General features: G+C 44.1%; 2 protein-coding genes and 1 non-coding gene across 17 annotated transcripts; 1 reads left to right on the top strand and 2 right to left on the bottom strand.

Moving 5' to 3' along the window:
• Window positions 1-49,348: 49,348 nt before the first annotated feature.
• LOC116652564 (U6 spliceosomal RNA) lies at window positions 49,349-49,453 on the bottom strand. The gene has a single exon (XR_004305724.2). It is a non-coding gene; the product is annotated as a U6 spliceosomal RNA (small nuclear RNA).
• A 4,874-nt stretch (window positions 49,454-54,327) lies between these two features.
• Window positions 54,328-57,775, top strand: PMAIP1 (phorbol-12-myristate-13-acetate-induced protein 1). 2 transcript variants are annotated; one of them, XM_032441424.2, is made up of 2 exons: window positions 54,328-54,625; window positions 54,773-57,775. In XM_032441424.2, exons 1-2 carry the CDS (start codon window positions 54,574-54,576, stop codon window positions 54,928-54,930), a joined length of 210 nt encoding a protein of 69 aa, XP_032297315.2. In that variant the 5' UTR covers window positions 54,328-54,573; the 3' UTR covers window positions 54,931-57,775. The 2 variants fall into 2 exon arrangements, with proteins under 2 accessions (XP_032297315.2, XP_015703937.2); XM_015848451.3 differs by having other exon boundaries at window positions 54,334-54,625; window positions 54,818-57,775.
• Window positions 57,776-61,337: 3,562 nt separating this feature from the next.
• PDZD2 (PDZ domain containing 2) lies at window positions 61,338-246,825 on the bottom strand. Of its 14 annotated transcripts, none has more exons than XM_085528506.1 (25): window positions 246,672-246,825; window positions 190,727-191,517; window positions 124,824-125,220; window positions 111,947-112,089; window positions 111,288-111,420; window positions 109,303-109,470; window positions 98,230-98,341; window positions 96,658-96,806; window positions 96,066-96,185; window positions 93,556-93,670; window positions 91,831-91,904; window positions 91,451-91,676; window positions 90,262-90,379; window positions 87,999-88,131; window positions 85,032-85,113; window positions 84,013-84,116; window positions 83,144-83,303; window positions 81,228-82,018; window positions 80,131-80,275; window positions 74,693-78,263; window positions 73,964-74,081; window positions 70,298-70,399; window positions 67,884-68,154; window positions 66,321-66,455; window positions 61,338-65,617 (listed from the first exon to the last, which is right to left on the bottom strand). In XM_085528506.1, exons 2-25 carry the CDS (start codon window positions 191,203-191,205, stop codon window positions 65,451-65,453), a joined length of 8,013 nt encoding a protein of 2,670 aa, XP_085384632.1. In that variant the 5' UTR covers window positions 191,206-191,517; window positions 246,672-246,825; the 3' UTR covers window positions 61,338-65,450. The 14 variants fall into 14 exon arrangements, with proteins under 14 accessions (XP_085384632.1, XP_085384634.1, XP_085384633.1 ...); XM_085528508.1 differs by having other exon boundaries at window positions 83,144-83,300; XM_085528507.1 differs by lacking the exon at window positions 246,672-246,825 and adding an exon at window positions 230,669-230,804.
• Window positions 246,826-256,047: the final 9,222 nt, after the last annotated feature.

Genomic DNA, 256,047 nt, shown 5'->3' with positions numbered 1-256,047 from the left:
GTTGGCTTTGGTCACTACATAACTGCACATAGGTATTTAAGGCTTTGGGGAGATGAGGGTGTGTGAGGCAGCCCTGGTGACACTTTCACCTGTAGGAGGAATAACCTCATTTACAGTTAGAATGCACTCTTATGTATTGTTACAGCCAGAAAAGTCGGGGATATGCAAGTAACAAACTGTAACACCCATGATAAGCCATCACAGGAATAGTAAGGGGATTTAAGGGGGCTCAAGCCATTTTGCCTCATGTTTTTGGCTGGGACACAGGGGATGTTTGAACAAGTCATTTTACTCCCTCAATGCCTGAATTTCCCCTTCTGTAACAGGACGACAATAATGGTTAAAATAATGCAGATCCCTATCTGCATCTGAATCTATCATTCAGCTACAATTAAGCTGCTAACCCCTTTGTTATATTGTCCAGAACCAAGAAAACCAGTGATCAGTAGACTCTGACTGGAGAAGCTCTGGGGCTTTTCAGACATTTTCCCTGTGGAGCATCTTTTGTCACCCTGATCTGCTGTAGGTGCTGTGAATTGCTGAATTCGGAGTGTTTCTCTGCTCTACGTGCTGTTGCATGCTCCTTCTTTTTCTGTTCTCAGCTGAGCAAGGGAGTTCTGCGTGGCAGATTTTTTTCCGCTTCTTGCCTTGGCTGTTGATATGACGTTTAAAATGTTTATTCTTCCATAGTTTCTTCTTTTTCTTTACACAAATAATGAGTAAGCAAAGGCGGCACTCACTGTCTTGAAGCCTGTGGGAGCCGTGGTGTTTCCCACAGGACTGAGCCCTCTGTGTCTCGCAGCCACCCCTGATCCTGAGAGAGCAGCAGAGGAGCAGCACCTGCATGCTGGTACCCAGGCACTCTGCAGACACCTGTCTGCACATCACAGCCTCAAATCGAAAGCATCCAGTAACGAGGTCGGAAATGAAGAAAATCTTCTGCTGCTTTAGATTTCTGCCCATAGTTAACTAGGGACTAACAGCATTCTGAAGCCCAGAAATCTAATTTTTAAACAAATTGGATCACACTGAGCACAGTACTGAAACCCTGTGGTTGATTCCCAGTCCAGACCCAAGTGCCACAGCTTTGGAAGAGCTCTGATTGAAAGGATTGCTGAATAGGCCTGGGATAAGTATGTTTCCTGAGAATTTCCCCAGAACTTTTGCCATTCAAAGCAGATCTGAATCACTACCTGAATTGCTTAACCATGCTCTCTGCTTTTCCTGTAATGCCTGCCACCCACATAGGCACGTATCAGCACACTGTACTATCTTTCTAATTAAAAAAAGTATAGTTACTTACACAAACAACCTTGTTACTCCAAGCAAGGTAACCCGCAGGTGAGGCTAACCCTGCACTCAACTCTTTGCAAAGCAAGCCTTAGAGTCTCATGTTTGAAACAATATAAGTGCGGTCAGTAGTAGGGAGGAAAGAGGGGTTCAGCAGCAGGCAAAAGAACCCATATTTTTGTAACTCTGTTTGCTCTGAGCACATTAGAGTTGAGGCTTTCATCGTTTTGCATCACCAGCCTCATCTCAGCTCTAATGACCTTGCACTGGGGCCATCCTGAGAACAAGGCTTGCTTCCTGGAAAGTGTTGAAGGGTGGCGGTGGTTAAGGAAACACTGAGCTGTTCCTCTTGCCTCGGGGCAGGAATGATCTGGGACTGTTTTCACATATAGTAAATAAGCTGAAAGTGATTTCTCGTGCGAGAGATGCTTTTGCTTGTGTGGGGTCATGTTAGTTTTGACCTGCCCGACTCAAGCATGTATAAAGTTGATGAAGCTGCATGCTGCATTTTGGAACACTCTCAAAGAAAAGGATGAGGAATTCAATCTAGTAATGTGCTTATCAGCAGTTTTATTTATGCTGCTTATGTGGGAATAGGCATTGTTTCCTACAAATCATCCATAACGATGTTAAGTTAATGATATAAACTCAAGTTTATTTTCTGGGTTTTGCTGGACAGGGAATATCTCAGAAGCAGAGTTTAATCACTGTGGCAGATGGGGCTCTTTCAGAAGAACATTTCCATCCTGGAAGCAAACAGCCTCTGCACACTGCAGAGCAGGAGGAGGAGGGCAACCCCGACTCTCCAGCAGCACAGCGAGTTCCTCATGTCCTTGAAGAGCTCAGAAGATGCTGAGCAGATGAAACACTGTCCTGCTGGTCACAGACCTCAGTTGGAGCCTGTTGTTAGGGTCAGCAAAAATGCACAAAGAGGTCTTGAAGGGTTAAAGGTGATCCTGAGCAGGAAGGATGATTGCTCCCTCCTTCCCACCCTGCCTTTAAAATGCTGTGAAGGTCATGGTTTGGGGTTTAAGATGCTTCACTGGAGTCTACAGAGGTATGCACTGTGAATTTTGTTAATCCATTTACAACTAATGGTTCCAACAGTGTGTTTTTCATCTGCTACAATTAAAAAGAAAGTAACCAGGTATTGTAAATAGCCTTAATCCCACTGCAGCATTGTGTTTGCATCAAGTGTCTTAGTGGTGACTCCACCAGATCTCCAGTTGTCTCTGTTCGTGTGTTCAGGAGGATCAGAGTTGGACCGAAGGTGTAAACAAACAGGAAACAGAAGTATTAAAGAGCATCTTGAGCCTGGGATACTGTCCTGATTTGAAAGGCCCTGTGTTGGTGTTGGCCATCTGCAAACCAGGGTCCTTTTCATGTGGATGTCCAGGCCAAATCTGTTCTTCCCAGGGATATTGTACAGTCCAAGCTTAGCTGCTAAATACTCATCAATGCTTCAGCAGTGTGGGGGTTTCCCATGCTGCCTTAATGCAGAAGGCATCTGCAGCAGCAGCATCCTATCACAGACAAAAGCCAAACCCAGATCAAGATAGAAAAAGCCCTGAATAATTATATTTAGATCCCTAGAAAGAGAGGAAATTTATTCCTAGTCTCTGCGTGATTAGCTGCCACATGAAAAGGCCATGTGAAGCAAAGGAGCAGGAGCCAGAGCTAAACAGAAATCTGAAAGCAAAAACCAACAGAGATGATCTAGAGGCTGGTGACCCTGCACATAGCAGTGGGTTTGAAAGCGGATGATCTTTGTGGTCCTTTTCAACCCAGGTCATTCCATGATTTTATGATTCATCTGTGATTCATAGATCCACAGGAAATAGAGATGGGACAGTAAGGAAGGGAGACAAAGGACACACGCACACAAAAGAAAAGAAAAAAAGGAAGAAGGGGAAGTAGAGGAAAGAGAATGGAGCTGAAGAACTATCAGGGAACCCCAGCAAGAGCTGGGGGCCTCACAGGTATTATACCTTGAACAAAGAGGTTAGCATAGGCAGGAGAACACACAACAGGGCAGGGAAGGAGTAGGAGGTGAGAAGGCAGCGGTGTGGTTGTACAGGGAACTTTTTGGTGGCAAAGAACAGATTAGGAGGAGAAGGACTGAAATCTGGGCAAAGGCAGTCACCCTTCTCACCTCTTCATTTTAGCCAGCATGTGTTGCTCCATGAGAAGACGACAAATTGGGACACTGTGAATATGTCACTTATTTTTTCTTAGTAGTACAAGGCATTATCTCACGCCTGGAGCTCAGCATATGAAATGCACCCAAAAAAATATGCATTTAATAAAAACACTGAGGCAGAAGGAAGATGCATCTTTTCCAGAAACATTGTTATGATCTTTAATCCACGTAGGAGACAAAAAGTCTCTGTTTTCAGTCAGAGGCATTTTTAGGGAAGCACATTAGTGCTGGATCAAGGTAGCTGAAATGTGATGCAACTGTTTTTAACTTAGCCATGGAAAAAGGCTCCACAGGAACCATGCAATAGAAACCATCAGGCACTGCCTCCAGAGATCATCACAGCTACTGAGAGGAATTACCCCAGACTGCTTCCTCCGCTTCACAGATAAATAGAGGGCTCATCTCAGATTAGTAGTAAAAATAAACACCTTTTGAAAATTTCATCTAAAATGATAGTGCTGCTGTTCAAGCAGAAAATAGGTAAACCGTAGCTCTAATCCACCAAAAACAAGCCCATGAGACTTGACATGACACTAACCAGAGCAGACTTATTCTCTTTGGGGTTGGGTTTGAATTCCATTTTGTTATAAGAGATTAGAGCTGAAGAATGTGAAATCTTTCATGGCAGCCTGGCTAACAGACACCAACTGCCCCTGAGGTGTGTATGTGCTTCATGTCAGTCCTGTCTCCTTTGACAAGGCTTGGGCCTTTGCTCTATGTGTCAGTCAGTAAAATAAACAGTTCTCCTCTGCCCAGTCTTTGTAACAGTTAGAACAAGGGTCCCTGTGCTGGAAGGTTATGTGCGTTTTCCATTCAGGATTAGCAATGGTCATCCCATAGCAGCACTGCCTGATGTGGAGGACTTCAGAAGGTCACTGAGTCACTATGTCGAAGGTGCCTTTAACCAGACACACACAGCTACCTGCACAATTCCTGCATGTGCACAGAGAAACAAAACAGGTAGGATATTAGATTTCATGATACAAAATTAAAGTTTGCATGCTCATTCTTCTGTTTTCACGTCAAGGTGGCAAGCATGGAGGAAGACAGCCATGGGAACTGCAAAGAAAGTGGAGCACTAGAGACTGTTGCGTCTTAATGCAACCAGGCATCTAATTAACAGAGTCTGACGTTGACCACATCTTGTGTCACGATAGAATCCCAGTGAGGTGAATGTTGTCTTTGCAAACTACACGCTGAAAAGTGCTTGAAGGCTTGATCCAAAGAATATCTCAGTGAGAGATCTGTGATAACTGAAGACCTACACCTAGAAGGTTTTTGTTGGTGGTGTTGGTGTTTTTAATTTCATACTGCTAATTGGCAAACTTAATTTTGGAATATAGAACATCACTAACAGAAAAAAGACATCTGTTTCAGTCATTGGTTTTCAAATGCTGGGAAAGATGTTCCAGTGAGTAAAGCACGTTCATGGAAGACATCAGAAGATTGTAGATGAGGTGACTGTCCAAAAATGTGCTTTTCAATGCGCTCATGCTAATGCACATGTGTAACTTCCACACATGCAAGCAAGAAAGAAAAGTGGTAGAGCAAATGCATTCAATTACTTCTCTGCTTCAGACTCTGTGTTGTGACCTTGGGTAAATGACGTAAGCCCAGACCTTCCACAGTCTAAACATCTTTAAGCATGTGGACCCTAATCTCTGAACCTCAGCACGCTGTCTGCAAAGCACCCTAATCTCTGCTCTCCCACCTTTGGACAGGTTGTGTAAAGTCTAAGGTATGTATTTCAGGGGCAATATTTGACCCTGATAGCAGTATTGAAATACAAAAGATGCACATTTAGTAATGCAAAATATTCCTATGAAAACAGATATCCCACCCCATAAAACACATACTGCAGTTTCCCAATTGCTCCTGATACAGGAGCACTGCCATACTCATTTCCTTATATTCTACTGGAGCTGCTTAATGGCAACTGCAGTGTTGCAATCTTCACTAAAGCACATCACAATGAGATCAGTATCCATCACAGCCTTATCCAGGCAATACAGAGCCTTGCTGTAGCTTGACACAGACCAGTGCAGCCCAGGTGTTGGTGATGGTACCTGTGGGAGAGCAGAGTGAGGGGTATGGAGGGATGCTGCACTGGGTCTGCAGTGCACAGAGGAGAGGAGCAGCCCCCACAGTCATCCTTGGAGCTCATGCCAAAGCAAATGTAGCCTGGAGATTTCACGCATGTACCCCTGCTGGGGCATCTCCTCTCAGCTGTGTTTTCCTTGGCTCAAGCTCCTGCAGAGCCACGGGCACTCTGAAGTGACGGATGCTTTAACACAGACATGACTGAGAGCAAGTCCCAGAGCTTTCAAACCCTGTTGGCTGGGAGGCTTGAGAGAGGTAGAGGTATGCCACAGGCACAAAATATATTCTTATTTCCATCTTCTGCATATTGTTTTTGCCATGTTATTAGTATTGATAGGTATTTTCCTAATTTCCCTCTAAATGGGGCAGCTTTTACCAAACTTTCACTTCAACCTTTGGTGCAGCACGTGTAACTCATCACAGAAACAGGCTCAATTCAGCCCAGCCATCCCTTCCATTGAAGTTAATCTGGCAAAACACAAGTGAAAGAAAGAATACGACCTTCACTCTACAGCTTGTGACAGCTCACTCGCTGCTTATTTATTCTGCACCCCTTGCAAAAACACTCCACTCATTCAATCACATCTCAAAGAAAGGGGTCAAAAGGCAAGTGTTTTTAAACTGTCTCAGTTGAAGAGTCCCTTCCCATTAGAGCCATGCTGGTTGTGTCAGAGATAAAAGACTGCTTTCCATGAGGACTGACCACTCTAATATATCAACTGTAAATTACTCAGAAATAGGGTCTAGAACACTCATTTCAAAGAAATTAATCTCTGGCCACCCTCCATGATCAGTAATGAACACTGTGCGAATCTGCTGATGTCTACATGGAAGATAAAATAAACTATTTCAGTCTTGTAGCATCCATTTCAGGAGTAACTGTACTACTGAGCTCTCTGCAATGGGAGAACCAAAGATTAGAAACTAAAAGGTGGTGGTATGGGACAGTTAAAGGGAAGAAAATCAGTGCCAAAAAATGTCTGTTCTTTTGAGCTTGCAAAGTGCTGACTTCCATTGACCAGTGATGCTTTTGGGAGACTCCAGAGTTCTTTGAGTGCAAAGAGAAAGCAAACTGAGCATGGTAGGATCAGGTAGGACAGTAATCCTTCCAAAAACAAAAAAACCCACATTCAGATGTTCATTTAGTGGTGTTAATTATTAAGACAAATACAACGTTTTGCCTGGAGAAGAACATCTTACTCCAAAACAAGCAGTTTACATTTGGTTTGACTTGAGGCTGAAAGTGCCTTGGTTCTTGTCTGTCACTGGAAGACAAATGGGTCCTCAGCAAGAAATTAAGGATGCTTCACAACAGTGCTTCTGACACGCACTCCTTTCCACATTTATCCCTTTGCAGGTTCTTTAATAACCATCAGCAGCAGGGCTTGGTCTGCTGCATGTCTTACCCCTAGTCAGAACATCTCCCAGAGCTCACCACACTAACCCCTTATGTCCTTACACGAGCACCTTGTACCACCTGGCTTCTACTCTCGCTGTCATCTGTACGAAATACACAACATTATAGCAGCTATTAAAGGAATAAGAAGGGCTTTTCTGGAGATATAATCCACAGTCTTGGTTCCACTATAAATGCTTTTGCACTGTAATACAAAGATGTGACAGGAGCTTATAAGAATATGCTAGCTTAAACCAAAGGCCTTCCCATTCCTATGTTCGATGTTCCATGGTGTCATGGTTTTGTAATTTTGTAATTTTGCTATCAGTATTCCACATCATAACATCATGTCAAGTATGGATACTTCTGTTGAATGTGCAGTCCACAGAAGAAGACTACATATCCCAGAGAACAACAGGAGTAACAATAAGTCACGGGACCAGGACTCTATATAATCTCGTTCCCAGGCTGGAGTGCCCTCCTTCTTCTCTCGAACTTCTCGGAGAGTGGGAAGCGTTCCAGCCGTGTCGCCTAGAGTTCACAGTAGGCCTCTCGGTTTTCGGAGACTCTCTCTCTCTGTTTCGTTCGATTTTGTTAGCCTTAATTATATTATATTGTGTTATCTTGTATTTCGATATCATATTTAGTAAAATAAGTTTTTCCTCCTTAGATTGTCGCTGTTTTATCCCACTCCCCTTTTCCCCCTCCTTTCCGGGCCCCGGGGGGGGGCGTGGGGTGGCTTCCCCTGTCACGGGCATAGGTAAATCTAAGTAACCCGTGACACATGGTAGCTATATTTTGTAACCAGGCATGATAAGTGTGTGACCATCTCCAACACAGGGGCTTCCTTTCTACATTGCTGGGAATCCTCAATGAATTTCCTTTCAAACATGTTCAGAGTCCACAGGTTTTTAGCAACACCAACATACTAACATACATTTATCTTTATGGAACTGCCAAGACTTACACCTGAATATTGAACCTCCTGATAGTCCTGAGGCAAAGTTTGAAAGAGTAAAGATCAGAAGGGACATTTGGACAGGTAAGAGTGTAATATTAGCATTAAGCATCCAGTTCATAGGACCTAACTCTAATTATCATCTCAATCTCATTCCACTATACAATTAATATAATACTGCAGTATGTGAATTAACTACTGGAAAGATACACAGCACAACTTATGCTGGGCTACTCCAGAATCATCAGAGATACTGTCTTAGTGTGTTAAACCACAATGGATACAGACATTAGCCAGAATTTTTGCCCTAAGGTAAGTACAACAGTATGATACGTCTGTCACTTCCATTTCTCTTTCTGGGAAAGTGATAAGCAGAGACTGAAGTTATCAGAGGCCAAGACAGATTGAGCTAAAATGCAATTGACAGCTCACAGCACCTTGGCAGGATTTTCCCTGTCAGAGGTTTAAAGGTAGTGTCAGCCGATGTGATTAATGAGGACTCCAAGTCACTGCTCACAAGTAGGAAGAGCTGTAACATGGGAACAGGTCATTAGGCTCTTTGCAAGTGAAAATCCTGCAAGGAAGGAAAATGAATTTGCATGCAAGTCAGAAAGCTAAAGCCAGCTTGTCTTAAACAGCTGGTCTTACACTCCAAGCCTCATCCACAGTCGCATTGCTTGGAAGCCTCTGTCACAGGTAATTTAAAACTCATGATCTCTTGTCTGACCTTTCCTGCTCAGTGTACAAAGGGGATGTGGCAAGAGGCTGCAACAGGTTAGCAGCAGCTGCTAAGGGCTTGCCATGAGCCTGTCTTCAGTGCCCTTTTGTATTGCCTTACACAGGCATTTGCACAGGAAACAACTGCAAACGCAAGTTGAAAACAGTCATCTTCCTTCTATCCTCAGTTCCTTGGACATGGAGGCCTGCAATAGCTTTGTGAATTTCCAGTGGCAGTGCCCACAGCTAGGATGTCACTAGGAGACATCATGGTCATTGTAGTGCAGTTCTTCATATGGCTCCAGAATGGAGAGATATGTGTTTGTTCCAGTGTCTGGTGACCAGCATTAAACATCCCCTAGGCACTGTGAAGATGGTAGGAGTGAGGTCTTTAAGACCTTGAAACTGTGTGATAACAGGCATCCATGTACTCACTAAAGAAAAATAGGTCCATCAGCTGCATTCAAGCTCTTTCTGTTCAGCATCTCCAGCAGAGCTCTGGAAAGATGACAATGCTGGAAAACTGAATTGTTCTTGTAAATCCAAATGGCCCTTTGCAGCTGGTAAACTCTAATTCCCCTTTGCTATGTACCAAAGTAATAGTTTTTCCAGGTCTACATCAGATCTGCGCCAAGAAACTAGGAGAGACAGAGAAGAGCATCTGTCAGATTATATTTCCCCTGATTCCTCAAACAGGAGAGAAACACTCCAGAAACACTACAGAGATTGAGATGCTTTCATGTTATGGCTCTCTACAGCTATTCATTTCCAAGTTAAGTCAGCTGCCAGAAACATAACATTCAGAAAAAGGTGCAAACACAGGAACAATCCTGACAGCAGTCTATTCCCCCTGGCCAGGGGAAGCCAGCTCTGCATACCTTGGCACCTCAGTGAACCAAGATGCCTTTCCTTTCCTTCCTTCAGGCACCACATCCAACTCTTTCCTTGGAATAGATTCCCCATGTGTGAAGGAGTTATTTATAATCTACACTTATTTTTGGATTAAACACACGTAGGTGGCTGTTTGCCACGAGAGCAAAGGAGGGTGCTCAGTGAATTACAAAAATATGTATGAAATATTGCACTTGGGATAAGGCACATCCAAGCCTGCAGGTCCGTGCAAGCCAACAGTCTCTCAGGCCTGGTGTGGGCAGGCAGGGAACTAGCCAAGTGAGGCACCAGTACAGCCTCTTTGAGTGTGGAATCCCTCCAGATCTCAGCCAAAGGGCAGCCAAGCAGCAGCTTGGAAAGCTGCTCTGTTCATAGTCTGCACTAACTTTAGAGCCTGCCCATCAGCTGAAGACAACCCAGTGACCAGCTAATTGCTTGCCACAGAGAGGATATGTCCAACGGTCTTCATCTGATGCCTCTTCTGAGCCACCAGAAACTTCTAACTCCTCTTAGGTATGTTGTTTGTGCAAGATAGCCCTGGCTTCCAAGCTGTTTGTTCCCAACCTCTCTGCCTTCTCCTCCAAGCCTCTTTCCTCTGCTTTTTCACCCTCTCATCCCTTATTTTCCCTACTGTGCCTTGCCCAGCACCACTGCCCCCTCCAACACACAGCACTGGTCTGGAGCTGGATCCCACGGTACACATGGTTAATGTACAGCCAGAGCAGCACCTTCTCTTATTCTCTGTTCAGCCTGGACAGAAGTGAATATGTTCACTAGCTAACAGATATGCTAGCTATGCAGCTCATGCTGCTCTGTAACAGAGGATGGGTAATCATTAATGGTGCAACAAGCTGGTTCATACATGATTTTTCTTATACAAAGAAGCAGCCTTACACAATTTCAGTAAAGTATCTCAGACTCTCAGACCATGTCATGCAATCCTAGCTGGTGCTGACAAAGCCAGTGGCATATCTAAAATCCAAATGTTACCAAAGCTTCAGCTAGCCCTTCATACAAATAAAATACGGAGTGGCACACATGTCTTTCCTGACACTGCCAGTCCCTTCCCTTGGAAAACATGCACTCTGGTGAAGAACTACATCCACTGCTCTCCATCCTTCTTGTCCAGCCATAATCACTGTGCTGTATGTTTCAGGTTGATCCCATCAATGTGTCATCTGCTGTGTGCTGATCCACAGACCTTTATTTAGGAGGTGGGAAACTGTGTTCTCACAGCTCCAGTGCTGGGTCACCAGGTCTACCATTTGGGTAGATTTCTTGAACATTCAGCACATGCAGGATGCGTGTTACTCATGGGATGACAAAAACCAGAGCTTGTTTCTGCCCTGGCTGAAATCAATAACAAAATTATTCACACATCTACCAAGAAATTGGGCTGACTTTTTAGTAGATACTCCACAGACTGACAGATCTGAATTACTTCAAATGGCTGAAATGTATATTGTGAGCAGCAGCAGCTGTGTATTTCTCAGTAATAAAAGCTCCAGATTGGCAAGATATTTTTCCATTGCTTCTTAATTCCCAGGAGAGGAATACACTAAGAGAACCATCATGCCTTTGGTTTTAAGAGCCACACTGCTGTAGTCCCACTCCAACTGCTTGGAGATAGGTAGGGTTTCCATGTGTGGGCAGCAAAGTCATGTTGCCAGTATGAATAAGTAATTCCACACTAAGAAAAGGAGCAAAGCAACGAAGTAAAAAAGCCTCAGTGCTGTAGAGAAGATAATTCTGAAGGAGTTGTCCCAGCGCCATCCAGTCCTACTCCTGCCCTTTTGCACACCAGTGCTTAGAGCAGATTTGGCTCATCACAGAACCAAATGGTGGTTGATTGTGCGTGTGACTCCAAAATACCTGTGTATCTCATACCAAAGAGATATCATTAGCACAGAAAGATAACAACTCACAAGGAATAAGTACATGGATGTGGTTTGATAACACTTTTCTTTGTCGGACAACAATGAGAATATGGAAAAAGAGCCATGAGCCAGGGATGTTCAACAGCCAATTTTACTCGTGCAAGAAAAATACTTCAAGGTTGTGTTGCTGTGAAAAAAATTAAGAATCTGAAGTAAACTATGAGTGAGTAGGAGAAGGGAGAAGCAGGGAATGCCTGTTTTCAGTAGAACTGGCTGCTTCCTCCATGGATATGCATGCTACATGTCTATGGGTAGTGGGATTTACACCAGTGAGAGCCCAGAGCTCCAGCTGGCCACAGCCAACCCAAGTAGGCTGATGGGAGCAATAAGACATAAAATGAAGAACTTCCAAACTATAGGTTGAACCATATAATGATATATATTATATATAACAGCTTAACTGTATTCTCGTAAAACCGTCCTCCAGCAACCGGACAGTTTTGCAGAGGTCAAATTACAAGAAAGTGTAACCCAAGAACATTTTGTTCAAAGTATCTGGATCCATGCAAATGCCCAGGATGTGCAGATCTAACTAAACTACAGCGGGCAGACCCACTGCAGAGGAGTGAATGATAACTGCCACAAACCCATGCACAACAAAACTTCTGTGAGAGGATGAAAGGCACAGACTCAACTGGACATAAAGGCAAGGGAAAACTGCTCATTGTGTTCAGCATCTACAAGGACAACAAGACATAAATAGAGAGAAATATATCTCTCTTCAAAGACTTCTCTCACTCCAGCAAACGGAAAATTAGAAACACAGACAACAGCAATAAATTAGAACTGAATGCAAGATGGATGAATTTGTTTTCCCTTCACAATTCTAGGAAAATACCAAAGAAACATTATTTCTCTGAGCACATCCCCCCAGCACTCTGCCCTGTCCCATGAGACTGCCATAGAGATTTCTATACACAAGAAGTCATCTCTTCCACTGCCCCTTCAGACAACAGACTTCTGGTGGCTCTGATGTGTAGGTGGAATCCCAAAGGCACTGGTGGGCTCTTCCCCCCACCATGAACCGGCATGATCTAGCAGCCCTGCTTGGATTCAAGCTTCTTTCCACCCCACTGACCTCCAGTACAAACCACTGCAGTCCTCAAGCTGCAGCAGTGGGATGGAGAGCTCGGCCTTCAGCAGCACACACAGCCCCTTCATTCAGACAAAGACCAAAGCTGAACCAAAAGCTCTGCCAGTTTTCTGACCCAGCTTGCTTTCTGGCTGTGAGATGAGGCTGGCTCCACTTCAGAAAGGCTCCAATTACAAAATTGTGTGGCCTTTTCCACAGTGCCTCTCTGACACTCAAAGGCATTCCAGGTTTCACAGAAATCAGCCTCTGCTTTTCCTCTCAGTCATACAGTATTATTGACCTGCCCTATTAGTGCACCACTGTGAAGGACCAGCTGTCAGAAACAAGGAGCTGAGAAAAAGCCAAAGACTTAATTTCATCATACATGGATTTGCACATTGCTTAAGAGCATTCCCATCTACAAATGCAGTGGAAAGGAGGCAGAGGTGCAAGAGAAGTGAAGAGGAACAACCCACACTGCAATAGTTGCTGAGACAACGAGGAGAACTAGGTCCAAACAAAGTGAATGAATGGATGAATGAACAAATCTCTTTCTGGAAGGAGCACAGGGACATAACACTGATGTGGGCTTAGCTTCAGCCCAAATGCCTGAGGAAAGGAATTCTCTGTGCCACATTGCATCTGTGCTTGGGATACCCATTTAGTGGACAACTCACTGATGACCTATTAGCTCCAAACATCAATGTTGCAGGTTTTATCAGGGTCCCACAACATTGCTGGCATTTTTGCATGGGCACAGATTTGAAAGAAGCATGCAGGATGCAATAACATATGCAGTTACATATTGGTCCAATAGAGACTGTTGGCTTCTGAGCATTTTGAGCTGTGGGCAGAAGTTCTGATGACTTTCGCTAAACACAGATTTCCCTGTGCTTTTTTTTAATGTTCCCTTTCTTTAGAAAGGGTTTCTGTGTCTGATAACAGCCTCTTCTGCAATTCCCATCATGTGTGTTGGTCTGTTGGATGAGAGAGGCTCTAAATGAACTGGAGCATTGTTCCAGAATGAATGCATTGTTCCAGAAAAGTTACATTTGGGTAGGAAAAGCAATACAAAACATACCAAGTGAGCAACAGCAACCCTGGATAGGAAAATGAGGTTACCAACTATATTGCATTAAATTGGGTCTGGGTTCAAATAAAAAAGCTAAAGCTGTTGCTAAAGCTAAAAATGGATGAGCAACCAAGGCTCTGAAAAAGGGAGATACTAGTTGACATCATGTGTTTTATCTGAGATTAGAGCTTCCAAATCATTCCTGCTGCCCTGGGAAAAGAAGAGTCATTTCTTCCACCTTTCCCTTCTGTTCTGGAAAAAGTCAACTGCACAAAACACTGCTCTTCCTCCTGGTCTGGCTAATCGTCCCACTAACTGCTGTCACACTGTACAAGCATTTTTGAATCGACTTAAAAAGAGTTACAGAACTGTTACTCTATTTGACCAGCATCTTTGCCCTCTCTGGAGTCAGCTCAGAAGAAGACCAACCTAAAAGAGATTTAAGATTCCATTGTAAAGTTCAGCTTGGGCCAAACACATTAAGCCCTAACTGATAGCTTCCTTTACAAACAATCAGTTTAAATGACTTCCTTTGACCTTCTGTTGGCAACTGGCATTACATTCACCATGATCAAAGCTACATGAGATTTAACAGAGCTTCATCCCTTGTGGAATTAAGTGTCCAAGAGAAAAATTGAATTTCCCAGTTGTGTGTGCATCATCTGACACTGGCACAGAGAACTCATTTGGGCCAAGGAGGATAAATCATCCTTAGAACAACACTATGACTGTTGGGTATGTGGGTCCTAAGCCCAAGTGACCTTGGGTGCAAATCAATTAGGAGCAGGGGTGATTCCAGTCCAGCACTGCCCAGCCACAAGCACGCAGAAGCTGGAAACAAAGAAATGCATGAGCAATGAGCCAGAAGCCCTTGTCTTGGGGTTCAGACAAGCAGGCTGGTAGGAGGAAGTCATGCCTGAGAAGTGTCAGCTTGCTTGTGGCTGGAAGCCTTGCAAACTTTGACAAACTCCAGTTAATGCGCTCAGTGGTCGCTTTGCAGGAGGAAATCTTCTCCTCTGGTGCACAGCCCTTTGCATGTGCGTTCCTTGCACGCGGGGCAGAGAGCAGATTTCTTTACTAAATATAACTTCACTATCTATAACTTCCCTGTGCATATTTCCAGACTCACTTTTCTACTACCAGCACTTGTTTTTCTGAAGTCTGTGAGGGATTTTTTTTCCCCATAGGAACAAATCCATAGCACTGATCAGCTGGGGAAAGCACTCTACTGGACACAGGCAGAATGATTTCCATATTCCTAAGGGAGTTTGAGTCTTTTAATTCAGCTCATTTGCACTGGCAGAAGCCATCATTATGCATAGGTAACTTAATCACAGCATTTCTTAAATAAATAAAGATGTTAACTGTACATTGTAATTTGAGTACAAATTTAACCGTTCAAATCTTAAGGGGATTATGCAATTTAACCTCATAGCTTCAACTTTTACCCAGCTGGGCCATTTCAGACATGATTATTTCTGTAACTACTGCATTTTTATGCAGGCATACCCTTCTCCTCTCACCTCCCCCTCAGTTACAATGGAGGTGAGAACTCTCATCAATTAGGTACACACTTTTAAAAGCAACTTCAATTTATGCATTTGGGATATCAGATGTGCATGTGAGACTTGCCATTAACAAAACTCAGCAGGAAAGAGAAACCAACATTTGTCACCACTTCTGAGGCCATCAAGGGGAATACAATTGGGTTACGAAACAATTTGCAACACAACATGGCCAGTAGCAGTGGGCCACATGCTGAGCACTACACAGAACTCCTGCATGGTTCTCAAACAAGTGGTCTAAGAAATTGGCTGAGGCTGATTGTATGAACTCCAAGAAAACCAAGTGCCATGTCCTGCACTTTGGCCACAATAATCCCAGGCAAACCTATAGGCTTGGGGCAGAGTGGCTGGAAGAATAAACACACCTGGGGGTGGTGGTCAATGCTCACCTGAACATGAGCCAGCAGTTTGCCCAAATGACCAAGATGTCCAATGGCATCCTGGATTCTATCTAGTCTTGTCAGCAGAAGCAAGAAAGTGGTCGTCCCCCTGTACTCAGTGCTAATGAGAACACACCTTGAGTACTATGTTTAGTTTTGGACCCCTCACCTCAAGAAAGACATTGAGGCCCTGGAACAGGTCCAGAGAAGCTGTGAGGGGTCTGGAGCTTATGAAGTGTGGCTGAGGGAGCTGGGATTGTTCTGTCTGGAGAAGAGTAGGCTTAGGGGAGACTCATTGCCCTCTTCAACCCCCTGAAAGGAGACTGGGGACGGCTGCTTCTCTCACGTAACAGTGATAACTGTGATAGAACAAGAGAGAATGTCCACAAGTTGTGCAGGGGGAGGTTCAGGCTGAATGTTAGGAAACATTTTCTCTCTGAACGACTGATGAAGGATTAGTACAGGCTGCCCAGAAAAGTGGTGGAGTCGTCACCCCTGGGGTTGTTTGAGAACTGTGGAGATGTGACACTGAAGGGCACGGTGGACATGGATGCTGGGTTGGCAGCTGGACGAGATGATCTTAAAGGCCTTTTCCAACTGTAATGATAATATGGTTCTATGGAATTAATTTGAGATGAGCTCAAAGCAGGGCCATCCTTCAGTTGGTACAAAGCTCTCCAGCTCTAAAGATTACTGCCTTAGCTGCAGGGCCACTGCTGCCTCAAAACCTCTATTCACACAGACCGGACATGAAGATTCCCATGGTTCTCAGATGCTGATGTAATGCTGGAGCAGCATCCAGAGTATAGCTCTGGTCAGGCACTGAGCAGCAGGAGGCTGTAGGGAGCCAAACATAGGCTTGATGAAAGAAACAGAATGTGCACATTTGCAGTAAGTGCACCATGGAGGAGCAGTCAGGGTTGGGGATGAGGAGGGAAGGTGTGCATTCACACTGGTAAACATCTGCCATTATTGCTGTTCAGCTACAGGACTAACACTCCTGCTGCTACAAATCACATGTAGAGCAATGGCCCTGGAAAATTCTCATTTCAGAGAACATCACAAGATGCAGTTTAGGCTGCATTCATTTGCTATCAACCAGAGAAAGGACTCTCTAGAATGAGAATTCAACATTTTGAACCGCTGTTGTAAGAGATACCATTAAGGTTAATGACACAGACTAGAGCTCTTCAAATTACGTGGCAATAAACAAGTATTTTCCTTTATGTACTCCCAGTCTCCTGCAGCAGAACAGGAATGTGAAGCGCTGCCATACCTCAGTCACTTAACAAGGAGCTAACCCTGTGCATTCTCTTAGCCAGCCTTGTTTAAATACAGTTTTCTATATTGTTACTATGTTGTAACACAAAACCTTTTCATTTTTCTTTTGGAATCCCCTACCAGCCAAGCTTTTGCTTGGCTCCTCTACAGTCAGCAAAGCCATTAGGTGGCAGTGCATCCTCACTTATTAGCAATGCCAGTAAAACGTGAGGAACTTCAGTGGTGATACAAATGTCAACATTATATGTTGACAGTGGTTGTGAACATTATGAAAAACAGTTTTTATGACCAAATGCACCATGCTAGAAACTGAGGGATGCCTGTAGGAAGCAGGCTCTGAAAAAATGCTGCATCAAGTAAGGAGAGAAAATAAATCAGTGAGCAAATAAATAAGCTGCACCTACAGCAAATGTTGATAAGAGTGAGAATATCCTATTATAATTAAAGAAAATACAAATTCACATGTATTTTATGTCCATAAGACACTACAAGAAGTTACTAATCCTTGTTAGGAATGGTCTTATCCTGCCAGGCTATGAAACATCACCAGCAGATAGAGATTTTATAGAGCTTAGGATGCTCGGCATTGAGAAGGATGAGGCCCTTGGTCTGTTCCTGTGGGCACCTGTGTGGTTCCCACAGCAAAATAAAACGTAGGAGAGAGAAAGCACAGGGCAAGAGAACAGTCTTATGGAGGACAGAGACCTTTCTGTAACTTTCCAAGAAGACACACACAGCTATTTCCTTGATGAACTGTCTGGTCATTGAAAACTGTAGTTTTGCTTCATCTGAAAGTATCCCCAAATTTAAGCTGAATTTGCCAAACATGTCATATGTATATATGTTAAGAAAATATTGACATATAAATTCTAAAAGTGTAAGCTACTGAAATTCAGTTAGAGAAAGATTTGCCAGTGGGAGACTGGAGTCTAAGGTCTTGTAAATCTCATCCTTGCTTATATTAAAAATGCCTTCTTTCTCCCAAATCCCAGCTCCAGACTGAGCAGCTATTTATTCCAAAACCTTCTTAGTAGAGTTCCTACTGTTTACAATATCCCCATTTAAAATGTAGTAATCTGAAGGCATCCTGCAAAATCTCCTTTCCACTAACACTGATGTATCTGCCTCATCCACAGAACCAGCCACCAGCAATAGGTGCTGGTAGTACTAGTATGACGGCAGTTTTTGGTACCTTCCTTTTCACTTCTTTCTGTCAGGCACAGGTGACAGCCCCTGATCTCACACACATAAAAAAGTATAATTGTAAACACTGCATGTCCACACTGTGCAAATTAAGAGGTTTGTGCAGCTTATTTCTTTACTGCTTTAACGGTTGAAAATGTGAGTACTTCATGCTACAGAATTGGGGCAATGGAAGCATTAGCAGAACATATATAATGTGTTAAAATTTGCATGATGATAAAAGCATGTCTTGTCTATCATACAGGGATATTTAACAATGTAATTTCTTGCTGTTATTTCAGTAAGACTTTGGAAAGTCTGTACACCCTGGATTATGCCAGCTCTCCACTTATGTGCTTTATAGCCACCACAATTTATTCTAAATTCTTTTGTCTCTGTTGAAAAACATAGTTATTTAAAGGATCTCTGGGAAAACAAAGAAATAAAAACACAAAATCCAAAGCAAAACACACGTTGCATGATGAATAGTCTGAAGAGTAAAGGCCAGGGAATGCTCTTGTCTTGTGCTGGCTTCCTGTGGCAGATGCCATGAAAGACAGACTTGAGGAAGACACGCCAAAGCAACTGTTTTTGCTTTGATCCTTTTGTACATTAAACTAGGTCCTGTCTTAAACATAATCCCATTAGTTAACATTAGAAAGGATAAAAACTGGGGAACTAAAAGAGCAGGCAGGGACTCACATGGAGATCATAGCAGGGACTCAGGGTAAGGACCAATGGGAGATGTCCCTGCCAATGGCAGAGGAATTGGATCCAGGTGACTTTCAGAGATCCCGTCCAACCCAACCCAAACCATTCTGGTATTCTAGGCATAAAACGATTTCCATTATTATCATTGCTCTTTGAAGAAATGAGGCAGTGACGGGCAGGCTGCTGATCAGAGGAGGTTTCTGAGTCCTGTGAGGATTTAAAAACGTGTGACAATTTTGGTGTGACTTTGAGACAACATCTCTGGGCAGTAGAGACCAGAGGGCCCTCCTTTGGAGTCCCAGAAGGGAGTGGTGTTTCACACTATGCAGAAAAACAGAGGCATCTTACAGTCTGATCTGTGAGAGGTTTCCTTTGAGTTTTCAGTAAAGAAAAGCCCACATAGGGAACCAGAGCAGGACCAGGGTTTGGCCATGGTGGAATATCATCCCAAGGCAGGTGCCCTGTTCCCCAGTGAGTCCAGCTGATTGCAGCATCCCACCTGGCAGCTCCACACTGAGAATCATCCTGCACAAGGATCATTATGAAATCAGGGCTAGGGCCATTGTCCCAGCAGCCAGCCTCACATTGCTTCCTGCTGCCAGGGAGAGGCTGTGAAGAGGAAAGGGAGGTGTTGGCTGATGCTTGGCTGAATGTGAGCTGACAGTGTGCCCAGGTGGCCAAGAGGGCCAATACCTGCATTAGAAATAGCGTGGCCAGCAGGAGCAGAGAGGTGATCATCCCTTAGTACTCAGCACTGGTGAGGCCGCATCTCAAGTATTGTGTTCAGTTTAAGGCCTCTCACTACAAGAAAGACACTAAGGCCCTGAAATGTGTCAAGAGAAGGGCAACAGAACTGATGAGGGGTCTGGAGCATGAGTCTTATGAGGAGCAGCTGAGGGAGCTGTGATTGTTTAGTCTGGAGAAGAGGAGTCTCAGGGGAGACCTCATTGCACTCTGAAGCTTCCTGAAGGGAGGTTGTGATGAGGAGGGGCTTGGCCTCTTCCCCCATGCAACAAAGAGGACCTGAGGAAATGGCCACAAGTTATACCAGGGGAGGTTTAGATTGGACATAAGGAAAAACTTTTTCTCTCAGAGAGTGGTCAGGCGCTGGAATGGCTGCACAGGGAGGTGGTGGAGTTGCCGTCCCTGGCAGTGTTCAAGAGGTGCCTGGATGTGGAGCTACAAGATGTGGTTTAGTGGATGTGGTAGCAATAGTGATGGGAGGATGGTTGGACTGGATGATCTTATAGGTCCTTTCCAACCTTGTGATTCTATGATCTAATTCAGATGAAGTACTGCTGGCCCAAGAGCTGGGATCCCAGTGTGTAAGAACAGAGTCACTAAGGGACTGAGGTATAGTGATGGGGCTCAGTAGATCAGACTAGATACAGTGACCTTGGAAGTATTTCCTGACCTAGATGATTCTATGTTTTCCCACAAAGAAGAAAACATTTCATCTTCAACCAATTTGTCACTCCACAGGATGTAGACCATACACCCTTAGGCCATCACCACACACCATGCATCAGCACTGACCTCACTGTCTCCTTGGAAGGCTACCTTGGCCATCTGGGCTCAAATGATCCATGTGAACTGCTTGGAAGTGCTGGGATTTCATCACAGAGGCCAGGGGATGCTTGAGTTTGGCACCTTCCCAAGCAGGGACTGCTTATGAGGACTTTCTGCTGGAAGTCAGAGTGGTCAGTTCACACTCAGAAATTACATGTGGAAATATGGCATACAGCCTTTTCCTGAGCATAAATCCCCCTGCCTAGCAGGGGTCTCCCTGGCGAAAGTTGATATAACAGGGAATGAAGTCAGCTCAGAGATTCACGCTGCTTCAAATATATATACAAAAAATTAGATATAAGCTCTTATCCTCAGTTTTAACAGACATAACTCAGATTTCTGTTTTTAGACACTTGCCTCTGAGCACCCACGGTGGAGTCACACCTTAAAAAGACCCTTGAAACCGATCCCTTTAACGCAGTTCTCCAGGTGACTGCTTACAGCACTAACAAGATGCAGAGAATGTGTTGTTTCAGCTACTAGCAAACTTATTTTTAGCTTGCCAAGTGCTTTCAAAGCAAGATTAATCTCCCAGACCCCCTTGCGCTGGAGGCAACAGTGATTATGTGCTCCCCTATTTATTTCCAGGAAGTAGCTAAACAACAAGTACAGAAACTATGCATGAAAAAGCAAACACAGTATTAATAGCCATCGTCTTCTTGCTTGAGAATGGACAATAGGATATCCAGTCACAATACTTTCCAATAATAACATAAGGCTGAGGTCAAACTGTTGGATCTCTGCTATACTGGCATTTGCTCCTACAAGGAAAAAAACGTTGAGTGAGGTTCCCACAGACCTTAAAAAGCAGAAACATCTGTTGCTGCTATGAACAGCTCATATGCTGAGTTCAGCAGGAGAAAGTCCAGCAGCTAGGCCAGGTCTCTGCTTACCACCACATGCCTCTGTGCTCAATGGGAAATGATCAGAGATGGTTTCAAGGGACATATCAATAATCCTAAACAGCCAAAACATTCATAAACAAACAAGAATTAGCACTCTTTTTCTTTTCCTGCCAGCAAGACTGGAAGATGTTACTGATGTGTACTACTGATGTGTAGTCTTGAGCATCTCTGCCAGATCTGTCCCCAGCTGACGAGTTGCTTCACATCATGTATTTGGTTTTCTTTCTAACAAATAGTTCTGTCTTGAAACACTGATCAGAAATTCCAGAGAAGTGAGTCTTGTTCTCAGCGATACAATCTTCCTGTGATTTTCCCCAGCCACACAGTCCTCCTGGACTGAACTTCTCTATCTGAGAACTGAATTGCCATTTCAACAATCTGCTATTCACTCCATTCCCAACAATCTTTTATGCTTTGAGTTTGTGGATTTTTATTTATTTATTTATTTTTTCCTACTCATTGTTCTGTTGAAAAACCATACCCAAAATTGACATACAAATGTCAGAGGTGCTGTTTTGCTCCAGGTGATGTAATCTGTGCTCAGTGAAATTCTATTAGAACTTCTTCTCTAAACAAATTCACTTAGCAAAGCAGAGATCATTCAGAGGGTCTGAGTTGCCCAGCTTAAAGTAATTGCTCTGTGAGCACCATGGGTAAACAGACACAAAAACTCCTGCTTCTACTTGGGGGAAAAAATCAAACTGCATTAAGGCTGTAAGCAGCCCCGAGTCCAGCAAGGAAATGATGATGACCTGGTATGTCGGACTGCTTGAACTCTTGAATATTGTATGTGAGAAACCTGTCAGAAATCGTTCTGTCAAAGGAAAGAACTTCTGTATGCCAGATTTTTTTTTGGTGCAAAATCAGATTAGTATCTACCGAGCTTTATTTTGCCTAGTTATTCTTAATGGAAAAGCTTCCAATTGTGTGCAGGGCTAATAAGCAAAGGGAAATGAAGTCAAGGCCTCTGGACATGAAGGAGTGAAGTCTGGCCCTTCTTCCTTCTCACTTCTGTGCTAAGGTCAGCCTGGAGCCAGTCTTTGCCTCCTCGTATGCAGCAGCACAATGAGACTGTAGTGCAGTTTTTAGGGAAAGGTCTGAGAAGAGTGGAAGAGAGGGGCTTCAGAGGATCACAAGCTTTGGAGATGAGTATATTCCTTAATTTAGTTATTGCAGCTATGGAAATACATAATACTGTAAATACATGATTGGCTTTTCGTATTTATTTTTATTTACACTGTGAACTTAGAGATAGGTATACTACAGTGCAGGACATACAATGCAAATCCATGCCATAGCATTGGTGAAGACACAAGGTTGAACAAAAATGAGTTGAGAAACTGTGCTACCAGCTACACTAATAGTTTGACAAGCATTTCTTTTAGCAGCAATGGCACTGCAAGAGATATCCCTTTCTTTGCCTCCTCTCTCACTCTTTTTTGTTATTGACTGGTCTAAGAGTTCCTTGTGCAACTATCCAATGGACAGTACTACTCCATTCAGCACTTTGAGCCAAGTGTTCCAGACTCACTTACATTCACAAGGCTTTCGGCTAGACCCCTCTGCATAGGTCAACATGTTGGCCCTCACAGCAGTTACTCTCCTTCTGTCAATTTATAGCTTTTCTCTATTGCTGATTGGCAGATTGTGGACAAAACAAACCATCAAAAGACTGTTTTTTTCCACACTGCAGTCAACACTAGTGCTGGTGAAAGACTCTACAGAAACTAAGAAGTCCTGAAAGAAGAGTGAAAGGTTTCGCATTCATACACTGGGTGGGAGAAAGTATCCAGATGGGTGTCCCCAAGATCTGTGCTTCCCTAGATGTAAAGGGCCTGGAAATGCTGCAGCAGAGGCTTAAGAACACTGAATTGTGCCAGGCATTGTAAGTTCCCACAACCCTGAGCAGGTAGGTTAATAAGCAGAATAAATCAGCTAGAAATTAGCAGAGGAAGAAGTGGCTTCAAAGTGAACAAAAGCAGACACATCTTAGCAAAATCTATTTGAACTGAAATTTGACTATAACAGGAACTCCTGATGTTTTGCCTGGATTCAGGAACATGACTAATGAATCTATGGAAGAAAATCAGGAGTTTCTGAAGACAGAAATAGCTGCTGCAGGTACTTTCCTGAAATTCTAAGCACCCAACCACAGGAGCCAGTAGAAGCCACTCGAGACTTGCCTCATTAAAAACTTCCTAAAGCAGCTGTTTCACATCACAGATTAGAGAGCAAGTGTCTGAATAGACCTTTATGCTGATCAATTATGGCTTTTTTTTCTGAGTGTACCTATATGTAACATTTTCCTTACATGTGTGGCACTTTCAGAATAGAGTTGACCAAGAAGTGAGAAAGACTGTCTGGGGAACTCAACCCCCTATCAGCACAGATCTCCCAGGAAGCAATTCTACTCCAGGAACCCTCTGCAATGGGAGACCAAGGTAGAAAGTAAACTCTCCCACCCTTTCAACAACCCTTATAGTAAACAGCCACATATAACTCAGAACTTGCAACATGATACATCTTCCAAGAGTTGTAAGTCCTATATATGTTATCTGTATTATGTTAAGGCTCATATGGTAGCAGTGCCCTTTTTAGAACTCCTCCAAAATCTGATTCAGTGCCCTGTTCTTCTTTAATACATGGATAGTAATAATATTTACAGTCTGCAGCCTCCTTAAGGAAGGAATCAAAAGAGAAAACCTCACCAAAAGATGGAAAAACCTGGAAGAATTTCAGAGGCAAGTAGGAGAGAAGTGACACTGCAACTGTACCCAGGGTGTTTATATGATAATCATTGCATACTCCAGTTTAATGTCCTGCCTGCAAACCCACCAACTACCGGCCAAGAAAAGACTTTAGGAGTGCTCAAGATTCCACCTCATTCAGAGCTGCCAGTTTCCATATTTTCTTGCCTGTGATACCAGACTTAATGCTTTTTAAAGTCCTGACTCCTGAAGGCAAGTGATTAAGGACAAGAAGAGTAGGATGAAGTGTTCTAAAAGTTTCCATCTGTTTTCATTTCAGAGAAATTCCAGATATTATGATCTGAGTAGGACCAGCTGGGAGCTTTCAAAAAAAAAAAAAAAAAAAAGTTAAAAAATTATATATGTCTATATTTCCTGTTAGGAAATGCTGACTTGTTAAAATCTAAATCCTCTGCAGGACTAACAGTTCTGACAGAAGCTCTCACATCCAGTTGAGAATGGCTGGTCACCAAATAAAGCAGATCCTGAAAGTGGAGTTGTCCGTGAGAGCCACGAACCTGTGGATGTGTGGATCTCAATAAATAAGACCAAGACATACCAGGATGCGTAAATGGGTAATCAAAAGGGGCAAGAGAGACATCAAATCTTTTCACTGTACTGGAATAGAGCTGTTTTCCCCAGCAGGTTTAGAGGAAACCTGAAGCTAGAAGTTACACTTCTTTTTGTATTTGGATAGAGCCTATCATACTAGCGCTGTACTGGAACTCATCAGCATGGCAATAAAGTAATCACATGCACCTCTCCACTACTAGTTTCATTTAAACTTCCTGTTATTTCCCTTCCTCTGAAGTTCTGCTGCTGCCAGTATTTCCTTTTTCCTGCTAAGTACAGAACCACTTTTCAGATGAGCTCACTAACATATAAGCTGTGCTCCATTTTGGATCCCTCCAGTTGTTTGAGTATATTTGATTCCCACTTGATGTCGACCTCTTAGAGAATTTTGTCCCCCCTGAGAAACTATACACCCTGGTTTTCGCAAACAGAATGAAGGTCAGTGGAAAATGAGAACAGAGGAACACACAGAACTGTCTGCTTCCCTACAGTTAATACATACCACACCACAAGTTAAACAATGGCTAAACACTATAGCACAGGGCAGGAGATGAAGAGGGATATTTTCTAACATTAACTCAATTAGATTAGTCATCTAATCTTTGCTGATTAGCAGAATTACTGGGAACACCAGTGTTGTGAGAACGCGTTGAAATGTCATTCTTAGAAATTCCAACCTTTGCCAAATTCGGGGGCAGAGAATTCTGAAGCGGAAAGTGAAATCGAGTATCTCATTTCTGAACAGGTCATAACGATTCCTCTGGAAGCAGCTGGTGTGCCTATGGTAAAAGCAGGTGAAAATACCTCTGGCTGACACACTGTCAGCCAATACCAAAAACAAACGTGAACATCACTGAGAGTACAAACACACACTGTCGTGCCAAGATTGTCAGCAGCAGTCAGCGCTCATATACAGCAGTCTAGAAACCAGCATGAGGAACAAAAAAGGTTTAACACTGATTTAAATGGCACCAGCATTTTACTTCCCACTGAGTACTGGGGAAAAATGGGGGGATGGGGGTGGAGGAGGGAGGGGAAAATAGGGAAGTAATGACCGGAACGTTGGTAGAAAGTTGACATTTGGGTAAGCAGTCAAAATGGAGCAAATATGATGAGGAATATTCCTTTTATTACCATCCTTTGTTTAAAAAAGTAAAGAAAAAAATGCTGGGTCTCATGAGGTCAGCATCTATTCAGTGTAGTTGCACCTTTTTGGCCAACTGAAGCTATTAATAATGCTCCATTTATTCTGAAAAGTCAAGAGGAAGCCTCAGGATAGAAAGCGCTGATAGAGCAGAAAGGGTCAGCTACTGTAAATACTTGGATAAAGGAAAGTCTCCGCTTTTATAAATGTGAGAAGGAAGGAACAAGAAACTGAATATAAATCCATCGACAGTTTTATAAAATCAGTTCATAAAATGCTCACCTCCCACTAACCAAAAAGAGAAACTTTCAGATGCAGCCATCTCCACAAGACCTTTATTCACTGAACAGGTTTCAAGCATGTGACACACATAGCTGCTTTCCTGGCTAACCATACCAGTCCTTTAAATCCAACACCTGCTATAAATAAGCCATCATACCCACCAGGTTGCAGTCAGTCACACATCAATGCTAGGAGTGCTCTTGCATGCTGTGTTTCCAGGCAACTTCACCCCACAATCCTGAACATCAACAAGACAAGGGGAAATAAAATAAATAAATAAAAAAAGGGGGGATTTAGATTAGATGTCACATAAATCTAACATCAGAACAAGTCATTGGAATGCTAGAACTGCTGCTCCATGCAGGGAAAGTTTACCCAGTATAAAATCACCATGATTATTCCCCTTTTCCTCCCTTAGGCTTGCTCTCATCTCAAGCACTATGCTTCATGGAACTGAATTGAGCTGCACTACACCATCCCAAATCTACCCCCCTAACCCCAGTTCCACTAACCCACCCCAGCCATACACCACAACTACACCCCTGAATCCTACACAAAAAACTTTCCCCTCCTGAACTAAGGAAACAGGCACAATATATCTGGAGTAAACACAGGGTACGATAAGCACTCTACTCTCTGCTCCCCCATTATAGCTGGATCAAATCCCCCCAAGAACTCTTCACTTGCAGTTGTTCAATAGTCAGATCAATGTAGCATGCAATGACTGCAAGGCAAAATATGACCCATTCTGTAGGTAGAGTTTATTGATGGAAAAGGTGATACAGGAGTAATAGCAGTCCACCAAAAACACCAGATCAAGTACTCATTTGTGTTATACTGGTACAGAGTCACATTACCTCCCAAGGTGATTGTACCATTTATCACCACAATAACTCGATGACATGAGCAACTGCTGGTGGGAATCAGAGAAGAGACTATGTGACCAACACTATGGGGAGCCTGTTTTAGAGTTGGGTACTGAATGTATCTCTCCAGACCTTGTTCGGGACCTTTTACCATAACCTCATTTCTCCAGAAGGAAAAGAAAAAAAATACAAATAAGAAAAAATTAGCACTGGATCTTTATTCCAAATATTTCACTGAACTTTTGGGAGCTTTATTAGATTTCAAACTACCGAGAAAAGAACAGAGTCAAGAATGCTCCACACCAGAGAGTTATCTGACACTTGGATATACATAAATGCTATTTTTAAGAGAGGTATCAAAGGGCAGAGATCTTTAACACAAAGGGAATTCTCCAGAGGTAAAGGGAAAAAGAAGATAATTATATTTTTTCATGGAGATGCCACACTGAAAAGGATAAGTGCAAGGAAAAAAAAACCATTGGAGAAAATTCAGTTCTAACAGTTTTCCAAAGAGCTTTCTACAGTACTTCAGGTTTAAAGCAGGCAGCAGCCTCTGTTTACTTCTCCACTGAAAAAGGAAAAATGTTATCAGAATAATAAACATGCTTCTTTAATGACAAAATGGGGAAAGGCCTTTTGAAAAACAGAAAATGAGAACTGGATGTCTCTCCATTTTCCCCACTCAGGGGATTCATATCTTCAGTTCAGCTTCACCACAGCAGGTGAGAGTACAGGAGAGCACTCTGGCATGGTCAGGGCGTACCACAGTATCTGCCAAGGCAAAGGTCTGCTTTCAGTCAACCCTATCTGCACAGAAGCAAAAACACCCCTTAGCATGGTAAACAGAATAAGCCTCAGGCAGGAGGGGTTGGAGGTACTTCAAAGCCACTCCTGAAAGGTCATTAAGAGCATCCTTCAGAGCTATTCAGAACCTCCATCAGATGGATGGCCTCTGTCTCTTGGTTTGGGACACCCAGATCAATTTTAGGGCACGCAGGTTTGGATATCACAACACCTCCACCACAGTGGGGTCAAACTGCTTTTCTCTGCAATTTCCCACTTCTTGCAGTCAGCAGCACTATTACCTTCATGATGAGGAGGCCTCTTCTGGCATCGTTTTATTTATCTAGGTTTTAGGCCTTGTTGCAGTGAAGCATTTCTTGATTTTCCAAAGAACTGCGCAGCCTGAAAGACGGGAAGCAGCCTCCTAACAGTTTTGACATCTCTCTTGCTCACAAATAGATGCATCTGTAAGCTGCTGTTAACCAAAAGGTCAGTGTCTCTGAGTTCCAGACGTGGGTTTAAAAGCAGCCTGGCCTGATGGACCAGACTCTGCATGTGTTTGGTGTAGAGGCTGTTGGAAGCTGTTCCTTGTGCTAATGAAAGCATGCAAAGACAGTGTGGGAACTGCCTAGAAAACACAGATTTATTACAATTTGATATCCCCCAGTCAGAGACTATGCTCTAGGAAATACACATTCCTCTTTTGTATTCACCACAGCCTCCTACGCAAGCAGAAACGAAGACAGAAACTACCCCAATTACTTCTACTGAAGCCACAACCTTTTTATTTTACCACAAATATATCCTATAACTCAACTCCCCACAGTGATTTGCTCCAAAAGATTGCAGTAACACAGAAAAAAAAGCCTTGGTCATTTAATTCTACCACTTGGTGCTCAAACCACAAGGCCATCTCACTCTGGGAGACAAGTTCCACTGTAGGCTAAGCCTCTTCTCTAGGAACCACATACAACTCGTTAGCCCACACCAGCAACTCTCTAGACAAGCTGAAACAGAAATAGGGAACAAATTGGAACCAGATGTTAATGAAAGTAAATAAAGAAAAGGAGACCACAACAGACACTCCTATCATTCATCTACTAGTTCAACCAGTGACCCAAGATTAACCTCCTGAAGGAGCCATACGGCAGCACACAAAATGTCCCCCCCACCCCTCAATGCTTGAAATGAAAACACGCAAGCAGAAGAGTCATTCAGTCTTAATAAACTGACCGGAGTTCGATAAACAACCCTTAAGACACCAGTGATAAGAAGTTGAAACATCCAGTACAAACAAGATGACTGCACAGAGAGAACCCTGAGCTGCATGCAAGCAGCAGTGGAACACACTGACTTCTCTTCCAAACTTCTGCTGTTGACGTCCATGTTATCTCTTGTTCAGGTACAGCATACCTATGTCATAAGGACAGGTTGACACGTACATTTGTTCTTCAGAGAGTTTCACATTGCAGAGACTTTGCAGATCTAAGCTGCTGCATTCCCAACAAGGAATGTGATTAACTTCTGTTGGTTTTATTTGAAGTGACAGGTCATTAAGAACAAATTTAGCACCTTTCCAATACCTAACTCCCAAAGAATACTTGAATTTGTATGTCACCTGCCTTCAGAAGTTCAAACTGAAGCTTAGTAAGGACCTATAGACCTTTAGTGTGCACCACAATGTAAGGGAGAAGAACGAGTCTCATAAAAGGTGGCATATAGGAGACAACAGGTTTTCTTGTGGCATCACCAGCTCTCCAACCTACCTGCACATCAGCCCAGTATTATTACTGTGATAGAGTAGATATAAGGCCAATGTCCTGTTTTACATCTCTTTGTCGTGATGAAAGCAGACCATCTGAGGGGCATGTTGATCGACACCCTGCTACCACTCACTTCCACACAAAGCATCTCCATGCTCTCACATTGATTTTCCCTTTATTTTGAGGATGTTTTGTGCTCTCATTTCCTTATTTATCCTTATCTCAAGCAGCAGCTGACTTCCAAGCAGCACTGGCTGCTTCCTTGCATAATATGTAATGGACCATTTGCCCTGCAGAGCCCGGCCTAGCATCACCTACCACCTTTCTCCCCTCATTTTCTGCCAGATATTCAACAAGGTGAAACTTATTTCCCTCTTTATTTTTCTTCTTTCCCCTCCTTGAACTCATTGTTGTGTTGAGTTTTATGCCAGGCTCTGACTACCAGCACTAAATATCATGTAATCTACGAAAATACTCAAGTGTGTGACCTGGAGACAGAAGCAGAGAGCGCTTAGCTCTTCCCTTGGTCCCTATCTGACCCTAAGCACTGCTGCAGACATTGGGATCCCTTTTTGCTGCTCTTCCTTGCAGTAACAGCACCACCTTTTGGCTTGCTGCACAAAGCTGACATTTCCCATTAGCGGCTCACCAACGTCCCTGCAGAGCACTGGCTTGCCCAGAACAAGTCCTCACTCATCTTAACCTGTGCTATACCACCAAGAACAACTCTGCATAGGGAAAAGAGGCGCTCACAAGGCCCTGAGAGGAGCCCAGTACAGCACCTGAGCACCTCATCTCCTAACTCAATAGCTTCCTAGATAAGATAACTGGTTAGCAATTAATTCCACCTCCACCCAGCTCTGCGCTCCAAGACCAGCACAGCAGCACAGCTCAAAGCACAGTTATTTTGCATACAAAATGTACACAAACATGCCAATCCTTTGACCCTTCTCTAATTGGGCTACAAACATGAGATGATCAAACGCGAAGGAATGGTGCTCATAAAACCAGCTTTTTAGAAACAACCAAGACATCATTATTTGCCCAGAGCGCGTTGTACACACAGTACTAAAAACAAGATCCAGTGAGATTTGTTTTGAGGTGATGCAGTAGGAAACTAACATAGAAGAAGAGAGATTATAACCCACACATACCTAAACATGAACTCACCTTAAGATTTCAGTCATGCTTGAACAACAACCTGGAACCACAAATGTTTGCTTCCTCTGTTAGTACCACAAGCCCTTACAGCTACAACCCAGAAACTGCTGTTTCTTGTAGCAACTGCTATAAGACAGACTATAACCAACATCACTTATCTATTCCCATGTCTTGGATAAACCCACTTCCCTTTGTTGTCCTGACTTCCACCAGCACATAAGGGGTCCTCCTGCCCGCCCCAGGGGTCAGTGACACTGGCAGAGGTGAGGTTCTCCAAGCATGGGTAGAACTGAGCAAATGCTTTTTGTTGTTTTTTAATGGTGCAAATTCAACCCAGATTCAGTAATTCAGGCAAATCAGCTGCATTTGGGGGATTACACCTTTCAATTATGCCCCCTTTTGAAACCCACTTGGGAATACCTGTGAGACCAGAACTAAGCCACTACTTAAAGACCAATTAATGTAGTGGTTCAAGCAGGTGTCTGAAGACACAGAGCAGATTACTGTAATCCTAGCAGCCTGAGATTTAAAACAATTACAGGGTGACTCATTTTCCCTTGGACTATGACTGTGTCTTGAACTTTACAGTGGTGGAAAGTTAGGTAGTCAGGTGTATTTAAAGTTATAACCACAGATATCTATGTTCTGATTTATAATCTCTACCTCTAGCCTTGAATTAAATCCAAAATATTACATCAAATGACACTTTTGCATCACCTTTCAACATCTAAGCAGAACTAGACAGCAGCTTTTCTTCACTGTTTATGGCTCACCTGAACATAACTCCAGTTTCCACTCTTGTTTGTTACTTTTCTCCTACAAAGCAAAGGAACCCAACTTTACTGGGCTAACACTAAGGATAAAGCATTGGGGTATGCAAACTCCATCACAAACCTGATGCTGCAGTGTGCTCAGGTCATTGCAGTTCCTTAAAAGCAACTGAAAAAGCAGGCACAATATACTGCGTGCTGCTGCCTTTCTCAATTCAGCCCTTCCAGGAACTTGTTCCAAAGTAACTCTCAGTAGTGTATCAGGGTCATATTTTGGTTAAGCAACAGCCATCTCTGGAATGAAAACTTGGCTGAAATGAGCCCATTAGCCTTCCTGTCACAGTATCTAATCTGAGTTCAAATGAAAAACAAATACGCAAAGACTGGAACAATGTTTGCCTGTGAAAACAATCTGGATGAATACAACATAGGAAGGAAATAGCAAAGAGTTCAGGTATTTACACAATAAAGCTGAACATAGCCTTCGAGGCAGCTTTCTTCTAACTGTCTCTGCCACCTAGACATAGTTGTACCTGGAAAGGAAATTTTGAAATATTCTGCATTGCTCTGCACAAGTAAACAATGGCTTTAGCAGAAGCCATTGATAACAGATGTGAAGTTTGCCTTTTGATCATTTACTGTCTGATCTCAAACTTGCTATAGTTAGTAAGAGGATTTCCATTGAATGTTGTAGGCTTTCATATGGATGCAAGCCCTAATTTACAAATGCAGCTGCTGTTAAAAAGGGTGAGAAAAAAACACCAAACCACCTGTTCCTTATTTAAGGCACTTGACATTGGATTTGTGGCCTGGTCATTGACATCTTTGACAAACACAGCCCATGCTGGACTTCCAACTAGCTGCACTTGTTCTAAGTCAGAAGATTTTAATGCATTTTAATCTCATTATAGTGCAGCTTGGAGATGTCTGGGGTGTATTACATATGCAAACCCATCAGGAACTGAAGATTTTCTGCTGAGAGCTGATTCTGGCCAGCAATTAGCAGTGCGAGCATCCTTAAAGATGACCAACCCCTTGATTGTTCCAGCTGAAGCCAGTAAAGACTGTCCAAACAGAAAGCTGCTCAATATATTTTATCTTTTTACTTGCGGAATAGAGTTCACTTAGAGCAGCCCTAGAACACTAGTTATTCAAATCAATCCATAGTAGGAGTATGTCTAGTGAATAATCCATCTCAGCTGCCTTGTGTTATAGTTGTAAAGGTACCTGCCTGGATGTGATAAACAGCATTTTATTCTCAGCCTACTGCAATGTCCATGAGAAGTGCAATACAATCATTATAAGGAAAGTTAAAACCATCAAGGCAAACAAGGAAGCCAGCAGGTAAAACCTAACATACACACTAATTACCCATTAAGAGCAAACAAATCCTGTATGGGTAAATAGTGCAAATATCACATTGTTCTCTTGTTTATATTAGGCTGTTGTTTTGGTAGTTGGATGAAAGTGAATATCTTCCCACGTGAAACTGGAAGCATCAGTCTTCCAGTAAATAAACTAGGTTACAAACACTGGCAGCAGTCCGCCTTGGCTTCCCTGGTGTAGCAAGCTCCAGCAAAGCTGCTTGGAGGGCAGAAATACACAGAGAAAGCAACATCCTAGCACACCGTGTCACCGGGTTTGCTCTGACGTTTCTCTGAGCTTCCCCTTTTCGTTTCCCTTGGAAGCCCTTCCAAATCCTTCCACCTCAGCCTTTGGTTCACATGCACAGCAGGGGGAGCCAAGCCACCATAAAATAAAATTCCTACCCCCTTCAGCACCGCGAAATGCTTTGAGCAGCTTGGTCCAGTTCTCTGTCCCAAGCTCTGATCATTCAGTACTTAAACTACTTTGAGTAAAGCAGTGGCCTCTTCTGTGATTCTGTGATTCCCCATTAGGAGTTAACTGTGAAATCTGCTTGAAGAGCCATGGGCACTAGAAGAGGCTTATGGATGTGCTCCATGTGTCAGAGTCCAAGCACACCGCAGTGGCCTTGGCATACGCAGCTGTATGAGCATCCCCATCCCAAAGGCCAACCTACACCAGGACAGCACCGTGTGACTTGTGAGCTTGGGTCCCATTTGTCATGATTAAGAAACAGCATTCAGTTTTCTCACCCTTCTATCTCAAAGCTGCTTTCTCATGAGAATATTTTGGAATTACTGGATTTGCTTTGCCAGCAAGAGGACAAACATCCCATCTTTCCCACTTCCCTTTCTTCAGTTTAATCCTCAAGAAATAAGAGGTTTTAATAATCCTTCCACTTTAAAGTGCTGAAACTCTAAGTAGAGAATGAAACAGCGTAGCCTCTGTAACAGAAAAAAAATCCCAGTGCCATAGAATAGCCACAATTTACAGCATATTGAATAACAGAAAAAGTGTAATGTTTTCCTGAGAATCTTTAGTCCTGCCTCAAGTTTAAAAGCAACAGCAACACCCCACAATTCTGTTAAAGGCCATATATTCAAAAGCCTCCAAAACAGCCAAATAATTGTAATCATCTGATTCATTAAAAGACCCACATTGATAAATGTAGTCTCAAATGCAAAAGAAAGTGCTGCAAAGTGTCCAGTAGGTGTCATTTTTGCTCACTCTTGCTTTGCTGAAGACTCAAAAAGTATCAAGGTTTCCCTCAGAAAGTCAGAGGTAAACAGATGGTATCTGGGAGAAGAAACCATGGCACGTCCAGAAATTCTGGTTTTGAACTGAAATGTCTCCAGGCTGCATGGGAACACTCAGAATTGGTGCAGCACTAACACCTGGTCATTTCTGGGCTGAACTAAAGACCAGGCAGGCAGCTCTGGATTTTTGTCTAAGCCCAGTTATGAAGGGCTTGTCACTTTAAAATAAACATTCTCCCCCCATGATTTTTTCCATGCAACCCCTTCATAACATTGGCTGTGTTAGGTCTCAGCAAGCCCACCAGGCAGCTTCCCCCATGCTGCTGGAGATAAGAGATCCACAGTCGGCACATGGGCACTCCCAGAGAACAGCGTCTTACCTCCTCCCCAACTGCTCAGAAAGTCGAAAGCACTGAATAACAAACTCCTTCTACAGGTGCCAGTGCATGGGCTCTGTAGGTTGTCTCTCTCTTCATCCCTGACCTAAAAGTGCCATGTCTTGCTTCTATCAGCCCAGCTATGGAACCTCAGCCTGCTGCTGTATGTCCCTTCAGTATCTAAAGGGAGGCTGTAAGAAAGAATGGGGACAGACTCTTCATCAGGGTCTGCTGTGGTAGTACAAGGGGAAATGGCTTCAAACTTAAAGAGGGAAGATTAATACTTGATATAAGGAAGTAGTTATTTACAGTAAGGGTAGTAAGGCACCAGCAGGTTGCCCAAAGAGATGGTGGATGCCCCATCCTTGGAGGCACTCAAGGTCAGGGTGGAGTGGCTCTGAGAACCTAATGGAGCTGTGGGTGCCCGTGCTCATTGCAGGGGAGTTGGTCTATGTGACTTTTAAGGGTCCCTTCCAAATCAAATGATTCCTTGATTCTATGATTTAGTGTCAAAAAAAAAGGCTACTTTCCATCATTGTCTTTCCTACCCAGCACTCCAGTGAAGCTGGAAACTTCATCCCTGTACAAATGAGCTGCAAACCACAACCACAGGTCTAAATTTTTCTCTCAGGGACATTCATGATTTTGAGCAGACCTGTTGAGAAACCACTCTCAGTTGTCTCCTGCTCCTGCACAGAGGTAGGGCAAAAGCAGCAAAAATTTTGTTTGGAGTTCCCAAAAGAACAAAAATAATTATTTTTATTAAATATTTCCTCTCTAAAAAAAGTTTCTGTTTTTTTGTTTTATTTTGTTTTTTGTTTTTTTAACCCACATTAGCCATGAAGAGCAAGCATTATCAGTACCGTATTCCACAGAGGGAATTACAAACGACAGCTGCTCCAGGCCGTTGCTTCCCCTCCTCTGACACTGCAGGATGGAGGCTTGGGGAGCAGGCAGGAGATAGCACTCTGATAAACCTAATGAGTTACTCTGGCCAAGATCAACCCCTACACACATCATTATATTCTAAAATCATTTCTTCAATTCCAAATAGTTATAGGCTCTTGTTGCTTCCTTCCCCCATTGCATAGATAACTTGCAGCTGTTTGCAAACAGCTGATAGGAATTTTTGGTGGCCTGTGCAATGCCACAGTGCTGCTTCCGTCTCCAAACTGGAGGAATTGATACAGCAGTGTGAATTTCAAATGTGTAATATCAAATCAGCAATTGGAAATACTTCTGTGCATGGGTGAGCTCTGTGTGAGGGTCTAACACAGTCACTCTGGAATGCAGCTTTTCAGATCCAGATCCTTGGGGTGGGTTTCCCAGATTCTAATAACCAGGTAATACTTTGAGTCGGAAGGGACACTTTAAGGTCATCTGGTCCAAATCACCTGCACTGAGCAGGGATATCTAATGCTAGATCAGGATGCTCAGAGCTCCATCCAGCCTGACCTTGAGTGTCTCCATTCAGGGGGCATCCACCACCTCTCTGGGCAACCTGTTCTAGTGCTTCACCATCCTAGTAATAAAAAACGTCTTCCTTATTTCCAATCTAAATTTCCCCTCCTTTAGTTTGAAATCATTTCCCCTTGTCCTGTCACAACAGACACTGCTAAGGACTCCATGCCCTTCAAAGAAATGTAAGAATTTTCTGAAGTTTCTGAAAGTTTCACTGCTTTCCCATAATCAGGTCTTGAACCCCTTCTCCCAGAGCACTGTGTTTCATGGAAACAGCTATTGCATGAAAGTGTGGTGCCCAAGGTAGACAAATGGGAGCTCCCTTTCAGCTGCTATAGGCAAAGACTGAAAAAAAAACAAAAAACTTTCATTGTTTCTTCAGCCACTGAGCAATAATAAGACAAGATAAGATGCACACAGTCAAATCCTTCTAAGTGCAAATCTTTTGGCAGCTCAGCCAAAAGAACTCCTGTCAGCTCCGCAGATGAAGGTCTTTTCCATCAGATGATAATGACCTATGGCTGCACCACTTTATAACTCTTCAGACTGGAGAAGAGAAGGCTTCAGAGAGAGTTGATGGTGGCCTTTCAGTATCTAGCAGGAAGCTGTAAGAAAGGAGAGGTCCTTCATCAGCATCTGTTATGACAAGGCAATGGCAAATGGCTTCTAACTAACAAGGGGGGTGGGGGGGTGGGGTGGGGATTTATATTAGATATAAGGAAAAAGTTTTTACGATGGGTGGTGAGGCACTGGCACACGTTGTCCAGAGAGGCAGTGGGTGCCCCAATCATGGAGACACTCAGGGTCAGGGTGGAGGGGCTCCAAGCACCTGATGGAGCTGTGAGTGTCCCCGTTCACTGTAGAGAAGTTGGACTAAATGACCTCTAAGGGTGCCTTTCAGCACAAACAAGTCTATAATTGATTCTATAATAATGGAAAGGTACTGCTTCACTCATTATACCCAAAGGGATCAGTTTTCTTGGGTGGTCAGAGAACAACGCATTTTCAATCATCCAGTGTTGAACTACAGGGTGAGGAAAAGTCCTTCCACCAACAAGCAACTTAAAAAGAAGAAGGCATCTGCAACTCCAAGGTGAGGTCTGAGGTTTTCAAAAAGCAAAATTAGCAAAGATTAGTGTTCTGCACCAAGGAGACCCTTTAATATAAGTGGTTAGAGGAGCATGACATAAGATTTCAGAAAGCAGGATGACTGATCTCAGCATGCTTTGAAGCAGTGGCTTTTTCAGGATTAAGTCTTTCCAGTGGCAAGTGATGCCTGAAAGCTGGCGTTTTCACCCAGTTTGAGATATTTATTTTCTCCCAGCCTAGAGAGAGTTTACTTCTTTATGTGTGTGGTTTTTGAATCAGTAACTTAGAGCTTGTTTTGTAAAAAGGGTGACTTGATCTGTGATCTAAGCAAAACTAGATAAAGGAAGGGAAATTCACAGGGCACACAACTTGGGGAATGACTCATGGCACTTCTGGATATGGGCACACCCCTCAGGCTGAACAACAAATTAGCCCTCCTGTTGAAATGACGTAATACCCGTTTTATAAAGAATTGCAGACTCCTCAAGAATTACTGTATTTTTTACAGTACTTTCTGTATGAGTGGTCTGTGGTTTGCCTTACCTCCCTGCTCTCCAGCATGGTTCTGCTTTTGCATCACGAGCCCCAGAACACCTCTTTTCCAGGAAAAGTGTCAGCAGCAGCTTCACACACCAAGCTCTGTGCATCACCTGGGCCCAGTGGTCATTGCTCTGCCAGTGGTGAGACAGCAGAAAACCACTCAAGTTGTGGCTCCTGCCCACTTCTACAGCCACTTGTCCCCAGCACACAGAAACAGTTTGCAGAAATAGGTTCCTTTATGTTCTCTGCCATGTTTTCCAGTTCTCTCTTATTGCTTTCTTCCTTCAACAAAAGCAGCTTCAAAGGTTCTGCAGATTTCAATAACTCTGCTTCTTGAAGCTGTCCTTCTCCCATTCCATCTTTCACATTGAGGGCCAGGCTCATCTTGACAGGCAACAAGGGGATGCAGCAGGACATAACCATAAGTTATGTCAGAATGGAATCAAGGAAACGCTTCAGTGAGCAACTGTGCTGTATTTATTTTGAGGGACAGTTCTAGAGAACAGTAAAATAAAAATCACTCATTACATTTGGAAATGACAGGAAAGTGTCAGCAAACATTGCTTTTGGAGACCTGCTGCACAGCTGCCACGTCTTCCCTTGTTCCATTCCCACATCAGACCTAGTCCTGCTCCCTTTGAAAGAGTTGTGTCAGTTCTGGACATCATCCTCTGAAAATCAAGCTGGTTTCAGTCTCCTCCATTCTATATTTCTTTAACAGAAAGGCTCTTAAGAAAGCATGACTCATTATTATGCCCGTGCTAAAACGAGGAGGAAGTTTGTTAACTGATTTTAACCAGGAGGTGCAAAACTCTGTTCTTAAACCCATTCCCAAAGTGCTCTTTACTGTGGTAGCACACTTGCTGGGATGGATCATTTAACAGCATCTCCACACTCATGAGAGCTTCTTCAAACAAGGGTTCACACACGGAAATGGGGCATCTCCAGCCACCTCCGTGAGCACCCACTTTCTAGCGAAGGCTATTGATTGGGAGCTCAAGAAACTGCAATGAAGGGAGTCAAACACCACTTGAAAGTGATTATTTCACTTTCATGTGGAGCAGAAACCTGCCCTGACTCACAGAAGCAGCCAGTGCAGAAGGGATCTACTTCTATGAGCATGTGGCAGCAGTGAGCACACCACTGCTTGGGGTAAGCAGGTCTCATGTGTCTTTTGTCCTGTACTGCTTCTCCCAGACATCAGTCCAGAGTAGGATCTGAGGGCCCAAGTTAATGGCAGAGCAGGGTGAGATGCTTTGAGAACAGTCACTGACTGTGGTGCTGCACACACACAGTTGACCCAATGGCTCAGCTCTTCCAGGATGTGCAGCAATATGTAAGTCCAGGAGGCTGCATTAAAGGAAGAGAGAGCACTGACTGATGCAAGTGTTAACTGGGAAAACAACTTTGGTTGATTAAGTCAACAAACAGGAAAAAGGTGTATGTCATCCTCTACTCATGCATGTTTGTCCTGGTGCAGTGAGCCTGTTTCATTCCCCAGACATGGGCACCCTATAAATGAAAGAATCTGGGGAAGGGATTATTCAGCTGATCATTAAGTCCTTCTCTGTGCAGCCTCTTCAACCTTTGCATTCTGCACATCTGCCTTGAAAAACAGCAGCTACTGCAATGTAGCTTTTGTGCAATGAATGTCAAGGGATTAAAGGAAAAAGAAAAAATCTACCCATTGGGGATTTCCACTGAGAAGCTGTGGTTAGGCTAAACCTCCATGACATGTTGGAAAATAGAAAGGACCAACAGTAAACAGAGGGTGAGCTGCCAGGTCACTATCTGGTCACTTGATCACCCGCAGAGATTCTCAGCCCAAATAATACATAGTGGCTACTTCTCTTGTCTCTGTGGGAAGGAGTAGAACAAAAGTTTTGAACCCTAGAAGGGGTTCATGGAGTTTTGGGGGCTTTTCCCTATTGTATTCACACTTCTTAATTTTATCTATCTATCTATCTATCTATCTATCTATCTATCTATCTATTTATTTATTTATTTATTTATTTATTTATTTATTTTGAGTAGTTATAATCTCTTTGAGAATACATTCTTATCCTTGGTCTTAGTTGAGCGCAGCTTTTCCCACCGCCACGTTCATTTTTATGTTTCATCCTCTGGAAATAAATAAGAACTGTCACAACCCTAGAATTTCTGATTTTTATCCTACTGAATGGACCCTGTCCTCTCCATCCCTAGCACTGCCAACACAAACAGTAGCCTGTGGTGGCTTGTTCCTAGAAGCAAGAATTTTCCATCAGTCTGATAAACAATCAAAGAAATAAGGTGTAAAGACATAGAGGCCTCTCGACAACTTCTCTACACCCAGAAATCACTGGACTGTGGAAACACCAGTTTGCTAAAGGTAGGTAGAAAGATTCAAATTGTGATGAAGAGAAAGCATGTTTTTACACATATAGGTAGAAGTTGTCCCATTTCCTCTGTTTTGTAAGTATGTCTTCAGCCCATAATTACACAGACAATTTTGGATGACTGCTTCCTCTTTCACATAAAGGTTTTCCTCGATTTTGTTCTCCTGTCATCTGCTTTTCTATGTGCACAGCTGTAAACTGAGAAGACCAACCACACAACCCCTAGAGACACAACAGATTTATTCCTGTGCATGTGTCTCAGCATTCCCGGCTTTCTGAAGTTTACTGCAATTACTTACTACACGTTTCTTGTAAGTAACCCAAACAAAGAGTGAGTCATGTTGGCAGAAATCACTGACGAATGATTAGACAACTATTTAGAGCTATGGATAACCCATCTATAGCTTATCAGCTCCCAGGCAGAATTTTGCCATACTGCATACAGGGCACCCTGTATGGATCTAAGGGGGGACTGTGAGAGAGATTGGGACAGACTCTTCAGCAGAGTTTGCTGTGAGAGGAACAGGGAAAATGGCTTCAAACTAAACAAGGGGAGATTTAGATTGGAAGAATATTTTTACAATAAGGATGATGAGGCACTGGAGCAGGTTGCCCAGAGAGGCAGTGGATGCCCCATCCCTGGAGGCACCCAAAGTCAGGGTGGAGGGACTCTGAGCACCTGATGAAGCTGTGGATGTCCCCATTCACTTCAGGGGGGCTGGACCAGGTGGCCTTTAGTGTCCCTTCCAACCATATGATTCTATGAAATATATAACAATTTCTACCTAATATGTGCCCCTGGAATGTATTCACTGATTCCTCCCTTATGCCCCAAGTATGGAATCAATTGCTTACTAATCACAGGAAAAAATACTGATCCCATTGTCCAGAGAGTTCGGTCTCTTTGGTTCTCTGCTCCAATAACATTCTTCCTAAATAATCCCAGACTGACACTGCAAATTGCCCCCCATCCTTTTGTCCCTGGGCGTGGTACAGTGATTACTGGTGGGGACGGAAGAGCAGCCACACGCAGCCAGCTGGAATGACTTCAGACATTAAGAGAACAACCACAAGAAGAGCTGTCACGTCACAGCTGGGTGCATGGCTCCAACTGAGTAGCTGCACGGAGCGCTTCCTCAAAACAGCCCTGCTAAACACTGTGCCCACAGCCAGCTCCTGGGAGTGCAGAGAAGCAAATGAAGAGAAACAGCAGGTACGAGGTACCTGGCTGCACCACAGCTGCAACTCTGCTCACTTGCAGAACCCATCCTCCTCTTTGCTCTATGAACACACCGTGTTCTGCTAATCTCTAAGCTGCAGAGTTGAGAGGTCAGAGGGCAGCCTCCATTTCCTGATCCTGCAGTTTGCATTTTCTGTACATACAGAAACTGGCTTTACAGCTTGTTTGGGTTCGTAAGATGCTTCTCACAGGAGAGAATTAAAAGTAACTGAAGCAGAAAAACATTCACATCACAGTGCACAAATAAAATTCCATTTAAGGATATCTGCAATTTCTCCCTCATCCCAAGAGCCCAGGTGGAGCTGTATCCCTGTTTACAGCAGGGGAGCTGGACAACATGACCTTAAGGGTTCCTTCCAACCCAAATGGTTCTGAAACTATAACTAATGAGAAAGAACTTCTTGTGCTTCAGTGCAAGACAGGAAGTTTTCAGGTTTCAGTGTTTTCAGCTAACAAGTCACTTTGCCTATACATCTGCGAAAGAACACGATTTAGCTTTATCCTGTCTTAAGTACCAAGTGAAACCTGTCATTTTGGTGATAGCTCCAATTATCTTTTTTAGCTCATATTTCCAACCAATCATATTACAAATGATCTATGTAAATTAGTAGTGCAATTTGACTCCATATTCATAATGTTAAAAATAGTGTCATCCTGTCAGTAGCCCTCATCTCAACTATACTGCAGGCTGGGACAGACTACCACCATCACTATCAACTCAAAAGTAAGAATAGCAGAGTTACTGCCCACCCACTCTGCTTAAACTCTGAAGTGTTTATTTTCTTAAATTTAAGAGTAATACATAATGTAGAAGGAAGAGAAAAACAACTGCTTTGAACCCAGAGGCATAATACAAACCAAATAAGAAAATCATAGAAGTAATAACTAAAAAAAAAATTAGAAAGTGAAAGAGGAGGAAACAGGAGATAGAGAAAGAAAGTCAGAAATGGGTATAGCAAAGAATCATAGAATCATTAATGTTGGAAAGGGCCTCTAAGATCACCTAGCCCAACTTTTCACCTCCCACCAGTGCTGCCACTAAAACATGGCCTTTGGTGCCACATCTTCACAGATGCAGCTTAAAGCTGCAGCTTAAAGCTACTCCCTCTCATTCTATCAAACATTACAAGAATATCAAAAGCAGATAATCATGATTATCGGTGTTGCCAATACTGAATTCGAAGTGCTGCTTTTCTTCTTTTCTTTTGGAGGACGCATTTATAAGCAGGAATTCTGAAGATTCTACTTGAAACTCTGATGTATCACAGAACTGCAGGTCCAATTGGCAACTGAATGCCTGCCTTAAAGGCTCGGATTTCTCACAGATGGTACCAAGAAAGTTTTTTACTGATGCCTTTAAAAGCTTGGCAAGGTTTTTTGCTTGCTATTTTTGTAGGTGTTGTCACTTTGTGCTTTCTGGCAGCTGCGGAGATACCACAAAACCAGCAGTTTTCACAGAAATTCAATCCTGAGTCAAAACTGAATGCTGTCACTTTTCTGTTTTGACTGAGCATGCACACTGTGAGCAACCTGAGCATCCCTGTTGTGAGACTTCTGGTTTTCAGGCTTCACACCATCTCTGCCAGCAAGATTTATTGCCCATGCACATTTTTTTATGATTCTGTGGACTTCTAAACTGGACACCCAGAGGCAAGATGATATACAGTGATGACTTCTTGCACAGCCTCTCACAAGCAGTAGGAACCTGAAATTCAGGAGTGTAATGTTTGTACCCACAGACACAAGGCCATAAGCCTAGGACAGCAGCTTATGCCCCTGACTGAATACCCAGTATGAGGGGAAGGAAGGTGGGATCTTCATTACTGGTGAGGAAGAGGAGATGGGTGGGGGTGGCAAAGCCATTTCTCCAGAGGAACTGGGGAACTCCAAGAGAGGCCTGCAAGTAAAGGCTTAATCCAACCCAGCACCCATAGCCATCATTAACACCTCGTCACTAAGGTCCTATCCAGAGGAGTAACCCTGTGGCGTTACATCTACTGGATGTTGCCCAAAGAAGGTCATGTCTCAAGGGGACACCAAGGAGGTAATATCTCATAGAGGTCACCATGGTCACTTTAAGAAGGTCATATCCTATGGGGCTGCTAAGGGGGTCACATCTCACAGAATCACAAAATAGTTTGGGTTGGAAGGGACCTTTAAGATCATCTAGTTTCAACACCCCTGCTATAGTCAGGAACACCTTCACTAGACCAAATTCATTCAAGTTGCATCCTGCTTGGCCTTGAACACTTTCATGGAGGAGTTACTCCTAGCCTCACTGGGTAACCTGTTCTAGTGTCTCACCACCCTCATGACAAATAATTTCTTCCTGGTATTTAGGAAGAAATATATTTAATCTACCCTCATCCATTTAAAAACCATTTCACCTCCTGTCACTAAATGCCCTTATAAAAAGTCCCACCCCAGCTTTCCTGTAGGCCCCCTCAGGTACTGGAAAGCCACTGTAAGGTGCCCCTGGAACCTTCTCTTCTCTGGCTGAAGAGTCCCAGCTCTCTCAGCCTGTCCTTATAGGGGAGGTGCTCCAGCCCTCTCATCTTCTTGGCCCTCCTTTGGACTTGCTCCAACACCTTCATATCCTTCTTGTGTTCAAGGCTCCAGAACTGGTGTGGTGGGGTCTCTTGCGAGCGTGATAGAGGGACAGACTCACTTCCTTCAACCTGCTTGTCTCTTTGCTTTTCTTGATGCAGCCTGGGATATGGTTGGCCTTCTGGGATGCAAGCGCACATTGCTGGCTCATGTAGAATCTTTCATCAACCGACACCATCAAACCCTTCTCCTCAAGCCGTTCTCTATCCAAACCATGCTAGGGATTGCTGCAGCCCAGATGTAGGACCTTGCACTTGGCACTGCTAAACTTCATGAGGTTGGCATGGGCCTACCTGTCAAACCTGTGCAGGTCCTTCTGGATAGCATCCTTCATTCTAGTGTGTCACCTGAACTGCTCAGCTTAGTGTTGCCTGCAAAGTTGCTGAGGGTGCACTTGATCCCACTGTCCATGTCACCTACAAAAATATTAAATAGGAATGGTCCAAACTTCAGTCCCTGAGGAATGCCACTCATCACTGGTCTCCAATTGGACACTGAGCTGATGTCCTCAACTCTCTGAATATGATCAAATCATCTGATTCTTTATTCAGGGAGTGGTCCATGCATCCACCATTTTTCTCCAACTTGGCAACCGGGATGATATGGGGGACAGTGTAAAACACTTTGCATAAATCCAGGGAAATGACGTCAGTTGCTCTTCCTTTGTCCACTGACACTGTAAATCCATCATAAAGGGCCAACAAGTTTGTCAGGAATGACTTGCCCTTGGTAAAGCCATGTTAATTACCACCAATCACCTCATCTTTATTTTCCATGTGCCTTAGTATGGCCTTCAGAATTATCCACTCCATGATCTTGCCAAGCACAGATGTGAGACTGACTGGCCTGTAGTTCCCTGGATCTTCTTTTTCTCCCTTCTTGAAAATGGGGGTTATGTTTTCCTTTTTCCTATCAATGGGAACTTCATCAGACTGCCATGACCTTTCATATATGGTGTATATTGGCTTGGCAACTTCATCTGCCAGTTCCATCAGAACTCATGGATGGATCTTGTCAGGTCCCATGGACTTTTGCACCTTCATGTGCTTTAGATCATCAGTTTCATGGAGGTCACCATGGTTACCCTAGGAAGGTTATGTCTCAAGGGGTCACAAAGGAGATCATATCTCATGAAGGTCACCATAATCACTCCAAGATGGCATCCCATGGGGTCACCAAAGACACTCCAGAAGCTATAGGGTGACTGGAGGCAAGTGGGAGCTGGCAGCCAGGCACCCACCAGGCACCACACTGCAGAAGGTGAATGCCATCAAATCCCACGGTGTTCCTGCAGATGGGACTGTGGTTCATGGAACAGCAAACTTCACATGCCCCACAGAGGAGGCTGCCATTTTCCACCCCTTCTGCACCATTTTCAATGCAACTTACAGTGCTCCTGGCCACACCACTGTCCTATGACAGACTCCTGACACCACCTATCAATTTAATTCCCTTGTTTAAGAAAACAATAAACAACTGCAACAACAACAACAACAAAAAAGTCGGGCATCGTGTGTCCTTGCAGATCGGTGCAGATCTTTGAGCTCCTTGCAGCTGTGACAGAGTGACCCTCCTCCCAGCTCTGTAGAGCTCTGTACCACAAGATGATGAAATCAGGGGAAGGATGGCATCATGGCCAACAAGCATGACTGCTGTACAACAGCAAGCCTTGCACCTGCTGATAGGACGTGGCCACATGCATCCCCATGCCCCCCTTCTTCCTCTTCCACATGCACAAAGTTGGAGAACATAGGACAGCTTGGCCAAGGGGAATGAAGCATGCACAGCTCCCAGACCCATGAACAGACCATTGGGACCTTCTCAAAGCATGGAGGTCCAATGAAGAGCAACAGGTAACACACACACAAAAAGGTTTGTGTTGATAAGTGCAAAACATTTTTTCCTGTTTCCTCTATTTACTTCTCCTTTATGCCTCTTGGAGTCAGCCAGTGCATCTGCTATGAGATCTCTGGTGAGGAAGAACACAGTGTCCTCACCCTCAAAGCGAGGTTTGTGTTTTTTTTCATTTCTGACTTGTTTGTTTTCACTCTTCTTGCCAAAGTTCACCCTGCAGCTTTATCTGTCCCACCAGGCATATCCCCTGCACCACTACAGCACCTTGCACGTGACTGCAGATGAGCAGGAGAGGTTGTCGCCATATCATGGACCTGAAACATACTTATCTCTATGGTGGTTTTCTTTCCCTGCTGCCATCTAGCATTGAATTGGGATCACAGAATCACAGAATCATTATGTTTGGAAAGACTGACAAGATCATCTGGTTCAACCATAAACCCATACCTGTGGCCACGTTACTCAGTGCAACATCTACCCTTTTCTTGAACACCCTCAGGGAAAGTGACTCCACCAGCTTCCTGGACAGCCTGACCACTCTTTCTGAGAAGAAATTTTTCCTACTATCCAACTTGAAACTCTACTTTGGGCATGGCCCTTGGGTCAGAACGGTAACGGAGGAGTGCTCAGGGAGGACTACCAGCAGTTCTCTAAGAGCTAGTTGCACCAATAGAAGAAGATCTGAGCACCCCGAAAGGAGCACTGGTTGGCAGGAAGGGACAAGCCTCCTCCTCCTTCTGTGCAAGGTCATTGCTAACAGCATATTTCTTGCAGCACTTCTTGGCAAAAATCTCCCACAGAGGGTATGCAGGGCAGCAACAGATGACTTCCCATATCTGGGAGGGGGTGTTTTGTTTTCTTTCCCATCTAAAAAAAGCAGAAAGCATCACACACTCCTCCTTTTGTATATGTGTCTGTGTGTGAGAAAATGAAAATGAAAAGGAAATGAGCTCATTTCTGAGTAATAAACCACAGAGGTTTTAAGAGAGATTACCTCATGCCATGTGGTGACAGCAGCCTTTTCGCACCTCTAGTGATAACCCAACTAAACCTCTGGCCTCAGTCTTTGACCACCCTGACATTTTTCATCCAAACATGGTTCCTGTCTGCCCCACTTTTCAGCTACTATAGCCTGCACAGGGATTGTTAATGTAGAGGGAAGGATACTGTAGGATTAGCACTGACATGATGTGGTGCTCAAATCCTGAAGTGAAGGTAGTTCAGCTTCCACCCCCTGGATGCTCTGGTAGATGGGACTGCTGGTACTCACCCTAGAACCTTGTCTGTGCGTGTGGCCAGTTCTGATGCTCATGAGGTTTGGGTCGTGATTACCTACCCACAATACAGTCATGTGATTCCATGCTTTTTATTCCTAAATAGACATCTGAAAATGAAACCCCAAACACATGCTCTTTATTTTCTTGTTGCAGCAAAGACACGACTCTGCAATTGCTCACCAAACACACCTAATCTTGTATTCACACAAATCACAGCTGATTTCAACCACAGAGGACAGTCAGTGCTTTCTTACAGTGTTGTGCATACTGTCTGCCTCTTCCAAATATAGGACTCTAACCTTTACAGTGAAAAAGAGTTAAGAACTCACAATTTTAAAGGAGAAGGTTTCACAAAAGATCATAGAATCACAGTAACATAGGACCATAAAATGGCTTAGGCTGGAAAGAACCTGAAAGATCACCCAGCTCCAACCCATGTCATGGGCTGACTGCTCCCCACCAGCTCCAGCTGCCCAGGGCCCCATCCAACTCGGCCTTGAGCACCTCCAGGGATGGGGCACCCACAGCTGTCTGGGCAGCAGTGCCAGGACTTACCACTGTCTCTGTGAAATACTTCCCTCTGACTTCTAATCTAAATTTTCCCTGTATTAGTTTAAAACCATTTCCCCTTGTTGTATCACTTTCTACTTGTGTAAAAAATTAATCTCCCTCCTGTTTATAATCTCCCTTTAAATACTGAAAGGCTGAAATGAAATCTCCCCGCAACCTTCTTTTCTCCTGACTGAACATCTTTACCAGGACTGACTGTTACATCTTTACCAGGATATCAAAGTCCTCCTCTGCAGGGCTGCTCTCAAAGTGTTAGTCTGTACCAACACAAGTACAGCACTTTGCACTAGTCTTGTTTCAACTCACTAGGTTCAGATGAGCCCATTTTCAAAGTTGCTGAACCCCCTCTGGATGGTATCCCTTCCTTCTGCTGTATCAACTGCACTGCTCAGCTTTGTGCCATCAGTAAACGTGCTGAAGGTGCATTTGATCCCACTTCTGTGTCACTAATAGAGATGTTAATGAGGACCTGCCCCAACACAGAGCCCTGGGGAACACCATTCATCACCTGCCTCCACCTGGATGTAGGGCTATTGGGCACAACCCTCTGGCTGAGATCATCCAACCAATTCTTTATCCACTGAATAGCCACTCTTCGAACCCACACCTCTTCAATTTAGAGACATTGATGTGGTGTGGACCATATCAAAAACCTTCACAAGACCAGGTAGATGACATCAGTTTCTTTTCCTCTGTTCACAGATGCCATCACTCCATCACAGAATGCTGCCAGATGAGTCAGGCACCTTCTGCCCTTGATGAAGCTAAGCTGGCTATCTCAGATCACCTGTTCATCCCTTCTGTGCCTTAAAATCTCTTCCAGGAGGATCAGCTCCATCATCTTCCCAGGCAGAGAGGCGAAGCTTACTGTCCTGTTGTTCCCTGGATCGTCTTTTCTCCTTTAAAAATAGGAGTGATGCTTCCCCTTCCCCAGTCACCAGGGACTTTGCCTGACAGACTCAACTTTTCAAATATGATGGAGAGTGGCTTGGTCGCCATATCAGTCAGTTCACTCAGAACCCTGGGATGCAAGTCATCCAGCCTCATGGACTTGTCCACATTTAGTCTTAACAAGGTGGTCTTGGACTTGCTCCTCTCTCAGACTGGGGGGGATTTTGCTCTCCCACTTCTCACAGAGAGGTTCAGGGAAGTGAGATTCAGGGATGCAAGGTTCAGGGCTGTGAGACATGAGAAGCCCAAGTAGCAGAGAAGACTGAGGTAACTCATTAGGTACCTCAGTCTTCTCCTTATCTACTGTAGCCCATTCTCTTTTTTCAGTTACCAGAGTGGGTGCACTCTCTTTGGCCTGTTTCTTCTGGACAGTATACCTATAGAATATGTTCTTGTTTTTCACATCCCTCATGGTTTTATTTGCACTTTGGCTTTCCTGCACGCCTCTATTCTTTCCAGGGGACACATCCTTGTTTCCACTGCCTGCACTTGTACTTTTTATCTCTCAGTTTGACCAGCAGGTTCTTGTTTAGCCATGCTGGTTTCCTGCCTCCTCTGCTAATTTTCTTAAATTGGGGAAAAGAGAGCTCTTGAACTCTCAGAAAGGCATCTGTAAATAACTGAGTGCTTTGCTCCACTCCTTTGTTTTTAAGGACAGCTTCCCAAGAGCTGTCCATAAATACCCCAAGAATACCTTGAAGTATCCTTTCCTGAAGTTTGGGGTTCTGATTCCCATGTTCCTCAAGATCACAAACTCAACCATGTCATTGTCACTGCAGACCAAGGCGCAGAGTCTTAACCTCTTTTAATGAGCCCCTCTGTGTCGGTGAGCACCAGGTCTAGAAATGTTTTTCTCTGGTCAGTTTCCTGGATTGCTGACAGCCTGCCATGTTACATTCCCAGCAGATGTCCTGATGGTTGACATCCTCCATAAGGGTGAGAGCTTGCAAGCACAACACTTGCTGCAGCTGAAGTAAGAAGGCCTCCTCTTGATCAGGTGGCTCTAGCAAACCCCAACCACCAGATGTCCTTTATTGGTCTGGTTCTTGATTCTCACCCACAAGATCAAAAAATGTGGAACATTTCAATAATCTGCATGCCATCCTTTCACAGGGGCCATGACAAACTTCTCTGTGTTGTTCCAGTTTAAGTACATGCACTGCTGAAGCAAACAGAAAGATATTATACTCCTCATTGCATCAGTCTCTACTTTCTGCTATTAATTCAGGTTTCCTCTTTCTCCAAACAAAGAAATTTAACATGTTCCCCAGATAAAATCTTTCCCACTTCAAAACTGATTTGTGGGATCTAGGGGAATAAGTGATTATTCAATTGGAGATCACTCAAACAAAGCCCAGCAAAGCAAAAGCACTGCTCAGTGACCACCTCTTACCAAGCAAAGTCAGTTCTGTCCCAACTGAAAAGCACTGGCAAGGCACAGGGGAGGTGCTGCAGCACTGAGGATGGCTTGCTACATACAGAATCCCAAGTCACTATGCTGGTGTCCAGCAAACGTGCTCTGAATTCCTCAGTTCTCCTATTAGATTTCTTTAAGGCACCAGCATGTCAGGAAAGAATGAAGCAAGTCATTTGTGGGATTTCCCTTGTTTATTTCACTCCTGCATCTGCTGTACTGACTGTATGCATCACGGCAAAGTGCAGAGGACATTGTGAGGAATGCAGGGAAGGAATTACCCTGAGTATTAAAATGAAATATTGTTGATAGGCAGTGAATTGAAACTGAATGTTCAAATAACCATCAACAACCATAGGCATGATACTCAGAAAGAGTAAAAAAGCAAGCAGTGAAGGTGCAGCTTCATTAACAGCCTTAGTAGTGTCTGCGAAGTCACTCATGCAAACACTCCACCAGCCTGATAAATGGTGATCAGTGCCAACATTTACTTTACTAATATCTTCTTGATAGCAGTTACCAGGACTGGCCTTTATGAGGATATGAGGAAACTGTTGTCAGTCACCACAAGTGCTGAAACCTACTTAATAAACAACCTACTGAATTTTGCATTCTTTTATGGTGGGTCCTTTTTAACTCTTTAGAAAGCATTTTCGTGACCACCAATAGTGTGAACTGGGAACAGTCTCACATGGATCGATAGAATCATTAAGATCAAATAAACATCTAAGATCATCTAGTCCAGCTTTTCACCTACTACCAACACTGCCCACTAAATCATGTCCCTCAGTACCAATTCTGCACATATGTTAAACAACTGCAGGGTTGGTGATTTCACCTGGACATTCTGTTCCAATGCCAGCTACCCTTTTGGAGACAGATTTTTCCTAATATCTAACCCAAACCAGATGTCCAAGATCAGCTCCCATAGCCTTTCCTCATAGAATAGGTGTCCCATCCTCTGAGCATCTCTGTGGCCCTCCTCTGGACCCACAGCTCCACACCTTTCTTGTCTTGGCCCCAGACCTGGATGCAGTACTGTAGACAGGGCCTCATGAAGGCAGAGCTGAGGGGGACAGTCCCATCCCTCTCCCTGCTGCCACCCCTATGTTGATGCATCCCATGATACTGTTGACCTTCTGACCTGGAAGCTTATACTGCTGTCTCATGTTAAATCTTCCATTTACCAGGATATCAAAGTCCTCCTGTCAGTGGGAGAGCACTTCTGTACATGAACAAGGCTTGTAGTTCATCTTGAGTAAGAACATTACACGGCTCAGCTTCCAAGGAAAGCAGGCAGGGAAATCAGCAAAGGAGGGAAGGTCTATGGTTAGTGGTAGGGCAATTAGTTAATATTTAAACAGCAGATAAGTTGGGTGTAAATGGAATTCTCCTTCATTCCTTCTTTGATGCTGGATCACTCCAGCAGCTCAAAGAGGAATTAATTCTTTCATATAACTGAGTGAATCTGCACTGACATCTTCCTTTGTGGCTGTGGAAATGCAGGGGAGCCCCTGGCTCTGCAACACGAAAAGAAAGGATGAAGGCAATGCCCAGGGCAGTGGTGGTGTCCCATTCTTGGAAACACATGGATGTGGCATTAAGGGACATGGCCTAGTGATGGGACTCAGTAGGTCAGGCTGATGGTTGCACTTGCTGATGATGAAAGTCTTTCTCAACCTACACAATTCCATGATTTTACTTCTAACAGCTGGAGCCAGCCCAGCAGGACTGCAACCAGGAACCAACAGGAAGATCTATTTCAACCATGGAAAGACCCAACGGCCTGCAGAGCCCGGCACACCAGCCATGCACCGGCATGGCCGCACCCACCATGTTCCGGGTGACCTTTGTCTCACACCCCCGGCAGCACAGCTCTGCTTCCTGCTCCAGCACTCATTGCAGGAGCCACCGAGCTGCAGTCTGCAGAAAGAGGAAGGGAAAGAGCAGCACACAGCCCATCAGTGAGCTCAGAGCCGCCAGCACCGGGCAGCAGGACTCAATAGCGAGAGATTCTCATAACCAAACAGCAGCAATGATTTATTTAATTTTATAGAGATGTGGTGCTTGAAGCTGATTCAGCAGAAGCATCAGAATTCAGAGAAAAAACAAAAACAAAAAAACGTTCGCTTTCCTTTCAGTTCTGCTCTTGTTTTCGTTTCTGTAACATTCGTTTTCCTTTCATCACATCTGCCCGCTGGCATTAGTCACGCTGCAGGTTGGTCACGCGCTGCTCTTGATCTCCAGCGCTGCTCAGACCGCAGTGCCTGACACCAGCATGGCTCCGTGTACAGCATCTCAGGATTCTCCCTTCCCAGCCACATAATCCCTCAATCTTCAGATGCTGATAAACAGAAAAATGGCTCTGAGGTCCAGGGCTGCTTAACTCTGTTCCTACCCATTTTCCCCCAGGCTATGCCCATGGCCCCACAGCTTTCAAGACCACTCTAAGGAGCAGCCTCCTGGGGTGCTGCTCTTCCCACAGCCATGCTGCTTTGTTTAGAGGAACTGAAACCAACAGTGTCAGAGCTCACTGGCAGCCTGTAACCACAGCAGGTTATTTTTCACCCTGCCACATTGAGCAAGGCAAAGAGTGGCCCCACGGCCACAGCCTCATTGCCCACCAGCATCCAGCAAGCTCCTCCTGTGGCAGTGGGCTCCCTGCCTTGCACATAGGAGGGCTGCAGCAGCAGGGCATGCAGAGGTGAGCACTGCAGGAGCCCTGGCCCGTTAACCCAATTTGCACACTGAAGACTCCCATTCTTCTTTTTGCCCTACAACTGTTCTCAGGTAACAAAAAGAAGTAAATGAACCTTGCCAATCAGCTAGTCCACTGATCTGTGCACCGCTGCCCTGGCAGGTGGAAGTATCTCCTCTCCAAAAGAAGAGAGACCGTCTCTTGGTGCTGCTGCAGGGGCAGTAGGATGAGCTACCTTTAAAGGCTGTTCCCCTTTTTGACAAGGGAGTCTTGCTAAGCTGGGCAGATGCTCAGAGGATGGAGCAACTGTTCTATGAAGAAAGGCTGAGAGAGCTGGTCTTGACAGCCTGGAGAAGAGTAGATTGCAGGGACACCTTGCTGCGACCTGACAGTACTTGAAGGGAGATTATAAGCAGAAGACTTTTTATGCAGTCTGACAGTTGATAGGACAAGGTCCTCCTTAAAAATAAAAGAGGGGAGATTTTAGATTTAGAGTAGATATTAGGGAGAAATTCTTGACTCAGGGCAGTGAGGTCCTGGCACAGACTTTCCAGAGCAGCTGTGGTGCCCCATCCCTGGAGGTGCTCAGAGCTGGGTTGGATGAGGCCCTGAGCAGCCTGAACTAGTGGGGACAACCAGCCCCTGGCAGAGGCTGGGTTGAGGCTGGGGCAGATTTGAGGTCCCTTTCTGTTCAATTAATTCAGTGATTCTATGATTCTATGATATATCAAGATTGAGGGGCACTGGTTTTTATGCCTGAGTAGTAGATCTCTCTCAAATTGTTTCTGGCTCCACTTAAATGAGCTAAATAAATGCTTGCAGCAATTCTCCTTTCTCATGCTTTGCTCCTCCGTTCCTTCTCCTCACTTTTTGTTCTGTGGGGAGGACAACAAGAGGGCTGATGTGTCCCTGTTCCCTGCTGAAGCTGCTGAGCACTGCTGTTCATGGGGTTGTGGGCAGTGCACACTTGTGGGCAGCCAAGGGACACCCGCCACATGGACAATGGACCCCAGGGCTATTTGCTGCCTCCCTGCCACCTAAACCCAACAGACCTGTTTGGAGAGAGAGTTTCTCCCATAACAGGAATCAAAGGCCAAAGGGCACCTTTCTCAGTATGGGCCTGCATTACAAACACATGTGCTGGTACAGATGTGAAATGACCTTAAAAACATCACATCTAGCCAATAAGCCTGTATACCATGTAGGTATTATATCATAAGCTGAGAGACGAGGGCAGATAAAAGAAAGTGCCAGAGGGCCCTGACACAGTGCCTGCCCGGTGCACCTCACTGTGCTGCAGCCTCAGCTGTGCAATATCCACACCCGGCTGTGGATTCCAGCAAGGCACCCTGAGACACGCAGGGAAAAGGAGCTCTGAACTGAGCTGGTGCAGTTTCCTCTTCCCACAGACAGCAATCAGCTTTGTAGACACTTGTCCCAGAGGCTCTGATCCCACAGGAAAGCACTTCCTGACCTCCCAATTGCAGTGTCTTTTCCTGCTTGTAGCTGCGTTGCAATGGGAAAAGTGGGTATACATTGCACCCAGCCTCAGATCAGCTCTTTGTTACGTCTGACTCTTCTTGCTCTCTTTCTGTCCGCCTGTTTTCGTTTTCAGGTAAACACAAACAGCCATCACACCAAACTTTCCTGCAGACAGATGACTCACTGCCGGAGCTCTGGCAGCTCTCCCAAAACTATGCTACGATCACAAAAGTCACGAGGGCCACGCGGCAATTTCAGCTTTGCTTCCGTGTAGCACAACCTGGACTTGCAGGTGAGCTGCCAGAGCTGCCTGGGCACTGCGTGAGGATCCAGCAATAGGGTAGAACCCTGAGCTGCAGGTGTAGGTCAGCATCCTTCTACCTCCCATACACTGCGCATCCTTACACTCTTTTAACACAAGTACACCCCCCCATCCCGCACACCCATCCCCTCCCCCTCATCACGCCCCGCACCCCGCTTTATTTCTGCGTTCCTCCACCGGTCCGGGCTCGCTCCGACACGCTCCCGCCACGGTGGGGGAGGGATTCCCGCACTGTTCCTGACGTCACTACGAGGGAAAACCCCGCCGCGCTCCGCTTTTAGGGCGCGCATCGCCCCGCCTGCCCGCAGTGTCCCGCCGCCGCCGAGCCGTGTGGATCCGGACTGCGCCGAGCCGAACCGAGCCGAGCTGTTGCCGCGATGATGCCCGGCAGGACGATACGCAAACCTGCTCCACCCGCCGAGCCTGCAGGTAGGGCGAGGAGAAAGGAGACAGGTCTCAGGTGTTTTTATTGCGGGGGAGAGTTTGATGCTGGAAAAAAACACGCTTTTCCTTTTTCCTCTTCCTTTTTCTACTTGATATTCTTCTTGCTTTCCCCCGTGCCGCTACCTGGAATAGACCTCGCTCGAATTAAATCCCCACCTCCCTGCGCGTGCCTTGCAGAGAGGGACGCGGTGGCTGAGTGCGCCGTGGAGCTGCGCAGGATCGGCGACAAGGTGGACCTCAGGCAGAAGATCCTGAACCTCATCACTAAACTCTTCTGCCCCAAGACGTGATCCGCCGCCCCCGCAGCGCTGAGAAAGAAAGGGGGAAGATTTCGACTTTGCAGATCTGGAACGAGAGATATCACTTACACTGGGAGATGGAGGAAAAAAAAAAAAAAAAGCTCTTTGATTTGTGTTTTGCTACCTGCAGACGCCGAGGGATGGCTGTCACCATGTGATTTCTTTGGGAAGTGTTACAACGTTATTGCTTTATGGATGCTAAGTTGGGGGAAAAAATGAAGGGAATGAGCACCGGCCCCTCGCTACGTAGTGAGGGGCAGGTTGGAACTTGTTCTTCTTGGGGCTGGGGAACCCTGTGACAACCCCACCTCCCCTGTTGCCTTCGCATCCCACATCCCAGCCAGGAACTGCGGACAGAAAGGTTCCGAAGCAAAGAAAGAAGTTGTGGAACGTGGGCATGAGTCAACAAGGTGAAAGCCGGCGTTCAGGTTCTGACTGCCCTTATCTTCTACAGCTCGGATTCTGCTGGATGGGGAAGTGGCGGTGTTGGGGATATCTCATTTGTTCATTAAAACCACTGCTTTAATATAAAGGTTATTTGTTGTAGCAAGTGGCTTTGGGGATAAAAAAAAAATGCAATTCTGTGAATTAATGTGATATTGCATAGTTATAGTCTATATATTATATATATGTATATATTTGCATAGATATATATTACATATATATAAAATATGCGTACCCCTTTGTATGAGAGGAGTGTTTCACAGACCTGTTAAGTGAATGCTACTTCTTTAGGCTCAAAGAGTAGCATGAAAAAATGCTCAAAACATGATGGAAATAGTTCATATTAAGCAGAAGAGAAAGCACTCTCTTTTCTGATGGTACAGGAAACACTTCTTGCATTACAGAGGGGAACATAATTTAGTATACCATTAGATAATTAATACAAATGTATAGTATAGAAATACTGAGGTATGATGTGCGTTGTGTGGAAGGTCTCTTCCAACAATGAAAAGAAGTTTTTGATGACAATACAGCTCCTCTGTGTGTTTTTCTGAGTAGCAAAATAACTTATCAAGAGACCATAAAGTCGAATCTGAGTCAAAGATCAAATTTTCTTTGGATCGCCATTTTTTCAAGGAAGGCAGCCGCCTCCCTGTGAAGAAATCATAAGACAGATTGTTACAGTCAGTGTAGGAAAGCAGCTGCAATCTTTATTCATTCTGTACGGGAAAATCCTTCCCTTGTACTTAGTTTCTCTTTCGTTTCATGGCATCCTCATTTTGTTTCCGGACAGAGGAAGCTGCTGCAGCACCCAGAGTAGGGCAATGTGCTGCTGTAATGTAGAATTCCCCTTGTTGGCTCCAGAGGAGCTGCACTAAGCTCACAGCCCAGGCAGGTGTCACCTCTGCACACCACATCTTGCTCCTGAACAGTGTTCTTTCAAGGGTGCAGCAATAAAAAGGCCACGGCTGGTGACATTTGTTGCTACCTCTTCAATCAGTGTTCAGAGATGTGCAGAATCCCCATCTCCTTCAGAAGATGTAGCACAGAAAGTCAGGTGTGGCCACGCGCTTGCTTCTCTAGCTGAGCTCTGCTTTGGTATGCAGCTGTATTTGCGTTGTGTAAGGTTGCATAGTTGCACCTCCTGAATTCCAGTTCAGATTACTGGAGTTCTTCCTGCCTGGTGCAGTGTCTGATGCACAGACTCAGATGTGAACGATCTGAACCGTTTATTACAAGTTCTCACATCACTTACATACCTTCACAAGTTTCCTCTTCCTAGCTTTCCCACTCACCCCTACAACCTTCCTGCCCACCTTTACATGCTGACGGAGCATTCCACAAACACTCTTCAACCATTCATGCGGGCATTTATCCAATCTGAGCCATGAGCTGTTCTTCCTTTTTCTAGAGGTGTCCTTGGTTCTCGTGCTATTTATCTTGCTCCACAGCTGCTGCTCTGTACAGTCCTCCTTGTATTCCACCTGGTAGTGATTTTCTGTTTTTATTTATACCATGTGTTTCAGCTCGCTCTCCTGTCTCTGCCTTTGCAAAGCCGCCATGAAGTAGCTGACACAGATCTGCTTGCTCTGCCACAACCAGCTCTGCAAGGCGGCTGCTCCTTGGCACTGACCACTAAGCACAAAAAGGAATAGCTGTAATTCATCTTTGTATTGCAAAGCAGCATGTTTCACTGACATCTACAGGCATCAGTATTCCAGGTATAAAAACACTGAGTTTTTTTATTAAAAAAACAAAGAGTTTTGGTTAAGCACCAGTGTGCTGCTCAGCAAGGTTGCCTGCCCCATAGTCAGTGGGATCAGCAGTGCCATGGCCTGGTGGCTCCCCGCTGGCTGTGCCTGGCTCAGGAATACTCATCATTTGCATTAGGAGCTGAAATGTATTTGGAAAAAGTCTTCTGCTTCATGCATGCTGCTTTGAAATTCTGAAGGAAATTAAGCACATGGCTCACAGAGCCTGGGCATAAATCCAGCTGTAGCACACACAAATGTTATAATAAAAAGGTGTACTCATAAATGCATTATGATGGGGGCATCTGCATGAAATACCAGTGCAAGTGTTTTTCTGCCTAGATCTGTAAGGACTATTTGCTTTTTGTTAAAAGTTTTTATGTTCTTCCAAGGGCTGTCAAGTACTAGCGCCCAGTGAGCTCAGGAAAAAGTCTGTATCCAGGTGATCAGTGCCAGTACGTGAGCCTGCTGATGTCCTCCCCACCTTTCCTTTTGTTTCTTCCCCAAAGCATTTGCTATTATATGATGTTTCAATACGGGTTTGTTTTTCTTGAGGCCAGGCATTTCCCCGTATCCCCCATGCATGTATGTCTTGAATTCTTGTTGAGATAATAAATGTGAAGTGCTAGCAAGAAAAATGAGTCATTGTTATGACTGTTTTTTCTGAGGGTTGTGAACAAGCAATCGTATTACACAAATTCCTTCCAAATAGGTGGAAATCAGAGGGCACACACCAAAGCAACAGCAGACTGATGCTGGGAGAGCAGCAACTTTGAAGAGGAACATCACATAACAACACATAACTGTACCCCTGAACTTCAAAATGAGACACCGAGGCACCTGTTATAGTACTTTCTAGAGGTCTGCTCATGCCAGGGGCACCATTATCACCACTGTTATTGCCATGCAGCAACCTGCCTCTCTGGGTCACAAAGCCCCCACCTCCCAGCTGAGCACAGCACTGCTGTCTGCAGGGCCCTGACTCACCCCGAGCACCTGGTGCCACAACCAGCCACCAACACCCCCTGCCTGACCCTACATGCGCCGCCGGGTCACGTTTACATTGCACTCAGCTGGGCGAGAACCGGCTTCGTGCTAGCAGCCGGCGTGGGGCTGGATGCACCGGTGGTATTTCATAAACAAATTGCTAGACAACAGGCAACAGAGAGCACACTCCCCCTGGATGTTATTCTAAGTCATTCGGAAAGCAACAACTCATACACTGCTGTGTATTTTTAGCATACACTCTGGAAGGGACTTATTTTCTTGTTTTCCTTTTGTCAGCATGAGACGGCACAAGGCCATGACGTTTGTCTGCAGGGACAGAGCAACAGGAAACACTGGGATGTGGTGTGCTGGCTTTTGAGCCAGAAGGTTTTCTCTAAAGCAAGCAGCAGAATGGCCAGCAAGCAATAGGTCTGACGTTGCTGCAGACACGGGGCTCTGCCTGGGTGCATCTGTGCTGTCTGGACAATGGTGTGAATGTACTAATGCTGCTGCTCACCTTTCTCCTGTGTTGTTTCTTGGCAATACAAATCTCAGCAGTCCATGAGCCCCCCAGAGTACTGGATAAAGCTGGTGGCACCTCAAGTATTGCTGCCATCATATGGCTTTGTGCCATTTGGGTTTCCCTGCATTACCGTCCTTGCGTCTCCTCCCTTTGGCTCCAAGCTGCAGAATCCAACCTGGACACACAGCCGCCTCCATGAAGGGATTTAGGGCCAGGTTTCTTTCCCCTCTGTGCTCCTCGAGGGGACATAACCAAGCTGTGACAGAGCACAAGGCCACATTTGCTCCATGTCTCTCTGAAGGAGGAACCATGGCAGTCCCTTTCCCCCACAGCAGCCAGGATTTCCCCAGCACTGCGCTGGAGCAGCGGCATAGCATAGAAGACACATCATCAAGATGGGGAAAATGGCAGGAACTCCTGTTTGTTCAGCATTATCAGACTGATTCAGAGAGGTGAGGCCATATACGTAGCATCAACAGCAGAAAGGCAAGAAGGTTCTGATTCTGTCATTGGCTACGTTTAGCAAATACTCTTGACTGCTGGGAAAGTTGCTTCCAGGCACAGGTTTACATGGTGCAGATGGAAGGGAAACTTCTTGTTTTGGGAGAGGGTGATTAGTGGCATCAAAAGAGGTTTCCTTTCTTGGCTGACCGCACCCTGGGTGCCCAGCACTGCAGATCAGAGTGATTTTGCTTCCCTTTGCACTCCCCTCTGTGCACACAGACATTGCTCCAGCCACTGCAAGCCTTGGCCATGGGGACAGCCCAGAGAGCCTGTTGTTGCTGGGCTGCCCTTCCAATCACTCACACATGGGGACAAACAGAGAACACTTAGTTTTGGGGTAGTGTGGTAATTTTGACACAATGCTGGAAGTCTAGATGTGTCCATGAATAACCACAGCTGAGGCATGTGGACCCTCAGTCAGGGTGAGCAAAACTAACAAAAGAAGAGAACAGCAAAGACACAAAGACAACAGAAATGGCAAATGAGGCAAAACTTTTAGGGCAGGAAGATAAATTTGACTGCAACTAAGTCAGTGTCTTTACTTACCTTCTTTGGATCTCTCAGCCCTGTATGTTAGTGATACGGGAATTAAAACAAAAACCATGCCCGAAAGCACAAAGTTCTGCTTTTTGTGACAAGACTTCCCTTTGCTGGCATTCCAGCACATTCAGAAAAAGCCTGGTCTACAAAGCACATCTGGGCTGGGGAAAACCCAAATCTGACTTTTCACCAACATACACGGCTTAGTGTTAAATGAGGTCTCATTGCTAATCCATTTATGGATTAAGTCCATTGTGTCTAATCCCTGCTGTATTTCTCTGTAATGAGCCACTGTCTGGAACAATTAAGATTTTAATTAAGAGCTTTCAGGACTGATCCTGCTAGAGCCAGGCTGCTCTGAAGCTGTGGACCCCAGTATCATGGCTTGTGTTAAGAGGAAGTGGCAGCAGGACAGAGAGCAGGACAGCCCTCCCACCCAGCAAAGGGACCGAGGCAGCCATTTTCCGGGGTGATTCAGCAGAAGGGATGGGACTTTTGCCTCCGCACGTGACTCTTGCTCACTTGCACCTTCCCGCCACAGCACCCAATATAGAAACTGAAAGCAAACACAGAAGCTTCTGGGGTGCAAGCCTGGAGATGCAGGCAACGGCAATGCAAACTCCTTTGTCCACTTGCCCAAAGACCCACCAGCTTGTTCTGGGAGTACTGTACATCAGCGTAAATGGTGAGAGGTTAGCAAGGCTTGTCAGGAGAACTGAGCAGAGGCATGCGAGCGAGAAGGCAGGGCACGGGCTGGGAGTTTCCACCCATGCAGCTGCTGCGAGCATCCAACCCAGCACTCAGACGCAGAGCAATGCACACTGACATGCAGGCTTGCGAGGAGGATATAAATGCTTAACCCACCAGTTCCTTCCCCCGCTCTGCCTACCTCGCAGTGATTAGCTGACATGTCCAGGCACTCGCAGGCAGTGCTGCTTTTGGGAGCCTCCGGCATTTCCCGTGTCAGAGCAGCTCCCGGGGAGAACATCTGCACTGTGCTTTCCAGGCCAACTCACTCAGCTGGGTGGCAAGCTGGCTTCCAGTCACAGTGCAGCAACTTCAAAGGGTGAATGCCAGCAGCTTTTCCCATTGGGAGCTCTTGGCCTCCGCCTCCTGCTGTGAACTCCCGCTGCAGCCTGACTCCATCACCACCAAGGTAACAACGAGTCCAGGCCACCTCCATTACAGTGGTGTTTTGGAGGGAAGCATACCCCCTGGGAAGGCTGAAGACAACAAATACAAAGCTAAGACTGGCTGTATACAAATCCTTCCTGTACATACAACCTGTTTCCTTACAGCTCAGTTGCTGGTCAGGAATCTGAGAAATTGCTGCTCATAATGCCAACTCCTCATTTCCACTTTGCCATTTTCATTCTCTTTGCAAATGGATAAGGAGAAAAAACAAAGAAACAAACAAAACAACAACAACAACAACAAAAACCCACCCCAACACATCTTCTGAGACACTAAAGCAGGTCCCAAGCACCTGTTAACATTACTTAAATGCTTTTATCCTGCTTACTCTGAACGACTATTTTTGGAGGGCAGTATTTCACTTCTGGTTTAGAGTACAGCCTCCTCTCTGCAAGGCCAGCTCCAGCCATGGACCAGCCAGACCTCAGTGTGACAGAAATAAGTATCTAGAAGAGTACTAAGGATACCATTTATTTTCAAAATCACTAAAAAACCCGAACAAAACAGTTCATGGCGACACAGATTTACATAACAGAGACAGCAAATTGAAAAATGTACAATCTATTTCATGTTATTGCACTCGCTGTTTATAATATACAAGGCATTTAAAACAGTTTTCATTAGAAGAAGTTTTATTCATATAAATAAAGGTGTAAATATACAGTATCATACAAGAAGTGTGTCAGCCTAATACACCAAACCTAACCTAGAGTGGGATCCCTATTTTTCACATGATCTAGCCTACTCCTCATCGATATTTCCACATGTACATTTACAAACCCTAAACGTAGAAGCAGGTGAACATTCCCACCTGGGAATGGTTCCTTCAGATTTTCACAAGAACCACTGCAGAACATTTATAAGGGTTAATTTTAAGTGAGGGTCAACAGAAAACCTGAATCACTCAACAGTTTCTTAACACTTATCTGCTCTCAATTACTTTTTTAAGCAAGAAAATGATCAGATATTGTTCCCTCTCTAACTTAGGCCTGACCTCACAGTTTGTTTTGTGTTTTTTTATGTTGTTTTGGTTTTTGTTGTAATCCCCAAAGAAGCTGGGAAGAGCTCCCACATACAAAAGCCTGCAGAAGATGCCACTGCTGTACCACACCAGAGTCTATTCTCATAACAAGCATGGGCTCCAAGCCTAGGGAACAGCAAAGCCTCCCACTACACCTCTATCTGGAAGCAGATTCACCTTATCTGGCACATCTTCAGGTCCCCAGTGAAAAGCAGTGGACCAACTGCATCATTTCATCCTGACTTTTGGTCTATGAAAATGCAGCTGTGAGTCTTTGGAGAGTCGCTGCTCTCCTAGAGCTTGGTCAGCCCTTCAGTGTGGGTCTGACATGCAAACAGCGAGGTCAGAATGCCTGTGAACTTACTGAATACTGATGAATTAACGCAACTTCCTGTGTCGTTCTGCTGTGACCAGACTCTCAGAAAAGTAAGCTACCTTGCCAGATGCACAACCAGTGGTACACTGCATCTCTTTGCTTCACCCATCCTGTCTGAAATAGATCAGGCCAACGCTCTGTAAATTCTGGGGCTTTTATTGAGAGTGTTACCCCAACAGAAACATCGGGAAATGCCACTGTCACCATATGAACACCAGTAGCACTGGTCAAAGTGTTTCCTGTTCCTTCACAAAAAAAAAAAAAAAAGAAAAAAAAAGAAAAAAAAAGAAAAAAAAAGTTTTTTTTTTTTCAGGAACAGAAACAGTGAGGGTTAAATACTATTCTTTTTCTTGCCGCAAAGTTATTAGAGAAGTAAATAATCCTACCTAAGTATCAGACTTAAAATGTTAAACCTATCTTTAAATTATCCCCACTACTGAATTACACACAGAACTCCCCGCCTCGTCTTGCTGTTACTCATCCAACACATATCTACATGCATGTAAAATAGAATACCAAACAGTATTCAGCTACTGAAAATCAAAAGCCTCCTAAATCACTCACAAAGAACAGTATCTGCAAGTTAGTGTCTGGAAATATTCACCACGTATCATTTTAAGACATCTCAAATTAAGTTTGCTTTACAAAACGAATACTTCATCTTTGAGCTCACGGTGGACTGGGAGAGGGCCATACGTCCTCCTGGCACTGTGACCTCAAAAATTTTCAACTAAAAAATATCCCCATCGTTTCCTAAAACTTATTTATGATTTAGCACATTAAAGTAGCAAAAAAGTCAGTACTGCACTTGAACGTGTTATACATATACAGGTACATATTTACTACGCTGCATTAAAGTCCACATGCATTTTACGTATCTACTATACACGCTTTTACAATCAGATTTTGGTCACTCCTGAACAAGGCCTACCCATTTAATCATCACTGACAAATGTCTTCTCCCTGATTCTTCAGGGAAGACACAAAACAAACCTCTTTGATCCTGGCCCAGGCCTGCTGCCCCGGTGTGGGGCTGACCTCAAGCACTGCACCCTCCCAAAGCCTCCCCCACAAGGATGGGACCAAAGGTGGGACGTGGTCTCCGCAGAGGGGCTGAGCTTTGGGGTCACAGGAGACCAAAATCCACCTCACTGACCCTGAATGCGTTCCACAGAAATCCTGCTGACTAAGCAGCTGTAGGACTGTGGACAGTATTGCCTTTCATGTAACCGAAGGTTGCATCTCTTCCTTGATTCTTGTGCTAATACATGTCACCGAAAGAGATTTAAATGTTTGTTTATAGGCAAGCATTGCACAGCTTTCCTGCTCACTTGGTCTCTGGCTGCCCCACAGAACTCAATTTTATTCTGCCTACCATGAGTTGCTGACTAATGCAGCTGCCACAGAAATGAACCAAACCAAGGGTCCACCATCCTGGAAGCAACTGATCCAAGCACCTTGAATATAGACATGAACAAAGTAAATGATAGCATAATCTTGGGGTACAGCCAAGCGAGGAGCCCAGGCCTTCTTACAATAGCTACGCAGTGCCTTGCCTTACTATAACAGCAGACAGCACTTCAGATTTGGACCGGCTCCAGGCTGAGAGCTCCTCACCCTGGGCTTGTTGGCTACGAGCGGGGCTGCAGCCCAACACGACAAACAACCTGAGCACTCTGGAACAAACAACTTGTTCTCAGCTGATAAGGACGCTGGCCCATTTCCTCCTCTATCTCTTTTATGTTGTTTAGCCATCCCAGACATAGGAAGAGAAATAGCACAGTCTAATCTCTCGCACTCATACATTCTCCTCCCCGTAGAACAGACTATAAATAACACTCAGCAGCATGGCCCACTACCGATACCTCTGCCAGGAGCAGAGGTGAGAAAATCCCAACTGGAGCACCTGTAGCACTGCAGCCCTTACAGTTTTCTCTATCTACAGCATAGCTTCTTCCACCCAAGCAAACAGTTCTCGGTCTCACCATCCAAAACCCTCAGCATCAGCCTGACACAGCCAGAAGCGCTTACGCTATGCACACATATAATCACCCACTCCCACACAAGAAAAAACAAATAAATACTGGACAGTAAAGGAAAAAATAATTATAAAAAGCCAACAATTAACAGCCACCATAAATATGGCCAGTTCAGATTTAATCTGTTATAATCCACATCCTTAGACCACCGTTTTCCAGCTTGAGTATTTCAAGCCGGGCAACCTTCAGCCTCTTGCAGCCAAATAAAAGCAGCCTGGCTTTCAGACGTACTTAGCGATCACTGAAGTCTGTGGGATCTGCAAGTGCTCAACACTTGGAAACTGCCCTTCTTTTAAAAATATATGTCTATTTAAAGGTGTCTAATGTTAGAAGCCTAAATTTGAAAATTCAATCCCCAATTTTTATCACTCCCAAAAACTAACAACTCAGCCTACACCTCAGTGGACAGTCACCTAATATTTGGTCTTGATCTTTGCACTCACAGATTTCTGCTGCATTATTGCCAAGTGCTTTTGTACACAAGTTGCCCCTAAAGGCAGATTCAGCTGTGGTAGGTGCTGAGTTAATTCATCAGTTTTTAGAGGATTCTTCACCTTTGCAATAAAATGCTTACTTTAGGCATAAAAGTTGTGCAAAAATTATGTCTCTTTTGTCATGCACTTTAAGCAAAACTGCACTTAGAAGAATAGAGTGAGATTGTTCCAGACATTCTCTTATTATAACAAATAAGGACCAGACCCTAAGTAAGTGTCCTGAAGTCAGATTATAGCTAAGCAATACAGTACAGTCTAAGTACACATCCTTGTCAACAGGATGGCAATTGACAAGTTGTACTCCCAATGCTCTGCAGATACTAAAAATATGAGGGACAGGCACAACGTTATTTATCTCAGTCAGAGTACTTTAAACCAAACTCAGTAAAGGTCTTGAAGTTCCACTAAAACTGCCACAAAATACAAAAGAAAGAAGTCTCTATTGTTTGGTTTCCTTCATTCTTGATAACCAGGCAAAATTTTAGACGTACATCACACTGTTGCTCAGTGGTTCTCCAAGGTTCTTAGCACCTCTTTGTAAAGCATTAAGACACTTCTGTGGCATTAGAAACAAAGACAGCTTCTAGCCAGTATTAAATGTTTTGTCTTAGCAAGCGTGATTAGATGAAGCACTTCCATCATACTGAAGTTCTGTGTTTCCTGATGAGTAACTGAACAGGGCCCTCTGGCACAGATTTAATAATGTTCCAGGCATCGTAATGCATGAGGCCCAGTAATGATTTTCCACTGACAGCAAGAATCTCATCTCCAGATTCTATGTTTCCAGCTTGCTCTGCAGCACCACCTACAAGCAAAACAGGAACAAAGTCAAATAAAAAACTGCTTTCCACTGTGACAAACAGCAACTAAGACATTCTTCAAGCAGCGGTAACTTCCATACATGTCTCTTAAGCTCAGCCCAGCTTTTGCAATCTATCAGTAAGTTTTCTATGATGATAGTTCAACTTGCAACATTGACCACAATCAAGCAGGGAGAGAAAAAGGATTGTATCTGCATATGTATATTAATGACCTTGAAAATTAATCATGGCCTTCCCTCTCAGAATCAATTTTGAAAGAAGAAAAAACAAATACAAGCATGGAAACTGATAAACAATTCGGGAAACACCACTTTCATCTTTTTTCCTTGATGAAGGAATGTATCACTGGAAATTAACTCTGTACAAATGCTGAATGCCCTCAGCCTCATTAGGTTTGAGCTGCTCAAACCATTACGTATAATAATGCTGCTGTAATTTAATGCTTACAATAGCGGACAAGTCTAGGAAGCAACTGCGTCATAATAAGTAAATCAGATTGCTGAACAAGCACTTAGTAGCAGATGTGATCTCCAGACATTCTCAAGGGTATTTTTTTTCTAATGACTACTTTGGTTACTAAGTGGCAATAATCAAGAGGACACAAGAAACATGCTTGTTTAAAAAATAAATAAGTAAAAGAAAAGGAAAACTGGGTTAAGATCTGCTGTATTTTCATGTTTGCAGTACCTTTAAATATTCTTTTTACAAGCAACGGCCTGTCTCCACCAATAGAAGCTTTTCCACCATCAAGACTGAAGCCCAAGCCGGCAGAGGTTTTCAATAATTCAACACAGATGACATCATTCATGTCCAGGTTTGGATCTGCAACAGAATACACACAGCATCTTGTTATGCATTTAACAGTACACTGCAGGTTGGGTTTGTTTTTGCTGCAGTGACAAAGCCATTCACAGTTCAGTCTGTAGTGAAACTACATGTTGTCCCCTTGCTTCTCAGCAGTGTATGTGTATCACTGCGGCCATGAAGGACTGACAGCACAGGACACATTATGTGCACAGAAACACAACTTTCATGTTGCGCCAGCAACAAAAATCCATCAAGGCATTCATTCATGTGGGGAAAACTGAAGCTGAACTACAAGAAGATTTTAAATGTCAACAAAAGAACTGAAAAAAATTGTGCAAGTACTTTGGAGAATTGTTTTGTTTCCCATTCATTATCCAAAGGGTTGCACCTTTTTAAATAACAGCAAGAAACAGGATGTTACATTCAAAAGAAATATGTGCCATCTTCCTAAGAAAGAGTTTGTTTGCACTCCGTAGTGAGAATACTTGTTTCTCATATCTACAGAAATAACTGTAACTATCAGTAGGTGTAAGCTGCTTCCTACATCTCAGACACTTTTAGAATGCAGTCACACTGTAATAGACATAAGTTACGATTTTGCTCGGAAGGGAGTAAGTCTGTAGTTTTGGAAAGCAGAAACCTCTTTGCCCAGTGTGAATATAAAAATCCTTCAGGCTGCGGCATCACAAATGACTGTTATGGTTACCTCAAACAACTCCAATTGTTATCTGAAACATCTGGAGATGAGCCTTGCCTGATAGGATGGAGAGACATTCTTATAATCCAACACTGTTTGTGAGAGAACGTTGCCACCTAGCGCCAGCACGCCGCACTCTGCATGCGCCGCTAATGCCCAAGCAGGCATTAGTACTGTCACTGAGAGCTGCTTAAAACATTTACTCCTGGTTTCCTATGGGATGGCTGCTTTGAAACTGACTTAGCTCCTTTCACCCATTTATTCTAGCACCAAAATCATTTTTTTCTCTTTTTAGAAAAATAGTATAAAATCTGCAAATACAGAGCAAGGTAAAAGTTGGTCTCCATGGACAGCAAAATGCAGAGCTTGTGATTTCATTTGTTGGGCTGCTTTTTTTGTTGCTGTTTGTTTTCTTGCTTTAACTGGTGTTACCTCTTTAAAGGAATTTATTGCGGATGAGGAGAAATATAGAATCATTAACTGTAACTGAAACTGGATTAGGTCCTAGATATCTGCCTAAGTTCCTGTCTAGTTGTGATATTTCAAACAAAAATAAAACAACATCAACCAAAAAAACCCCCTACATTTGGGCTCCAAACAGAACAAACAAAATTTAAAAGTAATTTCATTTGCTCCCTTCAATTACATAAGGCACGGACTCCTTTAATCTAAAACACATGGACATTTTCCCCTTCGGTCTGCTCTGCAAAGGAATCCTTCCAAGTGTTCTTGGACAAAGATCATACCTGTTCCTATTTCCATGGAAACATCCTTTCCAGACCCCACACATTTTCTGCCAGTAGCTGATATCTCAAGTCTGGAGGAATTGTTTGCTTTGTCTTTTTCCTTCTGGATGACGATGACCGCGTACTTGTGCAGTCTCGCCTGATGGAGTGCATTCAGGACATCGCCATGGACCGAGTTTGCAAGAGACTTGCCATTGATTGACAGGACAAGATCTCCTCGCTGGATAGTCCCTTCTTGAGATGCCACTCCCTTGGAAAACACTCTGTGCACCTACAAGAAAAAATTTACCTCAGGGACATGTTCAGCTCATAAGCACACGTAGTGAACACAGAGACCCTTACTATCAAAGTTCACAGCCTCTGCCCACTGCCCGGGTATCAGGCACACAACACTTGCTCTTATCATCAGCTTCAAATACAAAGCCTACGTGACTGGGCAAGAACTGCAGTTTGGGATGGGGGAGAATGCGTGCTACTACTGCACAGTCAGTTCTGTGCCAAAGACAACCAAAACCAGCTAGGGAATGCAGCGTCACAAAGCACTTCTGTGCGTTCATTGACTTTCTCAAATCCCTCCAATGAACAGTAACTTCAAATTCAAACTAACACTAGTTTTGGATGATCCAAAGGTTATCTAGACATCCATTACAGCAAACTCACCGAGGACAGCACTGCTCTGTGTTACAACTACTCCCCAAACTCCCAGTGACTGGAATCCAGAGCAGTTTTCAAATAGCCTTTAAAGTGATGCACAGCATCTGTGCACAAAAGGGCTCTGACTTACTGCTGCTATACAATATTTAATTGCTTCTCTTTACTTGTCTGATCAAGTACCATATGAGTGGATGCAAAAGGACGACTTAATGGCTCAAAACACGTTTTTTCTAGAGGACATAAAATACTCTATTCAGAGTCAATTAAATAAGAATTAACTGCAGTGAGCGCAGCTGAGATTTATATGGGTGCCATTGACAGAAAGGGACTGACTACAACAGTCACGACTTGTTTAATTTAAAGACTTGCCTACCAAGCACTGTAATTTATCAGCCAGAGCACCATTTCCCACACAGTACAGTTCTAGGCCCTCTGGACAAAGGCTTAAGGCAGCACATCCGTGGACACCATTCTGCACAGCATGTTCTGTAGGAATTCCTCATATTTCTCCAAAACAACAGCAAGAGTCAGAAGCCTTTTGACTCCTACTCCCTCCTGTTGCAGGGCCCTGCTCAGGGAGGCATCTGCTGCAACCAGGTTTAGGAAGATAGTTTTCCAGACAGGCCAAGGAAGCATCCAGAGCTGGAATCACTTCTTCGATGACAAACAAATATTCAAATGCAGGTGGTAAGTGGAATATGGAGGTCATGCCCAAAGCACCTGCTGCCTTCCCACACATGCCCAGACTACTGAGGTACTTTGAAACTCATTAGGCTTTTCAATTTCTACACCCAAGTGTGGGCAGAACATCCCACCTGAGCATCTCAGCACTCAGAGACAGGGAACTCAATCTTGGTAGCCAGAGAAGTGGAGCCTTGTCCCTAAACTGTGACCATGTTCTAATTCAGCGACTGCTTAATGTAAAATACAATTATTTATACTGGTCATAGAGCAAACACCAAAACATTCCTACATGAGTTCCTGCACCCTCCAAAGATGAGGACGTACCCTTCTTCTGACCTCATCCCTTAGCAGATTCCTTTCTTGCAGGGCAGAACTTAAAACACATCCTGTGCAAATAAATTGTCACACAGGAGATTGTCATTTGGGATTTTCCAGTCCTGTTGAACTCTTTCTTCTGAACAGTATTTCAACTTTTTAACATCTTTTGCTTTAAAACCACCCAATGTCACACAACATCCTTGGTTCATAATGCTGTGTCAGATGCTCTTTTAAATTTAAAAAAAAAAAACAAAACAAAACAAAAAAAAAAAAAAAAAAGGAAAAAAAAAACCCCAAACCTCTCACTTACTGACATCCAAAAGCTTTTACTAACAGTAAATCAAATCATTGAAATGAAATCCAGAATGTTCTCAGGTCTGAAACAGTCACTTTCAGGATCTGCTAAAAACTTCAACAATTTTGCTGCGCAGAATTTCCTTTCAAAGGCTGGAAATAAAGATTTCTTCTAAAAGGCTGTAGGCATGCAAAATTTTACTTATATGCATAGGATTCAGACTACCCAGTAACACAGCAGTTACGCTTTTAAAGGCTGAAAACATAATTGGCATCCATCTCCAGTAATGAAAATTACGGTACCCAGACACTCCCTTCGATTTCAGTAGCAGACAGCATGCAGCTGCCTCTGAGAGACACTGCTTTAAGACTTGCAGTGAGTCTTGATAAGTGAGCACTTGATCTAATCACCAGCATGCTTTAAAGCGAGCTTTGCAAAAAGATGACTTGCAGTCATCACTTACTGTGACTGATTTCTGTTCCAGATCTATTCCTCCAGCGACACTAAATCCCAGGCCAGCTCCTTCTTCTTTGCTCAGGACTACAAAATATGTATCTTCTTTGCTCTGGTAGGAAAATGGGGGCAGAATGGTAAGGGAACAAGGAGAAAAACAAAAGCAAAGATCAAGACCACGTTCCTGCATAAATCACAAACTTCCAGTACTCTCAGATTATGGCAAGTGGGAAAAAAAAAGTACCTCAAGAAACTCAAGCTGAGACATTAAATATATTTCTGCTTCTGCTACAGATGAGCAGCAGCTCTGCACAAAAGCTCAGGTGAGTGCACAGATTTCTTCAGTCAGAGGTTAGAACACAAGGACTAAATTAGAGTCGTAGAAGGGTATTGCACTTTGGGCAGCCCAGCTTACAGGCTCAATTTTGCTTTGCTGGTTGTTTTGCGGTACACCTGGATATTTCCCATATATCTTTCAGGACCAAACACTGTATTTTCTATGTTATTGCTAATATTTCTGTTATCCTATTTCTCCATTCTCTTGGAAGGCTGTTATGGCAGCTGCATCACCCTCTTCTCAGCAGTGCTGGGCACTCTTGCAAGGGGCAATGATTACAAATTGCAGCCTGGGAAGGTTTAGTGGGATGGATATTTCACTTTTGACATGGAAGTAACGTGTCCATTAGTGACCCAAACAGGACTAAGCTGTGCTGTAGTGGAAAGGAGCATACAGCATAGAAAAGGGACTGGCAGTGGTTTGCACCGGGGTTGAACTTGGCTCCAGATCAGCATGAAGGTGTGAAGCTGATTTCTGCGAAGTGATGAGCTGCTGCCAAAATGCAGATTTTGTAATGAGAGTGAAGCAGTTCTGTCCAGCAAGTCTGGTGCCATTTTATGTATGGTTATTAGGACAAAAACAGACACTGTTACAGATGCTCCATTTTGCAATAGAGGAGAGATCTGACGGAGAAAGGGAGAGTAACTGCTTGTGGGGCAGCACACCAGAAGCAGAGAGTGGAAAGCAGGACTCTCATCTTTTTCCTGGGAACCTATCCAACATTAAACATTTCCAGAAGCTGCCAACACTAAAATTAATGGCACATCATTAGAAACAAACTTCTTAATCTATTTAGCATTAAATGACATATTCAACTCACTTAATCCAACATTTTAACTCATGAAACCAGCTTTCCATTTCAGCGCAGGGAATCACAGATTATTTCTGCTGCTTGGTGAAACAATACGAATTCTTGGCCTCTATGTGCATGCTTTGTCAAATAATGGTCAAGGAAGGTTTTCTGCATTAGAGGCATTCCTGCAAAGCGCAGGAGAAATTGATGTCACCCTGCTTCACACTGCTGATCCGTGAGGGCATGGGAAGAGAGGAGCAGTCAGGGATGAACACATTAATCCACAATCTTTTGTAGATGTCAAGACCTTCCTCACCCATACCCAAATGAGAACAGCTTTACATTAGCCTGGATATAACAGTGAGTCAAATATCTAGCTTAGCCTCTTTCAACAAAGTGCTCTGAGGGTAACAAACAATTGTATCTTTGACCATTAAGCACTAAAGCATTTTCGTTCAAGGGGTCATGTTCTTTCCTACCCTTTCCCTCCCCCACACCGGTGTGTCTTTGCCTGAAATACTGAGTGCAGTTCTGGGCTCCACAGTTTAAAAAGGATGTCGAGATGCTTGAGAGCATGTAGAGGAGGGCAACAAAGCTGCTCCAGGGGAGGTTCAAACAGGATATTAGGAAAACCTGCTTTATCATGAGGGTGGTCAAATACTGAAACAGGCTTCCTGAGAGGTGGTTGATGTCCCGTGCTTGCGTGTGTTTAAACAGCATTTGGATTATGCCCTTAAATTATATGTTTTAAGTGGTGGTCTGACAGTTGGAACTCAGTCTCTGTAGGTCCCTTCCAACTAAAACTATTCTACTCTGTTCCTATCCTGTACTGTAACTGAATCTGCTTACACTTACAGAAGTGCTACAGGATTGTGTGATGACCACATGCCCCAGGACAGTCAGCAAGAGTAACTAAACCCTGCTTTCCCATTCCTAAACATTCACCATTTCTCCTTTTCCAGCCCTAAAGTGAGTCCTCACAAGCATGTGTGAAATTGGGCACACACCAACCTATTCCTTTACCTGGCCACACAGTGGAAGCACAAAACCTACAGTGATGTGTGGGGCTTTGAGAAGAGTCAGTACGATAATCAGTATGATCAGACACCTGAGAGGTAAGCCAACACAAAGCAGCTCCTGTGGTCTGCAGGCAAGTGACTGCTGCAGAATTTCTTGAAATGAGCAATGTCACATAAAAGAACTCAAATCTTTAGCCTCTCCATTTAGCCTGTTCAGTGGATGATGAGATTGGAAGACCTGATTTTTAAAATATATATTATTAACATTTACTGAGCAATGGGAGTAAATTCGGAACTGTTCAGAGCAAAAGATAGTGACAAACTCTTCCTGGAGAAGCTCCCTCTCAATCTGACAGTCCACCTCATTTTTCAGCAATTGCATAAGTACCAAGAATTGTCCTATTGTACAATTAAACCCACCATTTGACTAGCATAAAATTTTCCAGCACGTGTGCCATACTGGGCTTAAATATGGATAAGAAACTATGCAGACAAGGAGTGCATTCCAAAGAGCATTTAGTTTTATAAATATTTGAGTTCTCAGATTTTGAGTAGTGGCATAAATAAATAATGTCTCCAATACTCCATACAAAATACTTTGAAGAACACTTAATTACTTTCATCCAGAAGTACAATCCAACCCTAAATTCTTTGGTAAACCTATCAAACTGTCTTGGCTCACAAAGCTCTTGGGATCTGTGAGCTTTAGTTACACTGTCCTTGGAAGGAGGTAAAACTGGGTATTTTGGGGAGGTCCTGTTCCCCTCAGCCCATCTTATACTCTGTCAGTTAAGACTGAGAAATACTCTACATGCAGCTCAGCCAGCAGTTATGCAGACCAGATGGCAGTTTTCCCTCTAGTGCTGTCATTATTTTATCAACTTCAGCTCTGATTCAAAAAGGATGTGGACATATCCCAAAAACACACACACTGCAAAGAGGGAAAAGGACATCCTGGCAAACATTTCACTTCAGAGGCCTTCTTCATACATTTAAATAACGAAGAAGGTTACCTTGGTGCAATTCGTCTCCACAGAAAAGAGCAAAATGTGCACAGTGGTCTCTTACAAGTCCTCCACCAGATGCTTTCTGGCACTCTAAGCCACCAGTTTCTGTGATCTTGGCTTTGAAAAAAAAGTGTTTGCTTCCAGAGGGGAACACAGTTTCCCCTGTGTGGTGGGTAAAACGGATCTTGCCATGATGTCTGGTGGTAAGTTAAAGTCTGATGTTCAATTATTGGCAAACCAAGGAGGTTCTCAGCTTTAACAATGACTGGAGCCATTCTTACTCATTTAAAATGGTCTTATTGTGGTTTTTAACTACTTTTACACTGGACAAACAAGTTCATCCAGAACCCACCAAAATATACTAAGGGTTTATCGTAAGCATTCAAAAACCAGCAGCAGTAAAACTATCATCAACTATAACCTACTGCAGGAAGACTGGAGGAACTCTGGATTTTTATCTGCCATTAAGAAAACCCCTAAAAATAGTTCCAATAGTTTAGCTTCATCTTCTGATAATTACCTTCACTTGTGCTCTGACTTCTTGGAGCATAGAAGTAATATCACATTTTGGCACCAGAGCTGACAAAACAGACTGCAGTTTTTGTTGGTCCAGGTTTGAGATGAGCAGCTGATCCAGGCTAAAAAGAACAGGAGAAAAAAAGGAAAATAAAGTGTATTTCTAGACTGTGTAGACATTTTAGGTATACAGTAAAATTTGCATTGGGGTAAGCAACAGAGGGGCAGCTGAACAGCAAGCAGAAAAGTCTTGGGCATGGGTAAGAAATGGTGTGTGCCGGGACAGCGAGAAGGCAGAAAGAAGACAATTTGCAACAACTCTGAAAATCAGTCCCCACTTGACTCCCCAACTGTTTTCCCAATGATCTGAGCAACAGACATTAACAAAACCAGGCAGAAAGCTATTTCTGAAGCCTGCATACTTTCAAGGGCAGACAACAAGCTTGCTTGTCATCCCTCAAGGGTGGGCAGGAGGCAGAGACTGCTGATTCATGCCAAATAACAACCAAAAGAACAGCTAGAAGGGTCACATGAAATGAGCTCAACCCTGCCAGGATAAAGCATTCCATCCCATACTGAAGCATAGCTGCAACTAAGCAGCATTGCTGCAGCTTTGAAATGCAACTGAGCAACAAAGAAATTGGTCTCAGGGACAAAGCTGAAGTGCGCTTTCGTCAGGAGAGGCTTGCAGGGATGAAATAAAAGACGGCTGATGGAAACAGCCAACACTGACCTGAGGGACCAGCTGTTTCCTAGGTGCTCTGCATCTGGAGAGCCACCATGGGGTGCGTCATCATCCGAGGCCGACCCCGGGGTCCCCGAGCTGCTGTCCCGAGGGCTGCCACTGCCCGTCCCTCCTGCCTTGATAGGGCTGCCCTGGCTTGGCAAGACGAGGGATCTCCGGGGAGTGATCTCCAGCTCTGTTTTGAAGCAGGCGGGCTGGGGTGGCCCTGAGAAGCCCTCACCACAAAGCTTGTCCAGGTCGGGCATGCTGAGTGCCCGCAGCTCCCGCAGCCTGGAGCGGGACAGCGGCAGCCGGCCCAGAACTCGGCTGCGCCGCACCTGCGAAGCCGCAGGAGGAAAGGGGGCCTGGTCTGCCCCAGTGCTGCCCTCCTCACTCCTTTGGGTCTTTCCTTCCTTCATGACACCCTCTGCTGAATGAGTTGGCTCCATGTTTATGGATGACTTGGCCATGGTATCGGCTGGGCTCGGTGTGCTGCCATAGGAGCTCAAGCTGCGCCGTAAAGCCCGTGGTGTGTCAGCAGGGCTGGATGCAGCAGCCATCCCACTGCATGACCTCCTGCCAAGCTGGGACCGTGTGGCCGAGTGGATATCGATGGCCTTCACGATGGGTCGGTCGAAATTCGCCAGGTTTTCAAAGGATTTGATCCTTTGTTTGACAGAAAAGGATGAGGTAGGTTCGTGTGGCCAGTTCAGCTCGTAGTAGTAGTAATTCCTCCTGAAACTCCTCAGTTTGTCCGTGGCAGAATAAGTAATGTCACTGGCAGAGGGGGATGTGTCATGCATCCTCTGGCAGCTTTTGGAGCTGTATACCTGCTCCTTCCCACTCTGGCCATTTGGCAGGCTGAGATGCACCATCTGTAATGGACCCATCACTGCCTGGGGACATTTTCTGTCTGAAGAATGGCCCTGGGGACCTGGTACAGGATGAAGCTCCACAGCATGGCAGTTCTCCCTTAAGTGACCTGATAACTGGGCTGGCATCGAGTATGTCCTTGTCACAGGTTTTGACAAGCCATAGATATTTCTGTCTCTGGCAATATCCACTTTTGAGAAATACTCTGTGGTCCCCATTTCTTCAGTCAGTTGATGCATCTCTGTGTTCACCTCTTCATTTTTCTCCAGCAATGGCAGCTGCAAAAATGGTGCTGGTGAGGAAGAGGCAGAAGATGAGGAAGAGGAGGAGGAGGATGAAAGCTTCACCTCAATGAAACTGCGCTGAATCTCCTGCCCTTCTTGCTGCTCCAGCTGAACTGCAGGAGACCTCAATGAAGAAGAGCCTCCAGCAGATGCTCCAGCATTTTGCAAATCCAACTGCCTAATGTCATCTGCACTATAGATGCTCTTCATTGTGTTCAGGTTCATTCCAGAATTCTCAGTTCTCCCTGTCATATATTCAACTTTCATTGTCCCTTGAGAGGATGAAGCAACTTTGGATTGACCATCTCTCGCTCTGAAGTCATCCACCTTAACACTCTTACCCTGACACACTGCAGGCTGCATGGAAGCTTGCTTTTCTTTTGATTTTCCCCATGCTTGCTGCAGATCTGTTAGTTGCCCACAGCCACCACATTTCATTTCACCGCATGCTGTTGGGTTGCTGGCACCATTCAGGGAAGGCAGGAGTGAATCTTCAGAAAAGACCAGAGATGGTTTATTTTCCAGCTCAGATTTCAGAGTCTTTGAGGCTGCTGAAATGCTCTTGCTCAGATCTAGATTTGTAGGTGAGTTACGGGGCAACAGTGCTTTCTTTCCCAAAAGTTTAGGAGACAGCTGTGGAGAAACAGAAGTCCTTTTCTGATCAGCCCCACTGACTTTGGTAATATTAACATTGGAAGAATCTGAACTTGCCTTTGCTTTGCTTTTGATTGTGAAACCTTTTAGCTTTGGTCCTCCTTTGGCCTTCTGGTTATTCAACAGGGTTTCCATTATACTTTTTTGTGCTATTCCTTTCGACTCCTGACAAGACTTTTTCTGCAAAGATGGGCTGTGCGGTACTGCTGCTTCTTTGCAGTGATTTGTGCCCGAGCTTTGGACTTTTCCATTTGAAGTCCTTCCTGAAGTCACAGAGTTAGCTTTCTCATTTTTCCCTGGCAAGTCATGAGTTGTATTAGCCTTTGGATCTTTAGATCTGGAGGGAAATGGTGACCTGAGTGATATTGCTCTTGCTGATGTTGCGTTCACATGATTGCTGTCTGTTTTAGACAAGCTGGACAAACTGTTGGTTTCTTTCTTTGCTAAACAATAGGTAACAGTGTGATTACAGTCATCAACCACCATTTCATTTTCAGATTTGGATCTCTGTTCATCATGACATCCTTCTTTCTCGGGCAAGTTGTTCTCCAAGCCACTGACGTTCCTAGCAGAGCAAAAGCTTGTCTTTTTGCAGTGCAAAGACCCTTTCTCTTCAACAGATTCACAGCATTTCATGTGTCCATTACTGATCCCCAGACCCACTTGTTCTTCTGCACTTAAGGCACCATTGTTATGGAACATGTAAACTTCAGGGACATCAACTGAATTCTTTAGGATGTTTTTTTCTGGCAGAAAGACTGAGGAAGGAGAACACAGGGAAGCAGAGGAGACTTCTGAACACCGCGAGGGACATGAATTCGGACCACTGCAGTCTTCCAAGCCCAGTTTGCTGATGCTTGACTCCAGTGACCCACACATTGCACAGTCTTCAGATTGCAGAACTTTGCCACTAAAGTGATGTGCTGGTGCCAGAGAGGATGAGCTTGTCACAGATGTGAGATGCTGCTCCTGAGAAGGCTTTTGCAGCTCATCATTCACGCAACAAATCTCAATTTGCTCATCATCTGACTCCAATGCAGCACAGACTGATGGGGCATTAGCAGCAGCACACGGCCCAAGCAACATGTCACTAGCACTGTCAAATGTTTCTGTAACAGACTCTGCATCTGAGTGAGAATCTTCTGCAGCCCCATACATAGACTTTGGAAACGCATCACTTCTTTTACCCTCTGGACAGCTTGTTGCAGGCAACTCGTCCTCACTTAAACTGCTAAAGTTCCTAGAATAGTTATTTAAAGAGTTTTTATTCACAGTAAAAAGTTTGCCTGTGTTAATAGAGTCTAACACAGACAGCCCCAGAACCACCCCTTGTGCATTTGTTGAGCAATTCGTAGTCTTCTCTGACAGCTCCTCCTTCACCTGACGTGGCTCAGAACCAGGGCAGCCTTCATCGGTCCCACAGCAGCACATTGTGGTGGACTCATCTCGGAAGGGGCTCTCTGCTCGCGATGGGGTGCGCGAAGCCCTGTTTTCAGGACCACCCATTTGGTTGAGCAAGTCATCAATATTGGTGACAGGCATGCAATCTTCGGCACGGCTGCTCTTTGTGGTACCTCTCTGCACATCTTTGGTTATGGCATCAGGTGGCAGTGTCATTCTCTCAATTCCACAGCCAGCGTTTTGCAAACCTGCTCCTTCTTGCTTCCCAGCACTCAGTTCTTCCTCAGCTGAGAGGATGCTGCTGACATCAGCTTGATTTTGAGTGTCAACTGCTGGAGACAGGATGAGGTTTGTAAATCTGCTGACAGCTGCATCATGATTTGAAAGAAGTAAGAATAAAAAAGAAATGCAAAATTCTGTCAGATGCAGGAAGTGATATCAAAGAACACCACATTTCATTATAAAAATAGACACCCACGTACTCAGACTAGATAGTTTCCTTTTTCCTTGTACTCCTCCTCTTCTGCAATCATGTTTACAACACCTCCAATTTATCATAACCCTGCGTATTTCACTAGCATCAGGAAGGAAGAACCCTCCCATCCAGGCTGAGCAGTCACAATCTGTTTAACTCTCATCTCTGAGATTTAAACAGTCAAGCAGCTAGCTACCAAAGCATCAGTGTGCAGTAAGCCAGGCTCAGCAGTGCTGTTTCTCACTGCTTGTTTGATTGAAAACGCCTCCAAATTGGTTGCACAGAGTATACAAAGCCCTGCCATAGCAACCAAAGGTGAGCAGGTAACAGTGACAAGCAGGGCGTGAACACCTTCAGTCTGATCCTCCTGACTCTCCTGCAGGTGCTTAATGTAACATGCATGGGTGATGTTGCAAAGCCAGTGTGCTTAATGCATGTATGTGACTCCTGGCACAGATCTTTCCTCGCTTACAATATATGCTTTACCCACTCCTGCGCAACACATTAAGCTCCCTGTCACTGCTGCACTTCAATATGTACCAGTTCACTGCTGCACTTCAATATGCACCAGTTCACCCATTGCCCCATTTTCTTAATTTTCACTAGTTCACCCCCAATATTGCTTGCACTTTCCTACATTGCTTCTGGGACACGCGCCCACATCTATGCTGTCTTCCCAAGACTGGTTACTACCAGATAGGCTCAGAAAGTGTATGGGGAAGCAGGAATACATTCACAAAGTCAGCATCCCATCCTGCTCGTTCAAACACATCTGCATGTTTCTCTAATCCTTGAATGAGCCTGCAGGTCTGTCCACACTGTTTATCTTATGTACCTGTGTCAATAAAGCTCCAAGCTCATCCTGGAGTCAATAGAGGGGAAGATATCCTCTTCTCTGCCAGAAAGGCAGAGCAAAAGGAAAGCAGATAAAGAAGTGCCAGTATGCTCCTACCCCAGTGCTGGTGGACTGCAAGATGCAAAGCAATAAGGAAACATGAAAAGGACACTCTGCTAAACCAGGAATTCCTTAAAGAACAACTGGAACTGAAGCATTTTGAAGCAATTTAGGCTCACAGGCATTAATAGGTACATGAAGAAGATCATAAGCTAGAACAAAGCAAAACATTATGTTCTTCCTGAGTTTGGAAAGTGTGTTTTTCTTTTTCAAACATTCACTTCCACATCATGAAATCTGTACAGTCTGTGGGGAAGCATTTATTGCTGCAGGAGCATAAATCATCCCTGAGCAGAAACTGAAGAGGTATCAAGTGCTTCAATTCAAAACAGAAAAGTTTTTATAAGATGCATGCAAACAGGGACTTTGATAAGATTCTGGTTATCCTGGGCTTCATGACACAAAAAAGCATTTTATTTTCTAGCTGTCCACTCCCAAAAACACTGCTTACTGTTTAGATCTTAAAACAGACAGATGTAGTTATAAAGGGTCAATGTACTTCCTGAAAGGGCACAGTAGAAAAGTGGGCTGTCAGTACAAGGCTGCTGCCAAGTTAGCTCCAGGTATGCACAAAATGACTCAGACCTCAGCAAAGGCCAACAGGAAGGACATACTGAAAAGGGGAGTTCTGAACACTTAACATAGATGTAGGTTTCCTCCCTTCATCATGGCACTGAGGAGTAAACTGAAGCCTGGTTTGGTACTGAGGGGCTTTTAATCTGAATTAATGTGGGAAGGAGGAAAGCAGATGATCAGACTAGTACTCATAATAAATGGTACAAAAGCAAAACTACTCTCTTCTCACCTGGTACTGCTTTCTGGATCTCCAGGGTTACAGATGTAGGAAGACACTGCATAAGCAAGCAGATTTCCTCATACGTCATCTTACTGACCGGGATACTGTTGATGGTGGTAATCTCATCTCCTACAGTCATCTTGCCCATTGATCCCTGATGCAATGACAGAACAAAGGAATTAGAAATACACCTTTGCCATAGGGGCAAAGACTGCAGGGAAGCAATTTATGGCCTACAAGCAACATTCCCTATTTCACATTCACAGAGCACAAGTACCACTGCTGTCAGTTTGCCAACATAAAGAGCAGGCTGAGTCTTTGCCAGGAGAGGAACTGATGCCCATCCTCAACTAGAAAGAGCTGCTGGGTTCTCTGAGGGATGAGCATTAAGATGGAGGACACAGCCCCTTTCATTTAAATAGAATGGTCTGGATTCGATCTAGTTTCTTCAAGACTGGAATTCTGTCTACCATGTTCTGTTTTGCCTGTCGGAATTACATCCCTGGTCAAAAGCTCTTAGACTAATTAGACTCCCCTAGACTCCTGGACAAAGAAGGAACTTTTAAAGTAAAAAAAGCAAGTATGTTTCTCATCACAGTGTAATATATCAGAAAAAGAGGCAGGAACAGATCCCAAATCCTGAACTCTTACAGGCCAGTGTGAACTGCTGAGATGTTAACTCACTGTTAAGCCACTGTTAACACCAGTGGCCCTTAAATAAATGAAAAACTGAAACACTGTACACCATAATGTAATATTTCCTCTCTCCTGTCTTAAAAACACATTTTTACCACCAGGATTTACTTATCTTGTTTCTGCCTCTGATAAAATGTAAGAAAACAAAGCAGTGCTTCCTCAAGCTGTAACTTTGGAATGTGGATGTGCACATACATCTCAGTGCATCTGCCTTTCGACCTTCTCAGTTTTGAACCAGCCAGAGTGCACTTCTGAATCAAATATTTAATTGAACAGGCATTTCAGAACCACTTGCCCAGCAGAAGCAATGCCTCCCTTGCACTTTTTCTCCACAGTTCACTAGCTTAACAATGATAATCCCTGCAAAGCAAAAGCATATCACAACAAGGCAATCCAAAATTAATAACTACCCTTTCTGCTGCTCCACCTGGACGTAGCCCTGTGACAACAACCTTTAAGGGCATAGCCTGGATTTCCAAATCCAAGCCAAACGACTCATGCTCATTGCGAACCAGAGTGACAATTTCACCCTGGCACTGCCCAGCCCCATCAGGTGCTTCACACTTCTTGCTGTGAGGGAGCATCCTCGCCACAGGCTTGTTGTAAGAGCCATGCTCCTCTGTCCTCTGCCTCTGAAGACTTCGGCACTCGGTGCTCATCATGCTTTTCACTCTTGTGACTGCTCTGTGCTCCAGTCTCGGTGATCTCTTAGATTCAAGCTGTGCCTCACGGAGTTCCCTCAAACTTAGGCTGCTGAGACGAACCTCAGGCACACTTGAGTAGTCAAATGCTATGATGGGGAAGAAAGGAGAGTCTATTTGCTCTGGTGTGCTGTCTGCAGACTCAATGGAGCTGCTGAAGACAGGGGAAGATGTTTCTGTGCCAATATATCTAGATGAGTTGCTGTCCTGGATATCATCATCAGTTTCTACTGATGAGGTTGTAATGACAATGCCAGCATCCTCCTGGCTCCTGGCCCTCTGGCTTCTTTGCAAATGGGAACTTTCATCATCATCACTGGCATCACCATCATAGAAAACAACCCTTCTCTGCCGATGAAAGGGGCTGCGGGCAGATTTTGGGCTGTCACTGAGGATGCCAGGTCGGACAGACTCCACATGCTTGTTATGAAGACAGGATGGTCTCCCACTGGTTGAAGAAGCCAGACCATTTGCTTTTGCCAATCCTGCTTCTCTAGCACCTAGGAAGAAAAAAAAAAAAAAAAAAAAAAAAAAAAAAAAAAAAAAGTTATATTTTAATTGTATTTATCAGAGATTTTTAATACCACACGTGTCTGCAGCAGAGGACATGTGGATGTTTCCAGAGAAGTTCAGCCTCTCTTCAGACAGCAAAAGCAGCCTTCCCATGTTCTCCCTCCAACTGCAATATACTGTAAGAGCAATGGCAGACAGCTTCGGAATTTATGAGTAATTTCTGAAATTAGTTCATGCCAAATTTGTTTTGTTTTCTGTTTATTTCTAAATTATCACACAAAGAGGAAAGAGATGCACACACCTGTGTATTTTACATTAAGCATTTCTTTCATATCTTGCTTAAATCTAGGATGCTGCTTTTATCATTTTACAGTGAGTGAGAAATCTTTTCTCGAACAAAAACAGATGCATACGGCCATCAGTACTAAAGACTAATTGGCCTGAGAATCCTTTTCATATCCTTTTCATATCCTTTTCAGAAAGAACTGCATCTTACTTTGCAGAAAGTTCCCCACAACATGAAAATGATATTTTTGGGATGAAATAATAAATTTCTGGAGAAAAATAGTAGAAGACAAAGAGATTATTTGACACAATATCCTCTGAATCTGAAATCAGGTGCATGTCAGGAAGGAAATGAAAGATTCTTCCAGTCAATTACTATAAGAAGAAAGATAATATGCAAAAAAATCCAGCGTCAACTTGAACATTTAATTGTTTTTACACTGCTACACATGACATTTTGAAGTTGTGTATTTAAGGTTCCACAGAATACTTTCATTTAAATGTAATCAATCAGATGATCATAAGCCATCTGAAAAAAAAATCCCTGAAGCGTTGTCAATCTAGATTTGGCCAGACCAATCAAATGAAGACATTCTCAGAGCAGCAATTTGGACAAACTACCATGGAAACAGGCACTTCTGAGCACTGCTGTAAACCCTTTCCATCTTCCAGAATTTCATACAACGAGCACTGCTTTGCACTATGCTGCCAGGCATTTCCTATCAGCATAGGAATAGCCATAGCTCTTCTGTAAAGCAAATTAGTGCTCAGTGACTCTCCCCCCATTAACCAAATGATCAGGCATTTCCGTGGCTTATTCATGTTACCGGGAAGAAGAGAGCTGTCATCCAGCAAGCTGCTTCTGTTCTTCTGACGGAGCTGTTCTTCATCACAGGAGCCAGTTACAGCGTCAGAGAATGGGATGTGGCTCGTGCCATCATGTGAGAAGTACTGGGAAAGCTCTGCCTCGGAGCTGACAGATCCCTGCTGAAAAAAGTGAGGCTGGTGACCTACCTCTATCAGTGATTAAAGCCCTTGCCTATGAGCAAGCATAGCAATTTCAACTCATACCACCCTTGTCAGCAAAGGAAGCTTAATACCAATTTATAAAGTAAGGGAACTGCCAGGATATCGAGGACCAAACTGTCAACAACAACACCTTTTTGGCCTGCATAATGAAAGAGATTCCAAATCTCACTGATCTGCAGACGTTCAATACACAAAAGAGAGATGAAACTATTCTCTTCTGTTATCCCTTTACACATGTCCTTCACTTACAGAAGGGCCTGGTTTGTACTTCTGGTCACTGATGTATGACTTCTTTATCTTTCCCCCAAAAAAAGCAACAGAGGCTCCCTTATGGTAACAGCTATAAAGGGAGACTAAGCACTTAACCTTCTGCACGCAGGCTTGGGTCCCTCCTGCTAACACATCCCTGTGTCAGGAGCTTCCTGCAATGCAAGGTTGCCTTTGAGGTGGCAGGAGGTGGAAATCCATAGCTTTCTGTGCCACATTGCTCCTGAAGGCTATGACTGTGCCAACAGGCATTTGCAAAGAGAGCATTAGAATCTAAACATAAGAAACTAACACTCCTACAGAGCTCCTGAAGGAGCATAGAGGTTTGGTTTTGAGCACCCTGCTCAATTGAAGCTTCAGCACTTGAAGCAGCCTGCTTGTGTTTTATCTGATCCTTTACCCGGCTTGCTGGCTCCAGGAAGCGTTTCATCGTCCAGCTGAGGGGAGACGAGGTCTCTCCTTGCTTGGTCTTCACACCAGGAGATGGGGTTTTCTGCACAGCACCTGTTGAACACAGCTTAGTTAGCTGTCAAAAACTAAAGTTGAGGACCATATATCCAAACAACCCCCTTCATTCACCATCTGAGCCAGCAGCTGTGCTTAATCCCACTTATTATCTGAACTGCCTTCATAAAACAAGATTTATTTAACATTTCAGAGGCTCTCCCTCAGATCAGGTGAAATATTACCACAGAAACACATTACGCCCACCAGGCCCAGGGCAGAGCTATGAGCACAGGATGCGCAGGAGATGGTCTCCCTCCCCTGCAACCACAGAAGACAAATTAGCAGTCACTTGGCAGATCTATTGCAAAAAAGGGTCACAGCTGACAAAGATATAAGGATAAATACAAATCTAACATTCTTGTCTGAAAATCACCTCGATGGTCATTCTGCCATTGCCAAGAGCTTGCTTTCATCTGTAACACTTTAGAAGTACTAGCTTTCAAATAATAATCATTAAAAAAAACAACAAAAAACAGTCAAACAAACACCTGAGAATATACCTTGACATGAGCCTAAGAACTGATACAGTACACAATGCACGGATCTTTTCAAATGGACACACCAACACTATTTTGTTGTTGCTTTGCCCTCTAGATAGATAAGCATACACAGGTGGAGTGCCCTGCTGGGGCATTCTCCAAACTGATCATAAAGAGAGGACAGACCAACCATCTCTACTTTCAGACTAGGGCAGCCTCATGAAACACAAAGTAAGCAACGTGATCCATAGATTTGATCCTCTTGAACTGGATGTCTTTGTCTGGCAGTGGACAGTGTGATTTTGTCCTCAGAGCTGGTCAGCTGTTTTGAGGACTCTCAAAGTATTAAGGATGTTGATGAATCAAAGAATGTGTCCTTAAACATTCACACATCTGGAAAAGAATAAATATTTAGGAGGAAAAAGGCTGCTACCTGAGACATGAGAGGAGCCTGTGTCCTTACTCTCGCGGTGAGTAGTTCGTGCAATTGCTTCATCCATCTCCTGCTCAGAAACCTAATGTCAAGTGGGAGACAGAGATCAAACTGGGTAAATAAAATGAATATGAAAGTCTGACCACTTAACACTATAAGCAGGATTCACTTACAACATGCTACCTTTAAAGCCAGAATAAAGAAGACCTAGTTGAAAGGTCCCAAATCTCAGCCTTGATCTATCCAGCCATCTTTGAGAAATTAGGAGGCAGAAGCCAGTCAGTTTCACGAAGATAATAAAGCACCATGTTGTGCAAATAAACAAAACTTTGCTGGACTTAAAGAAGTCAAATAAAGCCATTACGGTACAATTTTAACTCAATTAAATCCTGTATATTGACCCATTGAGAAAATACTACTTTAACATAAACAAAGGCTGCTCTGCACAAGCATACATCAGCAACGGAACATATTCTATACTTAACCTACCGGAAAATACCAGACTTTCCAAGATATTAGCTGTTGTTCCAATTTTAATTTTTCTTTGCTTTAAGAAAAAAAGAGAACCTAATCTGTTATCAGTAATAAATGTTCTTCTGGGTTAGGAATAAATACCATATTAGCTAATTTTCTCCTGAAAGATTGCCATGCACTCAATTATTACTGGCAAATTCCACATAATTTGTAACAGGAATGACTAGTCTGCAGGAGAATATATTTAAAAGCAGAAAGCAAGTTAATTCTGTCAGAAGCAATTTCTGTACACTCTGCTTTACATGAGTTAAAATTCAGCATAAAGAGAGATGAGAAACTTGAATCTTTCTGAACCAAGAAGATCTGAAATACTCCTAAGCAAACTCAGCAGTTTAAACATAGTTTAAACACCACATTTACTCGGAATAAGAAGAACAAAGAAAATTTTGTGGTGTTTCTCTTGGATGTACATGAAAACACCGAAGTGAACGTATTCAGCAACTAAATGTACCGTGGACCTCTTGTGACATAAAATGAGAGATTAAGTATAAGAATGTCTAAAACAACAAGAGCCTTTGCAGAAATACATCTGTTTTCAGATGGTGGCATGACCTTAGCAGCAAACCAAAAGTCTCTGGGCTCCTGGGCATGGGGAGTCCATACAGGACATGGACCAAGCCCCGAGAATGTGCTCCAGGACTTTTACATAAACCACTGGGTACAAGATGCAGAACAAAGCCAGGTGCTGAGCAGATGGCAGCATTTGTTTAAAGCTAAACAAAAATCCACACTTCCGCAAGCTCTGCCAGGTTTGATTCTTTAGCATCCTCCACACCTCAGGCAAATCAAACTCCTTCTATGGAGCAGGATGAGCAAATTCTTAACTACCATTCACAGGTTGATGTATTATAATTAATAAAGACATTAAAAATGATAAAACAACAACGAAAGAATAAACAAATGAATAACAACAGACAAACTCTTCTGTAGATATCCCCCAGTGCTGTCAGAGAAAGGATGACAGTGATATGGGATAAATGTGGGTCCCCATACGAACACTCCATCAGAGATCCAACTATAAAGGATTGTGGATTCAGAATTGCCTGTGGTGGAAACGCTTCAGGGACCCTCCAGCTCAACTTCTAACTCTACTTAGCGATTCCTGGCAAAGGATTTGTTGTTATTTCAAATATTACTTATGAAAAACTGTAAGAGGATACACTTAATAGTTTCCCTCTGTTACTGGGTAATGGCAAGCAATTAGCCTAACTCAGTTCATCTCAGCAGATACCTGGCTGGGTCACTCATCAGCTTTCGAGCCACCACCACAGTGAAATAAAGGGAGGGGGCGAAGGGCAGGCTCTGCTCCATGAGTTCATATTACATGCTTCTTATAGACTATGAAAAGTCTATGTGCCTTGATAATGCAATCAAACAGAATCATCATGCTGGCTCAGCACAGCGTATGGACTCCCCAGAAATACTGTTATCTTAGGCTACAAGTCCAAATCGTAGCCCTTGCCGCTTACCTTTAACTAGCAGAACCAAGGTCTCTTTCTTTTTAGCATCACAAAGCCTTGTGGCAATGGCCATAAACTCTGGGCAGTGTGACTCTATTTGTCTACTGTTGGTATATTTAATTTAGCAGAAAATATACAATTAGTCATAAAGTCAGAAACCTCATTTCTCCTAGCTATGGATTTATTAGGGCCTTTATTTGCAGTCACAAGTTCAAAAGTCGGAGCTCTCTGGACACACTAATGCAAATATTTTTACAGCTTCAGTCCTGTTTAAACAGGAAGGTTTTGTACATTCATGAAATTCTTTGAAATACTGAAATAAAAGAAGTTGTTATTCCTTATAGTTTGGCTGAAAGGGCTTTATCTTTTTTCATCAATTTTTTAAAAAATTGATTGAAAATAATCACTCGCTTGGTAAACCCAGGCTCATTTTCAAATTGCCCTGCACAGATTTCACAGTAGCAGAACATTCCAGATTCTCATTTTTTAATTCCTGAAGGAAAACTTTGATGTTTGGGCAGACTTTGCTCTTTCAAAAGCAATATTCCTATTACTCTATTACAGTTAATCAATTCAATCTGTTGATAATAATTATATTCCTGTCCCTAAATTAAATTCCACTCGCAGACACACAGACAGACTAAATGCAAAATAAGGAGGAAGAAGATTTGTGCTACATTTGACACTTTGTACTAATATGAAGAAAGATGGAAGCACTTCAGCGCAAGTGGTTCCAGGAAAACTACATCCAAACATTGTGTGAAGAGGAGAAAAGCAGCAGGGGCAGTTTAGCATTGCTACAACTTACAAAACTGGAAGGCATCACCACAATCCTTTAGCCTGACTTCTTGCACAATACATATCATAGAAAGAACAATCCAGCACTCTTCACTTGCCACTTTCCTGGCAGCAAGGGTCAAACTGCAGCAGCAGATGAGAAGAACACAGACGTGCTAACATGTTTTCCCCCTACCTTTGGGTTGGGATGCCGACTTATGATAAGGCTGACCGGCCCTGGACCGCATTCACTCAGAATGGCGTAGGCTTCGCTAAGTGCCGCATGACGCAGGCTGACTGAATCTGCCTCCAGGATCTGATCGCCCCGACTGCAGGGAGACATAAAGCCAGTTAATCACATCCGCCTCTTACAAAAACATTCGTACTTTTGACTGGTGGCCAAACTCTTTCAGAGACACAAGTATCTGGAAAAGATTTGCAAAAAAAGCTGGCCTCGCTCTTGCTCTCAGTGACGTGAATGCTTTAAGTCCTGTTGACTTTGCAAGGCAGGTCCAGTGATCCCTTCTGCACTTACAACTAGTGCTACAAACCCTATTAAATCAACAGAGAAAATTGGCTGCATGTGGACTAGGGTGAAAGCAAATTGCAATTCCACTTCTGCATTCAGATACTTGTTGGGCACAGAGAGAAAAAATTAGATTCAGATGGGCCGTTCCTTCCCATCATACTGAATTACTTAACGCAAACACTGATAAGAAATTCATGATGTAGATTTGAGTTTATGAAATGACTCCAGGAAAAAAACTGAGAGAGATAAGAAAGTATTTGCTTCAAATTAATGTACAAAACACACTAAACCAACAAACAGAAGTCCTCCCCCTTCAAAAAAATAACCTGGGAGGAAAGTACAAATTGTTTTCTTTTCTTTTTTTTTTTAACTCTTGCTCATGGCATCCAGACATCTGGAACTATTCAGAAGAGAAGATCATCAAGTAGGGATATCATTAAAGCATTCTCCATAATTACTAAAACATTTTCTTTAAGTAGACACTCAAGCAATCCACTACTGCTGATTTATGCTGGGTTACTTGTGACAGTGGAAATGGGCTTACACTGAGACCACGTGCCAAACACAAAATGGCAACTGCATGTGGCAGCCCTCTGTAGCCTGCAGTCCACGATGAATGCAAAGGCAATTGTGTAATCATGCTGCTGCTCTGCCTACCTTTTAAACACCTCTTAGAAACTAGGAAAAAAGGAATCACTCACGTGGGCTTTTAACTGAGAGGGGGAGTTCAGACACAGAAGGGTTGGGCTCAAACCCTTTCCAGTATTGTAAAGCCAGCATCTGATTAACGAGGTTTTCCAAAATCAAAACCATCCTGTAAGTTTTGGCTTATAGAGCCATAAACCACTGATGGGATAACAGGAGCAATGTCTCAAAGAAGCAAGCTAGAAAACTGGGAAGCTTGCCTGGATATAATCAATCATTTAAACCTAATAACGATGCAGCTGTCGCATGCAGACACAATCAGCACTGCAATCTTGTTCCAAAGAGGTTTACAAGAAAGCAAGCTGGCATTAAAGAATTGTCTCCTGTAGGCATTTCTGTATGGTAGTAAATTTCAAGGGTTTTTTGCAACCACAAAATTATCATCTTTCCTTATTCCAGAAGCCATAATGCTCTATCGCAGTTTCACTGGGGAGCAAGGAAGAACTCTGCCTATCTTGAAAGCAAGGCTGTTATGCAGCACCTCCGCCACAAGTCTGGTGTTGGCCACACAGCCACAGCGTGTCTTCAGCACAGCCTCACTTCCCAGATGTGCTCCTGGCACCCAGCAGCACTTATGCAGCAATGCAGAAAGTGGAAAAGTTCCCTGAATGGCTTGTAAAAACAAGGCTCCCAGGAGAGGAACAGAAAATAATTTTATGTCACTTAATCTAATGTGCAAGGAAGCCCTAGGAGTGATTTCCTCTCTCTCCAAGAGTTCCTTATAGTCATCCAAATGGCACAACAGAGTACGTGAGACAAGCGTGGAGCAGAGATCCTGCCAGACAGTAATGGTAGAAGAGCACTACTGCAGCCTGGGGCACAGCCAGCTGCAAGAACATCCCCCATAGCTCTTCCTATGAGAGTTCCAGGTGACTGAGTTTACATGGGGCTCTGCACACCCCCTCCTAGTGTAGGTTCTCTGACCGCAGCTCTGAGAAAAAGACAGAAGGCTGCGCATCCTTTCTCAAAGGGTGCTAGCAGGCTCAGTTTCCTGCACAGAGAATCAATAAAAGCCAAAAACAAGTCTTAATGATCACGCTGCCTACAGCACACAGAACATTTCTTGAGTATCCCATACCACTTCGGAATGTCTTTCTTTTCATGTTTAATTCTTGGTGAATAGTAAAGTACAAATACTTTCCAGCTACATCAACCAATAGTTAAGAAGAAACTTTCCATTGATTTTACTGTAAAACCACTCCAGCATGTTTGTGTTTTATCTAACCTTAATCTGCCATCCATTTTAGCCACTGATCCTGGGGCCAGGCTGTGGATATATATCCCTGGAGAACTGTTCTCAAGCGTGAGACAACAGGCACCAATGCCGAGTCCAACCCCTGGCTCTGTGAAAAACAAAAAGCACAAAGGAAAGCACTGTTATTCCCTGCTCATTGTACTCACGTAGGACACACAAGCTTTTCTGTTCTCACATCGCATCTGAGATCAAGATTCATGTATTGTTTCAGGGCTGGCCTTAGCTGCAGGAAGCCAGGAAGCCAAGTCCAACAGTGGAAATCAGAGCTGGAAATACCAAATCCTGACTGGTTTCTGAGATCCAGCATTGAAGGGAATGGCTCTGCTCCTGGCAAATGTTCAACATGCCCTGGGAACTGCCCAGGACTGGAAGTGCTACACACAGTCTGACCTGGTCTGAGACACAAAGGAGAAGGAATGGCAGTCCAACAAAGATCTCACTTAAAATTGTTTCAGAAAACAGGAGCATAGGAGATGCTGCTAATTTCACTGCTCTCGTCTGTGAAATACCTGGTGACATCCCTCACCAAAGAGGTATGAAGAAAGATGAGTTTTCTCTGGATCAGAGATTTCCTGTGACCCCTTTTCCCTCTGCCATCCTCCAGTAACTGTATTCATTAACTGTGTACTGAAGTAGGAATTGCTGGACACCTGCTTTCTCCAAATGTTTAATCCAACCTTTAAAAACATCACCCACATCTTTAAAGCAGGCATGCTTGTTCCACCACACTGGGCATATGCATTAAGCTTTCTTTGTGCAATTATCGTTCATGAGATACAGGAGCTCAAACAGCTCACCTGGGCCATTCTGAGCAGTCTGCAGGGATGTGCTTTGCCCAGGGCTGTGCTTTACAAGAAGGGTATGGATAATCTAGTCTGACAAAGGAGCAAATCACTTCTTGCCACATATCTCACAGCCTCACCCCCTTCCAGCAGCACAGACACTGCTACCAGAAGGAACCTCCTGACTGGAACAGCAAGATGTACAAGAGGGAGCAGTTTTGGCATCCGAAAATGTTCTTCTCCATCACTGTGTGATTCAAGAGCAGAACAACAAGGGAAGGTGCCCTGGATATTACACATATTAATTAGCACCTTCTCAGAAACCTCCCCTAAGAAATAAGTGTTCATCCTCCCAGCTCATTGCAACACACCCTCACCTTTATTCAGCGTCACATCCATGACAATTCTGTCCTTTGGGCCGGGGCCTTTGCGGCTGGAGAAGGAACCATCTGCCTCATCAGGGCCAGGCACTGGTGTGCCACCGCTGGCACTGGAGCTGGGTGAGCTGGACCGGCTCAGCAGAGTGGGAGTTGCACAGGGTGTGAGGCTGGGGCTGCGCAGCCGCGTGCGCACCGTCAGGGTCACCACACCTTTCTTGAGTTGCTAGAGAGACAGAGCCCAGCAAGGAGCCATGATAAGCCAGTGTTTGCCAGTAAAACTGTGTATGTTAAATTTGCAGAAAGCAAAAGAACGTAAAGGAGTTAAAGGCACCCAGTAAAGGGGAGTGTGAACCCCCCTTGTGTTACATCCTTGTTACCTTGAACCTCTGGATGGCTTCCTGATGGGTCAGCCCTTGGAGAGACTCTCCATTAACTTCCAGGATTTCATCTCCTGGTAATCAGATACAAAAAAAACGAAAGTCAGCAATGCACAGACCACAGAGATGTAAGAAAACTCCTTTTATATAAGGCAATCTGCTACTATAAGGACTCCAACTAACTGCTCAGTAAAAACCCTCCTACTGTTGTCAGCTCATTTTCACTTGTCCTAATGCCTTTACAAGTTAATGAAGAATTCACAAAGTAAAGATTGCTCTTCAAGATGAGATCCTTAATACACTACTCTCACCCTAACAAATGAACTGAAAATCATCACAGATACTCACTGAAGTCTGAAAATAAGATGTTCATAACATGAAGTCCAAGGGGACCACAAAATCCCCTTTCTTTTATCAGCATCAATAATAGAAATGAGAATCTAGGTGAAGCACTACCACACATCACTCCAAAATCTGCATGGGGAAAAATGGCCTTGCAACCACACAAAGAAAGCAAATGTGTTCCTCTCACCAAGGATCTGTGGAGGGAAAAGTGAGTAGCCCACACACTGTGATAGCAAATGCCCTGCTCACCTCAACAAGCACTTCCCATCGTTATTTCTACCTGCTTATTACAAGCTTCCAGTCCTGGGTTGCACTATTTACACCCCACTGTGCTGAACCTCTTTCATTTTATTAAAAAGAATGGCAAAGTGAGCAGGAACCAGACCCAGTTTCTGCTATTTCACTTCCATCTGTTCAAAATTAGATGGGGTGATGTCACCACCCACGTCTGCCCCTCCTCTGCTTTCTCTGGAGCTTGTGAGCTCTGGATATCCAGTGAAGGCTTGCTGGGTCTTTAGGACAGCTGCTACTTAGCAGCTTCCCTTTCTGAGTGCATAACCTATGCTGCCAGGGCATGAGCATCCCTCTGGCAGTGTGCTGGACAGCTGGCACCCAGTGCAGACTCAAACATGTCACATAAGGATGGGAATGGTAGTAAAAAGAGAGGTAAAACAGGAGCAGATTCCTGTGGGGAGTGGGGATCCCCACCCCTTACAGAACAGTTACAGATCACCACCTTAAGTTTGTGGTCACTTTGCACTTTTAAATCCCTAAGGGTCTGGCTTTGAAGCACACAGGAACACACAGAATGGGCTATACATGTCATATATATTTGAGATCAGGACTTGAGAAACAGTAATAAAACCAGGACATATCTGCTTCTCTGGCCAGCTGAGTGATCCTACTGCAAATCCCATCTTCCATCGTTCCTTTTCCTCTGTCCATGAGCCTTACTGATTGATTCAAATCAGAATTATACCAAGAGGCTCAAAATACACAGGGGCCCAGAAAAGCCTCTCCTGGGCATGCCTCTCTCCATCACCCCTTCTCACACCTGCATCTTTGAGCCAGACATTTCCCTGTTACCAATGAACCGTTGTATCCGAAGAACTGGAGCCTAAGGCATGGGCAAATAAGGGTCACTGTGGCAGAAAAACAACTTCATGCTGTAGTTCTCCCCTCACAAAATGCAACATAACATAATCAAGTCAACTGCTGTGATGAGTCCCCCTCAGGATGGACAGACAGGGTGTGTTACATCCTCCACAGCCTCTTGCTGATGGCCAGGTGCCCAATAAAGCCATACTCGGATTTTTCAGCAGGACTGAAATAGTATCCCACTGTGTTCCTTTACATGCAGTTGGGTTCTCTCTACCATACCTTCCTTAAGCCTTCCATCGGCAGCCGCTGCGCCATTAGGGAATATAGTCTTCACAAAAATCCCCATGCGTCCACGAGCAGAATCCTGACCTCCCACAATGCTGAATCCAAGACCCTGCAGCAAAGAGAGGAGAAGACACAGAGCTGGCACCTTTACTCTATTATCACCTGTCTAAGAAAGACTGCCAGTAACATACTAAGAAGAGATTAAAGAAAACATAATAGCTTCTGATGAATTGCACCGCAATCTTGCTCTCTGCTTGCATCTCCTGACTTACTGTCATTCTAATGGCAAAACACTTATCAACCCAAAAAGCAGCAGCAGGCACCTTAAGCTAAAAGTCAAAAATGTAATTTCGAGATTATTATTTCTTTAACCCTAGATCGATGTATTTATGTTATCCTATTCCAATTTTACATTGCTCTTAAATTGACAGGCACTAGATTCCCCCTCCCTGAGATCTATGGCCAGAATTAACGACAGGTTTCCCTGCTGTCACAGATCCTGCGTATCCTTGTGGAAAAGTATGACATGAGGTCAGTGCTATAATGTCAGGAATGTAGCTGAAAAGGAGCTGGCACAGAGGGCTGTCATGCACACGTACATTTTGAATTATTCTGGAGACAAACACTACACTGTATTTAAATAAATCTTCAGCAATGCATTTCCGAGGGCTCCATCTGTTAGCTCCTGCCCCCATGCTGCCCCAGCTGGCTGCAGGACTGTCTTGCAGAGTTGATCAGAGAAGAGATGAGCACAGCAGAACAAACATCTCCTCCTCCTGCCCAGTCATTTCGCAGCCAAATCACTTCCTCAATCCATCCCCTTACATTTCTCATCTTGTCACCGCTGTATGTACCTCCTCCACGTTAAAGAGAAAAGTTACTGACCAGGTGGATGGGGTGGTGGGACGCTGCTGTGAGTCAGTGATCTGAGGCCAGAGCTATTATCAGCGCCATAGGCAGTGCTGTCCAGCTGAGAGATGCTGCCGGAGCAGGCACTGACACAATGTCATTACAACCCTGTACAGCACATAGTTCCCTTGTTTCACTCCATGAATATGGACCACTGCTGTTATGAGCTGCTGGTACTTTGATAACACACTCCTGATTTCCAGAAAGGAAGCACCCTATCTCCACCTTGCAACACACAATAACTCAAGTGAAATCTTACAGTGCAATTACCAAACGCAAAGCAACCTGCAGAAAGCATGAGGCTCCAAACACACGCTGCAGCTCTCCCCATGTCTATGTGGGGCTGGTTAGGAGAAACAGGGCTGCAAAAGGCAGCAGTACACAAGTCAGCCCACCTTCCCAAAGTGCTGCAGCTCCCCAGGAGAAAAACACTCCATAGAGATTCCACCCAGCAGTGCGAAAATGAGGCCACGTGCTGCAGGGAAATACTTCCCAAGTCCCAGGTCCACACAGAGATAAAAACACAAATGTTTCTGTTCAAATCACAGGCAGCAGTTATTCTAACACAATTAGTGGTTACAAATGTGGAAGACACCTGAAACGGTAGTTCGTTGAGGCAGCTCATGATGACTACAGCTTCATGCTCCCAGCTTGGAGCTAGCTGCAGCACAGCAGATAAGGATGGCTTATGGCACAGGGAGAGATAAGACAACTCCTATGCAAAAAACAAGGTCAAAAATAAGGAGGGGAAAAATAACCAGAACTCACTAAGCAACCTCACTGAAAAGGTCTCAGAACAGGGGGTTACAGCAACTGCATCGACCTAACCAGAGAAGCCATTGCTTCTAACTCCTTCCCAAACTTAAAGCACTAAAAAGAATTTGTGTTGTACTTGAATTGAAAGTCAAAACAAGGCTTTTTAGTCCAAAACACATCCATCTGATGAATTTAAATAGTATTTCAGAAAGGAAAATGCATATTTGTAGCATATTTAAGTGAGAGTATGGACTGGGTTAGGGAAAACAATACACACTGAATATAATGTCTTTTTCTTCCCTGAGCATTCAGCCAGCTGGGACCTCAGAAAAGCACAAACACATTACTGGAGAAAGAAAAAGGACTCTCTGACCCTTAGAATTTAGTGCTCCCAGATAAACAACAAACCAGAAATCTGTTCTGGGGTTTAACACCTAATTACAGTAATTTTCTTTATTATAATGTACCCAGACTCCTCAGAGATACAACGCACTTATCCATAAATATGCACGCAAACAGGTACTCTTCTGTAGTTGCCCCAGCTTCACACACACATGCATATTTATAGAGCCACTTTCAGTATTTGATATCTCAGTAATGACCAGATGCACCAAATCAGAATGAAAGCCACTCCACACTGACTGTATGACACAAATATTGTTTGCTCTGTATTTTGCACGTGAAACTTCATCATTTACATTTCAAAATGGGGTTTTGTTATTGTTACTGCGCTACCTCTGAGAGCAAAAACCAGTTCCTCGCAGCTGCTAAGGGCAGGAGTTACCTTGGCAGTGCCTCCTGCCACACGAGAGAAACCAGATACATGCAGACATCCTCACCTTGCCTTGCCCTTTCATCAGGACAATGTTAGAGATGATGGACGGCTGGGTCAGTCTCCATGGAGATTCCACCTGGGCAGCACTGAAGGAACGAGTGGACTTCTTCACAATGTGGTACTCCTGGTAAACAAGCAAACAAGGGACATGGCTGACTGTGTGGCACAGGCACTAAGATGTCACACCAGGAAAAATTTGAGCATTGTGAAGGAGGGGGGATCTTAATAGATATATTTAGATGAGCATTCAAAGGAGGAAATCCTGGCTTGTTACCGTGAAGTTGAACTTTGCCATAATTTTCCCCCATTTCACACAGAAGGATTATTCCGTAATGTACCAGTCACTATTTAAATTAAAAAGATTAAGGATAGCTTCATGATATACTGAATTCTTTATCTGCTAAAAATAAAGAGCGCCTACATCATTAAGTCATTAGAATTAAGTAGGATTTTTTTAAGTGATCAGATCTCTGGAGCTGCACTTCATGGCATCCAATTCAGGGCCAGTCCACAGCACAAAGACTTGGAAGGAAGTTCTCCATAGGTGGCCAATGCTTCCCATCCCAGCCATGCTTACACTCAGGTTTTGCACTCACCTGTCGAGCTCCTGCCGACTCCAGCTGCTGAGGCAGGGAGTGCTTCCTTCCACCCCGGGAGTATTTCACTGCTATCTCATAGCTGGATTCACCATTTTCTACCATCAGCTCATCATCCTCTCCCACAGACTCTAAGCGGGATCCAGCACCTAGGGAAAAAAACAGAGAAGCATCTCGCAAATGTCTCAGAGCCGCTTCATCTTCTTGCCAGCACACAATAATCATCTCCTGCAAACCTCAGCTTAGAAATGCCTTAAAACAATGATTGCTGCACCCATCCAGGCACTTACAAGCTAAGTTTGATGATCTTCAACTGAAAATCCTTCTGCTGTCACAGCTTTTGTGCCATCTTTCTGTGATGCTGAACTCCTCAGTGCTGTCAGGTGTGGTGGAAGGGAAGAGCAGATAACTGAGCAATTAGCTCAGGGACAGAGAATAAATTCAGCTGTTCTCACCCAATGTCACTTGCATGTGCACCAAGCTCCTGAGCCTAATTCATTTATTTAAAACTAAAAGACCTGACACTGTAGCTGTATTCATTTCTGGAGATGTCACGTCACTTTGAGGGATCTTTTTCTGGAAGGGAAAAAGGATAAACATGCCAAATAATTGCTATTTTCTTTCCTTACGGCTGTGATTCTAGCTGTCTTTAATAGGAGAAGAATACAAGGTCCATATTGGAAGCAGAATGATTTGTCCTGTAGGACAGCCTGTGGTCAGCCTCCAGGCTCCCTGCTCCTCAACCAGCCCTCCTCCCATTCTCATTTTCTCTGGGACTCAGTCCCAGCATTTCCTGCATATTTATCTCTGCATCTTCCTCTGTCTGACAGATAAATACTCAAGACCAGCAAAATTCACGTGAGCTGGATTTTACAAACCAATCTAACTTGAAGTTGCCACAGAAGGGAGCAGCTCTGCTTCCCTTTCCTCTTCTTTGCCCTGCTTTTAAACTGAGCTCAGAAGCCACATGCTGAGGGAGATCCACAGCAAATTGACCCAGGAGAGCTCCAAACCTGTTTTCTGCCAGCCCCTCTTGGCCAGAGCACTGTGTGAGCACTAGGAAGGGAGCAATCACAGAGCTTGTCTTCACTCAGCATTGGAGTTTTACCACTGCATCCATAGGCAGAATCTGTACCTGCCACCCACTGTGCCATTTAATCCCACTATCTGCTTTGCTGTCTTGGGCACAGTGCAAAAACGTGGAGCGCCATAACAATGACGTGTTGATGACACTTGGAGAGACCTCCTCAATCCCAGCCCATTAAATCAAAGTGTATGGAAATAGGTATGGAATGTAGATGTTTAAAAGGAAAGGAAAGAAAAAAAAAAAGAAGAGGAGAGGTGAAGAGAAAGCCCAAAAAAAGAAGCTTACAAAATTTTGTTTCATCTTTCTGTCAATGCAACAGTTCAACTCAGGAGGCAGAACGCAAACATTTAGCAGTTCAAATCTTCCTTCCAGATTAAACTACTGCAGTGTCCAAAGCAAAGAAAACCTACCTCATTTTATGGAGTTAAAAGAAATATACAGCATAAAACCCCTCTGACTGCTGCCTTTTATCAACGCAGCATTACCTTGGGATCGACTTCTGTATTTCAGTATGCCACTTCCCATAGCGGAGCTCTGGTTGTTTCCCTTGGACACTTCTGCAGAAGCTGCATCTTCAGGCTTCTCAGTTTCCACCACCTAAAAAAGTAAGAAAATCTGATTTACTTGTAAACTGGTGGAGCTGATGGAATTCCTCTCATTTTTATTAAGTGACAAAAAAATTCCACTACACGTCACAAAGATGTCACAGGATTAAGCTAGTACCTATAAGTAATTGTCAGCAATATCCTTGAAAGCTATGGAATATTTTTTACCAATGGGTTTGCCTACAGCTTGGTGTGGGCAGGCAGCCTCCACAGGGTACCACTCCAGTGCCTCCCCCAGCACCAGCGCATTCAGGGACTTCCATATGCACTTCAACAAGCTTTTAGTGTAGCTTTTATTGGAATCTTTTCAGCTCAGTACATTTCCAGAACCACCACATCCTTATAGAGATGATCACTTTAATTGTGCACACACCAGTTCCTCTACATTTTCACCCCATTACCCATCACACATCTGCATGATTTTAGACGGCTCACAGAAAGGATGGCAAAACTTTCAATACAAACACTTACTAGTCACATTCGATGTTCAATGCATTATATTAACTCCTGCAAGTCAGTTTGTAAAGAATCCCCCCAAAACCACCAAATACTCCTGTTTTTACTTCCAGTATTACAGCCTACAAATGGCACAGTTTCCCTCAGATCCTATTTCCCATTGCCCCATGCCTCTTCTCCCAAAACCAAGAAAACCAAAGCTTATCTTTTGCACAGTCTATACCTTGTGATTACCATACAGAGGGTAGAAATTTCAGGAAAAAAAGATAAAATTGGCAGATAATGCTGAAGTGGCAACTGCTGTTTGCCTTTGGCTTTTATCCCTCCCCCTTCAATATTAGAAGCTACACACAATTTGTGCACACCATCTATTTCTTGTTGATTTTTCAAGGCATTGCAGCAAAAGCCTCAGAATCCACTTCTGGTACCAAATGGTTTGTAGCTCACAAGCTTCATGTAGCAGAATTCCTCTATAGAAGAAAAATAATGACACTGATACAACCAGAACTGACAATTGGCCATCTTGGTAAGGCATCACTCCGGAAAAAATGTAAAAATAAGTAAATGAAATCCAAGAAACCCAAACCACTGACAAAAACAAGACAGAACGCTTAAGCGAGGTGGCATTTTGCCTCCACCCTGCTGACATAATGCTGCCTGACTGCAGCTCTGCTGACCTGACTGTGAGTGGGAGCTGGGCCATGCATGCAGAGAACTGCACTCTGCACATTTAATGGAAAAGCACAATTTATATTCATGAGCAAACACACCACTCAATCTTTGCCCATCCTTATGAAGTGAGCTTCATCCTAGCTGGGTTTTCTGATGTGCTTCCTTTGTCTCCCCAGTCATGAAACTCACCACACTGTCCTCCTGCTTCTCCTTCAGAACTGTCCCCACACTGCAAAGCTGCAGCCCTGGAGTCAGCAAAAAAAAGTGGAGTTTATCCACCCTAACAGATGTAGAGGGACCCAATCTCACTTTCCTGGAGCTGGGTACATCCAAATTAGTGTTGGAACTGTGGGGCTTGTTTGTTACTGCAGCGTGTATGGACACAGACGCTTAGACCCAGTGAGACCACAGAGCTCCCAGAGTGCTTCCTTCAACTCAGAGTATGGGGAAGAAATCATGTTAGCCTGCAGCAACCTACATGCAGACTCTGAAATCATCACTGCTATGGCCGATTCCTGTCCTGAGCCAGATCTCAGGAATGACTCGTTGGTATGCTCCTCGTTTCTACTAGATGGGATTTGGGTTGGTTTGCATCTTTCTTTCTTCTGACTGCACAAGAAAAGCAAGTATAGATGCACTGTGAAACTCCACACATTTCCATTTGCAGGGTGAGAGGAAGAACAGAGGTCAGCTGCCACCTGCATCAAACCATCACATCCCACCCCTTCTCATCTCCATGCAGTCCTGAAGCCTGCGAGCACCTGCCCTGCATGTTCAACCTGGGGCAGGTGCAAGCACCAGGGAGAGCCTCAAGACATCCTTGGCTTCCTGAGATTGCATTTTATCCAACTTGGCTTCAGATTACAGTAAGACTGAAACATCTAAATTACCTATGTCTCCATTTATTTCTTATTTTAGCAAAAAAAAAAACTTCTCTGACACGGTTCGTAAACTTCTAAGGAAAGTCATTCACAACAAAGTGGATGCTTTTCAAGTCGTTGAGGTTCTCTAATAAACCACCAAGAGTTTTATCCTTCTCAGAAAACACTCAGAAATCCAATCTGCAGTTCTTGTGAGAGCTCCCAGCAGCCATGAGTCTGTAATCTTCAGCTGTGCTGTAACTGAGACAAGAAAAGCCCAGCTCCACCTTATCCTCCTGGCCACACGTGAATCTATTGCTCTACTGTCTCAAGGCACTGCCATGCCATTTTAATTTGCCTCCCTTTCAAGGAAATGGAGCTCTCTATTTCAGTTCTGCACGCCTCTTATTAAACGAAAGCTATAAATCCTGCCTGATGCTTTTTCAGCGCTGAGGACAAGCGGAGCTTTAGCACTCATAGTTTGAGGGAGATCTAAAAATAGAGCCCATCTCACCAGTTCATTAAGTAGCTGCGGGATCAAGTGATGGTGACATCTCAATTGATTTCAAAGGAAACAGTGCCATCATGAACACACGGTGCTGGCACTGAACCAGGACCAACAACTGCCCCCAGAGCCCTCACTTGGGCAGAACTCCAGTGTGACCAAGCCCTTAATGAGGCAAGATGAGGAGCTGGATTATGAGAATCTGCATTGTTTAACCACAAACAGCTTGGCAATCGTCGCTGATTTACAGAAACAAGGCAGCACACGTGGGACGACACAATTTAATAAGCAAACTGCTTCACTGCTGCTGTTGCTGAGCTCCTCGGCTGCTGGCTTCCCCATCAGCACCAGCCTCATCTGAGAAGGCTGCAAAGCACTTGCTGCACACCTGGTTTCATCCAGCCCCTGAAGAAAGTCCTGTTGTTCCCATGAGACCAGTGGGTGCCCTAAAGCCTTTCCTAAAATTGTGGAGCTTTATCCTTGAAAACCAGTTATAAAATCTAGTTGCTGCAGCTATCTGTGCCATTATTTATTGCTCTGAGATGCACAGCGTGCTTTAAGCCTCAAATGCGCTGTAGGCAGAGTGCTCTGCAAGCTCTTTCACCTTGCACAAAAAGCAAAGTGCCTTCCCTTCTAAATTAGTTCTTTTCCCGTTTAATTGAGTCCATCTCCCAGATAAATGACAAAGACCAGGACTGTAAGCTACTGGAATTAGCACTGCAAACAATGCAGAGGATGCAGATTTTCTGATCCTGGTCAGCACTGCTCTGGCTCTATGGCATGCACAAAGCCTGGGAGGACCAGGACCAGCCAGGACCCACCACATTCTGGGCTTCATCATGTGAGCACCCTCCTATGCCCCAGTCCCAGCCAGAGGAGGAATTATATTCAGCTGGACCATGACGCTCACCAGGAATAATTAAACCCAGATTTCATAGCTTCTGGAGCAAAGTATGAATGCAGCTACCCAAGCGAGCCAGGGAGGGAGGAGAAGAGGGGGAGCATCACCTCTGTGCCAGCTTTTAACCTCAGAAGAACCTGATGCCCCAGTTTCTCACCCAGTGCTATGGCAGGTTTCATGAGAGATGGCACTGACTTAGATTTGGGCTACATGCAGCATTCTTGGTAAGGACCATGTTGGTACCAGCAGGCACAGCCTGGGCTTCCTCCTGCCCAGGGAACGGGGTGGGAATTGCAGCAGCCATTACCTAACGGCAAAGCATCTGCTGGAAACCACTGCTTCATGTGCTGCAAAGAGATCAGGAAGCATGATAATCATTCAAGAACTGGAACTGCCCTATTTTCTGAATAGGTGGAAATGATAAATAAACAGAACAAAAGCCTTTAAAGCAGTCTCGAAGAATGCCTGGCCAGTCACTCTAACAAATCCCTGCATTCAAAAACCGGCCTAAGCCTTTGCTGTAATGCAGCAGATGCTAGAAAGGGCATTACTGTCAGCCTCAGTCAGAGCAGAACTCTGACAGTTATTTCTATTACACTTCACACAGCCTATAAAGTTGTCACACACCAAGCTGGCACTCACCAGCACAAAGCCAACAGCAGTGCCTGCCCGTGCACCCTCCACACACAGAATGGAAGCACACCATGGCACAGCTCAGCTGCTTTTATCTCTCAGAGGGCTTGTTTTGTATGACATGCTCCAATTCCCAGCCCAATGAGTTTGACACCAGGAGAAGAACACGCTGACCATGTCCAAAGGATGCGGGCAGGTTCTTGATGTGTGTGGATCCCAACCACATCAGCTCCACAGGCACTCTGGTGCTACATTATACTTATGGCTAGGGCTGCAGTTAAGCAAAGGAGATTTCAGTTTCATGCTCCCAGATGGTTGCTAAAATTAATAATAACGTTTTGAAAAGACAAACTTTTAAAAGAAATGCAGGAAACAGCTAACACGACTGAATTTTCCAAGAAACAAATATCACAGTCAGCACATGCCTTGGAAACAGTAAGATGCTCCCAGCTATATCCTTTTTGGACCAGATTAGTGTTCTTCTGCAATATATTACAATTTTCACTACAAAAATCATCTGAGCTGAAGGAAATCAAATTCATACATTTCTGAAATGGTGCAGAATCGCTGCTGCTTTCTTTTTTACGCTTTATCCTTTTTCCCCACCACACATCAGTGAGGATGAGAGGATGGCGTGCAGTGTGTTCCATGCCCACGAGATGTCTCCATGCACTGCAGTGAAGTCCCTGAAGACTGGCTCTGGTAAACAGAGGAGACAAAAATGGATCTCAAGCTGTGTGAAAGCTGGTCCTGCTCCTCTGTTATTTTCTTTAATAAACGCTCAGCTCGTGGCCTAGCACAAATTCAGAGCCTATACATCACAGCAAACAGCACTCCCCTGCTTTTTTCTTGTCTTTAATGACAACCCTTTTACTTGCAGTGAGGGATAAAGCAAACCATAAACAATGCTGAAAATAAATAACTCTCCTGAGAATGATGTGAGACCTCCCTTACACCGAAGTCAACCCACAGCTGCAGAGAGCATTCCCACGGCAGGGCTGATGGGGAGCTCTGGATTTCAGCTCTGTTTATATCACCCTAACTACATGAGAGGATACAGAATACATAAGCATAAAGTGTATTTTATACCTGAATCAAGGACTGAAGCCTCATATATTATACAGGCTGCATTTATTCGGACACAGTGCATCTAGAATATGCTTTAACAGAACCCAGCGAGGCTGGGCTGTGTGCATGCTCAGACAAACAAGCTGCAGATGTGATGATACGACATTCACACTAACTCTCAAATCCTGGAGCCTTTATCATCTTTCTGTTAATGTATGTGAACTGCACGGCTGTGACAGCATCTCCTTGTCCCAGTGCCACGAGGGGGATATTTTTAGCTTGCTAAAGGCGGTTCATCTCCTTCAAAACCGGGCAGCTATCCAAACAGCCCAAGGAGAGACAGGCTGTACTCTATCTGCTGCTTTATGGGAAAAGCCCTCATTCACAAAAACTAAGAGCATGTGGAACCTGTACGATAGATAAACTTACATTGTGATCACTTTGCTGACTTGGCTTTCAAACTCATCACGCTGAAGAGGAACCATTCTGTGCATTGTCTGCGCTGATATTTATGGTCCAGTCAAAAGGTTATCTCCCACCTAGCCCAAGCATCAGGAGATAGCTCATTGTTTGTAGCGTGCATCAAGTCTACAGGAACCCATGTGGATGTCTACCTGTGCCACTTGCTATATGGAACCTGCTTCAGCAGGGGTTGGAGTAGGTGATCTCTACAGGTCCATTTCAACTCCTACAGTTCAGTGATTCTGTGCACTCTTCGGAGTACTGTCTTGTTAACACTCACATGGAACAACCACATGAAAGAAACAAGAGCTAGTCCCCTAATACTTTATTTCCTCCCACCCAAATTCCCACCTACACTCACTCCAACAACTTGCCATTCACCAGTCCTCTGCAGTCACCACAGGAGCATGTGTTACACCACACCACGAATAAAAGGCACGGAATGAGCTCAGCACCACAGGGACATGCCGGACAAGGTTGTACCTGCATGGGTACAGTGCTTCCAGGCCCTCAGCAAACACAGCATCTCCAGCAGGGCAGGAGCTCCGTGCCCAAGGAGTTATTTAGCCCATCTGCAGGACAAGGGCCATACTTCATCCAGCCTGGGCAACGCGTTTCTGTGCAGAGCAGATTTCTGACAGCAAAAGCTGCTTCTCTCTTTTCCAGCCATGCAATCCTGTCTGAGGATGAGTCATGTCTCAGCAAACCCTTCCAAGGATGCAGTGCCCTAGTGGGAGCTAACACTTGAGTCCTCCTGGTAATGAGGGTCCCTCCCCATGCTCTGCACACACTTAATTGTTGAGTTATGCTTCCTGTTCCTTTTCAATGCTAATGCTTTCTCTGAAATTCTCTCCCAGTGTTTCCAGAAGAACTTTTGACCCCGAGAGTGTTTTTAAACTTATGGCATTGTTATCCTCTTCCTTATTATGCTTGCATGGCTAGAGGTAATTACACATGGATTCCCTAGTAAGACAGAAAGACTTGCAACAGAACACAACCAACCAGTCTTATGGCAGATGAAAAATAAAAGCAGGCAGGGTGGGCAAACAAATGCACTTCACGAAGTAGGCTTTTGTAGCATAACTTGCAAAAAAAAAACCAAAAAACAAAACAACAAAAACCCATTAAAAAAAACAGGCAAGTGTGCTTTGACAGAGGCAAGGAAGCTCCTGCAGCTCCTGCAATAAAGCTTTAACCAGAAGCATTCAGTCACTATTACCTTCTCAGTGCCAGCTGCACACATCACAAGGAGAGTAAGGTTCAGTGCAGCCCAGAGAAGCAGTCCCCAGCCTTCCTCCCTGCCTCCAGTTACTGCAGACCCAGCCCTCCCAAGGCAGTCCCCTCTGCTTGTAATTAATAATTTCTTGGAATTTCTCATCCAGCCCATTAACACAAAGCTGCCTGCTGAAGCAGAACACTTCAGAATGAAAATACACGGATCATCATATATTGAACAACACAGCACCACCACAAACAAAGGCTAAAAGCTTTCGAAGCAGCTAAAAATGGTATGTGCCTCTGCCAAGGGACCCAAAACGTCCCAGATTCATCAGACACTTTGCAAATTCTTGGCAGACCTGATTTCTGTTTAAAGCTCATTTCCCATGTTGCTCTGCCATCCAGCATTACAGTGACAAATAGAAGCAATTTCAAGCAAGAAAAATGCTAGGAAAAATGAATTAGAATTAAAAAAAGATCATCAGAGGCAAATATTACCCTATCATCCTATTTCACTTGGACATAAATAATGACATTTTAAAACAGCGGTGTCAATTGCACAAGGCAAAACAGGGATTTTGGTAAGAGTTTAAAATCCCCAAAGTGACTCAGGACAATGTAATACAACTTGACTCTGTGGCCCAGTATTTCATACCTAAAGTTCAGAAGCATTTTGGCCAAACCACTTCTGAAATAAATGCACTTTAAAGATATTAATGCAATCATTTTTCTGTCTGGCAGCACAAGTTTTATTAAAGTTACAACTTTAAGGGATGTTTCAAATTAAACAGACTGTAAAAACAGAGCTCAATTTAAACTCTACTATGACACTTTTAATTAATAAAATACAACAAATGGACTTTTCCTTAAGCCTTACAAGCAATATTTCTCTTTGATTACGGTTTCCAACTGTCACAAAACTCTTCTGCTGTGTCCTAAAGCAGTTGAGTAGCTCAGATTATATTTCCCTGCTGAACACACTGGAACAGAACTTAAGGTTCTGGAGAACCTGCTGACAGGGAAAATGTTGATCCAGCACCTCAAAAGGATTTCTCTTCTTAATTTTCATGGAATCATAGAGCAAATCAGATTTCACAGGACTTTTGGGAGACCTCGGTCCAGCCACCCTCTCAAAGCAGAGATAACTTAGACCACATTGCTCAGAGCCTGGTCCCATTGAGTTCTGAATATTTACAAGGAAGAAGGTTAGAATTTGTATCTCAGTTCCAAGCGATTTCATATTCTGCTGGGCAATGGCCCTATACCCCTTTGAATTCAAACACAACTTCATTGGTAACCTCACCAGGAGAGTGGCAGCTGCACAGTGGCCTCCCACCCATAAGCAGTCACTGCAGAGCACCCAGAGGTGAAGTTCATCCACCCAAGCCCAAGTGCTGAGCCTGGGTCAGTTTAAGAGCAGCCAGGTGCTGCTGTACTTGCAGTAAGTCCATCAGGAATATAAGTAGGTCACTCCAAAAGTAATGCCTCCTAGCAACAGTGAAATATCATCTGACAATAATTAATTTTGTTAGTTGGTCACCCAGCACCTGACAGTAACCCTTCAAGTGTCTGCAAAACCCTGCATAGTAAACAAGAAAATTCACTGATCTCTTGTCAGAGCTGTGCAGCCAGCAGTGACAAAGACAACTTACATGCAGATCTGGACTGAGAACTGGCCTCAAATCTAAGAGGTCTGATGCTAAAGCCAAGACCTCAGCCTCAGTGAAGCTGCCCAGACCTCAGTGCCAACCCCTCCGGAACACTAAAATCATGACATCTGTACTGATAAAAAATGCTTAGTTCCTTAGTTCTAGCTTAGTTCCTGCTTTAACCATCAGCAATAGTGATATACAGTACCAATAAGTGGAATGTATGAGAGAAAGAGAACACACGTGATTATCATCAAGGGAGTGGGAGCAGCACATAACAATAATTTCTAAAGCAGTTTACAATTAAGCGTATATATATATGAATATATATACATGCATAGTTATATATTTACTTTTACATGTACACAATGCATAACCATACAGGTATGCTTCTGTGTTTGCTTGCTTTTTGTTTTAAACAATACAACGCTTCATGCTCGTGCTGACCTTCAAACCAGAATCAAAGCCTTGCTGTGAGAAATTCTCCCCACCTTGCCAGACAGAGAAAAACCACGTGTGAGCTCATCATTCCCATACACCTTTACCTTCCCACAGCCCAATCCGGCCATCCTGGCAGGCTGTGTGAGGATGATGGATCAAACTGCAGGGAGAGCCCGGGGCTCTGCGCTGCGTGGACTGCCCACACCAAGCTGCAGAGCTGTGCCTGCACTCCTGAGGCTGACACAGCACTTACACAGGGAATGCAAAGGCATCCACATGCTGGATTAGAAGAGGAAAAATTTCATGTGCAGCAAAACTGAAAGCACAAGAGCCACCAGTAATTCAGTGTGCGTATATCCCTCTGAATTACATCCTCCTCAATTAAAAAGAAAAAAAGAAACAGAGGAGATATAAATATTCCTGCCATTCTTCCAACACATTTACTGTACTCAGATTCCTATGGTTTTCCCTCCAGCCCTCACTGATGCATTACAAAAGCTTTGAGCCATTGCCATCAGAGGCAACAATGCCAGGCAGGCAAACCAAAACTCCGAAGCCACCCAGCAGCTTCAGCACAGACCTTAGGGCAGGACACAAACTCAAGTACAGGCTGAAGGGCTACACTGAGCTTATCCAGCTGGGTCTTCACAGCGCTGTGTACCTCAGCAACCTCAAAGCTTCTCCTAGTTATGTTAATTGGGAAATTACAATGACATCTCAAAAGTGCCTTCGATAAAAAACACACAGAATCTTCCCTGGAAACCCATGAGCATATGAAATGGCATTGGTAGCGTGTGCAGAAAGATTTGCTGGAATGCCAGGGAACTGCATCCCGAAGCTATGTATAATTAACTTTTGATTTTTAGGTTAAAGCTTTGCTGAGCCACAGGCTTGAGAAAAACTACCAGATCTTGAAATACGACACAGAGAAGAGAAATTCTAAAGCTAAAAGAAAGCTGAGATGCCCACTTGAGTTTGCATAGGAACGCTACCATGTCATCAGCACTGAGCATCCCTGATTTTTTGCTTTTCCCTTTCTCCCCGCAGAACAGCAACCTGGCAGATGGGAGAGAAGACTGTACAGACATCACTAACAAGAAAACAAAACTTGTCATACTAAAGAAATGCTTGAGAGAGGGGACCGCTATAAGCATAGACACAAAGCAGAGATAACATGCAAGTACGAAGGGAACACCAGCATCAGGCAGATCGTAGCATGAAGTTGTAGAAGTGTAAGGATACACAATCAAATCACCAAGCTAGACATCACATCTGAGCCACCCAAAGGTTTCAGAGGTTTATTACTATTGCTGCAGAAAGGGGGTGGGAGGGAGAGAAGAAGACAAAAATCACAAAGAGAAAAGCTTCAATTGAATCCACATGCCTTCTCATGCCTGAAAACGAGCCTGTAAGCTCTTTAGAGTTGAGAACATCGTTTTATTTTGCATTTATACAATACAACAGAGGCCCAGGATACTGATGAAGCTTCAGAGAGCTGCTACATTACAAATAAATAACAATAATCCACTTAATCTCTGCTTAATGCAGCCCTGGAGGGAATGCGGGTGAGATTATCAACTGACAGCATTTACTCAGTAGACCTTCAGTTACAGTTCATAGCCAGAAATTCAGATTCCTCCCCTCAAAAAGCATCCGTTGGCATCAGCTGAGCAGAGCAAATGAAGCCTTGAAGAATTGCAGACAGTAGGCTGTTAAATAAGTTTGGTTACAAAAGGAGCAGAGAGGAGAGTACGGCGTCATGTAAGCGCTGCAAGAGACATCCCAGTGGTTCCAACAAAAGCACTGGAAGGGGCAAAAAGCACCCAACAGATGGGAGAAAGGAAACACCGTGACTGTCGCATAGCTTGTAGCACACAAGAGCTCCTGCTGCCCATGCCATTGCTTCGCTACAGCACAGAACAGAGGGCAGACACTGTAGTAGGTAACATCCCTGCTTCCAACCACCTTCTGTGCAAAGAGGGCTGGGTTTGATGGCCCTGTCCCATCTGCACCAGGCTGGAGGAAAATGAGACAGATGCAAGCAGGCATCGAGGGAGAAGGTGAAAACATCACCAAAGCCACACTTACAGCGACCAGTGTTTCAGGAGACACACTCTCCCCCTTCACATCTTCTTCTTCGGGCTCTTCATTTTCTTTATTGTCAGTGCAAGAGACAGAGTCTTGGACTGAGCAAGTGCTAAGCAAGTCTGGCAAACTGGTAGATGGGTACTTCAGAAAATCCCCTTCGTCGGATTCCTACCCAAGAGACAACAAAATGTGTTACATCACATGAACCCACCAGAGCCATGCTGACTCTGCCCCATTTCACCTGCCCCAACAGCCTGTCCTCCTTATGCGTTTCCATGTGCTTGAACTGTAATGGTCCAGTTATTGACAGCAGCTCTGGTGTTAACATGCACACAGAGTAAATGTAGGCCAATACACATCTGAAACAATCAGATTTCATAAAGGAAAATTTAAAATAAGTGCTCCCCCAGCAGTTTGCTCCTCCCCACCTGAGTTCATTAGAAGTCGTGGGAAGCAGACGCAGAGCTTGCAGGCTCATTACTCATGTCAGTGTGTCCTAAATCTCACACTGTGCTCCCATCACATACATGCCTATCTAAATGCACCAAGGTAACAAACCAGCAGTGCTGTTTGGGAGAACTGAACTCATAAGCCTCTACCTATCCAATCCAAATGCTTCAGGAGATGTTCCCCTGGCTTTGGCATGAATTCTGGGAGGTAAACATGCATCAGCTGAAGGCAGCAGTAAGACAGGCTCTCATTTCATTGCTTTCATAGGAAATCCTATGCTTGCAGTGCTCAGCAATGTCAAGCTGTAGGGCTGCTTTCCCATACCAACAAAGAGCAGACTATGGAATCTGCTGGAGAACACTTCACCTGTATATGCCTTTCTACATGATATTTTAATCTGTAAGGTTATTCACAGGGATGATTTTTGATGCAGTCACTCCATGAGCAAGCAAATACTTTTCAGGACAGTTCTATGCAGGCCAATGCCTTGTGTTTTGGCAGAGAATCCAACTGTCCAAATGAAGTACAAAACGTACCTATTCCAGTTCAAAGCCTGCTGTTTCCAGAATAAACACTGGTGGGGCTACTATCATGCTGGGAGCCTACAGAAGGTCTTGAATGAAGTTTGCTATTTAAATTAAACTTTAGTGAAGTTACAGGTTCTTCACTTTTAACATGGAGGAAAAGAGACTATTCTTGACCAAGATGAGAAATAAAAAGCTTCTTTGGGAAGCCAAAAGGAGCACCCAGAAATGAAACTCATGCAAATCTGCACCAGGTTGGCTGGGATAACAAGTGTGGTCCCTGAGGCCACCCCTCCTGCCTCAGAGGACCCTAAACCACCTCAGTGGTCGTGTTGTCCTTTCTGAGATCCTAAGCACTTTTGGGAACTGGTCTCAACCCAAGCCAGGGAGCACCAGGCTGCAGTCTAGGGGAATGCACGAACTGGAGTGGGGAGGATTTCCTTAAGCAAAGCAAAAATATTGTGCAATATTCCCTTGATCTCTGAAAGCGAAACTGAGAGCCCTCCCAATAAATGAATTCCACTCTCATTCCCCTGAAATTTCATGCTACTTTATCTGTGAGAGCTTTGCTTCAAGCTATTAACAAGGACAAAATAAGGAATTCAAGCCAAGGGATCATCATCAGGAGACCTCTAGCACACAGATTCGGAGGGAGATAACAGGCTCCACAGGCAAGCGTCTGACAAGGCTCAGTACAGCCTGCTTTATTTAGAACCCTACGTATATTTTAAGAAAATGCTTTTTGGCCAAAACTTAAGTAATGTCTGCATGACTAAACCCAGCCTCATTTGCACACTGAACAACAGTGACAATTCAAGCAAATCACTACCGTAGTCTATACCCTGCTGATTTGCCACAGATTTACAACAGCTACTGATAACAATCCCAGCAGCACTGCATTAAACCTAGGGGAGCAAATGCAAACATGTGCCTCCATCTCAAAAACGTGCTGTGTGGAGGACAGACCTTGGGGAGACACCAGGGAGAGGACACAGTGTGTGCTGCTTGTACCTTGCTGGCGACCACCAGCTGCACCATGCCAGCAGCTGAGCGCAGGAGAGCCACGGCATCCTGGTGGGACAGCCCCACCAGCGACTGCCCGTTGATCATCAGGAGCTCATCGCCTGCCGTCAGCCTGCCGTCCCTGTGAAAACAGAGAGGGAACATTGGGCTCCTGCCACACTGCAGGGTTTTGGTGGGGTAAAATGTGACCTGGGTGATGCTAAATTTGCATTGATCAGTGAAGCGTTGTTTGACTAGAAAGGGAGCACAGGAAGGCACCCTCTGGAAACTGCTGCTATACTCACGAGCCATTTCCCTCTGTCTGCAGGGATGAGCGCTCTCAGACCCTGTCTGTGCCCCACTGGAGATGGATAGGAAGCAGCAGTGTGCCCCACATTTCACCATCACAGAGGCAGGGCTGGGAGTGAGCAGTCCCCTGGGATGCACAGCCTGTCCTTGCCCACTGATGACCCCATAGGAAAGACCCACAGGGAAAAAAGCCCTGCAAGCCATTAGGCTCACTGGGTTATGTTCCATCATCAAGAGCCTGGGGCCAAGAATCACAGAATGGCTTGGACTGGAAGTAATATTGAAGATCATCCAGTACCAACTCTCTACTATGGCCACAGATGCTGGGTCACACCCTGAGGGCTCTGCTGCATGCTCACCTGTGTGCCAAGCCTCCTTCCTCCACGTGGGTGATGATGATGCTGTGTGGGGATCGCTTCGAGCCTCTGCCTCCTGTTATCTGAATCCCCAGCCCATCCGTCCCCTTCAGGATGCGCATCTTCCATATGCGGGAACCTTCTCGCTGAGAGAAAACGGGCAGAGAGTCCTTGAGTTTGGATTTGGACATTGAGAGAAGTCTGGAGAGTAGAGAGGGGAGTGACGTATAGCCTTGCTGCCCATCACCACACATCTGTAGAGCTCAAGCCACATGGGTGTTTTATATATATATATATAATTTTTTAAATATATATATATATTTTTTTTTTTTTTGCTGAACTTTGCCTTGTTATCTGTGGTCCAAGCAAAGGAGGCAGAAAGGAGGAGGCAGCAAAGAGGAGGCGCAGCGTGTATAGGTTTCCTTGCAGGCCCACTTGCAGCTTTTCTGAGCTATTCAGAGCTGCAGCTCTATGTCCCAATCCTTCCCACAGCCAACAGCAGCCTCCAGCACCTTCACCAAAACTCTAGGATTTGCAGCAATTGAGGAGCTGAGAAGCAAGATGCCACTGAAGGGGCACCTTGAACACCAGTGTGGAGCAGACTTGCAGCATGCAGCAGTGTTTCCTCCTCCAGAGGGCTTGCAGCAATTGAGACATAGAGAAGAAAATGCCAGGCTCATATTATCAGCTGCTGATCAAATATTCCTTATTTGACGGATGTTGTATGGACTGTATGTAAGGATTTCCCACCACAAAGAATAAATTTTCAATATAAGCAAGGTAACAAGCTTTATTATATATACTTTTTTTTTTTTTTTTTTTTTAATGATTATAAATCAAAGCAGAGCTTTACAATCTCTGGAGCAATACAAAATGCAAAACAAGAGCCTAGTTCCCATGCACCCTACTGGAAGGACTGGGCACAAGGAAACATAGGAGAGGCCGCTATCAGCGGAACAGGAAAGGAAAGAGAAAAACAATCAAGCAAGCAAGACGCAAAGGCAATTGCCAGGACCCTCTCAGAGGGAGGGGAAGAATCAAAGTAACAGAATTACGAGAAATCCCAGGAAGCTTCCAAGCTTGCAAGGCAGCAAAATGCACAGTTTGGCGGTGATTTCAGGCTGCTTGCCATAGTCACTCAGCACCAGGTCATCTATTTCTGACTGGGTCTGTGCTGCACACGTTCCCGCAGCACACAAACACCCAAGCAGTGGAGATGATTAAAATTTCATGCCAAACTGTGAAGAGCACATAGAAATCGCTGCTTGTTTCCGAGGAAAGGAACTGCTAAATATATCAGTGAACCCAACGTTTGTGGCAGCGACTTGCAGATTTTAGGCCAACGCTGTTTATCTGAGCCTATATTAAGTGAAGAAAATGTGCTTTTTGGTTTTTTGTGTTTTTTTGTTTGTTTGTTTTTTTTAACCTGACCACTGGAGACCTATGTTGAAACTTTTAAAAGCAATGCAACAAGAGTTTTTCAGACACAGGAAAAATATTATCTTGAGTATCTAAACCAGGACCTAAGAACAAAGAAAAACAGGAGATAAAGGTTATACAGCCCCAAGTCCACAGGTAGGAGAAACAGGAAAAACCAACTTGGTGTTTTGAGAGGTAAGCCAAAAGTTTGATCCTGGAAACATAGACACCTGTGGGTAATTTGTTAGCTTGACAGCAGTGCACATGAGCAATATCCCAGCAGGTTTAACTAGGATGCTGAAGGCACTGATAAAAGCCCAGTCCCAGTTGAGTAACAGGGCATGTAAGGACAGCGAACACCTTGAGACAGATTACCAAGATAGACAAAACAACGTGTTAAATGCAGGGGCAAGAGTCAGTTGTATTTATGTGCTCCAAACAAACAAACAAACCAGAACTAAGCCAAAGCCTGACAATGCTCAGAGAGATTTTATTGCCATAATATGCCCCACACCCATAACAAACATCAGATGTGTCACATCCCCTCCCTCCCTCAACCAGAACGATTCCCATCCAGGATGCTGATGCCCATCCAGGATGCCACTCTGGCTGTCTACTTGTTAAACCTTGCTCAGAAGCAAACTCTTTGATAAAGCCTAACAATGCAGTCATAACACTGTTTCTAATGACTTGCAAAAGCGTTTTGGAATGCTGGTTATGCAAAGGCCCACACTATGCAGCACCCAGCTTGCATTCCTCAGCACTTCTCACTATCACATACTAAAAACACCCAAATTCACCCTCTACTGACCCACCCTCAAATATTCATTCATATGGCACAACACTTCACGGCAACAAGTGGTGAGGCTCTGCTGCTCTTATTCTCCTTCAAGTCCCATTGAAATCAAAACCACCTGCAAATCAGCGCATTACTCAACCTGAGTGGGGATGGCAGAGCACAGCCGTGCTGCAGACAACACCTCAGACCAGCACATACTCAACTATGTATTTATTCCACTTGTTTTGAAATCACAAGTCAGTGGCACTCAGAACCACGTCTACTGACTGTTCTCCCTTTTTACAACATCCACAGCCGCTCAGTCAACCCCAGATGTATTTACATATCTTTGACTTTTTAAAGCTGAGCACCAAAAGGCAGATTTCCTAGTGTTTGGGTGAGACTTCTTGGAGAAAGGGGGTGTTCCACAGAGCCCCCTTCCCTCTCCACATAGCAGCTCTACTTCTGCACAGAGCAGCATGGGACACTCCACTGCCAGCTGGGAAATGCTGCCGCTTCCATCAGGCACCCTCACAGAAGAGCTCTGCTAGTAAAGCTCCAGGCCAAGGATTCTTAAATGCATTTAAATTTGACTATAAAACAGTTCTCTTGAGTTTCTGGGAAAACCCACATTCAACAGCACAAGCCTTAAATGCCTTAAATAAAATTTAAAAAGCAGAGTGATGCGTTCTATGTCTTCCACTCTGAAATCTTTTAAAGGATCAACAAGCCTACATGCTCACTCAGACTTCACACGAGGGCTAAGACTGTGCCATATTCACTCAGCTCCAGGGACTCACAACATCCTAGGAAAGCTCCAATAGTGGTTAGATTTGGCCATCTGCAGCTCTGATGTCACTGTCCTTGGAGCCTTTAGAATCCTGCACAGAGGAGGACATCTTCAGCATCAGAATGGCCTCCTCTGATGGGCTGCACAACACTGGTTGCTGCCAGTTTCATATTCCTACTAACAACTGAACATTTCTATCTGCTCAGAAAAATCCTCATAGCTTCATTTATAAATGATTCATAATAATCCCCATTGTTTAGTTCATGAGTGACACAATAAATCTTCACACATCCATCCAGAGCAATCTGTGAAAGAGTATTTCATGCCCACAGTACAGAGAAATGCTGTGGGTCCCAGGAGGTACTTCAGACTGCAGATACCCTCAGCAAGAATCAACAACAGCCTCTTCTCACTACTCTCAGGAATAAGGAGAGCAATCCATACTCCTTAACTACCCTTAAACAAACTCAAGCAAAGACAAAGAAGCTCAGCACTTGTGAAGCAAGGTGGAAAGGTGAGCTAGATCTGGTGGGCTGATGTCACAAGCCACTGAGAACCATGCAGTTCATCTGAGATAAAGCCAAGAAGCACACTCAGAGATTTCCACACTCACTCTGGAAACCATCAAAGGAAGGAGAAGCCAAATTTCTTTTAGAGATTTTAGCCCCGTCTTCCGGAAGGCGATATTAATTCTGCTGAGATCCATCTTTTCCAACTTTCATGATTCTATAATCTTACCAACACTTAAAATATGTAAAGGGCAGCGGCCAAAATGTTGGTTGAAAAGAGCCAGGCTCTCTTTGGTGGTGCCCAGTGACAGAACAAGGGGCAATGGGAGTGAACTGGAACACAGAAAGTTCCATACAAACATGAGAAGAACTTCTTCACTTTGGGAGTGACAGAGCACTGGGACAGGCTGTCCAGAGAAGATATTGATTCTCCTCCTCTGGAGATAATCAGTAGCCACTTGGATGCCTTCCTGTGCAAGGTACTCTAGGGAAACTGCTTTAGCAAGGGGGTAGAATAGATGATCTGAAGAGATCCTTTCCCATCACTACCATTCTCTGTGATCTCTGTGTGTGATTCTATTTATCAGAGAGACCAGACCTTCTTTTGAAGTCCCTTTCAGACTTATACTGCTTCTGTGAACATTCCTATAGCAAGAAGAAGCACAAATGGTCAAGTGAGAGAGGCTGAGTTTGGCTAATGGCTGTTTTTTATTCTCTGCAGTTACATCACTCCTAGGTGACTCAACTTTCCTCCTAACTCGGCTCTGGCAAGCAGGCAGCGCCTTGGATCAGATCTTTCCTCTTGTAGATGATCAAAGTGCACAAGCTACAAATAATTAAAATGTTTTTTAAGATGGTATGAATATTCCACTCGGATTAATGGTGAGCAAGAAAAAAATGGGTCATCTTATGTAACAGACCGCAAATGAGAATAGAGAATCGAGCCGGCATCTCAAGTTGCTCCCTGCAGGCTGCCTTTCTCCACCATTGTACGCGAGGCAGCCTCTGTTCAGAGCAAGCCTACATCTGGAACAAACTAGCCTGCTACAGATGTGGGGAAGCTTGCGTTACGCCTGCTCCAAGTGAATACCATCAAACGCTCAATTTCATAAGCACGTCATTAATAAAACAAAAAGGAACATTTTTCCCCTCTGCGTGTAAAATAAATAAATAAATAAGATGTGTCAGAGCTGCTCTTACCACCCGTCTTTCACCAGCTAATTGCAGGGGAGTTTAAAAGGGGCTTGACTGATTTCTACTGTGTGGTGTTCAACAAGTTGCAAATCTGAATATACAAAGGAAAGATTGCTTTGAAATGTTATATTAAAGAAAAGCTTGGCAGGAGCAAGGTGTAAACAAATGGAAAACAGAAATGCAGTAAGTAGTTAAATAGGAAGACGGGAGAATGGAAAATGTAAAATAGTTGTCTACAAAAAGCACTTTCTGTCACAGCAGCAATGATTTTTGCATAAATAAGTAATAGTTTTCAAGCAAAACCCAGGATAAGCCAAACTGAGAACAGCAGTAACAGTGTGTCAGCACACCAGACATGCGCACATCAACACTGCCAGACCCTGCATCCCAGGTAGATATCTACCAACATGCCCATGGGACACTACCAGCCCTGCTGGCACCGTGATGAGCTTTTCTGCCCACGCAGGACCAGCTCCCACATGATGACCTCACAGGACCACCCCAGCAGCAGAAGCTAATAGTAAACTCCTCCTTGCTGGCCAAGAAGCTGTTTCTGGAAACTTGAGGTTTAAGAGAAAGTTTTAAGATTTATTTCTTGAAAAATTGACCACAATAGGTTAGATGGGAACTGGCAACCAAAGTGCTGATGGCACACACCTGAAAACCATCAGTATTTCCCACATAAAAGCACACAACCAGGGCACCATGTTCAGATCAGCATCAGCACTACTAAGCACTACCAATAGCAGCCCTCATACCCTAGAACCCCTCGGTGATTTGGGACAGATGAAAAGCTCTTCTCCCAGACGCCTGCCTTGTGTCAAATGCTGCCTGCTCCCACCATTCCATTCCCCAACAGACACGGGGCAGATGCAGATGGGTAGCTGCTGAATTAACCTTGGTGATCACGTGCCGGTTGATTAGCTCAAACGTGTTGCTCTCAAGATGCAGTCAAAAGCCATCACTCTGACATCACAGACACGGTAGTGCAAATGACTCAATCAGAAAATCATGCCAAAATCTGATTTTTGCAGATTCTTAACTAAAGCAATTATTTCATTAGTGGATAATGAGTATAGTTTTCATCTGGTCTTACCAGGATGTTGTTAAAGCTGATCTAACAGCAGGATTCCTGCTTTCATCTGCTACCCTGGGTTTTCACCATTGTACGAGCAGGCTAAACAACTCCAAAACAAAACAAAAGGGGAGGAAAAGCATCTACATTCCTTTACCACTATGTTATTCCAAGGCACAAGTTCTTTGCCCATCCCTACTGTCTGTGAAAAGTTCCTAGCACTGGAGATATTTTTTAACACTGGAACCAGCAAAGGCTTCTGCCTCCAGTTGACCCAAGCCACAAAGTGCTTCTCGGTGTCTCCTAAAACACTTGAAAATGGAGAAAGAAAAAGTCAAACTCATAGCCTTCATTCTGAATTATACAACACTGACCACCTGAACTTTCCATGTCCTCAAAACAGGTCAGATCCAAGAGCACAGGTGCAACTGTGAGTCCATTTAAGCATCCATTTATGATTCAACAGGTTCTTTTTTGTTTGGGCGAATGGCTTAGCATCCTTCAACAGAAATGTGAGTACCTTGCCCTGGAGAGAGAAGTATCTTATGGGATAAAGCCTGGAGAACAGTGGAAAGCAAAATCCTACCCTCCTCCAAACACAGGCACGCCATTAAAACACACAAAACAGGCATCAGAGAAGAGGCTATGAAAACTCTGCTGTTTTAAGCAGAATGACCCACAGGGATGCATCTCCAGAGACAGACCAGTTGTTGACATCATTTCCTTGGCAAGGGCTTTAAACATTTTATCAGCCATTGCATGCACCTAAACTACATAATCACCCTTTGCTAAAATCTGCTGGAGATGTTTCTCATCCTGAGCCATCACCATCTGGGTCACACCTCCCGGCGCTGCTCTGCTCCTGATGCCCCTGGAGCTTCCTTGCAAGATCAGCCAAAAGATTCTGCAGCTATTCCCACTTTGGGGGTGGGGAGGGAGTTCAGCACAGCAAATGCCCCTGGGGAGCTCAGGCTTTTAAGGTTTACAATGTGCTTGCATTCCCTCAGGTATCTCACTGGGTCTCAATCTGTTGTTGTTGGGCCATTGGGAGCCGTGGATTGGTTTGAAGCTTCCCAGAAAAAAAAATCCTTGCTGACTGCAGTAGATTAAAGCCTATCCTGGAGTAAGTCACCATGGTCCCCATGTCAGCTAAAGCAGAGTCTGTCTTGGGGACTGTTTTTTATTCATTGGTGCCAGGAATCTTTGGGTTTGCTGGTGGTTTCAGCTCCCTGACTCAAAAATTGAGCATACGCAGATCTGTAATCACAACTTACACCTGGAACACCACAGCACTAAGCAAACAGCATGCTTTATTTTTAGGCACGTCCACTTGCTTTCAAACATTCACACGTAATGATTAAAACATCAAATGGTGTGAACTTAAACGTTCAGCTACAGCCATTCCTTTGCAATCTAGTTATGGATTTGCTGTGTGGGAGATGTTTTATATTGCTGCTCTCTCTTACAGTTTATCATAGCAGAGCACAAATCTCAGCTGAGAGCTCCACTGGCACAGCCCTGTGCATCCCTGACATCTCTGCGGGCAGTTCACTGCTAACAGAGAGGATCCCTTCTCACGATGACGCATTTAAACTAATTCATTACAACTTATCCATTACCATGCTATCTCTGCACACAAACCTGCCCTAAGCCTTTGGAAAATTCAATTTGAACAGACAATAAATGAACACATTGCTACTTAAAATTAAAATCTACAGTTAGCCCTGCCATAGCTATCGCTTCAATCACTGCAAAGAAAGGCAGAACATTCCATCAGTTGAGAAACGTGACAGCAAGGGCAACTTATCCCAGAAAGTTGTGGTGACAGCTGTTTTATGGCAACGTAGAGCATAACTGGCAGCAAAAATAAATGAACTGTAGCATCAGTACTAGTTACATAAAAGGGCTTCCGAAAACTCCAAGCAAAATCAAGGCCAAGTTTTCTCAGTGCTGCACTGCTACAATTAGAAGACAGCGCTTGCCCCTGAGAGAGTTTACAACCCAAAACAGGCAAAAGAGAGGAAAGACACGCTTATCACAGTGCAAATTAAAACTTCAAGACAGTAGATAGCCCCGGGATTCACGTTAATGAAAGATGGAAGCAAACACAGAGGATAAAAGGACGTTAAGAACAGAAGCAGATTCTCAGAAAGGCCTGTGCACGTCCAAAGGTGTCTGCAACAGGAACAAAAACTGGAGTTATGTGTCTCTAAAATGTGTATCATACAAAAGTGCAATAAAAAACCTTGATGAAATAATAATCAGTGCTTACGCTGACTAAAAGAAGTTGATGCAAAGCAGCTCCGCTTCCCAAGTTCAGTGAAGCTGTCACTGCTTACCCTTGGAAGTATCCTACTCACAGCAAGGTTTCCATTTTGGTACAGCAAATGGTTGACAATTCTTCCTTCCATCACATTTAAAACACAGGAAAACCTTTAAAGTAGGTACAGTATGTCAAATCTCATGTTTTGATTGCTGTAACATGCCATTAGCCTTATTCTTCTGCTTGGCAAGATAAGAAACATTTTGCATTAGCCAAAATGCAAGGTAAGGCTGACATTTACCAGCACTGATTGGTAAATATTGCTACAGAAAGCTGTCAACCTTCCCTAACTGCAAAGCAACATGCAATTCAAAAGCATTCCACCTTTCCTGAGACATGCCATCTTAATAAGCAAGCAGTAATGGGATGGAACAAAGACGACTTTCTCATTAAGTGTAGCCAAGCACTGCTCACCTGAGGTGGTACAAATGCAAGTACTACTTGGCACACACCTGATTGGTCTCGGAGGTGCACACACACCCAAGTGCACCTGTGCATACACTCAGGAGTACAGGGAGAGTTATAGTCTACATAAGACAGGTCCAACTGGTCCATAAGGCAGCCAAATTGGCTGCACGTGCTGCTCCATAGCTGGAACTCACTGCTGAATAATGTGGGTTAGCAACACAGAGCCCTTGTCATCCACACTGTCAAAGTGCTGCTGGGCTGTAAATCTCGCTTCCCCAAAAACCACTCTGAGACTCAGCATTAATATACAGCCCACCCCCCAGACACCCCTTTTAATAGCTAGTAAGCTGACCTCACGAAGACACAAAATACACTTTATGGGGCCAGCAAATGCTGACTGCTCTCCATGTGGAATGCATGTGGCAGCTCTGTACCCATGCCATGTGCAGCAGACACAGACACAGACCCCAGCCCCTCTCACCTGCCTGCCTTCACAAGAGCATATCCCTGCCAGTCTCCTCCACATATAGTCTAATGACAACGGCTACATTTGGATCTGGATTTCATTCCTTTACTAAAGCAAAAGCTTAAATTTAAGAGGCTTCTGGAAGAATCCAGTTTTCTTTAAAGCCAGTGAGGACTTCTCAAAGCATCCTGTTGGGGTAGGAGGAAGTAAAGGTGTCAGTTCGTGCTTTGGCACATTCCATTAGCAGCCAGACTTCTGGGTCATTGATGAAAGCCTCAACTGTCATGCCAGGAGCCCTGTTTAAATGGAATGCCCTTTGAAAAACCACCCTCACTGCAATGGTACTCAGGCTCCTTACAAACCCAAGGTCACACCTCTGGTCCCTATCTGACAACTTCTCAGCACTCCTCAGTTCTGAGCAGCTGAGAAAACAGTCCACACCTCTTCCAAAACAACTGTGATAGAGAAACAGAGAACAAAATCAAGGGATTTTGTCTTCCCAGTAAACATACTGATACCACAAAATTGGTATCTGGTGAGGAAACCTCCTGTTTCCTTTTCTTTATCGTTCCCCAGCCCCTCCCATACTCGTCTTACATCCTTGCCTTTGTAATTACCAGCCTAGAAAACACCACCCTGTTTCAAGCCACTGAATAAAAGAAGCAAACTTTGATTTCTGCGTTTAAGCTCCCAGATCTCCCCAGGATGTGATGGGTCATTACTCCGGCTCAGAGATTGCCTGTTTTTAAATCACCGTGCACGACTCCCCGGGCCTTTCCCAAGGTCAGATCTGGTTTCCAGGCCTCTGAGATCTTCCTGCCAGGCAGACAGAGCCCTGCAGCTTTGAATCTGCACATTTTTAAGGGGCATTCAGGTTCATTCTAAAAATATTGCAGCAGAATTTAACCACCTGTAAATATCAGATGCTGACTGCTAATTGACAGGTACAGTATTTATTGAGGTTACATACCAACAAACAGTCTAGCAGATTTGTTTATACATAGCAGTAGCAATGCCAAGTGTACAGGAGAGACAGACCAAGATCTAGGAGATGAAAGCAAGCCTGAAGGGGACTGACACATGCATATGAACCAGTAGCACTGGAATCTCCTGGCAGGTTCATCTGACAAACAGTTTTCGTCTCAGCTCTCATTTTACAATTCAGCACTGCTGTTATTAGCAGCACGCCATGCCAAAACAAGAGAAAAACACCGAGCTTGTGGGAGAGGAAAGCTAACAACACCCAAGGCACGTGGCCGCCTCAAAAGCACTCCTGGCACAACATCTCCAAGGCCACAAGCTGACCTCTGGGTTCAGCAGAGCAACAGCCAAAGACAGGCAGACTTACTCCAACCTCTCCTCCCCTGAGTTCTGGTAACTTTAACTTCAAATGAACTTCCTAAAGGGAGAAAAAGGGAACTTCCTGAAGCCAAGATACCAGATCTGTATTTCTTCCATCTGCATCCTGGGGCTGGGGAGGGGAAGGAGAGGAGGGAGGACCAGAGACGTCCTCCTGCAGCCACGCAGGTGCTGCAGCTCCTTCCCAAAGCCTTTCCTCCCACCCGCAGCTGACCTCCAGCCTGCTGCAAGGCGTCTCTCACTGACACACAGTGAATATACTGCTCCCCAAAGGTGCTGGGCTGACAGCTCTGGATATTCCATTAGCCAGCGCATGGAGGAGATGGCAGGCATCGTGCAGGCAGCAGGGATGGGCTGGTTTTCCCCATAGAGGGGGTGCCCTGCCAATGCACCCTGTCCCTGTCCGGGAAGAGATAACTCATCCCGAGGCTGTGAAAGGTTTGGCTTGTGCTCTGAAGCCTGGAAGGAGGCTGCAACTTCTGACACTCCGTTCTGGATGCTGTTTTCAAAAGACTCCTGACAGGACTGGGTCTCACATGCCTGAGCACCAGGTCATGCTTTGGAAACGCAGCTTTAAGTGACGTTTGATGCTCCCAAGTGTCCTTGGGCTGTCATTTTTTCTTTTTTTTTCTTTTTTTTTTTTTTATTGTTTTGTTTTCTTTTAATAGAACTCAAGTAGTTTTGAAAATTTTATTGACTGTCTCTATTTACCATTTATTAAGAAGCTGAATTAAGCTGCTGATTACTGACAGCAGCTACCACACAGCTGTTAAAGTGATGGGCATCTGTAATGTAAGGTCTCCTTGTTTTCAAGGAGCAAAGGCTGTTCAGGGCATGTCATTCAGGCTCAACTACTTACAATTCTCCACACTCAGATGCTAGGAAAATGTAATTAATACTGACACATACAGAGGTCATATCTCTGAGCAAAACATTAAAATTAAGAAAAATTAAGAGACACACAGAGAGAGAAGCAATTCTGCTAAATGGCTGTGCCTCCCAACAGGCTCTGTGACAGATACACCGCAACAGAACACATTATAGCTCTGAAATTTCCAGTGATTCAACTAAGCTTCTACATTTTACAGAGCCACCTTATTATGATTTGCATTAAAAACACATTTATTGCTTGCATTGCCACATGTATGTCCTGAGTTCAATAATAAACTCGTTGGACCATGGTGACTAAAAACATCAAGGTAATACCAGCAAGAAACAGCTCTAGATCAAGAGTTTCTTCATATATGGTGCCTGACTTCTCAAAACATACTCTGACCATCTTCATTTATAACGTGTTTAATTAGACATCTCCAGAACAGATTCCTGAAAGTATAAAAACTTTCTAACATTTTTATATGAACTGGGGCCTTCAAAATACTGACAGGCTGAATTTATTTATTTATAAAGTTCTAATGTTTTCCTTTGGAAGGGTTTCACAGACTGCAATTATGAGGCTTTCAAAAACGGTACATAAACACCTTCCCCTCCCTGCTGCGCCATGAAATCAAATGTGCCTCACTGATGGGAAGAATAGGTTTTCTCAATTACATTTCTTTAAGACTAGCACTTAAAAAAATTGGATTAGTCCCCTCCAATGCTTTTTAAGTTAAGTTAGTTTAATCTAACAACCACCATCACTCCGCACTAGTACTGAGGAGTACCAATTCAGAAGATATGTTTAAACCAATGCTTTCCACAGCAGCCATTAGGAATGAGATGTCCACTCACACTGCTGCATTACCCGCTTTGAAGTCTTAAAACCAAATGCAGCTGCTGCAGCAAGCCCTGAGGCCAGCACAGCAGCGTTCATCTGTTTATGTTATCAGTGTCTCTGAAAAAATTGGCAGACAGCTCTTCTGGTGATAGATGCATACTGAAACCTGATCAAGGCTTGGTTATTTTTCTCCACTCAGCAATGCTGCATTTCTAGCCAGGCAAACCCCAAGGTCTCCATTAGGATGAAGAGAGAAGCAGCGAAAGCCCCAAGCCCACTGACGTCCCAAACATTAACAAATCATCCATCCCATCAACTTGGAGCAAAACTCAAAGCAACTTCCATGTGGCTCCCAAGCACTTTCCAAACAAGTTTTGTAACACCAATCATTGCACCAAGGTCTGGTGCTGATTCCCTTTCTCTTCAAGAATGGAAATTTCAATTCCAGTTTTAATAGAAGCTTTAAGGTCCCACTAAAGTCAGAGATGAAGCCTCAAAGGACAAAACAAATATCTTGCACTGACCTCTCTCTCCTCAGTGCCTTAAGGTCAACACTTGTACCAACAGAAGAGTTCCTGAAGCCAACACCAACAAGTCTGAGAAATAATCTTCTCTTTCACCACAGATGGGACATGGCAGAAATTCCTCACAGTTACTACCTAATTCTCAAATCCTCCTGCCCCTGGTTTTGTACACGATGCCTGCAACTCAGCATCCCAGCAGCTCAGGTTGTCACACAGAAGACAGTGCACTCAGATCTGTGAAATCACTCTAGAAGTTCCCTTAGCCCTCTTGCACATCAGAAAACTTGCTTGCTTCTCCACAAAACCCCAAAGCAGACCTACCTGGGTTGACTGATCAACGACGTCCATCACGCTGCCCTCTGACAGCCGGGACCGGTGCTGTCCCCTGGTGCTGCGCAGCTTCTCCTCTGCATTAACTTCAGCTTCAGGGGCCTCTGGTTGAGCCACCTCCACTTCCATTGGGGTGCAGTGCCCGTTCCCATGCTCTGGCTTTTCTTTGCTCTCCTTGCTGCCTGGTGTCCTCGTGATGACCCCAAACTTCCTGGTCCTCTTCCCATTCTGAGCTGCTCTGTCAGCAGGTTCAGGGCTGGGCTTGGCTTTGGGGTCACAGCTGTTGCTGTTGTTGCCGTTGGAGGGAGGAAGAGGGGCTTTGCGCTTGATGCGGCGCAACATGATCAGGTAGACGAAGCCGCCATTCCAGCACTGCTCGGCCAGGTAACTGCAAGGAAAGAGGTGCACACGTTAGCAATGGCTTGCCCCACATCCTGACTGTGATGCCTGCATGACTTTCTGGGCAGCACAGCTGCACTCAGAGTGGAGACACACTGCAATAGCTCAAAGCATCCGCAGAAGCTCCTTCTTTTGTTACTAGGAATTTGCACCAACATGCAGAGATCTGAGTGCTGCCTCCCAATAGCCCTATCAGGCGCTCAGGCAGCAGTAACAGAACAACTGCTAATGCTACCAAATGGATTCCCACCGCCTTGACTTCCAGATCCATGGCAGAGCAAGCAAAGCAAAACAGAGAGTGGTTCCAGAGGGGGGGGATTAATATAAGCAAATCCCAAAAAGTTAAAAATAGTGAAGTTTCCTTTGTGCTGCAGCCTGTAGAGTATTTGCATTTGAAATGAGTCTCCTTAGTGAAACTCATCTTCTGCTCTGGCATACCTACATGCTTTCAGGGTCTCAGGGGAACAAGTCAGCCACAGGGCTAAGCAAACACACAGCCAAAGGCCTCTGTACAGCAAAGCATGGCACTACAATGCACCCTGGCTCCTATGAATGGGAGTAAGTTTCCTTTATAGCAGGCACACTCCAATCAAAGCAGGACCTAAGTCATTGCAGTTGTGCATGGAGCAGCTACCAGGTCCTCATACTACACCACCACCTTCCCTCCCAAATGTTTTGAGCGTGCCTTGGAGGAAATGACATTTCTGCTTCAAACACTCAGTGACCTTAAAGAAACTGCACCCATCGATGCAAAAGGGGAATCCAACTTCATGCCTCTTTTGGGAAAGCATGTACCTCAACCCAAATTCTTGAAATATTTGGGTTTTCAGCCAAGGGTGTGACCAACAAGGAGCACAAACAAGCTGGAATGTGTATTTAACAGGTTTGTATGTGCCCTTTCGAATTAATTTAGACCCAAAAACTCCACTGCCTTTCTCACTAGCAAATGTGGCAAGAATTTCCCAGAGCATCAAATAACCCTCTGCTGCAGCTGCAATAAACTTTCCACTAACACAGAGCAGTTGGTGAGCCTACAGCTATCAGAGGAGATGAGAAAATAGGTGTGGAGTTAAACCATAACAGGTCCTAAGAGAAAATAACCCAGCACTTGCAGCTGAGAGAGTAGGAGAAACTCAGGAGTCTTCCACCCTTTTTTCCCTGCCTGATGCTTGTAGGGTAATTTTTCCCTTTCTTAAAAGTTGTTTGGCTTTAAACATAACCCTTCAAAGCTATTCCTGCATAGAGGTGACTTATGGCAAAACAGGAAAAGCAGCTCTGATAACCCCTGAAGCAAACTCCTTTGCAAATGGGTGAAGAAAGAGCTCTCCTTTACTCAAAGCAATCTGGACCAGCCTGGCAGCGGCTGAAAGCAACACACAACGGGTATGTTTTTATCCACAGACATTAGCTGGCAGTTTTAGAACACCGCTTCCTAAAGCTGAGATGCTCTCCTCAGACAACAGCACCACTCAGACTGCCTGCATTTCTCTAGGAAGTCTGATGCCCACCTGAATATGGCCGTATTCAGTACAGCCCTGGAGCAAGTGAGAGGAAAGAAGGAAAGAAAAGAAAGGGAAGGAAACACATATATATCCAAATAAAACCTTAAGCCCATCCTTTTTGAAACCATCCCCAAACAGACAGCACTGTCCCTGCAGCAGCCCAGCTGTCTGGGTGGCTATGAGGTGACACAGGCCCAGCGAGGTGGCTGGGGCAGGCAGGACCTGCAGGCTTTGCCTAAAAAATTCCACAACTAAGATGGAAGTAGTTTGGATTACCAAGTTAAAAGAAAAATGCTTTTAATCAACAGAAGAGGGGCCGTTTTGTTCCAGAAACAATACGGGCTGCCTGTTTTTCACATTTATCTTTCAACTCAAATTTCAAGGCAGCCAGTAAAGTTGATTAAAATTCATGACTTTTGCTTGCAGCTATACCACTGCACTCTGATCCATCACACATAAGCCTGATAGTGCTGCTGCTGCTGGCACATAGAAGACAAGCTGCTCCTCTCCCAGTAGCCCCGTGCTTCGCATGGGTGCTGCCCTGCCTGCTCCGAGCACAGTCTGTTTTGCCAGACCTGTTCTCATGCAGGTGCACCTACGTGGGAGATTTAAAACACTGATCTCTATCTCCAAACTAATCGCTGCTGTAGTTTTGAGTGCCAGTAACCAAGTGCCTGATTTTGGAACCAAGCAGAGGGGAACTTAGTGCACATCCCAGATAAAGTCATTTGACAAAGAAGAAAACAGTTTACTGCTTCACCTTCACTCATAGCACATTTACTCTGCTCATAACATGCAAAGTTATGGAAAGGGATGAAAAAGTTTTTTCTTCTCTATCCACTGTCCACAGAAACTCATGCCTGCAGCTCAGAGCAGTAACAATGCAGCTGTGCTGAAGTCAGCGGGGCCATGCTGATTTACTCCATATGGCGGGATGGTCTGCATGTTCCAGGCGTGCAGCCTGGAGTAACTCACGGTTTTAAGTCTTCTTGAGTGCTCCTCGGCAGTTCAAAGCACACATTTGCATGAAGAAAAAGGAACGCTTTCTCTGGGGCAGGAAGCAATTACCTTTGAGTAGCAGTAAGGGATCACACACACCAGACAATGTCCAGTGTTTCCTGACGGGGTATGTTCAGCTGCCACAAGGACGGGCACCAGTGATGCAATAAGTGGCATCATTACCCCAGAGCTTGTTTCAAATCAAAAATCAGGATCAGGCATCCTGTGTTGGAAAAGCAGCACTGGTGTAACACCTCGCTCAGGTTACAAAACAGGCACCTAATATATCAGAGGATCTGCGGTCATTGTCAGTATCACCCTCCATCCCTAGGCAGGGCTGCTAACCAAGGAGCCTGAGCCACTTTTAAGTTCTGCTAAGTACGTGCTGCCTACTTAGCTGGCTTCCTTTCCCATTGTCATTTTTTTCCTTTTTAAGAAAGAAGCCAGAAAACCCCATGGAAGCACAGCAGGTTCTCAGCACAGGACAAAAGACAGGAAAGAATGTATTAAAAGACTGAGAACCTGCAGATTTTTAATTACTTTCAATCAGTCCAGGAACATCCAGGAGCCAGAGGGGAATAAAGAAATGAATTCAATAAAATGTATCTATACAGCCTCTATACTGCAAAAAAATGTGAGCTATACAGGACCCCAGAATTTGCTTCTCAGGGGTTCAATGTGTGCTAAGCAGATATGTCCTTTTTTAGGTTCAGTCCCAGCAGAGCATCCACAGAGATTTTAGCCATCCCTCCAAAGGGATATTTGGCTGGTCAGGATCAGAGCCTGTGTGCATCTGCAGCTCTCAGCATACAGCATCAGCTGCTGCCTACAAGTTTTCAGCAACTACAAATAGCAGCTCAGATGGAAAAGCACAAGAAGTAAAAAATCTTCCAAATGCAGCTTTGAATGACCTAATTTATTGAAAACCATGACTGTAAGCCACAATAGCTTTTTAACTTCCTCTACCCTGTGCTGGTTGGAAAGGAATGGAGTAGGATGCAGAAGAAGGTTTGCATGGCTTGCACCAGCTAAAACCCTGGGGCACCCAATTCTAGAGCCTGTGGCTGAAAGCAAGAGATTTCACCAACTGGTAGTGCATCATTTGCAAAACATTTTTACCAACAAAATGCTCACCCATGCTCCCTGGTTTTTTTGTATACATACACATTTATATATATATATATATATATATATATTTATATTTATATTTATTTATTTATTTATATGTATATAAAGGTAAAGCTTGGGAAATCCTAGTCCCAGTGAGACAGGAAAACACCAAAGACCACAAAACCAGCCCAGCCATGTGGGTGGTAGACCCTGGAGGGACACCAAGCATCGAACCTCAATATTTCTGCTGTAGTGTCACCTCCGCAAGCAAGGTCTAAGATATCACCAAAGAGTCAGTTTGGAAACATTTCCTGCTGACATGCTCAGAAGGAACAGTTGCTTTTGCTGCTTTCATCCCACTCTGGCCCCAGCTCTGCTAAAACCTCAGCCTGAATAAAAGGCTGCCCTTAAGCAGCAGGGCAGATTTGTTCTTCTCTACAGGAGAGAAACCATGAAAATCTTAATAATCTTTAAAACTAGGGAAAAATCACTTTGCACTTTAAACAGTGCGGTAAAGTTCCCTCTGGCAAAGCTCAACCACAGGCTAGAAAATGCAGCTGGTGGCCGCTATCAGGGGACACTCCCTGCTCCTCTTCCATCTGAGCCACTGAGAGACAGACGCATCCTTCGGAGGTTCTTTTGAGCTATGCAGTCAAATCCCACTTCTGCCCTATGTTGCAATTGCACAAATCAATTAAGTTAGCTCCGTATAACCCGTTTCTTGGCATGCATGTCCAGCGTCGTACGTGGAAAACAAGCTGAAGGGTAAACTCAAGACATTTTTGCATTTTACACATAGGAGTGTGCAAATATAAAGGCCCACAGGCCTCACAAGAGTGTGCTGTGACAAACTCTGTCACATCCCATCTCTCCTGAACAAATACAGACGGCTGCACTGAACTACATGAAAACCAAAGTAGGCCTGGCAGCTGTAAGAGAACATCTGGATCCACTTTAAGATCAGAAACACTGAAGAGAAGTATGTTTATTTTACACTAATAATACCATTTTGCATTTCTACACAACCTTCCATCCTGATCGATCAGAAAACAAAGCAGTAATGACATGCATGGACATCCCCTGGCACGCAGTGCAGCTCACCAGGGCACGAAGGAGGAATTTCCGTCACACCAACAGCTTTTGGAGCCACAGACCTGGGGCGTCCTCAGCAGGACAGACAGACCGACAGTTGTTATGCACTGCTTTGGAAGACTTTGGCATGGTAAAATGTCCTGAAACTCAATCTTCTCCAAGCTGGAAGGATGAAGGGCAGTGTGGATTCTCACAGTAGTGAAGCATCCACATCCAAGGGGGATTTAAGAGCTAAAACTAACAAACCATCTCTCTGTGACACAGGAAACCGAGCTAACTTGCTTTTCAGGTAAGTCAGGGCAAATTGATGACTAAAAGACAGTGACTGATCAAAGGCTCCACTTGAATCCCTCACCCCATTGCAGTCACTGTGGGAGAAAACCCACAACATTGCGGGCAGATCTTGGCAGACAGCAGAGGGCACTTCTATGAGATTTCCACTTCTTGAGACAGGACTCAAGCATGCATTAACACAATGAAAATCACTTCCAAAGCCCAGGCTCCAGCACAGCTCACAGGAGGCTGGAGCACATCCCATGGGGGCTATGGGGCCTTCCTGGAGGACGCTGATCTCTGGTCATAACTCACCTCAGTTGAAACAAACAGTGTTGGTAAAGCCGGCTGTCTTATCACATTTTTGCACCAGGAAGGAGCCAGGTAGCTCTTAGCCCAGTGCCTCGCCACGACAAGCCCCATCCTGTCTCAGGCTGTGCAGGTGACGGCACACACAGGGGACGTGGTGTTCTCAGCCTGCCTTAATAAGCAGGGGAAAGGCAGAAATGGCATGGGAAGAGTCATTCACAGAGCTGAGAGATGTAAAGCATCCAGAGAGAGCATTCAAACAGCACAAGGTGCAGACAGGGCTCCCACCTCCAAGGGGAGAATGAGCAGCTCACAGCCCTCGGCTCACAGCCAGGGATGAGCAGCAGTGCCCAGAGCCTTGTGTTGGCTGCAGCTCACTGAGCCATGCTGTTTTCTTCTCTTGGTATAGCTCAAGTGTTGGTGTAGAGAACAGGACTCAGAATCCATATTGCATATTTGTCACCATTAACTGTACAACCTGGAATGCAACTAGACCTACTGAAACCTTCAAGGAAAAATGAATCTGAAAGTTAAACTTCAAGGTATTTTTCTGTGGCCTTTTCTAAGCTGGTACAAGCATGCTGGCTGCTGATTAGACGCAATGCCTCCTCCGGATTATGGCTGCCAGCAGCTTCAAGCAATCACACTGTCCTTGTGCTTGCCTTGGAGCAATTCAAGCTGCTCACAGGCTGGCTGCTATCAGCAGAACACCAAAAAGTCAGAGAGGTGGCATATCAGTGAACAAACAGGGCAAGGTCTGCTCTGCAGTGCTCAGCAGAGAAAGCAAAGCAGAGAGAATTTAAGATCAACAAGAACAAAAACTCCAGAGCTGAAGTCTGCAAGACTGTGCACACACATCTCTGGATCCAGAAGGCCCCTCTGCCAGGATCACCGTGAAGTTTCCAGCTCTGGGAAGAGGTGATGAGTGAGCTGAGGATTGCTGTTGTGTTCTCACAGACTACACAGGCTTTCACTGAAGGATGAGATTAAGATCAGCCTTGTGACACAAGGCCATGACTAAAGGCTGTCGAGACACCTTACCGCCTGGTATCAATGCAATGATGAGGCCTTGAATTAGGGAGAATTAAACTCCTCTTCCCCTGCTGCAGCTCTGCAGATTTCTTGCAGCACCTGAGGCAAGCTTTTCCACTAAAAAAAAAAAACACAAAAAACAGGGCCAACCCACAGAATTGCTGCAAGGTGCAAGGTGGCAAAGCAGTGGCATCACAGTTTCACAAACACCTTAAATCCACTGTCAGCCAACACAAAACATCGCAGCTCTCCTCCCACCCAACATCCTGCTCAGCTGCTGGCACAACCCTTGGGCAGCCATACAAATGAACCAACTCGGGAACTGATCCAGCTTTAAATTAACACAGCCAAAAGCAAACACCCGAAAAAACTCAAACCTTAATGCAAGGAGCTTTAACCCGGCTCGCTTCTCTGATCAGGTTCCCATCAGCACGCAGGGACAGGAAAGCAAGCAGCAAGCAAGGCCAGGCTTCCGCTCCCACCAGCACTGCTGGCACGGCTACAGCTGCAGGACAGGAGCTTGCAGACTGCAGGGAGAGGCTCTGGCTTGCTCAGCTCAGCAGCCATACAGCTCTGTTTTCTAAAATCAAAAGGACAAACATTCTTCCTGCAGACCAGCTTAATCGCATCCTCACTGCAGGTGTGGAAAGGAGGGAGATTAGATCGCCGTGATTGTGCTGGCACAGTGCAGAAATATGGGTTTGCCCCATGTGCTTCAGAAACATGGTCAAAGCTTATGGGGAGAGATGAGAACAGGGACCTCTAGAACACAGCACACAGATGCAGGTCACAAACTGTTGCATTGAGCCTCTTCTCTTCCCAGCACAAATACCTGAAGAATGTCACTCAGGAAGCTGCACAGCTCCTCTGCATCTAGAAACAGCCCAAGTTCTGACATGCACCCCAAACCTCATCAGTTGTGTACCAGCAGCCATCTGCCCCAATGAGGAGAACAAAACCCTCAGGGATCTGCTGATCCACTGGTTCTGCTAGCAGAAGAGAAGAACGATGATGCCTTCAGACTGCAGCAATGGTTGGACTCAAGCTTTACAAAGAAGCTGATCCTAATAAATATGTTAACTCCCACAGCTGCACCTATATGTCAGAAGCACACAATGCTCTTTGGGTCTGGGTCTCTAAGGGAATAAGGATTAAGCTGACAAATTCAATTTGCACCTTGTTTGACAGCACAGCCTAGAAACAGTGGTGGCCCAATTCAGTCCAGCTCCCATTTGTTAGTTCTGCTGGAAAGAGATGTTCACCTGATATGCAGCCTTTCTCACACACAAGTACTCCTGCTGTAGTCCTGAGCTGGATGTGTTCTCCCTGGGAGGGCAGGGCAAGGTTGGACACTCTTGGTTGCTTTGTGCCATTTGGTAATGCTGCTGCAGTGCAGGAGTGATTGAGTGCTGTCACCCCCTTAAGCCCATATCCAAACACAACTGCTGCCAACAACAGAGAAGGCTTCTCCTTAATCCATTCTCACCAAATATGTTTTCTAAAATCTCTTGCTTTCATTTTGCCTGCTCCCTCTCCTCATGTAATGCTTTACCAAGCTGCAGCAAGACATAGGACAGTGATTTTTATGCCTTGTCACCATGGGATGGACAGCGAGGAAATATGGCCAAGAACTGCAAAAGAAGAGAGAGATTCAGTCTGCTTGCTCTCCTTGTCCCTCCCAACACCTTCACTACCAAGGGCTGCCATCAACAGCATTTTACTGTCACAGCACTTCTGTACATACCAAGAATACAATTCTGAAGCAAATCTCATGTTCCCAGTACTCTAGTTCACACAGTCCAGCAAATCACTCAAGCTTCAACCAAATTCATCTCATGTGACACTCCAGAGACAGGCACATGCCAGGCACCCACCCCATGTACTCCAGTTGCTGTACTATGTGCTTATGTACGTCAGTGTTGTGTCCATGGATCACACTACAGACAGCCCCATGTAACCCCCGAAGTGACCTCAGCACAGAGGTCAGCCACAGCACAAACATTCTATGTAGCAGAATCTGCTGTGTACAATGTATCAGCATGGAGATGTGGAAACATGGAAACATGGAAAGCTCTTCACTCCACTCCCCACTCACTGCCAGGCTACTCCAGTCCTCTGGAGTTAAACTTCCTATCCTTCCCTGCACAGAAATCATCACAAATGCCTCAAATGCTAAGAGAAAATGCACACATGAGTGACTTGTGTGCCAGCAGAAATGTTCTACAATGACATTTTAAATTTAAAAAAAATAATAAAAGATCTGCAACAGTGTTTAGGTAAATCACATTCTTTAGGTTTCTACTTTAGCTGTAATTCCTCAAACACTTCTTTCCACTGAGAAGTGAAGGCTTTGGATGTCTGCAAGCAATGAAAAGGAGAGCCAGAAAATTTAATCAAGTCTATTTTACAGCAGGAAGCGAGATGCTGGGACAGAGCCTTATTCCCAACACGTTCAGCTGAACTGCTGAGTCCTATGAACAGAGAGAGTGGGTCGGCTCCCAGCAACCCCACAAAGGCTGGAGCAGATATGGAAGGAACAAACCACAGAATCATATGAGTTGGAAGGGACCCTTAAAGGTCATCTGGCCCAACTCCCATTCAACAAACAGAAACTACTACAGTCTGACCCAGCCTGGCCTTGAGTGTCTTTAAGGACAGAGAAATTCACAGGTCTTATTGGCTTTAAGGGGCAGAATCTGGCAATGAGGGCTATTCACCTCTGGAAGACCACTCAGTTCTTGTCATCTTCCTGGACTTGTAACACTGAAAGTAGTTACCTCATCAGCTGCTGCCTCCTTACCAAGGCAGATAGTGCCTGCCATACAGCAACCTCACAGCTTTCAGTTTGGCCATGATGCTCAAAGCCAGAAACAGTGCTAGGACAAGAAATTCAGCTCCTTGTTAAAACCCGAAAAGGAAGCCCTAACCTCCCAACAATGCAAAGTGTGGAAGTGCGATCTGACTGCGCATTAAAAATGTTTTAAGCTGCTCTTGCAAACGACATTGCTGTCTTTCAAGGATCGTGGCCTGGGAAGGCTGGTTTGTTCACCTCTTTAACAAAATTGCTACTTCATTCTTGGCCATGACAACAGGCTGCGCACACAGTAAATCCGGTGGATCAATGGCTTTAGTCTCTGCCAAGCCAAACTTCTCCAGGTCCCCAGCCACAGGTACCAAGAACCTCATGTACCCAGCAGCTTCCCCCACTGACACCAAGACCCACTGACAAACATGTCTTTGGTATTCCTGATATCTGGCCAGAAGACTTTGCCCTCTCTGAACAAGCAAACCATGCTTACCAGTCACCCTGCAATCCCCCACAAACATAAGCATTTCCCATTGGAGCTCCCTCGCTGGGGTTATTTTTGCAAAGTAAATGCAACTCCCCACTCCCACTGCACACAGTGATTTCAGAGAGTGCTCAGGATGTAACCAACCCCAGCTGCACAAATTGCCCAAAGCCTGAAGTGTCACACCATGCCCAATATGGGAAGCACAGCCAGCAGTTTGCAGCAAAAGAGCTTGCAAAAGCAAGAGCTGGGTGATGCCAGATGTACATGTGCCTGTCTGTAGTATGTCTGCCTCTTGCTTTGGATGTTCACATTAAAAATCAGCTTCTAATTACACCCTCACTCTCTGTTTTCACCGCAGCAAGTTGGATGAGGCCAAAAGGGAGAATTAATGAGCGCACATGGCAGCAGCCATAAACATTTCCCAACTTTCACTCAGTTTTGCAACACAAGATGGAGACATGCTCTCCTTGGAGGGCCAACAGATTAGTGCTCACAGATGATTTTAAGTTGTCTGCCACTAGAGTGAAGTTGCTGTACTCTTACAGTTCTCCCAGCCTGCTGTAAGCACTCTGACAGCCACAAAGACACAAGCACCCCTCCAACACCTGGGGGCCTTTTGGGTCATAGAAACATCTCCAGCAGCAGCCCAAGCCATGAGCCAGGTCCTGCAGATGGGGCAAGGAGCTGCAGCACCAGCCCTTGGCACTGCAAGGAAACAAAGGTCAGGCTTCCCTCTTTCTTCCTCCTGCCTGCCTCAGGGCTACGACAGACGTGCTGATGGGCCCATGAGGATGCAATTTTATTTTTACTTTTTTAGGATCTCTCTGTTATTCCTTCAGCTCTGGCATAAGGCAGATCAGCACCATGTCACAAGACATGCACAGTAAACCTTTTGGTGACTGTCACCTGTTATTAACTCTGCAAATCCTTGCTGTTAACGAACTGTATAAAGGGAATCAGAACTTTCAAAGTCACAAATCTCCAATAACCTCTTTATGTAGGCTTCAGGATCAGCCATGTCATCTGGTTAGAAACTCAGAGCAGATCTTCATTACTGGATTGAACCTGCCTGCGAACAGTGAAGAGATGGACAAAACTGTCATTGACTTCAGTGGTGCAGGAGCATTCATTACACAATGCTCTCCTACCAGACACATGGAGCCCAGTGGCATAAATTTATGCTGTGCTACTGTGCCAAAGACCCAGACACCTCCCTCGAGCACCAGCACTCGCAGAGAGCACTGGAGTAAACCTGACTGCAAGCACAGAGCCTCTATCATATTGGCTTCACACTGGCTCTTAGCATGCAAACCAAAGGCAGCATTACAACTATCTGCTATGCAAATTAAGAGTACCTTTAGTTGCTTTGAAAAATAAGAGCTTATTTAGTCAGTACACTGCCTTCTTCAAAGAGTGTGCAAACTAATTAGCCACACCAAGTTGCTATTAAAACACAGAGCTTATATGCAATACTCTTGATGATAAGAGAGATGGAGGCTTGGTACCAGAGCTATAGAATTAGCACAAACTGTTCATCAGATGCATTTTCCTATTGGCTCCAAATTATATTTCAGACTGAATGTTTTCCTTTCCCAGAGTGGATGTGGGAATTCACTTATTTTATTTGTAAGTTCAAAGCAATAATAATTTTTGCCCATGTACAGACTGAGTGTTTGAATATTCAAAAGACTGAGCGCACATAGGAGAGGATGGAAGACAAACAAAAACAGAAGCTGAAGTTAAGAAAATGAAGAAGGTACAAGATAGTTGTTGTGACACAAAAGATCCATGCAGTGGTTCCAGACCAACTTTTACAGGACAAGGGGATTGTTTAAATGAATGCAAAGGGCATGCTAGCCAGGGGCAAACCCTCCCTTCTAGATGCAGATAAGCTCTCCAGCAAATCGAAGTTTACCAACCCCAAAGATATGCAAAGCCCAAAGAATGAGACCACAAGACTCACAGATTTTAATTCCAAGAGTTTCTGCCCACCCCTGCTTCTTACAGCGCAGGTTTATTTGGTAGATAAGCTTTTGCTACTTAAAAAAAATCAAAGGAAACAGCATCACAGGAAAAGAAATTTCCGTTCCCCTTTCAAGTTGCATTCATCTGGTCCCACTGTAGCTTTACAGGTTTACTTACAGCAAAGAGCAGGTCTGCATCCGAGAGCTCTGTGCCGCGCTTGCACCCTCCAGCCCAGATTCCTCTCCTCTGCAGCACCCACGGAGCCAGCCCCACCCCAGGAGCTCCTTCCTGCAGGGAATCACCACCTCCTGCTCCAAAGGTGTTGCAAACCACGGTTCTGAATTTCAGGACAGGATCTGAGAGGAGCCGCAGGGAAAACAGCACGCATGTCCCAGCAAAGGGGGGGAACAAAAAGCTCCCACTACGCATCATCATGACTAATCCTTTACCAGCTTATAACATGCCATATACCTAATTTCCTTTCTCTTCCCTTGCTAAACTTTCACTGAAGGCATTGATTGGACTTGTCAGCATGTTCTCACATAAGGCAGAATTCAATTAAACCAACAAGATAGCAGGTATTGGGTGTCAGCTTAAAAATAACAAGTAGCAACACGTACACGCTGTCAGTGTAACCAGAAACAAGGATGCTGCGCAACTTATTTTTTAACTACTATCTGCACAAAAAAAGCCAGGAGCAGACTTCAACCTGCAAGTAGCAAGACAGCAGCAGTGTGCAGCAAGCACTGCATCTTATTTCAAGCGCTGGATCAGAGTTAATCTGAGCAGCAGCCACATAAATCCAGAGGGGCTCTATTAAAAACCAGTGCAGTGACTCAACCCACATAGAGAAGCATAAATTCAGAGTCTGAGCATCCATATATTCCTTTAGAAAGCCTTTTGTTTAGCGACAAAAATTTCTTTGTTGGACAAGCTGGACCACAGCTCTAAATGTTGCAGGACATTTCTGCTCCTGAAGTAATGCAGACAGACGTTAGCCCACTTGCAATGCCAGGAACTATCAGCTGTAAATATGTGTGCCAAGCTACTCTGCCATGGGCACTTTAGCACAATATTATTTTAAATCTTCTGAAAACTATTTTTGATCTTCCCAAATCAGACACTGCCACCCACTCTATACCCTAGGGCAGCCCTAGGGATGTCTTAGTCTACTGAAACCCAAAAATTGCAGCAGCAGGATCCCAACACTCTTCTCTCTCCTGCAGAAACAAGGTGCACTTTGCTACCTGCCCCCAAAGCCCAGCATTTTCCTTCTAGGAGGCAGCAATGAATACACTCCACAGAGCCTCCTTCACAGTCCCTTGGGAAGCTCTAGAGGAGAGCCTGGCCTTTTTCGGACACACGCTACCATTCACTGGGGACTGGTCTGTTAAGGATGGAGTCCCTCGAACAAGTGCCAACTTGTGCAGGTAATATGAACAAACTGTCACTGAGCACAGCAATAACAAACACTTCAGCAACCACATACACCCAGGAAACAGAAGACCCACAGCCATGTTAATCACCATCCTGTCCTGTTTCCATGATGATGACGAGCCCTCCTTCACTATAACGCATCAGTATAAAAGTATTAGAAACAAAGACAGAAATCAGCAAAATCACATATAATTCACCCAATGATCTTATTTTATTTAGTACTTTCCCAGTGCCGAGGTGCTATTAACAGTTTCATACGTGTCATGCAAAACCTTAAAATTAGCATGGTATAGCCTTGTCTCTGAAATGTGGTAGCATTTATACTCCTCTGAATTTTTTTTAGGCTGGGATATTTGCTCTCACATGGATCAAATATAGAAACATATACAGACACATATGCATAAACGCTACTCATATGGATGCCATACAAGTACCATATGTTTTATGCATTAGACAAGATGAGGTCATAAACATGACTGAGATGCTACAGCGCCCACACAAACGTAATATATGTTAGAAGCAAAGGGTAGATAACATCAATGGATAATGGAACCAATCCTGAGAAGCACTGTCAGCCTGGTTTTGGATACTATCACCACGGGTTCAAAGCTGGGGGCCTAGGCATATTTAACAGCAGAGCCATTAAATTTAAGATACTAGAGGATGTAATGGTGTTTAATACAGGCCTGTGATATTAATAAAAGTTATAGGATCATTAAAAATCCTACAGAATGGTTACCAACTCGAAATAGGTTGATTAAGCTTAAACCCGTTGTACTCTACTGGATTTTGCGCCTATATATGTAACCATCTCTACAATACACAGTAAAACACAAAGTATTTTACCACCTCAGTCGGATGGATCCATACCAGGTTTGCTGTTGCTCATATTGTTCGTCACATTGCTCATAACCTCATGCTTCATTTGATCAAGCAGAATTGCCCTGTTATTTCTGTTTTGACATTTTCCATGAAGACGTTGTATGTTCCCAAAAACAGAGCCAGCCTAAGCTGCCTGCGCTACCAGAAGGAAGAGGGGACAAGAGGCAGCACTATCCTCACAAAGACTTCCTTGTAGTCACTCTGACTAAAGCCCCTAACTTAGGGGAAGTTTTTGGCAGAAGCCCTATAGAAATGTGTTGGCAAACAGCAGAGAAAGATGTTGTCAGCTCTCCAGATGTTCCTGCCCCTTGAAAATCCTGACATATCTTCCCACGTTAGGGGTTACCCTTCCTCTCCAATCTTTCTTCCCCTGCAAGGCCCCAGTTCTCACCATTTCTTCATTATTTTCAAGGGAAGAGAGGCGGAAGTCCTTCTTTCCTCCACTGCTTCTCCTAAATACATATGCAGACACCAGGGAAAAGGCAGCAAGGAGAACACAGAGCCAAAGTAGGAAACCAACTATTTGATCAATACTCCTTGATTTAATTAGCTCTGGACAATACTCAGAGTCAATGCCATAGAAGAGTTGCCACAGGCAAACTTCGGTTTGCAAGAGAGATTACTTTCACAATCTGAGAAATAAAAAATAGAAATAAAAATAAGAAAGACTTGAACCCTGAAGGGATTCAGGATGAAATTCACCACCTAGAGAAACCTGCCTTCAGCAAAGTGAGCTGGCTGACTTACCTAATAGTCAAACCCCTATAAAGAAAACAGCTATTACACCAAATTTATTCATCTATTTTGTGTCATAGCAGTTTCACACGTAAACGTTGTTAATATATTCTTCTTATTCTCCTTCTGTATCCTTTGACTAAAACCAGTTCTCTGGACAGGAAAGCAGTGATGGGGCCTGCAGCACTGCTCAGCAGCCCCCAGCGTAAACTTTCAGCTCTGCCTGAAAATAGGTCACCAAAGCCATTTGCTACACATAAAAGCTTGTTACCTCCTCCAGTTTATTAAATTTTATCTCAAAACAGAGATCTCTAAAAATATATATGAAACAGAGCTGTTAACAGAACACACCAATATCTCACTAGCATCTATCATATTTTAAGGTCTATTTAGCTTCGCCAATATACATACATTAATTCTAATGTATTGGATCTGGACCAGAAGCTAAAAGCCAGGACAGCAGGCCTGGAGCAGCAGTCTGGATACAAGTCTTAACTTGGCAGTCTGAACACACACATAATCATCATTACTCAAACTCTGAAGGGAGGGCAGACCCTGAATCCCTATTAGATTTACTGACTTAATAATTTACTCAATTTACTAATTTCCTTAATACATTTACTGACCTAGTCAGAAAGGACTCAAGAAGGAGGTCCTTAACCTACAGCAGCGATGGCAATAACTGAATACTTGCTCTCTATCACTAAGGACACCTCCAAGACTATCCAGCCACCCAAGGACTCACATACCAGATCCCACATTTCATCTTCAGGCGAGCAGTGAGGCCTGTGGTGGGAAATCCATGCAGCAGGCAAAGACCTCCCTGCTCCTCCACTCATCCCTTGTTAAGCACCACTCAAGATCTGCTAACACATCCTTGGCACTCACACGACAGAGGTATCTCCCTTCTGGTCAATGATATGCCTAAGAGAGAGCTCTTAATGAGTTCAAAGTGAAATACCCTGTAGTAAATTAACCCAAATCATGACTTCACAGCATCAACCAGAAGTTAATATATTGCATGACAACAATTCAAGGAGGATACTAACAGAATACCAGAGCCACAACTCCAGTTATCCGGGCCATGCCCAGCTTTTGGATGTACTCCTCTCCACACTGCAGCCTGTATCCCCAAAATTCAGCTCCAGTGCCCAGCTTTGGTGCCACCTGAGGAGCACCTGGAGCAGGACCCAAAGCTCCCAGAACATGGGGTTGCCTTCAGCTCTGGCACAGGAGGGGAAGCAAGTCATGTGCAAAGCACCAGGAAAAGATTTGGTCTCAAAAGCCAGAGACGTGACACAGAAACCAAAGGGATACATACAGCTCCTCTGGCCTCAGCTGCCATTTCTGTCCCTGCAATGGGGAAACCTTTGGCTGCATGATATGTTAACAGAAATATCTGTCCGCTCTGCTCAGACCCTTCAAGCATCTGGAAAACAAGAAGCTCTTCAGCAACTACAAGACAAGGCCAATTCCAGATGATTTGACCAAGACAGGCTGTGGATTGACCATGTTCTGCCCCACAAAACCCAGCACCAGCAGCAGAAGAGATCTGTAAAGCAACCAGCACCAAGCACTGCAGGCAGGAACCCAGCATGCCCACCACTGCCCTAAGCACCATTTGCCACAGAGAAAGCACAAAAACACAAACCACAGCCTTACCACTTGAGTTACACATGTACTGACAGCGCAACTTTAAGCTTCATCCAAACCAGCTCCTCATTACTCCCTCTAATTGAGATTTAGCCGTGTATGAAAGACAGTGAGCATGCACTAAGCATGGCACATTTCCTTGAAGTCTGTTCAGTAAATTAAAAACTGCAGCTACATCATTGCTACTGGGATACAAATAATACAGCAATGACACCAGCCTAGCTGGTTAAGGCTGCCGGACAGACAGTTAAGGGTTTATGTGCTGAAGGATAGAAGGAAGAGAGCAGATGTGAGCTTCTCCTTGCTTACCGCAATGTTATGGAGACAAGAGGGGTGTAAGAAGGAAGCAATCACTGTTTATTTTCAGGCTCACACATCATCTTTACTTCCAAGCAGGTGGTAAGGTCAAATTACAACTGAGCAAAAGACAGCTAAGGGGAGGAAGCAGGAAAAAGAAAAAGAAAAAAAAAAAAAAAAAAAGAAAAAGAGAGACTCACTTCTGTAACCCAATGAAGGTATTAAAACGGTACCTGATTCATATGAGAAACACAGCCATCTGGAGGAGGAGAAATCACAGCCAGCCTCTGAAATCCAGAGGACGTGGGAAAAAAAAGTATTTCAAACATGCCTAACAAACAGGAATTGCTTTTGTCCTCTCTAAAAGCAGCACTGCTTTGGCCACCAACGTGACCAGCAGTTACAAAAGGAGAAATCTCAAAAACAAAGCACTGAACTATGCCATGTCAAAAGGCTGCTGTCCCACGCCAGCAATATTCAGAGAGCTGGGCTGTGCTGCGAGTTTCCATTCATAGTCACTGCTCACAGGACAAAACAAAAGCCATTGCCTTACCATGTACACAGAAAGAGAGACAATAGCACTCATAAAACCCCATGTAAAGCTTTTCAGAGAGATTTTGAGTTTCCTATCTGATCTGATCAACCTCTTAAAGTCAGGCTCCAACAAGCCATACAGTTTGCTGGTACACTAGCACTTAGTACTAACCCTCTCAGTTAAACATCCCTGTGTGTTTGATGCATGCTACTCCCACCATCCTCATCCTCTATGTGTACAAAAGACTTGGTATGAGGTATCACGCCTGTATGGGAAGCAGCAAATAACACCCGCGCTTTATCTTGAATGTTTGGAGTTTTCATGGGTCTGTTTTTGCTTGGCCTTTTCACAGTGTGGCTAGTGGCCAAGAAAACTGCCTGACCATAGCAGCTGGGCATGATGAGTCAGGGCACATGAATGCCATCTAACTAATCCCCTTCCACCTGTGTGCAGGGAGTGTTGGCTGCTCAGCTAAACACAAACAGTAGCAGCGCAGCCCTGCAGAGCAAAATTTGGGCACCAAGGTCAGACCTGCCCACTTCCCAGCAACCTTCAGAAAGGGGAAAAAGAAGAAAAAATAGTGGTTACTATAAAAAATCCCAATCCCCAAAGAAAAAGTTGACTTTTCAAGTGGCACGTGACGAAGTGTGGCCATCAGAGCACAAAGCAAGCCGTGACAGCGTGGCACATAATGCGACATAAACTGAGCATGCATTAGAGCCAGCTTTACTCTTTGCAGAGCCCACAACTTTTGAGTTTGCTAAAATAATAAGCACCCTGACGTTAATGCAGTCACTGATGCTAAATAAAGCCAAGCATAGTTGTGCCGCTTTGATCAGTCTTTTCATAAACGCAGTATAAATAATATTGCTGCTTTTCCATATCTTAAGAGGCTTTTACATTTGGAAAGTGTTACGGGGGCTCACTGGAGATGTAAGTAGTGTTTTGTTTCTTTTTCCCTCTCATGCTCTTTTTTCTTGATGTTTTTCAAACTGTAGACAGAAAAGTTAAACAACCCACTCTCAACGATCCAAACAATATGTTTACATAAGGGTTTATAAAATGAAAAATCAAGTTACTACACGTTGAAATATCCTGTGCTCCGGCCAAGTGTCTCAGCAGCCTAATGTCCGCAGAGAAACAGACTCGAGCTATAATGTTTCTGTCCAGAGTTTTGGAGTTTATAAAGCAGAACACAAAGAAAAAAACGCACACCCAGTTTAATAGCAGAATCCCCAGGCTGGAGCAGCCTTGCTGGCCTTCTGTGGAGACCTGTGGCTGTCTGAAGCAAACCAGGGGTTACGTTTGCTCACGTCAGCACTGCTGATTCCACAGCAGCAGCATGAAGACATCGGTGGGACTGCTCCTGCAGCCTCCAGGTTCCTTCTACATGCTCCCCTATTCACTGCACGTGAGGATGCAGAAGTAGTTCACAAAGCGCAACTCACACAGCCGTAGAGGTTGACAGAGCTGTTGCTGGGGCAGGACCACCATGCACATTTCCTTCCAGCAACTCAGCTTCTTCCACAATGCCAGTCCCTGGAGATGCCATCTCAGGTCCTCCAGCCACACTCCTCCCATTGCTCTTTCACTGCCTTTACACAGCTGTTCACAAACCCCAAGACTCAATTAGCACTGGAAAAACCTGAGCAAAGCATCATCTTCCAGTTTGGCATCTCAGAGGCAGATGAGGACGTGCGTGGTTTATGCTGAGGGGGGTTATCACTGTGCTACGCAGTAGCCCAGCTCTGATTCATCTTGTTAAAGTCATTTCTGCCAATTAGCACAAAACCATTTCCTTCTGAGACAATTAATACTTACAGCAGTTATCCATCCAGCTCACAATGCTCTACAGGCATCCTTAAATCCTTATCTCCCAAGGCACAGGAAGAAGCTGCTTTCACAAAGGTGGTATTTTAAAATCCTACCACATAGAGAAAGTAAGCTTAATCACAAGACAAGGATGCTTTAGGGTTACCATGACTAAATATATCAGCCCTTACCAGGGAGTGCTGGATGGAGCCTCCAACATTACTTCTTGCTCTGATCCCCCCAGCATCCCTGCATCAAACATGGGCTACTTGTCCAAATGGAACCAAAGGAGCACTGAAGTCAGTATCAGATGTTCCATCATCACTGATGTCATCATTGCTCCAAAAGGGCAAGAAAATGAAGGAGCTCCCCCATATCATCTGGGTGGTATTTGGCTAATGCCCTAGAACACACAAAGTCAAATGAACAGAAAGAAAGGGTCTGAAAGAAACCTACAAAGCATACAAAGTCACTGCTCCCAGACTGATCCTGGGGCAGTCACAGCACTGCTGGACTCCCTGATCCCACAGCAGCTCCACCACCCAATCTGATAAAGAAAACTTCCACACAAGCAAAATACTGGAGGCCTACACCCCTGATAGCTGCCTTCTAAGATCTCACTTCACCCCATACTTGTGGGGAACAATCCTTTCTTAATGCAGGTCCCGAGAGAGTCTGTCCTGGAGATTTTCCATTATCGGGCCTCTAACAATGCTAGTTTTATTATTATTTTTTCTTTCCCCTGACAAAAGCTTTATAATCCTCTCCTTTTTCATGAGACTAGAAACCACTATATGACAGCTTTAAACTTTTCTTCCTTTAAACCCAGCACTCCCGCCTCAGCTATAATCCTCCTATTGGAAAGATCTGTTTGCAAGTCCCTGCCTCCAGGCAGCAACATCACAGCAGCGATTAGGGGCCACAAAATCCAATCAAACAGCCTCATCTTTCAGCTAAACGGCCACGAGTTTAATTTGATGGGAGGAACAGCAAGGAAGTTAAGTGACAATTTGTAGTTATAAACTGCTCCCAAGCCAGGCCATTTCCAGGTTCTTCTTCTGCAGCTCCAGAGTCCTTTGAACTCAGGAGATGGCACATCTGACAGCACCAAAGGCACTTTGACATCTGTGTCCCATTTTTAACACCCCCCACCCCTCCCTTCCCCCCTTAAGGCACAGGGGCTTTTGAGACCTCTTGGACTTCTGATCATCATCTAACCCTGTCAGGTTTTTCCTCCTCCTTCCAGTTTTATACATAACTACAGGAACTAGCTCAAATTCTTACAACTTTGACATACTATGAACAGCACCTGTATAGCTGAAATGGTGGAACTTTATCTGTTACAACAGTTGGAACTCAACTCTAATTCTGTAAAAATCAGAACATGAATTAAAGATAGATTAGCCTTCTGCTCCAGGAAAAGAAATAATAAGAAGAATATTCAGTAGCGATGAAGCAGTCAACACATTTTGCAACAATGAAATCACAACCCTCCCCTTTTCTGAAAGCTGCAGTGAAGTCAGAGAAGCTGCCACTGTCCAGAACAAATCAATGACACACCCAGCAATCAGGCATACCCACGAAGAGCAGAGCTTTGGTCAGCTTGCCACAGGCATACAGCAAAGCTGCAAAGTTCAGCTCAGGATCCCATTAGTCCCAGCTATGCCTTTCTTCTCCAGAAAGCAGCTGCTATGGAGAGGCACAGGGATGTGCCAAGGACCCCCATCATTTTTAGTACATACAGACATGACTTTCCAGGTGTTTTCCCTCCTGTATCGTTGAATAACCAGACATCAAGGATTCTCTGTGTTGGAGGACCATGATATTACCAAGCTGTACCATCAGCTTGCAAAAGCCCTGAAACCACCATATGTAGGAAGCAAAAAAAAAAATAATCCCCTGCATCCAATCCCTTAAAATTATGGTCTGGTGGTACTACTGACTTTTTTTATTTATTTATTTTTCTTCCTTTTCTTTTTTTTTTCCTGAACTACTGATCTGCACTGAGCTTCTTCCTTGCAAAAAAAAAAAAAAAACAAAAAAAAACCAACAAAAAAAAAAACAAAAAACAAACAAACAAAAAAACCCACTAGCTGATAAGTGGAGCAGGAGAAGATGACATTCCTTAAGAAAAACAAAACAAACAAGCAAAAAGCCTGGAAAGAAACAGCATGAGTTTGAAAGATCTCTCCCAGTACATATAACATGTGAGCCAGCATCATTTTAACAGCACTGCCCATTTGGGATCACATCCTAAAAACTGGGGGATGTTTTTGCTTTTTCATTTGTACTTCTGTCCTTGCTCTAAACTCTCATTTTTTTTCCTTTACAAGGCAGGAAGGCTGACTCTGTATTGCTGACCCTACCTCATTCTTAACTACACGGCTGACAGCTGCATCCCTCGTTGAATCTCTTCCAGATGTGGGAGCAGGCCATGCTAGCATCGCACAGGACACACTCCCCCACTCTAGCAATCCATTGTGCTAATTAATAATCTGTCTTCAGAACAGACAGTAATCAATGAGAGCTAATAAACATACAGAAGCCCCATATATCACATAAATTGTCATATTGACGTGGTGAAAGGCCTCCTGATGACGCAAATGGGGGCTGAAAACACTGTGATACAGCGACCGCAGAGGCACTGATGTTGCAGGCTGAAATGTCCAAGCTGACTTCTTATGTTCTAAAAGCGATTGTACAGGCCTGCTCCCAGTGTAATTAACTCTGCTCTTCTAGACACTATTTAGCAAGAAATCAAACTTAGATCACATAAATGGGATTTGAATCGCGCTGACTGAAAAGGGCCACACTAGTACAGCTCCTGCCAGGTCAACATAAAAGAGCTGCATGGATATCTATACACTGCTCTTTTATGTATGGTATAAATCCAGTGTCAATGTGTGTGCCATCTAATAAAATCCATTCCTGAACTGCATCGTGCTGGAAAGGGAGATGATCCCACCATGCACAGACTAGTGTCAGTGGTCAGCAGCCCCTGCACTCAGATGGGTTTACTATGGGCTTCACATGAGGATTTCTACATCTACCACATTGTTTGGCAGCACAAAGAACAGCAACACCAGATGGGGGCTCTAGATGCTATAGGAACGACAGAAACACAAGCTGTTACACTCAACCACCCGAGGCAAGATGAAGAACCACCACTGCTCAAAAAAGTGCTCTGCTGACAATGCTGTTTATTCTGTACAGACATACTTTATTCATGGCCTCTGCTTGACCAGACCAAAGATCTCAGCTAAGAATTAAGGAATCTGAACCTCCATTTTCAAGTGTCAGAAAGCAACCCAAGCACTGTATGGATGTTCTTTTCCATACATCTTTAATTAACCAATCTCTTGTGCTCAGCTTTGTCCCTCTCATGCAGTAAATTCAGCTGAAAATAAAGATAGTAAAGACCTAGTTAAATGCATTTCCAAAGGCAGCGTCTGTTAGGAAGTGCTTCAGGTACAGAAAAGGAAAGAGTAAAGCTGTCCTTGCTCTTCCCCATTCCTGCATCACAGACTTCAAGGCAGGAAGAAACGCCTGGAATTCCTTTACCTCCAATGTGAAGGATTAAGACAAACATTAAAATAGGAGGAGATGTCTGGAATTTCTTTAACCTCAAAGCTAAGGACTATTTGCAGCACCTTCAAACATTGCTTCTTGGATCATGTTCATTAAGCACTGCTGCAGAAAGCTCCTCAGAGGTGCAAGTTCTTCAGTTCAGCTTGTTGTCATGTCACCCATGGCACCTACACTCTGCAACCACAAAACACCCTTCAGGTAAGGTGCAAGGGCTGATTCCAAAGCTTCTCCTTTCAAACAAAGGGCATGCAATGAACACAGAAGTAAGGAAGTGATCAGTACTGCTGAAGAGATGTTGCCATTTCACATCTGAAACTTCCAGATTAATATCTGATTGTCAAATTAGGTCTAGGCAGCTTCAGCAGAAACATACTTTGTGCTCATACTCTAAACATCCAGTACAGGTGACTAAATCTAACACTTAAAAAAATTTCCTGTTCTTTGAGCTAAAAGTATAATCACAGTACATCTGGCATTTAAATAAAATAGCCATTAGCACAGGAAACCCTAGCGTAAAAGTAGTGGGCTATGCAAAGACAGATGAATATGGAGAAGCAGCATGGGACTGGATTTAATGCCATGTTTACCAGGGATTTGCTGTGCTGAGAAATGCAGAGAACTTCCTGTAGCAGGCTGAGCTCAGTTACAGGATTAAAAATACAGGCTATGACTAAAACTGGAGATTTAATTATCTGGCTTAATTGGACAAGGAGGAAAAACAGCTCCAATATGGGCTGTGTGCTCCAAGAAGGCAGCAGACTACTTTCATAAAAGCTAAGACACCTGCAGAGTTGTTACGAGTTAAAGGGTTTTTCATATTGCCCATTAAAAAAAATGCAGGTATCTATTTGTTAACCAGAGCAATAGAAATGGTCACTGGAGTTTAGAAGGAGAAACACGTTACTCAAGATGAATTGGACTGTGCTATACCAAGCCTACAGATTAGCATGAATTAGCCTATGCTGACAGCAAGTTCTGGCAACACTCCGACCCACAATCAGTGAACAACTCCATAAAATTTCGAGTCATGTTCACAATTATTAACCAAATCACATACACAACTGGCACCAGCAGACACTAACCAATTGTACAAAAATTATCCTCCTCAAAGCAGGCATTATGCCCAACCCTACCACTGACTCATGAAATGCCCTGCAGCAGGTCATTTGATGTCTTTGTGCCTCAATAAAATGAGAATAATACTTTCTCACCTTCATACTAATTGCCACTTAAGATCTATAGATGAGAAAAGTTATGGAAGTGATTACTAATAAATCACGTCATGATATTCCGAGGCCTAAATTCACTTTACATGTCACTCAGCAGTGAGTAAGAGCAGTTTCCTCTCTGTGAAGTTTAATCCAATTTGTCATGGCTATTTTTGCAACAGCCATACTTACTTTCATGGTCCGGTAGGCTTCCTTTGATGTCCCTGTGATCACTGCACACCATTACAAGCCCACACCATCGGTCCCACCACTGAGATGGACTGTAACACAGGCTGCTGCAGGTTTCACTAGTCCCTGCACTGGGAAGAGAAGGGAGTCTACATCCCACATGTTTGTGGGCTTTCTGATGGCCCTGGAACCACAAAGAGGTAAGAAACAAGTATTTCATCAGCAAACAGGGCTTGGCTGGCATTCCTTATTTATCCACATGCTAAACTGGATTACCTAAAGCTTGACACATCACCATGCCCCACACAGGTCACCAGCATTATTATCCCTGTTGTGCCATGGAGAAACCTGTAATGAGATTAATGTGACTGCCCAGGGCCATAAAGCAAATCCAGGGATGAGCTAAGGGCAAAGACAGGATCAGGACAACCTCCATCAGTGCTGTGCTTGGCTGTGCCTTCACATCCCCAGACACGTGCCAGCACCAGGGTGCATGGAGCAACTCTATCAGCAAATGAAGGAAGTGATGCAAGTGAACAGCAACCTCGGAGTGTTGCAAGGAGGAATGTGGCATTTCACCCACGACCTGTCTGATTACGTGGGCACACAAATAGTGCTGAAAAGTATTTTATTTTCTAAGGCTCCTTCTTCAGGAGAAACTCCATGTGCCAATCTGCTCCTAAACTCCTACAAGAAAACAGTAAGTCTGCAAACAGGCCGGAATATTGCCTTAGACAAACAAGTGCTCAGCAACCTGTTGTGCTTGTAGGGATGAATCACTGCCTCCTGCAAGCTGTAATTTACTGGGAGGACACCATCTAGCTCTGTGTGGTAGGCAGGTGAAACCAATGCCTCCCCACTTAATTGACTGTTTTTCTTCAGACTCAAACTTGGTTGACAAGGAGGATCTCCCATGCGCTACCAAACCCAGAAGACAGATTTAGTAACAAATTCCCTGACAAAGACATCACCTAGTGAGAAAAAGACACCTTCCCCTAAATTAGAAAGCTTTGGCTTGTTCTCATTTTTAACTGATTAAAAAGACCCGAGTCTTAACAAAGAGGCTTTCTTGTCTTGGCCAAGAAAATCTTTATTGTCAAAGGTTTCAACATGACCGGGGGAAGAGTTAGTCAGATCATGTGCAACAAAGGAACATTAGCAGGTAATTAATAGGATGTATTCAAGCTTACCTCTCATTAAAAAACAAAACAAAACAAAAAAACCCCTAAATTTATACTACAAAGCAGAAAACAGTTGGATTCAGGCTTTAACAATGCCCTCATTATTTATGACCAAGTGCCCTAACCACAGAAAGCTGGGCATCATCTACTCTGACTTCATCTGACTACATTTATATATATGTATAAAAAAGTGGCCACAAGAGCCCACTAGCATGCTGACTCTGTGGTGCATTCATGCATGACCAGTCGGCACACCCAGAGATCACCTCCTCAGTCAGACCCACTGGGAATTCAGTCTAAGAACACATAGTTCAGGAATTACAAAAGCAGGTGCATGCATGAGATCAGCACCCGAGGTCCCCAGTGAGACCACGAGGCCGCCAGCACCAAATGCTTGCTGCACAGCGGATCCAATGCCTTGGGAAGCGTAGGGCACATCTGAGGTACACAGGCAAGTTATAATGTAAAACAAGCCTGGCGCTAGGACAGGACACCTCCATGCTGGCAGAGCATAAAAGCCCATCTTGATGCTCACATGTGTCTTCATGTGACTCTTACTTAAACGAAGCACTTACATGGATAGGGGAGCAGGGAACACCGTGTCTTATATCACAGACTGTAGAAGTGATCAAAAGCATTTCCTTATTTTAATTTCTGCATTTTGTTAATCTGCCATGGTTAATCTGCAAATGAACAATCAGGTACTGCAAAGCTGGGAGCAACACAGACACTTGAATTGATTACAGTAGTAAGAAGAGAAGGAGAAACAACTCCCACCCTAAAAGCATGTTCTAAGCGAATACACATTTCAAATGTCATTCAAGAAGGTCTACAACTTCTTTTTAGACACAAGGTCAAATAAAATGGAAAGAACTGCCATTTCAAACCGAATAATCTCTATTCTTGCATACCCTGTAATTTCAATCCTTTTCTCCTCACAGTTTTCATGTGTTCCTGCTACTGGTTCAAACATCAGAAATAACCAGAATATTTAGGACAATTCAGCTGAGATCAGCTAATTTGCTGTATTCTCAGAGGTAGAGGGATCACTACAGAATAGAAAATGCAGAGACATCGTCTGTCAAAGGCACTTTGACCATACTTGCAGTACTCTATGAATATAATGGTCTTTTATCCAGTTTTTCCCAGTCGAGATCCATGTTCCCATTACAACACAGTGTTACTTAATGTAAGTACACACCGTTCATGTCACCATCACCATACAATTAAGGAAATTAAGGCACAAAGGAGAAAGAAGGAAAAAAAAAGTCTCCACAAACCATGTTGTCCAGACAGTAGGAGAGACTGAAAATACTGTCTCATGTATTTGGAGCTGAGCCTTTCTGAATAAATTAGCATTCAGCCAGTGAGGACACATGGAAGGAAACTTTACCAAGTGCCAAAACCGACTTGTCTGAAAAGAATTCGGTAAATAGATTCCAGCGTCTGACAAGTGTAAGCTGCACTGAATATTATCGGAGACGGCAGTACTTCTTAATCACATGGACTGCATTTTTAACTGGTAGCTTCTACCAGCAGAAGTCTAAAAGACAGTCTGAAGGGTCTCTCCAAGGAGAGGTAGAAACAGTCAGTATGACAGATACTTCTGGATCACAGTACTCAGAACTCATTGCATGAACCTTATCAATGTGTTATTTATTTTCACAGACTCGTCCCAGATTGTATTTATGGCACAAGGGCTAAGATCAAGAGCATTTCTTTTAAGAAATGAGGCTAATGAGGGCAATTAACCCAACTCCAAAACATACAAGCTGTGCAGATAAGAAGTCTCATTTGAATTTTGCTATTCTCGCAAAAAGCAGATGGATTGATCTGACTGGTTTCATGGGACTTTTGCTTTGCTGTAGAAGATTAATGCTCTCTCCCTTTAGCTACAGATCAAAAACCAGGCCAGCGGGTGAAAATAAAAGCCTCAGGATCCTAAGAAAGGACCTGCAATAAAAGCTCATCCCTTGCCGAGATCTCCAGGAGGTGTAAGAGTGGCTAAATGATAGGAATTGGTACACTTGTGTTTTACCAAGCACTCTCTCCAGTGGGTCATTGCAACATGATGCTCTCTAACAAGAAGCAGCTATCAAGGCAACTGCCAGTGCCAAGAGAGGAAGCCACTGATACGCACAGCCCTGAAGCAAGGCCAGATCTGGACAAGAGAACATGAGGAGCAGCCAGAGCCCCAGAGTTTATTTTATTTAGTTAACATCTCTTAAGTAAACAGGTGTTACATGGACAGGGCCTCTATCATGGCATCAACCTACAGCAAGAAAGGAGGAAAGACAAAAAGTTGAAGAATGGATCATATAATTTTTGATCCCAAGCGATGCACCTCAGCTAAAGGCTGTTAAAGCAGACACAAGGCAGACTGTGTGGATCATCCCTAGGAACTATTTAGTTCAAGCTCCCTTGCCTGCACACATATACATTTAGAGTGGTTTCTCATGAGTATTTGCTAGGTGGCCCAATATCCTCACTCTGACAGTAGACTCCACAGGCTCCACTGCCAAAGCCTTCTCTAGCGAAAACAGCAAAAATCCTACCCACTTACATTTATGGATTATTGCCTGGAGCAGAGCCCCATAGACTTATGAAACATTTAAGGAAATACCTGTGATGAGCATGGTGCTTTACAGATACTCAAAAAGCAGTCCCACCTCCAGTGTTCAGCAGCTGTGGGAGCACCCAGGAACCAGGGCAAAGACACATAAAAAAGGCACAATACAGAAACCACCCCAGTAAGATGGGCCGCAGCGAAACTGAACTGAGACAAGCAGTCATTATGCAGAAGAACTCAATCTAATTTCTTAAAATTAGCTTTTATGCATCACCCTGCCAAGCTCTCACCAGCCTCCTTATTGCTTACACCTACCTGCTCCTGGTGAAACCTACTATTTCTTCCATTGCTGCAAGTCACCCACAGCGTGCAGGAGAAAGGAAGGGAGGCACACCTGTGTTACTGCTTGTCTCCTCCAGTTAAAGAAACCCAGCAATCCACCCCTCCACAAATTTCAGACTAAAAGCACCCAGAGGAACCTCATATCTCTTATCACTAGAGAGAAACCTCTCCAAAGCCACTGACTGCAGAGAAGGTATCCAAAAGCCTCATTTGCTAATGAATTCTGGCATTTGATGGGAGGTAGCAAATGGCATGCTCCCAAAGTCTCCTTTCTCTGCTCTCAATACTCTTTCAAAATGCATCTATAGAGTTAAATTAATATGGATGGTTTTTTAAACTGGCTTTAAAATGCTTTCACTGCACATGGAAAAAGGAATCTATCATGTGGAATTCCTGCAGCTTAAAAGATATTTTAAACAGAACAATACAGACTGTAATGGTCTTTACTATTTGGATGGTAATTCTGTCCAGAGGTCCCAATGAGGCAAGAGATCCCTATTAAGCTCACAGCTGGCAATGCACGTGTGTCTGATCCTTCACACACTAACCCACTGCTGCCTCCATGCACACCAACAAGCTGCCAGTCCAAGTGCACCTGCACAGGGACATGATGGCAAGATACAGGAATGCCAGCATTAAGTGCACTGCTTGTGCTCAGGAGCCCTTTTAATAATGCATATTTAATCACTTTGAAGTGGTCATCCATTTTCCTTAATTTATAGCCCTAGTACTGAATGTAAATGTTTTGAAAGGGGATTCCCAGAGTAATTTGCTGCAGCTTTGGTTTGTGGAAGCAACCTCAGATGTTCAAGCTTGAAACAGCTGAAATCCCAGTCCCAAACCCACTGCCATTCCCAGGGTACACAGTCACCCTTCCTGCATTTCCCTCTGCTAAAAAACAAGGGGACAGATTCCTTCTGTATATGAAGAACCCTGGATTGATTGCAGTGGGTACCAGACTCCTCAGGGCCACCAGCACCACCAGGGATGCAGCAAAGGGAGAGTGCAGACAACTCTCTTTCAATGGCCGGACTGTAAAAACCCAGACTCAGAAAATCCTCATCCCCACCAGTAAGAACACTGACTGGCCCATCCTTGGGGGCCTTTTTCCATTCCCTGAGTGTCCAAATGCATGCAATGCCTTTCATATTTTCTCTCTCTCTCTACTCTATCCATTCAAAGTCCTCCTCTCAGCTCATTTCTTATGTGACACCCAGAGGTTATAAATCTACAGAACTCCTCCAAAGACTACAGCTTCACAAACAATCACATCCCAGTCATTTCCTCTCTGGAGTTCTCCATCGCATCCTGTTTATTCTGCATCTATCTTGTTTGGATCACAAACTCTTCAGAACAAGGACTTTACACATTTTGTGTCTGCGCCTATGGAAGCATACAGCTGGTGTTACCCAACTCCAAGCTGTTATGGTCAGAGGAGACCTCTGCAATTACCTAGTCTGGCCTTTAGCACAACGCTCAGCCAACTTCAGCAAATGACTTCTGCATTAAGATCCTGACAATCTCAGAAGTACGCTACTAGCATAAAACCCCACCATTTTTATTCTGCATCTTCTCTCAACTTAGCTGCATATTTTGTGCTTTTTCCTCCTTATCCAAATGCTTACAGTACTTACAACTAGTCTGACATTCACATTTTAGGATGTTTTCCAAAACACACATGTACCTTATTTGTGCAAACTCTGCACTGAAACCACATTCGGTAATTACTTACAACACTTTGCATTTGGCAGGTTCATATTTAATGTACCTGCCCCAAGATAAGATTTGGTCAAGAAAATGGAACTGTAACATAAACCACAGACTTACAGTCCTGTTTTTAAGAAAGTACGTCTGTAAAAGATTAAAGACCTGAAATGATTTCAGAATATAGTGAAGGAAAAGAATGAGCTGATGGCATTTGTTGGTATGTAAGGTATTCTTGTGTTAAAAATTTATATATGAAAACCTGTCATGCACTCTGAATACCTGTATTAACTTTAATGTATGACATGCTATGAAGTGATCTTCTTCTGAAGAAAAGAAAGATTAAATTCTTTTGAGCCAAGTATTAAAAGCATTCTTAAACCAAACATACACAAAAGGAATTCTTACAAAAAAAAAAAAAAAATCTGTTTCTCATCTGTCCAAAATTCTATTGGCTTCAGCTAAATTCAATCAATCAATACTCAAAGAATAAAATAAAATAAAAAGCCCTATCCAGTTATAAATTTTTCTTTAACTACAATCATCTGGCAGTGGACTATCACTGACCTAACTTTATGAGCATCTGTCAGCTGTTGATGGCCATGGTGCTGTCAGGAGCAGAGAACAATGATTCTTTGCTCATTTACCAAGCAGAGGCCAAAAGAGACCCACCACAAATCACACAGCAAGCTGCACAATCCAGAGGGAAAATAAACAACCAACTAAAACAAATGGACTGCGAGGGCTCAGCACTTGTCCTACACGATGCACCCACAGCTCAAGGTACCAAAGAGCTCAAAGAGGAGCTGCAATGACTTTGCTCCATCACAACTAGCAAGTTATTCATGATATACAGATGCCTTCATTTCTTCCAAACAGTGCGACCCTTCTACCCATAGTGAGAGCCTTTACAAATGGGGCACCACATGAGGCATTACACAAGAACAAAAGTGCTTCCACAATTTTCTTTTAATTGCCATGACAACTCTGTTTATTTGGATTTAAACATCATCTTGGGATGTTTATGTGGCAAACAGCATAACATAACAAAGCAGAATGGGACAAGAAGAGCCAGCGAAATGCTCGTGTGGGTAACTTCTGTACAAATCAAGTAGTGCCAAGAAAAAATACAAGAATCAACAGCTATAACGAAAAGTACAGGGGGATTAAGAACCAAACCAAAACAAACATTTCTCGCCATTTCCCCTTTTTAGTAGGAGCAGCAATCACCTCCGCAGCTCCAGCACTGGGAAACTGGAGAGGGCTCTACAATCCCGTCCAGCTGCGACCGCGCGTCCCCACCTGCATTTGGAAGTGGGATTTTAATTTGCGTCATCACCGCCCTGCACGTGCATTTCCAGGGCTCGCTGAAGACATGCTGATTAAATGAAGATGTCCTGCATTGTCGGGTAACAATTGCGCTTCCGACTGTGCTCATAAATATCAATTATTAAACAGCTTCACAGGACACTGCCTGTAGTCACACGTTTAAGACCTCCATCTCCCTGCAAAGTTAGGCTAAAACAATGTAAGCATCTCTCAGTCCATCACAAAACTGTCACAAAAAGATTTTCGTTCAGTTTAGATTTCAAGAGAGAACTGGTGGAGCAAAGACTAGCTAATTAGCTATTTGCCTTCGGCACCCTCCTTCTGCAGGACTGGTTACTACAGGCTTCTAGTTTAGCTTCAACTTCTTCACATTTCCAATGATGGATGTCTGTCCCACCCATATTGGTGGCTTCTACATCCCTGGAATAGATGAAGAACTATTTTGCAAGCACACCAAATTGGAAACGCTGTGAGATGTCTGGTGAGGTCCAGTCAGTGATGAATGCACTCTCCTACCTGCTTATTACACAATATAGATGGCCCCACACAAATCCCACAGATGCAACCTGCCCCTGTAAAGAACAGGACAGGGAAAGGGGAGAAAAGAAGAAGAAGGAAAGGGAGAAAGGAGGGTCTATTCCAGGGATCCTCTCTCCCCCCAGAGAAGAACAATGGACTCCGGATAATCTTCAAACAAGCCAACAAACATAAGCAGCCCCAAATTTGCAATTCCAGTAGCCTATGGGGGCAGAGAGCACATACTGCTCAGTGCAGATCACACACTACAGAAGAGCCCAGAGAACCCAGAGGCATAAAGCCAGTCTCACAACTGCGAAGGCTTACTTGCTTAAATACCAACACAAAACCAGTTTTGTTAGGACTTAATGGCAAGACATGTCACACAGGCCAAAGGCAACTGTCTAAAATCAGCAGCAGGGTGCAGAACTTTTTGTTGTTCTTTTTCTTTTTCTTTCTGGAACTGAAGTCTGTAGCAGCCTTTTTGACACAGAAAAATAAGTCTCCCCAGAAAGTAAGATGCGTAGAGGGTCTTCAAAACTAACATGACAGCTACAGATGTGTAAGAAACACCATTAACTTCCTGAGCATCTTTTGGGGACTGGTCAGGCGTGGAGCAGCTATAAATCACAGCGGGTCCTTTCTAAGGGAAGCAACACTGGCTTCATCTGTGCAACAACTGCATAGAGGTCAGGACTGCGTGTTAAATCACTTCTCCAATGAATCACCCCAACAGTTTTGAGCACAGTGCATTTAGTTTCATTGCCATCCCTGCAGAAACTAGTTAGTTAATCTCATTTAACACTTCGTGCCAACATTTGTATAGTTTCCATTGCTGCAATGGAATCTGCAGATAACACAACCTGGCTCAGTGCTCCTGCTGCTCCCGGGATCAACTACCATTTCACACACCAGCGTTTCTTTACCAAGCCACGAATGTCCTCCAGCCTATCATAACCTCAGTCTGGTGCTTCAAGAGTCTGATCTTTGAAAATTAACTACTTGGCAAGATTTACTGTAACAAAGGAGGATCGTCCCAGCTTGCACTTTTAAGTATATCCATTCACAATCCCTGTCGCTGCAGTGGCCACTCGATGGTTTAAGTTATGTGATTAAAAAGAAAGCGATGGTAATTGCGCAGTAGCTGGTCTGTCAGCTCTCTTTGAAAATAATGAGCTCTCTTCCTCCTTATGTTCACCACAATATATCTTTAGAAAAGTCTTACAGAGATTAATGCTCAATTGCTGTAAATGAGCTTAGCTTTATTTATTCTAAGAGAGGATCTGGCCCCAAAATCCCGATAAGCCATTGCTCCAGCATTCCTATTAGAAGAAAATCCTGTACTGGAGTTAAGACAGAACTTTGGCCTCCTGTCTTGCCTGTAAACCCAGCAACAGAGATTTGGCATACTTTCTATCAACAAGCCAGGCCTAAGTGTGTACTTTAAATTAAGCTAAGATACAAGACAGCAAACACTATAAATCTTAAGAAGATAAGACAAATTCAGTGTTTCCGCTGCTCATCTTCACCTTTGCTGCCTCTTCCCCTTGCTTTCCAATGGGAACGTGAACCTCACCCACGCTAAGGCTGAGCACCATGGGAAGCTCATTCATGGCAATGTCAGTGTTTGAAATACTAGGTTTGCAAGCAGCAGCTCTGCAGCAGACCCACCCAGGTCCCTGCAACACCCCAGGTACTGGAGAAGTGAACCAGGTCGCAAAGAGAAAGGTCTCAGGGAGAACAGCGTGTTCCTAAAAACCACTGTGATTTCAGGAATCTGTTTTGAAACTGCAAGTGCTGTGAAGTGACAACATGCGAGCCACAACCACATGTTAAGAGAGTTTGTTTTATATCACAGGGTCACAATAAGAGCCCATTATAACTCTGGTTAACATTCCCAGGCTGGTATGCAGCGACACAGCCCACACAACGCCTCAGCCGTGGTAGCAAGGTCTTGAGAGCCAGGTTCAGCGGACATGAGGAAAAAAGACAGAACCAAAATGAAGGGCAGGGCCAGAAGTCTCCCGCTGACTGGTGCAATCCTCCCCACCAGCCTTTCCTCTTCCCATCACCATTTACACCCCAGCTGCATCCAGGCGGCAGGACAAAATCTGGCTCACTGCTTGGGAAGGATTTTTTGCAAAGGCTTCACGGTTCACAGTTCAGCAAATCTAAGGCTGTGGCTCAAAGCTTCTTATGCTGGCCACCCAGCATACAAGTGTTCCCTTAAATAACCCCTGCTAGAACTGGGGCTTCCGCACCTTCATGGAAAGTATTTGGATCTCAAACCGAACATTTTCTTAAGTAAGCTATAAAAAGACTCCACCACACAACTTAAATGGATTGGCTTTTATGGATCCAAGAGCCAAAAAGTAAATAACTACATAAATCTGGCACTGATAACCATTAAATAATAATCCACCCAATAATATGGCTGCCCCGTGACTTCACCAGAGATTCCATGAATCCAACCCTGGCTCCCTGCTCAGCAAAGATGTGCAGATTAGCAAAAGGAAGCAGATGCCAGACATGAAGGAAAATCCTGCCTTCAGATTGTTCTTTAACAGGGAAAAAAAAAAAAAACAAACAGTTGAAGACAGACTCCTTCTCCACGTATTAATACAAGTGTCCCTTCAAGTACCTACACTCAGAGCAAATTGTCACATATGAATTTTTACGGCTGAACTGCAAATGCTGTTCATTTTCAAATCAGCGTAGCCTGGGCTCTCGCTGCCTCAGTTGAGTATCTTGCAGATGCCACTGAGTTCCTAATCTCCTGCAGAGCTATCAGGACAGGCTTGTTTGCTCACTTTACTTGCTCAAATTCTCCAGGTAAGCGTTAAAGCTACTGAACAAAGGCAATGTAGGAGTTGAGAATAGATATGGAGTATTCTATGGCCTTCCTCAAACACTGATTTAAGTGATCGTCATACACGAACAGCCTTCTCTCTCAGATACACACATGTACATTCTTGAAATGTATAAAGCTAATGCCCTAGATCTGTCACAGTCCCCATTAATAATTCAGATTATTGGCCATTTTACACACATACAATGAATGCTTCCAAAATTAGCTTTTCTTCTTTTTTTTTTTTTCTTTCTCTTTTTTTTTCCCTCTCTTTTTCCTCCAAATGACCCACTTGGTGTATTTGCTATTTGTAGAAAAAGCTGTATGCTTACCCAAAGCTCTGGGAGACCACGGAGCACCTCTCCCAGCTGAAACTGCACTTGGATGAGGCCCATGGAGATTATCTATTCTGGTCTTTTGGCACTAGCAGCTGAGCAGTGGACACAGAAAGCTTTCTAAGACCATTTCTGCCAGGGAGCACACTCTAGATAAGCAAGTGAGACAGTGACAATACTATTTCAGTAATGTCTGCAGAGCTTAATGCTGACAGAGTTGATATTTTTCAGCTTTGGTCATCCCTACAGCTAGTAAGAGTATAAACAAGAATTGCCATCTTCACTTTACATTGAAATCACCAGCTTCATGTGTCTATAATTTTTCAGTGATTTCTTTTTGAATTGAAGAAAAACCTTCTCTAGGAACTGTTAAACACTGATAACAGACCAGAATACAAAGCCATTTTCCACCCAACAAGAAGAAATATTTACCATCACCACTGACACATTGCACAAGCATGTTCCCTGCCAGCACCCTGTACATACAAAGCTTGCCTGCAGCCCAGATCTGCAGTCCATCCTGTTTACTATTTAGGACACACATTAGAGCCAAACCAAGCTCCACCTCCCAAAATCCAGAAAAGCAGCTTGTGCAGATGTCGAAATTCTGGTGAGAAAGACAAATGATAAACAAATTTCCTAAAAGATGTGTCTTGGGACAGCGTTATCCAACAATTTCATTAATTCCCTTGGTATGGAACGTAGGAGAGTGCAAATGGAATCTGCAGAAAACAGACTGCTGGGAAAGTTGTCAACTCGAGAGGATGCACAGAAGTTTATTCAGAACATCTGAGGACTAAAACAACTGACGGGAGGCGCAGCTTAAGATCAGGCCAAGTGCAGTCATGCACTCTGGGATTAAAGAAATATGTTCTGCATACTGGGAGCTCAACAACAGTTGGAAATGACATCATAGAAAGACTTGGGTGCTCATGGCAAGACTGTAAAAAAGCCAAATGTTGCTTGAGGTCTCAGTGAGGCAAGGGAAAACAGACAAGACACTAGTAAGATCTTAGCTGGAACAATGTGATTTCAGGTTACTGAGTTCAGGAAAGGTTAAGTGAAAGTGGAATAGGGCAAGAAAAGTTCAGTAAGATAATCTCCCTCATAAGACAAAAAGACAAAATGAAATTGGCTTTGATACTGGAGGAAAAGGAAGGCTCTCTTTGGATGAGAAAGGGAAAGATAAATGTAAACAAAGAATTTTAGGTTGGAATTTGAAAAAGGGCTTAGGCTCATCAAAATAATGCATGTTGAGAAGAGCTTGCCAAAAGGAAAAATAAGGCAGGAGATTGATTGTTCAGTGCAAGAAAACTGAATGAGATAGCCTAAGTCAAAGCCAGTCATGCAGGATGTCCAAAGCCAAATGCTGGTAACACAGGTCCTCATCACATACAGCCCACAAGCCCAAGGTGTGTGAGCTGCACTGCTATCCCAAGACCTGCTGGACCATCCCTCACCTGCAGCCAGGTCTTGCGCCACCACTGGAGGGGCATGATACTGAAGGTGTACAGAGAGCTCACATACACGCTACAGATAATCACCAGAAGCTGTTTCACATATGGACTGGTTTCCTGAGTTAGTGCACAGAGAAAAAGGGAAGACATTTCCTTAGAAGACCAAAGGTTTACACTAACCAAGTCCAAGGAGCAGAGGCTAGTGAGGAGCATGCCAGCTGACTTGAAATGGTTAAGAGTCAGAAGAACTCTGCTAAAAGCAAGGAGATGGATGAGGCTTTGGAGGGAAGAGATGAGATGGCCACTGCTGAAAGCTTCAGAAATCAGCACTGTGACAGCAAGCAACCAGCTATCACAACTGAATTCCCTCATTATTACACAGTATTACCCTATAAAATTAACAGTGCAGGCAGGTGCAGAGGGCCATTTACAGTCTTGCTCTTCCAAATTAAACTCTGTTTCAATGGAAAAACATGAAGTTAAAAAGGTGAAGGAGGGAGAGGAGCAGGAAAACACAGAGGCTAATTAATGTCAATCACTATAAAAACCCATGACTGATGCTTTTGACATGACTATTCATGACAGATCTTCTGCAGACATTTGAAGGAGCATGAGAAGGGTGCCAGAGTGCTGCATCAAAGTGGGATAAGCAGAGTGTGTCTGCAGATCTACACAGTGCAGAAATATTTTGCTCAGATATTTATGCAGACTGCTCTGAAAGTAATGCTTCCTATTTATTTCCATGGAAACTACAACAGATACAAAGAGCGTACTGATACTACTTGATAGAGCAAACTCTCACCTACATAACACTGTTTTTCAATATAGTCACCACCATTACCTATGTATTTTCACTAGCAATGAACAAGATCTGGAATGCCACCCACAAAAGTCTGCACCAGTGGAGGTGATCCTCCATTGCACAGTTGCTATGATGGTTTCATTGCTGAAACGTATCACTCACTACTCTGAACTACTGTTCACAGGATCACAGGGGTTGGAAGGGACTTCAAGAAACTATCAAGTCCAACCCCACTGCTAAAGCAGGCACCTACAATAGGTCGCACAGGTAGACATCCAGACAAGTCTTGAGTATCTCCATAGAAGGAGACTGCACAGCCTCTCTGGGCAGCCTGTTCCAATGCTCTGTCACCCTCACGTAAATAAGTTCTTCCATATGGAACTTCCTATATTCAAGTTTTAGGGCATTACTCCTTGTATTATCACTACACACCACTGAGAAGAGCCTCATCCATTTTGCCTCCCACCTGCCTTTAGTTCTCATTCCACCTCACCATCCACTCAGTGGTTTCTTGCCACTTTTCCCCAATTTCTTATTCTTATGGATGCACTGATCTTGAGTTTGGAAGAAGTGATATTTAAGCACCAAACATCTCTCATGGGCACCCTTTACCTTCTAATACTCCAGCCCACGGAATACTTCCAAGTAGGTCTTTGAAGAAATCAAAGTTGGCTCTCCTGAAGTCCAGGGTATCAATTCTACTTACTGTGTTGCTTGTTCCACATTAGATCTTAAACTCCACCATCTTGTGATCACTGTATCCCAAGCTGCCCCCAACCACCATATCCCAGAGCAGTCCCTCCTTGCTATTAAAAAGAAAGTCAAGTAGCACACCCTTCTTTGTCAGCTCCTCCACCACCTGCAAACAAAAGTTATCATAAATGCACTGCAAGAACAGAACTTTCTGTGTGTGGCCATACTACTTATCCAAAGAATATCAGGATGGCTGAAGACCCCCATGAGAACCATTGCTGGAGATTGCATGGCTACTTCCAGCTGTTTGTAAAAGGCCTCATCTGCTTCCTCCTTCTGAACAAGTGCCCTGTAGTTCACACCTGCAACACAGTCACCTATGTTAGCCCGCTCCTTAATTCTTACCCATATCCACCTTTTGGTCTCCATAAATGTTCAGGAAGCATCAGTGAATGTCAATGGGTGCCCTTTTTTTCTGTGTAGATGAATCAAGTGAAACATCTTTGCTTTATCACGTCAGATGCCATTTATCAGACTGCCCCTCTGCAGCTATCTGTCACACAGTAAAACAAACATAACAGAATTCTGGTGGAAAGGTTCAACCTCTACTGCCATACCATCAGCACCCACCTCAGATGTCACAGACCAATATAATGAAATAGAAGGCATTACTTTCCAGAGCAGCCTTTGTACATACAAATGCCATTCCAGATATTGGAGGAGAGAACCTATGGATGCTTATGCCTTCAGGACAATCTCATCAGTGCAGGCTTAAGTTGCCTCTGTGGGAGAATAAGTAGAAACTCCAAAACAGACTCCAAAGGACTTGCATGCACAACTGCTGCTAATAACTGCATGCATGCAACAGAAGACTGCCCCAACATGCCAGTTTTCCCATCTGATTTAGAAAAGATAAGTCATAAACAGTACTACCAGCTCATTTTGGGTTTTCTTTTCCCACAGGCAGTTATTTTGTCCACAGCAGGGTACAGTTACAGTTTTGGGGGTAGCTTTTGCTTCAGTCATGTTTCAAACCTGTTATCAGAATGTACAGTATTCACCAGTCATGGTGAGGCTTTAACTCTGTGATCACAAGGAAAAAAGGGGCCAGTAGATAAAAGTTTATAGAAAGACAAATGCTTGGTATCCCTCTACTCTCTAACCACAATCTGTTGCTGTCATTCGACTGTGAAGTTGGGACTAATACACCTGACACCCTCTTCAGATGGGTAGATCTCAAACTGCACTGCAACACAAAATACAGACACTTCCTACTCTTAACTAAGCACAGCCGGGAGGCTTTGATCAGCAGTGGTATTGCATAGTGGAAACTGTTCTTATATTATGGCTCTCGAGATCTGCATTAAGTTAAAAGCAGTTGTAAAAAGTGTCCTTAAAAGTACCAGCATGAGTTCTCACATCCACAGAGTGCTCTCTTCCAATTCACCTACAAAACAAACAACTGCCTCTGGCCGATAATCATGTTTGTTTTTAAAGGGCAGCTAAGCTCATGGAAGACAATACAACGCATATTTTCCCATGTTCCTCCAGGAGTGCCCTGGCTGCTCAGCCAGCTGCTGCACTTTGCAGGCAGCTGGACTCTCTTAAATTTTAGTTTTAATGGTGAAACTAACTTTTCAGCCATGAACCAGATTCCAGTTCAGCTTTCTGCATCTCTAGCAGTTGTTTCCGGAAGGCTGCTCAAGTACTGTGGCTGAGTGGCGGCCTCTTTAGAAGTCTCTCCCCTGGAGGATAACCTCAGAAACCATCTTGGCTAGTCTCAGCTTCTGCTTTAGAAGCTGCACTGGAAGGCGCTCCATGGTTTTTAAGTAAAGGCAACACTTTAAAAGGATTGCAGCAGCTGGACTTTAGACACAAGACACTGTCTGCCTTTATCCACAGTTCAAAACACAGCCCACAGCCAGGAGAGAACGATCACATTCCAGCAAAATCGTGTATATCATAAAAAATTTCACTGAAGTCCAGCTGGAGAGTGCAGCCTGAAGAGAGGATTCTCTTTGAAGCCCCACAACTCCTGAGCTCCGTTGGAAGACCCCAGTGACACCTTCGGCAGCCAGAAGACATTACTGTATGGACACACATACACTTCTCTGTAACATGTTAACACCCGGGTCTTAGCTCTCACTGTAGTTTCTTTACCACTCCTTGAAGCTAGGTCTTCACTATGTCTCTGCACTTGACAGAAGAAGAGGAGCTTCCCACCTCCAGCCCAAATTAAAGACACCGGCTACAGCCAGAGCTACCAGCACTGACTGTGCAAAGCTGAGAGCTTCCCTGCATGGACCAGACATCTATCTCTGCCCGTGAGGATCAGGCTTTGATTCAATTCAGCACCTGCTGCTCCTCCCTTTGGTGACTCACAGCCAGCCAGCAAGACCAGAAAGCTTTCATTACGTCAGAGGTGTCACTTAAGCAGGAACAGAGCGTTAACACGATTGTGTTGAGTGAACAAACTCAATCTCCGTACCTCGTCTCATTTCCCCTTCCAGCAGACACTTGACAAAGATTTTCTTTCTCTGGCACTTGCAGAAGCATCCCTTCCCTTGAGAAGCATTTCTCTATCCCATCCACACATACTTTCTCACTCTTATCACTCTCACTCTGCTCTTCAAACGCCAGCATGGGGAATTCACCAGGGCAGATCCATTAAGTCTTCAAAAAACTCCTGCGTCACTGCTGGGTCTTACCAGGCAGGTGGTGCCTGGTGGCTCTTACCACTGCCACTTCACTTTTTTGTCCATTATTTCATGAACAACATGACAAAAGTGAGGTTGACTCCATGCACGATGCTGTTCTATATCCTTCACAGCTTTATTTCCTTCCATAATTAACCTATCTTTACTGAGGAGAGCAACTTTCCCCAATTTCCTATCAGTTGGCTCATCACTCCCCCAGGCAACAGAAGCAGTTTACACTGCAGATGCCACTTCTCAAACAGCAGTCAACAAACAAATCCATTCTGCATCCAAACTGAAAAGGCATGAGTATGAGCTCAGCAAATCACACTTATCTCCAGGTCATGGGTCAAGACTCAAGGAATCAAGAAGCCACTTTAATTAAATATTTTCACTTTTAAGAATCTGGGAAAGAGCCATAAACTCCAGCCAGTCAGACGACTACACAGCACAAGCCAAGCAGTCAGCGGCAGTCATTCTGTGTCTGGAAGATTACCTCTCAGCAAATTATTTACATCTTGCACTCATTCTTATTTTAAACATTTCTTTTAAAAGTTGTTTCCTACAAGCTTGTGTTTAAGGATCTCTGTAACTTCTTATTTTATCTGCTGCATCCTCTCTCCCTTCTGCTCTTTCAGCTTTGACCTAGAAGAGCACAAGAGCTGTGACTAGATCAGTCCACCTCGCAAAACATCCTGCCCCAAAAGAGGAAGGTCAGTGTTCAAAGACATAGAATAAAATCCTTTTCCTGTATAGTGCTCCCCACAAACTGCGAGATCATCTGGCAACAACCAGTCTGACCCCACTAATGCACTCCTAAACTGTTCTGGATTATGGACAAGAACTTGAAAATATATTTCCTTCCTGCCCAGTAGGGTGAGATTCCTGTTTCTACCCATAACTCCTGTGTCAGCAACATCAGTGCTGCCCTGCTCCTTTCCCTGCTCACCAGCAGCTGCAGGGATTTACAGATACATTCCCTGTGTATTTTGTACATACTCACGGTAGTACTTGGAAGCCACACAGCAGTTTGTTGAGACAAAAGGTCAAATTCTGCATGTTACTGCAAATCTTCAGCACCAGCAGAGTTCATCCAGAGCCAAGAGCTTCTCCAGACTGTAGGAAACACTTAAGATGCCATGGGACAAATCAAGTGAATCATGCCAATATGAACCACAGCCCCCAGAAAGCAATGCTAGCAGCTATGCAAACAGCCATACCCTTGCAGTGGCCTTGAACTTCTCTCTCAAACCAGAGGAACGAGACTTAGTCCCTGTTCTGTTGTTAGAAGCACAGAAATCTCTGAAGCACGCAATGGATGTAACATGCCCCAGAACCAGTGCACCTGGTCAACCCATTCCAGTGCAGGCCTCAGAAAATACAGCCATTCTGCCTGTGAGGGCCTAGGAGCAACAAGGCAATTCTTACAGGGGTTGAGGAGCAGCAGGGCCACTTCTGATGTTCTGTATGAGCTACATGGATCTACACTGCTCCAGCTAGCCTGGCTCCAATACGATCCATGGTGCAGCAGCCACTTTCTCAGAGCCAGAAATGCCAGAGATACACCTTTGGGACACAAGATGGACCACATCTGGGCCACGAAGAAGTGTTTGCAAAAATCCCAGTTCCCTCTGCCTCCAAAACAGTACCCTGACCTGGACCAGCTTTTGGCTGAAGTGACAAGTAACACCAGTCACTGATCATTCAGTATTTATGGAGCACACTGCACTAATGGTTAACACTTCCCCCACATCTGGGCCTAAGTTCTCACTCATTCTGGCCTACAACAATGGAATTCCACTATGTATTTTAACTGAGGGTATAATTCCTCATGAGCAGTTTCAAGCTGCTACAAGTCCTCGGACAAGCAAAACACTCAGTGCATTTTCTCCTGAACTGATGGCACTCCCATGACAAGCAAAATGATGACCTTTAAGGTCCATTCCAACCCAAGCCATACTACAAGTCTATGACCAGGCAGAGCAGAGGTACCACATCCTGCCTCCAGGCTGAGCACAACACCAAAGGTAACCCAGGCTTTGTGGCAAACATCTGCCATAGCCTCAGCTATCACAAAACAAGGTCTGAGGGATAAGGAAAGGACTGGGAAGAAGGACAGGACTATCAGCCTACAAGAGTATGCATACATGAGCATTTCTATGAACACACAGCATATTCAGATGACACAAACTTCCCTAAACCCCTTACTACCAGTACCCTCATGAGGCTAGCTGCAAGCAGCTCCCCAGATGAATCCTATGAAACATTCTCCAAGGGCTGCTGCCTTCCTGCTGTTCTTAAGAACATGCAGTACTCACCGAAGCATCCATTTCTACCCACACGTGTAAATGGGCTACCACTTCAAGTTCTCTGTGATCACAGCTCTTCCAGGACTGTGGACTGTGCCTTAAATTAACTCACAAAACAAGCCAGAAAGAAAGAACACAATTTGACAGTTTTATCCCAAGGCTAGAAGGAAGAGAATTAAAAAAGAAAAAGGGGGAGAAAACAAAAACAAAAAAGCCCAGACCAGCCAATAACTCTTTGCACCAAATGAGTAATTTTATTAAGGAAACATCTGAACAAGACACACTGCACACGCAAGTTCTGCAGCTGGAACCTCTCGTAGCTGATGTTTCTCTTGGTGGCACATAAGGCAGAAAATAATTCAGCTCAGCCCTGGAGGGCTTGTGGTGGCTCTGCGGTCACAGCAGGCACAAAGCACGGTAAAACGCTAAAAGCAGGCCTTGTAAGATGTATGGTCTGCTCAGAAGCTTCTTTTTCCCCCCTCTGCAGTGAACTACAAGACCAGATAGGCTCTCAGAGAGATGCCAGAGTTCAGCCTCGAGGGAGAGGCTTCAGATGACCAGAGAGCAGCCCTGGGCCACCACAGCCCTCCAGAGGCTGTCCTCTTCCCAGGAATAATTCCAGTGGCAAACTGCATGCAAAAAGGAAATTCTCTGTATGAACACAGGGGTCACTGCCCCACGGCAGACAATTCAAACGTCCACAGTAAGAACTACAGCCACTACAACAGCTCCACACCCACCTCTTGGAGGAAAATTCCACTGTTTCCATTCCTTTGCATTCAAAGAAGGGGGCTGTGCCATACAAACAAAAAACAGTACATACCACCTGACTCACACCATATCAGTTTTTACTCTAAGCCCACATTGTTTATAAAACAATAATGAAGTGCTAGATAGCACTGAGCGGCTACCTAGTGTTTGCTGAAATACACAGGACACTCATATGGAAACAAAAGGCATCCGTGCCACTTCACATATCTGAAAGCTTCATAAAGTTAGACCTTGTGCTCTGCTCCCCACAGCCACAGCTCAAGGACTGGTGATCAGATTCAGAATAAATTCCACCACATTCTCCTTCCTTCTGGAGACTGGTGGGTAGGTGCAGAAGTCAGAGGGAAGTCGGGAACTCTGGTCCAGAATTTAGGTTAAGGCTCTTTACTTCATGCCTTTTGCACGTGAAGAAAGTGCAATTTTCCACTAAAGACTGAGAATGAGATCCTACTCAAAGGAAGAATTCCCTCTGCTCAAGCTTAAAGTCCACACATAGCCATACATCTGCTAAATCATAGTGAGATCCTTCTGTACTGCCACAGGTTTTCTATTTCAAGAGGATTAATAATGTGCAGGCAACATACTTTCCTGACTATGCAGAAAAATTAGGATACGTAGGATATATCTTTAACACATTTCCACCTAACCTCATGCATGGAGATACATGAGGCTAGATTACTAACCCTTCTGGCACAGCCATGTGAGGAATGCAATATTAAACTATGATTTTCTAAATACTATGACAATATTTAGTCACTGTGTCAAAAATCATTCCAAGACTTCAGAAAAGGTAATGTAGGAGACATACACTCTCTCCCCATGAAAAAACTGGAGGCATACTGCAGCAATGACATGAGGAAACGTAATTCACCACCTCTCTTACCCAAGTTTTACCAATACCAGCTGGAGGTTTCCCACCCCTCCCCACCCCTCCATGAAGGGGGATCTCCTTTTCGGGCCAGGAGATGGTGCCAGAGAAACGCATCCTAAAGAAAGGCAGAGATGTGGGGACAAGGGTGAGGTAGAGAGCCCCACTTTCTGCTGTCAAAGGTGCAACTAGCAGTCTGTTACTATCAGTCCATATGAAACAGAAATTGACAATAATGCTTTTGAATGCAAAAAACAGATGCATATCTCATGAAGCACCTCTAAGAAAAGTTCCGATAACACCCACCTGAGCCAGCAAACACCAGCTTATCATCTTATTCAACAGCTGACAATATTTTGGAATCAAAAATGTGGGATACGTACACTTTTCTAACAAATGTGCTGCCCGGAGGTGCCTGAAGTGTTGTCAGGACAGAGAGGAATCAGCCTTTCTCACCATAGCTGCTGCTGGTTGAGGTATTGCTGCACGCTATTTCTGAGCAGCACGGGGTCCAGTTCAGATTGTGGACACATTCATAAAACCAAGAGTTGTGTGAGCAGCGTGACACACACACACAGAGCAGGCTGTTGTGCAACACAACACTTCAACACTTCCCATCTGCACTCCATTTCAAAGCATATTTTACTTGTTAGCTTCATTCTGAAGGTCCCCCCCCCCAGTTGGGCTGCAAGAGAGGACCCTGCCAAAACGCAGAGCTGAGCAGAAGCATTGAGTCTGTATCTCCATGAACTAAACGTGAAGTAAGAATTAAGTATGCTGTGCCCTACATGCATAGAACCCACTAAACATCAACAGACTTTTGTTTGCTAGAGGATCAGGAGATATTTAGAGAGCAGGATGGCTGTGGCACACGAACGCCACCAAAAGCTCTCCTAAACGAAAGCAAGAATCACGCTGGATTTAGGAAGCGATCATTCAGCCCTATTTTCTGCATCCAACTGAAAGACAATATATTTCCCTTATGAAAAAAACCTCCAGTACGAAAGCTTGCCAAAGGAAGCTCCACTGCAAGGAGCTTTCATTTTAAAAACCCAGTCCTCACGCGTCCCACGGGAAAGCGTTCCGTGCCTTGAGTTACGGAGGTTATCCTCAATGGCACTGCCCGGCGCGCTGGGACACAGCCCTGTCTCCTCGGCAATGCGAGCCCCGAATGAAAGTTTCTGCCCAGCGCCGAGCCCGAAGCCCCGAGTGCCGACCCCCCCCCAGCACCTCCCCGCTGGCCCCCGCGCCCCGCATCCCCGGAGCCTCCCCATCGCTCCGGGCGGAGAGCTCCGCACACCTCTCCGCGCCTCCGCCGGGCTCCGCGTCTCGGCAGCGGCCGTCCCTCGCCGCCCGCGGCTCCGCTTCATCACCTGCCGCCGATCCGCCGCGCTGCTACAGCCGCCGCCGCCGCCTCCCTCCTCCCGGGTGCGGCAGCAGGGCCCCGCTCCGCGCCCCGCCCCGCGGCTCCAAGCTCCGCGCTCCCGCAGCCCCGAGCTCCCGCCGCCGGGAGTGCGCAGCGCCGGAGCTCCGACCCCCGCCCCGCAACCTCGGCTCTGCCCGCCCAGCTCCGAACGCGGGGCTTCTGCGGGAGTGGGAACGGCCGGAGCGGTTCTCGCTGCTACGAGCTCGCTCCGACCACACCGCGCTCCTGTGTACTTTCTCCCCTTTGGAGATGTTCCCACTCGGGGTATCCAAATTAAAATTCCCCACCCAGCTCACAGGGGCTGTTTTCTGCCCTGGAGTGCACCTTGATGTGCCAAAGCCGAGCACATTCATTGCAAGTTGTGTTTTAACATCACGGGGGCATTTTTCATGTCCGTGGCTGTCCCAAGAGCAGTCAGCTGGTAGCCAATACTGTGTCTTTTCACTCATAAAGGCTAACCTATGTAATTGAGGTCAAACGTGACTGTCCGTGCCAAAAGGTCTGGCCATGCACTGGACATAAAACCACTGCTATAGCTAAAAAAACAAACCAAAATATATATTAGTTACCTATGCGGTGAGCTGTCTGCTATCAAGACAAGGATGAAACTCTTCCACTGAGTCCCACGCTGTGTTCCAGCAGCCTTCTAACTGCTATGCTTTGTTCAGAGCAGTCCTGTCTCTCCAGCACAACAGTACCCCATGCAGAGATCACTGTCCCTCTTGTTTTTCAGGATTTTCAGCATGATTCTCAGCCTTTCAGGTGTTTAGAGCGAGGCAGAAGAGACTCTCAGCTTTGTTCCTTGGAGTGAAATGCAGAGGGTTGTGTCAGTGCCCCTGCTCCCAGAGAGCACAGGTTGTTAATTAGGAGCCAAAGCGGAATGCACCAATAGCTAACATACGTAGAGCCAACCTCAGGGGAAGCTTTCCATCTTCAGGATTTGCCTCTTTCTGGGGCTCAATGCTGCGAACCCAGAAATGCCTCTCCTCCAGCCATGATTCATGGCCTGATGTCCCCTGAGAAAAAACCTCAGCAGCCCTTTCATTTAAAAGGAGGAGAAGAGCTCAGATGCTGAGCACAGCAAGGAGGCTGTGGCGCTCCATTGAGCAGGATGTGCAAAAGTGAATGCAAAATTCAGGCAGAAGAAGTTGTCCTAAGTCCCTGCCCTAAAACCGGTTTCTCTGTCATCCCCATGACCTGGTTAACATTATGATTCAAAGAGCTGTGCAGCAGGATTCACACCCCAGGGTGCCTCCTTTTGTCTCTGGAACTGCTTAGGCTAGTGTCATATACAGAGAAGAGACATCAGGGGTTATCCCATGCAATCTTCTGTGAGACTGCTGGATGTGGGACAAAGACACTGAGAAGCTGCTCTGGCCCAGGCAAGGCCAAAGAGCTCTGTATGGACACACAGTCCAGTTAGGCATCAGGAAAGTCCCAAACATTGACTACTTCCCATCTCAGTGGCAGCAGCACAAGGCATTCACAGTTTCTATTTAGGAGCTTGCATTCCATTGAAATTTGGGGGGATCTGGCCTCACCTCTTCCCAGCTCTTATTTTGGAGGACGTTGATAGCATTTTAGGCACACACATGCAGCTATGCACTTCAAAGCAATCTGCTGTGATATAAGCCAAAACAGTATTGGAGTCATATGTTTTCTTACAGATAAAACATCAATTTATAAACATGTAGAGCAAGTCTATCCAACAGAAAAATGACTTCATACATATGCAAGCAACAAGAAATACTTAGAGCAGCTCATCAAATTCCTTTCTGAATCTGAAGGAGAAACTGTGGAAACTACAGCATGAGGATGCCGTTTCCCACTGCAGTCAGAAGAAAGATGCAGAATAATGAGTTTGGTGCTTAGCACGTGGAGTTGCAGTTGCTTCCCATGTCACTGCACAGGGAAAATGCCACTTGTCATCTTGGGGAGTGCTGCAATTTTTTGTCCTTTATCTCTCATCTTCTTTGAGTATACAAGCTCTTAATCCACATTCAGGAAAGCCCCATTCGTACAAGCTAACCATCACTGAAGTCAGCTCCAATAACGTGTTAATATCAGAAGTTAACAAAGAAGCAACTGTGATGATTTCATCAGTGTCGTGTCTGTTCTGCAGCACCTACAATCCCACTATATTGAAGTCCTATCCCAAATACCACCTTCAGTAGCCGGAAGCAGAGGGCACATTTGTTCTTTACTACAGGCACAAACATTTCCTTTCTCCTGACACTGCGATGTGCTGGGCACCAGATGTCTGCCGCCCCTGACACAACACACACATAAGGTCAATTACACCCTACGTGTTCTCAAGATCTGAGATGTTTGTGGAACTGATGGGTAGCAAAATGAATATACATATTTACATGACATTCCTTTGAGAACACAATAAGCATCTATTCAAGTATCCATCCAAGACCGCATATAACCCAGAACAAAAATATGATGTTCAATTTTTTCCTAAAATAAAGCTACAAATTTCAGAATTCTGCCAGAAACCACAAAAATGACACAAAAGAGGGTTAAAACTGAATAGGAGTCCAGTAAGCCAAGAACTGCAAAGGCCACATTCTGCTCCCAGCTATGCCAGTGTAAATACAAAAATCACTCTGCTGACCTCCATGCTTTGCTAGGTTGGCTCTATACATCCAGGCAACGAGCTCCCCAATTCTCTGCAAACACCAGCTTAAAAAAAACATTTCTGCACCACATGCTGTTAACACCCTGTGATGAATGCCACAGAGAAAACTTTTTCCTTAGTGTTTCTTCTGTGCATGAGAACAACAAAAGACTTTTAAAGCCCCCCCAGAAATGTAACTTTAATAGCTCTGACACACAATCACTATAAACATCTCTTGAGAGCTAAGTGCCAGCCCCCCCCAGGGCTCCTGGAGGAGTTCTACCCTCATCCATTCCTGCTGGCTGCAAAACCACCACCACTTTGTGGGGTCTTCAGAAAAAAAATACCAATGACCAAAAGAATTCCATCCAGCTCCAGGTTGGGTTGAAAACACCGCAGAGCCTCATCTGTGGTGGGTTTTTAAATGCAAATTGCAGACAGGCCCTTGCAAGAGCTGTGCTAGTAAACACTCACTTATCCCTCCCACCATACAAACAGTAGGAAATGAAATGAGATGTTTTCCAGTCATTTCTTTGGGGGGTCTGAAGTCTCGTCCCTGCGAGTCAGGAAGCTCTCCAGCTGTACTCCTCAGTTAAGACAGGCTATAATCAGAGGTGTTTTCTCCTATGATAGAAGGATTGGTTTCTTGGGCAAGATATGAAAAGAAAATGTTAAGAAATAGTATTGAAAACTGTTGGGAAATGTAACATCACAATGTTACTAATAAATTCATTTATTCACAGTTATTATTTTCATAGCACTCAAAATACAGCCTTAATTTGTAAGGCAAATATGGATATACTGCTCTTGTCCCAAAGAGCTTACACTGTAACTTGCTATACTAAGGCTAATTAATATTGAAAATATGAAAGTTCACTAGCCTTCAGAACAGAAATTGTATGGAAAATCTCTCTGCTACACCATTTTGTTTCAGTTTGCTAGAAAGTTTCATTGGAGGAGGAGGTGAGACCGCATTCACAGTGCAGTCTGACTGCACCCCTCCGGCCCTCTCTTAGAGTGTCTTCCAAATCACAGAATGGTAGGGTCTGGAATGGACCTCTGCAGGTCTCCTAGTCCACCACTCTAATGAAGGTTAATTCCCTAGAGTACACTGCATAGCAAAGTGTCCAGGAGGGTTTGGGGGCATCTCCATTAACCAGAGGTTGAGCAGAGTGTGGGCAGGGAGCTGTTCATGAACCTCTGTAGTGTTCAGAGACTTTTAGAGCTGACTTCATGCATTTGCAGTGTATTTATAGGTTGATCGTCTAAAAAATCAATTATATATAAAAAAATACCCCACTTTATCAGGATGTTTCATAGAACTCCCAAGTGTGAGGCAAAGTATCCATATTTTACTGCTTTGAACTCATTTTTATTTACTTCTTTATGTGGTCATAGAATTTATTTAGAGGTTACTACAAATCTACAGGGGATAAAGCCTTCTCAAATAGGCTCTTCTCTGACTCAGATATGGACTTCACAACAGAGTAATACTCCTATCAATTAGCACACAACGGTAGACATAAATGTGTGCTGAGGATGCTGCTTCAATCTGCAAAACACAAAGCAGCAACTGAAGTCTGGAGAGCATAAAATAGGAAGGCCTAATGGTACCACTGAAATAGGAAGGGATAATGGCAACGCAGAAATCACACAGTTAAACCCATTTGCCTATCTGCTATTTCTAACATCTGCCACAGTTATAAAATGGCAAGAGTCACTGAGCTGTCTTTCACCCAACCCTTATTTACAGTTTGCATTGCTCTCAGTAGTGTCCTCAGTTTAATTTTTATTTCCGTTTACCTAATACATTCACTTGTTTATGGGGCATAGCCCAAGTTTGGACTCTTACAACATTTATTTGATCAAAACAATCTGTTACCACTGCGATTTTGTTTTCTGGGATGGAAACACTTATCTATGCTTGTCTGTAGCAAAGATTACTTGAGGACCAAGTTTACAATTGGCATTACCCTTTCAGAACAAAAAAAAAGAGAAAGACCAGATTCTGCCCTCCCTTGAATTCAAAGCCGACTCCCAGCAAGACCTCCACACACTGCACAGAGCCACATGCCTTCTCCCAGGTAATCTTTTAGGCATCAAAAGAAAAATATTTCACAGTGATATAATATCTCAAATTATGTACTCACCCTTAGATCTCTATTTAAATTCCATTCTTTTCCCTCCCAAAGGTGATGCCAGTCTGCTCTTAACCTTTCTCCCTTATTGCGCAACTAAGACAAACTTTTATCACGGGGTCGGAGACTGTACTGTTTTTTCCTCACCCTGTTTGGTCTAAAGGTTAACATTTCACAAAGTATCCTAAGGACATTTTCACTCCCAAGAAATATTCTGACAACAAGATTATTTTTAACTCTGCTAAGCTCTGATGAGTGCAAAATGTGACACGGGGTGCTCTGCAGCCCTGGGGAATGCACCAGTCAACAGGGTTTGTGTTCTTCGCAACCTGAACCTTTCAGCAGCAAGACTCTGTGCTCACAGTATGCAATGTACATCTCATTAGAAACCCAAAGGATTGCCAGATAGGTGAAAAATGTGCTTAAAGCCTGCCAGCAGCTTTCTAGAGACAGCAAGACGCTGCCTGGAGTTGGGTGGCCTTCCCACAGATGAGATGTGGCCAACAGAGCACCCAGCCCACCCAGTGATGCTGCGGGCAGCCTGCTCCAAGATGGCAGCTCCAGGTTCTTTCCCTGGCAGTGTTAGAAGTGACACGACAAGAAATGGGACAAGTCCACTCATGACCCTGTAATACATCCTAGGAAAAGCATGAGAGAGATAAGGCGAGAGATGGGCGATGGGAGGGCTGGAGGTTGGCTGCTAGGACATGGGCACTGAAAAACACATCCACAGAAGCAATGCGAGTTCTGGCATGGCACATCTGCAGAGCAGCCAAGGGAGCACATTGCTCCGCTGCAAATACCCAGCACAGTGTTTTGGAACTGCTTTCCCTGCCTGCACCTAGATAGTGGCATTCATGTTGCAGGCAGGGTTGCAGGAGCTCTCTGCTCAGGAATTAACTCCCCATTTGCAAACATACCCTTCCTGTTCACTAGGATTTCCTATCAAAGTAACATTACTCCCTTCTCCTCCTCTACAAACCAATGTAGATTACAGCAGAGGCTGCCCCCTCCAGCAGTGCATATCCCACTCTGGAAGCATTTTACATTACTTTTCCCAGAGTCCTAAAACCAGGATCACAGAGATTGTTCCAAACGTGGCTTTCGCTTTACACTAGAATAGCTTCCATTAATGCAGTAAGCTCTATACTTTATGATATCCAAAGCAGAAGTCCAGATCTTGTTTCCTTTTTAAACATCACCAGCCATCATGCACTTCACCTTCACTTACTTCTCAGTGTATGTCTGAATGCACCAACCACCCACCACTTATTAACGTTTCAAGAGTCTTCCTTAAAACACACGTGAGATTTAGGAAGGATTTTGCTCCAGAAGCCTTCTGACCATTCTCTGCAAGCAGAGGGAGTACTTCTATTTCACAGCCTGGGTTTGTGAAACCCAGAAAACAGAATGCATCTGTTTCCAAATTCCTTCTTAAAGCCATTATGAAAAGAAGTCCTCATTTCTCTTTAAGGAGGAAACCTAATTTGGATTTCTCAATCCAGATCATCTTAACACCCAGGTTCAATTTTGTTTGCTGAAGCAACCTACAGGTTCCAAGTAATATAAATTTAACCTACAAGGCTTCTCGCTTGGGCTGGATGGGTCCAGCATGTCTGTGTTACAGACTCCACACCGTGTGTCAGCAGCATCTGGTGCTAACAGCAGGATCTCAGGCTTGGTGCTCATGTCACTCCATTGGGCACGTTTCTTGACTTTCAGTTCTGGATTGGATTTTTCAAGAGGGTATCCTTCTATCTCATTGCATCAGAGATTTATGTCTGGCTGACAATTTTGCCTTAATATTTTGGAGCTGCAGTGGTTTCTTATGGAACAGACAATACATACTACACACCCACTTCTTCTTTTGCTATGTTATAAACTAAGAGTCACCTCATTTGCACTGTTTAAGCTCTAAAAGATAACCTGGTGAAGGGAAGATAGGTGAAGTTTCATAAAACTGCATAAACTCTTGTTGAGGAGCACTCACTCTATGCAGAAAGCTCAGGTAGGCTTGGCCATGCAGCTTCTCACTTGACAGCAAACCTTAAATATTGTATCTGGAAATTAAACCTCAGCTGTGCATTGGCTGGGAGCACCACAACAAAAATGAGGTTTTACACAAAGCCTGTGCTCAGCACACTAAAGAATGGTGTTTTGGCTAAGAGGCCTTGGAAAAACAAGAGTTCAGTTTTTCCACCCTGTCATTATTCCAGCAAAACCCTGCAGGTAAATAGGCCTCACTTGTTTATGCTGATCCTTCACAGAGACATTCAGGAAGTCTGAATAATACTTAAGTTCATAGCCAACCAGGTATCTATATAAAGTAGGGCTTATCTGTATTGCTCAAGCATATGTCTGAAGAAACAGATATTTCCAAGAATTTTACTTATTTTATAACCCTCCAACAGGGCAGGTACCTGGAAGGAAACACTCCACAGTAAAACACAGCAGTTAATAAACTGCTCTTCCCCCAGAGAACTCAGGCACCTGCAAAAAGCAAGCTGAGGTCATCGCCACACTGTCACCGAGCTGTGACTTGTTCACAGCAGGAAGAGAAGGTTTGACCGGGACACAACAGCTCTTCAACCCACACGTGATATCCATTAGGCTGCAAGGCCTTGACAGCAGTTTGATGCATAGCTTTAAGTCGCACAAGGTTTAATGCAAGCATAAATTACAAGTGGATGATTTAAAACAGAAACATCCAGATGAGAAACGGAATGTAAAGTGAGCATGGGCTCACCACAGACAGAAACACAACCTACAAGCAAGAAGCAAATGCCACTCCAAAAGGAACAGAACTTGTGCTAGTTACATTGTTTTCATGCTGGATTTACAATGGGTATGTGATGGATTTACTTCAAGTATGTGCTGGCTTTACATTAGGTGCATGCTGGATTCTTACACCAGTTTTGCATTCAGTGAATGACAAAAGATGTGGCATTTTTTTAATCTAAAGGAGATCCTGACTTGGTTTCATCATGAACAGTGTGACTGCTCGGATGTAGTTCATGGCCAATGGTCCCAAGTGTGTTGAAGGTTATATAAAAGGGAAGAATATATCTCCTCCTATTCTTTAATACCACTAATGACACAATCATTAAATGCGAGGATACCCTCAAGGCTGGAAAATCCCTGGGGAGCAGAGTACAGGAGCCGACACCCGGACATGGGATTAGTTTCCTTGGTTATTAGAGCTAGCTGAACTGTTTTAACAGACATAGGTATCTAATTTAATTACATATTAGACAAAACACTTTTGATTACTATTCAGCCAGCCAGAATTAATGAATGTCTAATTCCTACTTCTATCATAAAATATCTCTACCCTCTAGTCTTTTTATCTCTTTTGTTTTCTGAGCTCTCCTGCAATCCACCTCTCTCAAGGCAGATGTTTACTGCTGTACTAACTTGCATGACTTTTTTATGATGATGATGCCCCTTAAACTCATTTTCACAGTTTATGATATGATTCTTGGGTCACCAGGGAAAGCATCTGAGTCACAAAGAAGACTAATAAAGCACTAGGATTCTGATTTTCTCATACACTATTTAAAACAGAATCCATTTAAAAGCAGAGTCTTGAATAAACCTTTGTTGACTTTGAATTCCACACACTAGACATTAGCTTCTGTTCCATTTGGCATATGCACACTTTTTTGACCATAGTTTTCCTTTTTCCACAGCATAACTGACGAACTCATAGAATCATAGAATGGCCTGGGTTGAAAAGGACCACAATGATAATCCAGTTTCAGCCCCCTGCTATATGCAAGGTTGCCAACCACCAGACCAGGCTGCCCAGAGCCACATCCAGCCTTGCCTTAAATACCTCCAGGGATGGGGCATCTACAATCTCCTTGGGCAACCTGTTCTAGTGCATCATAACCCTCTGTCTGAAATTATTAAAATCTGAATTATTTTAATCACATAATTTAACCTGATGAAATAGGCAAATTTACTAAATCTTCTGTTGTATATATCCCTCATTTTCTGAATTGAAGCAATGGTTTAAAAGCAAATCACAGATTCCTGGATCAGATATTGAGTAGCAGAAGTTCGGAGAGCAGGGTTACTCAGTTTCCACAGAGACAAACTTGAAGTAATTCTACTGAGGCCCACAGTGTTACATTATTGTCAGTGATTGTTTTTCTGTGCAATAAAGCCACTCTTCAGATCACACTGCAGCAAGCAAGACAGGAGGAGATGAAGTTATGAACCGTTATCTGTGTGTTCAGTACCTGCAGCAAAGATGACATTTTCAAGGCTACGCAGGTACTTTTATCCCAGGGATATCCCAGCTCAGAGCAATCCAATCTCTCTGCACACCTACAGACCCAAATATAGCTCCTGCCATCCGAAGGCAGATATTAATCCCTGAGATTGAGCACCGTAGTGCCAGATTCTTCCAGTCAGTGCAATGCAAACATGAGCCCTGCACCAACTTTTGAATGCACAGGCCAAACCCGAAGATATTAATCCAGCCCATACACCTTGAGAAAGGAAACTAGGAATATCTAATTACTACTAACTTTATTTTAAAATAGGCTTATATCCTTCCCTTCTCCCTGCAACTCAGATGTAACAACATTCTTACCAAACTTCTGTTTTATAAAAGATTTGAACCATTAGAAAGGGGCTTGGTCAGCAGCAGTAATTGGAAAAAGTCATTCTCACCTATTCAACTCATAAATGCTATAGAAGAGCAGGGTTCTCATATTTTCTTATAACTCCTGTATTGTTATAAGAAGGTATACAGGAGTTATAAAAAGCAGAGAGAAAATCCTACTCTGCTGCCTAATGACTGCTGTCTTTGAAGTCAGTGCAACCACTGCTCTTTTTTATTCACAAGCTCTTGCTTTCAAAAAGAGCACTTTTGGGAACGAGTGTTTTACTTGAATTAATTGCTTTTCCTGCTTGGGGAAAAACAAACAAACAAACAGGTTTATTCAGATCACCAGTTACTTTTTTTGGAATAGGTATTTCACAAAGAATGTCAACCCATACATTCAGTAAACATATGGGATTTGCAAATTAATCCAATAAGGACATTATGCTGATGCTCTAGAGGTCTAGTCACCAAGAGGAGGAGAAAGGACATTAATTCTAAAAGGATTTCCCTAAAGTCATTCTCATGTTCAGAAGTCAAGAGCAAATTTCCCCTTTAGTAGCGTTGGTTTGGGAGAGAGTGTTAAGATAGTGAGAGGCAACAGAAATCTGTGCCCATGATAGCATGTTCCAAATTACACATCTGAGCTTTAAGGAAAACAAAACAGCCTTTATCCAGATTTGTTGTTATTCTACACTACAGTGACTGAAAATAGGAGGCAGTGTCCCTTAAGATCAAGTACTAAGAGACAGTGTGACCATCCTTGACTCATACTAATTTCCAGCAGCCGTTCATAGGGATAATTAGCTCCAAAGATGGGCTGTTGGTGGCATCCCTCAATCAATTAATATAATTAATGAATTGGCAACACCCAAATTCTTGTGGAAATAAGTGGTAGCACAAAATCCTCCTGTTCCCTAGCTTGTATGAACCATGCTGATTTGATATTTGCATTTATTCTCTGCACCTCTGTCCTACCAGCTACCCTCTGTTCCAACTACCAATGTAAACTCAAGACTCAAAGGATTGGATTATAATCTCTTTTACAGGAGTTTAAATAAGAAGTAGCTCCTTAAGGTTGCTGAAACTGCACAAGTGAAAGAAAAGAACCAGATCTTCACATACAGCTCCTTTTCTGCATTCCAGCCCAGGCACATCTGCCCAAAATGCAAACACATTTCTGTGCTCCTTACATTAGCTTAGATTAGCTATTGAACTTTCAGTTCAGTACAGTGCTTATTATTGCACATATACACATCCTATAGACACATCTTAAAAAGTAGGTGGAGAAACATTCTTCACTGCTGCTTTATGAACTCTTAGTTAAGGCAGGCTAAGATTCCTGGTTGACACAACCCAAAAAATGCTTAAAATATTTATATGACATTGCCCTCTAGAGGAAACCGAGAAAAATCTACGTTTTAGCAGCACTTTTCTACAGGTGCAAACAGGAAGCACAGTTTTCAACAGAATTACTACTGTGTGAGAAACCATCTTCAGTGAGAACTTCACACCCTGGTTTGACTCTGTTTTCAATGAGCTTTTGAGAGGGAATTTCCAATCTTTTGGTTATATTCCCCATCTGGCCTCAGTGTTTAAACAGTACCACAAAATTCACTGATTACAAAGCATCTCTGCTGATTCCTTCAATATCAGAACAAAAATAGGCCAGGCAGGCTGCAGAAAATCTGCAGCACTTAGTAATTCCTCCATTATCATGGCACAAATTGCAGCAAGTCAGTGTATATGAGAACAAGAATAGGGACACCATTGCCTTTTGTTCTCTGCAATAGTTCATTTGCTGGCCTGAACCCAATCCAATGACCAAGTAACGGACCAGGAAAATGTAGTCAAAGTCATTACTCTATTTATCAACTCTTAATTTTGCTAAGGAGAAATGGAAAAAAACGAACAAACAAACAAAAAACCAGACACTCCAGCATCATCTTAAGCAATAGGAGAAATTCTTAATCATCACAGGAAACAACAGTCTCCTTTGGTTAGATTTCAACAATTTTATTGCACTTTGAAAAAGCCCAAACCAGCATTCCACCTACACCTCACTTCTCACAGATGCTTTTACTGAGATCATCATCCTGGCTAGCCTTCCTAAGTCTTGGATGCTTTAGCATGACATTTGCTGCTAACAACATTTCCTCTACTCCTGTCTCCATAGGTACAAATTGATCTTCTAGATATGCCCCAAACCTTGTCATAGTGCAAACACTCCCTGCCATGCCTACCAGCTTATCTTTCCACTGGCACCAGTCTGTTAAAATATCTTTGGAGGCCTGGGCAATCTTTCTGAGCATCACACATTTCATCCAGAGTAAGTCACAAGAATGATGAGTGATGCTCAAGAGCCTGCAACTTATAGCCCTTCCCATCTTAGCCCACATCTAATAGAAAGGAGACAGAAAAATAAGTTTCAAGGAGCATGAAATACTGGTTTGTGCCTGGAGGCGAGTGTCACATCAGATAAGAAGAGCAATGAGTTTTCTTCAGGAGAGAAAAAAATAATAAGAACTGCCAAAGGCTATTCATGGCAGCAGCTGTCCCTGGTGTTACATACCCACCTTTCTGCCAATCACACCTGCATCTCCTATACCTGTTCTCTCACCTGTGCCCATAGATGGCAGGCTCCCACTGATGCTGAGCACAGCCTCTGCTTGTGGAATCATCTCCTGTTCAGCATCCTTCAGTCCTCCCTGCTACTCTCTGTGCCCAGCCAGGCCTGATTCCCAGTGACGTGGGACTTAAGGTGTGGGTTTTCGACTGCCATCCACTGCTCTTGCTCCTAGCTCTGGAGGGTCACAGCTCAGCCCTAGTGTACCTGGTGGGATACCAACTGTCATGCCCAAAGCTACATGAGGTTGGCAAGACAGGATTGCATCCTCCTTGCTGAAAATCCTCTGAGAGTAAGAGTGCTGCTCTGCTTAGTCCAGTGCCATGAGAGAAGGTCTTTCAATGGAGACTGGAGAAGATGTGCCCTCCCAGAGTTCACGGCACAACACCTACTGTGGGTGGAAAAGGACAACGGTTGCCCTCATGGACATCACCCTCCAGCACACAGCCTGCTATTCGCTAAATTGTGGACTTCCAGAACATGAAGAGCAGTTCACATTTACAGATTAGAAGAGACACTGTGAATGACTGAATGCACATTGCAAATTGGTGTGTAAGGGCACAAGCATTATAAGAAGAGCAAGAATAATGGGCACAAAATGTTCCTTGCTCATGTTTTTGAACATCTATCTTTTTAATTATTGATGACTGAAGCACTGTATTGAGCTAGCAAATGCACTTCTAAGGAGGCTGTGAAATTATCCTTTTGTAGCTGAAGGCCTCACCTGCTCCCTGCCTGGGTGGTGGAGAAAAGTGACCCTGTTTTGTGCATTACAGCAGTTTCCCAATTCGTGAGTTCTCCTGCATCCTGAATGTGTCCCAATGGCTTTAGAGCATGGGATGCCTGTGGCATGCAGGGCTGGAAGCCCACTCAAGATGGAAAAGGGCTCTTGTTCTCACTTTTGTGTCAAGGACAAATTACAGGAACCCAAGGAGGCTATTTCCACAGAAGATCAGTTGGGAAGACAGAGCTCTGTCCCAGGCAGTGATCTTCTGCTCATGTAATTATGGCATGGCCTGAACAACAAATCAAAAGGAGACACACAGTCCTACACATGGCAACAGGATACAGCCTTCTAAGCAGAGGTTTCATATCTCAGTGAAATAAAACAAAAATATTCCCCCAAAACACTCAAGACAACCCATTCTGTCATCTCTGAAGCTTTTCTACCTCCTAAGGCAACACCACCAAACTCTGCGTGAATCTCTTCAAGCCTGATGCTAGCCCTCTGAAAGCAAAGTGTGCAGAGCCACAGCTGGGGAACATTTGCTGCAGATGGCCCTGGGGATGTTGCCTAATTCTTCCTGTATTCCTCCTGTATCACAGTTCCTACAGAATTAGGTGAGATATGTTTTCAGTGGCAGCAGTGTGTAGAAGACTCCTGAAATTTTGAAGCAAATGTGAAAGTGTGTAGGCCAGGAGCTATTTAAACCAGTCACACCACCGTCTTTTAGGGTTGCTAGCTAAAACCAAGCTGAGGGAAAAGGCAAACATGATGCAAAGTAGAGCAGTTTGGAAAGTCTGTTGAGGAGGTTATAGTGTTGGAATGCTGCAGAAAAGCATCACTACAAGAGCAAAGGTCTACTACTCCACAGACGCTGGAATCACCATGGAGAGGTTGAGAGAGACAGGAACCAGAGGGTGCAGAAGGGAAGCAGGGTGAACCCACACGCAGATTAACACAGCAAAGACGACAAACAAGCTAAATGATCTCTGCAGAGTCTGGGGATTAGTGACCTTCTGCTTAAGTCTCTTGCTCTTGAGAGAGGATTTAGGATAAAGCTCATTTCTGTACAGCAATTTATTTCTCAACATGTGTGGCTAAGTCTGCCCATAACTGTCTTTCTTGAAGACTTAAAGGAAAGGAAGAACAACATCTCTTTCTTTGTTTCCTAGTTGTGTCATATTTTAAGAGGGGTGGTTCATATTTGGTATCAGAGCAAAACACAGCAGCCATGTCTCAGAGATAGCTCCACGCTCTAGTGTACAAGGCTTTCACAGCTCCGCAGGACTCCTGCTGTGTCTGAGAAACAAAATTCACAGGTTTCCTCCCATTTTGCACAGGTTGAGCATGCAGACTCACCATCTCCCTGCTCAGAGAAGCTCAATAGGAGGAAAAACCCTCCAACCAAGAGCCCTGTGTGCTGCTTATTTTCCATTCTCAGGTTCAGAGGGCACATCAGCCTACACTGCTTATCCGTGTTCCTGACAATGAGCCCCAGGTCCCAGCCTCTGTGCCCCGATCCATCACTTTGCAGCATGAAAATTGTTAATAGGATAAAAATAAAAAATAAAGGAAATGAATTCAACCCCACAATAGACTGGGGGCATTTTTTAGGTCAGTTATGATAAATCTGTTCCCTGAGATTGCATTTGGAGGCTGTGCTCTCCAGGACCATTGCGCTTGTTTTTCTCTGTGTAGTCAGTGCTGTTAATATTTTAACAAGGAGCTCCCACATAAATGTTTGCCCCTTGGCCAAGGGCAAAGGGCCAGGATACGTTTCCATTTGTTTTCCTATTAAAACGAAAATATTTTCTTATGAACATAACCAGGAGAAGTCCCTGCTAACACCAGGCAGTACAGCTGCTTACACTGAGCAGCACTTTGTGTTGGCAGCACTTTTGTTTTGGGAAGGAGGTGAGGAAACAAAGCAAAACAGTGCAATCGATCTGTGCAACCTGACATGCCCAGGAGGTGGGAGGGTGGTGACAGAAAGCGTTCTGTGATGACCAGAGGAATTTACTCGGGATGGTTTCTCCCTGAGCAGACGGATGTATAAAGGAGATTGCTCTGCTGAGCAGCACATAAATCCAGAATATCCAAAAGAAATCCAGGGAAAGGTAAGTCTATCACGGGCAGAGAAACCTGAAAACCTCCTCTTCCTTCATACTACGTGTTTTCATATGCCCTAACTCCTGACCGTACTGAGCAATGGATTTATTGCCAAAATCTTCAACTGAGGGCCACAGCTCACGAACAGAGGGAGCACAGCCCGAGGTATGGTTTGTCTCACCACAGATCAAATCAGAAGGAAATCACTACGGCCTACAGGGCATCATTTAAACTAAACCTTGCTCACCATTCCCACACAGCAGCCAAAGCACCTGGTAGCACACTGAGTACCCCCACTGAGTAACACGATGCTGCAAAACTCTGCAGATGCTCCAAAGACAGCCACAGCTCCTGAAGTGACTACAGCAAACGATGCAGCAGCAGCATCTCACCACAGCACAGCTGGAAGCAGCACCCCATAGAAAATGTGAAACTGGAGCATTGCACTTTGATAATGAAGAGAGACTGCACTGGGGAAGTTTTTCACCCTGACACTCTGTTGTGGGGATAAGCAAAAAGCAGGTTATGATAGAAAAGTCATTCAGTTCAACTTCCTGGGGAAGCAGAAGCCCGATAAAAAACACTGAAATATCACTTTTCAGAGTACAGCACCAAATTTTCAGGGAGTTCTGATCAGATGTAACAAAGGTCCCCGTTCTCCATTTCCATTCCCTCTTCATCTCCCTGCCCACAGCTCCCACCAAGAGGGCAAAGAAAAAGAGCATTCTCCTCTTTTCAAGCTGAATTTGGCTTAGAATACAGCCAGGGACTGCCTATTGCATTTCCAGCACCAGCCTGTTTTGAGAACCCAATGTTTCATCAAAGTACACGTACAGCCCAGTACTGTTATTGACTGCTGCAGGTCAGCAGCACAAAGGGCTTTGTACATTTTGACACCTGTAATCTGATTAGAAGTTCAGAATCACACTTTGCAATCAGCTGCTAATCACTTACAGAGAAATGGGACTATGTTTAGGATGTCCATGTCTTGAGCATCTACTGAGAACAGCACTGACCTGTTAGGAGGACCAGGCCATTGCCTTCATACTCCCAGTTGCCATGGAGCACACAGATGTGATATACAGAAGCAGCAAGCCCTCTGGAGAGACCACTGCTGCAAACCTCTAACATAGGTAAGGTCAAAGCTTTGCCTTCAGCGCAGACACTTTAAAGCTCATTCTCTATTCTAATGCATGTCTGATTTCTGAAAATCTTTCTCAGCATCTTCAAAAATAAACTTATTTCCCCTGACATTCAGCATGCCATATCTCATGCCAGGGAGGAGTCCATGCAAGTCCCCCAGGACACCAAGAAGGAGAGACTAAGAAAAGGCCACACAAAGTTACAGCTGTCAAAACATTTACCTGTTCATTTTCTGGAAGCTACTACAGATTGTGGAATAATAAGAAGGCAGGCACTTACCTGACTGTATTTCCATACATGGCAATGTTTGGCCATTTCTGGAGATGGGGAACACGATAGTTTGAAGCACTGGTTGGGTTTACTCAACAACAAAATAATAATCATATCCTAGGTTTATACCACACTGTCGTCAGTTGAAATGTATCCTACTTCGCTTTCTTTCAAAAACAGTTGGAACTGGAAATCTAGTAAGCAGGGATTTTAAAGATTAAATGTACATAATAGCCCTGTCCAAGCATTGCAACTATACTTGATGGGAGTCATAACCAAATATTTCAAAGTGAATGATGTTCATGACAAAATAATTCTTTTGCAGTCCTCCCAGGACTTTCTCAATGAAGGCCCATTCAGCCTTGCTCAAGAAAGGAAGGATTCATCTGTCATCTGCAGGAATATGAACAGCCTCCCTCCAGTGAATGAGTAATTGCCCAAAATGTGAGGAGTAGTTCCAAAAATACTTAGGAAGTTGTTGTCTGGGGGAAAATAACATACGTGTTTTGGAGGTACGGCTCTATATACAGAAGATACATAAATACACAGTGTTTTGACTAACCTTTATTCTGTACTTCAATGCAGCTCATTTCCCTGCAATTGCATCTGATAGACACAATCTGCCAACTCGTAAGAGAGCAATAATTTTCCCTCAGTCACTAACAACAAAAACACACCACCTACACCTAATATAATGATACCCTGTTAAGAAAAAGGCCTTTGATAATTGTACTACTGCATAGCATTTCCCTAAGTGAAAATAAACAAAATAAAAAAGAAACAAGCTCAGAAATTATCAACGTGTTTCTGCTGTTTTCATGTCAATCAGTTGGAATTTAAATAAATAATAGTTCTTTTAAGAAGTTAAACCAGATCTGGCTTCCCGAGCCAAGGGTGACAGACAAGAGATACCTTACAAGACACTTCACACTGCTCTGCTGCACAGTGCCTGACCCTGTCACTGCTTCAGGAGCCAAGGACTGCAGACACAGGATGTGCCCCAGGCAGTGCTGAAAGAGCCCCATACCAGGTACCAGTTTGTACCTCCCCTGTGCAGTGAGTGTTGAAGAGAGGCTAGCTGAGGTGCAAAGCAATTATTGATTGTGGAAGGAAAAAAAAAATTAATTTGATTCTAAAGTTCAAATTGATCAACTGCAAAAAAAAAAAATACACACATTACTTTGGGGGCTAACTCTGGGGGCATTTTTTAAGCCAATCTGCCCAAGGCTACCCAGTCAGCTGCAGTTCCCTTCACCTTTTCTGCATCCTCAAGAGACTGACTGCATCCACAGCATAGTCAGCAAGATGGAAAAACACAGCCCTACATCTCCTCTCCCACTGTCCAGCACACTGACTTAGCCCTTTGGCACATGGCAGGATGGAGATGGCTGACTTAAAGACTGTGTACATGCTCACAATTCTGCCAGCCCTGCTCATGTTCCTGCTCAATCCCCATGAAAGAGGAAGAGCTGTGAGACCCTCTGCAATGTCCATGCACAGGATTGCTGATCTCTACGTGAAGTGTACCACACTGCAAACCACAGCATTCATACACTTTCATCTCAACCTGGAAGACTGTTTCACCCATTCAGGGAGTAATTAGGCAGACAGAACTGAGCCAGGACTACTCCATGGTATCTCCATGCAATCTGCTGTTCTGCCCTGGCAGCTTGAAGAACCACACAGAAAAGCCTCCACCACAGCAGCAATAGAGCAATACTCTAGGACAGCTGCTGCTTGAAAACAGCCTTTCCAAAAAGCAAGCTGATGCTACTAATTACAAACCAATGCAGAGTTGTCTCTAAGCCTCTCAACAGAGAAACTCCAAACCATCCTGGAGCAGACCAGAGGAACATGATGGAAAATGCTATTGAAGCTACTGGCCTACTCCTGGAGAAGTAAAATCAAACTCTCCAAACCAAGAGCATTCTCAAGGTCCCAACTGTTATTATCCATCAACAGCACCTTGGTCAAAGAGCAGTTGACTAAATTAAACATGGATGCTTTAGATGTTGAAAATAAATCATGTTTGAGTAAGAAATGCCCTAAATTTTGGCCTAAATTGGGTGTTGAAGACTCTAAAACAAGATCATAAGAACAATGATGCTGGCCCAAATCACCTAAAAGTAGGAAGTCTGTCTTCATAATGGCAAAAAAAATCTCTGCTAGCAAAAATGGAGCACATGGTTCTCATTAGCAACAGCCACATCTTGCTGGTTTAATAACACAGTTTTCAGAAAGGAACAAACCCCAAATAAAGCCTTGAGGGATAGCATAATAAGAACAGATATCTAAACACTTTGCATTCCACTGGGTATTGTGACTCTTCTTGCATTAACAACAAGATAACATTATTGCTGGCCTCGGCAGACGATTCCTTTGCATTTTAGGAATAGAGACATCTGGCAAAGGGGAAGCAGCATACTAACTACTTTTAGCCGCAAAACCTTACAAATCTGGGAGTGCAAGTGATCAGCTAATTTGCAGCCACAGTGCAAATCTTTAAACACTCACTCAGTTACAGGCTCACACTTACAGAGGGCTGTTATCACATCTGCAGATCCATGGCTGGATTCACCTTCCCAGCACTCACAGATGGAGAGGTTATTGCTTCTATTCTGCCAAATGGCAGGATCAGGAGCAATGGCCGGCCCAAATCACAGCCACAGACCCTCGTGCAGAGCCACAGGATGCTCACTGTCCATTGGGAGTAAAGGCTGTGCATTTTGCAGGGTTTTCGCTTGGAAGCATTGCCAAGGCTACTGTGGCTTTGCAGCCTGATAACTGAAGCAGTAGATAAAAAACCACTGAGTCTTGTCACTGCCAGTGAGTCCAGCAGCCCACAGAGAGAAAAGCTGGTCCACAACTGATTTTACAGCATGAAGAAATTGAAAGGTAAAAAAGAAGGAAAAATCTGTATCATTGCAAGAACCTTCATATCTGATTTGAACTCCTGAAGGTTGCAGGTTTTCTGGGACATGAGACAGCAAAGGAGAGCAAGTGAAATAAAATCAAAGGGAATTTATTAAAAGGAAGTTGTTTCAATCTGGAAAACACAAAATCTCTCGCTTTGAAAAAAGTCTCAGACAACACTTAGCTGTCAAAAAAAGCTTTCCTCCAGTCAAGTGATTCAAGAAAAATAAGATGTACCAGCAAAAAAATAAAATAAAATTCCAATGCTGCAGAGTCGTTTTTACTTTAAAAAATAAAAAAGTTTTATCCAAACCCAGAAAGAATCCCGCTTTTAGTGAAGGCTCTCCAATGCTTACAATGCACTATTTTTTGACACAATGACCCCTCAAACATTTCCACTGGACATGCAAGTAGGAGATATAGGCTAATTATTGATGTGTTTTTGTTACTTGGTTTTTGCAGATTCCTAAGGAGTCCACAGATCTCCCAGGAGCTAGAAAGCAAAGGTGAAAACCTGTGCTCTCAGCCTCAAACCAGCACCAAGTGTGACATACATCACACACAGCTCTTCCACCCTTACCTTGCACCAGTGACGTCCACGCCAACCATCAGCTGTCCATTCAGGGAGAGGATTTCGTCCTTCAGCCGCACCCTCCCACACTTCCCAGCTGGGCTGTTCTTCTTCAGGTCTGTCACCCAGATGCACCCTACATCGAGCACCGGCCCCTTATGCCCTTTTCTCTTCTTTCCTCCTCGCCGCTTCTCCCCATAGTCCCCTAGTGCAGGGATGTTCCCAAAGCTCAGACCCAGAACCTCTGTTTTCCGCATCTCCTGAGCCAGGTAGACAGTGCAGATCTCCGTGTCCAAAGCCCCGCAGCTCCCTGCCTGCAGTTTGCTCTCATCCACTGAGAAGTTGAGCTGGATGTACTCACTCAGCTTTTGGACAGCTGCATGGCACAGCTTCTGCTCGACCCCCTCAGCTCCCTCCCGCCGGCTGTTCTGCAGCCATTGCCATAGGAGGGGCAAGAAGACCCCCGCGTTGTCCTGCGTGATGGGCATCGCCGTCTCCAGGCATCCATCCCCTCATTGGCTTTCCAGCTCCCGGTTTGGCCGCCTCTGGCAGCCCCCTGTGCCCCTGCGGGCCATGCTGGAGCAGGGACAGATGCACAAAGCAGGCCCCATTTGATCTCACAGGGACAGTGTTCAGGCTCTCTTCAACCTCAGGCACAGTCAATGCAGGATGCTTCTTGCAGACACAACACAGATGTTGGTGGACGAAGCAGCGCACAGCTTCTCTGTCCGTCTACACCTCACCGTCAGGATCTCCTCTCCACCGGGAACGATGTTTCCTTCCCACCAAAGCCACTGTGCCTGCAAGGAGAAACTGCACAGTTAGGAAGGCCAAGACCAAGCGCTGCGATGCCCACCAAGCCCAGCACCCCTCCCGGAGCAGCACCTACAGCAGCTTCTACGGCTGAAGCCGCTCTCCTGCGATTTACCACTTGAGGGCACCAACTGCTCTTCTCAGCAAGGGAATAAAAGGTCACCTTCAGAGCCTGACCCTTCCGACAAGACAGCCATCCCACAGCCCCACAGATCAGCACAGCACAACCTGCTGCACCGAGGGGACGCGGTGTGACACTGCTCTCACCATCACCTGAAGCTGGCTGATGATGAAGGACAGGCAGGGAAGGGCTCACAGACAACTACACCCAACCTGCAAATAGGACATCTAAGGGATGTAGACACCCATTTCCCTGTGACAAGAAGAGCTGTGTGGGTAAACTCTCCACTTTATGTCACAGCCTGGAGGCACATAGACAGCCACAGCTGGGCACTAGCAAGTAAGAGGGTGAGAAGGGGGTTCTCTAGGACCATTAGGATCTAAGAAATGAGGAAAAATCCTGATGTGAGCAGAGTCTGTTGACTGGCTTCTTTTCAGGAGTGATTTTCCAGCAATATATGCAGCTTAGTGTGCTGTGTTTGATATCTTAAATGCCTACTGCAGCACTGGTGAATCTACTCCTTTTAGAACAGGACTTATGTCTTACTTAAAATCTCAGATTTAATTTCAGACTGAACTGGGTGCAATAAATCCACAGAGCCAACAAGGCTGAATGGGCCAGACTGCCTGATAACTGACACTGCAGTAATGGAGAGCACAAGCACAAGATATCTACTAAAGAAGCAAAGCAGCAGAAGACAGAGCATCCCAGTGCTCTGGAGAGATAGTCTTGCATAACTGATAAGTCAAATACTGAAGGGGGGGGAAGAGCCCACAGAGAAGGATGTGTTGGGGGTAAGAAGGTAGAAGGCAACGTGTGTGGAAGTGGCTGTGAAATGATGAAATCTGCCATACAGTAGAGACTGGGAAAGGCAGAACAGGAATGCTTGGCTTCTATACATACAGAAAAAAGAGGAAAAAATAATTAAAAAAAAAGAAAGAAAAAAAAGAAAAAACCTGCTAGGCAAGATTTCATGCAGTGAAGTTTAAAGGAAAAAGAAATCAAGGTGAGCTGTAGTTTCTCAAAGAAGTAATATTTTGTGCTCAAAAGGCACGAACACAATAACATTTCAATGCAAAATAAGGATCAGAAGGCTTGGCAGCATCACAAGCTCTACATTTGCCTCAAAGACAAGAAGAAAGACACTAAAAGGTTACCGAGTAGGAATTAAAAAATAGCGTGAACATTCAGGCAGAAATATGAGAAATACCAGGGCACAAAAACAAAATGAAGATTGCAAAAGATTGAAGAAGAATAGATTTTAGCATCCTTCTCATGTATATCAATATGAAAAGGCAGTATTTAGAACAGCATAGATCAAGCAGAGGGAACGTTATTGAAAAGTGACAGCAAAATAGGCAACTTTGGTTTGATTTTGCTTTAGTCCTAGTTACATGGCCCTGATGAGCACAAGGGGCTGGTACAGTTAGCAAGCACTATGACACGCTGTCACTGCAGAGATGCACTCACTGTCTTCTCCCTGTTCCATGGTGAGACCAGCATTGTGCCCTGGCCAGATATTTCGGACCACGTGGGACAAACCCTCGAGGACCAACTGAAGCAATCTCAGACAACTCCCTTCCTGTCACCTGTGCCCTCCCCTCTGGTCACCTGTGACAGCTCAGACAGGTGTGGAGCAGAAACTCAGGAAAAAGGCAAACATAGTGCCTGTTTTGAAGGGCAGAAAGAGGAGCAGCAAAAGGGTGCCTTATCAGCCAGTTTAGCCACAATTCTCTATAGAACTCTAAACCAATCAAAGGAACAGTTTGCTTGTCTGTGGAAGATAACAAAAATATGAGCAGCAGCAGAGGAGACAAGAAAAAAAAATACTTATAAAACCAAATTAATTTCTTTTCATATTAGAGAAGTTGTTAGATGTCATTTATCTGGGCTTTCATTATAGCTTTTGACATCGTCTCAAACAACTTTTCTGTAAATAAACTACAGAAACATGATTAAATGACACCACTATAAAGCCATACCCAGGGAGTAGTTATTAATGATATGCTGTGAAAACAGAGGGACGCTGTGAGAGGAGCTCTGCTGGATCTATATACTCTTGTTCTGCTCAGCATATTCATTAGTGACCTGGACGATAAAAGACAGTACAGTTATTAAATCTGCAGATTACATGAAGCTAGGAATGACTGCAGACATGCTGAAGAACAGGATTAGAATCCAAAATGATCCTGGAAAAAATTTAAAAAAGAAAAGATCTGTGAAAATTGGGCTAAAGTTCAAGAGAAAGCAAGAACTACTGCAAAGTATCAGAAAGGGAAAACCGCACACAGATAGGGTTGGATAGGCAGCAAATCTTTGGGAAGAGATGCAGTTTATTGTGAATCATACATGTCAATGCAGACTTGCTACTGTGGGGGCAAAAAAATGGTTACTGTCCCAAGGCTTGCCTGTTGGGTACCTAAAAATGTCCCAAAACTACAATGGGGAAAAGAGCAGACTATTCTCCTTGCCCATGATGGAATAATGAATATGAACGACACCAGGGTGTAAGTAGGTTACTGCTTAGATAAAGAATGACAAGGCATCAGACACTGCCTGAGTGTCTCCCATGACTCCACCACTCCTGGTCCCTGTGGCAGGTTACACAAGTGCCAGGAACACAGAATAGTGGTAATGCTATGTTGGGCTCTAGGAGGATATTCTTCACTGAGGGGGTGGTGATACATTGGAACGGGTTGCCCAAGGAGGCTGTGGATGCCCCATCCCTGCAGGCATTCAAGGCCAGACTGGATGTGGCTCTGGGCAGCCTGGTCTGGTGGTTGGCGACCCTGCATGTAGAAGGTGGAATGAAAACAGATGATTGTTGAAGTCCTTTTCAACCCAGGCCATTCTATGATTCTAGGATTCTATGGGACAGACTCAGTCTCTCCTACATTCTTCCCTTCAGCATCACTTTCTACCTTAGTGATAGCAGCTTGAAAGTTCATATAATTGACAACATTCAGCAAGTTGTAACAACAATGTCCAAACAATCACTCCAACAACAAACATCAATATCGCTACCAGTAGCCACATAAGGTTCAAAGCCATTCCAGTTCTAGAGATAATCAGAGCAGCATCCTTTTTGGTCTAATAATTTAAGGAGATTCCCTCTTAGCTGCTTTATTTTGAGTGGACATGGTATGTATGTGCCCCTGTATGCAATATTAGACATGATAATCATGCAGGTAATTACAAAGCACTTTCAAGGGACTTCATCATCTCAAGCAAAACATTTTGGCTTGACAAGAGTAGGTAGGAAACCTTCCCAAAGAAATATGGAGGAAAGGAAAGGTTTCCTTTCTGGAAAGGTATGGACTGGCTCTCTCTGGCTGCAGTGGAGGAGCCTGGTCTTTCTGCAGTGGCTGCCAGCCACAAAGAATCTGCTGGACATCATCAAATCCAGGCTTCAGCTAGCACAGAAACTCTCACCCTTCACCCAATAAAGCTACTCAAATCTTAACTTCAAGTAATGAGGTTTTATGCCTCTGTTATTTTGCTGGGAAGGTGTTCCACAGCACCACGTAGCTGGAAATGATGTGTAATTCAGCTTCAATCTATTCATAATCAGTTTATAGCCACAGATATGCTGTTTATGTAGCTCTCTGCTCTTTGTGTTTAACAGCTCTTCTCACCTTCATCTCTGGTGCATTTTCAGCCTAAAAAATCAACTTTTACCTACCTTCTTCCACCCACTCAAGATATGCTCTCAAGGGTTGAAATGTCACCCACATAAATGAACTGAATATCCAATTCTCCAAGAAGTTGTAGCTTTGACTCATGAAGCAATGTTCTTTTTTTCTTAAGCCACAACTTTTGAGGTTGACTGAAGTGACTGAAGTGAAAGGAGGCTGCTTTTTTTTAAGGCTTTCTTAGGGAAGGGCCATCTTAAATCATTGCTTATGGAAGAATATATATTTTTAAGAGAGTCAAAGCTGGAATTGTTAAACAGCATATCTGGATATTTAGGGCAAACACACAACTGTTTTTTTTATGACAAGCTTTGCTGTTTCTTCCTACACCACTGTCCTCAAAGGAGCGATGTAAAGAGCCACAATAATCACTTTCTCACAGGGGGCAAAGGAAATAAAGAGGGTCATTAAAATGTCCCTTTACTGACTTTTAAAAGGTGATTTGTGTGAGTGGCCAACACATGATCCTCCAGGATAACCCCTCTGGCTTATCTAGCCTAGCCTGAAGTTCCAGAAAAACATACATATAGTTATTTTTAAAATTCCTTTTATCCCCTGAGTGAGATCACTTTATAATTGCTTTAAAGGTTATGTTTGACAGGTACTGTTAGTCTTTAATTTGTACATGAAGGCACTGTACTCATTTTGTCAAAGTCATCCGGGCATTTCAGCACCAGAGAAATAAATCCACTACCAGCAAAAGACATTCATTTATTAATTTCTGCTCAAATGTAGCTTTCATTTCTTCTACTTTCTAGTTAGTAGCTAATAGCAAATTATGTTACAATGGGGAAAAAAACCATCTCGGAATGGAATAGAGCTGTTTCACTGAAAGACATGCCACTGTTGAAGGACAGTTTTATTGCAACTGTCCTTCACTCTGACAATACTGAATGCGTTTTATTCTGGATTACCCTGTGGTACAAATCAGATACGGGCACACAGTTATATTTCTGCTGAATTAGCCAGAGTGCACAGCTACAGGTCAGCTCTATGCCAGCCATGGGAAGACTACTGATATTTGACCTGGCATAAAAATTTAAATCTTACACTGGCAGGCTTTTAGAGATTCTGAGCAAATTTGAATTGACAGTGAGTTTTATAGCAGTCAGCATGTTGTATCTCATGGCCTCGATGCATTGCACACAGCTGTAAGAGCCCTAAGGCTGGATTTACTGTACAGTCAAACCAGCCTCCAGTTTGACCTCAACACCAGTAACCAACAGGAACACAGAGAAGGAAAACTCAGATTTCTGTTCCATAACATCAGCTGAACACCCACCTGAGTTTGTCACCGCAGGCTCTTTCTGGCCAATAAAGAGAAACAGGTACTCTTAGGAAATGTATATCAGACCTGTGGTAGGTGTTTACCTTCAGATTACCTTCAGACTAGATGTAAGGTCTTGTTTAGGTGCACTTTCTCCTCTACTGACTGAAAGCAGTGTGTGGCTAAGTCATACAGAGATATGTGAATATGATCAGATGGATCCTACTCTGAAACATGTACAAAGAAAATCTGGATGTGGAAAAGTCTGGTACAGTCTACCTCATGAATGCAGTGTCAAACTTTCTGTCAACTCTTGCAGAAAGGTTCCCCATAATGTGTTCCTCGCTGCCTTTCAAGTATTTATGTTGACTAAATCAAAAATCAAAAGACCTATGCAAACATCCAGACTTCCTAAATCAACCCTGGTAATTGCCGGGATGTTTACAGAATCAGCCCAAGCTCTGAGAACAAAGAACAGTTCACAAAGAGGACACTGACATGGGGAAACACATAAATGTAAAACTTGTGCAGAAAATGCTACAGAGGCCAAAAAAAGGGCCCAAAAGTTAGTTAAGAACCTCGCCATGTACTGAGCTTTAACAGCAGCACTCAGAGGAAGCTGCCTCAGCTCCTATAGAAGCCACCGTTGCCCCCTGGTAGAAGCTTCTTGCTACTCCTGGAGCCCTAAACCTCTTTATTTCCTCTTTATTTCCACACCCAAACAATTCTTCATCACTGCTCTCTCAGAGTCTTTACCCCCCCCCACAGTACCCAAGGACACTTTCTTTCAACTCAGAAGTCTCCACAAGCCTTTAACCACAGCTTTACAAAGATACTAAATATACGCATCTCTACAAAGGGGCTCTTACAGAGTGACACATTTCCAAAACACACCAACTACTGAGAAACTGCAGACACTGAAACACAATCAGAAATAACACAGCATTCAAATGGTTACCAAGCCAGTGACATTATACCATCATTAAGTGTCTAGGCTACCCTGGAAAGCAGTTCCACTGGACTGGGAACACAACAGGATTTCACTGATAGTACTTTTGGGCTTTTGGGATGGTGAGCAATCGTACCAGCAGCCTCACATCTGAAATCAAAGAAAACCAAATCCAGCTGTGTTGCACATGGTAAGAAAATGCTGAGCTGGGGCCATGACAATGCAGCTTCATTGGCTGGTCTTTTGCATGTTAAACAACAACTGGGTTGTTTGACTTCCTCAGCTTGGCAAGGAGACCTTCAGAACATACTTATCAACCTACCAAAACTGCTGTGGTGTGAGAGCAGATTCAGGGACTAATGCAGCAAGCTTTTAAGCTGGAGAGACAGCCTGGCTCGAGCCAAATGACTGTATTTTCCATGATCATTCAGATGAATTAAAAAGAAGACAGCAGGGGAGGAAGCATCCGTCTGGCCATCCATTATTAATGAGAGGATCAAATCTAAAACTCTTTCTGACACTGATACAGAAGCGCTTTAGTATGATCAAATTATTCTCTTCAGTCCTCACCCTCTTTTTACATACACCAATCATCTCCAGCCAGCCTTTTCTCCAAGCCCAGATCAGGTGGAAGAGTGGAAACGCTCTGCAAGTCTTAAATGACTTTTTTAATCTTTCCTATATTCCGTTAAGCTGAAGTTAATTTGAGTATTGAAAGATAGGCTTATTCTTTTGCACTCATTCAAACCAGAATGAAAGATCTTATTTCAAAGACAAGACTTAGAATCATGTAATTCTCACATAATCCAATGTCCCGGACTATATCAAAGCAAGAGTCTATCACTGTCAGATGTTGAAAAACATCTGTTTGTAGATCTTTAAGTACTACTAAATTTAGTAGCAGGACAGAAAAGGTTTGCTTAAGTAAACAAGTCATTGCAAGCTTGTTGAATGATAGAAGAGCTATATTTAAAGAGTTAAGAGAAGAACGGCGCCCATACCATCCTCCATTTCAGCACCCTCTCTGCGCCAAAATGCTTCATCATCCTTTGGATCTCTTCCATTTCCTGAACTACACAGAGATGGCGCTGGGAAGCTCCGCTGTGAGTTTTCAGAGTATTCAGAATTTGTTTCTGACATCATTTATAGAAGCAAAAAACTGGAGTACCATAATTAAAGTCAGCGATGCTTCTCTGGATTTACTTTACAGTTGTGCAACCGCAAAAGAAAACTAATTTTAAGTACTCAGATTCATAGAAACATCCGCTTACCAAGTTTAAAATAGCATGGCTCTCTCACATACACATACACACAGAAAATGAGCCAAAGCTACAGTCATAAAATATAAACAACAGAGCTAGACTTTAAAATTACATTTAGCCATGTAAAAAAGTGACCCAGTTTTCAGAAGCCCTCATAATGTCACCCACTTCTATATGAACTTGAAGGAAGCGTGCATCCACATCTCATCACACATGAAACCAAACCCCTCATTTGTGGGGCTCTCAGAGGAAAAGGACAGAGCTGCCACATAACATACTGAATGCTCCTATTGGAATTTATTGCACATAGTAATTCTTTCTGAAAACAATGCATTAAGACAAAAAAAACAAACGTTCTGTGTATCGGCAATTATTTTTAAATGCTCCCACTTTTCTCAAGACCTTCCTGTGGGAAAGACCTCTGCAGTAATTATCCATAAAACAAGAAAATGCAAATAGCGTGTTCATTTCGGACCACATTGTCTGCAAGAGTCATGAATCCAGAATTACAAACAAACCACAAACATCTGATGTTCTAATACTGCAACTGTATACAAAACCAAATGTGCCCAACCATTTTTTTATATTGAATTTCGATAAACACCAAGAAAACACACAGCTTAAATCCCTGTAAACTGAAAAACTAAATGCAGTTGGAAGATGGACTGTTGTGATTTTATTATGTTACTGGAAAGGCTAGAATTAAAAAAGCAAACAAAACAAAACAACAACAAAAAACACCTGTTTTGTATTATCTCTCAGCTCTGAATTAAGACAAGAAAAACTATTTCCGGATTTAACAAGACAGATTTCCATATCACTATTTCCAAAATCTATTAATCAACTCTAACCTGATCTCAGCACTGGAAATAATTAAGCATCATCCTGCTGTGAGTGTTCCCAGGCACTTGTGCCAAGCAGAGCTTAAGAAGGGGTTTTCCAAGAAGATCTTTCCTGCCTGGGCTCTATAGGATGTTGTAACACTGCTCACTTACTAATTATCACCAGGGATGCCTTGTTTCCCAGTTAACTGCAACTCCTTTAAACTTAAGAAGGTTCACACAGCAATTTACATGTACACTTCTGAGTAACGCAGACACCTTCCTGAAAGCAGTAAAGACATTTGCCTTCAACATTAGAAGGTCAGGCTGCACTTGCCCTCCATGAGGGGCTAATTCAGCCATGAGAAGCCCTTCAGTGCAGTTGCAGAGCCCAGCCTCCATCCTCACAACCCTGCGTGGCAAGCAAGCGCCCACATGAAGCCCACTACCCTTCACAATCTTATGGGGACCATCTCTGAAACCAGGGCATCTGCTCGATCCCAGCCAGTAATCTGCTGCACCCTAAATGCAGGATTTTTGAAGCTGGAGGGTGACTTACAGCTTTGCTCTTCTTCCCATCATCAAGTCAAGGCAGAGGTTTTTGAGACAACAAAGGTGACCTCTGAAGGACAGACACAAGCAGGTGAACCATAAGCCTGTCCTCTTAACCTCCAGCTGAACTACAGCAGCCTCCCAGAGCACTGAACGCCAGACTGCATTTTTCTTTCCCTAGCTGAGGGTTAACCCTGATGGTAGCAACTCACAGGAGGCAGCAAGCTGTCACCTCTCGAAGACAAGATGCTGCTGATCCTAACTCTGACCACAGCATACCCACCTCCCCCCAGCTAGACCTCTCAGAGCAAGAATGTAGGAGATTCTGCAGTGAAAGTCTCCAAGGAGGCTTATGTGACACCTGTCTGAGCCTCCTTTGACCATTCCTGGGCAATGTATGATTGTGGCTTTGGAGATGGCCAAAGTTAAAGGCTGTTTCAGAGGTTTCACACACAGCCTCAGGTTCCAGGCATAGTTGGGCAGAGTGAAATACTGTGGTCTTTGGTCTTGTTGCTCTCAGATGATTTTGTTGGCTGACTGAAAATTATCCATTCTGAAAAAAAAAAGGAGGGGAGAGCACAGAGTAGAAATAGCAAATTTTGAGCGTGTGTGTTGAAACACTGGTTTTCTTCGTGTTTGTCCATGCAAATTATTTTCTGCCAGAACTGCAGGACCTGCACCCAACCAGTAGAGCCTGTGCTCCCAGAACAACATCAGGAGAAGCTCATCTTCTGGAATTCCCCCCACAGACTTCAGCAGAGCACAGATACCACAACCTAGACCACACTGTGCAGACAGCTACGAAACTGTGCTCCACTTTTCACTGAGCATTGTTTAGGAAACTCACTGTTTACCCATTTACGCTAACTGGCTACTTGCCTGACTTGCCCAGAGAGCTGTGGTTCCCCATCCCTGGAGGTGCTCAAGGCTAGGTTGGATGGGGCCCTGAGCAGCCTGAGCTGATAGGGGGCAACCAGCCCATGGCAGGGGGTTTGGGTGGGCTTTGAGGTCCCTTCTAACCCCACCATTCTGTGATTCTGCAGTTCTATAGAATCTCACAAAATCTTCACACAGGCTGGGGCAGAGTTTTCAAGCACAGAAGCAGTTGGCACAGTAGTGCTTATGCGCTCCTTTGGTGCTTTAAAGTATTTCATATATTATATGAATAAAGCTCCAATTAAAAATGCATAAATAAATGTTATGGTCTATAAGTAATGATTCACTGCTTTACCCAATAATATGCTTTTATGCAGTCATCAGCTCTGCAAAGACATGGAGAAAAGCCTGGAAAGCAAAGCCTTGCCTTCGGGCATTTTAAATATTCAGGTTACTGAGCCAATGCTCTTACTAGGCTGAAAGAACATAGGAGCAAGTCCACTTGGAGCAAACATACATAATAATCTTTACCATGCCAAGCACTATCGCTATTAACCATACACTGGACTTACAGAGACATCATATGCACTTTCATGTATTATGCTGTTCAGATGTGTGTAACAGCAGGTCATATTTAAATGAAGTCAGATAGGTTTTCTGAGGCATGGCAAAGACGTAAGTACATGCAATAAGCTGACAGTCCCACATAAGCCCTCACCATAATCATTCTTTGTGGCAGAATATAGCCATTAAAAGACAAGACACAAAACAGAACCACTGAACACCCCCAAACCTTTTACTGTTACGCTTGGGCCTTATAGTCAGCCCTTAACCACAGTTAAGGTTAATCACTATGTAGAGCAGCAGGGGCACACCCCACGTAACCCCAGTCTTAAATGACTTCTTAGGAAAACAGTGCTGAGTGGGAGCACCATTTCTCTCTGCTCTTACTACCTGGGAAAGGGAATTATCTTTAGCTCTTGTATGATCTTACACAAAAACTTAATACAGTTGTCTTCAGATCACCTGGAAAATAGCAATTCTGCAGCCTTGTATCTCACGGCTTTATAAGGTGAACTGATTAGGTATTATAGCATCTATCTCATATATTATCTCACTTTGTATCTTTGGTTCCATTTTCTTTGTTCTGTCCCATGATAAAACACCAGGCAAATAAGTATATGTCAGCATGGCGCTTTGTTTCTAAAAGCTAATTAAAAATACATTATTTTAAAAGGAAATATACGAAAGTGACTTTGGAGGCCTGGATTTTAAGGTGCTGCTTTTTTTTTTTTTTTTTTTTTTGACATCTGTTTGCTGAGCGCATGTAATTTTTTCTTTGAATTATTTAAATATCCAGGCGCTTCTCTCAGAAAAGGAACTCTGAAGTCAGACTCAAGACGGAAAAACCCTAAAAATGTGACCAGATGGAGATAGTCAAAAATTGGCATTTTCATCCCCTGGGAAAATCTAGTACTGTAAAGAGCTACATTCACTGGAAATTCAGCTGAAAACCCCCATATAAACCTGAAATTTCCAAGAATTTTCATAATAAGAAATTTCAGATTATTTCTTTTTTTTTACCTTTTTCTTTAACCATGCACCACCATAAGAACCTGAGGAGTTTCAGTTCTTCTCTTACAGATAAGGTTGCTGGACATCCTCACTGCTGCTCCCTACTGCAGTGGTAAGAGCCCACCAAGCATTACAGGAGGCAATCTGAACAGGAGCCTTTCATGAGGATCCACACCTCCCACAAATTGCCCCTGAAAGCTTTCCTACTAGGAATATCATGGATTACGGAGGGGTTCTCAGCTCCTAGTTAAGCTCTAGGCATCCCTGCATGTTACAGGGAAGCTGGACCTGATGTCCTTTAAAGGTCTCTTCCAACTCAAATGATTGTATGATTCTACAACTCTATTTTCTCCTCTGACAAAACACTGACAGAAAATTTGTCACTGTCTATACCTAAAGCATGCAGGTGCAAACTGTAACAGAAATCCAATAGGGAAGGAAGGAGAATTAAAACAGGATTTCTTAAAACGACATTCTACCAAGAGATAGTGCTTTTGTTTGGGTAGTTTTCACATACTGGGTAGCAATACTTAAATGTAAATAAATAAATAAGCCACTGCAATTACATCAGAGTTACTCACCCTCTTAATTTCCAACCTTGCAGCCCTACCAAGACCTGATGGGACTCCTGCATTGCAAGAGTGCATGTGTACATTTGTGTCTTAAAACTGTTCATCTTTCATTAAGAATTCATTTTATTTCACACACACACACACAAAGAGTAAATAAATAAATAAATATAAGTAAGATGCAAGCAAGCTTCCTGGATTGTCATATGAGAGGGATAAAAATAAAGCAGACCAGATTCAGAAGGATTACAACACTTCAGAGAAAGAGGGAAAAATGCTGAAAATAAGGTTGCCCGGATACATTATGTTGCAGTTCATCATGTTAGGAAGGAAGTAGATGCTCAAGGTTGGGTTTTAACCTCATTCTCCACTATGTCCCATCGCATTCATACACACACCCCACCTCACCACACGTCCAATCTGAATGGCCAGCACCTGCTCTCCAGAAATGCTGGTGGGAGCCTGAGCTCTCCATAGGCAAATTCTTGTCCAAGTGTGCTGACTATCCGCAACCCTCAGCTTGGCAACTCAAAAAGCAGCGAACAGGGAGGGGGATTTGTAGCACTCAGTGACCAAAACAGATGGAAGGAGGAGGACAGCATCTGTGCTCACATTTGCTATACCCAGGATGGTCTCACTACATCTCCAAACTGTTTTGGTCTCTTCCCACAGGACTCAGAAGCTCATTTTGGTGCCAGACCCACTACAGCAATCAAGAAGGACCATAGAACACTGAGCCTACTCTCAAGCCTGCCTCAAACCTGCACAGACATTGGCAGGATCCTTCTAGGATGAGCTGAACCAGACATTCACTTCCACTTTCTCTTTCTTTTCTGATTTTTCTTATCTTTGCTCCCCAATGGCTGCTGCAGGAAAACTAAGAGCTGCAAGGTATGAGCAGTGCACAGGGCAGTACCATGTGGCTGGTGCACATTTCATCCAACTTCACTGCAAGAGAAGCAGCCCTGCACCTTGCTGGGAATGGACAGACAGTGCTCTCCAGGTCCTTGGCCCCTTGGTCCAGGTTCCATAAGCAAGACCAGTGAAGCTGTGAAGGGTGTGGACCACAAGTCTTTTGAGAACTGTCTGAGGGAACTGGGACTGTTTCATCTGGAGAAGAGGAGGCTCAGGAGAGACCTTATCATCACTCTCTACAACTCTCTGAAAGGAGGCTGTGGTGAGGTGGAGGTCAGACTCTTCCTCCAGGTAACAGTGATAGGACTAGAGGTGATGGCCTCAAGTTGCACCAGGAGAAGTTCAGGTTGGATATTAAGAAAGATACCTTCTCAGAAGGGGTGGTGAGGCATTGGCAGAGGCTGTCCAGGGAACCTGTGGAGTCACTGTCCCTGGAAGTGTTCAAGAAATATGGAGATGTGGCACTGAGGGAAGTGGTTTAATGGGTTGGGGTTGGACTAGGTGATCTTAGTGATCTTTTCCAACATTAATGACTCTGTGATTCTAACCTTATCCCCATGGGAGCCCAAATGAGGGACAGCAGCTTGGTCACAGCCCAAAGCAGCATCCATGTCAAACCACTGCAGTGCATCCTCACAAAGATCAAGAGTGGACAGCAGCCTACACCTGCTACAGACATCTTTGTGAACGGCAATGCTGATCTTTACATTTAATGCAGTAAAGGCTTCAAAGAGCAAAGGTACATTTGAGAAAGCAGACAGAAATCCAGCCATGCTGCCCTTTTCAGCCAGCACATGGTGAATCAAGCACAGGACCATGGCCTCAGAGAGGGAAATTCCCTTTCTTCCTTCAGCAAACAGGTCACCACCTCCTACCCAAACACACCAACACAGCTTCCTGATCATATCCTCACTCAAAATGCTGTAAGATATTTTATTAACCCTATAGTAATGCCTGCATAGACCCAACAGTCTGAATCACCACAGCTGCTTTAAGGCTAAAGTCAGGGTCTTCCACACCCTTGAAAGGGCATTTTATATCCCCAGTCCCTCACTTTAAAAGCAGTGGTTTTCTAAAAATCACAGGCAAGTCCAGCAAGCTTCACACATATTCTGGAAGTCACTAGACTAGAAAGAAAACCTCACTGGTGCTGGGAGGCAAGTTTTAATTATATTTATATTTTAATCTTGGCGGCTACACAAAACATTTGTCATGAGTGTGGTGAGAAAATGAAAATTCCAAAGCTAACATTCTAGCTACAGAAAGTTCAAAGTCCAACCAGTGAAACATAGGATGGCTGAGGTTGAAGGCACCCCTTGGGACCATATGGTCCAACATCTGCTCAATCAGGGACACCCAGAGCTGGGTGCTCACATCCACGTGGCTTCTGAAGATCCCTAAAGAGGAGACTACACAGACCCTTCACAACCTGTTCCAACAGGACATCGTGGCTCAGCAAGCTCCTTGCTGTCACTCTGTCAGTGCTTGATGCTCTCACATGTGCTCTCTCATCCCATGGTTGCAGATGGTGACAGGGCTGAGACAGTCCTAGCTTTGGGGAAGTAGAGCTGTTGTGCATACAGAGATAGGCAGGATGAAGACCTGGTCATTCAAGAATAGTGCCTGAGAAAGGTAAGATGCAGGAACACAGCCAGCAGTTATCAGGACAGTAGGTCTCTAATTTGACATGTCTTAGGTTGTCAGAGGCAATCACTAAGCCCCAGTTATCACAGCTCAGCTGCAATGCACAAATTGTTATCCAGTGCAAACTCCACTGTGTGCTGGAGTCTGAATTTCCCCTCCAAACATATCACAGTGGCTTGCTTGCAAGTCATCTCTAATTTTTAACGTCTGCTACAAACCAGGTTTCATCCAGTGCTGTGAGCACTGTTGGGGATATCTGGTTTCAGGGACTGGCTAAACAGCGTTCCATTGAATAATCAGTGAAAAAATATCTTCCTTACTTTTACTTCTGCATGGAGTGAAGTTTGAACATGAGCAACACAGCAGTGCTGGGAAACTCCTTACGTATGGATCTGTGCAAACATCCACAGCCAGGTGCCAAAGAGTATGGCTACCTCAGAAATCATCTGTGTTTGGGAAAGAAGAGATATCTTGAACACTAGTGAACAGAAAATATTCCTGAAGCTGAAAGATTAATCTTATGGACTCTGTGGAAATAATGCCTTACAAACCTTAAGAATAAAAGCTATTTAGCAATCATAAAAAGCGCTCAGCTTTTGAAGCTTGGGACCCAGTTTGGGTCAGGGTATTTTACTTGAGCTGTATATGTGTTATTGTGATTACTACATGTCTTTCTAGTAATATTCAGCAGGAAAATACAAGATGAATCTCAAGACCTGCCAGCTTTAGATCTCCCATTCACCAAAAAGCCCTCAGGGCAAAGAACTTGCTGCTAAGAAACCCAAAGGTCTGGAACAAAATCAAAGCGACTTTTTGCAGCCATGGGGATCTGGACCTTATTCTGCTCTGGCTGTACATAATTTTTTAATGTCAAATATTCTTTGCATTAACATGTTTTGGGCAATGAGAAAGGGAGGTTAGTTTTCAGATCTCTTCACTTTAACCTACAAGTGCCTTCTTTCAGTGGATGGCTGTCCTTGTTCTGTCAGAGAAAGCACACTAACCTATTTCACAAGTATCTCAGCGGGCCTCTGCTTATCTTCCTGCTTGAAATAGGGTTGAACAGATCCAGCACATCCCTGCAAATTCTTCCTCAACAATTTCTTTTTAATCTCCACTGATGAACATTCTTCAGCCTCTCTAGATAACTTATTCCAACAGCTCCCACCTTTACAGTCAGAACTTTTGCTTCTAACATCTGGACTAGTTCTCCTTTCCTGCAAGCCTATGTCCACATGCCATTTTCTATAAGGTGTTAGAAGAAGAATGGATATTGGTACCGGTGCCTTTTACATCTTCAAAATTCTTGGAAAATCACAGGCACAAAGCTAAGAGGGGAGGGTGGGGAGAGAGAGAGAGAACTGAGAATTACTGGGCAGAATTCCTGTGTTAGTTTTACTCTCACATTAGACAAATTTGTCATTTTTGTTTTACTCTAAATGCTAATGTGTGGCAACACCAGCTGCCAATTTAGAGAGACATACTTGGCATGCCAAGATTTATGTCCCTATGATTCGCCTCCCATACACAATCCTTCTAACAGTCACCAACACTTCCAGAAAGACAGATTTACTTGGCACTGCTGAAAAAAAACACTTACTCGATGAGTGATGCTACCTCAAATCACAAGCCTCCCAAACTCAGAGCTCTTTGTCTAATGAAAACTATTACTGCTTTTTAATAAGTTCTTCAGCATTTAAAAATAGCACTCCTAATTTCCTGCTCCACCGAGCAGCACCTTGACTTCAAGTCAAATTATTCACAACCTCTTCTCCACCAGCCCTGGGGGATACGAGCCTTGCATTTTGGGGCTAAGTACTTCTCTCAACAGCTGTGAGCAGCTCTCTGAAGCAGCAAGGAGTGATGAGCTCCTAACAGTATCCGACATCAAAGCTAAGCCACCATTTTTTTCCTACTATTTAGTCCAAATGTTGACAAACAGCATCACCAGCAAGGTTTCTCTGAAGTACCTTAGACTTGACCACATTATTCTGGGAAGCGTATTTGTTATTAGAAGGTCTGCCAATAAAAGATAGAACTTAACCTGATGAGCCAGATTTAACAGTTTTAACTTGCTATAATTCGCAACAGACACATTTCTCCCAGAAAAGTACCAAGGGCAAAATACTCACCTGCAAAACAAACCAGAGCAAAGCTCATACTATGCCACAGTGTGTCATCAGACTTAGTGATGACACTGAAAAGCAGAACCGTACCTAGATCTTGTATAGAGCCCTTTGGAGCACACTGGATGTGCTTGTGTAGGGGTCAATCGAAAGATACAGGCTTAAAAGTGCTGCAGGAACCATCAGAGTTCTCACATAAGTCCAGCATCCCTCAGGGCACGAGCAGGGTTGACCTCACTTGGAGGGCTTGAACAGAGACCAAAGCTGGGCTGTGCCCCAGCACCATGGTCTTCGTATTCAGTTTCCTCCTTCAGAAATCATCATTAAACACTTGTTCCACTACTACTTGAATTTTTCAAGCCTCCAGACCCACTAAATTTCTCTGCACGTTACTGTAAATTACTTTTCGGATTAGCTTATTCTTTCTTGCTGACATCTCATGCATTTAAAATTCAGGTAGCTGAACCTCTTAAAGGTCTGCTCCTTTCCAACCGCCCAGCCTCCTGGGAACCTGATTTTCATTAAAGGCTTTTACAAATCTGTTTCCTAACTGTTTCGTTGAAAGTATCTTCCTATGGTTACATTTTTGTTTGCAAGATGCACAAACAGTGTGCCCTGTTTTTGTACACAACTAGAAAAAGAGTTTTTGACAAAAGTAGGACATAAATTCTGCACAATCTCTGGCTTTAAACAGAATTCCTCTAAGAACCTGATGGAAAACTGCTTTCCGACAAAATGTCTTGGTCAAATATTGACCATTAGGAGAGCTCCCCTCGCTTTGTCCTCACGGTCCTCCTTCTCACATTATTTTTAATACTGCAACCTGTGCAACAGAAGAAAACACTTAACTATGAGTCACTCCCATTTTAGGCTTCAGTTATTCAAGCTCACTGAAAAGAACTGGAGCCTTGATGCTGCAGACCTTTACAAAACAAATGCAAGCAAGCTCTTTCTCTGCAAAGTCTCAGCTTGTTTGGGCTACTGACCAGCACAGGTCAGTCAAACTGCTGTTCATGAGCACACAAGTTGTGCACCTGGTGGAAGGAGAAAATAAAATGCAAAACCAAACATTGTTTTGCCACGAAGATAAAGCTCAAGCTGACTCCAAAGAAACTACTTGCAGAGATTGCAAGTGCAAAGGTTAAACAGCATCCAGAGGACACCGCAGAAAGAGAACACACAAACACCGTGTCAACAAACATACCCATAAAACACTAAAAGGTTGTTCTGTGGTATTTCATTCTGACCCTCAAAACACTGTAAGATGCCCACTAGAAGTTTCTATTCTGAAAGCTCAAGAAAATGACTCCACCACATAAAGCAGCAACATTTATCCAAAGAGCAACATCTCCAGAATTTTCTCCTTTGCAAACTGAGACAACCTTCTCATACACACACAGCTTCCCAGCAGATCTCACCCTCTGCTAAGGATAGAAACGATGCAAACACGAGACAACTTCCTGTAAAACAAATGGGACATGAGCATACAACACCACACACATGGCAAGTCCTGCCTTGGCCTTCCTGAGTCACAGACTTTCTCTGAAGATCATTTTTCTTCTTGGCTGAATATAGTCTCACTGGACACATCCTATTTCTGCTGGAAAAACAGGATATTCCTATTTTCCTTCAGATATTTCTTCGGCACATTTTTCTTTTGGTAGACAGGTGGATTTGGGAATGGGAAAATATTCTAAAGACCTGCAAGAAGGAACAGCTCCAGGCAGTCAGTTAGAAAACAGACCTGAGACAGTGTGCCTACATATGTAAGTGTATGTAGGCTTTTTTTTCTTAATGTATGGAAAAAGAAAAAACAAACAGGACAGCCCATTCTACTACAAAAAGAACTAATGGTTGCCAAACAAGGTTAGCATTATGAACGTAGGACGATTATTTTGTTAATAGCACTGCTTGAGAAACAGCTTCTAATAATTATCACAGCTACATGAACTCCTTAAGCACACGGCGTATTCCCCAACTTTCTACACTAGCACTGCCTTAGACTTATTATATATGCAAAACAACCTGGACTGTGGCCACAGAGCATTTTTGCAGTGCCTTTAACCACAGCTCTCTGAAATCAATCGCATCCATATGCTCCACCGCGCCGTGCTGCTCCTACGGGGTCAGGGAAGAGGCCCAACGTAATATGCACTTAATTCAATTAAGACCTACACAGAAACAGACTCTAGTAAATTTTAACCTTTCCTCCTTGCACCATTTACTAACCTGCCATTAATTAAAATGCAGTTATTAAATGAGCGCGTTTATAATTGCAGTGTTTTCCATGAATGAACAAAAGCTGTTTGTGAGATCCAACCAAAGAGCATTGTTCATTCGCGGCGCGGGGCTGAGCGTGGCTGCCTGAAGCCAGCTGGCACTTGGACAGCACAAACAGCAGTCAATAGGCGCACAGAGGCAGGTCAGTGCAAATATGCTCTGCCCAGAAGAAAACACCACACTGGAATATTTAACATTCCTGCTTTGAGCATTTACAGTTGAAAAAGGCACCACTTTCAGGTGCTTGATTGCCCAGAGGAGACAGAGCATTAACAAGCCCAACTTGCAGGTAGAACTGTTCTCCAGATCCAGCAGGTCGCAATCCATCATCTCAGTAAGCACATGGGCAATAGCTCTAAAGCTTGGCACAAAGGGACACTAAATAAGAGAAAATACTAAACACCAGCGTTCCCACCACCCTCGAACATCTGCGTCCCATCAGACAGACTCTAGCAAGAGTGGGCTGGGTGGTGAGCAATGAAAGAACGTGGCCACAGACGGCTGAATGACAGCTCCTCTGTGTAACCAGCAGCGTCATGTCACGAGACACCCAAACCTGTGCAGGTGGGTGTGGATACAAGATGTGCACCCCATACTTTCCCAATGGCGGACCACATTTTTTACCCTCGCTTATAGCAATTACAATTCCTCAGGTGAAGAGCTGGATCACTCAGTGCACAGCTCTGACACTACACATGGTCTGAGGCAGCAGCAGCCTTACAGGTCCATCAACACACATTATCAGATTTAAACAAACTCATCAAGTGACAGCAAAGCCAGAGCAACAAAGGTTGTTTCACTTGCATTGCTCATCCAGAAATGTGAAGTAAACCTGTGAAAAGCCACATGCAGATATGAAGTTAAAAAGTAGTCATTTCGTCTTTCTTTGCCAAAATAAAATGCTAAAACATTTTGTGCATGTGGTTTTTCATTCATGAATAAGTATCTGACCCAATGAAAATACGTCCTCTCTCTCTGGGAATGATTTTAGCATAAGCAGAGCAATGGGAAAGGAAGACTGGATTTACACATATAATTCACAAAATCAGCAAGAAAATCCCCAGTCCTTCACGTACAAATTTAGCAAATACAGCCATTATCAAGCTGTGGTAGGGCATTTGTCATACTGGCTTTTTAAATCCTGCACAGGGAAGTGCAATTGCACCCTGGCCACCCCTTGGATAGAGGCCATTAGCAACTTCCATGTTCCATCAAGGGCCTTTAGCATTCAGCACAAACAGCTCTACAAGGCACACATAAGGCAAGAAGTGGGCTCCAGATCCCCACTGCTGTCAATACTGAAGCACAGTTTGGAAGTAGTCCAGCCCTGAGAGAACCATCCTCATTCTGCTGGGGGGATGAAGGCCTTCTCCTCTTGGATGGGATAGGCCCTATGGGGAAGGGAGGAAGCTCCACAGTGGAAGAGAGGTTACCTGACTGCAGATTCTGCTCCCCGGATCCAGCAGGATGGCATGTCAAACTGAGGGGCAGCTTTTGTCCCAAAGTCACAGTTTACAGTGGATAAAGAGCTTGCTACAGGAAGGGAATGATGTGGGATATATGACCGCTATGACCTGAACACATCCGCCAGTTTTGTTTTGTTTTGTAAATGGGAATAGTTTGGAAGCGATGAAGAAGAAAGGTTTGAAAAGAAGCATCAAAAGTTTCTTATTATTCCAGATTTTAAAATTACTATGAAATCTTTTTGCAATTCTGCCCTGTCAGCAGCATTAAAAAGCCCTCACAAGGTGTTCCTAATAGCATTTCTACACAGTCCCCAGCCTCTGTACACATTTGCAGCTCAGGAGCAATTATCCATGCAGCGCACCGTGCTTTGGCCTGCTCATTTGTCTCCTAACTATTGTTCTGCTTTCCAAACGGCAAACTCCTCCCCTCGCACAAGCAGATGGGGAAATGTCATTTCCCATTCGTAGAGGAGCCTCTGAACAACATTCTGACTTCGGCATTAAATAGAGCAGAAGTCTGCAGAGCTACCTAAGCTGTACGGCATCTTTTTTATGCATGAGCACTGCTGTCAACAACGTCAGCAGGAATATGCATGATTTTACACACGGTGTTTGTCAGCTGGTCGTTTACTATGCAGCAAGGGCCTGAGAGTGGCGAAAAGCGGAAAATCAGAGCACCCTTCATTTAAATTTATAATCTGCAAAATCAGGACAAGGACTGAAAATAGCAGAACTTGGCCCACGTAGTAAGATTTAGGACAAAACTGAAAATGCTGAAGGTGCAGGAATGCTCGGGAGCCCCGTCAATACCCACACCCAGTTAAAACATATGGGATTGCAGAGAGGTGACTCAAATAGAAGAGCCTGAAGGAAGCCTGCCCTAGGACCAGGTGAGGACAAAAGCAGCTGAATGACAAACACAGTGAAAGAGACAAGTCTGCTTAGCAGAGGTCACAGTGAGATGAGTGGCAGCACTGGGAACTTGCTCCTGGGGACACCCGGCAGGGATGTCCCCATCCAACAGGGTTTGTGCAGGGATGTGCTTGGCACCATTCATAGCATGGCTGCAGATGACAGCAGCCTCCAAACCCAGGAACACAATGGCACTTCATTGCAGACAACAGCTGGCAGTGTTCGCTGCACACTAAGGTTGCAAATCAGACTGAATTATGATCTCCTGGGTCTGCATGCTCCTAGCATCTTACCTCCAGAGAAAGATCTGCCACTGCTGGTTTAGGAAGCTGAGGAAGAAGAAATAGGTTGTACAAAAAAAAAAATAAAAAAAAATCCTCTTCACTTCTGTATTGCGGTTGAAGATGAGTGGGAAAAGTACAGTTCAGCTGAGCAATTTCCCCTGAAACCTGGGCAAGGAAAGTGAGTCAGTGACTGCCTTGGTAGGCACCAAACAGAGCAGCTGCAACAGAGGATACGTTTGTACACACCACAGAAAACTCTCAAAAGCAAGGTGGATCAGGAAATGCAAGCACAAGAAGAATTTTCTTAATCATGCAGTTCTTTGAGCTCACAACATTTCTAATTCTAAGCTGCTCTCTATAATCAAGCTACTATCTATAACCAAGTTACCAGCACTGCTGAAGCAGCAGCAGCAGCAGTAGAAACCTTCTTAAAGTCTTCTTTTTGGAATTGAAGTGCCAAGGCCTGAACAGCAGACCTCAAACCAAAGCTGACATCCAGATGAATCTCACAACCCAGAGTTATCTATCATCAGTATCCGATCATTAGCAAAATATGAATTATCATTAGCAAAATACATATCTTGGACAAAACATCTCATTAGCAACAGATGTAGCTTAGATAAAGCATTATGAGAATGTATTAACCTTTCCTTGTTTAGAAGCATAGTGTCAAGGCCTACTAGTACACAAACTTCCTTGGCTCCTTCTTGTGCCCAGGCCAGGCTTGAGGTGGAATCCAAAGGGAGAATGAAACCAGATGTTCTGCCTAACTGTCGTGTAAACTTGTTTATTCAGCAATATAAAAGCTGGACCCTCTTGCAGCAAGGTAGGAGACCTCACCTACGGTTGCCAGGAAAGAATCTCCAGATCTTCACTGCAACTGGGGCTCCCCAGCAACTGCTGGATGACGGTGAAGTATTAGGTCAATTGATTATGTGTCTTTCTTAATCACTATCACTGTCCTCATGTAGTATCAGCTAGGAGCATTGCCTTGCACTGTATTATTCTTGCTGTATCATTTCACTTATTACCTCATTGCACTGAACTTAAGATAAATGCACTTCTTTCACTTGTTGTCTCTGACCTTTGTGCTGACCCCGTCCACTGGCAAAACAGGAATATATCTGTCGGTAATACAGAAGTAATTTTCACTTGACTTATACACATATAGTGGAGTAGCTAGATTTAGGTCCAAATTTTGTATATCTGCAACCTTCTTCCTAATTATCTATTAATACTTATGTCATAAACTCTATACATCAGCAGGCAAACTGTAGCTTCCAGGTCAGACTGTTCTTGCTTACAACTCCAGCTATCCCATCTGTAGTTGGGATGGGGTTTTTAATTTTTACACTTAACAATAATGTACTGTAATGCCATGCACTTCCATTTATTCCCTTATTTTCCACAGTGTAAGAGCAGGAGGCTCCAAGAGGCAAGAAAAGCTTTCCATGCACAAATAAGTTGGAAAACTCATTACCACATGATGTTGGGCATCCTGAATATATAAAGTAGGCTCAAAATCACAGTTAAACAAATTCAGAAGCAAAAATGTTGTCGGCAGCTTTTAAAATAAGCCTCAGGCTTAAGTAAGACTACTAAGCCCAGAGCAGGAAGGGAGCACATCAGAAGTTATCACAAAATACATTACCTAGTTTGGCCACTCATTTCCAACTACATTTTGCTGTTCAATTCCTTCCTGCACTGTCCCAGAAGATATCTGAGAGGTTAAATATGGAATGAACAGCAATTGGTCATCAGGATTTCAGGGCCTCAGATGGAAGAGGAGACCTCTCAGTGAAGTACTTTGGTTCACATTCAGGGGCAGTTTATAGACTTACTCACAGCCTTCCTGCACAGCCAGGGCAGAAAGGAAGGAGAAAAGCATCTGTACCAGCAGCTGCCAGCCACTGCAGTGCTCGGCTACATCATGGGACTGCACCCAAAAGCCCAACTGCACCCAGGGGATGTTGCCAAAAAAGCTCTCACAACAGACAGAGCAAGAGGCTGTTTGAAAAGGTTTTAAGGCCCCTCATTCCCAAAGAGTTTAGTGAGTAGAAGATATTCTTATGCCAGACAAGAGCAAGAGACTGTGTAGACAGGTTGGAGAGACACAGAGAGACTTAATTTGCAAAGTTAAGCCGTTTCATTCACGGAGCTGCTCTGCAGCACTTGCAGTATTGACATGAGCAGACAGTAATTGCCAGGATTGTTTTCTGCTGAGCTCTCACTTTCCAAAAAGTCATTACCCAATCAGTATGGAAAGTCATTAGCTAATTCCCTTAGGATCACACTGTTAACAGAATTTGTTGAACTGCCTGGACACTGGCCGAAAACATAATATATGAGCATACAAATGAAGGAAACATCTTAAGCATTACTCAGCAGGGTCCTCAGCTGCACTGGGGAAAACTGTGCTCTCAGAGTGGGTGCTTTCCTGTGCCAGGTTCTACCCAGCAAATTTCCCAAAACAATTTAGGAGAGTTTCTGAACTGTCCCAAATTCTATCAGTGAGTAATACCCCCAACTGCTGCAGCATTCCTAGCAGCATCTTCCTTGTGCCAAAAAGAGAAATTGCTTCAGAGGTGGCTGTGCACCTCACTGGTAGAGAAGGCAACTGTCAGCAGGCACCTCAGGGCTGGCACGTTGTACACGAGGGCTGTGCTCTCACTGACTGCCAGGGAACATGGGCATAACATACATGCTTATGCAGCAGAAGTAACAGCATGTTCAGTCTTGATCCAAGTTAAAATTATACTGAAGGATACACCAGTGAAGTGCAGAGCCCCCATTAATTAATGTGGGACCACAGGCTAAAGGAAAAACAGCCTCACGATTAAACACTAAGGAAGGGCACAGGGAATCAGATGAAGAACATGGAAGACATAACAAAGGATGTCAAGGATTTAACAAAATCAGGGAAACTAGGAAAAAAGGAAATTGCAATCTGAGATGAGGTTGTAAGAAAGACTTTTTAAGAAAATAAATTTGAGGCAGAGTCCTGGGGCCTGGTGGGATGCAGGGAAGTCATTGCCAGCCAGGGCAAAGGGTTCAGAGCCTGGGTGCCCATTAAATAATAAGTAAAAAAAAGAAAAGCATGAAAACAGCTTCCCTAGATGCAGTGATTAAGGCACATCTTTCTCTAACTGGACAGAAGCTGTTGTTTTTTTTTTTTACCAGCTATATCTCCATAAAAGTTTGCCACCATATGAAAGGCAATGATTTGTACTGAGCTTGTTGACAGAAACTGGTGGTTACCATGGGAGAGAAAACAAACTTCAATTCCCATTAGATCTTTAGATCTTTCCCGAACAAGCTGCATGTGTGCAAAACGTCTGCCTTGGGCCTTTGACACAGAGCAAGGTGCACCGATGAGCTGGGATGTAATGGTCATTTGCTGATTATACCTGGTGGCATCCCTGAAACAGAGGTGGCAGTGAGAAGATAAAAACAGAGAAAAAAATGATAGAGTGGAATTTTTGCGTTTCTAAAGAGGTAGGAATGTAAACACACTGAAAAAGTGAAAAGCATCATTGTCAGGCAAAACAGCAATTATCCATTTTCATCAGCTAAGTATTTACCAGCTGGGGCAAAGCAATGAAGAGATCCTGACTCCTACAAATGCACACTCAGCTTAGGCCTCATTTCAGTCCCAGCTGCCTTGGGCATGATATCTTAGCTGGAAGACTGGATCTGCCAGTTCATCCTTCACAAGATGCACACACAGGGCCATTGCTTTTCCTCACAGGGCTGCTCAAAGCATCTCCATCCCATTGGCACAGGCACCCATGACACGAATGGCTCATCCCCCCAGCAGTGCCCAGATCTGCTTTGTGGAGGAAGGGCAGCAGCTTACGCTCTGCCTGCTGTGCAGCATTCATGCCAGTAGCTCACAGTTTGGGGTGCATAGCATTGGAAGTCAATCATAAGGCCAGGCCAGGCAGCCACAGCATCACACTTGCAATCAGCTTTGATTGTCTGTAATTTGAAGAGGGGATGCGCCACACCACATCACATAGCACAAGCATCTCTCCATTTGGTACCACTGCTCTTTTTATAAACTAAATACCAGTTTCTGCTGCAACATCTCTCCCAAGAAATTACAGCAGAGTGCGAAGCTTGAAAAATTCTGATTTTGAATTTAAGGATTGTCAGGACAGTTATATCACAATAGTTTGCTTAAGTGAAATATTAATTGCAGATCTGAAGCACAGCCTCTTTTCCTTGTTGGAAATATTAGAGAGATAGACTGCACCCATGCATGGGATATCTAGTCTGTTCAATAAATCTGGACCTAGAATTTATTAAGAGTGTTTTTTCCCCTCTTTCTTCTCATTTCTTTTAGGAGAACACAGAGTAAATAGAAAATCTCTACACATACTCTCCAATATTCAGCTGCATGCAGGTAGCTTGAAGTCATTCAGATCCACAAAGCAATGCCAGCTCTTGTTGCACCAACACTCAGAATGTTGCCCCCTATTATTACAGAAGATGAATAATTTCTGTAGGTGGATTCAAAGAAAAAAGGGAGAAGCAATCTCTGATTCCATGCATATTTGCATTTTAAATTTCAAAAGGAAGAAAGTAGAACTTTAATTCCTGTTGCTCAAAAAGGATCATCAGTGAAGTTTTGTCTTAAAGATATTTTTTTCCTTACATGTCTGGCAAAGTCATCTGTATAAGGAGTTTCAGAATAAAGAAACTGCTTAGAAATAAAAACAGATTATAACAAGTCTTTCTCCATGAGTAAAATGCACTGTATATTATAAGAAAGCTCCCAAGACATCACAGGTGACCAACAGACATATTCCACATTTTGGACATTTTTCTTCAGGGCCATGGCTCCTTTAAGGGAGGCCAGCAAGTTTGTTCACAGAAAGGAAGGTCTGAACACAGTGACAGTCTTCAAAGCTGCATAAGGTTATAAAAAGGACAGCAGTCAGTTGTACTCTATGCCCACTGAGAGTAAAACAAAAATTAATCAGCTTAATTTCCAGCAAAGACTATTTAGGTTATAACATCAGGAAAAAAGAAAAAAAGAAAAAAAAAAGAAAAAAAGAAAGAAAGAAACAAGAAAAAAAAAAGAAAAAAAAAAGAAAAAAAAAAAAGAAAAAATAAAGAAAAAAAAAAAAGAAAAACCTGCAAGGACAGGGAATATAGGAACACGCAACCAAAAGATGTTGTGCAATGTCCTTCCCTTAGGCTTTTAAAAGAACAGACTAAGTAAGCTAGGATCTGCCAGCAATGGCCTAACTATATTGGTCCCGCTCCAAGATGAGAAGCTGGATCACACAGTTCCCAGTTTCAATCCAGTAATATATTTTATTAACTTTCTGGTCCATATGCCTCCTTGGAGCAAAAATAGATATCCAGTAGAAAACAGACACAATTCACCCCAATGGCTAAGCACACTACTATTGACTGCCTTGTCCTCAACAGGAACACAGGCATTTATTTTCCACACTGACCCCAATGCAGAAAAGCTGCCATTAATGTAAGCACACTCAATACCCATCTAACTGAAGCCGAGCACTGGTAAAACAAAAATCAGTGCAAAAATGTGCTGCAAGAGCAAAGCTGGAATCTCTAATCCCCAAGCAAGTGGCTATGAGTGATGTTACCTCCATTACAGACCCTCTCCAAGCTCAAATCACTTGCAGCAGTGATGCACCAGAGATGCTGACTAAAGTACCTGTGCGGCCCTAAATCTCCAAACCAAGTGGGAAGATCTCCCAGCTTCTCTGAGCTCTCAGGGGATACAAGCACTAGCTCAATTTCCTTAAGTTTCTGCAGTTTGTACAGCAGCAGATTGCACCAAAAAGCTTGAGTATTTTCAAAGAAATTCCCAGAGGCAAAGAAAACATCTGTCACCCCCCTACAAAGTCTTCCCTGCCACCCACACGTGGGCTGGACACCATATTGTGCTGTCAAAAACCTTGGTCTGTTTTTAATAACTAAGCAGAAGCATTTCTGGCAAAACGAAGCTTACCCTAAATGTTTCTTCTCCAAATGATGCCTCCTCCTTCCTGACTACATTTCTGGGGGGAGGAAATCCGTGAGCTAGGAAAGCAAATGCAGAATTCACCGGTTGCTAACATGTCACAGAAGGTCTCATAACCCTGACAAAAATGGCTTTCAAGAGCTAAATCAGACCATTAATGATTAGCAATACAGGGTTGTATAAGCTCTCAAACAAACCTAAGCTCTTCCTTGTCTTGGTTTTAACTGATTGACAGCTTATGAACTTTGCATGTAAAATACCAGCAAACCTGAAAAGAAGACCAAGCAGCATCCATCCCAGGGACACACACGCATACAGTGGTGTCTGCAGAAGAAACAGGGGGGAGGAAGGGCTCAACTATGCATTGTATTTTCAGTCAAGCCTCAGAGACACAAGTGGTTTTTACCCTAAACAAGCTCACATCAAAAGCCAATAAGTCTTGATCACAACCAGATTTTAACTGGTGGTGCTGCACTTGGTGAGCCAGAGTTTAAAGCAGAAGCTCCTTTTTCCTCACTGCTAGGAAAAGTCAGCTAATTTGTGAAGAAAAGCTATCAACACCTTTGAGGACACAGTGGTTTTGTTTTGCTGGCCAGATTGATGGAGTTTCATCAAGGCTAAGCACTAATTACTCTTTGCAGTCTTTTACTGTAGCTCCATGCAGTAACTTTTCTGTGCCTGCATGCTGCAGCTATCATCAGATCCAGCTGCACACAGCCATTATTCCTGGGGCAGGCAGATGGACGTGACCATCTCCCACTTGGTACATCTCCTCCAAGTCTTCCCTGATGATGTACTGCTGGAGTGTGAGAATGCATAGTTGAACTCTTCCTCCCTCCTATTTCTTCTGCAGACACCAACACTGCTATTGGCTGCAACTCTTGTTAAGCCTCTGCTTTCAGTTTCACAACTGGCACGTACTTCCCTATGATACTTCAGAAAAATAATAGGGAGACACTGTGCAGTACATCCCTGTTGCTACAGTACACTCCTTGCCACAAAAGGATGCAGGACTGCAGCATGCCACCTTCAAAATCACATGGCCATCTTAATTCAAATTTAGGATTCCCCACAAGAAACCAGGATGGTTCAGAGAGATGATGTGACACCCTTCTTTTTGTTTTTAAGAATCTGAAATGTATTTAATGAAGCCCTTCAAAAGGGCATTAATAGAAGAAAAAAAGTACATTATTTTGGCAGCCAGACAAATAAATATTTAAATATCTGCATTTCTTTTTGTCATATCTATGTGGCAATGATACACAGATAGGTATGAAAAGCGAGGCCAGCGCACCAAGCCTGCTGTCGATGCAGGTGTGTACTAGCAGCAGACATGTGGAATCAATCCAAGGGTTAACTTCCACATCAAATAGCTGGGTAAAAACATGTTCACAAATAGTGTCACAAGTAGTTACAAAATCCCATCATTCCTGATAAAGCCAACCCCAGCCATAAGATTTCCTGTACCTCAGACAGGGATCTCTGCATGTCTGATTCCACAGATACAATCTGATATTGCAGATCTTCTTTACATTAATTTCCTGTTATTGAAAGGATCTGACATTTTTAGTCTTTACATACATTCAATTTCATATCCCTTTGCTGACAAATACTTTTAAGACAAAAGAATTCAAAAATAACTGCAATTAAATCCTTTGTGATGGTTTCCATTTGAAAAATAATAAAAATCAAAGCTATGAAAGAGAGGCAGACATTAATTAATGAACACATTCACAAAGCAAGCTCTAAACTTCTAACAAGACTTTGCCAGAAATACTCAATAGCTTGGAGTTTCTGATGAAAGCTGCATTAAGTTGGCTTGTAAATCAATTCTAGCTTTTTCCTCTGTAACTAAATAAAGTCTTGAGTACTTACAGAAATTACAGAATTTGGAGAAGGGGAGGCCAAGGCCATGAAAAAGAGGGGTCTCACACTAGATTTCTGCTTGGAGCTGTTGCAAGTCTATGAACGTTAAACCCTTTCACAATATAGGCCAACTCAACAACAATCATCAGCATCACCACTCTTTTTGCAGGAGAGCAACTTGTCAAGGCAAAGAGAAATGGACAGTTTGCTCAAGGCTATCAACAAGCCTTTTTGAGTCTCAAAAGGTCAAGATGGGACCACCATACCACCACTGTGCTCCTGACTGGTTTTCTCCTTGACCTGATCAGCCGTTTGCAGTTACTGATACCCACTGATACCACACACCTCCAGGTTAATGTTTTGGGTAGGTACACTGAACTTGAACTCTAACCCTCACCATGTCAGCCAGCAGGCTCTCAGCATGACCCGCACTGGGTGCCACCAACAGAGAGAGGTGTCCTCCAGAGAGAGGATTTCCAGCAGCCCAAAGCATCTAAGTGACATACCTCTAGTGCTGTTAAACTGAGGGTAGAGTCTTCAAAGCAAGGAGAGAAAGGATTATTTCACTGGAAATGATTTTAAGTTAGACCTAAAAAAAGTTTGACTTTTACTGATACTATAAGCTTAAAGTACCCTTTCATACCCTTCCATCTCGCCTTCCTTTCTCACATTAACAACATTTCTGTAGATACCATCTCTGGCTAAAAATAACAGACTTAATTGTCCTGCTACACACTCTTTAAAACCAGCAGTTCATTGTAGCAAGCCAGATAACACAGTTTATATACAGTTACTTAAGAAATCATCCAGCTTATATAGGCTCTCTTCAATTATGATCAACTATACAAGTGATTTGTTGGCAGTCACACATGCTTGTGTATGGGTCTGTTGGACAAAACATTTCGAGATCAAATGAGAAGCTGAAAGCAGACTACAACATTTATCATTTTGCTGAACACCACGTTCAGGAAGTCTTCATCATGGCCATGGGCTGTACAAGTACAGAACAAACTGATCCTGCCCACAAAGCTTAGAGATGAAGCAAAAGCCATGAAACAGATCCAGGCAGGCGGAACAAGTTGAGGATGAACGAACACATCAACACCTCACTTTTTAATCCCAATGTATTTATAAAGGTATACTTAAATCTCTATCACTTCATCTTGCTGCCTCTGTCATCGTGTAACCATTATGTAATACATTATAATTAAAAATAAACTTTTCACTTCTCAACAACAGTTATGCAATAACTTTTAATTAGCTGAGATCCTTCACGTTTAAGAAAATATTTTAGGGGTTTAAATCCTAATTCAGTGTCTTTCTTCATAGCATCATATTCAAATCCTCCAACAAGAAATTCTGCATCTTCCTTCTCATCTCCCCAGCACAAAGACGGTTTGTCAGGTTTTATTTGGTTTTATCTGCTCACAAGATGTTGTCTTGGGGTCCTAAAAATGCAGAGACATATTTTATGCAATCTGTCAGCAACCGTCTTCAGATGCAAGGCTACGGGGAGCTGATGAGCTCTTTTCTTATCAGAATGAGTCACAAAAATGGATTATCCACACTTAATCCCCCTCACACTGGTGAATTTCCTGATTTTCTGTTCAATTAAAAACAACAACAACAAAAAAAGAAAATTGGCCTGATTAAACATTGTAAGAACAGATTTACCACAGGGTGTCCTTGCAGACAGAAGGTGTCACTCTGCCATTTTAGGTGGCCAATGAGCCCAGTCTTCTGCTTTCAGCATACATTCCCAGCGCTACAGATGGATTCCCCCTGACCTTTTATTTCAGTCCCATCATATGCCCCCACAGCCTTATTTAAGGGCCATATTCTGGGGGTTATTTTGCTTTATTTGCAAAGTCCTTATCTCTCCAAGAGTTAGACAGATAAGAAATTGTTTAACCTGTCTCCTTCACAAAACGTTTTCACTGTACAAATCTTACTACTCTGATTTTCTTAAAGTGCAAGTTTGTCTTTTTTTTACAAAACTGCTCCATTAATTTTCGTGAAAGCAAACACTTCATACAGTCAGAATGGACACTCTCAGTTAAATCACAAAATGACAAAACTCGGGTTTGGACAATCCCCCTTCCATTTTGAACAGGGATTTAGAAAGAGAAGTGGGAGTTTCGCTGCTGTTTACTAAGCCCAACGCTGAGAAAAAGAAATCCAAACTGCCTAAAAGCTCATCCCTGAAAATAAAGTGATTTTCCTATAAGATTAAATGTGTCTATTCACAGATTCAAGCTTAAAGAGGAAAAAAAGAAGCCTTCCTACTTCTAACATATGGTCCATGGCCAACTTTTAGTGCAAAGCTGTCCCATCAGGCAGCGAGCACACAGGCAGAATGGAAACCGGGGCTTCATCTTTACGGTTATTTCCTTGCTTATTGGATTTGGGTTTCTTCACTCTGAAATGCTGCCATGCTACATTTAGCACGTAGTAGCTGGCACCACTTTAAAGGCCCCAGCAGAACTCAGTCAGCAAACCAGATTAGTTATACCACTCAGGAAGGGGGACTCGTGCATTTTGGGAGCGACGGTGACGCAGGAAGACATCCCACTGTGGTGGCAAAACAACAGACTGAGAGGGGAGGGAGAAAAACAGGCTGTTCTTAAACTAGACTTTCATCTTTGACAGTGTGCTCTAGTTAACCTCACCTGGCACAACTGAACTGTCCTCAGAGACTTACCCACAGACTGCTCTGCACGTGAACAGCATTGCCACTGGAGCAGAAGCGTGCGTCTTGTCATGCCACATCAAATTTCAGGTTGTTGCACCCTGTCAGGGCCATGGAGCAATGCGATCAGTGTCTGCATCAGTGCAGCCAGCTTCCTTTGGGTGACATGGGAGGACAGAGGTGGGTGGGGATCCCAAGCAGGCTGATGGCACAGGTTTAGCAGCACTGGGTAATATCCCTGCTTCTCAATAAGAGGGCTCTGCCTTTCAAAGTTTTGTTTAATCTCCCACCAATACAATGGGAACTGCAGTGGGATCCACCTCCATCTGTCCCTGCAGTACCTGATCTGCCAGTCACTCTGAAGATGGTTTGGGGCCAAGTGCTTCCTGTAAATTACTCCTCTGTGAAACCTGCCTAATGGAATTAAAGTGAGGGATCAATTTGGCCCATGGAGTACGTGAAGTATGGAATTAGATTTTTATCTCATTCCATTACAGAAAAGTTCGAAATTGGAGGAAAAAAAAATCATCTGTAGGCTGACAAAAGTTATTATTGAAACACACCGCAGAAAGAGGAAGGTCTTTTATTTCTTCACAGACCATTTTAAAATATATCATTTATTCAAAGCGTGTACATCATTAAAGAGTTACAGATGACAGCTACAGAGAAAGTGAATAAGGAGAGAAGTTTAATTATTTTTATAATTTCTTTCTCAGTTTTCCAGCCAGACAAGAAAATCATTAAAGTAGAGTCATAAAGATTACTCTGCAAAGAGGAAAGAAAAAAAAGCAACTTAAGGAACAAAATGAAGTTAAACACGTATTTGACAACCTTCATTAAAGTGCAACCTTGGTTAATCCCTCTGGGCTTAAGAATTTCCGAAATGTATTGGGAATGTCATGTTGAGGTACCATATTTTCCCTTCTATCCTGTCACGTTTTTGTGTGTATTTCAGCACTTTTTCTAATACTGGAGAAGGAATGTTTTTATCATTTTGGACCTACCCTTTGGAAACCCTGCTTCCTCAGCAGTCTGATTTTGCTCTGGGTGCGACTCCCTTCCCTATCAGAGCAGCACACCCTTGAGTGCTAATGCCCATATGGCTAATCTTTTTGGGAGGAGATAAAATAGCAAAACAGTTGCATAAAATATTATTAGCGTCTGGGAATTACACTACCTTATCAATAAATGAATAGAATGGAAAGAGATAAAAACATATTAGCTCATGCTTTGGGCATCAGTCACTGGTAGGTTTGCCTCCTAGCTTTGACCATGAAATTTCTGACAGGTCTTGTTGCCCTCACTGCTGTCATTCAAGGCCTGCGTATCAGTATTCACATGCACCACTGTCACCACTGGATTCTTGCCTCTTCGCCTTCCCAGGAAAATAAGGTATTTATATTGTAAAGACAGTCTCCTGTAACTGCAGTGTTAGTTTGATTTACACACATGGCATCATTTTGGGACAAGTGGGTATTAAGTCATTTAGGTATTTCATCGCACCTATAGTGTGACAAACTACAGACTGGAATAATTTCACCTCACATCCGTTGCCTACATTATATATCTGCATTTTAGCTGGCAGAGAAAAGCTGGGTTTATAAGGAGAGATTCATTAGAATTTTGAAGACAACAACTTGATGGCTATCTGAGCAGCCCCAGAGCACTGCCAGTTCTTATGGACATGTATGCAAGAGCATTAGCTCTGAAAGCACATGCATTTGGTCTGATGAGCACAAACCTACACACCTGTACAGTGATTAAATTAACAAGAACATAGAAAACACACCATTCCCAAGAAAACAGCCATTGATAAAGAAAAAAAAATTAAACCAACTTTACAATCAATTCTTGGAGAAATTACTAAAAATTAAACCACCACTGACATAAACACTGAGCTCTGTTCCTACTGTTCTGTTCTTGCTGCAGAATCACAAGGAACACCAGTACCATGGGCTGTGCCTTGCTGGTGACATCTAGCAGCATTAGCACCACAGGCAGGCACGAACTCTCAAACCAGCGCCCAAAAAACATGCACAGACCACTGACAAGCCCATAAACACAGCAACATGGTGGTTTCCAGCATCAGAGCCTAATCCAAAGGAGCACAACAACCCAGAAATAACTGCCCAATGTCAGCATCAGGCAGCTATTGGACAGAAGTGGAGAAATACACATTGGTTCTGCAGGGGCAGGAAGAACTGCCTCTTATTAGTTCTTTTACCATTCTTCTAATGATTTACTACTAACAGATACAATTTGTACTGATTTTTAGAAGCTATCTGTTTTCTTCACTAAATTTGAATGTCAGCTGAGGAAGCAAGCAGTGGCATTTAGAGGAAAAGAGGTTTAGGGCTAATAGTAGAAGACATACAAGGAGAAAAGGAATAAACAACATGAGAAATTAATTTTAAAAAAAAGAATAAAAAGTCCTATCTGTAGAAGAGATATTGAAGCAATTTCTGCTTTATGCACAGGGATAGCATCTCCTGCAGAACAAACCCCTTATGCGTAGTTGGAAGAGCAAAACACAGTTGTGGGAAGTACTCTCAAGTCATAACAAACTGGTCTCTACCTGCCAGCCAGCAGGCAGACAATCCATAGATCCACTGCCCCACACCTTTCATAGAATTGTAGAGTCAAAGAATGGCTTAGGTTGGGATGGCTTAGTTCCAATCTCTCCTGCAGTGGGCTGGTTGCCCCTACCAGCTCAGGATACCCATAGCCCCATCCAACCCTGCCTTAGCACTTCCAGGAATAGGGCACACACAGTTCTTCTTTGCAACCAATTCCAGTGCCTCACCACTCTCTGAGTGAAAAATCTCCTCCTGACATTTAATCTGTATCTACCTTCCTTCTCTATAGGATTGAATGATTGCCCCTGGGAGGAGGAAAGTGAGGTGAACACCTCTTCCTTGCACTGTGGTCATTCAAACCCCTCAAGCAGATGCCTGAGAAGGCTGAGACCTCACATACCACCACTGGGCTTCAAGGGGTCCCTGTCTGGGTGACCTCCCTGTGACATGGCTGAATGTACTATGCAAACACTTGCTCAAGGCTGACTTTGCTGCTGCAGCACAGAACAATTTTGTGCAGATGCAGAGGCTCCTGATACCCCAAAGCACATCTATGTAGGAAGATTCACCGAGGAGAAAATAAGTCTGGATGATAAACAAAACTATTGTTCTTGGTTAAATTGACATTGAAGGGAATAAAAGCTATTTGTACTAAAAGCCCCCAAAGGCCAACTGACAAGGAACTGCACTACTAGTAGCATCTCCAAACATGAGTCTCAAGTGTCTCTGCACCAGAGATCTTCTGACCAGGAGGGAAATCACCAAATACCAACAAAATGAACAAAAACACAGTGCCTTACACTTCAGACTTTTGGAGAACCTTGTGGCAGAGTCAGCACCAAGCAGTGTGGTAGATCACTCACTAAACTTTTCAGAGGGTTGCAGAGAGACAGTCACACAGAACCATACGGAGCACAACATGGGTCATCAGGAAGGGGAAAGGACAGGAAGACTTAGCATGAGCATGGTGAGGGGCAGGGAAAGGCCCAGTAAGCCAAGAACTGCTGGATTCAACTTCCAAGCCTGCAGAGAGAGAACAGGGCTCCCCAAATCTATCCTGAAATGCAGTTCCAGGGATACATTTGGAGCTGGGGAGAGAAGGAGACTATAGGGGTGTCCCTCCGTGCTCCCCAGGGCAGTCTAAGGCATCTCCTCCAGTCACTGCATTCTGACTAAAATCAAGTGGGACAGTTTTACTCCATGCAAATTTAAAGCTCTTCCCAAGCCGCACAGTCAGCTCTCACAACTCCTTCCCCAGTGCCTGAACAAACCCAGAGGTTATGGGGTTGCCTCCAAAACCTAACGCTCCCAGCTCACATCACACCTTATGGAAGCAATTAGAAGCAATGAGGAATAAGCAAGACAAACAGCAGATCATGAGAAGGAAACACTTTTTTCCCCTATTTCTTCAACTGAGACTTTTGACCTCAAGGTAAAAGAAGCCAAAACCACTTCTGTGTCTTTAAGTGGAACACAGCAGATGGGCTTGAGTTTGCAAAGCTCCAGAGTGAGGTGGGCCCTCACAAAGCTCCCAGCTGGCACTGTTACAGTTGGGATTGCACTAGGAAGGTGGAACAGTTTTCACACACCGTGAGACTTGCTTGACAAGGGTAGTAAAGACATGCAAAGGTACTGCACAGACTGCGACAGCCAGCACACAGCTGAGAGCCCTTGTGGGGACCAAAAGATTGCTGTCTTTCAGAAGCAGGTGACAGTGGCTAATAGATAACTTGCCAGTGCTTAAAAAATAATAACTATGCACACTTGTTCCTGAATCCTGCCACAAATCAGCCCTCATTTTGACAGAACACTGTCCCTAGTCACATCACTGAAGCAAAGCAGATTTTTCTCTACAGATGCCAAGTTAACCAGCTCAGATCACACTGTCAGATCTGCAGATCCACCAGTGTGGTCTGTGGACCCACACAACACCATCACACCCCTGTCCTGACCTCTGGCTCCTGGGTGGGCTATAGATTTGCGTATGAAAATATCAGCTGAAGAAATAACATCAACAAGGGATGGGTGGGGATAACATTCCCCACAAGAAAGAATCCTGGCTCCCTAATTACACATATCCCGTCTAGATATTGTTGTAAAGAGCACTGCCTACATAAGGAATAGGAAGCCTGATTTAATAAGTAAATAAAAATCAGAAATCTCTCCTGCCAGCCATGAGTAAGACTATCAATAATTCATTTTAACAAAAAAGAGCATCAAAGTAAAATGCTGTGTTGGTTTGACATTTTGATATGTTGGTTCAGGAATCTTCTTTAATGTAATAAGTAACAAACAGCAGAGTTCATCTATAAATGCCAGACACGCTTGTATGCTGTTGAATATAGCAGTTCCTATTAATATTCACTTACGCTTTTTTAATTAATTCACTTTGATTGCCTTTACAGCTATTTTACTGCCTTTATCTACTGGTTCTAGGTCAAGCACAGCTCTCAGAAATCCTACAAAGGGTCTCCAAAACTCAAGTTTCAAACTTAAAACTGTACTTCCACCTATTTCTTCAGGGTCCTCACTACATAGCCCAGCATCCAGCCCAGTGTGCCTGGTTTGCTGGGAACTGCTTAAAACAAATGTCCAGTTGAGACCCAGAACAAGGTTCACCCTTATACAGAGTGGTTTAATTTCATTTACAATTTCCATAGGTACATTTGGTGGTATGGATGAAGTGTATTACACTCCAGAAAACGTTGGCTTGCAATCCACAGATTTCAGTGTTGTGTTGCAAGATGTATTTATTGCAGCAAAGAACTGTTGGCAAATTTAACATTACTCATGCACAGTCTGTATTCCCTTCAGTGCACAGGAGACAGAAGGGAGCTCATGTCTTCTAAGTTTAGGATGGTAAGGAAGATTTCTTCCGAGCCAAAATCCTCCTTAAAACTGTAAAGTAACTATGTGACTTACCAGTTCCAGGGTCGAGTAACAAAGTAAATGCTCCTGTTGTTACATCACTTTAAGTATCCTCTTTAATTTTTATACTGCATTTATATTTATATTACATTTTTATTCAATAATAAGACAGTTCGTTAAAAATCTGTTCTCTGCAGGAAAGTCCCTGATGGTAACAGCCTTCTTTAGAGGCTGATGCTGCATGTGCTACTACTGGAAGAACAGAATCTGTCACTCAGGTCCTCAGCCTGGCTGCTTCCCACAGGTTCTTGGCTATAGATGTGTAGATCCATAGGTTTTCTATGAATTGAGGTTTTAAAATTGCTATTTATACCACTGCAGCTAGAATAGAACAGTTCAGCTACAGATTAATGAGAGGTAACAGTTACTGAATGTGATGATAGTCCAGATGGTAAAGCTGTTATCTAATCCAGATGATAAACTTGTACCATCTCTGTTGAATTCAATCAGTTATAAACAGAATGAGTCAAAAGGAGACAAAGAGATAGATATAGATGTATTTTACCAACTGTTAGCAAATCCTAGAGCCAACAGTTGCATATACTGGAATTCTACAGCTTTGCCAGCCATGGAACTAGATTCCACAGAGGTGCACCCCTCAGTGCTTCCACCCATGCTGGGGTGGAACACAAGAAGTCACCTTTCCCCATTAGGCAGTGAACTGACCGTGTGAAGCTTCTTCCACACACAGCCACAAGAAATCCCGTCCCCAAAATCCTGTCTTAGTGCTGCCTCTGAGGAAGATGCTCCAAGGAAAAGAGTTTCATCCATGGGCCCTATGCACCCTCCTGCCCACACAGCTGTCTCGTGGGCATCCCAAAACCATACAAGCATTGCATTGCACTGGCCCAAATGCCAAGGACAGTAAGTCCTGGCCATACTTGCAGATGGCATCCCTGCAGGTGGGAACACTGCTCCCGGAGGTGGCCTTGGGTCCTCCCTTAATCGCATGGGGAACACACACGGAGATGAGATAAAATGTTCCAGCCAAAGACAGACCTTGAATCCCTTTTAAAATCCAGTAAGATTTCTGTCTTTTTCTATCACTATTATTTTTTTCCACAAATGACATGGAATTTGTGAAATCACTTGGATGCTTCTAAAAACTTCAGGCACTGTTGGAAAAATCCCAAAAGAAAAGGGGGGGGGGGGAAAAAAACTAAAAAAGAAAAAAAAAACAGGAGAGCCACTGTCACTCACTCAAAGACTATAGTACAAACTGCATGCTTCAGAGACGTGCTTTAAAAAGCCACTGCTATAGCCAGGGGCTTTGGAGCCTAAGACCTCACTTTGCATAAGCCTACCCCATTTCAGATCTTTAGTTATATCATGAAAACCATAAGGGGGAAAAGAAATATTTCCCTGACATGCAGTAGGAATATAAACACGCGGTTATTTGAAAGGCTGTACAAAGGTTAAGCCCTTAATCCTTTTAATCCCGGCGACAAACAAACAAAACCCCATCCCAGGCTGCGGAGCACTGCCGGGTGCGCCAGGTCTCTGGTGGGGGATCTCCCCACTCAGTGCCACAGCAATGGAGGAGCCTCCAGCTATAGAGCTGCTGCAGAAGAAATAGAGACATGCATGTTTTTATTCCCAGTTCTTTAGAGCTTATTACGGGCAATTTGGCAGGCTAGCCTCACATCCCAGTGAGAAGGGTTTAACTCTTAGTCCATAACACCAAGGTTACTGGATTTCCAGGTCTGCTGGCTGAGCCAGCAGTGCTGCCCTCTGATCAGCAGAACAGGTCCCGGGGATCCCTCTTACCTGTCACTGGTACGTCCAGCACCAAGATGAAGTCTCCTTGTCCGAAGTTCACCACAGGTGACCTGCAGGCCCTACTTAACTCCCCGCACAGCACACCGGCACTTGTGAACTGTCGCTGTCTCTTCCAGAAGATGCTCTGCGATGCACAGAGAAAACGCAGTTTCTCCTCATTAAAAGCAAGAGAGTTTGAGGCAGGGAAGTAATCACGCAGTAGCAGCAAGCAGCATCAGAATAGAAACTGCAGAGCATCTAGGGCCCGAGAGAGCTCCTCGTTCAGAACACCCTACAGAAAGCGCTTTGCTTGGTGCGGTGCATTCCCACATCTGTGCCACCCTCACAACATCAATGCAGGGTTAAATAGCTTTAGGACCTGATCTGGGCTTATCAGAATAACAGGAAATTTGTCCACCTATTTCAATGGGAATTGGGTCATGCTGCAACCACACATCTTAAATGAGCCGCAGGAAGGGTGACACTGATTTCAGCGGTAGTATTCATGTGATTCAAATTAGATATGTGGTTAAATACCTTTTGGAATCAAGTCTAAATGAAAAGTCTAACCCACCCATATGAGGAGAACATATAAATTACCATTCTCCTTTCCACCGTATACCTGACCACAAAGTGGTGAGCCACCACTTTATTTGCACGTTCCCCCAAAGACAGCTACCACAGCTGAGGGGCTGTAATTAAAATCCACATTTGATCTCAAAGTTTTTCTCACTTTTTCTGTACTTGCCTTGTGGTAAAAGCCACTCAGTGCAAATTCTGTCAGTTTTGCCAAGAGTTGCTGACCATGATATAAACTACTTCAGCAGTGCACAGATAAGCCAACAGAAGTGTTAACAGCCTCGATACAGCCTGGCCCTTGGCAAGAATTTGTGACAGTCTTTTTGGAATCAAGCAGTCCCCTCTCTCCTCATTTCAGATGCTCTCTAGGATGTGGCAACAGCTCCCTCACCCTCACCCTGGTCTGCTACAAGGACTGGACCTCAGCCCTCACTCCAAGCAGAAGACAGGCTGGAGACACAGCGACAAGGCAGTGAGGCATGTGAAAGCTGTTGGGCTGTGGGATGTCCTCTGGTTATTAGACTAGTTGTTCACACACACAAATAATCCTCACAGTGGTGCAGGGCATCACTGTTGTACTACTCTGTGCATCCCTGCAGCAACCAGAGCAGCAGATCACACACAGAGAGGAGAATGTGAAAAGCAGAGGAAAGATGCAGGCAGAAATGACAATAATAAGCCAAGAGACCCCACTGCACAAGGACAGAAAATGAACACAAAGGCTCTAACCTCTACTCATGGGACAGATGCTGAGCAAATTCAAAGGGATATGAGGTGGCACAGAGAGCTGCTGTTCTGCACAAGTCTCATCTGTCTCTGGTCTCAGCAAATTCTGCTTTAGCGTGTTATCAGTTTGAGGTGATATGAGCAGCAAAGAGATAAACTAGATGAGAGGGAAAAAAACTCACAACACACATCCTCATTCATAATATGGCCCTGAGTTACTGTTAGTATAGTGCTGCCTCTGCCATGAGCACAGCAGGCATCTGATCTCATTCTACACAACAGCAAAGGTCACTGCAAAATTACAGCTCAGTCTGGGGTCAGTTAAAGGTAAAATAAAAGATGTATGGCCAATGCAGATCCTTTTGGAAGCAAATGCCCCTCTCCCAGCCCCAGCACAGAAGTACCACCTCCCCAGTTTTCATCCCATCTGCACTACACCTAAGAGCTGTCTGTTACATGCATCAGAATAAGAGCTCCTGTAAAACCAGGAGAAAAGGGGGAATGACTGTAGCAGACGGGAAAGGGAGCAAAGAACGCTAGAGGCCAAGAAAACCCCTTATTTAGACTTTCTACATGAAGACCAACAGTGCCACGTGCTTGCCAGAGTGCTGACAACATTTCTATCCCTGGCAGCTCGCAGGGTCTCAGTCCTTGGGGCCACGTCATTTCACTTCCCACCCTGCTTTCCCTCAGCCCCATAAATTTCATCTCCATTCTGGCAGCCAGTAGCTCAAGAGTATGACAATTAAAGATTAATGCTATAAAAGCATGGAAAGTTGAAAAATCCAGATTTCTGAATGTCATGCCAGACATATTCATTTTTAAACTTTACCCTTGTGGTTTAAGACACCAGGCCAGGAGTGTCACTTTTCCCCAGCAGACTACAAATGCTTTCTTCCTTTCAGCTGCCAACTAGCTCTGTGGGCTTATATATTTTTTCTTTATTTAATTATTCACTGTAATACATGAAACATTAAGCAGCTTCTTTCCACGGAGAAATGCACGCTGCTTCCCAATGACAACATGCTAAGCAGCCTTAATAGTGGGAATAAGAAAATGAGCTTAGTAGAACAAAAGGGAAAAGAGCAGGAAGAATTAGAGAAGTTAGGAGAACCTAGGATTTACTGACACAAAAAGCCAAGGCTTCATTTCAAGTAAAATCATTCACAATCGGCTGACCTGGGAAATTAAAACAAAAAGACTTTTCAAGCAGAGTATGTTTTCCGATAGGGATTTTGGACTAGAATATTCATCTTTCCCAGTGTTTACAGAGATCAGCCAGCACGGAGGAAGCCACAGATGCAGTGCTGAGATACGGAATACTGAGTTGTGCTTTCTTGATTGCTGCAAGAAAAGCGTCTTCTCCAGAAGCACTGGAGTTAAAGGCTGAAGTCATTAATGAAAGACGGTCCAAGCCACAATTTTTCCTGTGAAAACCAGGCTGCACACACAACTTCCAGCTTACGCTCCTCTTCACTTAATGTCTTCAGCAGCAGCAAAGAGATGGTCTCATCAGGTTACAGCACAGCCCCATCTCCTGCCAGTATCTCACCATCAACCCAGACAGAACGACCTTGTCGACCTTGCCACTGTCGCTGGTTTTGATGAAACCTTTTATCCTGCCCTTGAAAATCTAGGTAGGATTGCGGGGGTGAGAGGATTTTCCTGACTTTGCTTTTTATTTGTTGGGTCACAGAGGTAAAATCATCTCTGTTTGATTATTTAAAGCTGTTGGCTGCAGGGATAATCTGTGCATTAGCATCTGTGTGGTGGGTTGCTGGTTGCACAGCTACCAGCAAATTCATAGCTGGAAGCAAAGAAGTCACTTTGCAGAGCACTTCAGAACAGAAGAACGAATGCACAGGACAAACACAGCCTCATGCAGAAGCTGTTTTGTGCGATAATAAATCCTTTCATCGGGATGGCTGAGCCCCAGCCGTGTCCTCCTGCTGCTCCCCCCACATAGCTACAAGTAGACAAAGATCCCAAGCAAAGGCCAGAGCGTTAACTCCTGTAGTCACAACATTCATCTCCTTCTGCCTTCCCCAGTGCAGACAGCCAGAAGCACAGCTCAAACCAGTAGGTTCCAGGAACTCCACTTAGGAGCTACAAACCCGCTGTCAATAACTTAAGTAGTGTTAGTTAGCCCGGGGCTCAGGGGGGCTCAAAGCCCCTGCCCAGCAGACACAGCTCTGGGAGAGGTGAACAATGGACCTCCTCACCATGGACAAACTTTTGGAGGACAAGTACTGCTGGAGACAACTCTATCTAAACTCTTTATCTGCTAATTCTCCAAGCAAAGGCTCCCTGCCCACTTGTGTGCAGACCAGAGCCATAGCAAGCCACTCCTTTCTGAGCAAGGACATTTATGTCTGCAGATTTTACTTTGGGGATTTTCCCTCTTCCTACATTGTTTTTTTTCTCTCTGTCTGCAGCTGCTGAGCTTCAGTCCCGGCCCAGAGGTCACCGGCCACGATGTTGGAGTCAGCACAGCACTGGATGAATTTCAGGTTTATACAGAACAGACATCATCACCAAACAGCAGGAAACTCAGAAAGGATAGCAAAGGATGCGAGACATCCCAGCAATGGGAGTGACAAGAAGCAGAGATCCACAATACATTTCTTGCCAAAAATCTGCATCTGGGAGCAGAGGGGAGCATCATCACACACAACAGACTTTCACTGTGCTATCTCTTCCTTTCTGTTTGGCTTAAGAAGGAACAGAGGCATGATACCATTTAAAATATAATTTAGAGATAGTTTATCTGATAGTTTTGCTATCACCATACAAGTGTTTTAGTATGGTACGTGACTGCACACACACATAGGCAATATCCACATAACCATAACTGCATGAAAGATCTTTAGGCACAATTGATAATATCTGGAACACATTAAAGGGGGGGGAGAATATATAGTTCCCTCAGCAGCTGTACTACTTTTCTCAGTCTTTACTAATTAACATACATTAAGGAGGCACCAACAATCACAGACCCAAGGTCATGTTTAGCTTCCTTTTTAACCAAGGCACAGAACAGTATCTTCAGCATCCACAACACGGCAGTCTCAAGTGTCACACAGCTAAAACTTCAAAGAGTTTCTTTGCCATAAGCCTTTCTTTCTTTTTTTCTTTTTAATCGCAGTGTTAATGAATATGGCACCTTTACAGAGTGATCGTCTAATCTCTGCTACCTCTGGTATCCTTCAGCCCTTCTTGGATCTGGGAGCTGCCAACCCAAGTCATTCCTCACCCCAGTGCCTCCCTGCCCTCCGTTTCAAGCCCTCAAAAACCAAGCAGGCTGTTGGCTCCCTTCCTTCATGCACACTGCTAACAGAGTGATAATTTGCATTACAAAATACACTGAAGTTTTGCTCCCAAAGGCAAGCAATAAAAACCACTCTGCAGCACCCCCAACATTCCTGTTGCCATCCTCCCTACACTTTAAAAGCCATCTCTGAGGCGCAATCAGTTTTTATACCTTCCAGTAAATCATTTAAGACAGCTCTCTCTGCATATTACCTTAAAGAGTTAAAGATTACAAGGCTTGTATTGTCTCATGATGAGAAAAGAGACAGACAAGGCAAATGTTTTATTTACGCTTTAAATTAGATGCAGAAAGATTCATAAACGGATTAATTTTAATTAGTGTCCTCATTTCATTAAAGAAAAAAAAAAAAACTAAAAAAAAAAACTAAGAAGCATGCCTTAAAATTAATGCACTACTACCATGCATCTTAGCAAAGCCAAGTCTCTGCTTGTTTTAATGCCCTTTTGCTGATTAGAGGTTTTTTTATTATATATCAAAAGCAACCCTGGAACAGTTATTTTAAGAAACTGTGCAGGAATTAAGCACGAGATAAATATTTTCTTGTGTTCTTTAACAAGGCTGCCCCCGAAATCACTATCCTGGAGGGTTAATGTTTGTGCCATGGCCCTCGTGTATTACCTTGCAGAACCATGGGGTCAGGCTCTCCCTCCAGTTTCAGTCCAAGGAAACTCACTGCTGTTCATCAAGCCAAAGCTATGTATCAGCTCCAAACCAGAAGCATTTGAATAATGGTTCAACATTTGTCTGTCCTTGAACTGTTTCTCTAGTGGCTGCAGAAATTAGATTCCATGCAGATAAAGAGCAGGTGCAGTACCCAAGCAGATTTCTAAAAGACCACATTTGATGTCTTGACATTTACGTTATATTTCATTAGAGCACGAAGCAGAAGTGGAATCACTAAAACCCAGCAAGTGCAAGAAATACTTATCTTGCTCTTCTGGAGCTCACTATTCCATACACTGGGTGCCTGAGTTGCAGGTGCCAGCTCCCCCCGACAGGAGAGTTACCAACCACCCACCTTCATTCCCATTTCTCCATGCTGCCCTGCACAAACAGAAAGATGTCAGAGGCTCTACATAGCACACAAAACATGTAAGAGACTCTCAAGTGGTCTGCTATCTCCAGGGTCACAAGACTCAGCCCAGCTCCTTATAAACCAGTTTGCTTCCTGCCTCTTAACACTGTTGACATTTTATGGCTACCTCTGTATATGCACTCTCCCCAGAACACAGCCTCCAGCTGTCATATGGGTTGTTTCTTCTTGCCTACATTCACAGGCTCAATGTTAGGAGAGGGATCTCAAACAGAGCAGCCTCCCTACCTGCCATTTCCTAATCAAGCCCCTGCTCTTTCCTGAGCTAGGAATGGGCTTGAGATGAACACCCCCACAGTTATCATGCCAATGCCCACCACATCCACCAGTTGGTGCCAATGTCCACATCATCTGCAAAGAACCAAGGGAAGATATAATATCACATTTTGAGGCAACTGCAGCAGGAGGATACGATCTCTAGGTATCACCACATGATGTAGATGATCTCCCCTTCCCCCGGTGAGTTTACTTCTACTCCAGCAAGCATGCACACAGTCCAGGTAGGCAGGCACTACATAAAACCCACGGCCATTTCAAAGGGTGACATGTTGTGACACCAACAGAATCTGAACAAACACCTTAGGATATCAGAGCTGTGAATGATAGACTTGTGTAGGCTGCAGCCTTGCACCTTCCTGTGCTTCGGGACACAGAGAAGTGACAATTTCCCTCTCAGCTTGATGAAAGTAAAATCTGAAGCGGGCAGCAGGGGGAGAAACAAGCTGGGCACTAAGCCCCTTATTAATTAATGCATGTTTTGAAAACGAAATGCAACCGTGCACTCATTTCTGCTGGTTTCCAGGAGCTTTTGTGACCTTAATAATTCATGTTTATGCAAGCTATTTATAATTTTAAGCAGTTGTTTCATTTCATGTAGATTTTGTCCATTACATTTAACTGAGATGAATATATCTAACTGTGAAATGAGGTTGGTCATAATACTCAAAGAGAAGCTTTCCGCCCTCAAAATCGCAGTGTTTTTACAAGGACAAACAAAATTAACAGCTTTGTCTGAACTAATTTTCCATCAATTACTGACACAGACAATGTAAGAAAGGGAAAAAATACACACACACACATATATTTTTTTTTTTCCCAGAGTCATCCTTCCCCTTTCCTTTTCATGTTTTGTCAGCTTTGGTATATTTCCTATACCATAAACTTTCATTGTTTCTTAAGCACGTAATTGGTGTGTCCTGTCCTGTCTGTTTTTTTTTTTTTTGTTTTTTGTAGCAACAGATTAAGAGGATTAAGGGGGGGACTACAAACACCAAAGCGATGAGGAGAACTGAGAGGCAGGTAGAGCTCCTGAGACCACCTTCTCATTCATGCTTTGGGTAACAATTTGGGCTCCTGCAATGCACAGTGCTACACAGCAAGAGGACTGCCTCCCTGCTGCAGCACAAGGAAAAGGCTCTCTTCCATGCTCATCACTGCAGGGCACACAGTTCTTCAGGGCATCACTTCAGGTGGTTGCTCCGACTGGGTGGTATCTTATCACTGACTCACCAGGAAGCCCAAAGAAAGCATGCCAGTATCTGGAAAAGGCAGTTGTCTACAGAATCAAAGTTTTCATAAACCTTTCCTGATACATCCAATCAGTCCATCCCTATCCCGTCCTTCAAACAAACAAATGGGTCTTAGAAAATCTACATTTACTTTGTGTCAACACAAGTTTGACCACTCTTCTCAACTTTACTTCAGAATTTGGACAGAATTAAGGGAGCTGAGAATCTGCTCTTCCCAGCCAGCTTCAGGAAGGAGACAAGGACGTTGTTGTGAAAGGTCACCTCTCCCAAATGCTGGCAACTTGTGCATGTTGCTATGCCAAGTATAGACTGGAAGCTCTTCTGTAAAGACTCTTGGTTTTTAGCCTGATTCCATTTAAACAAGTTCTTATTTTAAAAATTCAGCACTTCATTTCAACTGGAATTGCAGTTTGTCCCTCGATATAAATTGCCAAGTACAGGTTGCAGCTGTACCTCTGTACCTCCCAGCAAACAGAAAGTTTCCATCTGTGGCAGAAGAAGAGTGAACCATCCCTGCAGTGCCAGCAGCTTAACAAAATAAATAGAAGAGAACTGAAAGAAAAAAGAAGGCTGTAGGAGCCACAGGCTCCCTGTGCCAGGTTTGCTCTGGCACTAGCAGAAATGGGCCCCAGTGGGTCATTTTTTCCATAAATAAGGGATGTGGGCACTTGACACAAGCTACCCAAGTGTCAGTTCCCACTGCACCAACTTCAACAAGCCAGCTGCTTCCCTGGTCCATGTTGCCAGGTGGGCTCAGACAATCACAGACCAAAGGGAAAAGCTGTTTTCAAGTCCAATCTTCCATAGAAGAACTTAAGTTCAGTTTGAAAGACAGTCATTTCTGTTGTGCTTCCAGCATTCATCAAATTAGTGTTTCAACTAACAGTTAAAAGAATAGCAATGTGATTGGTCTTAGCAGCTTACAGTAGGTCTCAGTACAAGTTAGAACCCTTTCCTTCCTCACATCCACAACAGAAGTCAATGAATCCAGGCTCAGACCTGTGGGTAGGAGCACACAGTGGTATCATTTCCTGGAGCTAAAATCAAGTCCAGCGTCTTGACTATCAAATAATACTTAAAGTTCAAAAAGTTTCCTAACATTTTTCTGTATTTCTTTCTGTGCTTTAGGATCCAAACTAATAGTTTTAATCAGTGTACATTAGGTACACAGAAGAATCAACATCCAATCCAAGGTCCACCGGATTTAAAGGCATCCTAACTTATCTTTACTTATCCTTAAGACTAAACACTGAACACCAAGGAGAGACATTAACAGAAATCATGCTGTATCTCCCAACCCATAATGCTCACTGCACTCCACCACAGTGATCACCTCTGTGCTACCATCCCATCCACAGGAGGTATTAAAAGGCTGCAGATAAAATCGTTAATCACAAAGCTGGCTATTTCAAAGAAAGAAGCAGTCTCTATTTTTCCAGAGTCTCTGTACAGATAAAACCCACTACTGTATCAAAGGAGCACTCCAAAGAAGAAATATCCTAAAGGATTTCTACATCCCTCATGCTGACCCGTCATTCGATGGCTGGACCTGGACGGTTGGATGGCTGTCCCTCGGTATAACATCTCATGTTTCACTAACACTCCCAGTTAAGTTTCTTCCACAGTTTTCCATCCTCTCTGCCCCAAGCCTGTAGCATTGCCTGGAGTTACTGTGGCCAAAGTGAAGTACCCGGCTCTTGGTCTCAGTGGACTTCATCCCATTGGCCTCCACCCAGCAATTCAGCCTGCCCAGATCCCCCTGCAGGTTTTTCCTACCCTCTGGCAGACTGACACTTCCTCCCAGCGTGGTGTCATCTGCAAACTTACTGAAGGTGCACCCAGGTACACCACTCATCCAGGTATTCCATAAAGATATTGAACAGGGCAGTCCCCAACACCACCCCCTTGGGAACAGCAGTCAGTAATACAAATCTGAAGTATCAAATGATTTAAGAGAACGTACTCCAGACAAATAGGAGTAACTCATTCCCGAGAATCAAAATTAATTGGAGGAGGAAGAATATTTTCATTGATATATCTCTAGACTATAAAGTGGCACTTGAGTGACAGGCAATTACACATCAAGCAGCTTCTACTGAACTGCATACAGCAGCACAGATATAGAAGGAAGAAGAAAAACAAACCTAAATTCACCACAAAATAAAATTTATGTGCACTGCCCATATGATCAATGTAAATAACCACAAATATTTGCATTAAAATAGTGCAGTAAATAATCACCCCACAGCTGAGACATTTACAGCCACACTGGTAAATACAATTCTTCTTTTTCAGAGAGGGTGGTAATTCATTAAACCACTCAAACAATACAACTTGCAATCAGCAGTCATGCTTTAATTAGGAAGGATCCTACTGAAAGCAAAGCAAAAGGCAAGATGACCCAGCAGGCCCATCCCATCCTGATTATCCAGGAGCTGTCATTCACCATCCTTACTGCTATCAACTTAATGGAGGTTTAAGTCCTTTGATGAACATGCTGGCATGGCCTGAAATAAAAGGCTGTGGGCCAAGGAAAGCTCATTACACCCAACTCCCCATTGCCCCACAACTATCAGGAGTAACAGAACACCAACTAGAATAACCCATTTGTGCCACCCACTTGTTCACTTAATTTATTTCCTTCCAAATGAGCTAAGGGACAGAAATTGTGTACAGGTTCACAGCTTTATTCAGAGGAGAAGAGGAAAAAGTCTGTTACTCCATGCAAGAGGTAAGGTGGATTGCTGATGGAGCAGGCTGTGCCACATCTCATCCCGCAGCCCAAGCCCCATCATATTAGCAAAGATATATCCTTGCTCAGCTCCTCATCACAAGTGGAAGATTAAAATGCAAGCAGTATGCAGTGGTGTGGATGGGATACTCTGTTTTCCTGCTGCAATTCCTAGAAGAGTGAAGGGCAGGAAAAGTGATTTAATCTCTGCTGCTGGTTCTGGAGCACAAACTGAAAGTTGCCCCAAAGTTAGCTCACCTACATGGCTGTACTGCCAGATAATTATGGTTAGCAAGTTCCCAGCAGAAAGAACTATGGATGCTCAAAACTGCACATTTGGGATACAGATGACCACACAAAAGCTAATCACTCTTGGAAGTTTCAAATCCTTCAAACTTGATCATTTAAGGAAGAATGTAGGACCAGGATTCATATTCTAAAATGAAACAGCTGATTAATGCCTCATACCTGTCCCCACTTGTCATCTGACAACCTCCACAGCGGTGTTTCAGCATGGGCATGACAGGGACTTTGGTCTTCGAATAAGGTCTGCTGCCATCAGAGCTCCTGCTGGCTGGATGAAAGCCATGCACTAGAACAAGCATGGTGCTCCCACATGTCCCCTTCACTCTCTACCAGCACAGCAGACACAGAGGAGCTGCTGAGGCTGCATCATTGCATCAGAGCGTTAGGTTTGCATTAAGCAAGCAAAGCCATTAGGCTTTGGGTTTTGGCACAGCTTCGGATAAAATCTTTCCCCAAACCCACCATTTTGAAGTCTTTCTTTTTAATTTTTTATTATACTAACACCAAGATATTGCAACCGATCACCCTCCCTGATCATCCCAAGACCACCACAATGACTAAAATACATAACTCAGTATTACAATTATTATTACACCCCACACTACCAGGCAACACTTTTGCTCTTGGAGAAGAAAGAAGCAGCAGGGCATTAACCTGAAGTTGTGGTCAGACAGTGATGATTGATTTATACAGCTGCTACACCTGAGCCACAGCTGGAGGTGAGGGGAACCTTGCTCCAGTGGAACACAGGCAGCATTTTACCCACCTACCCTGGAGCACTGTTGAGAGCACTGCTGAACTTCCAAGACAGCCTTTTAGGGGATGATGGTACTGATGAGATGGTATACCTTAGCAGGTGTAACCACAGTATTTGCAGAAGAGTAAGCATCTGGACTGCTCCGATGCAGATATCAAACACCCGAGGGGCAACAGCAGCATGTTTTCCCTGAAAGACAACTGCCACCAGAGAAGGTTCAGCATCTGTTTTAACTGGGCCTCACTCTGTCAATCTTCTGGGCAAAGCCTGTTTGTCTGAGACTTTGGGAAGCGTGAAGTGAGCATCAAAGCTCTCCTTCATTTTGTAGGTCAGGGAGGCTTTGGGGTTGGTGCAGTGTCAGTTTGCATTTATTCTGCAAAGTGCGCTTCAATTTTTCATTTTAACAGCACCTACAGACTTTGATTGAAATAAATAATGAACCGATTTGTATCATGGATCTAAGAATCACTCTCTTCTGGTCCCCATCACGGATGGGATTTTCTTGCCAGTGACAAGCGTTAATGCATTTATGCCCTACTTTCGCACGGTGGAAGGCACGATTGAAGTGTCAGGAAGGAAGGTTAGCGCTGCTTTTTCAGACTGCTCCAGTCAGCCTCAGCAGTCCATTTCAGATGAAAACATCCCGACAGAGCACAGGCTGAAAGGAGCCTGGGTTTTAAACAGCACAGCAAAAGTCTTTTGTGTTGAATATGATTAAAAAGTAAGAGTGAATAGATTTCTCTCCTGTCTGAGATGGGGAGGATGGCTCCGCTCTGTCAAACCGTGGGATTTTTTGCAGAGCGGCGGAAGTTTCACACATCTTTAATGCAGTTACAGGCGCTTTTTTTTCCTACACTTCCCCCGTTTTTTCTCTTCAGAAGATCACCCAGCACAAATCCTGGCTGCCACCACCCCACTTCTGGGAGCTGACAGAGGATGCCTGACCATCAACCACAGTGTGACCCAAAGCACCAAGCAAAATCAACCAAATCCAAAACCCACTAAGGTCTTGAGTGACCCGTTCCAGCTGTGTGAAAAAACAACATCATTTTAATAATGGGCAGTCACTCACTCGGGGAAAAAAAAAAATCAATTACCAAAAGCAGCCTCACTGCCATTTCAAAGTTTTGCCAAATTAGTTTAATACAATTCCATTTCAAGAGGAATATAGATTAAGCACACACAATAAGCCACCCAGGTATTAATCCCCTTTGCTAACTGTAACACTGCAGGGAAAATTAATCAAGTGCTGGCCACAGCAAACAGTAATGAAATTACAGTGCAAGTGGCACAGCTACCACCAGGCTCTAGCAATGTATTTGGGAGGCTGCACTGAAGGGAGCCACGGCAATTAGCGGGTGTGACAGGGGAAGCATCACCTTGTGGAATTACAGACCTGCTCCTGCCTCCTTCACGAAGATTTACAATGGCAAGACAGCAATATCAGTGTACCAATAATAGATCTGGAGTCCTTTTATAGCAGAAAATAATTACTACGTTTTTAATGGTGAGTAACCACAAATTAATTGAGTTCACTCATGCCACCTCTGTTGTTGCTGGGATTGCTACTGAAGAACTGCAGGCTGCCCCAGCCGGCACAATGCACGCAAACCTTGGGCTCTGTGCAAAGGGAACTGCACGAGACATGATGTCTTATGACATGGCGAGGGCCAGAACAGACTGCTCAAACCTCCAGGCTGAATGCATCAACCTAGTGAAATGTCTTGGTACCGCAGTTCTTAATGAAGAATACATAATGCAGGGCAGTGGTGCTTGGTCTGCCACAGATCTGTATTAAAGCACAATATTTGCGCAATCGCTTTTGTACAGAACCCAGTCAAAATTAGCCAGAAGAGCTGTTACTGCAGCACACAGGCAATGGGAGGAGAAGGAGGCGACTCAGCAACACGAAGCCATGGCACTTTGTTACAAGTCCATCAAGTCCACATTGGCTGTGAATTACAAAATGGGGACTGCGCTGCGCAACATACTGACTGCACAGAACAAAGCAGCTCATTAAATGGTATTGTTTCCAAAGAAACAAAACCCAAATTGCTTATTTGTTGCAGTTACTTGCACTCCATCAGCACACAGATACATCCAGCCTGGTGCCCAGCACACTGTGAAGCACAGTGCAAGGCAGTGCCTGGCTCCCACAAGGCCCGCAGCAGCCGGCTCATGCATGGACAAGTGGGTCAGACTCAGAAAAACACTCTTTTCTACTCTCTCTCTGCATATATTTCCCTACGTGCATATTCCTGTATACATTATAAGACTTATGCCATTAAGAGTGCACAGGATGTGCACTGCAGCCAAGTTAATATTGCTGTTGGAGCCCCAGCCCCTGCATTTCCTGACTTCGTGTTGCCTGGTTCAAAGTTTGTTGATTTTACTTTATTTTTTATTTTTTTAATTCTGCATTTGTCTAACAGAGTTTCTAAGAGGTTTGAACCCATTAGAGGTAAGAATGCTATGTTAAGCACCTATTGGCACCTGCAGGAAACCTGGCAGAAGAACAAGCCCTGTACTGATGGCAAGAAAGACAGAAACATCAGTGCAAAAATGTGTACAACACAGCAAAGCCATGTATGTTCAGCAATAAGACTCAGAAAAGAATTGTAGGAGTGACTTACTTGTATATTTCCATTGATAAAATCCACAGCTTTTGACTTAGGACAACCCAACTGACCTGCCAAGAGCCATGGCGTGTGACATATATAAGATTTATAGCTAAAACAGTGACAAAAACAAGAGCAAGATTTATTTTTTTTGCACAGATGTCATGACTCGGATTTTAAAGGCAGGATGCAGAAACTCATTTCTACAGAAAATAAATGGAACCGAGCATTTCACAACACTTGTGACGATGAACTAAGGCGGATGGACCTTGAGGTCCCATCACACACCGTGCACTCCTGCACACAGCCAGACTCCTGCCTACAGCCATTCCTTATTCTATGAAGCCACCAAGAACTGAACAAGACACCAACAACATAAAGACGTGCAACTCTGAAGTCCTCTGAAATGTGGCTCTTACAACACAGATGTTGGGCTTCAACAGCACTGCCAAACAACCCAACAAGAGACACCCACAAGCAGAGGTTGGTGCCGCTCTCCACTCCTCCAGCAAAGCTTTTCACATTACCTAGAGTAGTGATCCCCCAACATGGTAAAGGGGACATAAAAAAAGGCCTCACATCAGGAAAATCGGAGGACTTAGTTCTTTTTCTCACTTAATTAAAACAAAAAAAAAAAAAAAACCAAAAAAATCACATTCCGCTTCTGTAAAATGTTGGTGAGTTTTTAGAAGTGAAAGAATAGATTTCCTCTAGGCTAAGCATTGAATAATTTTAAAGAAAAAAAAAAAAAAAAAAAAAAAAGACTTCAAAGGCATGTTTTACATTCTATTTGCATTCAAGCATTTTGTTGTTGAGAAAATTAACTCAATAACGTTGCAGGTTGCATGTCTGCACACTGTGAGCTCAGCAGATGACTCCTCCAGTGCAAGGACTGCATAAGAGATGTAGAGGCCACTCTACAATCAGCAAAGTTGGTGAGTTCTCTGGAGGAAATAGCATCATCTTTGCAACTTGAGTGAACTCTGGGTGTGAAAGTGAGGGCTGCAAAGCACACAGCCACCTGCCTCAAAATGAAGGTAAAGGAACTTTGACCAAGCTTCACTATCTGCTCACAGCTGCTTCTTCTGCCAACAGCAAGTGAAATTCCTGAGCTGTGATGGCTGGAACCAAGAGGCTGATTTGGGACATCAGGATGGTGCCCCATAGTATCCCTGCAGCTCCCAAGGGACAGTGGTGAGGTGGCACTGAGATGTCCCTTCACTCGCCCTCCCAGCCAGCACAGGGACCTGACACACTGCCAAAGGATGATCAGGGAGGTTACTGCTATTTAAAAGGCTACCGAGGGAAAGCATGGAGGTTAACGGGATGGGCTGTATGAAGTTCATTTAAAACACTTTCAAAGGGGACCAAGAGTTTTCTGCAGTAAAGGACTACAGTCAGGGACCTTCAGACAGGTTGAACTGCGGACCTCTGCCGCCCAAGGAGGGGCAGCACAATTAACTTCAGAGCTGGAGGTCAGCTCCTGATGCTCTCCTCTAACTCATCTCATCCATAACTGCTCCCAGGCTTACAATATTGCACCTATCACGACCCGCTTTGTGTGGACAGGAGTATTTCACAGTGTAGAGAACTACTTTATTATTATTTGGGGGGAGGGGGGGGAGGGTTAGTGGTGAAGAGGGGGAGAGATCAGCCAGATGTTTCATGCTGATTTTATTACTCTGCTGCATGCAGGGGGGTGTTCTTATGTGACTGCACCCCTCTTGCTCATATCCCCAGCACCCTGGTGCACTGCAAGGCACTCACACACACGGTCATAGTGGGATCTAATCCACATCACAGGGAGACTGCATAAGGCAACATAGTAGGGTCAGAGCCCCTGCCGCCCTCCACGTGGATGCACTGGGGTCAGCAAAGCCAGCTCAGGGTCCCATCAGACCAGGGGATGAGCCCCACTCAACCAGGGATGAAACCACACCAATCCCTGGGGGATGGACCGACCCTGCTGACACCTGCGGGGCTGTGCCCCACCGACCACAGAAGGATGCGCCCTGCTGGCTGCGGGTCACAAAGTCCCTGGGAAAGAATCCCACCGACCCCGGGGGTTGGGGAGGAGAAGCACCCCAGTCCCTCGGCTGCGGCACGCACGCTACAGAGCCCCGCAGAAGGAGCCGCAGGCAACGGGGGAGGCGCCCACCGCCCCCTGGAGATGGACAGCCCGTGAGCACGCACCTCACCGACAGCCGGGGGATGCAGCCCACCGCTGCCGGGGGGGGCAGCAGTCAGCCCAGCGCAGCCCCGCACCGCACCGCTCCCCGCGGGAGCGAAGCCGCCACCGGGACCAGCACCGGCCGCCTCCCCGCTCCGCGCTCCCCACTCACCTCGGAGGAGCCGCGGGGCACTACGCACAGCCCCGATCCCTGCCCGCCCCTCAGGGCCGGCCGCCCCCCAGCCCGCTGTCTCTCCCTCTCCGCACCGCTCCGCTTCTCCGCGCTGCCCGCCCGGCCCGGCCCGGGGAGCGGCGGGGGCGGCCCCGACGGGGCGGGCAGCTCCGGAGCCCGGCGCGGGGCGGTGCCGCCAAACCCGCCCCGCCGGGAGCCACCCTCCCCCCCAGCCCCCCGCCCCGGGAGCCCGGTCCGGTGGTTCCCCCGGGGCAGGAGCTGAGCTGCGGGGAGCGGTGCCCGAAGCCCCCGCCTATGAGGGGAACGCAGCGTGCGGGGCGCGGTGTTGGTATTTTCGGATGTTCCCGAGACTGTTTCCCCTGTATTGCTTCTATCTCCGGTTCTCACTCAGCAGAAAGTGCAGTTTCCAAAGAGGGTTGAAATGAACATTGAATTTCCCATTTAAAAGAGATAAAACAACACCTTTCTTTTTTTTTTTTCTTCCCTTTTTATTTATTTTTTTTTCTTTAAAGTTCCTTCTTTATTCAGAACTTCATATTATTAAAGCAAAAACATGTTTTCCAATGTTGTGTTGCTTTTCAGGCTCACTTTTCCTGGCAGCACAAAAGGAAGCGGTCAGCAGCTCTGATTTCTCTCAAGCCAGAGTCCCTTCCTGACTTGCACCCTGTCCAAGGTTTACAGGCCTAACATTAAATCTTAAAAAGAGTTCAGAAGAACCAAAGAACCTCTGAAGGACTGCCTTTATGAAAGGCTGTGACAGGTAGCCACACACCAAGGTTCTCCACAACTCTCCTTTGAAGCTGATATCTCGCAACAGTGTCTGCACTGATCACATACCCAAGGCCAAAGCTGGGAGCAGGGTTACCTGGAGCTGCTTGGCAAAGCAGCAGCAGCAGCACCCATGGGATGCCCTGTGCCCTGCCAGGCCATTCTGAGTTCATTATTGGACCGATTCAATCCTCTGCTGTGATTTTTCCACTCTTTTTCCAGGGATTGGTCAGTAAGTAATGCTCTGTTTGTGATTTGTCCCTGTGAGAATGCCACGCTTACAGATCGGCCCTCCTGTTCCCAGGCAGCTCTGTGAAGTAGCAAGAAAGCAAGATGGGTGGGTGAGGGGGTGAAGCAGGAACAGCATACGTGTGTCCCCCACATCCCATAAGAAAATGCTATGAAGCACTGAGGGCCCAGGGCTCCTGCTGCAGAGCATTTGGCTCCAGGCAGGATCACACCAACAAAGCAAAGCTGGTGCTCATAACCAGCAGTTTTTCTGTATGCTTTTCAAGGCAGCTACTGACATTCAGTTCTGTGATGTAAATCTATCACTGCTTCTACTTCTTGATGTCAGGCTTAAAAGTAGAAAAGATACTACACTGCGTGCATTGGGTTATGTTAGGACAACAGGTAATGACAGGCTGCCAGGGAGATGGTGGAATCACCATCCCTGGAGATGCTCAAGAAACATGGAGGTGTGGCACTGAGGGACGTGGGTTAGTGGGCACAGCAGGGGGGCTGATGGTTGGACTGGGTGATCCTGGTGGTGTCCTCCAATCTAAATGACTCTATGATTCTATTCTGCAGATCTCTGTGGAGAGGTTGACTTTATTCACAGCTGAAATCAGGAATTCCAGAGGCTGACAGCAATATTTTACCCTCTATTTTTCTCCTGCTCCTCCTGATGGTTATACACCTCTTCTACAATGCGAGCATCAAAGTCCTGATTAAATGGGGGTTTCATGAGTATGGATCTCCCAACACTGATGGATCGGATTTGCAATATTTGTGTTTTGCATCCTGGCTGGATGTCGATAGCATTAGCAGCATTCTGTGTTTTTCTCGTACACCAGCTGGGCAGAGATTAAATCCACCCCTTGGCGTTATCCATGCTTCGCCACACAGTGAGTGCCCCACATCTTGTTTTATTTTGCTTTAGATGAGGTAACGATACTGAAAGGGAAACATCTCTCTGGATGCCAGAGGAACCTGGAAGAGGAGCTGGAGGAGAGAAAAGGGGAGACACTGGCAAAGCAGGGGGAAGATCGGTGTAAGCATATGGAGCAATATTCAGCTTTCAGGATGCAAATGCCGCTCCGATCATGTAATCCAGTGTGGCTGTATCAGCAAGACCACATTTTAGTGGTCTCTTCCCTGAAAGCTGGAGCACTTTCAAAGTCACGGTGCAGCAGATTTTGGTCATGCAAACAGCGTTTCATCCCAATGCCAACTTCAGCAATCTGTAATTTTGTCACAAGCAGCACTCTGACCTGACCTGTGGCAGTGTCCAGGCACCCAGGCAGATGTGCTGAGCTATCCCTGCCCTTGGTGACCCCCAGCCCCAATGGAGAGGGTCGTGTGGTGCTGACACCGTCCTGCGGGTAGTTGGATGCTGCTTTGCTGTGGTCTGTTGACCTGAGGACAGGCTGGCAAAGAGGCAGAGCAGAAAGCGCAAAGGAAAAAGTGAGTGGGGTGTGCTTGGTGCTGCTGCCAGCACACTGCAACGCAGGGATGAGAGCTTCTGGAGCTCTGTGTCTGCAATTCTGTCTTCTCCACAGCAGCTTCCAAAACTCAGGCTGTGATTCCAAAGCCACTGAGTGGCTCCTAACGTGCTGTGAGCTCTGCTACTAACGCCGCTGTTCTACTGTTTGCATGGAGCAAAAGCTTTGCCGTTAGCATTGCTCCTCTCTGCCCTTTTTGCAGACACACGTGCTCTCTTGTGTATAAAATAGCTGTGCTATTATAATTTCCATTTATGAGGAGGCTAAAATGAACTATCCCATTGATTTTCTTATCTATGAGGAAAAATTAACCAGCAGGACGACGGTAATAACCTGGAGTTATCTTGGTCCTCAGGTGGAAGCTCTTTTCCAATTTTGCTTGGAAATAATTACCCCAAAAGCAGAGTAATTTCTCCAGGATGGTGCCTGGCTCTGAGCACACATCCCACACCCCGTCCCCTGCGGCAGCGCTGACAGCGATTTGCTTTGCATAAGCAAAACCCAAGAGAGCACACATTGCATGCATCTCCTCCACAACACACTGCGGTAAATACAAGGCTGAAAGGGCCAAATGAGAGAAATATGGGGCACTGGAAGGAGCTCTGCACAGAGCATAAAAAATCACGGCGGGCTGAAAGCCCACAGCTTTGGCTCTGCAGAGCCTGTTGTCATCTGTCATGAGGGCACTCCACTTTGTCCCAGCTTTAATCTCTATTGCCTGCTGCAAGTGGGAACAACGGCAAAAAAATCACTATGCTGATCCAATACTTTTTTTACTGCCTTTTGAAATCCTACTGCAGTTTTGCAGCAATGGGGAAAAAAAAAAGTCAGCTAATAGCTGTGAATCTATCACTAGGGGTTTCCCTCTTTATGCCTTTCCTCCTGTATTTTAATAGACTGACTGCAAGCCTTGCGAGGATGGAAAGTTCCCAGATGGAATAGCCTTTCCCCAGAGCACATCACTGTGCAGACCTTAAGAATTACTTATTTTGAATTAGCATGAAACACAGAAAATGGATAACTTCATCATCTGCCTTAAATGTACCAGGGGGATAAAGGCGGTGGGCAAACGTGCTGCCACCAACAAGAGCTAAACTTCAAAGTAAGAGAACATACATTTGGATGTATTTACTGGAAGCTGTTCATGGGTGTTACATACTACATTATTCATCGGCAGATAAAGTCTAAGATATGTACAGTGCATAAATACTACCCTTAACAGACCAAAATAAGTCAATATTAAGGGTCAAAGTTTCTCAGATTCAAACATTCAGCTGCAAATCTCCATAGAAGCTTTCATTTTCCAAGCTCCTGAGGGTAAAAACCTCTCTCTAATATTATTTTGCAATATGCATAAGATACAGTCCTCTAAAGACTCTCTTTCATATAATTCCAAGATCATCACTTATTTTGATTACCACAGTCTGAGATATCACAGGTCAAATCCATGAGTGAACGTGACAGTAGATCTAATAACTGCAGGGACCAGATACACTGCAAGTAGTAGGCACAAAACGTCTAGGGCTGGAAAAGATCAAGCACTGAAGTTCCTCCTAGAGGTTCTCATCAAGATTTTTGTTTAATTTCCTTAGCAAATTAGTCATCGTCTTGTTACCGCACAGCGGTTATCAGACCTGCTCTGATGCTGTGTTTATTTTTCTTTGAAGGAGCAAAGTTTGGACTTAGTTGATTTCTATTATTAGATGACCAACTCATAATTCCTCCCTTTGTCTGCAACTCTCTTCCTGTGTGTTTTAGAATTTGTTAGACTCCACTGCTAAGTACGAGGGGACACATATGGAGCCATTTACTGCTTCAAAACACCTTCATAAATCTGATCATATGCAAAAACCTGGAACTGAAAAATGGCCATTGGAGGAACCAGAATGTTTTATTTGTTCCACTTCATGGAATCATAGAATCATAGAAACGTTAAGGTTAGAAAACAACACAAAGATCATCTAGCCCAACTGTCAGCCTGTCACCACTGTTTCCCTCAGTACCACATCTACACAGCTGTTTGCTGCCTGGACACAACAGCAAACAACAAACTGATGGAGACCTCCATTGCACAGGATTGGCACCAAGGATGTATAAAGCAATGCTGTGCATTATAGACACACCACTGCTGAAGCAAACTGCAGAGAAATGCCCATGTCTTCAACACATAAGGTAGGCAAGCCAATGTCTTATCACCATGATATTAATCAAGGTCTGTGCAAAGAGAAGTGTTTTGAGTGATCAGCCAGGTTTTGGAAAGTGCTGCCCATGGCCATCAGTGGCATCAGCAGTTGCAGCTGTGAAGCTCACAGCAACACTTCTCCAGCCCACAGCAGCAGGCACCTACTGCAGACAGAGCCTGCAAGCCGTCTGCCCTCCTTCCATCCAAAACTCATCACACGTGTTAATCATTAGATGCTCTTGCAGTCAGAGAGCAGTGCTCATCTGATGAGCTCAGCTGACAAATTTAGCATGAATCTGGCCTGGTGACTGCACTGAGGTATGCTTTGATTTGACAGTTATGTTAAAACACTGCCTGGATTTGTTTCCCTGTGTGCATGTGTGTGTCCGCGTGCATCTGTACACATGGAAATAAATGCTTGGTATTTCAGTGCTGTTTGAATGAGCGCTGAGCGTCGTGGGCCATCTGTCAGTAACTACTTCTAAACCAGGGAAGAAAAGGGAAGAGATATTTTAATCCTTTTGCTCACAACAAGCGATTTGGAAAATTGCTCAGCTCAGAAAGAGATGTGCAGCTTCTAAAGGCAGGCTGTGCTCAGCAGGACTCTGGGCCCTTCATGACTCCATGACTGAGTGTTCTGCTATGCCAGGTAGGAACAGTGGTGCCACCTACACCCAGCCGGATGCTTCCCAGAAGTTTGGGAAACTTGGGTGTAAAGTGCTAAAGAAAGGCAAAATAATACCACTAAATGCTGGCAAGGCAAAAATGAGGTGTATAGTTAGAGTGTCTGTGAGGACTGCATGTAATGCTGTATACAGAGATTTGATATTCAGGAGGGACTTAGTTTAATCTGCTTGGTTTTTACCAGCATGATATGTGCAGCATCCTCAAATCTCTTTTTTTCTTCCTAGACATGCTTGAGTTTCGCCCCAAATCATGTTTGATGGAATCGCTTCATCAGAAAAGTTTTCTGAAAAGAAAAAGAAACACAACAGAACAGCAGGTTGGAAGGCTGTGTGGAAGAGAATCCAGCACTGAGGATGCTGGTTGACACTTGGTTGTACATGAGCCAGCAGTGTGCCCAGGTGGCCAAGAAGGCCAACAGCATCCTGCCTTCTATCAGAAACAGTGCAGACAGCAGGAGCAGGAGGTGACCATCCCTCTGCACGTAGCTCTAGTGAGGCCTCACTTCAAGTACTGTGTTCAGTTTTGGGCCCCTCACTACAAGAAAGACATTGAGACCCTGGATTGTGTCCAGAGAAGGGCAACAAAGCTGTGATGGTCTGGAGCACAGGGTTTATGGGGAGTGGCTGCAGAGACTGGGATTGTTTAGTCTGGAGAAGAGGAGGCTCAGGGGAGACCTCATTGCTCTCTTCAACTCCCTGAGAGACGGTTGTGGTGAGGTGGGGGTTGGTCTCTTCTCCTGTGTACTAGCAATAGGACAAGAGGCAGTGGCCTGAAATTGAACCAGGGAAGACTAAGGTTGCACATTAGGAAAAACTTATCCAGAAGAATGGTCAGGCACTGGAACAAACTGCCCAAGGGGGAGGGAGGGGGTGGAGTCACCATCCCTGGCAATGCTGAAGAAAAATTTAGATGTTATACTGAGGGAAATTAATGGGGAAATGCTGGTGGTAGGTGCATGGTTGGACTGCCTGGTCTCAGAGGTCTTTCCCAACCTCGGTGATTCTGTGATTCCATCCGCAGCATCCTGCCTTGAATGCCTTTTCATTTATTCTTTGTAATACTTCCTTTGTATTTATTGGGCTTACTCATTTCTGGGGAAAAAATATATATATATATTTTAAAAAGAGAGAAAGAGAGGGAGAGAAATACAAGGCTTAGAAAATATGAAGTGGCGAGTGGAAAAAACTGCACGCCTGAATTTTTGCAGTGCTCACAGCATGTGATGGAAATCTTGTGAAGGAGCAGAAGTCTCTCCTGAGTGCTCCCAGATCTTACCTCAGTGGACGGTTTCAGCAACCAATATCTGGTTTCCTACTTTAAGTGAAACATGCTGTTGTTTATCTCGAACTACCTGGGGTCTGAAATTCTGAAGAAGCCAATAAGAAATTGTTCTCCAGTTCTATTTCTGTATCACACCCGTAGCACTGAGAGCCAGAGCTGTTCCTTCAAATGAATGTTTTTCTGTGTCATTGAGACATGGGTACATTGTAACAGGCACAGGAAATCCAAAGGAGCAGTGAATCAAATAAATCACCAGAATTCCAGGGAGAGACAGAGCAACAGAAACCAAAGTGCTACACCGCTCTGGAAGAACTGCAATCTGCAGCAATTGAAAAAGATCCTTGCAAATAACATCGCTGAAAACTTCCAAGAGCTGAAATGTCAAATATTAATGCAATTTGATGAAATTATCCCACATAAATCCCAGACAGAATGCAGCAAGTTGCCACCAGGGGAGGGACCCTGCTCCTGGCTGAGATGAGTGTCCCTCTCGGTCCCCAGCCTGGTGAGCTTGCACATGGAAGTGAGTCGGCACAACAGCTGTTTGTGCTCCTGCTTTTTCCAAGAGCAGTAAATGAACAAGCCCTCTCTGCACTGTGAATCTGTCAGGTCTAATGGAAGGCCAATCCTGATTTAGAGTCAATTTGCTTGGAGCAAAGAAGCCTAAGCACCATAAACATCATGAACATCAAAGGAAACTGAGTGATGCTAGTGTGATACAAAGGACTGTTACACAGGCAGACAAAGGACTCTGCTTTAGTATATACAGCTATTTTTAAATTTTCTTAAACTACTTTATTGCTGGTTTGCAGCCTGAAGAGGTACCCAAACCAAATGGCTGTGGGGGTGCAAGTGGCTGCTTCTGCTCTGCTCCATTATGCACCTGCCTGCAGAGTGGCAAAGGCAGCACTGCACCAGGTTCGTTCCTCATGTGCAGCCCCTCTGCTGCAGGGCAGTGGCACTGAGCACCCACCCATTCATTCCCCATACCCTCAGCCCTGTCAGCACCCACACACACAGGGACAGGGTGAGCATCCACGTCCCCAGGAGCGTGGTTCACCAGCTTGGACCAGCACAGATATGGTGAGAGGAAAGCAAGCATTCATTGCAGTATTGCGTGGTTATTAAGCTACATTGTGGGGCAGCTGAGGTAAGAAGACTTTTCTGCATTGCATCAGCCGAGTGCCCTGCCCTGGGGGATCTCATTAAAGGCAGGCAGCCTGCTCTGGACCACCAGACCAAAACAAGGTACTGATGGAGACTTGTTTCAAGCTGGTTCAGCTGTGTTGAGAAAGCCAGCATTTTGCAGAGAAAATCTCATTGAGAGCAATGCCAAATCTCCCTCAGTGGAGCATCCTACATCCGCTGCGCCTTTCTCTATGGCTCAGCTCCCTGCGGTGCAGAAAGCAAGAAGACACCAGGGAGCTCCTCAGCAAAGAATTTAAAGATGAATTCACTGCTCAGTAGCTTGGCTCTGCTCGTGTCCCATCCCCATCCAGTCTCTTGGAGATGCTGCAGGATGAGTGGTGACTGTGAAACCCTTACGAAAGAGAGGGAACTAATGGAATATTGCTATTTCTGGATCTGCCCAGTAAAGAAGCTCTTCTGTGGTACACAGCATGCCAGTGCGCTCTTAAAAAAATAAATAGGAACAAGGATATTAGCAGAGGAAGCGTATGTGTCCCCAAGACCATGACTCATCGTGTTGAATCGACCAGCTGAGGTCAGCACTTCTACTTATCAGCCCTTAGTTGCAAAGATGGTGATGGGGACAGTGATTCTATTACTTACATTTTACACGCTATGTAAAATATGTCAGTGATTAATGTCTGTTACGAAGGCAGTGAGCTGGCTGGATGTGCTGTTTTTAGAATTTGGAAGCTATTTCAAGGTCAAGAGGTTTCGTTTTCTTTCTAAAGTGGGTTTTCAGCTGGCAAAGTGGGCTTCCTACAGATTTCAATGTCTGTATTTATAGGCAATATGAAAGTATTTTGCTCTCTCGTCAGCATCCAAAAACACAGCCCAACCACAGCCTGTTGAGAAAACCCCACTAATTGCACTGCCACAGCCACTGATATCCTCTGAGCACTGTAGGGCTGTGAAAGCATTGACCGTAAGCTGATGCCAAACAGGAGGCAGTTTTGACTAAGATAGAAAATGTTTCAGTAATGTGCTGTTGTTTTTTCTTTTGTCATCCCAAGTTCCTGACACAAAGCATCTTCCTCTCCAGCCAGTCATTGAATGCTGTGGGCAGGAGCCCCATATTTGCTCATGTATCCCTGTACTGAAGCCCAACCTCTGGCAGATGGTGGGAAACACCTCTCCAAGGAAGGCCCATTTCTGTGGCCAGGACAATGCATGCAGAACATTATACTGAACAGAAATAATCCTTCATCCCTGTTGCCATTTTGAGTGATTTTTTTCCATTCTGGTTTTACTGTTGGTTAAAACAATAAAATAAAAAGTCACAGGTTATGCTTGATGGGAGGGCAGCATCCCTCACTGTCAGACACCCAGAAATGCATTTGTACAGGAGAAAAATACCCTTGGTTCTTCTGTTTTCACCAGGAAACCATAGCGCAAGAACAGAATGAACCCACAGCAGAATAGCAGTGTTCCCTCCTCCGTAACTATGTGGGGATAACTTTATCCCCACTTCCTAGCAGAGCTAAGTCAGCCCCATCCCGATGCTGCCCTCCTCCTCCCCATGGCC

Source organism: Coturnix japonica, chromosome Z, assembly GCF_054131305.1.
Source record: "Coturnix japonica strain WE chromosome Z, WE-NBRP24, whole genome shotgun sequence".
Lineage (NCBI taxonomy): Eukaryota > Metazoa > Chordata > Aves > Galliformes > Phasianidae > Coturnix > Coturnix japonica.
This window is presented reverse-complemented; position numbering and strand designations above follow the sequence as displayed.

Bases quoted from the DNA above. Each gene is read 5' to 3' on its own strand.
- PMAIP1 (XM_032441424.2), top strand. From the start codon at position 54,574: ATGATGCCCGGCAGGACGATACGCAAACCTGCTCCACCCGCCGAGCCT. The intron at 54,626-54,772 runs GTAGGGCGAGGA...TACCTGGAATAG, and splicing joins TCCACCCGCCGAGCCTGCAG to ACCTCGCTCGAATTAAATCC.
- PDZD2 (XM_085528506.1), bottom strand. From the start codon at position 191,205: ATGCCCATCACGCAGGACAACGCGGGGGTCTTCTTGCCCCTCCTATGG. The intron at 96,186-96,657 runs GTGAGTGCAAAA...CTTGTTTACCAG, and splicing joins AGTCGGCAGGAGCTCGACAG to GAGTACCACATTGTGAAGAA. The intron at 84,117-85,031 runs GTAGCAGCCTTT...TGTGTTCAACAG, and splicing joins AGGCTCCTCTCATGTCTCAG to GTGCTGTGCAGAAAACCCCA.